This window comes from Pholcus phalangioides, unplaced genomic scaffold (genome assembly GCF_987345545.1).
Source record: "Pholcus phalangioides strain wild (caught in Gottingen) unplaced genomic scaffold, Ppha-v1.0 ptg000002l_1, whole genome shotgun sequence".
NCBI classification, from domain to species: Eukaryota; Metazoa; Arthropoda; class Arachnida; order Araneae; family Pholcidae; genus Pholcus; species Pholcus phalangioides.
Genome location: NW_028301595.1, coordinates 17,024,571 through 17,227,232, shown reverse-complemented (window position 1 = coordinate 17,227,232; position 202,662 = coordinate 17,024,571). Strand labels below are relative to the sequence as shown.

Here is a 202,662-nt window from a genome sequence, read left to right as displayed (position 1 = left end):
AAGATGGAGTTCCCTTTGGTTTCGCTGGCCTCTCTGTATACACGGGAAGTGGTGGCGAAGGTGTCATGAAGGATGGTGTGGGAGGTGCCATGGTTCTTGGACTAGGTGGTGGTGCCATAGTTCTCGGACTAGGTGGTGGTGCCATAGTTCTCGGACTAGGTTGTGGTGTGATGGTTCTCGGACTAGGTGGTGGTGCCATGGTTCTCGGACTAGGTTGCGGTGCCATGGTTCGCGGACTAGGTGGTGGTGCCATGGTTCTCGGACGAGGTGGTGATATCATGGTTACGGGGCGTGGGGATGGTGCCATAGTCACCGGACGGGGAGATGGCGTCGGTGGTGACGCTGGTGGTAGTGACATGGTTGTCGCCATCTGTTGAGTCGGAGGAACCGTTGTAGCAGCGGTGGCTGGTTGAGAGGTCTGAACTTTAGGTGTTGAGGTTAGGGTTTCTGACGGTGTTGGCTGGCTAGATGTGGTTGAAACTGTAGTTGTGGTTGTTGTCGTGCTGACTTGTTGCTGCAGCAGCATTTCCGAAACCGGTGGTCCGGTTGGCGTAAAAGTTACGAACGGACTCTCCGTGTTTTCTTTTGTTGCGGGTGGCATTGATATCATCATCATCTGCTCGGGAGGTAACATCGTCAAAGGCGCAATTGGCATGCCAACCGTTGTTGGCATCTTGACCATCGTTGTCATGCCGGACTGTTCAGCCATACTAGTTGTTCCGGACCTCATAGTTGCTGTCACCGAGCCAGTTGTAGGTTTCATTTCTGGTGTGCGACTTCCAGGATTCGTAGGCCTGGCAGCGACTTGAATCCTCACAGCTTGAATTTCTCCGGTCGCTTTAGTCTTGTTACGAATCGTTATACCGAATATAGCTGGTGGATCCCTTTTCATACTCGGCATGTCACTATCATTCCTGTCAATGGAGGCGTCGGCGCCGCTCCGTACGGTGTAGGCGTTGTCGTTGTTGTGGACCATCCATTTGGCCTGTCCGTTGATATTCGAATACATCCACCCAGAAGATTGATTCCCTTGCATGTAGCTCCAAAGGACATAACCTTTGTCTTTCGGCATCACCGGTATCGTCATGTTATTGCCGACCGGCGAGACGGTGGTCTTCACGCGCTGCGTGCTTTGAGATGTACCTGTCGTTTGCACTTGAGGCAGGTATTCCTGCGTGGTTCGAAGTCTAGTGAAAGGAGCGTCAGTCGCTGATGTCTCGTATGGGGTCTGGTGGTACTGAGGTGTTTCGTGTACCACTGAATAATCAGAATGATCCACATCTGTATACTCATCATAATCACTAGGATGAACATCGCCGATGCTGGTTCTCGGGACAGGGACCGGGGCAGTAAAAGACGTCGCTTCTTTTGCGGGTAAGATTTTCGTGCTGGCAGCTTGCCGATTGGTTGCCGGTTGGGTTTCAAGCTCGAATGTCTCTTCTTGATCGAACGTGTAATGGGCCGGATCCGTATATTGCGTTGCTCCTGATGCGGCATCCTGTCCGGTGAAACTCTGCTGTTCCGTGGTCCCCTCCGTCGCTGGTGCTGGAGGCTCGGTGTCTGGTGAAATCGTGGGATCATCCGGGGTTGCCTGCTCATCTAAAGTGTCTCCATCTTCATCCAAATCCATATAACTGACGCTACTGGTAGTCAGGGGCTTCTCCTGGACGGGTTTTTCAGCGGGTGCTCTGACAATCTTGGCCACGAGGTTATTTTTCACGCTGGGAGGGCGCTTGCGTGCTGAATCGAACCAATACCCTCTACGGATCTTGGTCATTTTCTTCGTCGACGGAGCAGCTTCTGTCGTAGTGGCAGCAGCAGCGGTCGTCGTCACCGTAGTTGTAGACGTAGTTGGTATGGTGTCCGTAACAGTTGTTTCAGTTTGCCGTTGGAAGGTGCCTATTCTTCTCCGTAGAGTCACCCTCGCAGGTCTCAGAGTCGTCGGTCCTCTACCGGTGTAACCTGTTGCCGTTGCTGTCGTCACGTTGGTTGCATCGGTGGACCCTGTGGTAGGTCTTGGAAATTTCTTCACCCTCCTCTGCCACGTTACGGCATCGGCTAAGAGGAAAACTGTCAGGAACAATACTAAAACGGCACTTCGAAGGAAATCCTAGAAAAAGAAAGCAGAAACAAAAACAGATGAGAATTCAGTCCAGATTATTCTAAACAGAAAAAAGAAACACTTAAAAAAACTCATGTTCTCAAGAAAAATGTTAATGGTTATAGGGTATATTGGGGCTGCTGATTTCAAAACTGGCGTTGGTTTTGTCGAATTGGTTCCAGTTTTTAGATAATGAATACTCTCAACAATGTGATTCGTATATACTGCTTATGTATTACCATTGAAATTTAATTTTCACTTTATCTCAAAAAGTAGAGCCAATCGGACAAAACCAATGTCAGATTCAGAATCACGAAAATCGCCCCAAAACCACTAAAATATTATTTGCCAATGATTTACTGTATTTATTTATAACGCACAGTTTCAATCTGATTTGTATTCTGCTTATGCGTTATCATTGAAATTTGATTTTCAGTTTATCTCAAAAACTATAGCCGATGTACGAAACCAATGTCATATTCGGAATCAGCACCCCAAAATCGTTCTAAAAGCACTGAAATATCTTTCAGAACTAAATCAGTGTTGAGCTGTGTAATCTTTCCTAGACATTCCCAAGGTTCCGGCATATTATTCTAATACTAAAAAAATTGCATATAAATTCCCCAAAAAAAGTAAATTTATTGGGCATGTAAATTTTTTTACGCATAAAAAGAAAGGGCCTTCTCTCTATAGTCTCTCTGAAACTATTTATTCATTTCAATACAATTTTCCTCGATCCAGAGGACATTAAAAAATCATTATTTTTGAATATAAGACAGTGTATAATTTTTCTCTTCCGCTACCAATACTAAACGCACGCCATTGTTTTCTCTTTTCTCCTTTATAACTTTTTTACAGACGAATAAAATTTATTTAATATTCTTCCATTGTTCTCTAGGATACCGTCTACATCTCTTTTATACCGACATCTGAATCCTCAATGACTGTCATAGCATAGCCTACTTTGATGGCTTCTAGAATATCGGGCACTAAACAGAGTGTAAATTGTACAGATGGATAGATATGGGTTTTAAAGACTTTTTTTTTGTTTGTCTTTATTATTGTTGAACAATCGACAGTGAATTTTGCAGCTAGAACAATAATGTTCATCAGTTACAAGCCATTATTCATTTTCAGTGACTCCTTATAACTCCTCGCATGCCGTTTGGAATTATGGAGCTGAAAAGTTACTTTATACACGCATTTATTTAGAAATAAAAATTCTGTTGCCTTAACATTGTTGAAGACTGAATTTGAAGAAAAAAGCGATTGTTAAACTACTCTAAATGTTGTTGCTTTGATGAAGTTTATATCCAAAGTAATGCCGAAAAAAAAAATTGCTTCGGAAAGCATTGTCGAAGATTGAATGTAGAGGGAAAACAATGTCGAAGTAGGAAGGACACTGTTTTTAGATCTTGCGCGTATTGTTGCTTTGCTAAAAACGCAACTGAAGGCAATGTTTAAAAAAATATATCAAATTGTTTCAGAATGCACTGTTGTTAGCGGTATCTAGTGGAAAAACATTGCTAAAGACTAAATCTAGTGACAAAGCACTGTTGAAGACCTAGTGGAAAAGCGTTGTTGAAAACTGAATTGAAAGGAAAAGCTTCGTCAAAGACTGAATGTATTGGAAAGTCACTGCATTTAGATTCTGCGTATAGATTCTTTGCTAAAAACGCAACTGAATGAAATAGCAATATTGGAAAACTCAAATTTTTTCTGAAGGCATTGAAGATTGAATTTAGAGAGAAAATCATTGTCAGCGACTGGATTTTGGAAGAAAAGCATTGCGGAAACTGAATACATAGGGGAAGCATTGTCGAAATAGAAAGGACACTACTGTTTTTAGATCCTGCGTAATATTGCTTTGCTAAAAACGCAACCGAATCCAATATTGGAAAAAATTAAACTGTGTCTGAAGGCATTGTTGGTCACTATATATAGTGGGAAAGCATTTTTGAAGACTGATTCTAGTGGAAAAGCATTTTTGAAGACTCTAGTAGAAAAGCATTGTTGAAAACTCTAGTGGAAAAGCTTTGTCAAAGACTGAATTCACTATAAGGCCACTGTCTTCAAATTCTACGTATTGTTGCTTTGCTAAGAGCAACTAAATGCAGTACTGAAAAAAAAATCAAATTGTTTTCGAAGTCACTGTTGAAGGCTGAATTTAGGGGAAAATCGTTGTCACAGACTGAATTTATAAGTAAATTATTGTCGAAAACTGAATTTGCTATTAAAGTATTGCTGAAACTGAATTTAGAGGGGAATCATTGCCGAAGTGGGAAGGACACTCTTGTTAGATTCTGCGTATTGTTGAAACTGAATGCAATATTGAAAAAAAATGAAATTGTTTCCGAAGGCGTTATTTGATCGAATTCTCAGGAAAAGCTTTATTGAAGACAGTATTTGGTGGAAAAACATTATTCAGACCTGAATTTACGGGAAGGAAACTGTTTTCATTCTTTCGTATTGTTGCTTTGTTAAAAGAGCTACTGAATGCAACGTTGGAAAACAAATTCAAATTGTTTTGTAGTTATCGTCTGAGATTGAATCCCGTAGAAAGCATTGTGGAACTCTGAATTATCGAGAAAAGCTTTTTTGGAGACAGAACTTGCAGGGAAATCTTTGCTGAAGCCTGAACTTACATGATAAACTATTGTTCAAGGCTGAATTGGCATGATAAATTATTGTGCAAGACTAAATTCATTGTTCAGACCCGAAGGACACTGGTTCTACATTCCACGTCTTATTCCTAGAAACATTACTGAATGGAATGTTGGAAAATACAAATTGTTTCTGAAGACATAGTTGAAAACTGAATTTGCTGGAAAAGTCATTGTTCAAAATTGAATTTACCGGTTGGGCAGTGTTTTTCCATTCTGTGAAATGCGGTTTTGCTAAAAGTGCATTGAATGCTGTGCTGTTGAAAAATAAAATTGTTTCCAAGGCATTTTTTTAGTGAATGCCTTAAATAAGGCACGAATTTAGTGGAAAAGCTTTGTCGAAGACGGATTTCATTGAAAAAAATCATTGTTTACTGGAAGGAATGTTGTTTTTACATTCTACATATAAGAAGCTGCACTGTTGGAAAAATTGTTTCCGAAGACACCGTTGAGTCTGAATTCAGTGGAAAATAAAAACTCGAAGACTAAATTTGCAGGAAAAGCTCTATTGAAGACTGAATTTTCGGGAAAAACCATTGTCCAAGAGCAAGACTCAATTCATTGTTTAGACTGGGACACAGGTTCTCTATTCCACATATTGTTGCTGAAAGCACTACGGAATGCAATGTTGGGAAAAAAAAAATCAAATTGTTTCCGAAGACTGAATCTGATGGAAGGGCTGAATTGGAGAAGTTCGCGCATAATTTTGGAAATGCGCATTGTTGATGAGTGAATTCCCCGAAATTGCTTTGTTACGCCATTCCACGTATTGTTGCTTTATTAAAAGTTCTACTGAATATACATCACTGGAACATTAATTCTTGATGATGAATCCACCGGGAGGACGTAGGGGGACATCATTCTTAATATCGGCTTGCTAAAAGCGTTACCAGGCTCATTATTGAAACGGAAATCCACTGTCCGGAAATTCTTAAAAATAACATTAGATAACTGACAAATACAAATTGATTTATAATTCAATATTGTATAGATATTTCAATAAGATGAAATATAATATAAACCGGAATGGAAAACGAAACTGGTTCAAATTAGCGTTTCTCAAACTGATGTGAAATTTCTAGATTTGCTACAACAATGAAAAATCAGACGCCAACAATGCAGCAGAAATGAAAAATTTCTCAAGCGATTATTTTATACCGACCTCAAACTAAATATCAAAGCCAATTTAAAGTAATTAGTAATTTCTCTGAAATGATAATATCGATAAAATTAGTACATCGAGAAAAATCTCAAAAATTTAGATCAATTAAATGTTAGTTTTAAAGACAAAATGAACTAAAAGGGTTTGTCTATTCACCGACGTATTGCCCGAGAATCAAAATAATCCGAAAAGTAGATTCCGCGAGATTGTGGTGGACAAGACTATTCAAACCACCTTAAACTAACACATATTCTTCATATCAATTTGGTACATTCATTAGATTATATTCATCTATAATATAGATAAATAGTAATAGAGATAAAATAGTTATCTCTTTTCGAGATACTAGACGTTTTATTTTTCGGAGACCAGAAAAAAGCATTGTCGAAGACTAAATTTAGAGGGAAAACATTGTCGAAGTAAGAAGGGCACTATTTTCAGATGCTGCGTATTGTTGCTTTGCTAAAAATTCAACTGAATCCAATATTCAGAAAAAATAAAATTGTTTCCGAAGGCATATTGTTGATTACTGTATCTAGTGAAAAAGCATTGTTGAAAACTAAATTTAGAATAAAAACTTTGTGTCAAAAACTGAATTTACTGGAAGGAAATTTTTTATACATTCACAGTCACTATATAGCAATTAATAATTTCTCTTAAATGATAATATCGATTTAGTGTAATTATTACATGAGGAAATCTTTAAATTTCAGATCAATTTAATATTAATTATCCAGAAAGAATAAAACTAAAGAGAGTTTTTCTCACCGACATGTTCCCAGAGAATAAAAATAATCCGAAAAGTGGATTCTGCGTGACGAGGGTGGACAAGACACCTCAAATCTCTTAAACAAACTCTCATTCTCTACATCAGTTTGGTATATTCATTTATATATTGGATTAAGTATCTCTTCCTCAAGATTCTAGGCGTTGTATTTTCCAGAGACCAGAAGAAAATCATTGTTGAAGGCGGAATTTATAAAGATAGCATTATCGAAGCAAGGACACTATTTTTAGATGCTGTTATAGCATCTAAAGTAGTGTTATATATAGTTTTGCTAAAAACTCAAATGAAACCAATATTGGAAATGATCAAATTGTTTCCGAAGGCATTGTTGTTAAATGTAACTAATGAAAAAAGCATTGTTGAAGACAGCCTTGTGGAAAAGCATTGTTTTTTACTGTATCTGGTGGAAAAACATTGTTTGTTAAAAGCATTGTTTGTTATTATATCTAGTGGAAAAACATTGTTTTTTAAAAGCATTGTTTGTTATTATATCTAGTGGAAAAACATTATTTGTTATTATATCTAGTGGAAAAACATTATTTGTTATTATATCTAGTGGAAAAACATTGTTTGTTAAAAGCATTGTTTGTTATTATATCTAGTGGAAAAACATTGTTTGTTAAAAGCATTGTTTGTTATTATATCTAGTGGAAAAACATTATTTGTTATTATATCTAGTGGAAAAACATTGTTTGTTAAAAGCATTGTTTGTTATTATATCTAGTGGAAAAACATTGTTTGTTAAAAGCATTGTTTGTTATTATATCTAGTGGAAAAAAATTATTTGTTATTATATCTAGTGGAAAAAAATTATTTGTTATTATATCTAGTGGAAAAACATTGTTTGTTAAAAGCATTGTTTGTTATTATATCTAGTGGAAAAACATTGTTTGTTAAAAGCATTGTTTGTTATTATATCTAGTGGAAAAGCATTGTTTAACATTGAGTTTAGAGGGGAAAGCTTTGTCAAGAACTGAATTTACTAGCAGGACATTTTTTATAGATTCACAGTCACTTTAGAGCAATTAATAATAATAAATGATACACTTTAGAGCAATAATAATAAAATGATAATAACTACAAAATTAGTCCATCGAGGAAAATCGTATAAATGAAATCGATTTAATGTTAATTATCCAGAAAGAAAGGACTTAAGAGGGGTTCTCTATTCACAGACATGTTCCCTGAGAATCAAAATAATCCCAAAAGTGGATTCCACGTGATGGTGGTCGGCAAGACACTTCAACCTCTTAAACTAACACATTCTTCACATCAATTTGGTATACTAATCTGTATATTGGATTATAATATCTTTTTCGAGATTCTAGACATTTTATTTTTCAGAGACCAGTAAAAAAGCATTGTGGAAGACTGAATTTAGAGGCTAAGCATTGTCGAAGTAAGAGGGACACTATTTTTTGATGCTGCGTATTGTTGCTTTGCTAAAAACACAACTTAAAACATTATTGGAAAAAAAATAAAATTGTTTCCAAAAAGGCATTGTTGGTAACTTCATCTAGCGGAAAGCACTGGTGGTTACTGTATTTAGTGGAAAAGCATTTTTGTGTGTGTGTGTGAAAACTGAATTTAGAATAAAAGCTTTGTCAGAGACTGAATTTACTGGAAGGATATTTTTTTATAGGTTCACAGTCACTTTATAGCAATTAATAATTTCTTTTAAATGCTAATGTCGATAAAATTAGTCCATTAATGGAAATCTTGAAATTTCCAATCGATTCGATATTAATTATTCAAAACGAATGGACTAAAGAGAGCTTCTCTATACTCACCGACATGTTCCCCGAAAATCAAAATAATCCGAAAAGGGGATTCCGCGTGATGGTGGTGGACAAGACACTTCAGACCTCTTCAAACAACATTTACTCTTCATATCAGTTTTGTATATTCATCTAATAATATATATATATTAAATTACATATATCTTTCTACGAGATCTTAGACGTTTTTGCGGAGACCAGAAGAAAAGCATTGTCGAAGACTGAATTTAGAGGAAAAGCATTGTCGGAGAAAGAACACTATTTTCTAGATGCTGGGTATCGTTGCTTTGCTGAAAACGCAACTGGATCCACTATTGGAAAAAATGAAATCGTTTCCGAAGGCATTGTTGGTTACTGAATCTATTGGAAAAGCATTGTTGGTAACTGAATCTATTGGAAAAGCATTGTTGGTAACTGAATCTATTGGAAAAACATTGTTGGTAACTGAATCTATTGGAAAAGCATTGTTGGTAACTGAATCTATTGGAAAAGCATTTTTGGTAACTGAATCTATTGGAAAAGCATTGTTGGTAACTGAATCTATTGGAAAAGCATTTTTGGTAACTGAATCTATTGGAAAAGCATTGTTGGTAACTGAATCTATTGGAAAAGCATTGTTGAAACTCAATTTGGAGGAAAAGCTTTGCCTCTAAAGACTGAATTGATCGGAGAAACATTGTTGAAAACTGAATCCAGTGGAAAAGCTTTGTCAAAAACTGAATCCAGTGGAAAAGCTTTGTCAAAAACTGAATCCAGTGGAAAAGCTTTGTCAAAAACTGAATCCAGTGGAAAAGCTTTGTCAAAAACTGAATCCAGTGGAAAAGCTTTGTCGAAAACTGAATCCAGTGGAAAAGATTTGTCAAAAACTGAATCCAGTGGAAAAGCTCTGTTGAAAACTGAATCCAGTGGGAAAGCTCTGTTGAAAACTGAATTCACTGGAAGGACATATTTTTATAGATTCACACAGTCACTTTATAGCAATTAATAATTTATCTTAAATGATAATATCGATAAAATTAGTCCACAAGGAAAATCTTAAAATTTCAGATCGGTTCAATGTTAATTATCCAGAAAGAATGGACTTCTCTACTCACCGACATGTTCCCCGAGAATCAAAATAATCCGAAAAGTTGATTCCGCGTGATGGTGGGCAAGACACTTCAAACCTCTCAAACTAACACTTATTCTTCATGTCAGTTTGGTACATTCATTTATATACTGGATTATATATCTCTTTCTCGAGATCTTAGACGTTTTATTTTGCGGAGACCAGACCGTGCACCATCCTTTATAAACCCCATTTGAATGTCCAAATTCCTGCCTCGAAAAAAAAAATGGCTGCTATTGGAGCCAAGGCCGCCATTTTTACAGCCAGCTCAGTTAGGGAGCTCCTCCTCTTCCTTTTCTTCTTCTTCTTCTTACCATTATTTTTGAGAAAATAAAGAGGTAAAGAAAATCGATTTCTCTTTATAATTTTATTTACTCTCATTTACTTCTTTCTTATTCTTTCTTTTTCTACTTTCGTCCACAGAGAGACGGGGAGACACACACACAATGCCTTTGTCTGGATGTCCAAAGAAAAAGATCGTAGGGACAATTCCGAGAATTTTCGTAAGTGTAAAAAGTGGAAGGGAAAAGGGTCTTAAGTAGGTCGAGACAAAATATGCGATATATTTTTCCTTTTCTCGTATACTCACACACACACATACGAGTAAAAATATTCACGAAATATGTGAAGAAAAAGGAGATGAATCCTATTTTATTTCTAGAATGTTCGAAAAGAAAAAATGGATCCACATGGAAAAGAACTGTTTTTTTTTTATGGGTTTTCTCCATTTTCATATATATAAGGTGTTAAAATCGTCAGGTTATCGTTATTATTCTATTTCTTTCCTCTATGTCGCGTGAATATTAAAAAAAAACCATGGATTCCGTTACCGTTCGTTGGATATGCAAATTAAGGATCCGCACGGGTTCAAAAGCCGGAGAAAACGTATTGACCAATCGGAGGAAAAGAAATGTATGAATATCTTAAGAATGAAAGAGGTTCATTGAGAAGAATGCTGTTTCCCCCCCCCCCCCCTTTAGATGTTTTCAACACATGTGTTTTTTTATTTATGCCTGTGTGAACATTGGTGATGGATATACACCATATTTCTACTATTTTTTACGATGGTTGTTGCTTCATTTTTCCTTCTTCTTTTTTTTTTTCAATGACAATTAATTATGCATGTGTGTGTGTGTATATATCTCTCTATTGTTGAGTGATCATTGTTGAAATTTCGCAACACGTTGTATACATCATTGTCACGTGCGTAGAGAAAACATTTGACCTTAAAATATTGTTTATTATCGCCATTGTTTATTCTCGGTAGAAAGTCGTTGGGAATTGTTTTTCACTTGGGAAATTATTGTTATTATTGCGTTATAATGCTGATGATAATGTGAACTGTGTATACTAGTTTATATATATCACTCCGGTTTTTAGATGAAGTTTTCATTCTATAATTAAATGCATGGACCTCTCACACACGAGGGGGTGGAGCTGATGGAGCTCCAGTTCTGGGGCCTGGGATGAATCTCGTAGTATTTTTTTTTTAACTATAAATTTACTAATTTAAAAGGGACCTCGAAAAATCCTGGCCTGAGCCAATACCTCCTATAGGTGTTGTTTGGTGCGCCCAAACAACACCAGCTCCATGATGTGGGAGCCGTGCTATCTTAATGCATGCGGCGGCAGTGCCGTCTTAATGCATGGGTCCACCCGGGCCGTAGAAGAGGGAACCTCACAAAAACGGGAACTGGTTAAAATTTTCGCAAATTTACCAGGTAGGGTCTCAGAAAAACCACTTGGCCTGCGGGCCCAGACGGCCCTGACATGCGGGCTTTGTGTGGTATGGGGACTTATAAGTGCATAGTAGGACCTCTTGATCATGCGATCTGGAGCTGTGATTTTCGTAAAATTGGCAGACTGTTAATTCCAGACAATAGGAGCTCCTACTAAACCACACACGCACCTCGTCCACATTCCTCTGCGGAACTTCCAACGAATTGGCTCATGTTGGAATGTGCGTGTACGTGTTGTGAATCTAACTTGAAGTTTGTTTATGTGTAATGCTTGTTATGTGTAGTGTTGCCATCTGCCATCATTTTTTCTGAGTGAAATGTATTGATTGAATAATTGTATCGCTGTAGGCTTGTTGCTCTCTGCGATAGGAGCACCTGAACGTCAGTTGCCTACTGTCTCATGGTTCTACTCTTGACGTGCCAGACGGAATTCGGGGAGGCTGGCATTGTTGCATGGTTAGGGTTACCAGACGTCTATAGTTTCCGGACAAAATGAACGTCTCAGGAGGATATTTCCTTAAGTACGTGTCCTAGGTCCCATAATATTTGTGCTTGTATAATTTGATGAAGGTAGTGTTCAACAAATCCACGAGACTATTAGAGAATTCACAGATGGCGTGTTAATGGATTTAGTCCAAGGACTCTCAGTGAGGGGTCCTTGGAAGGATTTCATGGGGTACACGAGGGATGTATAATGGGTTATTATATATGCCAGACAGGGCTGTCTTAAGAGCATCATGGGCCGCCGGGCCAAGTGATTTTTCTGAGGCCCTTCCCAGCAAATTTTTGAAAAATTCAACTACGTCTCATTTTTTCTGAGGCCACTCTGCTGTTGAGGCCCCCGGACCGGGCCCGGGTGGGCCCATGCGTTAAGACGGCACTGATGCCAGAGGCGTATGCAGTGGGGAGGACACAGGGGGGTTCGGGGCTCCCACCCACTAAGCCGAGATTAGAATTTTTAGAAATATATATTCTTTCGTAAAAAAAAATTTTGGTGACTCATAATTTGTGCCCCTCCAACAGTCGATCCTGCGTACGACCCTGATACAGTAGAACCTCTCCCAACGGACACTCAACGATAACGGACACCTCCCGTTAGCGGACACTCTCCTGATCCGCAGTCCCGTGGAATAAGGCATAATTAATGCATTTCACTCCCCGTTAACGGACAGTAAAAGCAGACAAACTCCTAATTTTTTTTTTCAAACTCCAATTTATTAATTCTTGTTCATTAATAAATGAACCGAATGAATCCGAGAATTTACCATATTCAATGGTGATTATGCATAATCCCCAGCTCGTATTGGTAAATATGATAATAATCAATTACTTGGCTAACTGAATATAGCAGGATGGTGATTCCGAATGGTAATGTTAGTTTTGCTTGCACATATTTGATACGTGTGAAGAAAGCCAACATTACAAGATTCATAATGTTGTTATGAATGTATTGAATCTTTACACTTAAATTAATTCAATTTCTATTACAAAATGCGTGCAGTGCACGTATCACGTACAGCTAAAGATGGCTGATTGGTTTAATGAAGAGAAGAAAGGGTATAAATTTTTGCATATTTATCAAACTTTTCAATCAAACTTTATCGAGGCAACAAGCGTAATAATCATTTACTCACACAGTAACATATACATTTTAACATCAACATTTATAGAAACTAATTGAGAAATCAAACGTCTTATAAATGAGGTTCCCATCTTACCTCCCCATTAGCGGACACTCCCCGTCAGCGGACAAAATGTTTGGTCCCATGGGTGTCCGTTATCGAGAGGTTCTACCGAATGTGCTCGATCTCTAATTTCGTGCTGTTGTGCATTAAGTTAGCGTCTCGGGGTGCTATACCGGATTGGCGTATGTGTTGAGCCGGTTTACGGAAATTTCGCCCCTGGTACGGTTTTGTTTCCGGTACATTTCGCCTGCTCCTGACCGTATGAGTGACGGAGTGGGTGAGTGACCAAATAAGTGACAAGTGAGTGGATGAGTGATCGTATGAGTGACGGTATGAGTAACAAATTGAAGGGTTGAGTGATTGCATCAGTGAAGATGTGAGTGACCATATGAGTGTGCACGTGGCTGTATGAATGACCAATTCGAGTGATGTGTGATTGTATGAGTGAGTGATGTGTGATTGTATGAGTGAGTGAGGTCACTCATATAGTCACCAATTTGATCAATAATACGGTATTGGTCACTCATACGGTCACCAACTTGATCACTAATACGGTCACTAACTTGATTACTAATATCAAGTTAGTGACTCATACTGTCACTCACTTGGTCGTTCATGCTGCACTCGCTCGGTCACTCATGCTGTCGTTCACTTGGTCACTCATATGGTCATCCACTCACCCATACAGTCACTCACATTCACTTACTCAAGTGGTCACTCATATGGTCATCCACTCACCCATACAGTCACTCACATTCACTTACTCAAGTGGTCACTCACTCAATAATAGAGTAAAACACCCGCATATCGTGACTGCGATACGATGGGTTGCCATAGCACTAACATGGACATAATTATCACGAAAAAATATGCCAACTTGGCGATGACCCCGAATCATGTCTTTTGTTATCGGATTTCCAGCCACTTCACGAATTGACTGATCAAAGCCCGACATCCGGACATTGGCCGGGCCAATTAATTCACGAACTGGCTGATTTTGGGCTTTATCATTCACTTTCTACACATCTCTGTCTAAAGGCTGAAACAACACTGACGTGATGTGTTTTCACGTCGTGTCAGAGGCGTTGTAAATTTTGATTCGTGGAAATTTCCCGTCGCAGAATTTCCACGAATCAGGATTCACAACGTCTCTGACGAGACATGATAATCGCGTCACGTCAGTGTAATGTGTTTCGGCCGTTAAACATGTCGTAATGTGTAACTTGGATAGTCGAATAGCATCCATCAGTGACTTCTAACGTCATGGACGTCGGAACATATATGCTCATGTTGCTAAAGCAACACCAATAATTTGAATGGTATTGCTCAGCAACACCAATCATCGTTCAAACATAGCTCATTCCCCCCCCCCCCCCATTTTGGGTGATGGAAGATTTACCAAAAACGGTACATTTTTGTTGAATGTGTGACGTATGGTCTTCATACATATCCAAGTGAGCATTATGTTCATTACTTGAGCAATACCAAACATTTTTACTTTCGGCGTCCCTGTCTAACGTTCAAGTTCCCGTATCCTTGATGGTTACGAGACCTGGATGAACATGAATACAGGGGTGTTCAAAAAAATCACCAGACTTTCTAAAAATTGATAAAAAAATCACATTGTCGCTAGAGAATGTGGTTAGGCTTCATAATTCGTGTCATAAATTCATACCCGCTCGACCAATGGCCCGCTGGCCAAATGTGCCGTTCGGAGCCAAGTGGCCCGCAGAGGCGCATTTATGGTTTAGCCACCTGCGGGCTACTCGAACTGTACCGCCCTTCTCCCATTCTAGACCAATTTTTTTTACTACTTTTTCCTCGAATCCGCTAACTTGTGCTATATATATATAACCTTGGTTGTGTATACTGTATATACAGGGTGTCCTGTAAGTGCTAATGCGGCCTTTATCTCATCAACCGTCCTTCGTAGAGGTATGATTCCAATTTAAAAAGTGCTCAAAAGGCGTGTTGAAAAATTACCCTGTACCAGTTTTTGAGAGGGAAAATAGTTTGTAACAAAAAAAATATCTAATTTGTTATACGCCCCCCACCCCCCACCCTCCGACCTCTAACTTTCAATTAGAAAGTTGTTGCTCTGTATCTCCTGAGGCCAACAGAAAAAAAAATCATGTTTGCAAGCGCAACATTCACAGAGCTATTTGAATTCGAAAAACGAAGGAAATGGGGGAAAAAAAACAGCTCTAATGACGGAAAAACGGTTTTGCCCGTTTTTTTAACGTTGTTCGTTCCGAAATTTCCTCCGTTTTTCGAATATCTCAGAGAATATTGCACACTTAGAAACATGAAATTGGCATCAAGGTAGACCCCATCCAGCTTATATTACTGGGGGGAGTATGACGTCAGCGGTCTCCCCGCAAAATCATTCGTCGTAAGATCACGTGACTCGATCAAAACACACAGTCCCCCGTTATTTTCTAATGGCATAAATAGGAGTTTAAACCAATAAACGAAAGGAAGTAATTTCAGCATCGATGAGATAATTCCAAAATCATTGAAAGAGATTAATTTCAGTATTAATGAAAGAGATAATTTCAGTATTAATGAAAGAGATAATTCCAGAATATATATAGATCATTCGAGAATGAATGAAAGATAATAACAGAATGAATGAAAGATAATAACAGAATGAATGAAAGATAATTACAGAATTAAGGAAAGAGATAATTCCAAAATTAATGAAAAAAATAATTCCAGAATTAATGAGATATAATTTCAGAATCAACGAATGAAATAATCCCAGCATTAATAAGGCCGGTATTACACTATAAAAGTTTGATAAAATACCTTTTATAAAAGTTTGATAAAACTCCTTTTATAAAAGTTTGATAAAATCTCTTTTATAAAAGTTTGATAAAAATCTCTTTTATAAAAGTTTGATAAAATCCCTTTTATAAAAGTTGAAAAATCTGACCAATAAGGTTATTGGTTACATTCTAAAAAATGCAACCGTTGACCTTTTGGACCGTTGACCATTGACCCTGGCTGCATTTTTCAAGTTTTATGATAGGACTTTTATCACACTTTTATAGTGTAATAATACCGGCCTAAGAGAAATAATTCCAGCATTAATGAAAGAAACAAATCCAGAATTGATGAAAGAAATTGTCCCAGAAGTAATGAAAGAAATAATAATTAGAAGGAAATAATTCCAGAATTAATGAAGGTAAATTCAAGAATTGGTCAAGAAGTTTTTCAGCATTAATGAAAGAGATGATTATCTTTAGTGTGTGTTCATCTTTAGATGAGTGTGTTCTCCATCCTTTTATTTAATCTTTAAAACCAAATATTTAGAGACCGAACTGTGCATTTCTATGGGCAAACGAACTTTGTTTTCACCGAGTCACGTGATTTCCTTGAATTCGATGTCACTGCCGTCGCGGCGCGGCGGCTGGATGCTCCCTCCAGTAATACAAGCTCGAGGGATAGACCCTCTTTCTAATTGGGCTTTGGAGCACATGGGGACTGTATATAAAAAGTTAATTATTTTATTTCAATAACTATACAACCCCTTGCAACATGAGTGACATAGCTGAGTACTACACGTTATTTGGATACTTTTCCTAATTGGAAGTATACCCTAGCATCATCGGTTCGCCAGCATAATGGCATACCTCCTGTTCGCAATGCACCCTGTATACATAATCTTCGCACAAACAAAGCCATTAAGTAACGAGAGAGAGAAGCTCTATTTCCACAAGTCCATATTTCAAATATTTTATTGCAGTAACTTGAGGACGAATTTCTTGTAAATGATGTCTGGAAATGAACTTAGGAGGGCGAAAGCAATTTTCTTCGACGTCGAAGCGCTGACGTAATGGCCGTAAGGCTCTTCGGCGAACAGCGCGTCCTCCACGTTTTCCAACAGGAGACTGTAGTATTCTTCCGTTTCTGGTGACGTCATCTTTTCGTCGACATCTTGGAAATGGCAAGTTTTCCCTTCCTTGTTGTCGGATGGCATCGCTTTGCGTATCCCCTCTCGATGGCGTTCAGTGTACTGTGCGGGAAAAAAAATACAGACCATGAAAATGTCACAATTAGTCGAGGGATTTTTCCGATCTCAGTGAGATAGTAAGTTTTGCAAATTACCCTCTTGATGTCGGTCGTCGACGGCAAATCACCGAGTTCGACGACAGAAACGTGGATCCCGGATTCAGCCAAATCCCAACTCAGACCAGAGAAGAAAGCGTCCAGTCCGCGTTTCGTTGCAGCATATACTGACGTCTTAGGAAGAGGGAATCTCGCCAAGACGCTCGTTAGAGTCACTATCCGACCTGCGTTGAAACGTTCAATTACTCTAATGACATATAACTAGATTCAAATACAATCACGACTTACAATTTCAAATTACACATCCACATTTTAGGCTAGAGTTTCTCAATCTATGGTCCGCGACGACGGCACAAGCAGAGGCGCATTTATTATTTTGTCACTCGTGAACCACCCTTCTCCCATTCTAGTCTAATTTTCTTTACTATACCGTTTTCTCGAATTCCCCATACCCGTGTCGTGTCTCTAAAGTCACTCTTTTAGCCGTTCACATGCTTGCACACTGTTTTGGTCACTCGCAGGGCCGTCTTTATCATGGGCCCAATGAAGTCAAAGTCGGGCTCCAGTTGTGCACCCCTGATCTATGCCCTTTCCCGGGATTGATTTTCCGCGGCGGAACCGACGATGCCTTCATGGTAGACGAGCATCTTACCAATGTGCCACTCGCGCCCAGTGATTAACAATCACCAGTACGCCAATAATGCTCTTTTCGAGCACGTGTCTTGGAAGTACGATCCTCCGCTTCGTACTTCACTCGAAGTCTTCCTTCATCAGAAACAATAGCCACCGGGCTATAATGGTTCCCCGCCATCAATCAAGAAGGTACTTGATCGTGTTTTATCCCTCACAAAACAAAACTGCTGCCATCAAAGCCCGTGAGAGACGACCACGACACCCTTGACATCTTTCCTCGACGTCAAAGTTCCACCAATTCGGTCTTTTAATTTTATTTATTTCCGATGATACCATTGTGTACCCCCGGCGTCGCGGGGTATTATTTATTCATTTATCAGTGGACAGAGGTCAGCGAGACACAGTTCATGCTCCTTCTCTTCTCTCCCTCCGGTCTCGTGTCTATTTGAAGAGAGAAAACAAAAAATGAATACCACCGGAACACTTACGAGCCATTTTCTTTCTGTTTTAAAAAAGACCTCATTTAGTTGACCGTCAAAATGGCCGCGCGTGAACAATAGTCTTTATTTTATTTCGGTCGTCACCATAATGGAAAGTAATATATAGTCTCTCTCGAAAAGAAAAGGGACTATGACGAAAAGGGTATCAATGAGAGGAAGACGAGAAATTCGTGACCGTAATAAAATATGTATAAGTGCCTATTCAAACGAGGATTATCAATGTATGGAGAGGTAAATACATAAATATTAAAGTCATGTGCGGAGTATAAGGGCTCTTATAGTATTAGGTCTATAACAATATTTTCTCGGTAAAAGACTTTCTGCTTTCAAGAACTTGCGGTTTCCGGACTGGTTTCCAATTTTTATCGGTATTTCACGGCCGCGCCACGGTTTGATCGGGATTGATTCCGATTTCCGTGTCGATTGGTTCCTGATACCACCGGGACTACATTGCTGTGGAAATGATTCTGCATACGGAATGCATTCGTTTGGATTTTGCATGATGGGCTGAGGTCTTTTCTTTATAAACGGGACTTTTGGCATGAAATCGTGTTTGCGTCACTTTTTAAATGTTTTTTTTTAGGAATTCGAAAAATTGAATTGGTTGTGCTCTTCGTGATACGGTAGGACTTGACGTTATCGTCGTGATTGCAGTTGGCCCAGTCTGCGAGACATTTGTGGGAATGCTATGAGGTTGTTATGCTTGGGGGTTAGGTCATAAAATCTGTGTTCGTCTGATTAAGTGTATGTGGTTTGAGTTCATTTATCGCATAGCAATCATTTATATAAGCTCGACATCGACGAATAGCGTAGTATCGGCATGAACTCTTCATCGTTCATCAGCAATAACTCTGCCTTTTTTTAATTTGCATAAACTGCCACTTTAATTTGCATGAATTTCTGCGTAAACTCAACATCAATTCATTAGCAAAAAATACTCATTGATGGTTTGCATAGACTTGAGATCGTTCATTTGCATTAACTCGAGATTTATCATTTGCATTAACTCGAGATAGATCATTTGCATAAAATCGAGATAGGTCATTTTCATAAAATCGAGATAGGTCATTTTCATAAAATCGAGATAGATCATTTGCATGAAATCTTCTTCATAGATCATTTGCATGAAATCTTCATCGATCATTTGCATGAAATCTTCATCGATCATTTGTATGAAATCTTCTTCATCGATCCATTTGCATGAAATCTCCTTCATCGATTATTTGTATGAAATCTTCATCGGTCATTTGCATAAAATCTCCACCGATCATTCGCATGAAATCTTCATTCATCCCCATGAGCATAATCTCGTTATCGATCATCATCATCCGCAATGTGCGCAACCAGCTTTTTTGTGGATGAAAATAAATCAATAACTTGAATAATAAATCGGCATAAACTGTTCATCGATCATTCGTGTAAACTCTACCTCTTTAATTTTCATGAACTTTAGTATCAATCATCATTTGCGTAAACTCGACAACTTTATTCTGCATAAAATCGACACCAGTCGTCATCATTCAATCACCTAATGAAGCGTTTTCCAAAGTGGGCAATATCACCCCATGTCAAGCGATATAATGGTCCGGGAGGGGCGATAGAAGCTATGAGTACAAAACAGGATCCAATGGGTTCGCTTGAGTTAGGGGGCGATGAGAGAAAAAATTTCAGAAGGGTGGCGCGATGGAACAAACGGTTTGGGAAACTACGATACGAAAAGCGCATACTTGCCTGGCATTCTTTGCAGCAGAGGCAAGAAATGTTTGATGACTCGTATTGTTCCCATCAGGTTGATGTCAATCGCTTCTTGGCTCATCTCTAGCGTAGTCAGGTTGAAATGCAAATAAGGCAGGATTTCTGCGTTATTGATCACCCCGTACAGACCTGATGAAGAAAAAACAGTAGAGTAGAACTCGGTCATATAACGACCTCGGTTAGAACGTCAACAATTAGTTCTTCAGACTAATTTCATTTGAGAGTAATGCTAATTACTTCAGAGGAAAATTGAGATTTCAGAGGAAAACTCAAGGACCTCGGATATAACAAATTTTTTGTCGATATTATGTATTATTTATCATAATTAGGGTGATATTATGACACGCGTACGGAACATTTCGTAATTTTGCCCAGATTCCCTCATTTTGGCCGGATAATACGTAAATAGCCCTAGCGCAATCTATGAGATGCCATAGGGTTACCGAAATCCCAATACATTTACAACACCCTGATTGTTGCCAGGTTAGCGTTACAACAAAATTGGGATAATGCCTATTTTGGTGAGAAAATTCTGTGCTTGGCTCATATCCCGTATAATACATAAGTACCTTTCTTTATATAATAAAGCTCCCTCCTTTCCAATGGAGTTTACTTTAATTCATAACTCTTACTAAAACAGGGGATGAAGATAATTAGCATAATTTATAGATTATATATGGCGATTATGAATTATTAATAAGACGTATTTTGTGTGTTCAGTGCCATTTTAACGCATGGGGCCTCAAATACAGAGCAGGCTTCACGAAAATGAGATCTGATAAAATTTTCGACAGTGAGTGTATAAATTGGGTAGTGGTTGTCTCCCGTCAGGTTTGCAAGGAGATCCGTGATTCTGCTAAGACGGCTCTGGCCTTGTTCAGTCCCCCTACCCCCCGTCAAATACATTTTAAATCGCTGGAGTATTGCTGTAGCACTGTCCCACCAAGAGAAATAAGTGACGATCTGGCCGACATTTGGCAACATTTTTCGCGAGTATTGGCGATGTCCCGTATTTATTATCTCAATTTCTAGTACTTTTCCTGACCAAATATGGTCATCCTAATCATAATAAAATAACTTTATGCACACTATTTAATGCATCTGATTATATTTTTTGTACTGAAAAGGTCTTGAAAACGTCAACCTTGGTAGCAACGACACCTCGGTTATAACGACAAAATTTCGCGGAATCTTCGATGTCGTCATAACCGAGTTTGATTGTAATTCACTCCTTACTCACACATTCCCGAGTGGCTTCACAAACGATTCTAGAAGACGGTGATTCCGTGACTTACCCTTTTCTCCGCACGGCAAGTTGTTCCGGACGTACTCGACGGCCTCGAGGATCGTCTTGTCGTCGGTGACGTCCAGCGGTACGATGTGGAGACGCGTCGAGCAGGATTCTTTCAGAAACTTCGCGCCTTTCCCTTGTGGTCTGAAGCAGCCCGCGAAGACGTGAACCTTCATCTCGTCCAACCTCCTGGCGATTCGCTTCCCGATCCCGGAGTCGCAGCCGGTTATGAACACCGCCCGGTTGCCGGCTCCCTTGCGAGGTCTCGGTTGCCGCCATATGAAGTAGACTGCGGACACCAGGCCGAAAGCAATCTGATAGCGCCTGTCCAGTACGATAAACAGGGCGAGGTCCAACAAGTAAATGTCCGTTTTGAGAATCATCTGCAAATAAAACATGGGCAAATTGTTGTAATTACATGATATGCAAACAAAATCCCTTGATTCATTGTTGTTGTTTCAACAGTAAGAGTACGATAAATACTTTTGAGAATGGCGAGTGGGTACATAGCAATAAGCTATGATGGTCTCATCACGACTCAATATAGAAGGAGGGTATGCGAACTTTCTACGCATTTCTTGGAATACGCGCACCTCTTATATACGCATAACTAATGATATAGACGCCTCCTGTGTATTTCGAGAAGGCACGCACTTCTATTCATTTCTGAAAGATTCCTGCGAACTTCAAGGGGTATTCATGACTTCTGCGCATTGCTAGAGTTATTCAAGGCTCATACGCATTTGTAGAGAGTAGGGTATGCAAGCGTCTAATTATACACGCACCTCTTGAGCAGTGGGGGTGCACTTTCTCTGTGGTTTTCTGGTAATGTGCACACCATCTACGAATGTCTCGATACGAACGCCTGCGTGGTTCAAAAGGGATTTTACGCACATTTTCTACACATTTCTAGGAGTACGCAACTGCCTTACGCATTTCCTAGAAGTACACAAGCATCCTGCGAATTCCTAGGGGTATGCAAGCTTTTATAGATGTACCGAACACTCCTGTGCATTTCTTAGGGTAGATATCTTCTAAGCACATTTATAGGAATACCAAGCCTCTTATATTCTTCTGTATAGCACATTCCAAGTGAATAGGCGTGTCTTCTAGACATTTCTGTGATCACGCCAACTGAATTTTTACGAGTAGGCAAGCCTGAGGAATATTCATGCCATCTCCGTATTTCTAGAAGTGAGCAAGCTTCCTACGAATTTTTAGGAGTACGCGCACCTCTACGAACACGCCTCCTTCGCATAAGTCATTCTCTGTGGCTCTGTTTGGCGCCATAATAATTTTGGCACCACTCGAATTTTTTTTCGACGCAAGAAAAAAATTAGTTGAAATTATCGGTGGCTCTATTTGGCGCCACAATAACCAAATGCACGGAAAAACATCTATATAGATTATAGCAACTTCGCCAAATGTGTCTTTTCTGCCCAGTGTCAAGATCGCAATCATTCACGGCCGTATTCACCAACACCGTTTGAACTACAATCGCAGCTGAAAGGATTGAAGATCGAAACGGATTGGTTAAATTGAGGATTTCAACCAATCCGTGTCGGTCGCTAATTCTTTTACCTGCGATTGTAGTTTAAACGCTGTCAGTGAATACGGCCATCAGAAGCATAAATAATGCAACAGATCCATAATTCGAGAGAGATATTCGCATTCACTATTATCTAGGAAGAATTTACAAAGGTTTTCAATAGCTAGCTGAAGATATATTTAGGAAAGAGCGAAAAAATTCAACTGCCCTAGCGAGGAATCGAACCCACGTCCTTTCATTTGCCGGGTGAGCGCCCCAGATCAATAGACTACAAAGGCAACGAATGTCTCGATCTTTCCTCGGAGCCATCCATGTGAGGTCCCGTTCAGTGCACACGAGCTCCAAGGAAAGATCGAGATACCCGTTGCCTTTGAAGCCTAGTGGTCTAAGGCACTCACCCGGCGAATGAAAATACGTGGGTTCGATTCCCCCCACAAGGGCACAGCTGAATTCTCTCTCTTTCCTAAATACAGCTTCAGCCAGCTGTAAACAACCTTCGTATTGATAGCGGAGAGTGGCATCATCATCCTTGTATACGAATAATTTGTTTATATGCTAGTTGTGTTGATTGCCTTTTAAAGGAATTTAATTTGCTTATTATCAGGAAACCGCTATGTGCAGCGCCGCTTATTGTAATTTTTTTTTTCCTGTGTGTGTCAGAAGAAATCCGACTCTCTTCGACAAGTGTAAGGGGTCATTCAAGTATTACGTCAGCGTCGAGGGGGAGGGGGTTCCGGATTTGCTGACTTTTGATTACAAAGGGAGAGGGAGGGGGGTTTGAAGGTTTTCTAAGCTGCTGACGGGGGGGGGGGGGTCAGTGTTTTGGTGACTTTTTCTGACAAGGGGGAGGGGGTCGAAAATGGCTGAAAATGTGCTTACGTAATACTTGAATGGCTCCTAAAAGGGCATAAACCACACGGTACTTCAACCTGTTAAGATTTTTCGCGATTTCTTAAAATCCGTCCAAGTTTATGGGACATCCGTGTACGCTATTCGTTTATCTTACAATTTGTCACAGTTTTCAATGCCACAGAGAACATTCGAGAATCCAACAAGATGAGAAAGTAAATGTATGTTGAATAATGTTCGGGCCCAGAGAATATTGGCAGGGACCGTCACTTGTTCCGTTTCACCTAGCGAGAAAAAAGGCACTCACTGGACACATCACACGAAAAAAAAAAAAACCCTAAACCACACACTCTCAAACAACAAAGAAAATACATTCCTATTAGACAAAAAAAAACAGCAGCTAATAATGGTCATTTCGGCCAAAATTAAAAGCCACCGAACCGTTGATACCCGGAACCGAAAGTCTTTTCTTTGTCCACTAGAAAAGAATGGAAATAGCGGTTATTGCCGTGTGAGGACATCCATCCGACACGTGGATGTACCGAGGAAACAAGTTCAAAAAGAAGACTTCACATAATTACCGTGTTCATGAAATAGTTCTGACAAACACAAAAAAAACGAAACCTTTCAGGTTTAACGACGAAGAAAAATGGTCACGAAAATGTTTTTGAAGCCGCATGTCACTTTCCAAACTGCTTATTAACAATATACGGAATGTGACAAGCACTAAAAGCGTTGAAATTTATACTGGAAAATGCCGGGATATGCTGTGAAATCAAAAATACGTGCGAAAAATGAAAACAAATCCATGTAATATCACATGCCGAAGAGAGATAATTTGTTTATCAGCCACCTCGTTGGGCATTTTGCCTGTTGTGGCGTCGTTTTTGTATTTGTATGGCACCAGGAATAAAACAAATACACAAAAATAAAAAATGAAAAAAATTCATTTCAGTGTCAAAAAATGTAAAAAAAAATTCATAAAAAATGTAAAAGAAAATTCATAAAAAATGTAAAAGAGAATTCATAAAAAATGTAAAAGAAAATTCATAAAAAATGTAAAAGAAAATTCATAAAAAATGTAAAAAAAAATCATAAAAAATGTAAAAAAAATCATAAAAAATGTTTAAGAAATTCATAAAAAATGTTTAAGAAATTCATAAAAAATGTAAAAAAAATTCATAAAAAATGTAAAAAAAATCATAAAAAATGTTTAAGAAATTCGTAAAAAATGTAAAAAAAATTCATAAAAAATGTAAAAAAAATATCATAAAAATGTAAAAAAAAATTCATAAAAAATGTAAAAAAAAATCATAAAAACGTAAAAAAAAAATTCATAAAAAAATGTAAAAAAAAAATTCATAAAAATTGTGAAAAATATGCATTTTTAAAAATACCTTAATATGCGTGAAATGAAGAATATGCCTTAAAAATTCTTCAATATGCCCAAAAGAGCATGTACAAGTCAAATAAATACAAAAATATTCTCAAAATGAAAAATATGCACAAAAAAAGGGAAAAAAAATCTATATTAAAAGCACTAAATTATGGCATAACCTAAGAGGAAAGGATAAATATGCAACAAAACTAAAAAAGTAAGAGCAAAAAAAATGAACACATGCATTTAGAAGTGCAAAAAAATGCATTTAAAAAAATGCTTAAAAATATGCCGTAAAATTAATAAATGCTCAATAGTGGAATAATTTATTGAAAAAAAAAATTAAAGCAATAGAAAGTACAACGCGATTAATAGGAAAAACATACTAAAAATATGCACTTATTCTAAAATTTTTGCTAATTTTATGCATTTACAGTTAAACCTCGTTAGTGCGTCACCCGGTTAACACGTCACTCCGCTTACCGGATCACTGTTTGAAAGCCCCAATTATCCTCAGGCAGGAATCGGCACAGCTATGGCTTACTCCGTTTAACGAGTCACTCCGCTTATCAATTCATATTTTTGCTCTCCCAAGAGTGACTCATTAACGAGGTTTGACTGTATATGCACTAAATATAAAAAGTGCTGAAATGTGCAATCGCATATGTATGTAGTTATGCATTTGCATATAGTCCGGACTCTAGTGATGACTTTGTATTTCGTAAGTACAGTCGACGCACGTTATAACGACCCCACGTTACAGCGACCATCCGATTACAACGACCGTTAGGACAGATCCCAAATGTTTTAATATAACGAATTATCTGTTTTTTCCTTTCGATACAAAAACCTTCCAATATAACGTCCATTTTTCGACGGGACGATGCGGGTCGCTATAACGAGCGTCGACTGGAAAAGACATTACCATGCATTTCTCTCGATAAACGATATTCTCTTGGAAATTATAATGAAATATCTGAAGAAATTCATATCGTGTGTCTTTTGTTTTTCCAACTTCGTCCGCGGAAACTTCGAAAACAAACAATTCGAGTCAATCGATTGTTGCCGCGTATATCATAAATTACGGACGTCGTTTCCACACACACGCGATTCGCGTGACGTTTATTCTTTGCACGTTGTTGTTGTCGTCGTCGTGGAAGAGAGTTTCTGGAACGTACGGGATGCCTTTCTTTTTGGTGAGAAAAAATAACTACGGAACGGATGCGAGGGTTCCGGTGTCTTGTCTTCATGGTTAAGTGAATTGCCAAAGAAAATGCTTTGCGTGATTGAGTTAATTGTTGTTGTAAGATGGATGCCGTTTCCATCTTGACATTACTCTAGTAATTTTTTGGGTTTTATTTTCCCAGTCTTGAATTTCCATCCGGAAGTTCGAATTCCGCAACTTTTTCGGTGGGCTCTTAAACTCTGCGTATTTTGGGAATGGGATTAAGGTTTTTAATATCTTTCTGAACCGGGGCGGGGTCCAAGGAACCCCACCTTGGGGAGATTCTTTATCCCATAGTCTCCCAAACTTTTTGTTCCATCGCCCCCTTCATCAGAAATTTTTTCCTCTCATCGCCCCCCCCCCAACTCAAGTAAACCCGTAGGATCCTATGTTAAATCATTAAGTTCTATCGCCTCCCTGGACCATTCCATCGCCCACCAGGGGGCGATATTGCCCACTTTGGGAAACACTGCTTTAGCCCTTTGATTGGAAAACATTGAAATATCCGGAGGTGGAGAAGAATTTTGAGGGGTTTATATATACAGTTAAAACTTCCCGACAAGCGGCAACCAACGTGAAAATGTGGCCGCTATTGGTAAGCAGCGCCGTCTTAACGCATGGGCCCACCCGGGCTCAAGAGAAGAGGGGCCTCGCAAAAATGAGATCCGGTTGAAATTTTCTATAATTTACCAGGTAGGGCCTCAGAAAAAACCACTTGGCCCGGGGGCCCATGATGCTCTTAAGACGGCCCTGTTGGGAAGTGGCCGTTATTGAGAATTGCCGTTTTATTTCCGGGAAAAAAGGGCAACTGTATAAAATTTGCAACGTATATAACGCGTAAAATAATAATCCGTTCTGTAATTGATTATGTTAATTATATAATGTATTATATTGGAATGTGTGATTATATTGATATTGTAACATTATTGTAATAATTGATGAATCGACACGCCGCTACTAGAGGGAATTACGCGGGTCTAGTGACCCGGGTGCCGGCGCAAAAAAAGGAGGGGGGGGGGCATCAAAATGCGAGCTTGCCTCGGCTGACCAAGCAGGGCCGTAACTAGGCTGGGGGCAATCGGGGCGCTGCCTCTGGATCCCCGAGCTGAATGGGGGGGGGGGGCCCACAATACTTTACATTTGTTTTACCTAATAATAAAGCCTTTCAAGACGCCAAGAGACCGGAGATTTTCGCTGTAACGTTTTAAGGGATTCGACTGTGTGTGTGTGTGTATTAGCATTCTCAAAATAATAATTATGACTTCAAACATTGTATACAGTCGATTCCCATTTTAAAGAATATCGTTATAGCGAAAAAATATCGTTTTAATGAATACCGTAATAGCTAAAATCTCGTTTCAACGAATATCGTTTTAGTGAAAATCTCGTTATAACGAAAACATTTCTGATTCTCCCCCCCCCCCAGATGAGTTTAGTTAGGAATAATCTGGATTTTCCATTATAACGAAATTATTTCGTTATTACGAAGTGATTTCTCCCGGTCTCTTTGAGTTTGTTATAACGGGATTCGGCTGTATTCAGAATTTTTTTTTTATTTGTGTCCCACACAAGGAATCAGAAGTTTTTTGGAACTTGTGGGTGCAGGTCTTGATCTTTAGAAATTTTAGATCTTAAAGATTTTAGAAATTTAGATTTCGGCTTCAATTTAGTTGGGTGCCCAGACCAATACCACAGTCGAATCCCTTTATAACGAACTCCAAGAGACCAAGTAAATCACTTCGTTATAACGAAATTTCGTTGTAAAGGAATTCTAGGTACTTGCATTGTTCCTATGTAAACTTATCTGGGGGAATAGAAAAGTGTTCGTTAAAACGAGATTTTCACAATAACAGTATTCGTTGAAACGGGGATTTGACTGTATGTAAATTTCCTTGGGTGTTCGAGCACCCCACAGCACGCCCGGCTCCCACGCCGTTGCAGTTGTATCGGTAATAACTAAGTCAACATTTCTTAAAACTACATCTAATTAGAAAAAGCAAAACGGTAATTACAAATTGTAAGAAAGTTCAAAAGATAATTGAAATTACAGTCGAATCTCGTTATAACGAACGCCAAGAGACCGGAGCAATCACTTCGTTATAAAGGAATACTAGGTTACCAAGCATTTTTCCTGTGTAAACTTATTTTGGGGATTGAAAATGTTCGTTAAAACGAGATTTTCGTTATAACGGAATTCGTTAAAACGGGATTCGACTGTATGTCTTGAGTTAGCTTTCAGTCAACATTATACAAGTTCATGTTCTTATTGGCCCTGCCTTCATAGTGCCTCTCCCCCCCCCCCCCCCGCAATGAGGTAAGCCCATGGATGCTCGCTATAGCGTTGTACGTATACCTCGTAAGTTCTGCTAAAAAGCTGAAGTTACAGGCGTCTTCTGTAATCGTAAAGAAGTTATAACAGTCGAATCCCGTTTTAATGAATACCGTTATGGCGAAAATCTCGTTTTAACGAACACTTTTCCAATCCCCCAGATAAGCTTACATGAGAACGATGTAAAAAATCTGGGATTAATTCCTTTATAACGAAATTTCGCTGTAACGGAGTGATTTCTAGGGTCCTTTGGAGTTCGTTATGACGGGATTTGACTGTTATAACAATGTTAGTCGAATTTCAAGTCAAGTTATAACAGTCGAATCCCGTTTTAATGAATACCGTTATGGCGAAAATCTCGTTTTAACGAACACTTTTCCTATCCCCCAGATAAGCTTACATGGGAACGATGTAAAAAATCTGGGATTAATTCCTTAATAACGAAATTTCGCTGTAACGGAGTGATTTCTCCGGTCCTTTGGAGTTCGTTATGACGGGATTTGACTGTTATAACAATGTTAGTCGAATTTGAAGTCAAGTTATAACAGTCGAATCCCGTTTTAATGAATACCGTTATGGCGAAAATCTCGTTTTAACGAACACTTTTCCAATCCCCCAGATAAGCTTACATGGGAACGATGTAAAAAATCTGGGATTAATTCCTTAATAACGAAATTTCGCTGTAACGGAGTGATTTCTCCGGTCCTTTGGAGTTCGTTATGACGGGATTTGACTGTTATAACAATGTTAGTCGAATTTCAAGTCAAGTTATAACAGTCGAATCCCGTTTTAATGAATGCCGTTATGGCGAAAATCTCGTTTTAACGAACACTTTTCCAATCCCCCAGATAAGCTTACATGGGAACGATGTAAAAAATCTGGGATTAATTCCTTAATAACGAAATTTCGCTGTAACGGAGTGATTTCTCCGGTCCTTTGGAGTTCGTTATGACGGGATTTGACTGTTATAACAATGTTAGTCGAACTTCAAGTCAAGTTATAACAGTCGAATCCCGTTTTAATGAATGCCGTTATGGCGAAAATCTCGTTTTAACGAACACTTTTCCAATCCCCCAGATAAGCTTACATGGGAACGATGTAAAAAATCTGGGATTAATTCCTTAATAACGAAATTTCGCTGTAACGGAGTGATTTTTCCGGTCCTTTGGAGTTCGTTATGACGGGATTTGACTGTTATAACAATGTTAGTCGAATTTCAAGTCAAGTTATAACAGTCGAATCCCGTTTTAATGAATACCGTTATGGCGAAAATCTCGTTTTAACGAACACTTTTCCAATCCCCCAGATAAGCTTACATGGGGACGATGTAAAAAATCTGGGATTAATTTATTTTCATCTTTTTGTAATTTTTTTCCCCCGAGTCACCCTTGTTGACCCTGTTGTGACTTTGAAATTTGAATTTAAATTTATCAATATAATTTTAACCTTGAAATTTTCCATTGTGATCCAAGTATACATCGCTGTTTTATAAATCTTTTATAAAAAATGCATCTTTTATAATTTATTTTTTTTTAATATTTTTGAGTTTAGGTTTTCAGTATAATAATATAATTTAGTTTTTTAAATCAAATTCAACAATTTTATTTGAATTTAATGCTTTCATTACTTGCATAAAGTTTTCTTTTTTAAATTTGATTCAATTAGCAAAATGAAATGCATTTTTTTTCAGTTAAATTGCATTTTTTTCAGTTAAATTGCATTTTTTTCAGTTAAATTGCATTTTTTTCAGTTAAATTGCATTTTTTTCAGTTAAATTGCATTTTTTCAGTTAAATTGCATTTTTTTTCAGTTAGATTGCATTTTTTTCAGTTAATTTGCATTTTTTCAGTTAAATTGCATTTTTTTCAGTTAATTTGCATTTTTTCAGTTAAATTGCATTTTTTTTCAGTTAAATTGTATTTTTTTTTCAGATAAATTGCATTTTTTTTCAGTTAAATTGCATTTTTTTAATTTTAATGCAATATTTTCTATTTGAAAATTTAATTTTTTAAATTTAATTTTTTAAATTTAATTTTTTAAATTTAATTTTTTAAATTTAATTTTGAACTTACATTTTTTTAAATTTAATTTTGAACTTACATTTTTTTAAATTCAATTTCTTTATTTGGTTTTCCTATTAAAACTTAATTGCTTTAATTCGATTCTGACTAATTATATTTAATTTCAATTAAATTTTGTCTATTTAAATTCAAGTTTTCAGTTCAATTTTTTTTTGGTTTGAATTTAATTGTTTTAATTTGATTTTTTCCATTTAAATTGAATTTTTATGATTTAAATTTGATGTCTGAACTAAAATTTTTCCATTAAAATTTAATCGTTTTCATTAATTTTTTTTTCTGTTTAACTTTATTTAATTACATTTTAAATCAAACCTTTTCATAAAATCCATTTTCAATATTGAATTTCAATTTTTCAAATAATAGAAATTAAATAAAAATTGCAAATTATAAATTTCAAAACTGAATTTCTTTTCAATTTTATTTCTGTAAGACACTATTTTTGTGATGTATAATTCAAATTATATAAATTAATATTCAATCTTACTTATAATGAATTTCGTTAATAGTAATTAATTCAATAATTAATTTGAATTTATAATTTAAATTTTACCATTAATCTAAGAAGCAGGTTGCGGTTATTTTGGCCGCTGTATAGAGATATTTAACTAATATGATTGCAAAACATTGCCGAAATGGACAGTCTTCTCATGCGAACATTAATACAGTCGAATCCCGTTATAACGAACTCAAAGAGACCGGCGAAATCACTTCGTTAAAACGAAATTTTTTCCTTATAAAAGAATTCCAGCTTTTTGCATTGTTCCTATGTAAATTTACCTGGGGAATTGGAAAAGTGTTCGTTAAAACGAGATTTTCGCTATAATGGTATTCGTTGAAACTCGATTCGACTGTATTAAGCAAACAGTTGTTCTATCATGATATGTTTGATCTCCCCCAGCACTCATTTTATGTCATGTATCCATTTTATTCAAAAGAGGAACCTTTCGAAGAAAGTGTTAATTTGAATTAAAAATTTTAAAATATTTGTTGATATGTTTGCAAAAAAATCAAAGTATCGAAAGGAAATACCAATTTTGATGTCCCGAAAAATTTGGGGGCACGTGTCCCGTTTGCCCATGCGAGAAACAGGCCCTGTCCCTTTGCATCCTGGGCCCCCGCAAACCAAGACAGCTGTGTTACTAGCTGGAGAATACGGTATCTACATTTCCTTAATATTCGATAAGATCTGATAAGATTGTGGGGCACGTGTCCCGTTTGCCCATGCGAGAAACAGGCCCTGTCCTGCATCCTGGGCCCCCGCAAACCAAGACAGTTGTGTTACTAGCTGGAGAATACGGTATCTACATTTCCTTAATATTCGATAAGATCTGATAAGATTGTGGGGCACGTGTCCCGTTTGCCCATGCGAGAAACAGGCCCTGTCCCTTTGCATCCTGGGCCCCCGCAAACCAAGACAGCTGTGTTACTAGCTGGAGAATACGGTATCTACATTTCCTTAATATTCGATAAGATCTGATAAGATTGTGGGGCACGTGTCCCGTTTGCCCATGCGAGAAACAGGCCCTGTCCTGCATCCTGGGCCCCCGCAAACCAAGACAGTTGTGTTACTAGCTGGAGAATACGGTATCTACATTTCCTTAATATTCGATAAGATCTGATAAGATTGTGGGGCACGTGTCCCGTTTGCCCATGCGAGAAACAGGCCCTGTCCTGCATCCTGGGCCCCCGCAAACCAAGACAGTTGTGTTACTAGCTGGAGAATACGGTATCTACATTTCCTTAATATTCGATAAGATCTGATAAGATTGTGGGGCACGTGTCCCGTTTGCCCATGCGAGAAACAGGCCCTGTCCCTTTGCATCCTGGGCCCCCGCAAACCAAGACAGCTGTGTTACTAGCTGGAGAATACGGTATCTACATTTCCTTAATATTCGATAAGATCTGATAAGATTGTGGGGCACGTGTCCCGTTTGCCCATGCGAGAAACAGGCCCTGTCCCTTTGCATCCTGGGCCCCCGCAAACCAAGACAGTTGTGTTACTAGCTGGAGAATACGGTATCTACATTTCCTTAATATTCGATAAGATCTGATAAGATTGTGGGGCACGTGTCCCGTTTGCCCATGCGAGAAACAGGCCCTGTCCCTTTGCATCCTGGGCCCCCGCAAACCAAGACAGCTGTGTTACTAGCTGGAGAATACGGTATCTACATTTCCTTAATATTCGATAAGATCTGATAAGATTGTGGGGCACGTGTCCCGTTTGCCCATGCGAGAAACAGGCCCTGTCCCTTTGCATCCTGGGCCCCCGCAAACCAAGACAGCTGTGTTACTAGCTGGAGAATACGGTATCTACATTTCCTTAATATTCGATGAGATCTGATAAGATTGTGGGGCACGTGTCCCGTTTGCCATGCGAGAAACAGGCCCTGTCCCTTTGCATCCTGGGCCCCCGCAAAGCAAGACAGCTGTGTTACTAGCTGGAGAATACGGTATCTACATTTCCTTAATATTCGATAAGATCTGATAAGATTGTGGGGCACGTGTCCCGTTTGCCCATGCGAGAAACAGGCCCTGTCCCTTTGCATCCTGGGCCCCCGCAAACCAAGACAGCTGTGTTACTAGCTGGAGAATACGGTATCTACATTTCCTTTAATATTCAATAAGATCTGATAAGATTGTGGGGCACGCGTCCTGTTTGCCCATGCGGGAAACAGGCCCTGTCTCTCTGCATTCTAGGCCCGCGAATCAAGACAGCTGTGTTACTAACTGGAGAATACGGTATCTACATTTCCTTAATATTCAATAAGATCTGATATGATTGTGGGGCACGCGTCCCGTTTGCCCATGCGAGAAACACGCCCTGTCCTGCATTCTGGGCCCCCGCGAACCAAGACAGCTGTGTTACTAGCTGGAGAATACGGTATCTACATTTCCTTTAATATTCAATAAGATCTGATAAGATTGTGGGGCACGCGTCCCGTTTGCCCATGCGAGAAACAGGCCCTGTTCCTTCTGTATTCCGGAAACCAAGACAGCTATGTGACTAGTTGGAGAATACGGTATCTACATTTCCTTAAATATTCAATAAGGTCTGATAAGATTAGGGTGAGCTTCAAGAGCCACATCGGATTTTACTTCAGGGGGCCACGAGGGTTCCCCTGACCCCCCGCAGCCAGCGGCACGACACCAGCTGGAGTAACTTTAAACGACATTGAGCAAAATTTCATTGGAACTTACCTCTTTGGTACTCGCGGTGGGTGAGTGAGTCTCTTGCTACCGGAGGAGCGAATGGATACCGCGGATAATCTAATGGCTCGTTTGTATCATGATGGCGTGCAAACTTTGTCGGGTTTTCACCGAAAAAAACAAAAATTTTCACCATGTTTGTATCGAAAAAAAGTAGCAAAACACCGAGATAACTTGTTTATAGGATGTGGTAAACAACTTGAAAGAGAAAAAAACACACCTCAAAAATGAAGGGCAAATGAACTTGGGAATGAAAGGTTTAACGGAGCGTGTTGAACACACACTCATGTTCGCATGACTTCATACAAAATTGAATGGAAAACAAACGGAAAAGAAAAATGATGTACGACATTGTTGTCATCGTAAATGCCATCATATTTTTTTAAATAAATATTTACTCTCTTAGGGGAAATGTTTATTTACATTTATGAGATGTGATTCATAAAATGTGCAAAAGCTTTGCGAGTAAACTATATTTTTCATTATGCCATATCAATACCAGTGGCGTATTTAAGGTGGGGGGGGGGGGGGGGGCTAAGCGGGCTATAGACCAGAGCAGAAATTTCGGAGGGGGACGGCAAATTTGAGGAAAGAGTGGTGAAAGAAATTGTGGTTTAGAATAAGGTTGTCAAAACCATAAATTCGCTTCTACCATGATCTAGATTAGTGAGTGCCCTTAAGAGTGACTTGCTGAGTATGCAAGCATGGGAATGACTAAAAGAGCGACATAAGGACAGAAATCGGGTCAGTGAGCAGCCAAAACAGTGTGCGAGCACGTGTGTGAACAAAACAGTGTGCGAGCACCAGGGGCGTAGCCAGAAATTTCGTTCGGGGGGGGGACCAAAGTGACAGAACAATGGATTTGGCCATTTTTTTCCCTTTTTTCGGTCATTTTCTCACATTTCGGGGGGGGGGTTCTGGTCCCCCCCCCAAGTCCCCCCCCCCTCGCTACGCCCTTGGCGAGCACGTGAGTGAACAAAACAGTGTGCGAACACGTGAGTGGCTAAAACAGTGTACGAGCATGAGAGTGATCTAAAGAGTGTGCAAGCATGGGAATGATTAAAAGAGTGACATAAGGACAGAAATCGGGTTATGAGCAACCAAAAGAGTGTGTGAGCACGTGAGCAACCAAAAGAGTGCGCGAGTACGTGCATGACCAAAACAGTGTACGAGCATGGGCGTGACGAAAAGAGTGATTTAGAGAGTATGCAAGCATGTGAACGATGAAAAGAGTAACATATAGAGGGATCAGGCCAGTGAGCAACCAAAAAAAATGTGAAAGCGATGGCCGTGACCGAAAGAGTGACTTAGAGAGCAAGGAATCGGGTAAATGAGGGACTAAAAGAGTGACCTAGAGAGTAATCAAGGGAGTGACCAAAATAATGACCTAGAGAGTATGAAAGCACGTGAGCAACCAAAAAACTTAGAAACAAAGGCATATTGGGAAAAAGGAGTTTGTGGGGACGGGAGAGGGGAGCTAAGTGTCAACCACAGCGGCAACTTTGAATGAATAGTCAAGAAATTTAGATTAGAATGGGTAAAGGGCGGCAAGAAAGTTTTACAGCCCGCAGGTGGCAAATCTATACATCCACCTCTCATCAATATACGGGATGTATTATCAAAAAAGTGTTCGAAAGCAATACAATCGAATCCCGTTATAACGAACTTCAAGAGACCGGGGAAATAACTTCGTTGTAAAGGAATTCCGGGTTTTTGCATTGTTCCTACGACAACTTATCTGTGGGATTATAGAAAAGTGAGCATTAAAACACGAGATTTTTTCGCTACAACGGTATTCGTTAGAACGGGATTCGACTGTACACATGTAAATTATGTCGTACCTATAACGTTTCACACTTTTTTTTTGTCTTACTTCCTTTTCTCCGTCACCGCTGACTATTTTTCGCGAATGCCGTACTCCAATCTTTCGCATACTGAATGGAATATCACCTATCGAGAAGGTACGCGCGTACCTACCACGAAAACTGAATCAAAGAAATTTCAGAATCGATGTAAGAACCAATTTCAGAATCGATGTCAGAATTAATAAAAGTTATGACTTCAGAAATCATGATGAAAGGTCTTTAACCACTTTACGATCACGGGCGTAATATTACGTCCAAACTCCTGTGGAATGAATTCATAGAAGGAGTTCTTCTCTGTATTTTCCTTCCTCTCTCTTTACTATCGCGAGACTTTATAGCAACCCTATTATCTACGGAAGAATTTTTTCCCCCACACATATAATGTATCTTATGTAAGAGCGAAAGACAACACATAGGGTGAGGGTGAAAAGAGGAATCTAAAAAAACCCTCTGATCTTTTTTATACTTTTCCCTTTTATAATTTTTTTTTCTTTCCACTCTCCTTCGTTTTTTAAACGTGCGGTTAGGTTAGGACGAGGTTACCACATTTATCGCCATTTTCATTTCATTTCATACTGTACACCACCCAGGCTTTATCGACCATTGTCAATGTTAGCCATTACCCCGGATGAGGCTCCCAACTAAGCCCCTGAGCATTCGGTTGAGCTTTTCAGCCGTGTCTCGACGTTGTCCACCGGCCCTGGTGCCGGCCGAAGGAACTTTATATTGCAGGCTCCTAGTGGAGCCCCCAGCTATCGGTAGAGCTTTTGCTGACATATTTTTCCATGTTTCTGAGTTGACTACGCCAGATGCTGGCCAATTGAACTTTGTGCTGAGCCCCCCCTTCCAGCTGAGCCCCCCCCCCCCCCCCAGCACTCGGGTGAGCTTTTGCGGACTTATTTCAGAGCTTTTGCCGTCTTATTTTGGAGTTGCCGGCTAAAGGGACTTTGTGTTGGGGGCCTTCAGTTGAGCCCTCAGCGCTCGGTGGAACTTTTGCCACATCATTTTTATCCCCAGTTCTTTAAATGAAGATAACCCAAAATTTCTTGAGAAGCGCTTGTACGTGGAGTGGTCAATAATTATTGGCTCTTATTTCAGACGGGCCTTGGGATCCAGTCTCCGTTGGTCCAACAGTTAAGACGCCATTGCCTAAATGGAGTTTTATGTCACTTTCGGGTGTCACGAGGTCGAACAGGTGATCGCGACGCATTTCGAATATAAAAATATATAGAAGTAACAATTTTTATAAAACAATGGTTGAGAGAGATGTTATTTTCTCGGCAACTGGCATTACAGGCAGAGCAAAGAAAGAGAGAGACTTTCCGGATATTAACCCCCTTGACGAATATAGGGACGAAATATCTCGCCCTAACGTGACTGGAAGAAATTCAATCCAGCGCTCCCTGTTTTCTTTACCTCTCTTCTCATCATCGCGACGCTTCATTTTAATCCTATGAACTGAAGTTGTTTTTCCTCCTTTTCATTCTCTTTCTTTGTGGAGTTGTGTGTATATATTTATTCTTAACGCGTGACGGATTGTATTTCTCTCAGAAAAAATTACGAAAGAGAAATTTATTGCGTTGCGCTAATCCCCCCCCCCCCACTCCACCTCTATTTCTAACACGCGAACAAGGAAATCAGTTTCTCGGATTTATCGCCGAAACTTCAAATACAGGGTTTTTCACCGACAACAGTTCGGCACGAGGCAGCGAGCCAGTAAGTGACCGAGAAATGACTAAGTGCGTGAATCAGTAACTGATACAGTAGTTAGTGTGTGAGTGGCTAGTGTTGGTGAATGAGCAAACTAGTGAGTGAGCGAGTGACAGAGGGAGCGACCTAGTGAGTGACTGTCATGATGAGCGACCCAGTGGTAGACTGATGGATATACTGAGTGAGCGAGTGACAGAATGAGTGACCTAGTGAGTAAGTGTGCGACCTGGTGATTGAGTGTGTGTGTGTGTGACAGATTGAGCGACATAGTCAGGGCGTAACAGAAAGAGCGGCATAGTTAGTAAGTAAGTGAGTGCGAGTGAGCAACCTAGTTAGTGATTGATCGAGTGAACGACAATGTGATTGAATGTATAACAAAGTGAGAAACTTAGTGATTTTTGATAATAGAGTGATAGACCTAGTGAGTGAATGCCAAAGTGAGCGAACGAGTGAGTTACCTAGAGATCAAGTGAGTAACCGGCCTATTGACAGAGTGATCGAGTGACATATTCAGCGACATTGAGTGAGTGGCCTAGAAAGTAAGTGAGTGGCATAGTGAGTTAGTGATATAATGAGTCGCAGAGGGAGCGATCCTGAGAGTGAGTGATAGAATGGGCTACCGAGTGATTGAGTGAGTGACCTTGTGAGTGAGTGAGCGAGAGAAAGAGCTAGCTCTAGAGACGAGCCGGTTTTACTCATTCATTCACTCACTCGCGTTCACTTGATCACTCGATCATTCATACACTTGTTCATTCACTCATGTCGAACTGAAGCCGGTGAATTTTCCTAGCGATGAATTTTCCATTTGGTGAATTGCTGGTCGGTGAATTTTCCGGACACGCAAATACAGATCGTACAACTTCGTTGCCGAAAGCCTCTGCGCGAAGGGGTTAATGCTGAAATGTGTACTTTGGAAAGAAAAGTTTGTTGTCTCCTACGGAAATCGAACCAGCACCTCCTAGAGATAGGCTCCACAGGGGTTGCCAAGTTAATCTGTAACGTCATTAAGACTGCCTAGCGAGTTTGCCACATTTTGAACCACAACATCCTATTTCATTTCTTCTTATTTTGGCGTAGAATCTTCCTGATTGGCTCACAAATACCGGATGGTGATTGGATGTGGAGCATAGAAATCGCCAATTCTGATCCCGATTCTTTCTTTTGCTCACAACGATGATCGGGGAATTTTTTTCCCCTGAATATTCTGAAGGAAAATGGACTACTCGCTGACGTCACGAGCAGCGTGCGGAGAGGACTTCTTTCTGTGGACTGTAGCGGGGGGGGGCGAGGACTTGGGATTCTGGTCAGCCCCCGAAATGTAAGAAAATGACTAACTACTTCACCAAACACCAACTCTGGCCATATCGCTATGTTGCAATTTACTGCCATTAGTGAGGTGGGTTGGAAATGAAGGCGCTGTCTATCGGTGGTCGCGTCAAGTTCGTTAGGGAAATATATTATTTATTTAGCCTCCCTCCGGTGTGATGAACCCGGGACCGTGACCGCAACTTTCACGGTGGTAGACGAGCATCTTACCACCACGCCACTCGGCAAAGAAAAAAGTCAAAATGACTGGAAAAGATGGCCAAATCTATTGTTCGACCACTTTGCCCCGCTACATCCCTCCCCCGAACGAAATTTCTGTCCATGGCCCTGCTAAATTTCATCTCAGCATTAATACCCGGGGGGGGGGAGTCTCTCTCTCTCTCTCTCTCTCTCTCTTTGATTTTAAAAAAATGCTGCATAACAAGGGTTCTCAACCTTTTGGGGAGTGCGGGCCACTACATTAGAGTGATCTGTAACTCTGCCGCGGGCTGCTCGAATGATACTTGAATGTACCTCGAGTCACTGAATTGATATAGAAATGTGCTGCGGCCCATTTAAGTGATCTAAAAATGTGCCGCGGGATACTTAAGTGATATTTAGGTGAGATCTGGAAATGAGCCGTGCGTCACCTGAGTGATATTTAAGTGTGCCACGGGTCACTTAAGTACTCTGGGAGAAATGTGTCGTGGGTCACTTAAGTGATCTGGTAATTTGCCGATTAGTCAATTTATAAAATTGGGTTTTAGGTCGTGGGCCATGGTTGAACATGCATGCTGTATAACAATGATTTTCCCGATTGATTTCAAAAACAGTGATTGCGCCAACCTCATGGCGAGTATGAAGGAAGGCTACCGTTCAGAGTCTTCAACGAATTGTTTGTCCCGGTCCAAATAGCCCTCGTGTGCAGAAAATGACCGTGGTGAGAGAAAAATGATCAGAAACAGTGATTTTCGATTTTGCCACTGTGGTGACCCAAATCTAAATCTCAACTTCACAAGTTCGTTACCAACGTAGTTTATTTTATCCGAACAGCTCGCGACACATTTTACAAAATCGCTTGAGTGACCAACGGCACATTCACAAATCACTCAAGTGACTCACAGCACAGTTCCAGATCACTTAAGAGGCTCGCGGCACAGTTCCAGGAAACATCAGTGAACTGTGACACAGTTCAAGATCACCCAAGCAGCCCCGCGACAAATTTTACAAATCCCTCGAGTAACTTGAGGCACAGTTTCAAACACTCAAGTGGCCTAGGGCTCATTTTCAACTCACTCAAGTGAAAATCGGCACAGTTCTGGATCACTCAAGTGAAAAGTCGCAGTTCCAGAGCCCTCAAGTGACCTGAGGCACATTTTACAGATCTCTTGAGTGACTTGCGTCTCGTTTTCAAAGCACTTGAGTGTCTCGTGGCACATTCCCAATGACCCCCGCGGTATATCTACAAATTGCTGCGACACAGTTCCAGAGCACTTAAGTGATCCGCGCGGCACATCCACAAATCACTCGAGTAACTCTCGGCATGATTCCGTCTCATTCAATGGCCCCGCACTCTCCAAAAAGGTTACACTTACGCATGTAGGGTTCAGTCTAATCATAGGCGATGTTGGCTATATATATATATACTAGAAATTTAGCGATAAAATCAACGCCGACTTGGCGCGAGAGATTCTCACACAACGTCCCCTTTTTAGGCTCGTTTTTGTTCGAAAAAGCTTGTATTTTCCACACTTGGCGCGATTGCGGTACAGTGAAACATTACGTGACTGATGATCGCAAAAATATTCATAGATTCGTTGAAACATTCGTAAAAATCCGATCCCAAGAGAGCAACATGTTTTATCAAGAGTCTTCCATTTCAGACCGGGAAGCGAAGCATAAAGTGTGCAGTGATTTTCCATTGTGACGTCGAGAGCACGCACGCCCAGTGAACGCGCGATTACGGTGAGGTCGAGTGATTTCCCAACGCGCGCGTTTTTGAGAATTCATTTTTGGAGACTTCAAAGATCACGTGTAAAAGATTTGCGTTGAGTGATTTTTTTTTTTTTTGGAGTTTCGATCCGTGTCATGGATACGGGACCGAGTGAAGCGACGCCCGGGTCGAATACCACCAACAGGAGAGGCGGTGTCAGGACAAGAGGTGGAAGGTACGTACGCATTGTAATATTTAGCTTGAAATTGAGTGTACCCTCGAATACCACCGTTACATGCAGAGACCAGAGGCGGTATGGCCCCCACATCCTGTAGCGGGGCCCCTAGGATGGGATCTTTTGCGGGTCCCTCGGTCAGACTTTAACGCCCGGGTCGAATACCACCAACAAGAGAGGCGGTGTCAGGACAAGAGGTGGAAGGTACGTACGCATTGTAATATTTAGCTTGAAATTGAGTGTACCCTCGAATACCACCGTTACATGCAGAGACCAGAAGCGGCCCCACATCCTGTAGCGGGGCCCCTAGGCTGGGATCTTTAACGGGCCCCTTCTGTAGTTAATTTATAGCGTGAGAAAGTAAAAAAATTATGATAACCGTCCCGGGCCCAGGGCTAGAGCTCTGTCAGCCCCCCCCCCCCCCATGTGGGGGCCATGAGAGGCGGATTTATGGTTTATCCCTCCATGAACTATTCAAATTTTGCATCCCTTTACCGATTTCCTCGACCACCTATTCCTAAAATTTGCCCTCCGTAAACAGCTATTAGCCTCTTTCCTTCCCCCCCCCCTTCAGTAAACAGGGTTTACGGAAAAATCACCGACAACGATTCACCGCCATGCAATTCCCTGCTAGGAAAATTCACCGACAGCAGTTCGACACGAGTCGGTGAGTCAGTAAGTGAGCGGGCAATGACCGAGTGAGTGAGTCAGTAAATGACGCAGTAGCTAGTGAATGAGCAAACTAATGAGTGAGCGCGACCTAGCGATAGAGTAAATGAGCTAGTGAGTGAATGTCATGGTTCTACCACCGACTCGCTCAGTGGATTGATTTAGCGAGTGAGTGACAAAATGAGTGGCCTAGTGAGTAAGTGCGTGACCTGGTGATTTAGTGTGACAGTGAGCGACCTAGTTAGTGAGTGAGCGTGTGACAGTGAGTGGCCAGGTTATTGAGTGTATAACAGAGCAACCTAGTGAATTGATTGTTGAACCTATGAGTTACTCGGTGCGTCAATGACAAAGTGAACCATTTAGGGAGTAAATGATCGACCTATAGATAAAGTGAGTGACTGGTCTACAGAGAGAGTGATCGAGTGACATAGAGAATAGAGAGCGACATTGTGAGTGACTGACCTAGTGAGTGACAGAAGGGAGCCACCCAGTGAATGAGTAATAGAATGAGCAACCTAGTAATTTACTGAGTGAGTGAGCTAGCTCTAGTGACAGACCGGCTTCGCTCACTTGCCCACTCGATCATTCATTCACTCATTTCGAACTGATGTCGGTGAATTTTCCGGACACGAGTAACTAGTTCTTCTTTCTCGCGTGGGCGAACGGACCCAGGGCCACCAAATTTGACTGCCTTTTCTATTTTAGGCACGGTCCTCATATAAACCCGTTCGTTCGCTTCCGCCTCAAAGACCATTATGTATTTGAAGGGGGGGGGGGATCAAAAAATTCACATTTCACCCAGAGCTCGAACCTATGAGGTGCATGTCCTGCCCGTAAATATGACTCACTTTTTTGGTTGTTTACGTGCTTTCACGCTCTCTGGTTCACTTGTTTTGTCCCTCACTCATTCTTTCGGTAACTAATGTCGTCTTAACACATGGGGCCACCCAGGAATGACCCTAACACCTCGGGGCCTGACGATAATCTGATCTGGTTACGATTTTTGAGATCGAGCATATAAATTGTTAAGCAAAGGCATTTTTAGTCAGCTAGAGGGCCTCAGAAAAATGAATTTCCATGGGGGGGGGGGGCTGTCAATAACTCCGTGGTCACTGTTTTGTTCACTCCTTCACGTGATTTGTTCGCTCTCTAGGCCACACTCATGCTTACCCACTCTCTAGGCGACTCCTTTAATCACACTGACCTGGTCTCTCACTGTCTCTGGGTCACACTAGGTCACTCTGATTGGTCACATGCTTGCACGCTCTCCAGATCCCCTCACATGCTTGCACGTCCTCTAGGTCCTCCACATGCTCACTGACCTACCCAGTACCTCGTTCTCTAGGACACACTTTTAGTCATTCACATGCTTGCGCAGTCTCTGGGATCATTTTTTAGGGATCCACTGCTTTATGCAAAGGCGAATTCATGGTTTTGTCGCAATTCTACACTAATTTTCTTGACCGCAAAATTTGCCACTCTGGGAAAATACGCCTCCGGCAGGGCCCCTGATATTGATCTTTCTAAATCCGATTGCTAATACCAGAGCGTTCCCTGGGTAGCTGTGGCCCTGAGGGTCCCCCTTCCTCCCCACCCGTTTAAAATTCATGATAGTAATTCTAATTGAATGTGTATCTATTGTTGTAGATTGCCTCCCATAATGATGAGGCCCGTCGAACCGGCCAAAAAATCGTTTGCCCCGAATATCCCTCAGAGGAGGGCCAGACCGAAGGATGAGAAGAACGAGCCGGAAAGCAAGAGGTTTGTTGTTTGAATCTTCAGTACTGTACATATTATTTTTTGTTTACCCCACTATGCTGTTCCAACCCCCGCACGGGTGATTTCAATGGTCAGGTTTGTGTAGCCATATCCCAAAACCAGTTTTAAGGTGTGCTTAGCAGCGTGAGATATTCTAACGGTCGATTTTACGTAACCACACCCACCCCAAAAACCGGTTTTGAGGTACGGCTAGCACAACTCGTGGGATTTGAATGGCCAATTTGCGTTGCCATACCTCACAGAACCAGTCTTGAGGTGTGTCTAGCACAGTGCGGGCGATTGCAATGGTCGATTTTGCGTAGCCACACCCCCATAAGTTTTGGTGCAGCTTGGAATTGCGTGGTGCGACACGAAATACGGACTCAGTTTTAAGTTTGAAATGAAATACGATTTAAAATTTTCAAGTAATTAGGAATATGCATTTGTTTTGAAGGGGTGATAAGGCAAGTAGAAGCTCCGCCGATGGCAGCAGAGGCCGTGGATCGCGCCGAGGCCGAAGGGAGTACATCCAAACTGTAGGAGCTATCTTTGGTAGAGGATTGGCTCCTGTCGCTAGAAAACGTAGGTACCGAGTTGTTGCTGTTAAATGTATCTTTCCCATTAACATAGGCTTAAACTTGTATTGGACCCATTTGTCTATCCCGCACCCATAATATTTGGCTACAACCTTTATTGAAACATAGGACATGCACCTCCCAGAGCTGGACAAAATCTTCAAAAATTTAACCGGGCATCTAACTTAAAACAATAGATGCCTGACTCAATATTTCACATGCCCAAAAAATGTATTTGCTTTAAAAAAATTTAATTGAATTCTTATTTTAATTTTTCTTAATTTTTGTTAAATTTTGGATTTTACTTGCACAAAAAAATTATCGAACGAGAAGTTACGTTAAGCTACTGCCACCTATTGAATAAAAATATAACTATCTGTTATAGTTCTTAAAATTGTTTCAAACCGGTGTGCACACGGAGCTCTACATATTTTTTACAGCATTTAATTTTTCCGCTTTTCCGGCATAAATTTTATGCATCAAAATACCGGTTACAATATTTTTGGGTGTTCAAAAAGTGATTTTGCGAAAAACTTAGAAAACATAGTAACCGGTATTTTGGCGCATAAATTTACACGGGTATGAAGCGTTTTTTAAAATAAGAAAATATATATGTATTTTTTTTTTTTCATAGGTGTTCAGTTTCGTGCTGCACATTGATTTAAAACTAGCAACCATTTTATTTTAGGGATTATATCAATTTTATTCTCACTCAATAGGTGGCAGCACGAAGAACCGACGCGAAGTTTCTGTTTCAAGGGTTGTTTATGCACAATATTCTCTTCTGTACAAAAATAATTTTTATCGGTACGGAAAAGCGATTGGAATTTCATATACTATATTCTTCCAAGGCTGGGATTACACTATAAAAGTTTTACAAAAGTTCTTTTATAAAACCAATGTAACCATAAGCGTATCGGTTATATTCGAGTGAATGTAACCAATAGGCTTATTGGCTGTTCTTTTCGATTTTTGTAAAAGATCTTTTAGCAAACGTTTATAGTGTAATCCCGGACTATACTGTAAAAGTTTTGTAAAAGTGATTTTATAAAACTTGGAAAATACAACCAATAAGCCTGCAAATTATTTCTCATATTTTTCCACTCCTGCATAATTTTTGCCGGTCTGCAAATTATTTCTCCTGTTGATTTCTCTTCTGATTTTTTTTTTTTTGCTGCTGATCCTCGGACATTTTCTCTCATTTATTCTCGGCCGGTCCCTATTTTTTTTTTTTTCCCGAACATTCGCATATTATTTCTCCGATTTCCGCGAAATTCTTCAGCTACATTGTGGTGGTCGAGCGGTTATAGTGACGGACTCGCGATGCGAGGATCCGGGTTCGAACCCCACAGTGGTGGTCGGCTGAAGTTGGTTTTCTGTGGTTCCCAACTTCAAGGCGCAAATTCGAGCCGATATCCCCGTTAAAAAAGTCACGCCACAGAGAGCAACAGTCCTACAACGATAAATCATTCAATCATGACACTTCACTCATAGTTTGAAAAACTGGTGGCAGATGGCAGCACTACACATAACAAGCATTACAGAGACACACAAAAAAAGTTCGTCCGGTTTCACTAAACGTACATTCCCGCATGTACCGATTCGTTGGGGGTTCCGCGGGGGTGTGGGCGGGGTGCATCTGGAGGTATAAAAAAATGAAAAACACTGACCTAGGACTCTTATGAGATTAAGTGATAAATGTCTTTTGATTCTTATGTTCCCAGCGACGGGCGATCGGCCGACAGCCGCCTACAAGCCGATTTTCAATCGATCGAAGAAAAAAACTCCCAAAGAAATCAATGAGATGAACAGGGACCTTGACGATGGCGAATTCAATGAACACGTAAGTATTGAGAGAAAGCTCTTCTCTCTCCGATTCTTTTTCTAAAGCCAGGTTTTCCTCGGAGCAGGTTTCTACGGCGCGTGGTTAAAACCGGAAATTCAGGTTTTTTTTGACCAATCAGCGTTTTCACGCTGCACGTGGCCGAAAAGTTCTACTCCTAGGAAAACCCGGATTAACCCTTTGCGGTCCAGAAGTTTTTTCGGCGCTTCGTTGGTACAATTAGTACTTTACAGCACCTCCGCCGCAATGAGGAAAGCCCCCCCCCCGGATGCTTGTCCCTTTTTGAGGTTTTTATATAACTTATGAGAGTTCCGATGAAAAGCAGAGGCTCATTTATGATTTTGCCGCCCTTCTCCCATGCGAGTCCAATTTTCTTGACTCCTTCCTCAGATTTGTCGCCGTGGGTCATAGCCCACTTAGCCTACGCCCCTGTAAATGCGCCCCGTCTGTGAATTTCACTTTTGGTCGCTCTCGTGCTTGCGTATTCGTTTGGCCACTCACATGCCTGTGTATTTTTTGGTTGATCATTCACATGCTTGCATAATCTTTTGGTCACTCCCATGCTCACTCTTTAGGTCGCTCGTTTGGTCATTCGCATTTGTACACTGTTTTGGGCACTCACATTGTTGTACACTCTTTAGGTTACGCCACGCTATATATAATTCTTACGAACTCTCTTGGTCACTCGTTTGGTTATTCACTAATCTGATCACTCAAATCGTCTCTCCCATATTCAGATTCTTTAGATCACGTTTTGGGTTACTCCAACGCTCACACATGCACTAGATCCCTCTTTTCATCACTCTCATGCTCGCACACTCTCTAGGTCACGTTTTGGTCATTCACTGATCTCGTCCCCGGATCTCTGGGTCCTTCTTTTGGTCATTCATGCTCACCTGCTTATCTCTTCGTGAGACAGAGTGCGGATCATGTTCGGGTTAGGTCGCTCATGCCTTCATACTCTCTAGGTCACTCACTGACCTGATCCCTTGCTTTCTAGGTCACTTTTGGGCGTTCACATGCTTGCACTCTCTTGTCCACTCACATGCTTACAAATTTTATAGGTCACTCGTTTGGCCATTCACTGACATAGTTCCTCGCTGTTTAAGCAGAGGCATAGCAAATCTATGGTTTTACCACCTGGTGGGAGGAGCTACGTGAGTGAATAAAAATGAACAAAAGAGCAAGGGACGTGAGAGACCAAAAGAGTGGCCTCTCACGGACCTGGTCCCTTGCTCTTTAGGTCACTTTTAAGAAACTTGGTCAGTGAGTGATCAAAAGAATGACCTAAAGAATTTGAAAGCACGCGAGTGACGTAAAGAGTATGCAAACATGTGAATGACAAAGAGTGGCTTAGAGAGCGAGAGACCTGGTCGGTGAAAACCCAAAAGAGTGGCCAAGAATGTGCATGCATGTGAGTGGCCAAAAGAGTGACTTGGACGGGAGGTATTTACAGGTGCCGGGGGGGGGGGGTCGGACAAGTGCACGTACCCCGGTCCGGGGCGGCGAATTTTGAAGAATGAGAGGTCAAGAGAATTAGACTAGCGCAGGGCGGCATATTTTGTATAGTCCTCAGGTGACTTGACCATAAATCCGCCTCTGGACGGTAAGCATGCTAACTGGTGGCCCAAAATGCCTATCAGACTTCGTTTGATGCGTCCACGGCTGCCATTAACAGACGTGGGGCCCAAGTTCATCTCAACAACATCGGGGTACCAAAAATGTTTGGGGACTTCCCCCCCCCCCCCCCACCTTTACCCCGATTTTGTATATTTTGTGGGGGAGGGGGATCGGCATCAATTAAAAACTGAATACAGCCACGGGTTATGTATTGCTAGGGCGGCACGAGAACGATTATCGGTCTCGTGAGCAGAGGTGCCGCGAGAGATTTAGAATTTTACTCTCATTCTCTCAAGGGTGCCACAAGCTCAAAAATTTGACAGTGCAATAGAACAAGGATTATAGTGGTTAACGAAAAGTGTGCCGTGAGATATCTCTCTTGGGACTAAAATTATATTGAAGGTAGAATGTAAGCTGTGATTCTAGAAAATTGTGTCGCGGCACTTTAGGGAGGGGTGACGTGAAAGTTTTACGGAGAATTCACCACCACACAATTCACCGACAACAACTTACCACCAAGCCCTGACGGAAAAATCACCCCTGGAAAAATTCACCGACACCAGTGAGTGAGTAACCCACTTACTCCTCATTCAGCACATCCTTTTCTCACCTGCTCACTTTCTCGTTCATTTGTTGTCACTCATTTTCTCCCTCACTCGATCACTTACCTGATCGTTCATCCGCTCATTTACTCAAATCGCTCACCTTCTGGCTCATTTGCTCACCTGCTCACAAACTCGCTAATTCATTCACTCATCTATTAACTCGTTCAGTCACTAATTCATTCACTCATCTATTAACTCGTTCAGTCACTAATTCATTCACTCATCTATTAACTCGCTCAGTCACTAATTCATTCACTCATCTATTAACTCGCTCAGTCACTAATTCATTCACTCATCTATTAACTCGCTCAGTCACTAATTCCTTCACTTAATCACTCGCTTATTCGTTCACTCTCCAGCTCACTCACATTCGCTTATTCATCGCCACACTTTCTCAGTCACTCCTTCATTTACGCACTCACTAACTCTCCTGACTTGATCAATCATTCACTTGCTCACTCACCACCTCGCTCACAGTACACAACTTTATATAACTTTAATGAATACTTTGTCGATGAATTTGACGTGACGGTGAATTGGCAGGGAATTTTTCCACGCGGCCGTGAGATATAATTACTTCCAAGGGTGCCGCGAATTTAAAAATGCCTCGGAGTCGGCTTGTCTTTGAAAAGGGGCCCCTTTCTGTAAAAGGTGTCCCGAATTTCTTATGAAATATCCCGTGTCTCGAATCTGATCATGCTTCAATGAAACAATGGAAATCGTTGGACTCCATCAAAACAGAAATTGATGGGAAATGCCACCCACGTTTTATAGCATACCTTATCACCAGACAAAGAATAGAAGTAGTCGTTGAGCAACCCATACGCGTGTATCGAAATCCTCGTTCCACTATACGTCCTAAATTGAAAAAAAAAAAAAAAACTGCTTATTTCAGAAATCCCATAACCGACATAAAATGCTAAATAGAGTTAATACTGGTTTGTTGTAGTTGATTGATTGAGGCTCCGTTTGCTGCAGAAACCTACTGAAAAGAAACGTTTCTTATGCACCCATTTTGCGTCCCTGAAATATTCGTTTAGTGCAGAAACCCACCCACAAGCGCCATCACTTAGGGGTGATTTCTGCACTAAAAGTTCGCAACACTGACGTCATTGGTGGATTTTACTAGACCTAAAAGGGGTTTTTTAACAGGTCGAGGGCAGCAACTTGATACTTTGTCACCCGAGGCAAGCCCGACTTTTGGTGTCCGGTCATTTTGCATGTAGAAGAAGCAGTTAAAGGGTGAATTCAGTGCCTGCCCCTCATTCTGGTCCAGCGCTCGGGGCACCAAACCCCGTCTGTTGCGGCCCCGAACAGGTCGTTTCTGATTATTCTGGGTTTTGAAAACTTGTCTTTTTTTGAAGGCTCTAGTGATTGTTTACCGTTCTTTGTTTTCAAAGTTTGAGAAAAAGTCTCTAGTGAATCGCAATCAGATGTGGAAGCTCCGAAGAAAAGGTGTCATTTATCCAGGCACGTACAAACGTAATATAATATACAAATCACGAGTTTAGGTCAAAGAATATGCCACTTAGAAAAGTAAGACAATCACTCAGAAAATTCTTCCTGACAAAATCAATTGCAAATTGTCCCGCCAAGTGTTTCAAACTTGGCACCATAGATGTTCTGATTGAAATTGGGAATAATTTCTACTCGATGTGTGAAAAAACAAAAACACAAGCATCTTTGGAAAGTGGTAGCCATGCTCATACAAGAAAACCGTCGACCCTGACAAAACGTCACGAAGGAGAAAAGAATCCCATTCAAAATATCTACGTACGAAAACCTTGGCTTCAGCTCTTGGTTAAAAAGTCTTGCCACAAAGAGCAACAACGGTACAGTTATTCAATCATTACACCTCACTACTGAAACATAGATGGCAGCACTGAAAAAACCGGACGTAACACTAGATACACACGCTCACACTTCCGGCGCAACTCACTCGCTAGTAAGTTGCCCATGACAATAGACCAGAGTTGTTCTTGGTTTGAAAGAAAGCCATGGTTCAGCTGGAAAAGGGAAAACCAAGACGTGTTCATTGATGGCTATTGACTAAGTCAATATGTTCTTTAAGAGAGACCACTCGCCCTCAACCGCCAACTACTACAACCCTGCCGGCCAACCCTCTCAATCGGCAAGAAAAATAATTATTTGCAAAAGCTTGCCGAATATATGCTACAACATGATTTTGAGTTTGGCCGACACCTGAAGTTTTTGAAATAAGAGATTCTGACTATACAGAATAGTGAACATTGTATATGATTTTATTCCTACACAAAACAGCTAATTGACCAAAATGAAATTCATTGTTATTAAAAGTTAACTTTGATTTCTATCCCTAACTGAACGTATTAATATCATGAAGCAGTGTTGTAAATTTGTTTTACTGCAAAAAATTGTCTTCGTGTCGCTGTTTTCAGGACGGTTCGTCGTCGGAAGGGGACGACAGTTTCTCTAATGAAATCGTCCGGCTTCCACTGAGAAAGACGACGCGTAACGCAATCAAAAAGGAAGTAGTCAAGACTGAACTGCAACCGAAACAAGAACAAGAAACCCTCTGTGAGACGGAACAAGAGGCTACTGACACAGAGAAGAAGTCTGGCGAAACTGTGGCCGTCAAAAAAGAACCAGAAGACATCAATCAGGTGACTGAAGAAGTCGCCAAAATAATGTCCGGTGGCGTCGTCGTGAAAACTGAACCAGTCGACGACTATCCAAGTAGCGGCAATCCCGTCGTCCAACCCAAAGTGGAAGTCAAGAAAGAAGACGCCGGCCGAAGTGACGTCGAGCCACCGGTGATTTCACCGAAATCGGAGTTCCTGTCGAGTTGTAAGATATATTTCTTAATGTAAATCATTTTTGGTGAAGTTTTATTAATGGATCTGTATGAATATAGTTCGTTAGACTATGGTGATGGATCCACGGATAGTTCATGCGGTCTTAGTGATGGATTCAAGGATAGTTCATTCGGTCTTTGTGATAGATTCAAGAATAGTTCAGTCGGTTTTGGTGATGTATCCAAGCATAGTTCGTTCGGTTTTGGTGATGGATCCATGGATAGTTCATGCGGTCTTAGTGATGGATTCAATGATAGTTCATGCGGTCTTTGTGATGGATTCAAGGATAGTTCAGTCGGTTTTGGTGATGGATCCGCAGATAGTTCATGGTCTTAGATATTACTGTATCATCCGTGGGTCCAAAAGTATCTTTTGCGGACACCTGCAGGACAAAAAAATTCACCCGTAAAAAAGGGGGTTTGATATGCATGCCTTTAATGCACAAGGGGAAAGTATTATTTTGCCGTAAAAGAGGGGTGACCGCATCTGAGGAGTGTCCGTTGAGAGAGAGGTTTCAAATGTAGTTCATTCGGTTTTGGCGATGGATCAATGGATAGTTCAACCGCTTTCTGTGTTTGACCCATGGATATTCCATTCGGTTTGGTGTGGGATCCGCGGATAGTTTATTCAGTTTTTGGTGATGGATTCACGGATGAGGGATTTTCATGGAATTCTATGACAAGAATGTCCTGATCTCGCAAGTAGCTATAAATTAGATGCCTACTAATATAATGAATCCTAAGGAGACGTGGTGCAATGGAACTGGAATTTCTAGTTCCTTTGCTTGGCGACATGGCCCGGAACTTTCTTATCAGCTTTGAAATTTGGCATGTGTTCATTTGTTTTACACAAGTTACTGCAAATGTCCGAAGGCCGAAAAAGCCGCCAACAAGCGCAGAGGCGGATTTATGGTTTTACCGCCCTTCTCCGCTATTTTCTTGATCATTCATTCCTCAAATTTGCGCCCTAGGCTATCGCCCACTAAGCTCTCGGCCCTGCATATACACCTGATGTCACAATTGGTCTCTCACATGCTTGCACACTTTTTTTGGTTAGTTACTCATTTGGTCACTCCCTCTCTAGGTTACTCTTTTGATCATTCATATACTTGCACACACCTTTATATCACTCTTTTGGTAGCTCATTCAAATGGTCCTTCGCTCTAAGCAACTACAAAGTTACCTACTTTTTTTTGGCCATGCTTACACACTGTTTTGGTCCTGACTTAGGAGGCTGACCATAAGCAGTCTCGTTCAGAGTTCATTCATATGCTCTAATAAAGAAAATATCTGCCCTCTGTAGCTTAATGGTAGAGCACTCTCCCGGACAGTGAGAGGTTGGTGGTTAGATTGCCCCCAGAGGAATGTGAAATTTTCATTTCTGAACTTCATCTCCGCTTGGTTATCGAGGCTTTCGTACTTCGTATAAATAGCGGGGAGTGACATCACTTCTCTTCTTTTTACAACCTCCCTACATTGGATGATTCTGAATGTAATCCGGTATAACATGATGTCCACAAAAACCGAAACTTTATATCTTGGACACTTCTCTAACTTGGACATGTTTTAATGAAACCGGGTGTCCAACTTAGACAGGTTGCACTGTACATATTATATAACTGCTGCTAAATTTTTCTTCTAGTTCATCTCGTAGATGACGATGACCAGTTGCTGTTTGTACAGTTCCCGACTCGTATGCCGTTCGAGAGATCCGTGGATGACGAACCTCAACCTGGTCCATCAACACCTCGTGCGAAACCAGCACCAGATAGAGTAGTTCCTTTCTTTTATCTGTTTCTATGTTCATATCTTTCCCCCCCCCCCCATATGTTAGTACTGTAGTTCATATGTAGTCCTATATTTGTTAACGGTATGCAAACCTCAAATATAATAAGCAAATCAATTGGACAATATCTACAGCAAGGGTGCTCAACCTTTAGGGGGAATGTGGGCCACTTCATTGAGTGGCCCGCGACTCGTGTTTAAACCAATCTGTAAATGTTCCGCTGATCATGATCTGGAACGGTGCTGCGGGAAACTTGAGTGATATGGACAGAGCCTGGAACTGTGCCACACGTCATTTAGGTGATCTCTAAGCGTGGACCTCACAAATTCGGGTTGACAGTGCTTTGGACAATCGCCGTTTTTTGTTTTTCCATGCTTTAAGTTACTCAAAGGAAAGCCCGTGAAAAGTTTATCTCCGGGGCCCGCCAAAGATCCCAGCCCAAGAGCTCTACTACAAGATGTGGAGGCCATGTCTGCAAATATGTCGCGGGTCACTAAAATGGTCTGGAAATGTGCCGGGAGCCACTCGAGTGATGTGAAACTGTCTAATGGGTCACTTAAGCGCTCTGGAACTGTTACAGGTCAATCAATGATCAATATGCCGCGGGTCACTTAAGTGACCTCCGGTGCAGTTCCATATCTTTAAAGTGATCTGAATGTGACGCGGGCCGTTTAAATGCTCTGGAACTGTGCCGCGAGTCGCTCAAGTGAATTGTTAATATGCGTCAGCTATATAATATATACAGTATGTATAATTATATATACACAGTAAACCCCCATCTTAACGGGCACCCTCTCTTTTACAGCCAAATAGCAATTACCCCTTATTTAATAAAAAGTATGCATTCCAAACCCCTGATTAATGGTCACCCCTCTTTCACGGAGTAATTTTTTTATCGGGACAAAAAAATTCGTCCGGTGTCCGCAAAAAAAAGGTTTTAAAGTATTTCTAGTTCATTTTTATGCAAAATCGGGTTTGATATCGTGGGCCACATCAGATGGCACCATGGGTTGAGCGTATAATGATCCACAGTTTCCAACGGTCTTTCTGGCCCAGATATTCAACTGACGTGTACATCAAACGCTTGATTAGCAAAAGTGGAATTGTGGTCTAATTCCTGGTTTTAATTTCTATTCAGGCTGGAACTGACCTCAACGGCATGCAGGAAGGTTTGATAGGCAAGTTGCAGTTCCTGAAGTCCGGAGACGTTCGACTACGTCTCGGGAACGCCATGATGGGCCTTCACTGCGAGAACCGGTTGTCGTGCTTCCTCCAGGCTGTAACAATCGAAAGTCACGACGGAGAGGACGAGAGGGACATAGCAGTCATCGGGAACATCGAGAAGTCACTCTTGTGTTATCCAGTTGCCGAAGACTGTCTCGATAAAGTTGAACCCATAAGCATGCGCCATAATTGGCAATGTTGATCTTTTCGAAGAGTGTCAAATTGTTAGATTTGACAATAAAACAAAGTGACAAAATCATCGCGTACATTACATTGAGTGACAAGGGAAGCCATTCAGACATTTTCCAATTTTTTTGTGTTAATTAATACAGTAAAATCCCCTCTTAACGGACACTCCTCTTTTACAACCAAAGGATAATTTTACTTGTATAATAAAAGTATGCATTTCAAACCACTAATTTACGGTCACTCCTTCCCCTCTTTTGCGGACGATTTTTTTTTTGTCCCGCCAGTGTCCGCAAAAGAGGTTTTGCGATTGTCTTTTCTTCGGATGTATGGAGTCCATCCATTATATCGGCTGTTTTGTTAAACTAGGGCCACACTTATGTCCAGCCTGGTCCAAGTCATTCTAGAATACAGTAAAGTCTCTCTTTTTTACAGTAACCGGCAGAACAAAAAAATTCGTTCGTAAAAGAGAAGTGACCAATGAAGTGGGTTTGAAATGCATACTTTTATTATACGAAGGGAAATTATTTGGCCGTAAAAGAGGGGTGACCGCATCTGAGGAGTGTCCGTTAAGAGAGGCTGCCAATGTGTGCCTCCCCCCCCACCAGCTGTAATGAAGCTACACATTGGTCAAGCCTGGGCCGAATGTGATGCCTGAGGAACAAGTGAGTGAACCAGGGAGTAAAAAAGTGAGCGACCTAGTGAGTGGCATATATCCACTCACTCATGTCGAACTGTTGTCGTTGAATTGTTCATCGATGAATTGTTTGTTGGTCGGTGGGTTTTCCTAGCGGTGAATTTTCCAGACAAGCGTTCGAATAATGTCAAAGCCCGGCGATTGAGAAACACTGCTCTAGACTGATGCCTAAAATTAAACAATTTTGAATGTCAAAAGATTTAATGAAAATACTCCAACAGTGTGAAAATATACAGTATTTACAATACATATACGAAGACCACAGAATGAAAAATGCGCCCAGCGAGGGTGGCTGAAATTTAAGAGATAATTCAGAGTGTGCGTGTATCAATGAAGCTCCTCTATTCACAGAGCCAACCGTAGCCATTTTTCGGGAAGCAGCGAAACTTTGCGATAACTACGTTGTCGATCAGAATGCGTCGAAGCCAAATATTAGAAAAATAGTACCTGAACAGCTGTCTCCAATGCTATTAAATGCCTCAGTGTGATCCTACACATCCCCTTTCCTTAACCAACACCTTCTAAAGCAGAAAGCCTCCGGGTCAGGCTTTAACGTCACTGAAGTCGTCAATTTCACCTGTAGCCATTGGATATAGCAGACCGGCGTATGAGGAAATCTTTACCTTCTTTTGCAGTATATTCAGTGACTCTAGGTGAAATGTACGACTTTAGTGACGTCACGAGCTTCGCGCGGAGGCTTTCTGCTATAGAAGGTGTTGCCTTAACTCTCTAGGCTGACTTATAAACCATCTTCAGGCGCATGTGTGACGTCAGTATTAGTGCCATGGTCAATCTTTGTTCTTACAGTAATTCTGAATCGTAAGGTGCCTATATAAAAAAAACGGACTCGTCGTTCTCCATCATTGAACAAAAAACTGGTTTTGCTGCTTGCTCGAAGTGACGTCCAATTCGTTAAGAAAAAGTACAGGATAGGTAACAACGATTGCCAACTGACGTCAAAATTGCACTCAAAGATGGTTTACGAGACAGCCTTTCCTGCTTTATTTTTTTAACAATTAGTTGTAACTTGGAGAGACAAAACCTTTTATTTCTGTTCAAAGATGGAGGACGATGAATTCACCCTCCTTTCACTTAATCCTACACGATCGCTCCACGGCACTGACATTTTGGTGCGTGTTTAGGTAAGTTTCGGAGTAATTTCTTGTAAATTGCAAAAATTAGAGCGTATTTACGCCGAGGAAAACGTCTCTACATCAGGGAAAAACTCGGGAGGATATTTCTCCTCTAGGAGGGGAAAAATCTCCTAAGGGGAAAAACGGTATTTCATTGAGCGGCACTTACGATTACAGGAAGGACCTTGTGTATTTTGGCTTCTTACAAGGACAGGGTCCCAAGGTGTTTTCCTCAAAATTATGAAAAAATTTGGGTACATTCATCGCACCCAGAAACGAATAAAAACAGAAAAATTGGCGGCGGAATGCAATTACCGAAACCGCAAAAAATTATTGGAAATGATAACAGTCGGTAACTTATCACCTCTCGCGCTTCTTGACGATATCTATTAAAAAAAAAACCCGTCTTTCTACTTTTCCTTTGCTTTAGATTTTCTCGTTTTGTTTCTCTTTCTTTGTCTGTGCTGTACTAGTTCAAGTGTTTGAATGACGTCACTCTAACACTCTAGGGTTGAGAGATGTTCATATTCGTTCTTGACCTCCATTGGCATTCAAAATGTTAATACAGTCTACGCCGCTTATTAGAATCACGGTTAAAGTTATTATTCTGGTATTGTTATCACTTTTGCAAGGAAAGGACTAATATAACATGGGAGAAAAACCGTTTTTAAGTATCTGTACTCTTCGGATAATATCAAATTTCCCGTAAAAATTTTTTTTGCTCATTCTGAAGCTAAGGTTTAACCTATATTAATTTTTTTCTCTAAGTTATCGTTATCGGGCTACAAGACTATGTAGGAGTCTAGGTATGTTCTCTACCTCCTCCCTTGTTGACAAACCATCTCCGTACTTAACGAAATTGGTCCATGTTATTCGCTGTGTTCCGTATACGCGTTGAGCTGCTTTTGCAATGCTTCCTATAGTGAAGGCAAATGTATGACGAAAAACAGCACTTTCCTTCAGCTCTTGATCAGTTTCTTTCAGTTGACCATATTCTAAATTCTTTTTTCGAGGGACTTGCTCAACGGATCTGTGAAATGTATTGTGCACATTAAAAAAAATGTATCTGTGTTTGTGATACCCTAACCCAATTTTCATTTCTTCCTACATCGCCCATCCTACCATCAATAAAGGGGACGTTCAACGATTCCAGCGGCGTAACGTGGGGTAGGGAAAGGAAATCTTTTACGTCATTTCCGTTCCTCCGTTTCACTTTTTCTGACGTTGGATTTGAAAATTCGCACCGTCCCTAGAGAAATTTCACTTCAAAAGGATTAAATATTTTGCAACCAATTTTGCGGGAAAGAGTAAAAGGTTGTGCCATTTCACCGATACCCGTTTACCATACATCCCGTTTGGTTCAACGGGATGTACGGTCACCGTACTTGTAAACGGGACTTTTTTTTTTTTTTTAGGAATAGGTATCCTTCGGTCATTGTTATTAGAAACTAGTCTCGATGTGATCACATTAAGCGGCGTGGACTGTATTCACATATTTTTGAGTGACCCAGAATTCCTTCTTATTTATTTTGAAAATATTTTGAGCATATTTAAATCAGTAAAAATTATAAAACTCTTCCAAAACCACATTCCACAAAATCCTCTGGACTGCAAGGGGGTTAACAGCATTCGCTTGAGAAAACTCCCTCCAGCGGTGAATTTCTTAACTATCTCTTGAAATCATTTCCCATTTCTTCAAGACTTCTTCAAAGTTTCGTCCCGGATGAACCCACGGCTGTAGGCAGCTCTGAATAGTGGAACTTTGACATCTTTTAATTGAGGAAACGTTCTAAAAAAACAATCACGCGGAATCCTGCTATTTTATGGAAAGAAAACGTTAAGACCAGGATGTAAAAAAATGCCACTATAGTAGTAGATGTCGCCATATTGCATTGAAGAATTTTAGACCCAAATAGAATAGAAAATGAAAGTAATAAGGAGAGATAGGGGGAGTGCAAAAACACACATTCTTCACAACCTCCTGGCTCGGTTGATGTGATTATCGATGATGTCGTGGCACCTCTCGGCGGCTTCTGCACCTTCCTTCATCGCCAGCTTTGCCGACTGGTACCTCGTCTGCATCGTGTGTTTCGATACCGGGTACCGCCTCTGCCTGATCTCTGCCTGCCTGGTCAACTTCTTGATGCGGTCGAGATCCTCCTGGATTTCGCGCCGGTAACGCTCGCGGCGTTGCTGCAGCGTTTCCACGAGCTTGGCGTTCTCCTCGCGCATGGACTCGGTCACGGCCTGGAAATTCTGCCGGATGTTCCTGACCTGCGATATGCAATGTTCGCGGTACGAAGAGGACCGGAAAATGACGTCGTCGTCCCTGTTGCGGGTTTGGCGGCTTCGCAGTGACATCCACCTCTGCGCGCGCGGTACAGTGGGCGGGGATGGATCGGTGATGTAGTCATCATCAGCATCTGAAATGAAACGTTTTCCACAGGTTAAGTCGATTCAAAAAAGTGCTGGAACAAAAAAAAAATACTTTCGCAATAATCATTGGCGTATTTCATGGGTTGGTGCTTAGCGGGATAAGCTAGCACCTCCTAGAGATAGAAGGCATCTGCAGTGTTTGCTATAAACGTCATTCAGACTACCTTGCCAGTTTGCTACATTTTGAAACACATCCTATTTCGTTTCTTCTTTTGGCATAGAATCTTTCTGATTGGCTCACAAATATCGCATAGTGATTGGATGTGGAATATAGAAATCGCCAATTCTGAGCCCGATGATTCATTTTCCCCACAACGAGGCTTAAGTGACCATTTGAAGGGACGAGTGGGTGGGTGACCGTATACGAGACCAAATGAGTGTGCTCCCTAACTTGGTCACTCCGACAGTCAAATCATACGATCAGGCACTTGGTCGCTTAGTCACTCATACCATCACTCACTTGATCATTTATATGGTCATTCACTCAATCATACATTCACTCACACTTCCATACGGTGGTCACTCATACGATCACTCTCGTGCAGTCAATCACGCGTTAACCTGGTCACTCATACAGTCGCCCACCCACTTATATGGTCACTCATACCGAGTGAGTGACCAAATAAGTGACTGTGAGTGATCATGTGATTGGGCGATTCTCCGTGTGCGATCAGGCCAAGGGCGAAGTTTCCGGGAGGGGAGGACTAAATTTCCGGATCCCCACTTAATTCCTAGCCGATGTTGGGGGAACCAATGCAATAGGATTCATTCAAAGTCCCGGCTTCCATTCATATTGAAATGACTTTTTCCTTAGTTTTGAAATTACTTCTTTCGTTAGTTCTGAGTTTTCATGGGCTCTGGGAGGAGAAGAGTTATTCCTTTCATCAATCCAGAATTTTTTCATCACAGATCCGAAATTACTTATTCAATAATTTGAATATAAATTCTCGAATTCTATTTACGCGCTGGTATTTTTCGACATCTCTGGTACATTCTGTAATAGCTAACGCCCTTCCGGATGCTGACTATTCCCTGCAAAAGTTAAGAGATCGGGGACCCCAAAACATTTTTGGGGCTGGGACTCCCCGAACTGATTGAGACGACCCTTAACACACTATAATTCGATACGCAATAAAAATTCCCACTGACGCTAATTTTTAGCCTGTGATGCCTACGAACCAAACCTGAATCATTCCCGAAACGTACAATGTCTTGTTACAGCACCGAAATAATCAATTCCTAATAGATACCCAAAACATTTTAGGGTCTCGACCCCCCCCCCTCCCCCCCGAACTCTTAACACAAAACAATCCGATACGCATTAAAAATTCTACTTCGTGCCATGGTAAACCGACACCAATTTCTAGCGTATATTGATCAACGCAATGGGAATCATTCAAAGTCCCGAAAATACAATGGCTTCCCACAACATCGAACCCCTCCCCCCCCAAACTCAATAAGACAACCCTTAACACACAACAATCTGATACGCTGTAATTTTCTACTTCGTGCCAGAGCCATGGTAAACTGACACTAATTTCTAGCGTATGTTCAGGGCCGCAACTAGATGCTTGGTCACCCGGGACAAACACGCATTTTGACGCCCCCTTGTAATGTTGAAGGAGCGGTTTCAGAATGAAATTTGAGCCCTCTCGGGTCCAGCGCCCGGGGCAGGAGACCCGTCTGCCCCCCCTCCCCTAGTTGCGGCTCTGCGTTTGTTAAATCAACGCAATGAAAATCAATCGTTCCGATAATACAATGCAATGGCTTCTTACAACACCAAGTCAATTAATCCTAACTCACCATTAGGTTTGAAACTCTTCAACTCCATATTGGAACTCGTGGAAGGAGTTTTATTTGTTGCAAAAGACATGAAACAACTGCGGTCCGGTCTGGAGAACTCCGTGCCAACATCTAGTCTGGCAGTGTTACCAGTAGCATTAAGATCACATTACGAAATGGTGTGAGTAATTGAGCGATGCGTCGATACATGGCGAGACATTACATGCATGTGTTTGTATATATTCTGTCTTCCTTTTTTTCTGATATTTATGCCCATGTTCTTTCATGTTTCATTAATTCTTAGCAGGGCCGCCCTTAATTTTCGACATCTTAACGCGGGGACCACTGCGAAAATGATTTTGGGGCTCCTTAACCCGGATTTTATATATTTTTTGGGGTTGCGAATCTACATCCAAAGATTCGTGTGTATACAAAGATGCTGAAAAATATCTATTCTTCAATGAAAATTCAGAATTAATGAGAGGGAAAACCCAGAATTGATGAAAATGCGGAATTACTGCGAAGAAAAAAATTCCAGAATTTATGAAAATTCAGAATCAAAGGGAAAATTCCAGAATGTTGATGAAAATTCAGAATTACTCAGAGAGAGAAAAAACACAATCTAGAGAGTTCAAAATTTTCAGAATGAGAGAGAAAAATCCCAATTTTATGCAATTTTTATGCAAATTCATAATAAGAGGGAAAAACCCCTAGAATTGATGATGAAAATTCAGAATTGATGAGAGGAAAAAATTCAGAATTGATGAAAATTCGGAATTAATGAAAGGAAGAAATCCCAGAATTGATGAAAATTCGGAATTAATGAAAGGAAGAAATCCCAGAATTGATGAAAATCCCAGAATTGATGAAAATCCCAGAATTGATGAAAATTCAGAATTAATGAAAGGAAAAAAATCCCGGAATTGAGAGAGTTCAGAATTAATGAGAGAAAAATTCCAGAATTAAAGAAAATCAAGAATAAGTGAAAAAATCCTATAAAATTGAAAATATACATAACACATGCATATTTTTTCACTTCTATTACCGTAAATGTGGGCTCCCCAGAACGCGGAGCCCCGTGAAACGGCATTTTTCGCACACACCCCTGAGAACGACTGATTCTGAATGTTCATCGATTCTGAAATTATTTGCTTTCACTATTTCTGAATTTTCATTAATTCTAAATTGACTTCTTCCACTAGTTTTGAATTTTCTTCGATATTGAAGTTTTCTTTTTTGTTAATTATAAAATCGATCCAGAAATTTCATTGACACTGAAAAATCATTTCTTTCTCTTAATTCTGAAATCACTTCTTTCTCTAATTCTTCTGAAATCACTTCTTTGTCTAAATTCTGAAATCACTTCTTTGTCTAAATTCTGAAATCACTTCTTTGTCTAAATTCTGAAATCACTTCTTTCTCTAAATTCTGAAATCACTTCTTTCTCTAAATTCTGAAATCACTTCTTTCTCTAATTCTTCTGAAATCACTTCTTTGTCTAAATTCTGAAATCACTTCTTTGTCTAAATTCTGAAATCACTTCTTTGTCTAAATTCTGAAATCACTTCTTTCTCTAAATTCTGAAATCACTTCTTTCTCTAAATTCTGAAATCACTTCTTTCTCTAAATTCTGAAATCACTTCTTTCTCTAAATTCTGAAATCACTTCTTTCTCTAAATTCTGAAATCACTTCTTTCTCTAAATTCTGAAATCACTTCTTTCTCTAAATTCTGAAATCACTTCTTTCTCTAAATTCTGAAATCACTTCTTTCTCTAATTCTTCTGAAATCACTTCTTTCTCTAATTCTGAAATCACTTCTTTCTCTAAATTCTGAAATCACTTCTTTGTCTAAATTCTGAAATCACTTCTTTGTCTAAATTCTGAAATCACTTCTTTCTCTAATTCTTCTGAAATCACTTCTTTCTCTAATTCTTCTGAAATCACTTCTTTCTCTAATTCTTCTGAAATCACTTCTTTCTCTAATTCTTCTGAAATCACTTCTTTCTCTAATTCTTCTGAAATCACTTCTTTCTCTAATTCTTCTGAAATCACTTCTTTCTCTAAATTCTGAAATCACTTTTTCTTACTAAATTCTGAAATCACTTCTTTGTCTAAATTCTGAAATCACTTCTTTGTCTAAATTCTGAAATCACTTCTTTGTCTAAATTCTGAAATCACTTCTTTGTCTAAATTCTGAAATCACTTCTTTGTCTAAATTCTGAAATCACTTCTTTGTCTAAATTCTGAAATCACTTCTTTGTCTAAATTCTGAAATCACTTCTTTGTCTAAATTCTGAAATCACTTCTTTGTCTAAATTCTGAAATCACTTCTTTGTCTAAATTCTGAAATCACTTCTATCTCTAAATTCTGAAATCACTTCTATCTCTAAATTCTGAAATCACTTCTTTCTCTAATTCTTCTGAAATCACTTCTTTCTCTAATTCTTCTGAAATCACTTCTTTCTCTAATTCTTCTGAAATCCCTTCTTTCTCTAAATTCTGAAATCACTTCTTTCTCTAAATTCTGAAATCACTTCTTTCTCTAAATTCTGAAATCACTTCTTTGTCTAAATTCTGAAATCACTTTTTTCTTTAATTCTGAAATTTACTACTTCAATCAATTCACAATTCCCATCAATACCGAAATCAATCACTTGAGTTAAGAAATAAAACTTAATGAATCCTCAAATTACTTATGCTGGTGTCTTTCGACACGTCTGGTACATTCTGTAACAGCTAATGCCCTTCTGGATGTCAACTGTCCCCTTCAAAAAACGGGAGATCGATCCCGAACATTTAGAGTGGAGGGGACCCAAAACATTTTGGAGCTGGGACTTCCCTGAACTGATTAAGACGACCCCCTTAACACAGTATAACTCGACACGCAATAAAAATTCTAACGTCGCCCCATGATGCCTACCAACCCAACGTGAATCATTCCCGAAACGTACAATGTCTTGTTACAACACTAAAACAATCAATTTCTAATAGATACCCAAAACATTTTAGGGTCTCGACCCCCCCCCCCTTCCCCCCGAACTCAATAAGACGACCCTTAACACAAAACAATCCGATACGCATTAAAAATTCTACTTCGTGCCATGGTAAACCGACACCAATCAATTTCTAGCGTATATTGATCAACGCAATGGGAATCATTCAAAGTCCCGAAAATACAATGGCTTCCCACAACACCGAGACAATTAAACCCAAACTCACCTTTGGAATCGAAACTCCTCAACTTCATATTGTAACTCTCAGAGGGATCCTTATTTGATGCAAAAGACATGAAAAACGTTAGTATCTTCCAGGGAACTCCGTACTAACGTCCACTCTCGGCAGTGTTACCAGTAACAGTAAGATCGTATGGCAAAACGATGTGCGAGTAATCGGGCGATGCGTCGATACATGGCGAGACATTACACGTATGTATTTATATTAACCGTCGTCTCGTCTTTTTTATTTTTTTTTTTGTGATGTTCATGGCCATGTTAGTTATCCCAGAATTTTCTCATAATTGTATTTTTCACACAGAAACTGACGAAAATTGGGAAATGCTCGTTCTTTTTCAAACAGGTGGGAAAACTTTTTTTGTTTCGGTTATACCGCCACAAACGGAATCCCAACGGCGTCATCGTCATCATAACCATCTTGAGTGATAAATGGCAGATTGAGGCTTTTTTTTGTTTTTGTTTATGCATTCAATTTGTTTATTGCTCTTTTTCTTTTTGCTCCTTTCCTTCAAATGCGTAAAATTGTGCAAGTTCTTCCGTTGTTTATTCGTTCATTTTTTTTTTTTTAATGGGTTGTGTTGGTATCAGGGTTCGCCTGGTATATTAGAATGACCGTGAAGAATTGCATGCGTTTGAGCATGTGTGTGTGTGTATAAAGGGTATGAATCACTGTAACTATCCTCTGTGGCAGTTATTTCCGACCGTTGATATGCGTACCCCTGGGGAATACGCGTTGGACCATCCTACATAATCAGCGATAACCGTACGCAAATATGTAATGAATGGCGGAAAAAATTAGTAAGGTACAAATACCTTACCTTTTGTACTTATATTTCATTCTGCAAACACAGGAGAGGCCACAACAGGCAAACTGTCCAACGAGGTGACTGAATATAACGAAAACATGTCCGTAAAAAAAATCATACATCAAATATATTAAAGATTCAGCGACCCAAATTAGAAAAAGTAATTTTCAGGAAAACACTGAATGCAATACATTGTGCCAACAAGAAGGCGCGGATCCAGTGGAGGGAAGGTGATCACCTCTGCTCAGACCCGAATAACGTGGGAAAATCTGTGTCCAATAAAATGCGGGGCGATCCAACGAACCTTTTATTCCGAGACGCAACTAGGCTCACCGATCTCGAGCGGCTGAGGTTTTCTGAACATTATTCCGCGTGGTCAAGAAAAATAAATTGAATTTCTCGGTTTCATTTTTGAAAGTGTCTTCACTCTCTCCTTGGGTAATCCTTCCGTTTTTCCGAGGTTTACCTTGTCCTGTATGCCGTACGGTTTTGAAGACCATACCTATAGAAAGACACAAACTTGGTCATGGGGGGGGGGGGGGAGGGGGTTACACAGAAGGGTTATTACGACAGCAAATTTTTAGTCATTTTTGACCCCGTCAGCAAAAGTAAGCAAAACTCTGACACCCCCCCTCCCTCCCAACGCATATTGGTGGGGTCAGAAACGTGCGCAGAAGGGGGGGGGGCATATATGCGCCTCGCTCCAGACGAGAAAAAATATTGTTTTAATGTAAAAAAAACATTTTTTTTTTTTAAATCTAAAATTTCGAAAGAAAATACCTTTATATGTTATAATCGATTTCTGTAAATTTCAATGCTATTTGAAGAACTCAAAATTTCTCTTTAAGGAATTCATTGCGACCCACCCTTTAAGCCATATATTGTAAACCCTTGACCCCCGCGGACCAAATGTGGCCCTGAAGGTTATCTGATGTGGCTTGCCCCCTCAAACCCAATTTTGTAAAAATGAACTAAGCGACACATTTGCAGGTCACTTAAATGGCAACTACTCATTTAGGCACCCCCGCCTAGTAATGCTGCTACTACTAAACCAGACGTGTACCTCATCCATATTCCTCTGCGGATCTTGAATGCAAAGTTTACTACAACAAAAATCACTGAATGAAAATGCATCAATAGAGTTTTGTTCGATTAATGTGAAACTTTTGATGCTTAGAGCACGGCCTTACAGTTGGCAACGAAACACCCATATCGTCCTCAAGGTCTTGCAGTGTATTTATTGCTTTGTATTGCCTCCATAATCAGAAAAGGCTTGCTCGCATAGAATGATATGATGTTTCAAACGGTGAAAGTGCGTTCATTTCTTCATTAGATTAAGATACTTCTCTCTCAATCCAAGCCAAAAAAACGCCCCCGACGTCTCACTCTTGGTGAACTTACCTTTGAGTGGAATCAGCGCAAAGATCAACCAATTCATCTAGTTCGGCAAGCAGTGAAATCTATTTTCTCTGCACTGTCTGCGAAATCAAATGGCCAGACAACCCCGTCGAGATTCTCAGTGGAAAGAGATGGAAAGTACATATCCATTGCATCATGCAATCTTGATAAGTATTGAAAAATGAAGTGTCTTTCAGCTTATCCGAAGATAATGCCACCCTCCGCTATTATTACGAATGTTTCGACGACTGGCTGATGCGAAGATAAATCCTAGAAAGAAAATCCAACTGTCTTTGAGGGAAATTGAACCTACGTCCTCTCATTTGCCGGGTGAGCGCACTAGACTACAAAGCCAACGAATCATCTTTCCTTAGAGCTCGTGTGCTCTGAACGGGGCCGTACATGGGCAGCCAGGCTCCGGCAAAAGCTCACATCGCTGGCACTGCAAACATAGATGGCGACTTATCCGATAAGTCTGTCATGCACGAGAGTAGTTTATTCGACTTGATTTATTTTAAGGCCTTAAATCAAAAATATTACAGTCCACTTATCTCCATGATGTCTCGCGCCATCCCTTAACTGATATCGCGGCACACCGGTTGGGAAACACTGATCTAGAGGCAGATGATTGAAAAAATTATATTATAATTAAGGAAATTGCATAATACAAAAGAAAAAAAAACACAACACATAAAGAAAGACAAATTAATGTATTAAAATCGATGTATTGTGTAATATATTAATTATTTATTTGAAATTATTAATTTATAACTATTAGAACAAAAAATACAAAATACATGCAACAAAAAAAAAAGTTAAAATTCTCAAAGTATGGTAAAAAAATGAAAAAATGAACAAAACATCTAAAAGAAATAATAGTAATAAATAATTTTAAAAACACACACAACAAAAACAAGAGCAAATTTTTCTAAATTAAAAATTTCGTGCAATTATAAAGTGTCGATTGAATTTACGGTGGGTAAGGAAGGGTTCTTGCTCTCTCCCCTCCTAAAATACCAATATCTACGATGTAAAACATGCATAGTAAGGATTCAATTATAACTGATGAAATGATTTTGAGATATCGACATGATTTATCCTATTAAAATAAAAATTTCATAACATTTGTTCATTCAAACGTTTTTAATTTCCATTAAAACAGAAAATTGTACATTCGACTTTTAGATTTTCTCCAAATTTTTATTTGAAGGCACACAATATGTTGCTATATCAGCATATTGTGCATCTGATATAGATATATACACTGAAGAGCCAAAAAAACTGGTTCACCTGCCTAATATCGTGTAGGGCCCCCCGCGAGCGCGCAGAAGTGCCGCAACACGACGTGGCATGGACTCGACTAATGTCTGAAGTAGTGCTGGAGGTAAATTACACCATGAATCCTGCGGGGCTGTCCATAAATCCGTAGGAGTAAGAGGGGGTGGAGATCTCTTCTGAACAGCACGTTGCAAGGCATCCCAGATATGTTCAATAATGTTCATGTCTGGGGATTTAGGTGACCAGCGGAAGTGTCTAAAGTCAGAAGAGTGTTCCTGGAGCCACTTTGTAGCAATTCTGGACGTGTGGGGTGTCGCATTGTCCTGTTGAAATTGTCCGTCGGAATGCACAATGGACATGAATGGGTGCAGGTGATCAGACAGGATGCTTACGTACCTGTCAGAGTCGTATGTAGACGTATCAGGGGTCCCATACCACGCCAACTACACACGCCCCATACCATCCCATCACAGAGCCTCCACCAGCTTGAACAGTCCCCTGTTGACATGTAGGGTCCATGGATTCATGAGGTTGTCTCCATACCCGTACGCGTCCATCAGCTCGAAGCAATGGGAACCGAGACTCGTCAGACCAGGCAACGTGTTTCCAGTCCTCAACAGTCCAATGTCGGTGTTGTCGGGCCCAGGCGAGGCGTAAAGCTTTGTGTCGTGCAGTCATCAAGGGTACACGAGTGGGCCTTCGGCTCCGAAAGCCCATATCGATGATGTTTCGTTGAATGGTTCGCACGCTGACACTTGTTGATGGCCCAGCATTGAAATCTGCAGCAATTTTCGGAAGGGTTGCACGTCTGTCACGTTTAATGATTCTCATCAGTCGTTGTTGGTCCCGTTCTTGCATGATCTTTTTCCGGCCGCAGCGATGTCGTAGATTCAATTTTTTACCGGATTCCCGATATTCACGGTACGCTCGTGATATGGTCGTACGTGAAAATCCAAATTTCATCGTTACCCCGGAGATGCTATGTCCCATCTCTCGTACGCCGACTATAACACCACGTTTAAACTCACTTAAATCTCGATAACCTGACATTGTAGCAGCAATAACCGATCTAACAACTATGCCAGACACTTATAGGCGGTGCCGACCGCAGCGCCGTACTCTGATTGGTTCCATATCTCTTTATTTGCATACGCATGCCTGAACCAGTTTTTTTGGCTCTTCAGTTTATCTATGTCAGGTTCTACACTGCTCAAAACAATTAGGGGAGCACATGGTTTTAACAAAATTACGCAAAGATGTATACCGATAAGTAACATGAAATGAATCATCCATAATTTAAAGCCTAGCAGGAAACGGAAGAAGAAAACTTCATATGCAAATCAAAGTTCATGACGTCAAAAACCAGAAAAAAGAGATAAGGGCAGAAACCGGGATGTTGCAGAAACGGCTGTTTTACTGCCGTAACTGTGAAATTCGATTGCGCAGTATTTTTTTTTGAGACAAGGTGACTTGAGGATGTCTCAACAACGTGATTTACCGGAATCCGATGGCATGGCGTGTTATAGGCAGACTAGAATCCGGGCAAACACAACGTAGTGTCGCGGACGCTGTTGGAGTCGCCAGAAGTGTTGTTGCAAGGCTGTGGAATCGATTCCAAGAAACAGGAAATGTTAGACGTCGACCAGGGCAAGGTCGGCCACGCGGCACTACGGCAACTGATGACCGGTATGTACGGTTAACAGCCCGTCGAAACAGAACAGAGAATGCTACGCAGCTGCAAAGACGGTTGCTCTTGGCAACAGGACGAAGGGTGTCAAGCCAAACAGTACGTAATCGGCTTCGTGAGGGAGGGCTCTATGCACGTAGGCCAATGGTCTGCATTCCGTTGACCCCACGCCACCGTGCGGCCCGAAGAAGATGGGCTGCTGAACATCGAGAATGGGAGCAACATGATTGGAGCCAAGTGCTGTTTACAGACGAGTCCCGATTCAGTCTGGAGTGTGACACCCGACGTGTTCTGGTATGGAGGGACAGAGGCACTCGAAATAACCCCGCATTCGTTCGTGAAAGGTCACAATACAGACGAGCTGGTTGGATGGTATGGGGTGGAATCAGCATAGGCGGACGTACGGACCTGCATATCATTCGGAATGGCACTTTGACGGCCCGAAAGTATGCAGACGAGATACTGCGACCTCATGTCATCCCTTACGCTGGAGCCATTGGAGATTCCTTTGTTTTCCAGGATGATAATGCCCGACCGCATAGAGCTCGTCTGGTGGAGAACATGCTTGAAGCTGAAACAATACAGCGTATGGAATGGCCAGCGTGCTCTCCTGACCTGAATCCAATCGAGCATGTTTGGGACATGCTCGGACGACGCATTGCTGCGCGACCAAGGCCGCCTGTTACTGTCCGAGACTTGCAGATTGCACTTCTTGAGGAGTGGAACAGTATTCCCCAAAGTCTGGTCGATAACCTCATCCCATCCATGGCAAACAGGTGTGCAGCAGTCTTAGCTGTTCGAGGAGACCACACGCCCTATTAAAACTCATGCATTATGTCTAAACAGTACTTTTTTTTATCGTTTACATGTAACCAAATTGTTGCCCTAAATCATCTTTTCATGTTTTTTCCATATTTTAAAAAAATTAAAGCTTAATTCCAAATTTTTTTACGTCTTTTTTCTGTATTGCGCATTGATACGCGTGTACTATCCATTGTATGCCAATACGTGGCTGTCTCGCACGGTTTTCTTCACTTTTTTGCTTGCTCCCCTAATTGTTTTGAGCAGTGTATATTAGGTCTACATCGTGAACACACCTGACAAAGACAGATCTATATCGTGAATCTGAAGATATATGCCATGTTCAGGCTATATGTAGATCTATGTCTTCTATGATAGATTTATAGATCTTTGTCAGGTTCACGAGGTATGTATTTTAAACTATATTAAAATTTATTGTGTCCCAAGTTCAAAAGTTGTACTTGAAAATAAAGATTATTCACATGAAATCAAATACATACCGTATATACTCGTGTATAAGCCCAGTTTTTTAGTGGAAAAATTCGTTCCTCAAGTGGGGGGGGCGCGGCTTATACTCGGGTCAGTTTTTGGTGAAAAAATATCGACCCCCGCAATAAGTAGTCATTTTTGTTGCAGTGTTCGAGAAACCGACATTATTGTTATGGGATATGTTCAAACCCCCGAAAATGTCAAAGACGAGGCAAAGAAATCGAAAACATCATTGACTTTGATACCAGGTGGGCTAACGTCGATTGTATAGCTTTTAGATGTGAGCATCAACAAGCCTCTCAAAGACTACCTGAGGAATTTGTGGATCGAATAGACGAGTTCCGATCAGGGCCGCAACTAGATGTTTGGTCAGCCGAGGCAAGCACGCATTTTGGCGCCCCCTCTAGTCCTGCGCCCGGGGCACCAGACCCGCCTGCACCCCCCTAGTTGCGGCCCTGGTTCCGATGTTAAAGAAACTACAAAAAGTTGTGCCTTGAAGAAACCTGACGTATGTCAATGGGTACGTGAGGCGTGAAATTCTGTTTCCACCGAAATTATCATTCGATCCTTCAAAAAGTGTTGCATCAGCAATGGTATGGACGGAACTGAAGATGATATCCTCTTTGAAAGTGACAACAGCGGTGACAGCCCAGATGAGGATAAAAACGAAGATGCCGTACCTCCTATGATGGATTACGATTGGAGACTCAGAAGAAATGGATTAAAAAGTTTGAATCATTTTCTATTGTAAATTTCCGCTAGCTATTCATTTTGCATGAAAATATAAGATTTTTTTTCTCTAAAATGCGCGGATTTTTTTTGGAGTCGGCTTATACACGGGTTTTCAATTTATTGCGGTTTTGGTGGTCCTGAAGTGGGGGGAATCGGCTTATACACGAGTATATACGGTATATTCAACTGGAAAATTAAAGACTTGATCAATTAATATCATATCAATAATTTGTACCATATAGGACAAGATCGTCCTGTATCTTGTGCTATCAGATGTCATAAGTATAATATCTGGACCATATTGTTATATATCGAAATGTCGTTGTGCTACTGGGAATATGTGTGTGTGAGATTTTTTTCAAAATGTTAATTGGCAATGGTAGGTTCGTGTCAGGGATAAGAAGAGCCCGAATGTTATTTTGCCCGGAATCCCATGATGCACTCAGACAGCACCAATTAACCCCCCCCCCTCCTCCCAGTGTGCAGCCTCCTCTGTTGCTGAGAAAAGTATGTATTCCCGAGGAAATACGGAAACTTTGCCCCCCCCCCCCGGACATTTCACTGTCCTAACCGTAATGTCCAAGTGACCAAGTGAGGGACTGAGTTACAGTGCGAATGACCATGTGGTTGACCTTATGAGTTGGATATTCAACCCTCTGACACATTTCTCCTATCCTAACCAACCATATGAGTGAATGATGATAACTCATAGTCATGATTTCTGAAAGCCCCCCCCCCCCCCATGATTTGTGGGAATGGGAATTAAATTTGTGGTGTTATATATATATATAGTAGTATTCAAATATTACGTCAGCATCGATGGGGGTTCGGTTTGTTGACTTTTGATGACCGGGGAGGTTTGGATAATGCTTACATCAAACCACCCTTTATAAAAATATGAGATATTCTTAAAGGCATCCCACTGGGTGTACCAAAAACTAGAATAACCTTTCGCTAGTTTATTGGTACCTGAACTAGCACTTCCTATTGATAAGTCCTCTATAGAACCACTTTAGCGATCTCTAAATGTCCCACTGATACTTCAAGTGAGCTGGAAATGTGTCCGGGCTGCTCAAGCGTTCCAGAAATGTGTAGCGGGCCGCTTAAAGTGCTCTGAAACTGTGTCGGGCGTCACTCATATGATCTGTAACTATGCCGTTGATCACTTAAAATAATCTGATAATGTCCCGCGGGTAACTTGAGTGATGTAGAACTGCACTGCGGGCCGCTCAAGTCCTCCAAAACTGTGCTACATTCCACACAGAGATCTCTAAATGTGCCACAGACAACTTAAGTGTTCTGGAACTGTGCCGTGGGTCACTCAAATAATCTGTAGATGTGCCACTGGTCACGGGTCCATGAACGTGCCACAGACTACTGAAAATGTGTCACGGGCCACTTAAATACTCTGGAATTGCGCCACGGGCCACTTAGTTGATTTCCACTAAAATTGGGTTTGAGGTGGCGGACGGCATCAGATATCCCCGAGGGCCACATTTGGCACGTGGACCATAAGTTTGGCATTTGTGGTTTAGAGGGCGGGTCGCAATTAATGAATTTCTTAAAGAAAAATTTCGTGTTCTTAGCCTTCAAATAGCTTTGAAGTTAACAGAAATTGATTATAATGACGTATAAAAGTATTTTCTTCCCAAATTAAATGTTATAAAAAATTTTTATCATCGTGGGGGGGCATAGTGGGGCTAATACCCCAACAACCCCTGCGTACGTGTCTGATTTCAATATGCGTTGGGAAGGGGGAAGTGCTGGCAAAAATTGCTAAAAAATCTACTGACGTAATACTTGAACGGCCCCTGAACAGGAATAAACAGATTTGAAATTTGCACGCCGATATTTTTTTCGCGTTTAAAACTTGTCCTACCATCTATCGATATGATTAAGAAACTTCAATTAATTTGGTACATGGTTCCCAACCTTTTTTCTCCCATCGTAATCTAACCCATAGGATCCTCACTGACCTATACTCATAGCTTCTACCGCCCCCTCGGGGCGTTAACACCCACGTAGACAGGCTGACTATATTTCTTCGCAAGAAATACGGGACATTGCCAATTATCGCCAAAAGTAAACAAAGTTGCCAAATATTGGAGAAATTATGAAAAAAATCAAAATGGCGAGAAATAAAGCATTACTGCAAATTGCAGTGGATTTATAGGAATTCGACGAAATAAAATGTTCACAAAGGCAAATGTGAGAGATTAATATTCTTATTTATAATTGTGATTATCATATAATTTCTGAGTGGGAAAATAATTTCATCCTTTGACTTCGATAAAGAATAAAAATTCAAGTAAGGTTTGTGTAAAAAAAAACGGGAAAAACCGGGACTGTCCCGAAAAATACGGGACGTATGGAATCACTGATTTTATATTGTGCTATATGCTGACCATATTAAATATGGTCAACGCAGTACTAAAACCATTTGAAGTCCAAATACTGTAGCTTTTACTGCCGCCTATCCAGAAATATGAGAACACATCAGAAAAAGGATTTATGCTGCCATCTAGTATTTAAAAGACAAAAAAAAAAACTATCAAGTAGTATCATTTTCAAACCCTAGATGGCATTAAATTCATAATTGGGATATTGAGTTTATGTCAATCACTGAGCTATCAGTAAAACAACAAGCACGGTGGCCCGCTTGTTAAATTAGCAAACCCCCACCCCGAAATGTACCTTATGATATTGCTGATCAGGCTAACATGCGGGTGTTACAAACTCTCCCTTAAAGTTGCCCAGATAAACCAGTGATTCCCAACGTGGGCGATGAAATGTTCCAGGCAGGCAGTAGAAGCTACGGGTATAACATGGGATCCTATGGGTTAGATTGCGATGGGGCAAAAAAAGTTGATGAAAATGAAACTCATGTTGGACGCTGATGTAAATATGGTCGGTCTTGACTTACCGTGGTTCTTCCAGAGAGCCGTACGGCTTTGACTTCAATTTCAGTGTTAAGAATATTTCCTCAGTGAAGGATTTCCTGCCATCTAGTTTTACAAAGATAATACTATAAATGTAATAAGTTTTATTTTATTTGTATAATTGTTAGATGGCAGTAGCTGTTCTATAATCGGTTTCATTTTTTCCAGTCCGTAGATACTTTTTTTTTTTTTTGAGGCCTGCAAACTTTTGTCAGGATGGGTATTATTTAAATGAAATAACAATTTAATCATAATAACCAATCTATAATCTTTCTTAACCAATATAAATTTCAATGTATATTTTCAGTTTTTCAATGAATTTTCATGTCTATAATTTATTACCAAAGGTGAATTAAAATATGCATGTTACGGTAAATGTGATGAATCTGGTTATTATGCATAATCACTGAGCATTTTGGTAAGTTTGATGTAAAAATAGAAAAAAATTCCCTAAAGCCTAAATTACTTTTATCAGCGATTATGCATAAAACGCAGGTGTCGCATCATTGGTAACCACGATAAATTATACTATACGATACACTAAACATGATAACTATCATGTACGAGTAATTCATATATGTAATTGAATCTCATTATATCCAGGGTAGGATCGTAAAATTTGTTATCGCTACATTCATGCATACTACACTCATTTGGAATTTATTTATATGTCGTATTTATCGAATTCATCAATTACACTAGGGTATTATGCATAATCACAGATAAAGGCGATAAATTTTGATTATTCATCAGATTTTGATTTGCTAATGAGACTTGGTTATTATACATAGCCTAACAGCAGGTAAAAGTTATGTTTTCAGTATTTATTAAATTCACCAATGGTTATTATGCATAATCACCAGTAAAAGTAATGATGTATTTATCAAATTTAGTAACAATACTTGGTTATTATGCGCAACTGCTGGTATAAAAGTGATAAATTTATCGAACTACTAAGAGGATTGGTAAGCATGTGTAATAATCAAAAGTTTTGTGTTTGTGTAACAAATCAGTAATTATTATACATAATAATTATCACATTTACCATTTTATATATAATGTATACAGCAGTGTACGCAAGATTTTCTTCGAGGAAGGGGGTCACATTTCTCACTGCAACACAATAACCTTGGCTCAAGGTGGGATTTCATTTCCCCCCACTTTTAGCACATTTGCATGTGCTAAAAGTGCTACAGTGGATCCTGACAGTGCCACAACTAGATGCTTGATCAGATGAGACAAGCATGTATTTTGGCGTTCCCTTGTATAATGTTTTGAAAAGATTCAATTTGTGCCCCCACTGGTCTGGCGCACCAGACCTACCTGCCCCCTATTGCAGCAGAGTATCCCAATTACAAAAAACAATGAAAAAACTTTGTCAGAGGGAAAATGCTTCATGAGAATTAGAATTGAGACCAAGAAAATGAATCGCGCAAAGCGTGAAAATATTCCAAGTGGAAACGTTATAAGTGGGATCAACTGTATATTGCCATCATCATTGTGCCCCACCCCCCTGACTTTCAAATCTATCTCTGCCTATGCTCTTCTTCGAGAGACAGACATAAAAAAATAAAAAAAACTAGAAATTGAGATTCTAGAAACATTGTTAATTATTTTTCAACAACCTTTTCGGCCATATTAATGAATTCAACATCGATTCGAATCTGCATTTATTTGAAGTTCCCATATTCTTTCACGGCAGGAGTTTGATAATTTTTATATACAGTGAAGCTCCTATATAATGATACACTCGAGGGACCATAGAAAAATACTTTATGTACACAGGATTTGTTGTCATAGATGCATAGCCAGGGATAGACTTGAAAGTCTGAGGGTGCACGATGTCAATTCATATATATATGTAAATACATTCGATCACTTTGGAAAACACTGCTATATGGAAATCATTCTCGCCAAAATTTGTTCCCTCTTCAGAGTTGCCATACAAACAAGGTTTTCCCCATATAGTTCATTGTTTTTTGTGTAACTTTTCCGGAACCGTAACCCCTTTCATAGGTCAGGACTTGAAAAATCAAAAACACAAAATCATAGAATTTAAATATCGCACAAGCATTGTTTTTTCTCAAGAAAAACAATCCTAAACCCTCACTTACCATGTTAGACGATGAATTGTTATGAAATTTAAAAATTTTCTGTTATCCAAAGACTCTGCTTCAGCAATTGCATGTAAACATGACTTGACAAATCTCAAAACAAAATTTTCTATGTTTGGCTACTAAATTATGCACGTTGGTGTCCAGATTTTTTTCTCAAGCTCTGTGTATATAGAAGAAAAAACTATGGCATCAATACAGATTTTGTAATCGTCATAGCAACCAGGGATTTGTCAAGCCCTGCTATAAGTGGGTAAAATTGAGGCGATCATTCCCTTTTCACTCTACATACATTATCCCTAAAGATAACACTCATACAATATAATTGGTTTTGGACATTTGCAAGCAGGAGCCATGAATTATGGTGATCATGATAAAGAGATTTGAGCAATAGTGAACTGAAAGAGAGGGTCTCGTGGAAAAGAGATGTTTATGATTATGACCACCAAATCACAGCAGTTGGCAACATGAATATCAAAATATCACCAAAGCCCAATGGGTACAGGTATGACTTTCACTTGCATTAAAAGAAAGGGGGAGAACAATTGCACTCTTTCGGTGCACAGACAAAAACAACATGGAAAGTAAGTACAATGAAATATACACAAGTCCTGAGTTTGCTCGAGTTATTATCATCCATAATCAACATCTTTAGACCACATGATGATATCAGTTCTCTATAACATTGAATTCACACAAATATGAACACACAAAGACACGAGACCCAACACAACAGATATATCTCAGTAAAGCTGGATTTTCCTAAAAGCAGGTTTTAACGCTGCACAGAAAACCTGCTCTTATAAAAAAAACCTGGCTTAAATAAACATTCCAACAAATCTGGAACACACGTGGCAGGTCACACCAAATGGATATCACACACCTTTCCCACCATTCAATCACTGCTCAAATTACTATCAATCTCCCCAAACAAATCCAAGATATTGGGATCACTGTTCATGATCATGTTCGGGGAAGACAGATTTCTTGTCTTCCGTGATGGTGGCGGGATCGTAGTCATAATTACATTAAATACACTCAAAGCGCTTTGCTTTTTTTTTTGGACAGTCAAATTCATCCACCTTGTGGATCAACTGTACCATGGAGGACTGATTTTGTAGCTCAATAAATAAACCTATAAACACGTCAACAAATCCAGTAAACACATGGCAGCACACACTAAATGGATATCACATACCTGTCCCAACATTCAATCGCTGTTCAAATCACTATCAATCTCATTGTTCTCCCCAGACAAATCTAAGATATTGGGATCACTGTTTATGATGCATCATGTTCGGGGAAGACAAAGATTCCTTGTCTTCCATGATTGGGGGGTGGGGGATTAGATATCGGGATCCCTGTGTATGATAACCATGTTCTCGGAAGACAATGATTTTGTGTCTTCCATGATAATGGTGGGGTCGTAGTCGTAATTACATTAGAACACTCAAAGCACTTTGCTTTCTGTACAGTCAAATTCGTCCACCTTGTGGCCAATTCTACCATGGAGGACTGACTTTGCACCTCAATAAATAAAAATCTACAAACACGCCAACAAATCCAGAAACCACAGGGCAAAGAGCACTAAATTGATATCACATACTTGTCCCGACATTCAATCACTGTTCAAATCACTATCAATCTCATCGTCGCCCCCGATCAAATCGAAAACATCGGGATCGCTGTCGACGATATAAATGTCGGGGGAAGACGAAACTGTTGTGTCTTCCGTGGTGGCGATGGAGGACGTAGTAGTCATTACATTAGATTCGCCCGGAGCACATTTCTTCAGGAGCATCAAGTTCTTCCGCCTCATGAACCGATAGTACCACGGAGGACCGCCTTTGAAATCTCGCAGACCGAGTTCTTGGGCGATACATTTCGCCTTGACCCTGATGTGTATCGTATTCACCTGGAGACCCTGGTCCATTTGCTCCCGGATCCATTTCTCCAGCCTGTCTTCCAGGACCGGCCAGGCGACGGTCCCTCCTCTCCGGGCTCTCTTAAGCATCGACATGTTCTTAAGGCTCTCTTTCTCGTCCTTCCACCTGCGGACGCAACGTTCGTCAACACCGTGTTCCCGAGCGGCTGTCCTGTTGCCCACTTTCAGGGCTCGTTCACAAACCATCAGCTTGAACCTGGAGGTGTAGCTCTTCCTCTTCTTCACCGTCTCTTCTTGCATAGTGATCGAATTCCTGTGTGTGCAGAAATTGCGAGCAGACGACAGTCACGTAAATTAAAAAAAACCACCCAGAGGGGGGAAAGAAAAAAAATTATTTGTTTGATCACGTGACCTAGCTACTGGGAGTGTTGACCAATAGCGAGTTCCGTATCAACTTTATTCTTATTTTACAGTTAGTGAGAGAAAGGAGAGACCAAGAGGGTTACAATACAATAATAATTATACAGGGCTTTTGGCTACTATGACTATCCCCTACCCAGAGGGTTAGAAATAAAAATTAAATACCGTGATTTCTAGGACCCCTACACATGGGTATATACACTGGTGTAAGAAATTACGAGAATTTGCAGACCTGGTCGATTATCTCTAGAACTACTGTACCGATTTTAATGAAATTTGATATATATGTACATACATGGATACAATACAAAACAAATAACCATTCAATAATTGTAATATACACACGCATGATCGTGCGTAACACTCGTTGGAGCCGGAAGGTAAGAAATAGCGGTTGCAGAATAAACAAAAAAAAATGGGTTAATAGGGGAGTATGGTCCCCTCTTACAGATATACAGGTCTCGCGGCGTGATTTCATACTTGAAATAAGGCAGTATATCATTTCTTGTGGCAATTGGTCCCTCAGCAACGCTGTTTTCATTCCCTGGATGGTTCCCGGAGGGGGTTGCGAGTTGCAATTGCCCTCCCCAGAGTGTCCCAGACATGCTCTATAGGGTTAAGGTCTGGAGATCTGGCTGGCCAATCCATCCGGCGAATATCTTCACTCTCTAGAAAATCGTCGAGCAGAAGAGCTCTATGTGGCCTCGCGTTATCGTCCATTAAAATGAACTCAGGGCCAACTGCACCCCTGAAAAGGCGAACATAGGGCTCCAAGACACCTCGCATCAGTCACAGTGCCTCTTTCAAAGACATGGAGAGGTGTGCGGCCATCCAACATGATGCCTGCCCAGACCATTAAACCTCCTCCGCCATAATGGTCGATTTCGCGGACATTGGAGGGTAGGTAGCGGGTCCCTGCTTCGCTCCATATGAACGTACGGCGGCTGAACCGGGACTCATCAGTGAAGAGAACGGTCGCCCATTGATCCATACTCCAATCTCTATGCTCTCTGCACCATGATAAACGGATTCTCCTGTCCGTAGAAGTGAGCGGGACGCAAACAGCAGGTCTTGCAAACAACCCTCTCTCATGAAGTCTTTTCGAAGCAGTCACCCTGGATACACGGGTTCCTGTGGCTGCATACAAGTCACGAGAGAGCTGAGAATCTGTAGCACTCCTGTTACGCCTCGCTATAATCGACAAATGGCGATCTTCTCTGGCCGTCGTGGCTCTTGCCCAGGCTTTCTCTCGATGGATCCGGTATCCTGGAACTGTTTCCATAAGTTACACACGACGCTGGGCGTTAAATTGAACCCTCTACAAATCTGGACTTGAGATTGGCCTGCGTCTAGCCTCAACACAATTTGCCACCTCATTCCATCATCTAAACGTTGTTGGTTACTAATTTTTACTGTTACAATTTGAAATTAACCGATTGCTGCAAAATAATACGAGGAAATTCGCCGAGGTGTGCTAGCGAACGAAATGCGTCTTAATTTACGCGCGCTTATGAAGCCTGTTTCTCTACTTTTCTCCGCCTACACACACGTGTACGCTTACATATTTGACGTACAAGATTTGCATTTTTGTCTAGAAGCAGTGGTTTTACAGTCAGTTCAGTTATTTTCATGAAATTCGATAAAATATGCAAATTCTCTTAATTTATTTCACCAGTGTACATATGAATGCGTTTTAGTGATTTCCAGCGAGAAGTTGAGGGAGGGGCAGGGTCGTCATTTCAACTTTTTTCGGGAGGGGGGAAGCATGTATTCACCGTACGTATATATATACCATTTTTAGTGTATTTTCAAATGCCAGGGGAGGGCAACGGCCCGACCCTCAAATGACGGGCCTGGGGGAATAAGCAAGGACACCATACACGGATTAAGAAAATGATTCTTCCTTGGATCATGTGTGAACTGACCCTATTTCCTCGAGAGAGAAATACGGGAAAATACGGAATATCGCTAATTATGATACCAAAAGTAAACAAACAGTCCTACAACGGTAAATCATTCAACCATAACACTTCACTCATAGTTAGTAAAACTGGGGGCAGATGACAGCACTACACATAACAAGCATTACACAGAAACAAACTTTACGTCAGGTTGCACTACACGTACACGCACATTCCTGCATGTACCGATTCGTTGGGGGGGTTCCGCGGGGGGGGGGGGGTGGTGCATGTGTGGTGTAGCAGTAGTAGGTAGGGGCTCGGAGATCCATGATGTTCTTAAGTCAGCCACCTCGTTGGGCAATTTGCCTGTTGTGGCGTTGTATTTGTATTTGTATTAAGTTACTACATACGTATTGCTGAAATTGCGGAAAAATCCCAATGATGGGAAATATAAAACATTACTGCAAATTACAGTGGATTTAAATGAATTCCACGGAGAAAAAAACGCTCACCAACACAAATGTGGGAGATTAATATCTTATTTACAGTTTTAATTATCATAATATAATTTATAAATTGAAAATTAATTTCAATCTTTCACTTCAATAAATAAAAAATCAAGTAGGCTTCGTGTATAAAAACGGGAAAAACCGGGACACTTTTGCCAAAAAGTCGGGGTGGCCAGAAAAATAAAAAATACCGGAACTGTCCAAGGAAATACGGGACGTATGGGCACCCGAATGTGATCTTTCTTCTTGGTTTGGTGCACTGAGCTATTAGGACTTATAGCTCAGTGGTTTGGTGTAACGTAACCCAAGTAGTCGCCTGACGTGAAAATTTGGTCATTTTCTCTGAATCACGTCATTTCAGTCATTTAGGACCGTATTCACCGACATGGTTTAAACTGTAGGCACAATTTTTGGATAAGAGATCAATATAGGTTAAAAACCTGAATTTAACCAATCCGTGTCGATCTCTTATCAAAAAATTGTGACTATAGTTTAAATCATGTCGGTGAATACCGCCCTTAATGACCACGAACAATAAAGGTCAGATAATAACGTGATACATGATGACCTTAATGAAATATCAGGTCATTTCATGGCTTTCATTAGCCATGAAGGTCATGAAATGACGTGATATTAAATGGCGTAAATGATTTTGCGTCATAAAAAGCACGAATCTTTTTCGAACTGAAAAATTCTGTTCCGGATGAAAATCGCAAATTATCCAATGGTTAAGGAACCTTCAGAGGGTGTTTCAAAATTACTCTAGGACTATTCATTACTAGTTGTCACAAGATAAATGAAGTACATTTAATTGTAATTTTGTTTGAATGGAAATGTAAAACTTTTCAATGAGTTTCATATAAATGATCACGTTCATATAAATTTATCAACACGTTATATAAATTATAATTGCATCCATATCATGTTTTTTACGGAAGATCAGAGGATCTGTGAAATCTGTCAACAATTGAAAAAGATTCAATGAATTCTTTGACGTGCACATTGAACTAAAAAAGTTCATTTTTTAAAAATCTTTTTCTTTTCGATAATTATAAATGAAGCAAAGTTATATATTATAATTATTATATTATTCAAGGATAAAAAAAATGAAAAAATTACTGCCATCGGCTAAACTCAGATTACTTAACGGAAATTGTAATATAACTAATCAATCTAGTGAAGTATTCATAAAATAATACCCGATGTGTACTGTTAACGCTGGAGGTATGGCGTTAGATACAGAGGGACAATTCTCAAACGGTCTGGTTCAGTGCCGTCTTAATGCATGGGCCCACCCAGGCGGCCTCAAAAAATGAGATGTAGTTGAATTTTTCGAGAATTTGCTAGGTAGGGCCTCTGAAAAATCACCTGGCCCAGGGGCCCACGATGCTCTTAAGACAGCCTTGGTCCGAAATATTTGCAAATGGTAAATTTTTTTACGTCAATGCTGACGTTCCCAAAATGGACAAAATGACCATTTTGTCACGTTGTGTTCGAGACATTTTATGAGTAATTCCAAAAAACGTTTTTATTGACAGGCGACAACGTCATTTTTCCGAATTATCGCAACAGATGGCGCCACCATACTGATAAAACCTTCCAACTAATACAGAACTGCTAAAAAAACAAAAAAATGTACAAAAATACTGATCTGTCCCCTTCCCGTCTGGCCAGTTTTATTGCTTTGCAGCCTTTGCTTGGGCAGGGCCGTCTTAAGAACATAAGAGGGCCAACCTTGTATATTCTAGAAAATTTCAACTGGATCTCATTTTTGTGAGACCCTCCTTCTCCTGAGGCCCCATGCATTAAAACAGCACTGTGTCTGGGCTCCAGTGGGGAGTGTGACCTCCTTTCCTATAATCCTTTACACTGCGAATCCCACAGGCTGCCCCACGTGACCTCTGACGACATCTGGAAAGCAGATGTTTAATGCCTGGGTTAAAGTCCCGGTCCATGTAAACAAGTTTTGGTTAAAAATCCTTAAAGCTCATTTTAAAAGCACCCATGTAAACGTGGCCACAGAATATAATAATTGGGTGGGATAATTACGTACAAAAAATTTGACAACAAACAAAATTAAATTGATTGTTTGGGGGAAAAGTGCATGTGTTCCCATTTATTGTATTTGTTACATAAATAAAATCTCTTTAGACTGTACAGGGTTATGTTACATATCTACATTTTTCACATATGTGTGTGTGTATATATATATATATGGCATTTATATAATCTCTGCTTAACATTAAATAAACAAACAGCAAGCTCTGATGCAATCAAAAAAGTTTCCCAGAGTGACGTTACAAATAAAAAATAATAAGACACAAAAAATGTTTAGTACTTGTATAATCGAGGATGAATGGACAAATCAAAAACACTGCCTACCGGTTGGCACTATAATAAAATCATTTTGATTATGAAGACATTATGTTTCACGTCCTGCTGCGTGTGTTTGTTAGTAGAGTCTCGCAGATCATACTTGACATCTCACTACCTTAAATAATAAAATTATCGATTCTGAGTATCCGTGCAAGATATAACAAGTATTTTGTGATTGGAACGAGTATTTGAGTTTTTTAAATAATAAAGATGAAATTATTTTTGCGATAAATTGCTCGAAGCGGAGTCACAAAAATGTCATAAAATACACTCCAAAAAACGATAAATGATATCGACGATACATACACACACATGCATTTCACGCCACACATAATTTTTAGTTTTTTTTTTCGATTCTAAAGCGGTATGATTTTGAGAAAAAAAAAATTAAGTTAAATTCTCTCTCAGAAATGGAATTCAAAGGCGAATGAGGTTTTGAATGTTCTTATACAAATGAATAGCCACAAAAATATATCTGTATGTCTGTGGTGACACTTGATGGTAGCCTCATCCAAAAGCACTTAAATGGATTGACACGAATATGATAGATTTCATCTGGTTCAAAGCTGCATTACGACTTACGAGAATGCTTTCGACACAATAATATATCTCAGTTGATTAGATTCTACTGCTCTCTTCTCACTGAGTATACACATACCATGGAATCAGTGCAACCAGCGGCCAATGCTGCCTGTATTTCAGAGAAGAATAAAAATTATTGAAAAAAAAAACCAAACTACAATTTTTCAACCAAATAGTTTACGCAATAAAATGTCAATATGAAAATTGGAAAGCAGTTAATGATGCAGAAAGTTTTTTTGCCTGTCCATTTTTACAGTTTTTAGCGCCTAAACTTCCAGTCTCTAACCATCACAATGGTGTCATACCCATTCTCAAAACCGTGATTTCAATGAAAAAAAGAAACCACTTCTGGAAAGTTATTTCCATTTTCTGGGCCAGAGGAGGCGTTTTTCAGATTGAGACTTCATACCTCCCAGCATCATAATAGATGCTTTGCCAAACATGCCATGCCTTCGACAGCCTATTCAAGACAAACAAGGGCAAGATGTTGAAAAGTGATGTCCTTATGCTTTTCCATATATAAAATTTAGATCCCCCTTTCTACCTTCGTTTTTTATGAATCTGCACATACCATTAAACCTTGATTGTAGGACATAGTCATAATAAGGCTTACATCAAAAAATCTAAATTTTAATTTTTAAATCTAGGTGAGCGGAACATGAATATAACGTTTCCCATATTCTGTAAAATTCCATGGGTACACTATTACTGTGTTCTACATACAGGATAAAAGTCCCCGGCAATTTTGTACAGAATTCAAAAACTGCCCGCAGCTGGAGGGTTAATGGAGTTGGACAAAAATAAATCAATCAATGAGCCCAAAAAAAAAAAAAAAAAAAAAAAAAAAAAAAGACTTCATTCCCCATTATTACAAATTACACACACACACAACTTTAATATGCAGCATCAATGTTATAGCGAAAAATAGAAAAGAATCTTTTACTTTGTATGGATGAAAATCTAAACAGCTCACTGGTCCAATACGGTGACCCATGAATCCATCGTGATATTTCAATGTGCTTACAATGACACCAGAGAAATTATACACGCTGATGAACTGTGTTGCGGCACCACTAGAAAAGAAGGGCAGGAGGGATTCAAAATATACTGATATATATAATTTGATTTCTTTTGCCACTCAGAAAAAAAAAACACAAATAACACAATAACAATATAGAGGGTGATTCATAACTTATCGGCAAAACTTAATAAGTGATGAAACACAATCGAACGAAAAATTTCAGCTGTACAATACATGGTCTCAATTAGGGCTGGATTAAAAAAATTGGTATTGGTGCCTAAAATTTTCTTTCCATGATTAATAAATTTAAGGCTGAGAGCAGCACAAAATGTTTGGAATTTATAGCAGCGTATCTACCACCATGAAAGACAGTCACTATGGCCTCAAAAAGTCAAAGAAGCATTATTTTGGATCTTTTTTTCCGGGTAAATTTTTTTCTGCTGCCTAAAAATTTTGAAGGGGTACCTAGACTTTTTTGTGATTAAGCCCTAGTTTTAATGCAAGCGGTAAACACAGTGGTTCTGAAATTCTTGTCACCCTTGTCCTATTCATGGTTTAACTGCGGCTTCCCAGACTAGCTTAGTAGATATTGTGCATTCATAAAAGAACCACTTCAAAACATAAATACGCACACACACATGCATCAATATTTCCAGCTCATCATGACACCACGGACAAAGGTTGGCAATGCTCCTAGGAGCCATGATGCACACTTTGAGAAACATTGGGTTAACAGCTAGATGGCACTACCATTGAATGCATAAAGAGCTGGTTCTGGTGCTAATCATCATTTCTATAGTGGATTGCAGAAGGGATGGGAAGGCAGACACATATTTCATATATGATGCTGAGAACAGGAATGCTTTGGGAACCCAAAGACCGCACTGGGAGTGTTTCCTGATAACACACTAAATAGATAAAAAAAACATTGAAGGATTGCAACTGTGTCTTTGCAAAACAGGCTTTTTTCATGGGTATGCAAGGACACCATAAGTAGCCTGTTTCATACAGACATTGATAAATTGCGTAAAAACCTTTCTCTATAACGTGTATGGTATTTTCTCCAAGTTGTGTCCCTATGGCGTATTGCACAGCAAGAGAACCTGAGTTTGATTCCCAATGAGGACAAATGACTTTTCTTTCTAAAGTTCATCTCAGCATTCAGAAAGTCTTTCCTTGTTTGGTACATTTTCTAATTTACGTGTTTTTTGTAAAAAAAATTCAAGATAAACTCGGGTAGTATTTTAAAAATATCTCATACTGTGAAATATATTGAATATTTGTAAAAGAACTTTTACCATGCAATCAACTCCAGATTATCGTGAACTGTCATGGCGGTCATGCCATGTGTTGGTGGTATAGAGTGAGAAGAGTTTGGCTGTCTCAAATCCCAGAATCGAACATCACCAGCAACACTGAAATTAACAAAAAATTTTGCACTTAAAAACTCTACAGACAGCTTGAAAAATAAAAACAGTAAATTTAATCTTCAATCTGGCCAAAGTTTGAAAGGCCTACACTTCAGATATTGGCCACATAACATATTACATACAGAAAAAAATCTTTACTCTTTTTCTAAACATTGTCTTGGAGCTCTGTGAGAAATAGCTGCAAATTCATGGCAAATAGTTGCACCGATGGGTTCTACACACATGAATATTATTTTAAGGTTTACTCAGAGGGATAAAGTAACAATCATATAATAACAAAATCAAAGCTTTTTTTGGTTTCTCATCGTAAAAGATGGTTCAGTCACTTATACTTTTCCTAGGATATGATTTATATGTAAAGTATCGTTCTGTAATTCAATACTAGTTTCACAAAGGATTAGTGTCGAATTATGAGACACTGCTATAATGATATTTCAATTCTAAAAATATAGTTTCACATTCAATGTTTGCTGCCATCAATATGATTTCTATAGACAATTATAAACTAGTTACTAGTTTGACTAGTTTTTCCACTATAAGTGGAATGCATTGAATATATTTTTATTAATTTAAATGAATTTATAATGGCGGCATCTGCAGTCCCATGAAAAGCCTTACTATTTCAAAGCTAAGAAATAAGGTGCATGTTAAATTCATTAAATACAGTATGTAAAAAATAATAGTTTCAAACTGTCCAATTCTTACCTTCCACTAATGACTTGGCATCCATTATCCAGCTCATCAGCCAAAAAAACATTCACAACCCAACCAGAATGTTCGCTGTAAACCCTGAGGCAACTGCTATAGTAACAGAAAATAAAATATAAGTAAAAAAATGATAATTACTTATTTCAACCAAGTCTATTATTATATTGGATGTTTGTAAACTGTTTAGAACAAAATTGGAGGGGTGATGGTATGCATCAAGGTGAAAAATAAGGAGAACAAATTTGGTTGTCCTCAAACTTGGGAAAAAGTTTAAGGACAACCAAACAATTACCTTACCTTGAAAACTTGTGTATTTAAATACATGAACATTTTAGAATGATAACTACAAGTAGAACTAAACATTTTCCAAAGGACTCAACAGCTGACTGATGCAAACATGAGTTTGGGGAAGAAAGAAAATTAAACTGCCTTTGAGGGGAATCAAATTCATGTCTTCTCACTTGCCGGATGAGCGTGCTAGACTACTATGTTACAAGGGCAACAAACCTCAATTCTTCCTTAGAGCTCACGTGCACTGAATGGGACTGTACATGGATGGCCACAGACCTGACGCAGGCCAAAGCTCACAACTGCTGATACGGCTACCAGATGGCATCTTATTCAAGGACGATGTCATTCTTTGCTATACATTCTCCTTGGATAAGTTGCCACCTGGTAGCAGTGTCAACAATTTTGAGCTTTGGCCTGAGTTAGGTCTGGGTGTCCATGTACGGTCCCGTTCAGTGCACACAAGATAAGGAAAGATTGAAGTTCATTGCTGGGTGTAGCATAATGGTCTAGCATGCTCATCCAGTAAGTGAGAGGATGTTTGTTGGATTCCCCGCAAGGACAGTTGAGTTTTCTTTCTTTCTTCAATTTATCCTCACATCAGCCAGCTATTGAAACCTTAGTGGAGAGTGACATCCTCCTTGGATAAACATTTTCAATGACAAAAAAAAAAAAAAAAAAAAAAAAAAAACTAGTGTGTCGTAGTGTCTCAGAGAAAAATTGAATTTTTAAGGAAGGTCAAAACCTGGAAAAACATAAGGACAAACATGTTTTGTGACATCAGGGAAAGAAATTTACATATTGGGCATGTTGGTTCAGCAGTTGAGACTGTCTTGATCAGTATTGCACTGTGAAATCAGGCTTGTCTCTAAAGTGTGAAGATGCCAAAGGCAACACATTTATCAGAAATTGAAAAGGGTAAACTCTTTCCTCTCAGAGAAAATGGGATATCTGATGATAGAAATTTTGAGAATTAAAAGATAGAAAACTTTTGTTTACAATTTCATAAAGGATACCCAGAATTAAGGACTAAAAGATCACACCAGTAAGCTGTCACGTTCTCTTACTATTCATCAAAAAAGGTTGAAAATCCAGTGTTTGTTGCATGAAAACAAATTCCATGCTGTAGTTCAGAAGGAATGCAACTTGCCTTGAACAAGTCGAACAGTGTGTAATGTGTTAAAAAAACAATCTGAATGTCCAGTGTGAAAAAATGAAATACAAACCTCCGCTCACACAAACAGCACAGACAAAAATGAGTTTGATTCACAAGTATCTTTTGATCCCGTGGAATCATGTTGTTTATCCTTGTTGAGAAGTTCAATTTAGATGGTTCTGATGGTTTCAAATATTACTGGCATGACCTGCCACATGACAGTCACATTTTTGAAAGGCCAATTTGGAGGTGGATCAGTGATGGTTTGGGGAAGTTTTGTAACTGAAGAAAAAAACTCCAATCACATTCATAAGCTGTCAAAATCAATTCAGAGGCCTACTAAGACATTTTGACAGAAAATCTTAGTTTGTGAGCTGATTCTGTGGAACTCGTTCACTGGCCAGCAATCTGGATCACGCAGAGAACTTGCGGGGTATTTTGACAGGAGAAGTGTATAGAAATACATTGGAAAGAAAAAACAAGCCGGAAACTTTCCCCCCCCCCCCACACACACACATATAAGTGTAGTTGTGTTTTGTCATGTGCGCAACATGCATGTTTGTGTTTTGTCATGTGTGTGTGCATAGAGTATTACACATGCAAACTCAAACACGTGCAATACTCTATGTGGCCTCAAGGGACATTAAGTCCTCCCAGACAGCCCTATCAGTTAAATGGTTATACTTGAGACACATTTTATAACAAGTTCTATGACATCGGATGCAAAACAAGAACTCTAAAGTTAAAAAAAGGATTCTTTTATACCTTCCCACAATCATTAATTTAATGGAATGCAGAAGTCATGGATATAAACTAACTTATCTGATGACTGCCTTCTGTCATAAACCCTGACTGTGCCATCACCGCAACCAGCTGCAATGTAATAAGGCGACCTGTGATTTGATGAAATAGATGTCACACAGCTTCCACATTCAGTCTGTATATCCTGTAATAAAATTTTATACTATAAGCGAATCACTTTACACATTGAAACTGCAAAAAAAAAAAAACTATTACAGATTAAAAGTTTGATATTTAAATAGCGTTAAAATTTTTTTTTAAATTTAAAAAAGCCTTATACATATACCAGTAACCAACAAGGACGGCGAGCTGCGACATCAGTGCTGTACAATGTGTGGCATGGGGAATGATAAAGCCAGTGTTGTTTACAGTCCATTTTTTATGGAGGAGAAATAGTAGTTCACTTTTGTTTCTGGATCATAACTCCAGACCCTCTTACGTCAAGGCTATTTAGTAGCCACTTCACCTTCTAGTTGCATCAGAATAATTTTACTTCGGGGATCTAACAGTGTACCTTACATGATGAGTGTTCAGTTGGTGGTGCCATTTATTACTCAAATTCACAGTAAAAAAATTTGGAATGGAAAGTGATGACTTTTATTTTGTTCACAGCTGTGGCAGGATTTTTTAAAGGGAAGCTGGCTGAAATTTGGATCTTGAAATTGGAAAAGTTGTGGATAACCAACCTTCACTGTGTGGTGCAACAGAATGTTAAAAAAAACAACACTGTAATCAAATTTCAGCCTCAAATCTCATATTTGAAAAATTAGCACTTCACACATTTCGAATGAATCCCTCATGCTAATAATCTTGAATTGGAAAATTTTTTACGGGTGGGCCAAGATCCCATAAGGTCATGCTACTGGTCAAAACAAACAATCTTTAGCCAAACATTGTGACAATAGAACTGAATCACACATTCCAAATTTATACAGTAAACTCTCTGTAATCCAGCGCATATCAGATCAGGGTATTCCTGATTACTTAAGATAACTTACTTTAAGTTAGTTGCAAAAGCCCATTTAAATAATATAAACTTTTATGCATAGACATGCATTGATATGTTTTCCTCCTCTATGCTCTGAGAAAAAATGCCAGATTAATGAACCGCTGGACTAGAGCACGGCCGGATTATCGAGAGTCGATTGTATTTTGCTTCATAAATTTTACAGAAATATTCTGCTCATATGAAAATGATTTTTAAAAAAATTCTACCTGAACTTTCATTTCCTTATTCGCATCCCATATTCTTATGACATTCGAACCACCAGATGCTAAAAGTTGACAAGACTGTTGTTCCCATTTCAGAACTAAACCTGGACCTCGAAAGAAATAAAGTGAAAATATAATTGGAGAAAAATATTTTTCAGATTACAAAAATTTAATATTCAAGCTTCATGAAAATAACGTCACTGACATTGAAAATTTCAAAACTTTTGAAGACAGACATCAAACAATATTATGAAAATATAGGGATCTTAACTTTGTTTTCCCCTTCTCACAAGATAAAGAAAAAAAATTTGTTAGGTCAGTTTTATTCTAGTCAGACTGCAGCAGATCAGGTGAGATCTAACTGATTTACTAACTGTGATATTTTATTAACGTTAAAACCTTTAAAATCACTATGTTGTGTTGAACAGAAATTCTAATTTATTCATGTAACTAAAATTTAATTTTAAAAAATGTTTTAAGTGGAAAAATGTGTTTGTCATTTTTTATTGCCATTCACCAGCGATTTAATTATTGGGGAAATAGGAAATTAACTGTGAATGCAACTGGCTAAAATGTACCATTCACCCGAGTGGTGGGGAAGGGTTGAACCCTGTAGATAAGTGTGTACATTGCAAGATTTTTGGAAGCACTAATTTTCACACTCTGATCATCACCGACTGTCGGACTGGAGTTGATTCAGGGCAATGTGTCGAGAGGGGCGATCTATTTTGGCTAGGTTGATTTGATTGTCTTGTATTTTACAGGCAAACCCAATTTTTCCCATATTATTCGATTCTTGGGAGGGGCGCTCGCATCGCATCCCCCCCCCCCCCCCGCCTCTGGATTTTTACCTGCTGTAGGTATCAGAAAACCTGCCTGCACTTTCAAAACAACCCATACCACAGACCGGAATTCATGCAAATCCATGGGGATTTGGCACACCTTGTAAGAAAACCATTTTGGAGCAGTTTGGCAATTGATGCAGTTCTTGCATCCCTGCAAATTTTCATAGAAATCAATGGGAAATTAGGTTTCGGACAACAAATGTAATTCCAGAAGGAATAACTTTGGTTAGCAAGAGGCATGACTGTATTTATTGAGAAAGCTTTCTGTTTTATATATGCAACCAATATAATAGTAATAAAAAATATTCATGAAATTTCCAGTTCATGTGATTATAAAATTTGAGAAAATTTTTAACATATAAATACTACGAAAATCAAGTAGAACAAATTTTTACAGCATTTCGTACCTTTGATTAAAGGGCGCAAATCTTGGAACACCTGAAATCCTGTGACTAGTTCTGGCTCTGTGTAGTAATTACACCAAACTTTCACAGCTCCATCATCTAAAAATTTCAAATATTGGTTATATTAGTATTGTTTCATCATTGAAATACCAAAATTGAACTTTATTACAAAACATTATTACATGATGAATTTTCTACTTTCAACACTTTGGTAAAACATGATTGACTTTCACTTCAAAAACTAAGCAGGGCCCCAAGTTCCTATCACCATTGGGAAATTTATGTCATTCCCTATTGGTGGCTGGAAAGTGGCAGAAACCACAATTGGCTGCACAATGTTTCTTCTGAGTTATTTTCACTATAGTTTGGGAATCAGAACTCTAAACCAGAAATTTTTACTGCAACCGTAGCAAAAATTATAAGTAAATGCATATACTGATCCTAAATTATTAGTAAATGCATATAATGGTCACAAATTAAATACTAATACAAACAATGAGGATATTTCTTCCACTTATTCAAAAGGAATGTTTCAAATTTCTTGAATGTGGGACACAGTGGTTCAAAAGTGGAATGTTTCAACTTCTCGAATGTGAGAAAAAGTGGTTCAAAAGTGGAATGTTTCAAGCCCCAACTTCTGAAAAGAGGCAAGAACCTGAAAAGAGTCATTGCATTATCATAGTGACACAACATTCCCAAAGCAGCACAGTAATGATGCTTAAAGTTGATTTTAAAATTTGGAGGTGCAAATGCCAGCCAGTTTCCCATTAAAAAAATATTTGAGCAGGTAGACCTGCAACACAAAACTGACAAACACAAAAATTCAGGCATCCATTACCTTCACTTCTAATATAGATAGTAGTATTTCTTGGACCAGAAATAGGCATAATTCTGACATCATTATTAAGTTAGGATCGTTTATGTATGTGTTACTGCCACGATCCGAAGTGTGACCAGTTCATGAATTGGCCAAAACTTTTGGACTAGTGTTTTTTCGGGCTATGGCTGGACAATGTGTAGTGGCTGGAGATCCCTGACCAAAGTTTAATGTACTGATGTAAGATGGTTGGTGCGGTGGGCACAACATCCATTTTTTTTATCGCCAATCTGTGGTACACCGTTATAGCCTATATGGTAGCCATATTGGATTAGCTCCACATAACGAAAGAAAAAATAAATAGAGAGGAAAAACTATTTGTATAATATTGACATAGTTTTCTGTCAAAATTAATTTCCCGATTCTTTTGATCCTTAGGGTTGCCATAGTTAACTATAATTCTTAATGGCCATAATTATCACAAAAAACACGCAAACCCGGCAACGACCTCAAATGATGATCAAAGACCTCAGCCATAAAGCGCAGCCTTCAAAGCTGGAAATTCGGACATTGGCAAAGTCAATTTATAATATGTATATATCATATGCACGCACACACACACAATACTTTCCAGCATGCTTAATTTATTAGAAATTTCTCAGAGAAACGTTTAAAAAATGTGTGATATAATACTTTGATTGACTTACCATGGCCAATCATCAGCAATGCATTATCATGTGGATTTACTAGTTCCACAGCAGTGATTCTGAGATTCTGTGCACCACTTGAGTTGCTATAAAACAACTGTGACTGATTTTCCCAGTCCCATACGCTAGTGAATAATAAAATAACAATAAAAATTACATGGAATACTGTTACTTTATGTGAATGAATATTTTTTTAAAAATTCTATGAATTTTTTTTTTCTTCTGTAGGAAATTTTTTTTATTTTATCAACACATTTCACTTTTTTGCAGCCTGGCATATATATGTTCACCATGCCAACTGCTGATTGAACACAGCTCAGTTAGGAATTGGCTTTGAATTGTCTGTCTCAACTGTTGAATGCAATGTGAGAAAAAATTACAATGTGTGCTTTTAGTTTTCACAGTATGAGAAATTGAAAATATGTGTATTAACTGTTATATTTGCATGCATCTCAGTATAAACACCAATGAAAATAAAATGATGCACTCAAAGCTGAATGGTGATATCTATTTGAAATTAGAAAATATTCAATTTTTAATACCTGTATGATTCCTTGTTAGCAACAACTAAATGTGTATCGTAAGGATGAAACTTGACAATAGATGGCTGACTTGGATTCTGTTTCATAAACACTTGGTCTTCCAGTTTATATGACATTTCTATATCAAATGAGAAACAATGCATCAGAAAAATGAACAGTGAAATCTTTGATGTTTTCAAGGGGATCGATATAATTGATCATGAAATATGGTTACGCCATCTTTCAAATGCTTTGACTCTGGGACACCAGTTTCGATTATAGTTAGGCACAATTCTAGGTTATTGTGACGCACTGATTTTCTAGACAACAGGGTTGTAAATGCATAGAATAGCTTACCTTCTGATGTCATGAATTCCCCCACAAAAAGCACTTTTGAGAGGAGATAAGATAAGATGGGTGAAAGTAACATAGCTGCCAACTTTGGAGTATGAGAATTCGGGGGCGGGGGGCTTTCGTACGAATCCAAAAACTCAGTACAAAAAATAAATGTAAAAGGGATCTTTTAAAACATTTTAGGGATTTTTTATTAGTAAAAAAGAAATTTTAGGGACATTTTCCCGTTGCAAAAACCGTGACACTGTGCAACCCATAGCCAATCATGGTCAACCAGTAGGTTAAAGTCCTTGGGTGAACCTCTCAAAAATTAAATCTTACAAACCAAAAAATCCCTGTCAGCCCGAAATGGGACATATGGATAAAGCAGATACATGTGATCGTACCAATTTTGGATTTCTAAAGGCCGAATTGATGCTTGTTGATTGCCGCGAATTTTGTGTTTTCTCCCCAAAAAATTTGAATATTTGTGATTTGACAAAATGGTGACAATTTACACTGCGCTTATGAAGCAGCAGTTTCTTTGGGTAAATTCTTGGGGAATAATTTTTTTGCTACATGTAGGGAGTTTTTACAATCACAGCAAAATTTGGGAGATAAAAGAATTTTTCAGGAGTCTGGGAGATACAACAGAAATTCGGGAGACTTGGCAGCTATGAAGTAATCAAGAAGCTATCCATATTTAAAGAATGGCAAGCACATCTCTATGGGCAGATATTTTAGTTACTTTTTCTGGCTTATTATTTTTGGGTAACTGTATTTAGACTAGGGCAACCATAATTTTATAGACCTTTTTCCTAATACTATTTATTTTTACTTTTTTCCCAGCCACCTTGTTGGGCAATTTGCCTGTTTTGGTTTCTGATTTTGTATATTTGCATTTGTATGAACTGAAAACTGACCAGGCATCAATTTTTTTATTTTTTAGTATTTCATCCATCGAAAACCTACATTTATTTTTTGTAATAGCATGCAGAAAAACTATTTTGTACGAATAAATGAGAATATTTGGAGAGAAGACCAGCCATATATTTTTATAACCAGCCACCATATGTTTTTTTAATTTGAAAATATGGTGTGGGTGCATATCTTGGAACTATGTGAAGTTAAGAGTCCCAGAAGAAAGAAAAAAAAGCAAAAGAAAATGTGAAACATTTCTGGTAAGAATGTTTTGGCGACCAAACCCTAATTTTTGATTTTATTTGTTTATTTATTTTTGAGATTGTCTTTTTTTGACAAGAGTTTTATCAGCAACCCCTTCTCTTTAAGAAGACACAGTTGCCTTGAAAAAATCTTCCATTGTCATGTGATGAAGTGGTGATATAGTTAGTGATTATTTTTTTATCAGTAGTTTATACCTACAGGGCAATGCAGTTCATAGCCATTGTTACAGAAACATGTATAGAAGGGCAATTTCAAAAACCAATGCAGTTCATAGCCATTGTTACAGAAGCATGTATAGAAGGGCAGTTTCAAAAACCAATGCAGTTCATAGCCATTGTTACAGAAACATGTATAGAAGGGCAGTTTCAAAAACAATGACAGCCAACACGTCTTTGGTGAGAGACCTTTGTCTTTCTTGCCCTAGTGGCCACGTATATGCAGCTCCTCAGAATAGTTATAGATGGAGATACAATTTAAAATCAGGGGAACTATTGGGGGGGGGGACACAAACATAAAGTGCAGGGAGGGTGAAATAATGATTGTTTTAATCATACATACGCAGAAATATTGGGTCACCCACACACATTTTTGATGTCAGGGAGGTGGCAATGCTTTCCCCCCACCCCCGTATCTCTGCCCATAAGAATAGTCTAACAAAGAACATTGTCATGGTATTGAATATAGGCCCATATTAATAAGAACAGCTCACAGCGGCACCCCACACAATGGTTGGTAGCGTCTCACGGCGCATGCATTGAGAACCACTAACCTAACCCATCACTTGATGATGAGTTTGCTGAAACTCCAGAGAAGATTTCTGCATCCGTGATAACCATGCATTATGTATCAGTGTTAGTGCTACTTTCATTCAATACATTTATCTAATTTCTGAGAAAGATAAGCATCAGATTTAATGACTTTTGGCCAATGTTAAACAGAATTATCCGCTCTATAGTTTTTATCCCCCCAGTAGGGATACTCACTAATATTTATTAGTCACAAAAAAGCCATAAAGTTGAGAGAAGTTTAAAAGATGAACCCTAGTAATCCAAATGATTCACTAATCTGAACAGATCCCAGCATCAATTAGTTCGGATCAGTGGGATTCTAATGTATTGTCACAATACCATTCATATTTCATTTAGCTCTCTTACATTCTTCATCATAAAAGTACGCTGTCCTAACATGAACTAAAAATTTACAGCATTTTTTAAAATGTTTTAGTAAACTGCATCAATAGAGCTAAACAATGTTATCTATAAATGTGTGATCACACTTATAAAAAATTATTAGAGGTAGATTTTTTTTATTTAATGTAGATTTATCACATTAACAGCTTCCAAACAAACAATACGTCAATACAATAGGGCATTTTAAGAAATATAACTAATGAATACGAATGAAAATTTTGATTACCAAGAAGTTTTCTGTCTTCAATGAGACCTTTGCACACATCATCATTTCGTAGAAAACGATATTCTTTCTCTAAATATGCATCACTTTCAACATCATTTTCGCAAACCTTTATACAAAAATTTGAAGGGGAAAAAAAATTATACATCATAAAACTGTGATTGGAAATATTGAAAAGTAATATGGTTTCAAATATGATGGGTATTATTATGGTGAATCATGAACTGTGAAGTCATGGGATATATTGCTGTGGAAGTATGTGTTCAACCACCGTACAAGCCTGAGTTCAAACCCTGCGACAGGCACAGATTTGTTCACACATCCATTTTGTAAGGTAAACTGGCAGCAGTACTTTTTCAGCACATGCATCCATGCATAACTGGTAAGTTCTATGATTCCAACATGGTCCACCTTTTTGAGGTGAACCTTGTCTTGATGGGGGTAGATCAGCGCTGTGGACCACAGGCATATTTAAGGATTGGGAGGCTAAGCAGACTATAGCCCAGGGCAAAAAATTTGGAGAACGTCTTTTCAAGAAAATCAGACTAGAACCAGCAAAATTTGTGTAGCCCACAGGTGACAAACTATAAATTCTTTTCTGTTGTGGATAGTCAGGAAAGTAAAGTATGGTGAATAAGCTTGTACTGATTTATAACTCAAAAATACTAACATTTTCACATTTTTTTTCTAAAAAAGTGTCAAAATTAGTATTCTTACAAAAATGACAAGGCAACCAAATTATTCAGGACGGGGGAGTAGGTGGTCCTGTGAAAGCGGGATGTATGGTTTCACCATAAAAATTTTGTGAGTAGCACAACTTGGAAAAGGTTGACCACTCCTGCTCTATACTCTGAATTCATATTGCTTACCTTGATGACCGGCTCACAGAAGTATTTCAGGCACCATGCAATTAAATTTGTCGTCACTATAGGAGATTTGGGCTGTTGCTGGCCATCGGTTTCTTCACCATTTTCTCTTATCTATTAGAAAAAGATGAATTAAATTTACTCCACAGCAATATTCAAAAGATTAATATAAAGGAGAGTTTCCTCAAACTGTGTGCTGCAAACTTTGTGAAGGGCACCGCGGGTGAAAAAAAGTTTGAGAACCCCTGATATAAATAATATATTCAACAATAAATAAACTAAATCAAATGAAAAGCCACTAGGGTAATGTATTTATTAGCATGACATTGGAAATAAAAAATATAATATTGCCTTTACCTCAGGTCCTTTGTCAAAAGTCTTCCTGATCCTATGAAATTGGGAGAAATACTGGTACTGTTGGTAAGGTGCTGGACTAGATTCCACCCATTTGTGTAGACCTTTCGAAGCCTTATTTCCATTTTCGGGTAAGGGCTCTTCTGTTTGCTTTGCTGGAGAAAAGTCTCCACTAATGTGTACAAATAGAGAGAAAAAAATTATGCGCTCACCATATCTCTTGACCTATCCACAGCAGAACTTAAAAATTTTAAACATTGATCTTAGAGGCTTGTGGCACATGTGTTAGCTTTTGTTAAGAAATCAACAATGAACATCATTACGTCACTTTCAGATATTAATTGCATTTTAAACTGTTAAGAAATAATTGAGCATTTATCAATCCTTTCCTAAAAAAAATAGAGTTTTGTAAAATATAGGAAAACAGTAATTAGGGTAGGGGAACCACCTATTGCCCACTTAAGTCATTATTTCACTTACAGGACTAATTCATGTGCAATTTGTGTAAAAATTATTCTATTCTATTGTCTAGACTGGGGTGGCTAACAGCTGGCTCGCGGGCCACATGCAGTCCATGAAGTAATTTTGTGCAGCCCGCGACAAGGTAAAAGTATCATGAAAAAATTTAATTTGTGATCATTATTTGAATTATCGGTTCCAACAGCAGATTTCTTGATTAACAAACTGTAGACAAATTTCTTATTTCTAGTGACAAAATTTATTTAATGACTAATTCAATTAATAATGGAGTGGCTTATACACTGAAATTGCACCACTGATGCGGCCCGGGATGCTATAGCTGACCATTATGTTGGCCTGCGAACAGAAAGTTGTCCACCCCTGGTCTAGACTTATCAAAAAAAAAAAAAAAAACTGAATTACAACTCTAACAGATAATTTTAACACACCCCAAAAAAAATTCTTTTGCAACCTCTGAATCTTTCCTATTAAAAAAAAGTGTTCCCAATATTGCCCACTATATGTTCTTAATAACGCCTACGTCTAAAATGGGTTGAAATAAATTATGTTATGATTATACTTTCTTTATTAAACATGAAAATAATTTTCAAATAATTTGTTGTGTCTTAATAATTTGTTGGACACAACAAAATCAAAAGTAATACGAGAAAGCTTTTTCGTATTTTTAGAAATATAATTATCATACCCTTTCAGCACTTTTCCTAAATACATTAAAAAAACAAAACAACAACAGCATAAGAGCATTCTACACAAACATAACATATCGTTTTCTTTACTTTCCTCTTATTGCATTTTTCGTGCGACCATTTGTTACATATCAAACATTTTAACCATGTTTCTCCATGACAATCGTTTGAGTAGTCCTCCACAAATTAAGCACTGGGCATTATTATCTTCTCCTTCCATAACTGCTGTCGTAGTCATCATCTCCATACACACATGGAGGCTCTTCATCTTCTGAAGAGATCCTTCTTCCTTCCGTTTTCCTGATTTGTGTTTTTTCAGAACTGGTTCCTTTACAGCTTTGCCTGATGTTTTTGCCTGTGTCTCGCCAAAAGTTGAAGAACTTTCAAGTGATAGTGCTTTAACTTTTTTTTTCTTTTCCAGACACAAGTGAGGGTATCTGTTGAAAAAAAAGAGGGGGCATTTCCTACCTGAAATTTTTCTTCTTCAGAAAATAGGTGGCGTAAATTATTTCTAATGGCAAGTTGAAATTCCATCCTTTTTACATCCTTTGTCCATAATAAGTTTTATCCACACACACATTTGTAAATAATACTCAACAAATTGATCTTCTACATAAGGAGATAAAAAAGGCCTTCATTCTAGTGGCACATTACATGGTATTTTAATGTAGATCCCCAGATACTTGAAAAGCTTCTGATGCTTTCAATAGTCTCATCTCTTTATTTTTTACCGCTATTACATCCTTTCATTTTAATCTTGTTGCACGTCTTTCTACATGACATCTGGAAAAAAAACCCCCTACTTCTAAAGTGTTTGTAATATCGTCTAAGGCGATAATGGGAACAACCTAACTCAAACATGGCGGCCTCCATCCTCGGAACCGAATTACAAACGAAGAAACAAACCACACCAAAATGTGGTCTGTTATGGTTGCTATCACTGCCTTAAATAATATAATGCTATCACTTGAACTTTATCGATTATACTAAAAGTAATGAAAAGTGTTAACTTATCATACAAGAAAATAAGAAAAAATTCCCAGAGAAAAAACAACACAGGTGCATCTAGTTTCCACAAACAACTGAAGGGGAAAGCTCCATAGTTCCAGTAGTGGCTACCAGCATTAATCAAAAAGAAACCGTGGTAGGCAATAATTGGGCCCCCCTTCCCCTACATGAGAAAAAGTAGAAATTTTATCCTCGAAAGGTGTGACAGATACTACAAGGGGCAGCTAATGTGAACATAATTAAATATATTTACTATGTTATTTCAATATGCAGTGATACCTTGGTTAACCAAGATAATTTGTTCTAGAATCACATTCATTAGCCAAAACGTGATTTCCCATAAGTTTCTATGGAAAATTATTTGTTTCAGTACTGCCCAAAATTTAAAGATTAGTTTTTTTAAAAAAACACGAAGTGCTATAAAACAGAGAAATCAATTAAAAATTGGACAAATTAGAATTTACAGGGAAAAAAGATGAGATGCTGAAGATATTTTTATTTTACACTATGTACACAGTCAACACAAACTAGTCGAGTTCGTAGGTGTCCCCATCCATTTATTTTTGGTCAGTGCATTTTTGTGTCTTGAACATGTAGATGGAAAAGATAAGCTTCTTAGATTGTCAAGACTGTTCAGTTTGATATTAAAAGACTTGCACTGAAAGAATGTGTGCTTTGGAAACACAGGCTCTTTTTTTTTCAATTAGCTGAATCTTTCCTTTTACATGAAATGGTTCAAGAAGTTTCAGAGGGAGAAGTGAAGATACATCTAGGAAATTATTTTAAGGCGAACATGAGTAACCAGGCTCAAGTGACAGTAGTTCTGGTGGTGATTGCCACTGAAATTCAGCTCCTGATGCAGCTGTTCTTTGTTAGCCCATGTACCTTCATCAACAAAAATCTTCATTAGCCAAGGCAGAAAAAAAAATCTTGTTAGCTGAAAAATTTGTAATTAGAGGCATTCGGTATTACTGTACAGTGCAATCTTGCTTATAATGATGAATCTCTCTACAATGATGAATTTTTTTAAAATCTTGTCTGGAATTGCCTATAGTCTAATGTTAAACTCCTTTCAAAATACAACGATATACTTTATTGCGATATATATGGAGTTTTTGTTTCCTATAACAATATACAGTGAAACCTGTATGAAACGGAAGAAATAATATTCTGTTTTAAACAGAATATTATTTCTGTTTGCTGGCTTTGTACTTCTGTTACTTCTGTTGTGCTTTATACAGGTGCAAATCAAAGCACCATTCATTGCACAGACTGTATTTTGATACTGTTTTAAACAGGTTTCCGTCTAATAGAGTGTCCATCTTAGACAGGTTTCACTTGATTTTGAAATTTTGAATCAGCTGCAACAACTATATGCAGTGAAACTAAGTTAATTCAAAGTCCAAAGTCACTGGAAAAAAAATGGAATTATCCAATCAATCTTGGATCTGTAAAATGACTGAAAATTTCAACTTAATATATAGCAACATTGTTTATGGGAATTTTCAGAAATGCCATAAACATGATGAAATTGCAAAATCTTACGTAACAATAACAAAGTACAAAACCCACACGTGCACATACATACATAAGAATGTTACTTGAAATTGCATATATTCAGTAGTTTTTAAGTAACATGTTTAGATCATAAAGTTTTGGTGGGTGAAGCTACTTCATGAATGAAAATTAAATCAACATGTATAACTCATTGCCTACACCCAAAACCAGAGAAATAATAACTCAGCATAATGTCAATCAAAATATTAAAAAACTTTGGCTTTAAAATATTATAATTTTACAAGATTAAAAACATTTTTCTGCATGGGAGAATAATATTACCTCAAGAAAGAAGGTTTTCCAGATGGAGAAGATGGTTCAGAAACAGATGATATCTTTTTGGGCTTTGCTGATTCCATGCCATGGATTTTATTCACCTGCAATAAAAGCGTATGCAAGCTGTTACTTCCCTCTTTCTCAACATTACTATTTCATCATGTTTCAAAATAGCCATTATTAACATTTTTATGCTGTATTATTATACACTGCAATTTCTCTTACTCTGCCTTCTCAAGCAGTATCTTTCCTTGAATTAGCCTCAAAGTTTTTTTAACAATTAATCCTCTAATTGGATTCCAATCCTTAATACTTCCATCTTCGAGGGTTGCTCTGACCATAAAATCCCAGTCATTACCTTTTCCCTCCTCCATTCTATCCTGTCCAACAAACTAACCTCTAAACGTAATTTTAACAAAGTAAATTACCCACTTATGCAAAATATTTTTTGTTCCTATTTCAACGATTTCCTATCCATATCCACTTTTAACAATATTCACACCCTTGGGACCTCTTTAAAATATATTATAAACAAATGCTTAGCTACAGTACCAATTAAAAAGTTTTTTCTATGTATTTTCTTAATCCATGGATCACCAGAGGTATTATCCATCTAAAGAGGAAAATCTGCCATACTGCTTTCAAATATACAACCAGCAAATCCAATTTACTTAAATTTGTAATTTCAGCCTCCCACAAGACCTCAGAAACCCTACTTCTGCCCAAAAGTCCAGATACCTCTCTCATTCTCTACCCCATTACTTAAAAACTAAACCAACAAAGTTTTTGAGTTACCTCAGACCAAAATCTGTTGGCCTCACTTCCCTTAGAATTTCAAATAATGATATATTTTCTCCTTCAGAGATCGCTGCCAAATTCAATTTAGCGTTCTGTTCGGTTTTCTCAATAGACCCATCCCCTCCTCAATACTCATTTTTTGACTCTATCCACAACTATCACCCAATATCTTTCTCCAAACAGGGTATCCTAAAATTATTGAAAAAATTGAAACCTTACTCTGTTGGCCCTGGTGACATCCCAAATTCTATTCTTAAATTTCGTGCTGATGAAGTCTCCGACTATCTTTTAATTTTGTTCAATGTTTCCCTAAATACTGCTATCCTCCCCAACAACTCTCTCTCTGGAAAATCAATAAAATTATTCCTACCCACCAATTAGGTCCACTTTCCAATCCCCTTAACTTTAGGCCAATAGCTGTCACCTCCTCCTGCTGTAAAATCTTCGAACATATTGTAGCAAAAGAAATCTGTATCCACTTAGACTCCAACTTTTTTTCCCCCCAACCAACATGGCTTTAGAAAACCTCTATCTACTACCTCCCAATTGGCCCTCTTCATCCGCGACCTCTCGGGAGTCATTGATAAAAACCTACAAACTGATATCATTTTCTTAGATTTCTCTAAAGCTTTAGATAAAGATCCCTATGACAAAACTTCTCCTTAAACTCTCAAATCTTGGCTTCAATGTACAATACTTAAATGGGTGGAGGCTTTCCTAAAATAGTGATCATAACTCTCTATCCACCCCCGTACAATCTGGGACCCCTTAATGATCGGTTCTTTCCCCCATTATATTCTTAATTTACATCAATGACCTCCCAGAATCCCCCAACTGCACCACTAGATTCTTTAGTGATGACTGTATCATTCACCAAGAGTCTGATCAAGAATTTTTCCAACATAACCCGGCTTCCATCACTGACTGGTGTTCCTTATGGCAAATGCCTATCAATACCTCAAAAACAGTTCATGAAAGTTACCCATAAATTATTTCCATCAATAATTTAACCTTATCCCAAGTTCCTCAAATCAAATACCTCAGTGTCATAATCTCAGCTGACCTACGCTGGAACAAACATGTTGACTACATTTACCAGACATGTCTAAGCAAACTTTTCTTCCTTCGCCACAACCTCAAACATTCCACTAGGGATATCAGACTACTTTGCTACCAAATGTAGTAATGTTCTCCTGTTCTTTCTTACGGCGCTGAAATCTGAACCCTACACCTTTAGTAATATAGACAAACTCGAATCTATCCAAAACAAATCCACCTGATTTGCTCACAACCCATGGACATCTTTGATTCCGTTTTGTCCGAACCCAAAAAACGAACTTAATCTCCTCCCTCTCTCCACGCATCACCTCATTTCCCAATTAACCTTGTTATATAAGATTTTCCATGGTCATTTCAACTTTGATACTTCTGGTATTCTAGCCAAACCATCCTACATTTTCAGAAGACTCGACCATTCCCTTAAAATAAAACCTATGTTTGCTTCTACTGACTGCTTTATACAGCTTTTTTCCTCCTACCATTGGTGAATAGAACAAACTCCCAAGCTCTATTGTCGAATCTCCCACTATCACTAGTTTTTTACTCAAAATCGAGCAATATCTTTGTCATTTTCAATCGTATCCTCTTGTATAAGCCAAAGGGTCAACAATATTATACAATATTGTATAAATAAACTTTACATAGCAAGTTGCCTCATTATACCATTAAATATTTGCACAGGAAATTTGTACAGTGAAACTTCCTTTTTGCAGACACGGGGGGGGACAAAAAAATTTGCCTGTAAACAAAGGGTGGCTGTTAATCAGGGGGTTTGAAATACATGCGTACATCAAACAAGGCAAAATTATCATTTGGCCGTGAAATAGAGGTGTGACCACATCTGAGGGGTGTTCATTAAGAAGGGTTTTACTGTATTCCAATTGGTAATATCAAACATCCCTATTTACTATAGTAAAAAACTTCTTTATTTCTTAAACAGTATTCATGTAAATGCAGTATTTCACTAACAAAGTACTTAACAGATTCAATATACAATACATACATTACAAATTTAACTCTGATTTAAATCTCCATTGTTTAATCATTGATTTTCACTAAATCAGCTGACCCATCCTCCATCCCAGTTAGTCACCTGGTCAGACCCACTTTCGGATAATCGAGAGTGTACTGTATTTTTTATTTTCACTTTTACACTTCTTACCTTTTCTTTGATATAGCCTATGAGATGTTCAGTAAATGCTCGAACATTCGGGTACGGATCTGAAGACAGAGCAACTAATGTGCGCCAAATGCATGCAAAGGCAGAGGAATATCCGAGAGATCCTGACACTGGAAAAGGTGAGTGTATCAAGGCACCAGAAAGGCTACAAAGTGAAGCGCTTGAGCTGACCTTGCGCATCCTCTCGAGAGGAATAAGCCCAGAGCCATCTCCACTGCTATCAAGATTGCCTAGAAAAGATAAAAAATGTATTTCAATTCAGTTGGAGAGAAAAATATAAATTTCACAAAAAAGAACTCAAAATAAAAAATACAAATACAGTCAAGTACACTTATACTATAACTGGATATAACATATGATTTTGCAATCCTTAATTTTTTGCCCACTCACTTCCATGTCTTTTTACCTCCTATTACACACCCCACTTAAAACATACACCATGAATATAACAAGCACAAAACACTTGAGCCTAGAGAATAACTTGGATAAAACATAATACAAACAAAAATCCAAAAAATGAAGTCAAAAATTGATTTATTTGTGCAACATGTATGCAGATGATATCTTGATGTGTTTTTTCACAGAAAGCTGTAGGAACTTCTATCTCTCTTTTTTTTTTAATTTATTGTATAAATGCTGAGAACTTTTCAAGACCTTGTTTATATAACATACACTTCTTGAATCACCAAGGGGGAGGGGGTATGCTATAAATGAACTCAATGGTTACAGTATAAACGTTTAATACAAATCCTACAATAATCATACTAACAAAACTTCAATTTAACTGAATTATTAAAAAAATTTTTACAACATATAAAAAATTACTTGAAACTGGTGAACTTGACAGAGGTGGTTTTAACCTCTCACGACCAGAGGTTTTCCTTACTGCCACTGGAGTATCTGAAAATACAAAAGCAATAAATTCAGACAGGGAGAGAGAGGAAAAACACTAGATTTTAACCCTTTCACATCAGCAACGCTAGAATACCTTGTCTCTCAAGGAGCTTTCAGATCAACTACTAATGACAGTGTTTGAAACTCTCCCTTCCCCCTTTGTCAAGGTAGTGAAAGAATGTTCATACAGTATATATGATAGAAAAGAATATTTCTATATATTCTGAGTTTATGTTGTTATGAGGAACATTGACCTATGCACATAAAAAAATATTCTTGAAAAAGATGTACTGTTTCTAATGTGGATCAATGAAAATAGCTATACTCGTCAAGAGGTTAGTATAAATATAGCAGTTTCACAAAGAAAAAACCATACAATATAGGTTAGAACTATTTGCCGAATGCAACTCTCATTTTATATTAACTATATAACAAATTTATCATAATTGTATTAAAAAAATTAATATATCAGTGATCATACTCTTATACAACTACTTAAGTGTTTTTTCTTAGTCTAAAACCAGCCACAAATCAATTTGTTTTGAGAAATCTCCAAATCATTCTTTCATACATTTGTTCCATTTTTTTCAACTATGCTTATTAAAAAAGGGGGAATTGATTTACTAAAATAGTGAATGAAGGGAAATTTCAAAACTTATAAATTATATTATGGCTATAAATATCACATTAATTTCATATGAAGAGATGGTATTTTTCGGCCTGAAATATACTGAAAATTCAACTTCTCAGTATTAATTTCATATATTTGTCATGTTCAACATCCCCTTCCCCATGCATTACATTTTTACGATTTTGGCGACTTGTGGCAACTATTTTTGTGACAATTGGCAATGTCCTGTATTATTCCATATTTATGATTCCATTTTTCTGTATTTCCCCAATGAAATTTGGTCAGCTGGTCATTTGAGTGTATTTTCAGGGTTTTTTTTTTGTTTTGTTTATTGAGATTTGTAGTGGCTCTTTATTTGAGATATGGCGAGCCTAAGGTGAATTTTCATCTGAAACCAGATGGATATCACTAACATCAATTACGATTGAATAATCATTTTTTATCCAATTAGAATTAAATTATCAAGCCTGCCAGTAGACTACGTATATATTATTGCGAACCGTAGGCTGAGAAATGATGTTTTATAGCATCTTTGAAAACTTGGAAGGTTTGAGAAAACTACTAATTTAGTTTATCTAGCGAGAAATTCAAAATTACAAAATACGAGAATAATTTTTGAGTATGCAAAGTTAATCAAAGGAAATTAAAAATAATAACAGTACCTGGAGCGAGAAGATATTGATTGAGTTGAGCTTCTTTTAATTTCTCTTCTTCCACGTACTGATATGCCACTGCCACGAATTGGTTTTCGAAAATCATTAAAAACCATTGCAATGCAACTACCAACTCCTGGAATCAAGATAATACACAGGTAATCTAATAGCACCTAGAAAAAGTCAACATATTTCAGAAAATATGCATACATGTGCATTCAAGATATTTGAAAGTAATTATAATACAATGAATTTTTTTCAGAAATTGATTTTTTTTTCACTTGTTGCTTACCTGTTTCTCAAAAAAAACCAAAAATTTTTTCAACTGCATCTAATTTTTCACTCATCAGGTATTTATCAACTTCCCAATTCAAAACTTCATTCAAGTTGCACTCAAAGATTAGCATTACGCTGATTTCAGTTTGATCATATGCGTCACTTCTTCCGACGATGACGTTGGGCAGAGACTATATTCATGACTCGGAAAAGAATGAAGAAACTTGCAATATGGAAACTTGAGTCTTAAATCCAACCTTAAGTATGTGTTTTATGAATTTTTTAACATGGCAAAATAAAAATCTAGAAAGTTTACTTTGCAGAATAAAAATGATTACTATTCCAATTTTTACTAGCAATGGGACAATCATGACATGGAAATAATCAAATTCCCATAACATATTTTCTGCCAAATAAGAAAATGCAAAAACTTGGGGTAGAGACATTTTTTAATGTATAGCAACTGAAATCTGAAAGAAAAACTTTCTACTTACTATTATTTACTTTTAATTATCTTCTGAAAATAGTAGAATACACATACCATTCTCACTAGAGGACTACCATCATTAGCAACTTTCTGAATCAAAGTCATTCCAATATTATGATCAATGCTGTTGGCATGATCCGTTCTTTCAGTTGTACTGTTGAGAAATGTGCCTAGCGCATAGACAGCACAAGCTCTCACCTGAAATTAGAGATATTTTCAGAAATCATATTAAAAGCAATCTGATTGACACTTTCTTCTTTTCAAAGCGTTCAAAACCCTGGTCTGTTAAGAATTGAACATAAAAAAATTAGCAGATTGATGTATGAGAATTCTTTGAATTAGAGAAGCGACAAAAACATCAGACTTCTTTATATTTGCTTTCAAAGCCAATTTACAGTAAAACCTTGATATAATGATACACTGCAGACTAAGAGGAAACATTGTTGTAGAGGGACTACATGTAAATTGAGAGGCAGCGCCAAATTTATGTTGTTATTGGCATCTCCTCTGAATTGGAGTTTCTAGTACTACAAAAAATGCATTTGTTAATTTCATTTGCAGCAAAAAATTTTATTTGATTACTTGATAAATAAACTTCAGTTAACTCTATTTCACCCTCCAAAGTAGTTTTCTCACACAACACTTTGTATACTACACAAAAAGTAACTTCACAAAAACTTTATTAATACTTACAGAGGGTAGATAGTGCAAAATATGATAATAAAAAGCCCTCAAAAGAACACACTAGTGAGGAATTTGAAAATATATTGAAGGAGTTTTAAGTGAAATATAAAAAAATATCATTTTAGTGGTTTCAAAATATCCTAAAAAAGTATTGTTATAGAGAGATTTATCATAGTAAAGGATATTGTTGTATCGAGAGTTCAACATTAGACTGAAGGCAATTCCAAACAAGAACTGAAAAAATATTGCTGTACAGAGATCTATCGTTACATTGAGTATTGTAGTGAGGTTTGACTGTATAAAACTTTACTTCAAAATAACTACAATGGTCCTTTTAGATTAATGCTGTACTAGTAAAGTAAAGAATCTGTTTCCATGGTTGAAACATATTTTAAACTATTATAATTATCTAGATTAAACTCTCATGAGAGACTGTCCTTCAGTCATATCCAAGAACTGATCAAGCAAGAAAAATTATAGCACAGAGCTCCTACTCTTGATATGATTAAAAAATAAAAAGTAAATAATAGAAATACCTCAGGCTCAGGATCTGATAGCAGTGTGTATAGCTTTTCATGGGCACTATCCCGAACCCCACACCATCTGGCTTCTTCAAAATTTGCCCACATGCAACCAAGGCAGATAGCAACCCATTGCCGAAGCTTTGGATGGGGATCAGACAACTGCTCCAAGCATATGGATATCACATTATTTTGCAGTGCTGCAAGCTAAGAGAGACAAAAAATTATGAACAGGTGTGGTTATCATTCCAATAAGAATTAATCCTCACAGAATTCTGCGAACATTTTCATCCACACATACTATGTAGTGAAACCTGGTCAAGTAACCACCGGTACAAGCTGACTGACAGATTAAAGTATTCATAATGTTTTAACAAATGTATAGAACATTCTATCTCAAAAAACTCCAAAGGTAAAAATAGTTACAGTAATCAGGAGCTACTTTTTGCACCAATACTGAAATAAGGATTCAAAAGCACCTTGAATTTTTCAGAACAGTTTTGATTCTGCCCAACAGGAGACATTATCGGTCAATTCATGCATTGGAGTTACTGATGTATTCGTCATTTTTTATGACTGAAAATTTAATTTTTTTTCTTGACAAAAATTCCAGCTGAAATTGAGTGGCACAAAAATATTTAGCAAACAATATCAAAAAGGACATACACATCAGTATCTCAAATACATGAATTAATAGATAGCATTTCTTGTCCAGCAGAATCATAACTGTTAGGAAATATTCATTGCAATACCCACTAGGCAACAATGAATCCTTTTCTTTTCAGTATTGGTGCAAAGTCTTCCTAGTCTGTGGAAACTAGTCCCAAATTATGTTACCTGTATTTGCAACACCAAATCAATGCATTTAATCAATACTCTCTCAAAGCATTTTCGTTGAAAACCCCCTCTCAACCCCAAAAGTCAAATCACAGTGATAGTAAAAATATACACAAATTCTTTTTTACAGAAAGTCAGTTTTCTTCCACAGGATAAAAGAAATCGAGAAGAGAGAAATATTATTTTTGTTTGGATAACCCATCACAATGATAATGTCACTCATAGGTATATACCTATGAGTGACATTATCATTGTGATGGGAAGGCACTGTGATGAAGGGGAATTGTATAATGTTGGCAATTCTAAGTCGATTATAAACTGGTCTGTCCTGGTCTGATTAGTTCTTATGCACAGGAAATGACCATGGTTTGACATAAGTGATCAAAGAAGAAAAGGTGATTGATAGTGCATCATAAAATGATGGGGGGGGGGGGGGAAGAACACAGATAGGAGTTGCGAATTGTCTTGCCACTAGGGGGTGATAAAAGAAATCAAAGTCGTGTTGATTGTAGACATTGGTAAATGATGTTTGTTAGTTTCAAGTTGAAAATGCAGAAAAAATAGCAATGGAACAAACTAAAACATGCTTCCAATAGGGAAAAAAAGTGAATACCAAAGTTTTTAGAGGCATTCTGTCATAAATAAAAGTGATGTTGAAGTCTAAATTTCCAGCATCATTCCCCCCAAAGAAAAAACTCTGGAACTACCTCGAAATTTTGTTTACTCTTATGAGTAGTGAGATGGGGGTTCTACTGTAATCTCAAATTTAAATAATGCATATTGTATATGTTCCTGTAAAGTGACAGCAGGGTTTCTAGGTGGCTAATTTAGACAGGTTCCATTGTGTAAATAAACACATTTAATGAATAAAATTACTTAAAATCTTACCTGTCCACCACGATAATTTTTCACAATGCAGGATATAGCAAAAGCAGCCATCGTACGGTGCTCAGCCTGAGAAATATAAAAAAAAATTAATAATTTTTGATTTTTCTAAAAATCAAAAAGTTCATACATTTTTTAAATATTCACAGAATGCAAGTACGGTGATATCATTTACATCAATCAATCAATAAAAGCAGCTGATTACCTACTTTTTAAATTTGTAAAACATATATTAAATACTGAAAACAAAATCAAATCATTACTGGGTGAAAAATCTTCCTTTTACATTCAACAATCACATTTTTGTTTTTTCACCTTTGTAGAAGATTTCTCATTATCTGAAGTGATCAAGTGAGCAAAGGTCAAGGTGGGGGGGGGGGGGGGGGAGCTTCCAAGAAAGTTGGCTGAAGACAAAGCTATCTTTTATTTTTATTTAAGCCCTCAAGGAGACGTACAGAAATACATATACAACGCCACAACAGGCAAAATGCCTAACGAGGTGGCTGAGAAAAAGATGCCCACAAAAATATGGATGTCATACATTTCAAAAATACAGCAACCCAATCAAAAATGCAATTAACAAAAATTATAAACAATATATACACATGATAAAATATTATACAATGCCCATAAAGAATACTTATGGTTATATTATTCTAAGTATGGATAGCATCTCAATTTACCCCAACGTGTTTATCGTATTTCTTTTTAAACTTGTCAATTGTGTTACAATTTACTACCTCCGGGGGTAAGCTATTCCATTAATTAACAACCCTATTAGAGAAAAATTCCCTGCGACACCATAGCCTTGCATTGTCCCTCACCAATTGATACTGGTGTCCCCTTGTAAAAGTAGTCAATTGGCAGTGTACTAAAAGTTCATGGTCCATCCTATCCATCCCATTGAAAATTTTGAACACTTCGATCATATCTCCTCGACACCTGTGTTCATCCAATGTAAACATATTCAAAAAATGAAGTCTCTCTTCGTAACTCAAGCCCTGTGTGCCAATAAGGACGCACGCAGCTCTTCTCTGCACCCCTTCAACCAAGTCTATGTCCCTCTGTAGGTATGATCTCCAAAACCTTAAAGCATACTCCAGTCCAGGACAAACTAAGCCTCGAAAAAGCGGAAGAATGAGACTTTGGGAGAAAGAGAAGAGACCTTTTTGAAAATAAGAACAAGCACACCGCTGAACAATGTTCAGAAATCCTAAGTCACTCGTCAATGAGAATTCCCAAATCGGTGACCCTAGTTGCATCCGGGATAGTGACACCATTCAACTCGTAAGAGAACCGTGGGTTGCAGTTGTTCATGTATCACAGAAAGCGATACATGGTCACAAAATGAAAAATTCATATAATCTCCAAGGCAAATCAAGTAATGAAGCTGGTGTAATATGGCATGGGTAAATGGATGTCACATAGCTTTGGGTGAAATGCATTAATAGAATGATTTGAAGCTGCTGTGAAAATTACTACCAAGTCTTTTCCCTGAAACTCAATAAGAAACAATAGAATGAAATTATCAATCTGCTTAATTAGTTTTGATAGAAAGAGATTGATTGATTTTATAATTCAAAATCGCATTTTCCCAATTTTTTAAATAAAATATTTCATTAGATAAAGCTTGTATATTACTATTAATGAGAGAATAGTAATAAAACAAACTTACCAACATATATGAATCGCCTAAGATACAAAGGAAATATTTATATCCACCGTCACGGACAAGATCATTCTGACATGTCTGCATCGAAAAAACAAAATAAAGTAATGATTTTTATTAGCAAAAATCCAACAGAAAATTTAATTTCCTGAAAAAATACAAATTTATCTCTCAAGAAGTACAACCAATACATTAAAAACTCACACTTTGAGAGAACGTAAAAAACAACTCCCCAAAAAATGCTCACCGAGATATAAGGCTGACTCATCTGGCATCTTTGAGCAAAAAGTGTGACATCAGTATTATTGCTTTAGCCTATCCTTGTGTGTTCCCCTCTCCTGCTTTTTTTTTAAATGTGTGTGTGATTTCAGAGACATCACTTGCGAGTGGCAAACCTGTTCTCTGCTTAAACAGGGATGACGAGTCTGCTTTCCTTCATAGTGCCTTACCTATAGCAGTGGGTCTCAAAGTATATGCTGCCAACCTATGTCAAAACATCATGGCGAGCTACTCATATTAAAGTATGCTTGCTCAGTGCTTTGAAATTGATTTTTATTAGACTCTTTTGAAGAGCAGTAGATAAACGTTGACCAAGGCAAGGAAGCTGCAGGTAGCATCAGTTTGAGAACCATTGCCCAATTCATTTCAGGCCTGAGCATTTTTTTTTTGGAATTTTCAAAATGCTTTTGCATTTTTGATAATCAAAAAATGCATTAAAAACATAGTCAGCAAATCTTTATTTAAAAAAAAAAAAATTTTGTGTGAAGAAATAATTAACTTCATTCAAATTTTTTCAGCCGAGATGATGCAGGGTATATTAATATTTTCATACAATTTTTTCCCCATAATTTTATTGCTAAATTTTATGTAATAAATCACACTTTTCCTGGAGGAGCCATCTTACACCCCCTCTAAAAGTTCAATTTCAAGTGCTGCTCTCTGAAACGAAGCTGGGCTGGAAGAGATCTCGGCAACGGGATAAGTCCGGTGACAGAGACCCTGGTGTTCATTCATTCATTGCCCTCTGATGAAAGCCCCCAAAGTTCATATTCACCATATTTCTAACTCAAAACTTACACAATCCGTTAAGTTATAGCTTAACGCTGTGAGGTCAAAAGAAAAAATTCTACAGTGAGAAAAAGCAGCAAACACATTTGTGGCACCGGGTTGGAAAGATATAACATTCCTGATAATACAAGGAAATTACAATACAAGTGTTCCAAAAACTAAAACTTTGAGGATGAAGGAAAAAATTGGACAATAGCAGGGGTGGGAAGTGACAAAGTCCATTTCGGAGCAGCCTTGGAGCAGCAAAATTCGGGATTCGGAGCAGTTTTGGAGCAGCAAAATATGGGATTCGGAGCAGATATTTATAAATTGGAGCAGCGAAATTAACAAGAATATTTTTGTCAACCCTCAACCCTTTTCAAAATAAAACTGCACTGTCTTTGTTATCAAACATCTTTTCATCAGCTTGATTTTTGTTTTTGGTGTTTTAGGCTTTTGACACCTTGTTTGAAAGAGCGGCTGTCATAAAATGTTTTGCACCCATCTATTTAAGATGATTTTTGCTTACTGATGGGCACTATTTGCTGCCTTGAGCAGCAGCACTTCAAATGAGCTAGAAAAATTTTATAAGTTTTTAATTTTTTTATACTTGGAAAGAAATTGTTGCAAAATGGGAGAGAATTTCGGAAGAATCAACTCGATATTTGGCGATTCAGCACTCATTATCTGGCGAGATTGGCGATCTGACACTCGTTATTTGGCTGAGATTGGCGATTTAACGCTCGTTATTTGGCTGAGATTGGCGATTTAACGCTCGTTATTTGGCAATATTGACGATTTAACACTTGTTATTTGGCAACATTGGTGATATTCGGCAAAGTTTCTAAACTAACATTCGTAATTCGGTGGACATGCGCTTTTTACTTCCGGAATGAAATTTTTTTTCACGAAACATCGGGATTTAACACAATGACAATCGACTAAGGTAATTTCTGCTGCTTCCAGTGACGACTTTTTTTTTAAACGGAAACACTCAAATTTGCACTTTAAAGCTGAAAGGCATTGCAAACCATCTTCAGTTCCACAATCACGGACAATATCGGGGTTTTGCGATGGAAAGCCTGATCAGGGGCCGATAGTTTAAGTATAGTGGAATAAAACACGCTCTTCTCGTAAAGAAACGTTTTGTGGCTAGCAGGAACAAAAATTTTTTGCCGTCCTTTCCGATATTCCGGGCATACTGAAGTGAAATTCACTATTTGGCGCAGAAAAATGTGAAAATATGCTATTGGAGCAGGATGGCGCAAGATATTAGTTTTGGCGCAATTGGCGTACAGTTCCCACCTCTGCAATAGGGAAAGCCTGACATAAGTTTGGGAAGACTGTCATGCACATTGGCAATTTAGGATAATGATTTCGATTGAATGAATGAATAGTATATAAGTATTGTTTCATTATCAGCTAAAATACATTGTGAATAAAACGAAGTAAACACTCACAGAGTCAACTGCCAGAACTTTAGCCCATATGAACACGAGGAGAGGTCTTAGCTCTCTAGCTGAGCTCTGTAACAGTTTCAGAACGTAAGGGAAGATGCCCACAGACAATGCCTAAAGTAGTAAAATCAGATTATGGCAACATATCATTAAATTATTTTGGAATGAAAATATTTCACAAGTAATCAAAAAAAGTTCTGAAAAAAACCAAAATAAATGGATTTTCTAGTCCAAACAAAATGAGAAATTTTCTTTTATAACTATAATTCATAAGAATTTAAAAAACCAAAACCAAGGAAAAATTCAGTTTTGAAACACTTGGTGATAGACTAAACATAATGAAGCCGATTTCACTGGTAAACAAAGTTTGTTTCTTAGACGGTGAGTGCTGTTTCATACATATTTTTCGATGCTGATTCTGAATCCGTCGTCAGAAATTGTCCATCAGGAACCAGTTTTCCGCAATCACATTTTCCATTGTTGCGGGTTAGCCTAAACAGCCTTAATACTCTATACTTAGAAGATCAACATTTTTAGCCTAATAATGGGTATGATGACCATTAAAACTTGCCTCATCTGACTAGATATTATGATGAACCAGATAGTTTTACTGCGTTCTCCATCCTTTTTTAAAGGGATTGGTTCACATTTTACTATTCAATGCCAGTGTAATAATTTTTGAGAAATGAAGCACTTCCATTTCTAGCTCTATGCCGAGCACACATTATAAATATTGTTTATGCCTCTTTTCATGCCTTAAAAATACAGAAGACAACTGAATGCTATTGGGTAGCATCAGAATCACCAAACCTAGAATAGGCCTATATATACAACTACTTTGTAATGCAAACTGTTGCTTCACCTATTTGCACCATAATTTTGAATGATGAATGTTAGTTACTGTCCAAGACCATGAAGTAATAAATACAAAATTATTTTTTCCATCCAGACAGAAGTTTTTAATGACTACTGTACTTGTTGAACCCTCAAACTAAGCAAATGAAAAATTAATCAACCAAATGGTACACATACCCCCCCCCCCCCCAAAGAACCTTAAAAACGATATAATTTCTGCTTTGGCAGAATCATTAATTGCATTCTCCAACATTTGTAACATTTGGCAATATATAATGATTCCCAGCTCAATTAAAATCAATTACACAAATTTTGTCGATAGGATTTAGTATAAAAGTAGGAAAAGTAGGACAAAAACTAGAAAGTAGGACAAAAGTAGGACATTTTACCAAGAAGTAGGAAAAGTAGGACGAGTGGGAGCCCTGTTGATATGACTGTGGCCCTGACTTTAAACAAGTTCATTAACTGAAGCATGTACCTAGACTAGATAAGTATTGAGCTACTGAAAGTGGCAAAGAACATCTACAGAGGAAAACAAAGAAAATAAGTTGAAATTTTATGATGCATTACTAGTTAAGAGTAAATAACAGTTGACATTTTCTTAATTAGATGCAAAATTATAACAAGTTTTGAAAAAAAAATTGATCCTGTAATATTAAAATACAATATATCATTGTTAAATTTGATTGTCAGTATCATGGCAATGAAAAAAATTTACCAGTTTTTTAAATTTAAATAATAAATTGCATAATTAAAATTCAATACCAATTTTTTGAAAAATTATCAATAATTTTATTTTCAATTAAAAAAGCACCAATTTTATTTATAATTGTGATGAATTTTAAGAAAACTGATATTTGGCCACAGAATATGCCACATTCGGGCCAAAACATTAGCTGAATATTTAGTATTCGGTTATTCGCCAAACTACTATTCATCTCCTTTCTATAAGGAAGCATTTAGATGTTATAATAAATGCAATACTCGAAAAAGGAAAAAATAATAATTTTTAACAAAAAAAAAAATTACTACTAACCAAATTGACTGCCCAGGGTCCTAGGTCTAGGAATCTACCAAGAAGTTCCAAAGCTCGAAGCCTATGCACTTGACTAAGCAAAACCTGAAAATTTGACGCATAAATAATTTTCAAAATGAAGCTTTTGAAAATCTGAAATCCTCTCTATCCTCAAAACTGCTAATAAAAAGGCATACTTGTAGAACGATTGGCAGCTGTTCCGGAATGCTATGTCCATTATAACCAAATGACAGCCAAACCTGGAAAGCAGTCAACTGCTCTGAGAAGAAAGGACTTTGCATGTAAGGAGTATGCACAGGGTCTTTAGCCAACGTCGGCAATTGGGCCAAACATATGTCCACTGCCAGGTCCCACGCTTGCCTGGTTTGGAAGACAATCAAAATGCATAAGTATCAAGAGAATCCTGCACATAAATAGATTATAATAATGAAAAGCTATAGCTGATAAAGATCAATTACTCACCACATTGGATGGTGATGAGTCAAAGGCAAAGCTGGGTCTGAAACGGGTGTGCAGTTGTATGACCTCATTACCCTTTCCGCAAGCAAGAAATTTCTGAAAAGACTAGCTACGAGCAAATCCTGACGAAAGAGCCTCTGGAACGTATCTTTGGGCAGAACATTCCATGCAATAGTATCCGTTATGGCAGTGAATATCCAGTTCAGCTCACCAAGCATGGTTCGCCTGTCATTGAGCTGGCCAGGAATTCTAACAAATAAAGAAAAATAATAACTTGAAATTTTTTTCTAATATTCAACCAAACAATGCAGTGAAGATGAATAAATTCTGTAAAATATCAAACAAAATGGAGAAGGGATGGGGGATACAATTTTTCATAATTATTAAACTCAACTTGGGCAGCACATGATTTCATTTTGTCAAATTTGAGGTATTTTTACTAGAATCACAACAGCTTACCTATCAATATCCTCAACCCTAATATCCGGCACCAACTTTCGCTTATTCTGAAGGACAAACCTGAAAAGAATAAAACCAAAATTTCACAAAGTTGAATAATATTTTCAATACACAATAATTCTAAGGGGGAAAACTTATGAAAGGAAATAAAAATGAACTCTTCTAATGCAAGCACAGTTAATACACATACATGATAATGCACTGAAATGTACAAGAATACTTCAAATTGCCATCCCATATCATTAACAGTCAACACAATTGATACAACAAACATCATAGCCGATATCAGTATTTTTAGAACCATTATCATTCAATCGCATTCTAAATGTCAATGAAAGCTTTTATGAGAGCTCAACTAAAAGGTTAACAAACAAATAGGCTGAAGGTTATAATATGAGGATTAACAGGTTCTTGGACTTAGTTGTAAGAAAATTTTCATTGCATTCTGTTCCTAGTAGATGGACAAATGAGGAAGCTCAACCACTTTTGAACTTTCCACAATTTGAGTTTAGTCAAGGGTTCTAATTAAAGAATCATTATTTGCCGAATGAGCCATGTGTGAAAGGAGCCTGCATAAGTGCCAATTCCCAGACTTGAAAAATTGATAGTTTATTATGCGATGAAATATTTTTCGCACTGAAGAAAACATTTTATAAAAATAAAAGAGAAAACTTATGGATTTTTTTCTAGATTGCATCGGGTGACCACACAACCTGTTTTTCCTGGGATGATTTGTTCTACCACAATTTAAAAATTAAAAAATAATAATTTGTTTTTTGTGGTTTTTTTTGCCTTCTTTCCAACGAAGCCTACTTGATTTTTTTATCCTCACAAAAATTGTGACTATAAATACGAATATTGTATATTTCACATATTTGTCATATTCTTACTTTTTTTTTATTGCATTGAATTAATTTTAACCCAATGTGATTTGCAATATCACTTCATTTCCACCATTGATGATTATTAGGCAATTTTAGTAATAATTGGCAACTTTGCTTATTTTTGGGATCATATTTGGCAACAATTGCTAATTTCCTACACTTGAAATCCTAATTTCTCATATTTTTCCTGAGAAAACCTGATCAGCCTGGAATTGCAAAGACTGAAAGAGAATTTTCTTTAGGTAATTTTTCAATCAATCTTTATAAAGGTAAATGAAAAATCAAAAGGATCTGGTTTCTGACCAGAAGATTTTAATGAGGCTGAAAAAGCAGAAGGCTTCCGGATAAATCAGAAGTATTAGCACCTATGCCTTTGCCATTTAGAGAAGGGGTGACCCCTCAGAAATACCTCTCGAAAGAAGAATAATCTGGATTTGTACAATCATATAAATATTATATTATTTTCATTTACCATATTATATTTTTGAGTGATGCATGTTTGCTGCTTAACATGTGGGGATCCGAGATATTATTGTAAAGAGCGTGTTTTAGCTCCATTGAGCTAAAATGCCCTGTATAATTCAGTTAGTAGCCTTTGTTACAGCCACAAGGCTGAGTTATAAATCTGATTTTTGGAAGCAGTAGAAGAAAAAAAAAATTCCCCAAAATGGCTAAAAATTTGCTTACGTAATACTTGAACGGCCCCAAAGCTTTCCTCAGTGTACTGTACATCAGCCAGAGCAACAGCATCATATCAATGCAGGTATCTTTGTAGTTTAACAACATTGGTGGCATTTAGAAATAGATATTTGAAAAAAAAACTGCACATGTTCAACATTTTTCAATTTATATTATACAAATACAACGCCACAACAGGCAAATTGCCCAATGGCAATTTTTTTGACTTATATATTGAGGTGGCTGACTTAAGAACATCGTGGATCCCCGAGCCATTTTTTTTTTTGGAGGCCCTACCTACTACTGCGGAACCCCCAACGAATCGGTACATGCGGGAATGTGCGTGTACGTGTAGTGAAACCTGACATGAAGTTTTTTGTTTCTCTGTAATGCTTGTTATGTGTAGTGCTGCCATCTGCCACCAGTTTTTCTAACTATGAGTGAAGTGTTACGATTGAATGATTTATCGTTGTAGGACTGTTGCTCTCAGTGGCGAGACTTTTTAACGGGGAGATTGGCTCGCATTTGCGCCTTGAAGTTGGGAACCACAGAAAACCAACTTCAGCCGACCACCACTGTGGGGTTCGAACCCGGATCCTCGCATCGCGAGTCCGTCACTATAACCACTCGACCACCACCACAGCGGCCGCATATAGGCATGTTAAATTTTTTTCCTGTAAACTGTGAATTTATTTCGATTAACAACTAAAACTTTTTGATAAAATGTGTCTGTGTGTGTGTGGGGGGGGAGGGGGGGGGAGATTTAAATGAGAACCAATCATTACCACGTGAGAGCAGTTTTGACTGGCGTCGTGAGGCAGGAGGTGAAGAGGTCTGCAGGCAGTTCTGGATTCATGGGCAAAATCTGTTGAGCTCCACATGCAGCAAGCTGTATGCAGGATTTGTAAGAGGGCATAGGCGGTGTATCTGATGCAGATTTGCTATTCGCAATGAACATCTGGAAAAACAATAAACTGCTATATAAGTGCAAAGACAGAAAAATATAATTTTACTAATGTTGCAAGAGCCTCGCAATAATATAACCACAATAGCAGCCAATTTCATAATTTTAAGGATGACCAGATTTCAATAAGACAAAACTGTGACATCCAGGAAACCTCTGCTAAATATATATATTATCACCAATTTACATCAAATAGTTGCAACCAGTAGTATGGCCAAATTAGATTATGTACCACCGACACAACACAAAAACCTGTCCTAGGACATCAGGATACTTGTTTCAAATCTTAATGAGCAGCCACCCTAATCATTTTCAATTTAAGAAAATGCGCACAGATTTTCACTTACATAACAATATAGCCTAGCTGTTAGCTCTTGTAGTAGTGAGCACTGATATTGTGTGTGTGAATATCCTCTTTCAAGCTAAATACACAGAATCCACACTACACCGATAAATCCCTTTACAACAATATTTTTGTTGCCTATAGTCTAATGTTAAACTCCTCTCAATACAGCAATATCCTTTATAAACCCCTCTATAACGATATTTTTTAATGATGCTTCAAAACCACTGCAACACAATATTATTTTCTTCAAAAAATCACCATATATTTTTAAATTCCTCATTAGTGTTTGTTCTTTTGAGAATGTTTAATATAACATAGGTACGAAGGTTTTAACAACTGGCTGTTGCGAAGATATATTTTGGAAAGAGAGAAAATTCAACTGCCCCTGCGGGAAATCGAACCCACATCCTTTCACTTTCCGGGTGAACGCCCTAGACCACTAGACTACAGAGGCACCGAATCTCTCAATCTTTCCTTGGAGCTTGTGTACACTGAAAGGGACCGTACATGGACGGCCGGACCAGACTCAGGCCAAGCTCACAACTACTGACGCTGCCACCAGATGGCGACTTAAGCAAGGATGATGTCACTCTCTGCTACCATACGAAGGTTTTAACAACTGGCTGTTGCGAAGATATGTTTTGGAAAGAGAGAAAATTCAACTGCCCCTGCGGGGAATCGAACCCACGTCCTTTCACTTTCCGGGTGCCTCTGTGGTCTAGTGCGTTCACACGGAAAGTGAAAGGACGTGGGTTTGATTCCCCCCAGGGGCAGTTGAATTTTCTCTCTTTCCAAAATATATCTTTGCAACAGCCAGTTGTTATAACCTTCGTATGGTAGCGGAGAGTGACGTCATCCTTGCATAACATAGGTATTCTGCACTATTTATTATCCGAAAGTCCAAATCAAGTTGTAGTAAAGTTACTTTGTGTGTAGTACATAAAAATGCTTGCTGTAAACCACTTTACAGTGTAGAGCAACAGTCTGAATTTTATTAATGAGTATAACTTTTTGTAGCAAATAAAATGTTTATTAATGAATTTTATGGTGGTAACTTAGAAGAGATAAGCAAAAGAACAGCATACATATGATCTGGTAACTAATAATAATTCTATTTCTATTAATATATCTATTCTATTAATAATAATGCTATTTCTCGATATAACAATAAGCCTTGGTCCACAGAGTATTGTTAAAGAGGTTTCACTGTATGTGATATTTCACCCTCCAAGAACTTATTGTTGTAATAAGATTAGCCTATGTTAATCAGAAATACAAATTTGTTACTATTCTATTTTGCTTTTCCCAAATATTTCCAGCAATATACATAAAATAAAACTGAAAATTTCATGGAGTATAAAAAACTGTTTGAGTTTGTGTTATGAAATACCTACTTCATACTCTCTCTCATGTTGGGCAGCGAACTGTTTGAAAGACTCTACGATGAGACCAGCACAAGAACAGTCATACACATATATAGATGGCGCTCCCATCCACTGTTGGAGGTCATAAATAGATAATGGTATGTACTGTGTGTACGTCTGAAAAAATAGAAGGAAAAAAAAATTGCATAACTTTTATAATGAGTTCACTTTCCAAAAATGGAGCAACAAAATTTCATCTAAACAGCATACATTCAAACTTTGAAAAAATCGTGGGAAAATAAAACTTTCTCTTCACATTTTACCTCAAAGCTAATCTCAAGATTGTGTCCCAAAAATTTATGTTCCTTTCATTTTAAAACTAACTTTGTAAAGGAGCCTAATCTTGATTATTTGTCTTTTTTTTGCACATTGATTAAACTTCTTTGAACACTTTTATACCCATCACCCCTAAACTTCATTTTTATGCAATATGTATAAGTGCTTGCTTTTCTTCCTGACAATTCTGAAAGCATTTTCTCATCCAAAGGATCTTGTATAGGTAGATAATCTTCTTTAGGAAGCTCAAGATATGTATGATATTTATTAATGTATTATTTATTTGTGCAATATTGTAGGCCAAAGCCTCTACAAGAGAATGCATTTGATTGTGACAGAGATATTGTTTTATATTGTACAAAAATTCAGCGGAAGTAGGAGAATCAATGATATCAAGGAGTTTTTCCCAGTCAACTACGATATGAGGAAAGAAACTATATTTATAATAACCAGTAAAAGCAAAAAAATAGGATTCAATTTTTGAGTATGGTTAAGTCTGTTAGAGAAATAGGATGGCTCAGTTGGAATACTAGAAGTATCAAAGTTTAGATGACTGGAGAATCTCATATAGCCCCTTAACGCACACACTTTAGGCCACAATTGGATTGTCTCGATTTGATATAATCGGCAATAAATCTGGTAACTTTATCCTAACCTAACTGCATGTTAGAAAAAGGAGGGGAAAAGAAAAAACTAGAAGGAAAATAAATAAATAAATAAGGAAAAACAGTATAATAGGTAAGAAAGTATATACAGCAGATTTCTTCTTTTACCCTAATGTGTTATCTTTCGCTCTTACATGTAAAAAGTAGAAAGATACATTATATATGAGAAAAAATCACTAACAGGAGTATAGAACGGAGGAAGGAAAAAAAGCTGCAGTTCATAGGGTTACAATAAAGCTTCGCAATTGTGAGGAGAGAAGAAATAAAACATAGAGAAATGGATTGAATCTATACCACTGGCTTTTGGGTGAAATATTTCATCTGTGATCATAAAGAGGATAACATAGTTATTCAGGAAATAATGAGAGGGTGAAGATTAAATTCATGTTTAAGTTTGAAAATAAAGTGGGTGGATTTATTTCATATTGATTCTAATATGTCAACATTTACTTAAGGTGTAAGGCACCCAGATTTCAGATGCATAGGACAGTACAAGAGAAATGTGTGTTTAGTGACAGAGAAGTTGGACATTGTGAATTGAATGTTTGAAGTTGGGGTTAACGAAGAAAAGTGTTGAGACATGAAAACATAACGATTTCAGAACATATGCTTAAAAAAGTCACCAAAAATATATCACCTTATTAAAAACCCATATTTCGCCATTTGCAGTGGGTTTAGGAACACCATGACCATTATAATGAAACAGGACTCTTTCATCCTGAAAGACACACACTCAACATTATTCATTGATTGCATATCTATATAAATTCTTAAATTACATATTTTGTCATGAGATATAAGTTTCCAGAAATTATGAATCTACTGTAATATGTCGAAATGGAAAATATCAAGGGATTTATATACCGAGATTATCTATTTTTGAATAACACATAATCATCTGCTGCATGATAAAAAAACCCTCCAAATAATGCGATATCACACTTCATTATTCAAAATTTGGCAGAAAAAAGAAAATTTATATCAGGGCTTGACAAATCGAAAAAATATTTAGACGCCAGCTCAATTTTTTAGGAGCCAAGCATGGTATTTTGCTCAAGAAAAATGGTCCTAAATAATGTTTTCTTTTATTTGTACCGTGGTGAAAGGCGTGGCCTACTGAAATCAGAAAACTTTGATGCAGAGATTAAACCACAAGATATGTGAGTGTACGGTCCAAACGCCATGGGCAATGATCATTAGTAAATGGACAAGACTAGTTAACAAAGGCTCTTGAAGTGACCACAGATAAATAGCGCCTTGATTTCCAACCCATTTCACTAATGGCAGTAAATTGTAATATAGCGACATGGCCAGAATTGGTGTTTGGTGAAGTAGTCAACAAAGGCCACAGGAAACCATTTGAATCATGGCAAAGTGACCGGCCCCATTACGAATTGGCCGCACTTCGGGCTTTGGCAGTAACATATACATAGGATGATGGTCGATATAACAAATATGTAAATTTTAAGAAGCTGTTTATAAATGACAGCTTCTTTAACATTCCAAAGGTCACACCTACGGAGGAACACCAACGGTGGCATATATCTCTGACATTAAAGGAAAAAAATGGATTACATACATATCATATTATTGGGAAAAGGCGATATAACAAAATCAGGTGAATGAAGAGAAAACTTTTATTTGACGAAATATAAACTTAAAAAAATCTTCCCTAAATTTGTGGAGTGGTTACAACAAAATGTGAGCATGGATTTCTCGGATCCAGCACAACCATTGGAGTGTTAAAAATAGGTCTAGTAGAGATACTGTTGAATCCAGTTTTAACGAATACCGTCATAGCGAAAATCTCATTTGAACAAACACTTTTCTAAGGCCGAGATTACACTATGAAAGTGATGTAAAAGTGCGTTTATAAAACTTGAAAAGTCCACGCAATAAAGCTCATGGGTTACATTTGTGCAAATGCAACCAATAATCTTATTGGTTGAATTTTTCAAATTTTATAAAAGATTTTTTAGGAAACTTTTATAGTGTAATCACGGCTTAATCCCCAGATAAGTTTACATAGGAACGATGCAAAAACCTGGAATTCCTTTATAACACAATTTCGTTATAACGAAGAAATTTCTCCGGTCTCTTGGAGTTTGTTATAACAGGATTCGACTGTATATGAATCTTTGTAATGGGTGATTTATACACAAAACAACAGCACACTTCTGTTAACATTGGGTTTTTTTCAAAGCCCTATGCTGTTACGAAATAAAAAAATATGTGTGTGATATCAGTACAGATTAAAATAAATATCATTCTTTTTTTCTTTTTTTTTGAAAATGATGGAATTATAAGAAGGAAACTGTAAAAAACTATTAATAAAAAATAAATGTTCTAAAATACTTGCTTTTGCATTTCGTCTCAAGGAAGTACACAGTCTCTTCGCTTCATCAACAGTAGGATCAAGACTATGTTTGTACCGTGCCCTTGGCTGCCACTTCTCGTACTGTTTCTGGAGATTCGTTGCAATTTGCTCCAGAGCTTTCTGTGGAGCTATTGAGAGTGGATCTAGGAGAGTAAAATTAACGTAAATATGTATTTCAGGAAAAAAATTAAAATAAAAACATGTAAACATTCAAAATGCATCAGTTCAATAACTCGCAGTAGACTTCAAATATAACAAACACTCCTCGGAGATTTTTTTTTTAAAAAGTGAAAAAAGTAAAATATACACTTTTTTTAAAAAAAGTGTATCAAAAAAAAAGACTTAAAATAGGCTTATGCAACACTTGTGTGCATACATAAAATTCACTGCCTATATTTTGGGGACAAAATCTGCTTATTTATCAAAGTTGATACAGTATGCGCACTTGGTTTTCCCTGATATTCTCATATTCTCTAAATAATTTTTAATTTTATCGGAATGCATAATATATGGTAGATGCATATTTCTTTTAAAATTTTGTTAATTTTATTGATATTATTGTTTGAGTTTATATTTATGCTGTGCAAAACGAACATGTTTTTCTTTATTCTCAACGAGCCCTTGGCTAACTAAAAATTTTCTATGGTGAAAATTCCCACAATACTGTTTTTCTACATAGAAAAAGACTCTTTTTCCTTCTTTTCTAAAACTTTTTTCCAAGATTCTGCAGCAATACAGAAAAATATGTACACAATTCTTCCAGATTGTTCTGCAATGAATGTCACAGATTCTGGTGATATACGTAGGCTCTGTTTTGTAATAAAAACCCTCTTGAGACATGGGGGCCGGAAAAAGTTGAAATGACATTTCTGTCACATGTTCTCTTCCACCATTGTAATGCTTACAGATATTACACATCAAAATACCTTGACAAAAACTTGACACATTAATCAATTCCTGAATGGTGATTATGAAACTAACATTCCTAAAATATATTGTTGGGATTGGCATTGAATATTCATGAATTATTAAGGAATTCTGCCACCTCGGAACATTGTTTCGAGAGCTGGGGGGGAACTGATGTAGCTCAAGCCCTCTAGGTTCCAGTGCCACTGAGGCTGTATTTAATGAATTTTGAATTAAAATTGAAAAAAATCAAAATTTTGAGTGATTATTTTTAAATGTACTATGATTATGTTTTCCTAGGCGGTACCCCTTCCCCCCATGACAAAGCTAAACATTCTTCACTACTGATGAGCTTTAAAGCCAATTTTGGTATGTCTGAATATGTAATTTTTATACTTTTGTATTTGGCGCTTCCAACTCCTCAATTAATGTTTCGTCATCGTGTTGCCACTTTCGCCTTTTGCCAATTGTTTGTAACCAACGCAAATCTATATATATATATATATATATATATATATATAATTAATTTTCTGTTTTTCTGTCTGTGTGTATGTTCTCTATATAAATCTGCAATTTTGGATCTATCGTTGCCAAATTTTGCATATATATACCAAATGGGACCCGACTTGAATGATAGGCTAAATTAAAAGTTTGTCAGAGCTGGGCAAATGCCCAAAAAACTGTCGGGCAACAGTGGTTTTGGGACCCTCAACAATCACTATCGGAATGTTTACCTTGGTTACCAGGGTTCCCTAGCAATGCATTTCAGACGTGTATGTGTCTTTACAATGGTTTGTCACTTCTTTAATGCTGCCAGTATATGCATTATACTGGCAGTTCAACTGGCGACCCTACCTGGGTCGTGTCTGGTCTGAGTATATGTATTAAAGTTTATGCCTTTACAATGGTTTGCAACTTTTTCAATCCCCCAATAACAAGGCTTTTTGAATAGATGCCAGAATCATCATCAGCATCACTTTGAAGGTCAGGCAAAGGATGATTCCGATAGCAATCAATGTTAAAATTGCCGATTCCACTGCAGAAATGTGGAAATTTAGTAAGATTTTCTGCCAAATCAATAACTTAAAAAATTGTATTGAACTCTCGATGTTTGAAATATTGAGTTCAACTGCATAAATTCATATAGTTCAGGTTGTTTTACAATTAATTATGGGCTCGTAAAGTGCAGAAGAAATTCCACAGCTATAATTAAGCATTTTTTTTAAGCAGAAATAGGCAGATGGATAACTTGAAGTTCGGGGGGGGGGGGGATCAAAATAGTTAGCGCCCCTTGAAAAAGAGGAAAAAATATACATTCATTTCTATGTTTCTTTATAAATAATCAAGATTTATTTCATGAGTTGTGCAGGAACAGGAATTCACCATATTGGTTAACTTAGAAACAGTTTGTATGGATCACAAAGAAAGAGGGAGATATCACAAGATCAATAAAGCTTCACTGAGGAAAACACGGGCAGTGCCGGGTATTATAGTTATTAAATTATTATTATAATATTGTATCTTTGATATGAAAAATAATAGTAATAAAGAAAAAACATCCATGAAAAAATATTTACCGATCCAGCATTCCAATCTCGCACAGGGCTGTGTTTTGACTATATCTGGAGGATCTACTCCTACGTTTAGACATAAGACTAATGCAACACTCACAGTTTTCATCTGAAAGAGATGTAAATAAAGCAATATATTAATGCTGGGAGAGAATTATTCATTCATTTAAAAGGCACTTGCATATATATATATAACAACTTTTAAAAATTCTGTTGAACCAAATGTCTGGGCTTGACAAAATTTTTTTTTGCGATTTGTCCAGCCTTGTTCTATGGGGTAATAGTTTTAAAAAAGAACTTCTCAGTCAAACACCAAGGTACCAAGAAACCAACTGCGCCACATGCCAGTCAATTCCAATGATTTGTGCTTTATTATGAAACACATCCTTCCGAGCACATAGGAACCTCTTTCAGTGATGCGCACACTATCTTCTGGAGCCACCTTTCAGCAATTTCAGATTATCCTAAAGGCTTGTTTAAACGAGTTAAACAATTTAGTAGTTATAACTACATTCTAAATCGTCAAGTACTGAAGAATGTATGACAAAGTAAAGGCCTGTTTTCAGAGGTTGGATAAGTAATAAAATAGAGTCGTCTATTTTTTGATTAAATAGGCATTATAAGCATGTACCAAATGGGGCGTGCCCTCGTATTCAATGATCATGCATAACTTGATTAGCCTGGCTTATGCTAGAACAGACTTTAGGGCGTTTTGGTGATTTAAAGCATATGAGTGACCAAAAGAGTGACTTAGAGACAGAGGAACATTCACAGGCAGCAGGCTATAACCTAATGTGGCAAAGTTAATCGTTTTTGTCACACCACATTCACTTTCTGCCCAAGAGGGCAATTTAAGCCGAGACCTACAATTTATTGCAGATTCCAAACGCCAGCCTTATTTATACTCGCAGAGAAGTTGGTGTGCTAACCCTCTCGGTGTGGGACTTCTAGAGGTAGCAATCTTTTCCTGTGGGCATATCGCCATTTCTGTTATACCCTTGCGTTAGGAAATTTTTTGACAAGGACGAACCAAGTATCAAACTTACGACACCTTTAAACATCCTTTGGTACTTTAGGTGAGAATCTTATCAACCTGGGCCCGTATGAGATTTGAAGAATGAGTGGTCGAGAAAATTAGATTAGAACGGAAGATAGGCGGCAAAACCATAAATACACCTTTGACCTCAATGTATTTTACTATCTACTACTACACCGCACACCAACTCCGGTCATATATCGCCATACGGTAATTTCCAACCAGTGGAGTTGAGTGGGAGATGAAGGCTCCATTGATCAGTGGTCGCCCTAGGCTCGGTAGGTAAAGAACTTGCTTCGAATGTTCTATGCCCGGATTCGAACTCATGGACCTTGATGGTAACCTTCATAGAGTGGAAGATGAGCATCTTTACCACTGCGCCACAATTTTACTATCTGTCAATGGACACATCTTGTTGGCAGACAAATCTTCGGTTCCCATGGTTGTCTGTTATCGAGAGCTTTCAGTGTAACGGCTCAGCTGTCAAAGTTTTTTATCCATTAGATGCCGTCGATTGGTTATAATCATGTCCATGGTCACTGAGTCCTCATGGAGACTCGCCCCTGTTATAGATCAATAGCATACAAGCTGTTTTTATTGGTACAAAACACATTCTCATAAAATGAAGGCACAATTTGGAAGCTTTTGATTGGACGAAGGGCCAAAACAAGCTTATCCCATAAGCATTTCCCATGATTCAGATTGTATGTAAACATAAGCTTAGAGATTAAAAATAGATGGCTCTTTATAATGTAGAAAATAAACATGTCCCTTGAGGTATCGACTAGATCTGATTATGTGTTGGATCGATCGATCTCATCTATAAAAAAAAAAGATTTTTTTCAAAAATCTTACGCGATCTTTCATTCTCCATGTTTGTGTATCGGGTTCGCAACCTTCGATATATTCCGTATGCCTCTTGCAGTTAAATGCGACTGGAAGACGCCAATATTCGAGGTCCGAAGCGTCCTCGTCGCTGTCGAAAATATACACCGTCATCTTCGACAACGATTTGAATTTAAAAAGATTTAATCTATGACAAAAAGATTTAATCTAAACAACGGAAAAAGATCCATCGTTTAAGTTTTATTATAAACACGCCTATGTGAGAAACCATGCTTTTTTAAAAAGCCAGAGGCAGCGAAGTGTTGCCAAATCTGTCCAGCGCAGTTAGATAACGGATCGTTGCCAACTTGTGGATACTTATTCACATTATTTATTTTCCTGCAAACCTCTTCCCATACCGTTTTCTGTTCTTTGATAAAGACAACAATTAGCTGACCATATAACCCGTATATTTCTTGTATAAATTTTTTTTTATATACACTTTCTGTTTCTTCCCCAAAGACGACCCAGGGCCGCAACTACATGCTTGGTCAGCCGGGGCCATGGGCGGAGATACAGCGTCAAAGGTGAAGTTGACTGATCTAATGTATATATGCATATATGAATTGACATCATCATCATCATCGTGCGCAAGGGCGTTGCCGGGGGGGGGGACTTGGGGGTCTGGTCCCCCCCCCCCGAAATGTGAGAAAATGACCGAAAAAAGGGAAAAAGATGGCCAAATCTATTGTTCTGTCACTTTGGTCCCCCCCCGAAATGAAAGTGGTTCCCCCCCCCCCGAACGAAATTTCTGGCTACGCCCCTGATCGTGCCCCCCACCCAGACTTCCAAGTCTATCTCCGCCTATGGCCGGGGTAAGCACTCATTTTGGCAACCCCCCCCCATAATGTTGGAGAGGTTAAAGAGTGGAATTTGCGCCGCCCTCTAGTCCGGCGCCCGGGGCACCAGAGCCGACCTAAAGCCGGGTTTTCCTAGGAGCAGGTTTTCTGTGCCGCGTGCAACGTGAATCACCCAGCGCGACACGCCGTCCACTCACCAATAAGAAAAGAAATACGACTCTTTTCCTACAGAGCGTAATATGCCTCACGACAGCGCTTAAAGCCGGATTTTCCTAGGAATAGGTGTTTTGCGCCGCGTGAACCGAACAGTATAATTTCGCGTCGGCAGCAACGTGTTGCATAATCACGCTACGCGTTTGTGTTTTTCTAGCGTGGCGCATCAGATCAGGACGGCTATATTATAGTATATGGCCTTGACACCAAGAAGGAAACCGTGGATCACCACCTCCCGTTCCCCAGAGCATGGGTTAAAAACAAGTTTAAGCAAACCATGCTTCGAAAATGGCAACAACAGTGGGAAACCAACACCAAAACAGGAAGAAAGATCTATCAGATCCTTCCGAAGGTCAAGATTGGTGACAATGGCTGGTCAAGGGGAATGACCCTGTACCTTACAGAGCACGGGCCCTTTCCCGCCTACCTCAAAAGATTTCATGTTCGATCAACCGACAGCTGCAAGTGCGGGGAAAAGGGCACCCCCATGCACTACTCCACAAAATGCCCCCTCACAAAGGAGTTACATTTTGGTGCGCCTTCAGAAGAAAACATATCTTTATGGAGAGCGGAACTTCTGAAAAGGGCAGACCGCACGGAGAAAATAGGAAAACTTATACGCCTTCTTGAACATAACCAAAACGACTACATGCCTATAGAAGCTCGTCCACAAAGTAACAGAACACCCTCGATGGCTGCTTCGTCAGAGGAAGACTCAGACGAGGTGGAGGAATAAAGTGATAAAAGGACGCTCAACATCGCCAGTGAACCGCCCTCCAACACATCCGAAGATACGTTTTCAACTCTCAGCTTAGATACGAAAGCAAACGACAAGCACCGACAACATCATCTGCCCCCGAAGTGGCACGATGTCGCGAGGCAGAAGATGAACTGCACACAGGAAACGCTGCGCCCCGAGGAGCCGAATGCTCGCGAAGCAGTTCCTGACATTTTTGTAATTAATTGTTAAATATGATATTTGATGATGAAGAAATTCTGGAGAGGTAGGGCTTCGCTGGGTGGTGCGCATGTGCAACATCGGGAGCCACAGCTTGGTAAGGAGCCAGATGGCAGGATTGCATCAAATCAGGTCGGAACGAGCGGCCCACAGGGACACCACTAATGCTAGGCTGCTTGATGGGAGGGGACTGGATAGTGCCCTCATCATGGATAAAAAGAGGAAAGGGGGCTGGATGTGCCGGACCGGATGGCCTTCGAATTTATCTCGAGGGCTTCCCGGTCGGACACCTTCAGCACTCTCCAGCACGGACCAACTCTGCCGAGTAAATGGCTAATATCCCTAGCGGGACAGAGCCAGGTCCCTGCCTGGTAAGAAGAAGAAGCTACTCTGTCGTCTGCATGCTCCGGTTTGAAGGGAAGGGAAAGAAAACACGCAAGAGTGAAGAGAACATCGGGAAAACGCGCGTCGCAAGACGCATTTGACTCCTCCAGAAGCAGTCAGCCAATAACGTCCTTCGTAAGGAGGCTCTGTCGTGAGCCGTATTGCGCTCTGTAGGAAAACAGTCATGCTGCAATTCTTATTGGTGAGTAGATGGCGTGTCGCGCTGGGCGAATCACGCTGCGCGCGGCGCGGAAAACCTGCTCCTAGGGAAACCCGGCTTTGGGCAAAGCGCAAATTGAGCCGCGTGCAGCGTTCGCGACACGAAGCAGAGCAGCACTCTGTTTTGCGGCAAACGGAAATCAGAAGAACAGCCAAAATTAAGACACGAGGTGACACTACGCCAAGCGCGTGCACGCGTGCACTCGTTGACGCTGCTGTTGAGCCGCAGATTTTCGTGTCGCGCGCTCACGATTCGTCGTATTCGGTAGGGGTTTTTAAAAAAATTAAACCGTCATTTTGATAGAGATCGCGCATTCTCTTATGAAAAATGCTGTTTAATATCAACGTTAGTTACATATACAGTCAAACCTCGTTAGTGCGTCACCGGGTTAACACGCACTCCGCTTACCGGGTCAGTTTTTGGAAGTCCCAATTGTCCTCAGACAGGAATTAGCAGAGCTATGGCTTACTCCGTTTAACGAGTCACTCCGCTTACTAAGTCATATTTTTGCTCTCCCAAGAGTGACTCATTAACGAGGTTTGACTGTATATATAACCACGGTATTATAAATTATTTTTTCAATTCCTGAATTATTTTATTTCTGTCAGAAAATTTTTATTAAATATAATTCTTCTTTCCAAGGTTTTGACTTTTCGTTAACTGTAAATTTTCATTCATTATAGAGTTATTTTTAATTCCGGAATTCATTATGGGATTCATTAATTTCGGGATTTTCATTGAAACACCGAATTCTCATTAATTTTGTCATTGTTTCCAAATTTTGTAAATTGCCATTAATTCTGAATTTTCATTAATTTTTATTAATATTTGGAGAAACAAAATCCACTTTTATTTTTTAAATAGTCTATGAAATATTTCCCATTAAATTTCTGAATTCGGCTTTAATTCCAAATGTTCATTAATTATATTTTATCGATCGATAAAAGAATTTAAGGAGGAGGGATTTGATATTTCATTAAATCTGAAATTTAATTATTAATTCCACTAGTTCTGGTGTTTCATTAATTCTAGTTGTTTTTCATTAAATATGAATTACCAGCAGTTTTGGAATTATTTATTAATTTTAAATTGTGATCATATCCTTTCATTTGTTCCAAATTCTCATTCATTATGGGATTAATATCGGAAATTAATTTCGGAAAAACTGCATTAATTTCGGAATATTTATTCATTCGAATTTCTGTTACTTATATGATCTTTAATTTTATTAATTGTGTGATTCATTCTAAATTCGGAAATTTTTTAAATTCTATATTTTCATTAATTTTCATAAACCCTGAATTTTCATTAAAATTTTTATCCCTCCTACATCTACGTTAATTTTTATCCATTTTCAATTCCGATTAATTAATTTATGTACCTTTTTTAAGGAATAATTCAGCAGAAACATCTGAATTTTCAATAGTTTTTAATTATTCTCTAATTCCGAATTGTCATCAATCCTGATTTTTTATTATTTCTTTGTGTTCACGTTTTTATATACGGTATTTTAATATACAGGGTGATTATAAAAAAACTATCCCGACATATGGGCCCCTAACTATCATACCATTCACAGAAACTGAATGAAATTTTGGCATAAGGTATTTTGAGGTATGCGCTCAAGAATGATATGGAAAACAACAGTGTCACTCTAACAGTTACGGTTACAGTGAGAACGAAAATATCAAATGGCAACACCAAGTTTTTTGTATTGGAATGTGATCTCCATTGTGAAAAACCCTAAATAGCGTTCGAACGGCAACTGTAGCATGAAAATCACCGGCGGTAGATAGGCTAAAAGTGAGGACAACCAATAAGGACAGAGAAGCAGCATAAAATAAAGCATTTTATTGTGTTTCACAAATTTTCTACATGACCTTGTGGAGGACTAATCAGGCTGGCATCTCAGCCGAAGAAACATGGTGACGAACATTAATGCTCTGGTGCACGGCAAAGTCCTTTTTACTTTTTCCTTGCCTAGCTCCGGGGATTTTCGTGCTACAGGTGCCATTCCAACGCTATTTAGTGTTTTTCAGTATGGAGATCGCATTCCAATACAAAAAACTTGGTGTTGCTATTTGATATTTTCGAAATTTTCTCACTGTAACCGTAACTGTTAGAGTGACACTGTTGTTTTTCATATCATTCTTGAGCGCATACCTCAAAATACCTTATGCCAAAATTTCATTCAGTTTCTGTTTCTGTGAATGGTATGATAGTTAGGGGCCCATATGTCGGGATAGTTTTTTTATAATCACCCCGTGTATCTTTCAGCGCATTCCCGTACTTTATATTTTAATTAATGTTACGTCTTCATTAATGTCAACTTTAATGACCAATTTATAGTATCCAGACTCCGGGAGCCTCCCAAATGCCAAGCTTCCAGGCCGCAGAAATCGTTTCCTTTCGAAAACGCTCGTGCACTGGGAACGCGTTCCAATATGCGCATCCCCTCACTACGCGTGGGGCGTATCGACGTCATCGCACTAGGGTCACGCCCACCCGCGAACGCTGTACGCGACTCAATTTGCGCTTACCCTTTTACGTCGGGCGTGATTCGCCGTGACTGCTTCTGGAAGAGTCAAATGCGTCGCGAGCCGCGCGTTTTGCCGATGTTCTCTCAACTCTTGTGTGTTTTCTTTCCCCTTCCCTTCAAACCGGAGCATGCAGACGACAGAGTAGATGATGCCATGCCAGCCATATTATACATAATATAGCTGCCCTGATCTGATGCGCCACGTTCGGAAAACACAAACGCGTAGCGTGATTATGTAACACGTTTCTGTCGGCGCGAAATGGTCTAATTCGGTTCACGCGGTGCAAAAAAACCTATTCCTAGGAGCAGGTTTTCTGTGCTGCGTTGGAAGGGGGGGGGGGGGTTCGGACTTGCTGACTTCTGATGACGGGGAGGGGGTTGACTGATGCTTACGTCATCAACGACTCTTTATTTAAATATGGGAGATATTCTTAATGGCATCTTACTAGCAGTGCGGAAAATGAGAAAAACCTTTCCTTAGTTTGTTGGCATCTGAACTAACATCCCTCCATTGAAAAGTCCTCAAAAAACATCCTATCTAGACCTCTCGAATTACATCCCCCCACTGTTTTGTCTTAGTTATAGGGCAGGGGGTCCGTTAAACGGTTTTGTGTCTACCCAGTGCGTCACATGCGTTGTATTGAAGTGATTCGCTGGACTCCCGTACATAAGCGGATACATTCTCTTCGAATGGGGGAGGGAGTTGTGGTTCGCCGAGGGTGTGTATGGTGACCGGGGGGGATTGTCTAATTTTGCCCGGCCGCCAGGGCCGTCATTTCAACTTTTTACAGGGGGGGAGGGGGGGGGGACAAAGCACATGTACTCAATGTATGTATATATATATATACCATTTTTAGTGTATTTTCAAAAGCCAGGGAGCCCCCCTAAATGACGGGCCTGCCGCCCTGTGTATATTCTCGAAGGAAAATCGCCATCAGGGGAATCGGGGTTGGGACATAATAGGATTAGAGGGGGTGGATCGCAGTGGCCTTGTGCTTGAAAGAATCTATTGCCAAAGTTCTTAGCTTTAAAACAGCATTAAAATTAACGAAAATTGATCATAATAACAAATGAAAGTGATGAACAAGAAGCCCGTGCTGGTACGTCTCTGATCCAATATGCGTTAGGAGGGGGGGGGGCAGAGCTGACAAAATTTTGCTGATAAGGGGAGGTTCGAAAAAAGACTGAAAATCTGCTGACGTGATACTTGAATTACCCCTAAGCGCTAGCACCAGGAAAATACAGAAATAAGCTGTTAATCGTCCACCCTGAATTCTATAGGACCTTTAATTGCATATTTACAGTGACTTGTTTTTGTGCAGCGCCCTCTATCAACGAAAATTTGAAGAATTTTTTTTAATGTACCTAATAAAAATCGCCCTCCGGGAGAATAACTTTTTTCGCAAATCAAATTTGAAAAATCACTTCAATTTTTATGAATTTTCGTGACTATTCGTGAATGTGACCACGGAATACGGGAATACAGGAAATACGGAATGTCCACGTAAAATACGGGCCATTTTGTCTTCTCACGTACCAGGGATCTGTCCAGTCAATATTTGGGTCCGTTCTCCGGACCCTTAACAAAATAAAAAAGCCATGAAACCATAAATTTGACATTCCTTTTGCGATAGATCAACTAGATTGTTTTCGCTTTCCACAAAATAACTAGTTTTCCCCAAAATTAATTCCCCTTTTCACAAAAATAAGAAAAATTTTCTCATAAACAGGACCCTACAAAAAAGTCTGGACAGACCCCTGCATATTACTGGGGTTGGAAGGTTTTTTCGCCAGCAACCGTGTGCATGTACGAGCATCTCGTAAACATTCCTCTGGGGGAATTTCTAACTAATTGGTAAACGTAACGAACGAGCTGCGTGTGCGTAACCCTAACACAGTGTTTTCTCAAAGTGTGAGCCGCGGCTCCTAGGGGCGTTGTGGTGAGCTGGAGATATATACATTATATATATTCATTTGTTGGTGATTATTATTATTTTTATGCTTTAAAGTGTTTCTTTTATAAGTGAAAATACCTACTACAAACTATGCGGATGAACCAACAGTGCGATGATTACAAGGAAGAAAATTCATCACTGCCCCCACGGGGACTCGAACCCTGGTCTCTCGCTTGCCGGACGACTGTTCTACAAACTAAGCTATGGAAACAGAATACTTCAACCTTGGAGCGTATATATATATATATATATATATATGTTGAAAGGCTCCGTACATTGGACGGCGCAAGCAATCAACTAATAGCTCGTGAGTTACGTAGGCCACAGATGGCCACATGTATACAGAAATATCCTCTCCACGTGTTAATAGTCGCATCCCGTTATAACGAACTCCAAGAGACCGGAGAAATCACTTCGTTATAACGACATTTCGTTATAAAGGAATTCCAGGTTTTCGCATTGCTCCTATATGAACTTAAAAGGGGGAAAAAAAAGTGTTCGTTAAAATGAGATTTTAGCTATAACGGTATTCGTTAAAACGGGATTCGACTGTACAAGATTTACTGAAAGACTGGTTATTTGTGGAGATGATTACAAGGAAGAAAATTCATCTCCGCCTGTATGATTCATATCTTGAATCTGTATTATATGCAGGCGCCATCTCTCTTCCATATTTCGAACTGGAAATGGCAAATGCCTGAATTTTTGTATTGAAGGTATGCCTGGTTTCTACGGATATAATACATATTTTTAAAATGGGAGGACTGACTGTTTTGTCCACTGCAATCGTCCCCACTGTGTACTCTGAATAACAATCCGTCATACTTTTATAAAGATTTCTTTATTAAAGAAAAAAAAAAAGAGACACGGTTTTCTGTCGAATACAATACATATTTTTTTTCCTTCAACGAAAAGTACTCGAAGATGAACACGTGATGAAGAAAAGTAAGAAGAAGAAGAAGGCACTGTACATGTTCATCATCCAACATCATCAATCAGTACATCAGTACCGACGGTGGTCGGACAGCTTTGATCTGGGCGGGCTTTTCGACAGGCTGTGGGCCCCAGGCTCTTGCGGTGCTGTTGAAATTGGCGAAGCTGTAAGTTCTCGTCGGCGGAAATGGCTTCAGTGCGAAATTGGGAACGGGCGAGGGCTGGAAAGTATCCTGAGCCGGTTCCTGCTGCTGCTGCTGCTGCTGCGACGCCGATGCATCTGGCGGCGTTGGCGAAAAAAGTGCTGCCGAAAGGAATAGAAGTGACAAAATATTACTATATTGTAGAGGAAAGATGTTCTCCCCACTTGTTATAACAAGTGGAGAGAACATCTACGCAAGATATGCAGGAAAATGGTTGTAATTTTGAGATGATGATGATGATGGGGAAAAAAACTAAAATTTGACTTTATTGGGACTCGAACCCCGGCCCTCTCGATGTCTACCACTACGCTGTTGTAGCATTGAGAAACTTCTTCCTTGGAGAGTATATATATACTAAACCGGGGGTTTGCAACCTCCAAGCCCGTGGGCCAGACGCGGCCCGCCAAGGAGTTCCATCCAGCGAAAGGTGTTGCGGTAAAACAAATTTCCAGAGTGCGCTACTGCTACTCAATAGAAGCAATGAGGGATTTCTTCCATTGAGCGCATACATTGAGCGGTACACTGCGATGGAAGGTGACAGAAATTAGCTACTACTTTTCGCTAAACACCAACTCTAGCCATATCGCTATATTGCAATTTACTGCCATTAATGAGATGGAGATGCTGTCTATTGGTGGTCGCCTCAAGTTCGTTAGGGGAAATATCTTATGGAAGGATATAGATAAGAGGGATATAGATGAGATATAAACCCAGGACCGTGACAGCAACCTTCACGGTGGTAGACGAGCATCTTACCACCACGCCACTCGGGCGCAGGAAATTAGCTACTGTCGCCATATGGTGGCCTTAATGTCATCTACAAGCCTGTATCATTTATTACTATTTTATCACTCATTATATATAGCTATTATCATTTTTTTTACAGAAATTAAGGACTGAGATTATGAATTGCAATTGTGCCTCTAATTATATTCATAATTATAATAATTCTACATATTTGTGAAATGCGTTTTTTTTCGATGAATCACAATTCTAATCAATTATAAGTTGCAGTAGCCTTCTATTTTCCGCGCGTTTGCAGCAATTTTAGCGATACTTGGCATCTTTACCTCTCTTTAACAATTTTTTTTACCATAATTAATAACTGCACTTCCTATTGACAGTTTTTTTTGGCTGTAATTGGAAAATTTATTTACCGCGTTGGCAATTTTTTTTTTGAGATAATTGGTGATGGCCGTATGGATTTCGATTTCCAGTATTTTTATGAATAATGGTCAGCCTTTCACACTAATGAAATTGTTTTACCGCAACACCTTTCGCTGAACCCCTTGGTGGGCCGGAGGTTGCACACCCCCTGTTCAGTATACCTGTATATATACTCTCCAAGGAAGAAGTTTCTCAATGCTACAACGGCGTAGTGGTAGCGCACTCGCCCGGATTGTGGTTCGAGTCTCAGTAAGGGCGAATGTGAGTTTATCCTCCCATCATCACCTCTACGGAGCGACCAGTTCCCTGCATAACTTGTATTACCATCTTGATTTAAACTTGTGTATGTGTGTGAGTTACTGTCAAAGCCCGAACTGCGGCGCCAATTCATGAAGTGGCTGAGAGGTTTCGCCAAAGCCCGAATCATTTCTGCAAATCGGACTTTGGCCGCTTTATTCGCGAAGTATCCAGAGATCCTTGGCCAAAGTTCTATGTGGTGATTTAAGACGGCCCGAGAAAGACCAAATCAATTTTTTTCACAGCCAACGTATTATACACGGCAATACACTCAGTGGCCAAAAACTTAGGAACACCCCTCACTCAAACTTCGACTCGCGCGTGCGAAGACGTAATAAACTGGGTTTGCTGATAAAAAGCTTTCTCCTGGTGAGAAGCACCAGTTAACGTTGCAATTTGCCAGTTCATGGGGAAAACAAAAGTTTTGAGTGACTTTGAACACGGCATGATTATGGGCGTCACAAATGGCGGTTCCAGTATCTCCGAAGTTACTAACCTTTTTGGTTTTTGTCGTACAACAGTATCTCGAGTCTTCAAAGAATGGCAGCTAAGCCAAAAAACTTCGAGCGGAAAGCGGAATAGTGGGAGGAAATCACTTGTGAACGAAAAAGGCGCCAAGCGACTGACACGCATTGTGTGCAGCAACAGAAGAGCTACAACGCATCAAGCTGCAGCGCAATACAACAGGATCACCGCAGAGCATATCCGTCCACTCTACAAGGACGGATCTTAAAACGAATTGCTTTCAATAGCCGGCGACCATCAAGAGTCGTTTTGATTTCGCTGCAAAAGCGAAGAAAACGGCTTTTGCGGGCTAGGGAACGCCGAAATTGGACACTTTATGAATGGAAGAAGGTTGTCTGGTCTGAAAACCCAAGATTTCTTCACCATGACGTTGATGGCCGGATCCGTGTGTGGCGTAAGCAACATGAATCCATGGATCTGGAATGCCACATGATAACTGTTCAAGCGGGTGGCGGCGGAATCATGGTCTGGGAAACATTCCCCCTGGTATATTCTTGGTCCTTTATTTCGATTTGGAAACATCTGTCAATGCCAGCACCTGCCTCCACATCGTTGCTGAACACGTACACCCGTTTATGGCCTTAATGTTTCTGATGATGATAGGGGTATATATGTATATACATACTCAGCGGAACAATGCACTCTCCCACGGGGGTAGAATGCTGGCATCTCATATTGGTTTGAGGAGCATGATTCAGAGCTTCAATTGCTTCAATGCCCCCCCCCCCAGTCACCTGATCTCAACCCAATTGAGCATTTGTGGGACGAGGTTGAAAGGTCTGTTAAAAGCGACGAAACACCAACTTCTAATCTGAGGGAATTATGAACTGCCATTTCGTTAGCATGGGCTAATATTCCTCTTCAACGATTTCAGCAACTTGTGGAGTCCATGCCTGGAGGAATATATGCTGTCATCAAAGCCAGAGGAGGTCCCGCACGATATTAGTGGGCGAGTAGCAGGGTGTTCCTAATTTTTAGGCCACTAGGTGTATATAGTAGCTGTATTGGATTAGCTACACGTGACAAGAGGAAAAAAAAAAGGAAAATTCGAGAGGAAAAACTATTGGACACATAGATTTTTGTGAAATTTTGGGGGGGGGGGAATTATCAGCGCGTTGTGACTGCGGTTTGATGGGATGACCCCCGAATCATGTCGTTCATTGTCCCGGGATCTCCGGTCACTTCATGAACTAGCTGGCCAAAACTGGCCGGCTCAATGTCCAACGAAATTGGCCAATTTCGGGGTTTGGTAGTGTATATAAGAAATGGATAAGTTGTACTTACAGGACGCGCCCATCCATCCCCGAGGGGCACGCACTTTATAAGCATCAGGCCTGACTACGGGTAGCGTAGATGCCATGGCAGGCATGCTGGCCAATCGTTGCAATGGATGTGGGACCGTCGTCTGTTCTTGAGAGAAAGACTCGAAGGTGGAGGAGATGTACTGACTCGACAGCGGTTCGATCGCAGAATACCTCGGCGAGGGATACGTCATGACCTTGGCTTCGGCGGCCCTGATGACTGTCTCGGCAATCTCGCCAGTGCTGATATCCCTGAAGGCGTTCTCGCAGCTGCCGACGGGAGATAGCATCGCCGCGTCCCACGGCGTCTTCAGCATCTGGACGCGTGGGTGCGCAATCGGCTTGATAGGCAGGGTCGGCTCCGGCGACGAAGTCGTTCCGACTTGTTGCTTGTTGTCTCTGATCATGGCCCTGACCCTCTCTTCATCGACTACCCATTCCTCGGATTTCTTCTTCCTCTTGGCGAAAAGTTGGGCTCCTTTGCCCTTGGGAGAGTTAAGGTCCTTTAACAGGTCGTGGAAAATCTCGGGGCTGACGGCGTTGTGCTCGACGATGTTGACCCCTTCTTGCTTGAGCTGCTTCATGTCCACGATGTGCCGGGGGTCGAGGATCAGCTTCAGTTTCGGTGGCTCTTTTCCCACTTTGACGTAGGGCATCTTCGATGGGTCTGTTGATTCTATAATCGTCTCGCTCTCGTAGATGGCGTTCGCTGCAAGAAAAAAGAAGAAATGATCCATTTAATTTCATGTTGCAATTTCATGCCAATGGGCAGCTCATGCTTAAACCGAGGCCACACTCACTCGGTTGAGTAGTGAGGCTCCTCAACCATTAGCAATAATAGTCTAGTGTTGGAGCCTATAAATATTGGAAGGCTCGTCAAAGAGGATTATCAGAATTTTCGGTTCCCCACGAGTATGTCCGCAGTACGGGGGTCGGAAAACTGTAGGTAACGATCAGCACCTATCCAAGTCTGTATCGTCTTGGCAAGCATTCCATGCTCCATGTTATTGTTTTTAGGAATTGGTCAACAAAAACGTGACAACATGTTGGGCGTCTATAGGCGGTGACGGGGGAAAAAAGTGAATAATTGGTCAGGCGGGAAGGCACAGGCACACATCCCCCTACCCCCCGGTGACTATACACGCCTTCTGTGATTCGGTCCTCCCTCCGTTCGAGGAACCTGTGCTCATGCGGGAGTCATTCTAATAAATGCTCTTCACTAAATTTTTGCCGTTCCTGCTCTTTCGCAAAATTTTGCCCCATTTCGGAATTTCTGCCTTGTCTTTGTCTGCCTTTCTCAATGTCTGGCCCCTTTTTCCAGATTTCTATGAATCTTTGCCTTTATTAAGCTTCTCCCCACTTCAAACCACGGTGCAAACCACACTTACTTTACGTCAAACAAAAATCGGTTGATTATTTTTATTAATTTCATTCAAAATGTGTCGTGGACATTTCACGTTTCGCCCAACTCAACCGTGTACATGCAGCCCGTTTGCATTCCTTAGGGAAGTTTTAAATAGATTGATGATGCATGCTGGAGCGTGTATGCATGCGTGCGGCACCTAATCGAACGCACCTACGACGTCAGAGTTATGCGCGTTTTCTGTTCCAGTGGTGCTGCCATCTGTACATGATAGAAAGTGGCAGGTGCCTTAATTTTCGTGTTACAGTATGTAAGTATCGTGCTGAAGGGTTTGCGTGATTTGAATTTTTCTGCAGGAACTTTTTAAAACTCATGTTACAAGGAGGGTGACGTTAAAACATTATACTGAGGTCTCTTCTATATCAGCGTTTCTTAACGTTTTTTCGTCCATGGCTCCCTTCAGACAATAGTCTTTTCATGTGCCTCCCCCCCCCCCCTTCCCCAACCTCATCACAGAGCGAGACCCTCTCTACTTGTTGAATCGATTTATTCAGTAAATTCATAGAAAACATAACCTTTGCAAACAAGGCCGATCTCTAAACCCATGGGCTACATTTCGTCTTGTTCTGGCTCTATATGCAGGATCCCTTCATCACCATTATGGGCTTTCTAGGGGAAAAAGATGTTCTGGGGGCGTACTTAGCTGAAACTTACGTACTTCTTGAAAAAAATAATATCAGATTTCATAATGTAGGTTCCCTATGAACATGAGGGTTCCCCTCCTTCCGCCATGACCATAGAAGCCCATGCGATAAGGTGGCCCTGCTTCTAGGACTGTCATAAGAGCCGTCGTGAGCCCCCGGGCAAAGTGATTTTTCTGAGGGACCCCAACTGGCAAGAAATACCTGCCCGACAGTTTGCGCACGTAATCTCGCAAATTGTAACCAGATCTCACTATCATGAGAGGGGCCGGAACTGGGGGGAGGAGGGAAGGCAGTTCTTGGGCCCCGGACCAGAAGGGGGAGGGTGCAAATTCCATCCTTTAACCTCTCCTTGCACATTACACGGAGGCGCTGAAATGTGTGCCTGCCCCGGCTGACAAAGCATCTGGTCGTGTCCCCGACCGTAAGGCCGCTCTGGACAACGCCCAGGTGGGCCCACTCATTAATATGGCACCGCCTGGCTCTATCGGTGATTCAATTCTCTAACGGTGCATTCTGAAAGAGCAATCACTCTTTCAATTATTATATTAATTTCAATTGAAAGCTTCATTTCTTCACGGTAATAATACCGTGGCCCTCCTAAAACACTCGTCCCGGCATCCTTTCATCTCGATTTTCATCCGCGGCAATTCCCAACCCCGGAGCATCCCAGGACCACGTGGGTGGTGGGGCCGCAGGTTGAGAACCGAACCACTGTTCCATATCATGTCGAAAGCGACGGGTTTTTCTTATCAAAAGAAAACAGTTGGTTGGTTGGCGTTGCAATTTTCCTTCTCACTGAAAAGACGAGAATCTTTTTTTTGCCAGCACAGACAATGGCTGGAGTTTTGTCTCGCTCGTCTTCCTTCCGCTCTTGCGCTCTATCTCTCCGTTGTGGTGTCTTTTTAAGTTGTTTTTTTGTTTAATAAAGAACAAACCAACTCTGCTGTTTTCTTCGTGTCGGAGAGAAAAGACAGAGAACATTTAAACTTCACCACAAGCAGCAGGTACACACACACACATACACACGACGCGCACGTGTTTGTGTGTGTGGAAAAAGCAACATGTCTCTTTTTTTTCCCATGCCTTCAGGTTCATTTTCTTACTCTCTTGCCCACAAACTTGGTCGTTCTATAAAAGGCATTCGTAATGCGAGCAGGAAAGATCCTCTCTCTCTTTCTCTGTGTTTCAGCAAAGATTAAAAAGAAAGAGGCTCGAAGCCAAGACGAAAAACCCCGAAAAAGTTTTTTTCCTGCTCGTTCCAGAGCGAGACAGAGGTGTCTTCTTCTTCTTCTCCTCAAAGAGAACGCGCGTGTAGTTGATACCGAACAATGTGTATGAAGTTATATGCGCGTACAATGAAAATTAATGATGGACCCTGCTACGATAAGAATCTCCATACATCATATCAGTGACCGAAAGTGTGACGAGATACCGTGTTATTCACTGTCTCTCCCTCTCTCTCTCTTCTCTGCCTTTGATTGCGATCAAGGTTCTTGGAACCTTGCCCTTCGGAGTTTTATTTTTAATGGGGAGTGGGTGTTAAATGGTGTCTCTGTCTACAACTGATTAGAATGGGTTATGTGCTGTTTTATGGATGTATGAAGCCATTTACACACCCACAGCAGTATGCAGCTTCGACCTGTGAAGGAACAGGTTTTTGAAATGTGGCTATAGCACAGCGCGGGCTATTTGAATGGTCGATTTTGCGTAGCCACCCCCCCTCTCCCTCCGAAACCGGTTTTGCGCAGCTCAGAATCAAGTAGCGCGGTCGGTGTGGACCCCGCTTGAAGCCGGATTTTCGTAGGAGCAGGTTTTCTGTGCCTCGTGCGCAACGTGAATCACCCATCGTGACAAGCTGTACACTCACCAATAAGAAAAGCGGTCTGACTGTTTCCCCTACAGAGCGCACTAAGCTTCTCGACAGCGTTTTACGTCGGGCGTGATTGGCCGGCTGCTTCTGGAGGAATCAAATGCGTCGCGCACCGCGCGGTTTGCCGATCTTCTCTCCATTTTTGTTGTTTTCTTTCACTTTTCTTCAAACCGGAGCATTCAGACGGCAGAGTAGCTGATGCCAGGGCGATATGCTATATAGCCGCCCTGTGTGATCTGGTGCGCCGCTCTAGGAAAACACAAACGCGTAGTGTGATTATGTAACGCGTTTCTGCAGACGCGAAATGATCCAGTTCGGTTCACGCTTTGCAGAAAATCTACTCCTAGGAAAACCCGACCTATGGTGATGGACTTTGACGTTTTCTGACGGTTCTACGCAGGTTGGTTTTAATAAGGGTGACCATATGATCCGTATTTTAGATTAATTTCGGCCGTTCTGGCGTCTACAACGAAATGCCATTTATTTTCACGTAGTTTTCTGAAATTGGGGATGACAATAATTATCATGACTTATACAGCATTGTGATAATTACGAGGAAAATTACACACACACACACACACAAATTATCATCTCGCGTTCAACTTTTTCCGTGGCATGTATTTTAACTCCCTGCACTTTTTGCAATAGCTCATTATTTCTAGCCATTGGCAATATTTCAACAGTCTTAGCTATGATTGACAATCGTTTTGGCCGATAATTGTTATATTATTTTTCAATAATTCTGAAATTTTTCTTCTCTGATTAAATTTGAATTTAAATTATTTTCTAATTTCCTTGCGTCATGAATTTTTTTTAATATTTCTGAAACTATTTCAAAACGCCGAAATTCAAGCATTTACTATCTTCACTTCAAAATCTGGAATATAGATGGCACCAGCAAGAACACGAAAGAAGCATAATTTTGACAACATGTAAAGGGCCGCACACACATTTCGGCACGTACTGATTCATTAGATATTCCGCATGAGGGTGCAAACCAATTGTTTCCACACTCAATTCCTTAGCAAAGAAGGATGGATCCGGAGGGGTGGGGGGGTTACCTGATCCTCCACTGAAATGTTAGAAAATTACTGGCATTCATTTATCTGGAATCCCAAGTCTGTTGTACCTTCAGTTTGGTCCCCCAGAAATACTAATTGTCCCCCTTAGAAAGAAATTTCTGGCAACGGTCCTGCTCTAAAAACAAGGACCAGTAAAACGTCTGAAATAATTTGACGGACCACTTTTGTCCCGTAAGAAGGGACATTCTTGTAACTTTTATTGTTCCGATGGTTTTTTTTAATGTATTAGTCCCGTTTTTTCAACGACACTTAACTTGAATTTGTAATATTTACTTTGAAGTCGTGAACACACACACACGGCGTTTTTCATTGATTACATATGAATAAATTTTATACTTCGGCCGTTCATAAATTATATTATGGTAATTATGGCAAAAATTATAAATATTAAAAATTGAGACAAATATCTCACATATTTGTCAGGGTCTTAACGTTTTGTCTTCAATTGTTTTTTTTGGAATTTTAATTACGATTGGTGATTATGTCTACTTCTGACAATGGTTTTTTGATGATAATTGGCAATATCCCATATTTTACACAGATTGTGTTATTTAAGATCTCAGTTAACCGAACTTTATTTTTCTCAATGAGAAATATGGTCATCGAATCATTTAAATATATTTTTTTGTTTTTCGTGAAATGCATTTTTGTTCACTGCGATTTGTAGCAGCCCTTCATTTCCCACCCCTTTCAGAACTTTTAGCAGTAATTAGCCAATTTTGCATTTGAATTTATAGCAACAAATTGCAATTTTTGGCGAATTAATTGATATCTCTTATTTAGGATTGCAATTTCCGTCATTCTTCTCGATGATGTATGGTGAACCTAAGTTAAAGGTATAATTTTATTTGAACCCATATTCAGTGGCGTCGGTTCAGGGGGGTGCCCGAGCACCCACGGTAATTTGTGACATGGGTCTCGGCACCCCCAGAAAAGATTCAGAAATAAAAATTTTGTATGTAAAGACAACATACGGATATATTCCGATACCCTTGCATGTGAATGACCAAAAGAAGTATCCAGGGTACAGTGGCTTCGAGGTCGGGGGTGCTGGAGCACCCACGGTAATTTATATCATGGGTCTGATCACCCTGCATTGATTCAGACATCAAAATTTCCTATATGAAGATCAAGACGAGCACCCACAAGTTACAAACACTTCCGACGCCCCTGCCCATATGGATATTACAGAAATCAGTTACAACGGTGAATAATTTCATCAAGTGCCTGCAGAAAACCTATTCCATCGTCGCGGACCAGAGGTTGACAAACGCTGTACTAAACAAATTTGATGTGGCGTTTGAAAGGGGCGCCCCTCATTACACAGTTGATGTTTGAATAATCACGCGAGAGGCACCCACCGAGCACCATGTAGTGTATAAAATAATATGTGAAACGGGGGGGGGGTGTATCCTCAGGGCCGTCTCAAGACCATCATGAGCCCCCCGCCCACCCAAGTGATTTTTCTGAAGCCTTCCCGAAAATTTCAACGAGATCTCATTTTTGTGAGGCCCCTCTTCTCTTGAGGACCCCCGGGCCGTGCCAGGGTGGGCCCACGCGTTAAGACGGCGGATTTGGATACTTTTTCTAATTGGATGTATGCATCTAACATCAACGGTTCGCCATTAAAATGAAATGTGAGCTGTTAGCTATGCACCCTCTTGTGTATTTAATGATATTTTAACATTATACACCCCTTGGTATTTTAACATGTTCCGGTGAGCTCTCCGTTGAGCACCCTGCACGTGTATTCGGAAAATTACGTCAACTTACATTCGACGACCCATTTCTCGGCTTTTTTGACCCTCTTGAAGAACATGTTGGCTCCTCTGGATTTCTTGTTGCAGACATCCGAAAGGGAACCTGCTATCTTCCGGCACATCTCGACCTGCTCTTCGACTGTCGGATAGATGGCGTTCGGTTCTTCGTAGAAGCTTGAAGATGAGAACATCTTCTCTGGAAAAAATTAGAAACGAAAAGAAACATTTTACCTTAAAACTCATCTACATAGTATGAGCTGATGTCAAATAGGTCCAGCTGATCCTTGATGCATAACATCAGTACTTATCAATTACTACTCTATAACAAATGAACGCCAGGGTCTCTGCCACCGGACTTATCCAGTTGCCGAGATCTCTTCCAGCCCAGCTTCGTGGCAGAGTCTGGAACAAAGTGAGTGCACCTAACAGTCTGAGTGTGTAGCTAGTGTTGTGCATGATATTTCAGTGCTGCCATCTATACTTCAAATTGTGAGTGAAGTGTAATGATTGAATATTTGCAACGTTGTAGGCCTGTTGCTCTCTGTGGCGAGACTTTTTAACGGGGAGATCGGCTCGCACTCGCGCCTTGAAGTTGGGAACCGCAGAAAACCAACTTCAGCCGACCACTACTGTGGGGTTCGAACCCGGATCCTCGCATCGCGAGTCCGTCACTATAACCACTCGACCACCACAGCGGCACTACTCTATAACAGTGTTTCTTAACCTTTTTTTCACCCATGGCCCCATTTCCACCATTTTTTTTCTTGCGGGCTCCCCCCCCCCCCCCATGCAGGGTCGCAACTGGCAAGGCCGTCTAAAGAGCATCATGGGCTCCCGGGCCAAGTCATTTTTCTGAGACCCTACTTGGCAAATTCTCGAAAATTTCAATCAGATCTCATATCTGTGAGGCCCCCTCTTCTCTTGAGGCCCGGGTGAGCCCCATGCCTTAAGACGACACTGGTAACTAGATAAAATACAGGGTGATTATAATTAAAGTTCCCGTACTCTGATTAGATTTTCCCAAAAACTGTTTATCGGAATGCAGCCAAATTTTTAGTATATCTTAATGAGACCATGGGACAGAGATTTAGGAAACTAAAAAAAAAAGTTCAATTTTCGACCACCGGGTGAAAAGTGGCGCTTTTTTTTTTATTGAATTTCCTTTTTTTTCTATGGACCATATGGCTTATATACCAAGTTTCAATGGAATACGTCTACCAGAACGGTACAGTAGCATACTGACACTGCTGAGACCAACGTAGCGTATATATATTCTGGAGGACGTATTCCATTGAAACTTGGTATATAAGTCATATGGTCCATAGAAATAAGGGAAATTCATTAAAAATGCGCCGCTTTTTCACCTGGTGGTCGAAAAGTAATTTTTCTTTAAATTTTAATTTCGTAAATTTCTCTCCCATGGTCTCATTAAGATAACCTGAAAATTTGGCTGCATTTTCGGATGAGCAGTTTTTGAGGAAAACTAATCAGAGTACGGCAACTTTAATTATAATCACCCTGTACTTTGTCACACGAGACAAGCACAAATTTTGGCATCCCCGTGTAATGTAGAAAGAGCAGTTAAAGGATGAATTTGACGCCCTCCAGTCCAGCATCCGGTACAACAGACTCCCCCAGTTGAGACCCAGTGCCGTCTTAACGCATGGGCCAACCCGGGCACGGGCCCGGGGGGCCTCAGAAAAATGAGAAGTTGTTGAATTTTTCAAGAATTTGCTGGTTAGGGTCTCAGAAAAATCACTTGGCCCGGGCGTCCACGATGTTCTTAAGACGGCCCTGTTGAGGCCCTGTCCCTGCCATGACCAGGGTTCTTAATATCGTGGGGCAAGGCCATTTCTAAGTGTTTGCTTGATGTCTCGCCGCAGAAAGCAACAGGCCTACAACGGTATACTATTCAATCATTATACTTCATACATAGTTAGAAAAATTTATGGCAGATGGCAGCACTACACACAACAAACGTTACACAGAAACAAACCTCAACGAAAGGTTCAATACACGTACTCTCCAACATGTACCAATTCGTTAGAAGTTCCACAGAGGAATGCGGACGAGGTGCATGTCTGGTTTAGTGGTATTTACTTGATTTGAGAAAAAATTTTCAGACGGACAGATATTTTTCATGAATAGGATGGATTATCGTACTCTCGTGCTGGATGCCTGCTACTACTACTACCACTACTATAAACCACACATGCACCTCGCCACTTCTATTCCTCTATGGAACTTCTAATGAATGAGTGGATGTTGGAATGTGTGTGTATGTGTTGTGAACCTAACGGGGTTTGTTTATGTGCAACGCTTTTTTTTTATTATTATTACAGTGCTGCCATCCGCCATATCTTTTTCGAACTATTAGCGAAGTAAATATTTGTACCGTTGTATATATATATATATATATATATAGGTTCTGTAGCTAAACTTTTTAACCAGGACATCGGCTCGCATTCGCGTCTCGAAGTCGAGAACCACAGAAAAAGTGCTAGATACCTGTAATACCTGTAAGCATCCCTCTCGTGGAAGGGGGGGGGGGGCTCTATTGGAAATTTCACTAGGTTATAATAGTAGACGCTTTTTTTTTTTCAATTTCAATTTTTTATTCCAATTCAGTATATACTGTATATGTCATGAATTACATACTGTTACAATGTACAACATATTATTAGCCGACAAGAGGCTTAAGTAGTAGAAATGTCTCCGGAAAATTTTCTTTTCGACTGTGCGGTATAATAGAAATTTCAGTTGGTCGTCGTAATGGCACATTATTATTTGCTACACATAAATGAGTTATCCCGAATACACATAAATAGTACCGAATCATCTGCATATGTTATCATGGTCCCGAAAATGTTTAATTTGCCGAAATCATTTATAAAAATAATGAAAAGTAATGTGTGTAGAAATTTGATCCGTGAGGAGCTCCTCTGTTTGTTGTAGTATAATTACTTAATTGATTCTGTACTTTAACTCTATTAATATGAAATGATTCACATTATCGAATGCTTTGGAAATATCTAAAACAAATAGCAAAACAGCGTATCTATTCTTATCAATACTACTGTATATAAATTTTCAGAAGTTTAACAAAGCATTTACGGCTCCTCGGTTTCTTATGAAGCCATATTGGTTGTCCGCAAAAAAACATTTGTATATTGTAGCAATTTATAGAATCGGGATAAAATTTTTCCAATGATTCTGGAGAAAATAGGTAATATTGATATTGGACGGTAATTTGAGAGAGTGTTTTTCATGTCGCATTTATAAATAGGCGTGATAGGTGATAGATAGTTGTTTGTTTTAAAGATTCGGAAAAATTTGTTGTTTGATATGATGAATTTATAAATTTAATCAGGAAATCTATATTATTTTTGGCGAATTCTTTGAGTGCAAGAATAGAATTTCCATCGTAATCAGATTTAAATTTCTTATAGGAAATGACATCAAGGTATTTATGACTTCATTACTATCTACATCATACAATTCTTGAATAAATTGTTATATTCGCTATCGCTAGTGCGATCGGAATTATTATAGGTAATGTTTTCGAAATGTAGACTGAATTGATTCGCCATGATTTTTTTGATTTGTAATTTTATTCACAAACGACCATTTTTGCCGGTTTGTATTACATTCCAAAAATCGATTTTTGTAGTATTCATTTTTGGTATATTTATGATTTTTCATTTCAAAAAGAAAGAATTTCTCCAGAATTTGATAAACATTTTCATTTTCCTATTCAGTGATATTTGAAATTTCGATGTTCATGCGTCGTGAATATTGTTTCAGCTCTATTATATCCTGGCGTAAATATTAGCTAAATAGTGGTGTTTTATATACTCGGTCATGTGTGGATATATCTTTTGAGTCTTTATATAGTTTTTCTTTTCTCTTCATCAATATAAAAATTGCATTCGTCTCGTCCAGTTATTTTTGCATTTTTTTATTCTGGTGTGGAACATACTTGAAGCTATTTTGAATTGAGTTTAGAGCTATTGTAAGATATTTATATTGTACATCTAAATCAGTGCTATCTAACCATTTATACTTGTAATTTCATGAATAGGATGTCAGTTTATTTCTATCTAGTGGTGTTATAGCAGCATTTCCTAGAGATAGAAGGCCTCCGCAGTCTGCTTGTGACGTCAGCAAGTAGTCAATTATCCCCTCAGAATATTCAGGAAAAAAAAAATTCCCTGCACGTGCCAGCATCATCGTTGTGAGGAAAAGAAATGATCGGGCTCAGAATTGGCGATTTCTATGCCCCACATCCAATCACTATGCGGTATTTGTGAGCCAATCAGGAAGATTCTACGCCAAAAACAAGAAGAAACAAAATAGGATGCTGTGTTTCAAAATGTGACAAACTTGCTAGGCTGCCTGAATGACGTTTATGGCAAACACTGCAGAGGCCTTCTATCTCTAGGAGGTACTGATTATAGGCGGGACTTCGAGGGGTTTAGAGACAGAATCGCGTGATGGAAAGTTAATTATATATAATTATGCGAAAGGTAAATTGATAGTAAAGCAATTTCCAAATATTTTGAGTCCAAAAAAAGCCATTTGCCGCAGTTAAAAACGGTGGGTTAATTTCTATTTGCGTAAAATATAACGTTTTACATGTATAAACAGCTATGCCACCACCTCGGCAACAGAAAAACGAATCAAAGTCCTCAATTTGATATTGATAAATTTCGTTATTATATATCCAGATCTTTGATAACACTAATGCTGATGTTTGATTTATGCAGTGAGAAAACAAAGCTATTAAATTGTTAAAATTCGCGCGAATTACTCTGGATATTAACATGAAAAATATTATAACTGCACTTACAGTTTGTTTGCTGGGACGTTAAAAATTGTTCAAATCATTCAGGGTATTTATGGCACTACAAGTGGATTGAGAAGAGTCAATTATATGTCAGTCAGTTTGTCAAAGAATTTAGATCCTCTTCGGATGTTATTCGAAAAATCCTGGATGGTGTCATCAGCTCCCAAAAAGATCAAGGATTTAGTTCAGAGGCGTTGATATTTTTTGTGATCTTTATCTTTCAATTTCTTTAGTATGTTGTCATCACGGGTGATTTTGGATGTAAGCTGAACAATTATAGGCTTAGGTCTGTCTTTGTTGAAAGTGGTTACTCGATGAGCGGCTATTTTATTATCGACGATGATTTGTGCTTGCCAAGTCATCAATTTTCGCCAGGATTTGATGTATATTTTCATTTTCCGATTCGGGTATATAGTCGAATCCCGTTATAACGAACTCCAAGAGACCAAAGAAATCACTTCGTCAAAACGAAATTTCGTTATAAAGGAATTCTAGGTCTTTGCAATGTTCCTATGCAAACTTATCCAGAGGATTAGAAAAGGGTTCGTTAAAACGAGATTTTGGCTATAACGGTATTCGTTAAAAAAAGGGATTCGACAGTATTTCGACAGCTCTATCATATCCTGGCGTAAATATTTCAGTTCCTTTTTTTATTTTGGCATTTTCGTCTGTGAGAATATCGTTTTTTAGCAATTTGTTGATGTTTTGGGGAGAGATTCGATTTTCAGCTCACATATAGTATCATTGAAAGCAATAGCTTTTCGGAATTCCTCCATCTGACTCGAAATATACTCCTTGAGTTCTTTGTTCTGTTACGTAATCATCTTGAGAATTTCTTTGCGATGATAATCCACTTCGTCGTCTTAGGTTTTGTCTCGTTACACTTGTCTCTTGCACCATTTCCTATGCGGTGGTATCAGTCACAAGCACTTCACTTGATCGGCAGGTACCACAATGACTTCTGAACATGCCTTGCAATGCATAGCTTATAGACGATGATTATAATTTAATCGAATGACATGAATAATTTGCCTTAAACTTAGACCTCGAGAGAAGCAATAAATGAAATACAGTCAAATCCCGTTTTAACAAATACCGTTATAGCAAAAATCTCGTTTTAACGAATACCGTTATAGCAAAAATCTCGTTTTAACGAACACTTTTATAATCCCCCAGAAAAGTTTACATAGGAACAATGTGAAAAACCTGGAATTCCTTTACAAAGAAATTTCATTGTAACGAAGTGATTTCTAGTCTCGTGGAGTTCGTTATAACGAGATTCGACTGTACTAGACAACAATCCGTGAGAAAAAAAATGTGAACGTTTACGCGGAGCGGAAGATGAACACGTCCTCACTAGCACATGCTTGTTGCCAAAAAAAAATTCTCGCCATATTTTACTTAGATGCTTCATATCTGTTTCCCCCCCCCCCTCTGTGATCCCTTAATAACTTCCAATGGCGCCAGCATAAGATTTTGAGTGCCAAGGTCATCAAGGTCCACGGGTTCGAGTCCAGGCATAGAACATTAGAAGCAAGTTCTTTACCTACCGAGCCTAGGGCGACCACCGATGGATGGATGGATGGAGCCTGCATTTCCCACCCAACTCCACTGGTTGGAAATCGCCGTATGGTGATATATGATCAGAGTTGGTGTAGTAGTAGCATAAAATTTTGAAATGCAGTCGAATCCCGTTATAACGAACTCCAGGAGACTGGAGAAATCACTTCGTTATAGCGAAATTTCGTTATAAAGGAATTCCAGGTATTTTCATTGTTCCTATGTAAACTTACCTGGGGGGATTAAAAAAATTTTCGTCAAAACGAGATTTTCGCTATAATGGTATTCGTTAAAACGGAATTCGACAGTAATACTGCATTAAGAATTTTTTTTTTTAAATTCTGAATTTCCACTATCACTGAGATAATTTTTCTTCAATTCTGAGATAATTTTCCCTTAATTCTGAGATAATGTTTTCTTAATTTGATATAATTTTTTCTTAATTTCGATATAATTTTTTCTTAATTTCGATATAATTTTTATTTGATTCTGAGATAATTATTCCTTAATTCTGAGATAATTATTCCTCAATTCTGAGATAATTATTCCTTAATTCTGAGAGATAATTATTCCTTAATTCTGAGAGATAATTATTCCTTAATTCTGAGAGATAATCTTTCCTTAATTCTGAGAGATAATCTTTTCTTAATTCTGAGATAATTATTCCTTAATTCTGAGATAATTATTCCTTAATTCTGAGATAATTTTTTACTAATTCTGAGGTAATTTTTTACTAATTCTGAGGTAATTTTTTACTAATTCTGAGGTAATTTTTTACTAATTCTGAGATAATTATTCCTTAATTCTGAGATAATTATTCCTTAATTCTGAGATAATTATTCCTTAATTCTGAGATAATCATTCCTTAATTCTGAGATAATTATTCCTTAATTCTGAGATAATTATTCCTTAATTCTGAGATAATATTTTCTTAATTCTGAGAGATAATCTTTTCTTAATTCTGAGATAATTTTTTGTTAATTTCAATACAATTTTTCCTTTATTTCGATACAATTTTTCCTTAATGCTGATATAATTTTCCTTAATGCTGATATAATTTTCCTTAATTCTGAGATAATTTTTTACTAATTCTGCGATAATTTTTAATTTAATATGAATTTTCACTAATTCTGGAATTACAATACTCCATTATCCTTTCGATTTTGGGTTTTGTTCAGCTCTGTGAGAAAGCCCCGGAAAATTACAGGGCACATCGCTTTAGGGGGGTTAATTCTGAAATCACGCTCTCCCACCATTCATTCTGAAAGTACTATTTCCTTATTCTGTTGCGAATTTTCACAAATTATTCAATTTTATTATTCTGAAATAATTTCTATCATTCATGTTGAATTTTAATATTTCTTCAAATGTGCGCATATTTTTTTTTGTAGGTTATATACAAGGTGAATCCATAATTCCCTTTGCCACAAATTACTGGCGAGTCGTTGATCCTAGAGGCATACTTCCAATTAGGAAGTTGTTGCCCTGTGTCTCCTGAGGCCAAAATAAAAGAAAGTCTCGTTTTCTAGTGCAATATTCGCTGAGATATTTAAATTCAAATACCGGAGAAAAGGTGAAGGGGAAATAAAAAACCGGCATAAATAAAGGCAAACGTTGTCCGTTAGTTCATGCTGTTCTTTCCCAAAGTTTCTCCGATTTTTGAATTCAAAAATATCTCAGTGGATATTACATCTATAAACGCTGAATTAATTTGTTTTGTTGAACTTTCCAGTTGCGTTTTGAGGACAGGGTGCCCGCATGAAAAGTTATTTTCTTTTATGTTAATAACTATACAGCCCCTTGCAATATGAATGACGTATCTGACCGTTATTTAGATACTTTTTTTATCGGAAGTATGCGTCTAGGATCGACGGTCCACCAGTAATTTGCCGCAAGGGGAATTATGGAATCACCCTATATATACGTATATACTTTTTGTGCATTTCGTAATTATGCATATAAACCTTTTTGGATGCAGACTTTTGTCTCCAGTGGTGTTTATGGTTTATGAAATCGGGACCTCCAAAATCGTTAAGATGGCCCCAGACGTGATTCAAAACGGCATCTATTTGGCATAGCTCCCGCATCCTGGAGCAGGTTCCCCTACTTTACCGCATACCGAGGGCGATATCCAACCAGTGGAGCTGGGTGGGAAATGAAGGCTCTATCCGTGGTCTCCCCAGGTTCGGTAGGCAAAGAATACTTGCTTCTGACGTGCTATGCCCGGATTCGAACCTTGATGGTAACCTTCGTAGTGCAAGACGAGCATCTTACCGCTGCGCCACTCGGGCAGCAGTGAGGGCCCTAGGCTGGAATCTTTAGCGGGCCCCCGGTCAATCTTTTCACGGGCGCTGTAGTTAATTTACAGCGTGAAAAAGCAAAAAAAAAAAAAAAATGACGAGAATTGCCCCGTGCCCCGGGCTAGAGCCCTGTCAGCCCCCCCCCCTTGCCCTCGTAGGGACCATGTTATTTAGTGTGCAAGCCATTCATACACCAGAAATAAAGAGTAATCAGATTCGTAGATTGTAAACTCCTTTTGTAAGAAAGAAAAGGTAATACTAGAAAAGTATAGTTAATTTTTAAGGGGAAAGAGTGCAGGAAAAGAACGTGCGAGAATGGAGTTGAGCTTTTTTTCCTTCTTCTTTCTCTTGAACGATGATGGCTTAAAGAGAGCTTGAAGTGGATTCTTGAGAGTGTTTATGGCTTTTCAGCAATTTCCTCGAAAGGGATAGAGCAAGGTCATTGCAAAGAATAGAGAACTGATAAGTTCTGTCGAACAACAGAAAAATTCGTTTTCTAAAAGAACAGTAATATCCATTCTGCATAGATATGATGTCTCGGTCGTTCAATCCGGGGGGGGGGGGGGTTTCTTAATCCTCTATCCGGTTCATCTTTGAATGTGCAGGTTGTCCCATAAATTCGTAAACTGCTCAAAAATTCATAGAAATCGAAGGAATTGGAAAATTCCAATGCGATTTGCGAAAAGCTATTTTCACGAGGGGGGGAAATACAGTGGAATCCCGTTTTAACGAATACCGTTATAGCGAAAATCTCGTTTTAACGAACACTTTTCTAATCTCCCAATTAAGTTTACATGGGAACAATGCTAGGTAACCTGGAATTCCTTTATAACGAAATTTCGTTTTAACGAAGTGATTCCTCCGGTCTCTTGGCATTCGTTATAACGGGATTCGACTGTACTTTTCTTGCTACGGAAAAAAAAAATTAGTTTAATTAATTAAAGAGGATGCTGCACGGAAGCAAATCACTGTAAATATGGAAATCAGAGTTCTATAAAATGCAGGGTTCAGGAATTCTGAATTTCACTACTACTAAACGACACATACACGTTACCCGCATTCCTCTGCGGAACTTTCAACGGATTGGTATGTGCGCGTACGTGTTGTGCAGTTTGTTTCTGTCTAATGTTTTTTTATGTGTAATGTGCCGCCATCTGCCTGTTACTACGTTACCGCACATCCACTCCAGTCACGTTTCGCCATACGCCAATTTCCAACTAGTGGAGATGGGTGGGGAAACGAAGGCGCCATCTATCGGTGGTCGCCGCAGGTTGGGTAAGTAAAGAACTCGCTTCTGATGTTCTTAGGCTGAATTCGAACCCATTAAACCCTGGCAGTAACTTTCACAGTGGAAGATGAGCATCTTACCACTGCGCCACTCGGACGCTAACTGCACTCTTACTGGCGCTGGCACGAGGTTTTTATTGCGATGCTGAAAATTGGTGAAAAAGTACTATTGGTGAAGTTGTTTTACCTGTCACGAATAGTGGGCTGATGCTTCACGAACGTTTCAGATTGACTGTTAGAGATTACAGAAAGATTCATATCCAATCAGGCCATGATAAGGTGCATGTACAGCCTCTACCAACAAAAACTTGAACTAATTTTGTTTTTCTGTACCAAAAAATAAATCCCCTCTTCTTGAGAATCACTTTTTCGCAAATCGCATTCAAATGTACCAATTCCTTCAATTCTCATGCATTTTTAAACTATTCGCGAATTTATGGGACACCCTGTATGTAGTAAAAAAGAAAATCCATTATGTGTCAACACATTTCCTCAATTTTTGTTGTAAATTCTGAGAGTTGTTGGAATTTTACGTGTTCAGGGATTTATAAAATTGCACTAAATTGAGGGAATCGGAAATAACACATTGAAGATTAACAAGATTTTATCGGTTTATGGATAACAGTAAAATAAAAGCATATTTGTTTTAAACATTATTTTGAAAAAAGTCTTTGTTACACATTTGCTCCTCAAAATACTAAATCTATTTCACGAAGTTAACCATACGAATAGTAACATGTGAACTCCGATTGCAACATTTTTTTCATTTGCAAGAGACACACACTCAGAGCCGCCATTAGGGGCGGCCGAACCGCGTTTTGAGTGGCCTTGCAATTACGTTAATAACAATAACTTAAGGTTACTGTTTGTGGTGTGATGAAAATTCATAACAAATTAAAAAAAAAAAAATCCTGAATTGATGAAAATTCAGAATTTACATCGATTCTGGAATTACTTCATAAATTGTGAATTTTAATCAGTTATGGAATTACGTCATTAATTGTGGAATTTTTTTTAATTAATTGGGGAATTTTTTTATTAATTGCGGAATTATTTCTAAATTAATTGTAAAATTATTTCTAAATTAATTGTAAAATTATTTCTAAATTAATTGTAAAATTATTTCTAAATTAATTGTGAAATTATTTCTAAATTAATTGTAAAATTATTTCTTTCATTAATTGTGAAATTATTTCTAAATTAATTGTAAAATTATTTCTAAATTAATTGCAAAATTATTTCCAAATTAATTGTGAAATTATTTCTAAATTAATTGTAAAATTATTTCTAAATTAATTGTAAAATTATTTCTTTCATTAATTGTGCAATTATTTCTAAATTAATTGTAAAATTATTTCTAAATTAATTGTAAAATTATTTCTTTCATTAATTGTAAAATTATTTCTTTCATTAATTGTGAAATTATTTCTAAATTAATTGTAAAATTATTTCTAAATTGATTGTAAAATTATTTCTAAATTAATTGTAAAATTATTTCTTTCATTAATTGTGAAATTATTTCTAAATTAATTGTAAAATTATTTCTAAATTAATTGTAAAATTATTTCTTTCATTAATTGTAAAATTATTTCTTTCATTAATTGTAAAATTATTTCTTTCATTAATTGTAAAATTATTTCTTTCATTAATTGTAAAATTATTTCATTCATTAATTGTAAAATTATTTCTTTCATTAATTGTAAAATTATTTCATTCATTAATTGTAAAATTATTTCTAAATTAATTGTAAAATTATTTCTTTCATTAATTGTAAAATTATTTCATTCATTAATTGTAAAATTATTTCTAAATTAATTGTAAAATTATTTCTTTCATTAATTGTGTAATTATTTCTAAATTAATTGTAAAATTATTTCTAAATTAATTGTAAAATTATTTCTTTCATTAATTGTGAAATTATTTCTAAATTAATTGTAAAATTATTTCTTTCATTAATTGTGAAATTATTTCTAAATTAATTGTAAAATTATTTCTAAATTAATTGTAAAATTATTTCTAAATTAATTGTGAAATTATTTCTAAATTAATTGTAAAATTATTTCTTTCATTAATTGTAAAATTATTTCTAAATTAATTGTAAAATTATTTCTTTCATTAATTGTGAAATTATTTCTAAATTAATTGTAAAATTATTTCTAAATTAATTGTAAAATTATTTCTAAATTAATTGTGAAATTATTTCTAAATTAATTGTAAAATTATTTCTAAATTAATTGTGAAATTATTTCTAAATTAATTGTAAAATTATTTCTTTCATTAATTGTGAAATTATTTCTAAATTAATTGTAAAATTATTTCTAAATTAATTGTAAAATTATTTCTAAATTAATTGTCAAATTATTTCTTTCATTAATTGTGAAATTATTTCTAAATTAATTGTAAAATTATTTCTAAATTAATTGTAAAATTATTTCTTTCATTAATTGTGAAATTATTTCTAAATTAATTGTAAAATTATTTCTAAATTAATTGTGAAATTATTTCTAAATTAATTGTAAAATTATTTCTAAATTAATTGTGAAATTATTTCTAAATTAATTGTAAAATTATTTCTTTCATTAATTGTGAAATTATTTCTAAATTAATTGTAAAATTATTTCTAAATTAATTGTAAAATTATTTCTTTCATTAATTGTGAAATTATTTCTAAATTAATTGTAAAATTATTTCTTTCATTAATTGTAAAATTATTTCTTTCATTAATTGTAAAATTATTTCTTTCATTAATTGTAAAATTATTTCTTTCATTAATTGTAAAATTATTTCATTCATTAATTGTAAAATTATTTCTAAATTAATTGTAAAATTATTTCTTTCATTAATTGTAAAATTATTTCTAAATTAATTGTAAAATTATTTCTAAATTAATTGTAAAATTATTTCTTTCATTAATTGTAAAATTATTTCTTTCATTAATTGTAAAATTATTTCTTTCGTTAATTGTAAAATTATTTCTTTCATTAATTGTAAAATTATTTCTTTCATTAATTGTAAAATTATTTCTAAATTAATTGTAAAATTATTTCTAAATTAATTGTAAAATTATTTCTAAATTAATTGTAAAATTATTTCTTTCATTAATTGTAAAATTATTTCTTTCATTAATTGTAAAATTATTTATTTCATTAATTGCAAAATTATTTCTAAATTAATTGTAAAATTATTTCTAAATTAATTGTGGAATTACAAATTCTGAATTTTCATTCATTCTGCAAATCTAAATTTTCATCAATTCAGGAATTATTTCTTTCATTTATTGCGAATTTTCATCAATTCTGGAATTATTCTTACATTTAATCAGAACTTTCACGGGTGCTAGAATTATCTGTGTCAAATATTTTTCTTTATTTTCGATCAATCGATTCCGAATCTTCATTAGTTCTCAGGCAATTTCTTTCATAAGGTCATAATTTTGTTGGTTTTTTCGAATTACTTCTTTCTTCAATTTAAAATATTCTTCAATTCGAAATTTTTATTATTTCTTTTTGGTTTTTAATTTACATTTAATTGTGTCTATATCTTGTGTATGAATTTTTTCAGCGTTCCTGTATAATTTGTAATGTATGAATTTTTGAATGATGCCGATGGCCCACTCCCACGGATTATACATATTACATGTCTTAAGAAATTGACTTTTTGGAATTTGAACAGTTTTGATGCATACATAATCTTTACAATCCTTGCACAGTGTTAATAAGGATATATAGAATCCCGTTATAAAGAAACTCCAGAAGACCGAAGTTAATCACTTCGTTATAGCGAAATTTCGTTATACAGGAATTCCAGGTACTTGCATTGTTCCTATGTAAACTTATCTGGGGGCATTAGAAAAATGTTCCTTAAAACAAGATTTTTTCGCTATAACGGTATTCGTCAAAACGGGATTCGACTGTATTAGATAATTTTTGCAGACCTACTGGAAGGACACCCTGGTCCTTTGGGGGGTCACAAAGTTCGTAATTCATGTATTACTTGTGTGTCTGTCCTTTTGCACAAGTTTGTACCTATTGTCATGTTTTGGTTGTTAATTGTTGAATACAGAAAAAGAAATTGTATATATATATATATATATATATATACTCTTAACCCTTTATATCCGACAATGTGAAATTAGAATAGAAAGAAAATTAGAATAAATTAAAAGAATAAACGTAATGATAATAATAAATAGTTATCATGTAAATTATTTGGTAGGTCAATTTTGATTCTAATTAAAGACAAAATACAACAATGTTTCTGAAACAATCAGTTGGCTCAAAACACAAATTATCTAACCTGGTACTTCAAAGTACCGTCAGGATAATAAAGGATTAATCAACCATTTCAGCTAATTAAAATATCAACTCTAATTAAATGAACGTTTTTGTGCGGGTGAACTGTATACAGTCGAATACCGTTATAGCGGAAATCTTGTTTTAACGAACACTTTTCTAATCTCCCAGATAAGTTTACATAGGAACAATGCAAATACCTGGAATTCCTTTATAACGAAATTTCGCTGTAATGAAGTGATTTCCTCCAGTCTCCTGGAGTTCGTTATAACGGGATTCGACTGTATATATTGATAGGGTTAACCTTTTGACCGTTGACCCATTGTGTCAATTAGATAAGGATCCTCGACCGTTTTAAAGAATTAATATTCAGTGAACAAGTTAACGTTATCCTCACGGACCCTCTGATATCACTCCAAGAATTCCCGTGAAACCCTGGGTTAGGAATCCCGGCATTGATCGCGTACTAAATGCTCATTACACGTATAAAAGGCTTACTTACTTCTCCTTGGGAATTCATTTGTACAAAGGTCGTCGATCATGCTGCTTGGAGTTTCTGGACTGCTCTGGCGAGGTTCGGTTAGTAGCACACTCGGATCATCTGACGTCGGGACAACCATTTTTTCTGGATCGGCCGTACACTGTAACACAATCAATATAAACAGGCATTAATGGATAGAAAAGTGGCATTGGGATTTCATTTTTGAATACGCACAAAAAGTTTTTCCTGACGATATGTATGTACGAGGATATTATACACACAAATACAAATGCCACAACAGGCGAAATGGCTGAGCAAAGATGGCCATAAATAATGTGGATGCCAAATATATCTGCAATACGGCAACCCAAAACAAGAGCAATTATCACGAAAATACTTGCTCAGTCAAACTTGGTTAATTCGAAGTCACTCCAAACCAGATCATGGCCGCCACTCTGTCTTAATAAAGAGATTTTAGCAGGTGGTCGAAGAAAACAGTGCATTGCTGGAAAATGTGAGTGCATGTGTTGTGTAGCTTTTTTTCTGTGTAATGCCTTTGTGCTGCCATCTCCTATCAATTTTTATAACTATGAGTGAAGTGTAATGATTGAATAGTTGTAGAGGCCTGTTGCTCTCTGTGGTGAGACATTTTGACCTGGAGATTGGCTCGCAATTGGGAACGGCAGAAAACTAACTTCAGCCGACCACCACTGTGGCGACGGTGGGGTTCGAACGCAGGTCCTCGCGATGCGAATCCGTCATTACGACCACTCGACCACCACAGCGGCAGTCTAAGGTCACTGGGAAAAAAAGCTTGCAAGTGTAATCTCTCCTGGATCCGTGAAATGAAAATATGAAATTACTATCCAGCTGAATAAGAGACAGTGTTGGCCTGGAACAGAAAATTAAACTGCCTTTGCGTGGAATCCAACCCACTTCCTCTCACTTACCGGATGAGCGCGCTAGATTACTACGCTACAAAGACGACTAATCTTCTCTGCTTAGAGTTCGTGTGTTCTGAACGAAACTGTACATAGACAGCCAGACCTAACTCGGACCAAAGCTCACATTACTGACATTGCCACCAGATGGCGAAGAGATTTCCACTAGATGTCTTCCCATCAGCCAGCTGTCGAAACCTTCGTATTAATAGCGGAGAGTGACATAACCTTCGGATAAGTTTCCATCTGGTGGCAATGTCAGCAATGTTAACTTTAAGTTAGGTCTGACTGTCCATGCACACAATTCCGTTCAGCACACACACACGAACTCTAAGGAGAGACGATTTGTTGCCTTTGTAGAGTAGTGGTCTAGTGCGCTCATCGGGTTCGAGATTCCCAGTAAAAACAGTTGAATTTTCTTTCCTGGATTTATCTTCGCAATAACCCAGTTGTCAAACCTTCGTATTTATAGCGGAGAGTGACGTAATCTTCGGACACGGTGAATGGACATCGATTACTGGAAAGTTGAAAGCAGGTATCAAGGAATAACGAGTCCCGTTTCAAGCAACATCAAGCCCATAGGAAGCAGAAATTTTGGCAGTAGACATGGTCCATGGATCCATGTATGATATCATAGAACTATACAAGGTAATGGTGGCTAAAATATTGATAATGTATTTTCCTCTCTGCAGTGACTGGGACTTTCGGTATTTGTCCAAAAAAAATTTGCTTTCTTAATACATCTCGGCATGCATAGCTTTTGGTCGGTCACCGTCTGTCGTCCATCCCGATTGACCTTGAGCATAAATAAGCCCCACCAAAAAAGGGACAACTGCCCTTTCACGCATAACAGTTGGCTGCAGCAGTGGTTCTCAACTTGGAGTCATATGGTCCTCTTATGAGACTGGGCTATTGTAAGGAGAGGCGATGGCAAGGGTGAAATTGAAGTAAAATGAGAAGCCACGACAGGTGGTTAAGGGTGGATCACAGAGTGCTGTGAAGAAAGAAATAAAGCTCTCGAGTGAAGTATGGTGGGAAAAAATGGGATTACGCTAATACTCAAAAGTTAAACAACAGAATCAAAAATGCAAATGTGTTAATTCTTTTTGTTGTCGGAGTTTGCATAGATCATACCTTGCAAAGGACACTCTGTGGTGAAATTACAAAGAAAATTCAAAATCGAATAACTGGAGTAGAAAAGGACAATCATGTATTGAACCACAAAAGTTCAACGGAGAAGATTGGCCAATATGGAAAATGACTACTCATGCTTCTGGATGCAAAGAAAAGCTCGATAACGTCGATCCATACTAATGACAAGATTGTCAATGGCGTTTTGCGGTATCAGGGTCCATTTAAGCGAAAGACTTGTTCTCAGCTCACCGAGGATTTGGGAAAGGGTCATGGAGAGCAGAGCAAAGTTGAATGCTTTCCGTGAATGTCTAATATATTATCTATTGGGTTCAAGTCACAAGGAATGGGTGGTTATTCCATACGAGTCAGGCGTTTCCAGACTGAACGTAATGCTCGACAACACAAACTGCGTTAACTTTTGCGTTATCGTCCATAAACATGGTCATCAGGTTCTCGTGACAGAAAGAAATGGGGGCGAGCATTTGGTGCAAGGATGTTACCTCGATAGTGCACTTCCGTCTCTGAACCTTTAGTGAAGACATAAAGCGCGACAATATCATTTTCTGTCCAGAGCAAAATACCGTTAAAATGGGAAATTATGGGCCATTTTGAGTCCCCCCTCCGCCAGGAAAGAAACTCGCTAGCCCATGGTAGGCGAATATCCAGAGTGGTACGTCGGAAGGGGCGATTTATCGTGAATATTCGTTGGATTGTCCCGTATTTTGCAGGACGGACCATAACTTCAAACATGGCCCCCGCTCTGTCCCTCGCGGGATATAAGCGGATTACCTTGCGACTGGGCCGGCCATGCTGAAAGAACTCTCCTTGCAGGACGGACCAATTTTTGTCGTATAATTTGCCACCTGAAAGTGTTCGGGAAGCATTCCACACAGTTCTCCACATTAGCCGCTGTGGTGGTCGAGTGGTCATAGTGACGGACTCGCATCGCGGGGACCCGGGTTCGAGCCCCACCGTCACCACAGTGGTGGTCGGCTGAAGTTGGTTTTCGAGGCGCGAATGCGAGCCGATCTCCCCGTTAAAAAGTCCCGCCACAGAGAGCAACAGTCCTACAAACAGTACAAATATTCAGTCACTACACATCACTCACTTCACTTCTGAGATATAGATGGCAGCACTGAAAAATCATACACAACACTAGATACGCACTCAGACTGTTAGGTACACGCACTTACACTTCCGGCACAACTCACTAGGTAGTAAATTGCCTATGGCAATAGACCTGAGTTGTGCTCGGTTTGAAAAAAAAAAAAAAAGTTCTCCACATTGAATCGGCAGCCTTGTCCACCCGACAGTTTTTTTCCCCTGGTTACGGCCATGAATTAAGACGGCCCTGGAGAAACACATGATAATTTTCTCTTAATATTTTAGGGCATTGACATTAGGGCTATAGATATCCTCAAGATCAAGTTCTGATCTAAAAAAACCAACTCGACAGCCGAAAACAACTGCTATTAACAACCCGTCTTCAAAAAACAAAAATAATAATAATAATTCGTGGCGGTAATTATTCGGTGTCACATAATTTGCTGAATAGGCGTTGAGGAAGGAAGACATTAACCCTCGGGGGGCTCATTTAAGCAAAAAAAAAGTTGTACGGGAATAAATCCCAGTCTTGAAAATAAAATAAAAATTTAATGAATTTTTTTACTTATCTTTTTGCTTTTTAGTAAAAAGACGAGCTTTCACATTCCCCATTCGGGACTAGAAATAGCAATTGCTCAGTCGGCGAAGGGTGCCGGGAAAAAAAAAAGGATTCCGCTCGTAGTTGTGCCCGAAATGTGTTGCTTACGTTTGTAATAATGAAAGAAAAAAAAAAAACCCGCACGTTGTACGTTCGTATCGCTCTCCAGCTACTGGTTACGCAAAAATGGCGGTTCCCGATTAAACTCGGTTATAACGGCACCGTGACTTTAATGGCAATAATTGGCTGTTCAGGATATGGTGGGCACAGATATCCCGATTTTTTTTTTTTTTTTTTATTAAATTCACTGTCCCGGAAAAAGGCTTTCGGAACGTCTATTTGCCTTGGTTTTTCTTTTGAGTACTTCTTCAAAGATCAAATAGAATCATTTTCAAATACAGTCCGTCCCGTTTAAATAGGTAACGAATAAAATACCCTGTAACCAAATTTTCCCCATATGGACAATGTTAACGTTTTTCCCCGCTCAATAGAATATCAATTTTTCCCCGCTTGTGATCACGACCGTTGAACGTTATACAGAGCGCCGAGCTCAAAAGAAACCCCATTATCCTTCATCTTGGAGTAACGCTATATTACATTGGCGTAAAATGATAATATTTGAAGGGGGGGGGGGTGAAAAATAGCAGTTTTGCTGTAAAATCCATCAGTTCGTCACATATTTGATGTCTCTTGAGACGGTCTTGAACATTTTCTTGAACGATAAACTAATGAATGTTCGAATGTTTACAAATATATGTACGTATATGTATGTGTATGTATAGAGAAGCGCATACACATTTTTCGAAATTCGGACACATATTTTGTATGGAGTACGTTTCCAGGTCTTTTAAATGTTTCAAATATTCGCGAGCATCATAACGAGAGATCTCATATGTTGGTGTGACACGATCTTTCTTGTTTTTCGAGCTGGTTCCTTGATGTGAGAATACGTGGACGACACCTTCAAATCTTTGTGGCAGAAAAGTCTTTGGTGCATCCGTGAAGCGCCTGAGGACGCGATTCCGGAATCGTTGTCATTTGTACATGTTGCTCTTAGATCCGAAATCCCAATCTGTGGTTCACCATGGTCGAAAAATACGTTGTTCGTGCATTAAAGCTTTGTTTCTTAAGCTGGGTTTGGACTTCGGATAGCAGAATCTCTTTCAATTAGATTCTTGAAGAGGATCTGAGCCTTTTTGGTTTTGGTATAGCTCCTGAAGTTGTCTTTCATCCAGAGGATATACCAAATACCCTGGTACTTAGTTTGAGTCGAGATGCCACGATATCTTGTCGCTCTATGAATATCTTCGTGTTTGATGGGATATCCCGGTTTGTGAGCCATATCATCACAAATATGTTCACATTCAGCTTGGCATTAAACAACCTTGGAAAAATTCTATTGTTCCTAATCCTTAATATGACATAGTGAAAACTGTAAATGTATGTTAACATGTACACTATATGTACGTAGTATTTTTATTAGATAAAACATTTGACATTATGGCATATATATTGCCAGTAAAGGCATAAAAAAAACCTAGGCCTAGGAACTTGAAGTATCTAAGCCGTTTCAAGCACGTACATTTAATTACTTTATTTCATTTTTGTTCTCTGTAGAGCCAATATAGAGGGCGCAAACATTTTCAATGAAAGTAAAAAAATCGCAAAAAAATCCGCATAAATGGCGTAACTTCGCGAAATATCTTGAAATTAGAAAAATGATCGCGAAAAGAAAAGGTTTCTATTCGTGCAAGTAAGGTTTTGGATGCAATAAACCCCCCCCCCTCCACGATATACGCCTTTCAATCCCGTATATACGGGACGTTTGACATTCAAATCTCCCATCCTGAAGTTTTACTTATTTTGGCACCTTTATATGGAAGCAGGGTGATATTTCCGTAATACATTTCAAGTTTGCAATTTTATACTGTACAATGACTCCTCCCCTAAAAAGGGATTTTATAACGTCCCGGTTCTAATTAATGAGCTCCGTGTTTCGTCCCGGTTTTTATGTAGGAATTAAGAGATTTTTCTCAGTTTCTCAGGTAGATCATCTGGTTACCGTAGTCAGGGTTGATTCCCATACAGTGGTTCTCAAACGTTTGTCATCCGCGGCTCCCTTACCCAATTCATAATTCATCTGCGACTCCTCAGAATAGTTTAGAATAGGTATTTTCCCATACATAGAAGAATCACTACAAAGCATAAACAGGCACACAAATCTATATCTCCAGCTTACCACGACGTCTTGGCGATACTTTTAGGAGCAGCAACGCACACTTTGAGAAACACTGCCATGCTAATAAACCTTGCTTATAACGTCGATGAAAACGCAAAAACCTGGGATATAACAACACATTTTTTTTTGTCCGTTTTCATGGTGTTTTACCAAGAAATTCAAAGAATTAGATCGCTATATACAGGGGTTTTCCATAAATTCGTGAATAGATTAAAAATTGGTAAAAATTGAAGGAATATGTATATTTGAGTGCGGTTTTTGCGGAAAGGTTATTCTCACGAATTCCTGCAATTTTTATAAATTAAATTAATAACACACTGTGCGTAACTTCTTCCGTTTCGTACACAGAAGAGATCGAAGAAAGGTTCAGGGTCCATTCATCCCTGTTTTCATGTTTTGATACAGCGCTCTCTATTGCCAAAAAGGTTTCCTAAATTTTTCTCTTCTTTACCAAAAAAAATCGCATTTAAAAAAAATGAAAACAATTCTTACAGTTTTTAAAAAATTTTAAACTATTTACGAATTGGTAGGAGATTAGATTACCCTCACATGGGTAATACGTAGATATTTAATAGGTTTAACACACACTATTAATAGATTATCATTAAAAGTTCTCAAAAAACTATTCAAAATAGTTAAAAATATTTACTCAGAACTATTGAAAAATTGATATTCAATATTATTAAAAAAATTATTATTGAAACTTTCTAAAAAAAATATTCTACTCGAAATTTTTGAAAATTCATTAAATCTTTCTAAAAGGTTATTCAATATTTTATGACAAAACTATTCAAAAGAAATCCACAAAAATCATTATAAAAAAATTTTCGAAAAATTGTTACTCAAAATCATTATCAAAAATTATTATCCAAAATCAGTATCAAAATTTTTTATCTAAATTCCTTATGAAAAATTATTATCCAAATTCATTATCAAAAATTATCATTATCAAAAATTATTATCTAAATTCATTATCAAAAATTATCATTATCAAAAATTATTATCTAAATTCATTATCAAAAATTATCATTATCAAAAATTATCATTATCAAAAATTATTATCAAAATTCATTATCAAAAATTATTATTCAAAATCATTATCAAAAATTATTATCTAAATTCATTATCAAAAATTATTATCAAAAATCATTATCAAAATTTTTTATCTAAATTAATTATCAGAAATTATTATCTAAATTCATTTATCAAAAATCATTATCAAAAATTTTTATCTAAATTCATTATCAGAAATTATTATCTAAATTCATTTATCAAAAATTATTATCAAAAATCATTATCAAAAATTTTTATCTAAATTCATTATCAGAAATCATTATCTAAATTCATTATCTAAATTCATTATCAAAAATTATTATCAAAAATTATTGTCAAAAATTATTATCCAAAATGAATATCAAAAATTTGTATCTAAATTCATTATGAAAAGTTATTATTCAAAATCATTATCAAAAATTATTATCTAAATTCATTAAAAAATTATTATCTAAATTCATTAAAAAATTATTATCTAAATTCATTATCAAAAATTATTATCCAAAATCATTATCAAAAGTTATTATCTAAATTCATTATCAAAAATTATTATCTAAATTCATTATCAAAAACTATTATTCAAAACCATTATCAAAATCATTCAAAAAAAAATTATCATTCAAAATCATTGAAAACAATTTATCCTATTTCGTTAAAAACATTATTCGAAATTTCTGCAAACATCACTCAAAATTGTGACGAAATATTCGAGCATTAAAAAATTCGGTACATTAAATTAAAAAAAAAAAAAAAAATTCTTAAATAAATCAAACTTATATTAAAATATTTTCTGATTTGAGAGATAATAAAATTCGTTTTCATCCTCATCATTCATTTCAATCTTAAGGAATAGCTATGCTACAGCATTGAAGCAAACTCCAACGCGTCTAAACAGAAATCCAAAATTAGCTCCGTTAACAACCCGAACGACGTGAATAATTAATTAGAACATACTAAAAATCACTAATAAAAACGTAAATATAGCATCCAAGGCTCTTGAGACACGTTGCTTTTCACATCTTTTTTCTCCTCCCAGACGGAAAAAAAATTCAAAAATTCATTTTTCGGTACAAAATCTAAATTTACTTCTCCCAAGACCCGTTGTGTGTCTCTTTAACGGGATTATACATGCGCCCATAAATATAGATTTTTGTCATTTTCATCTTTTTTATCCCATTCGGGTCCTTTTATAACATTCGCCGCCTTCTTCGCTTCGGGGTTTTTCTAAAAGACGGGCTTTATCATTACTTCGTGCCGAGGCGGCCCTGAATCGAATTCGAGAAGAAAAGAATTCCTGTCACAAGTTTTCTTGAAAGAAGGCGGAAAGACCAAAGGGTTGATTCGTGACACAAACGAAAGAAAGCTTCTTTTACGTGCGCACGTGAAAGAAACGAGCTTAGATCAGTCCGATTCGTATCTTGTGAGTCTCTCCACTCTTGAACAATCCTATCTGATGACGAGAGCATTATCGTCACTAGACTGTGTTCCAAGAGAAATGTTCACGTCTTGCTCTCTGTTGTACATGCCCCCCCCCCTACAAGGGCGGGCGGGGCTGGCGGGGCTCTAGCCCTCGGAACCGGGACAGTTCTCATCATTTTTTGCTTTTTCAAGCTGACCGAGAGGGCCGCCCGGGAAAGATCGCAGCCTAGGGACCCTGCTCCATGATGGGAGGCCATAGGCGTACGCAGAATTTTCTCGAGGGGGTTCAGATATTTTTTCCTTTATGGGGGCCGAAGGTTTACGTTTTTTCCTGAAAATAACACTATAATCTTGGCTCGGGAACCCTTTGTATACGCCAATGTAGGGGGCTATGCTCCTGTGTTTTCGCTTAATTCTGAATTTTTTTGTTTTTTGCTTTATCCTGAATTTTCGCTGTGGATGAAGTAATTTTTCCTTACTTCTGAAATTATTTTTGCTTTATTCTGATTTTTTACTTATTCTGAAAATATTTTTCCTTATTCTGAAAATAGTTTTCCTTTATTTTGATAATTATTTTTGTTAATTTTTTCGAAATTCTGACGCGATGCACGTACGATTAAGTAGTAGTAGTAGTAGTACATTTGATATACTAACAAAAAAAATTGGCGGGATGTTTATATCCTTATATAAGGACCTTATCAAATGCTGTAGTCATGTACAGAAATGTTGGTTATTATTAAATAATTAAATCTATTCTAAATAACGGGATTGGTTTTTTTTGTCCTTTTTTGGAAGAAAAAAATGCAATTTAAAAATTTTAAAAATTTGTATAATTTAAATTATTATCTTCAAATCTGACGTGAACATTTTTTACCTTACAGGGTGAACGAAAAATCCTAGAAACAATTTTAAAAAATTAATAAAAAATCAACCAATCCATATAAAAGGTGTGTGGTTTGCACTGAAATACTTACCATGGCCTAAAAAGTTTTTTTTTTTTTAATAAATTTCAAAGAAAAAGTTCAAAATGTCACTCACTAGATGGTGCTGTATCACAAAAAACTCGAAGTAACAGATGAAAAAACGCAATGCAAACCGTGCATAATTAATGTTTATGATGATTTACAGTGCATAAAACTAGAGCATTTCAATACAAATATAAAGGCCACAACATGCAAATTGCCTAACGAGGGGACTGAAAAAAGATGCCCGTAAAAATATGGACGTATACCCAATATAAAAGCATACACATCACGAAAGAAGAAACTAATAATACGGTATGGTCTCCAAAACTTTACGGCATAATCCAGTCCAGGACGAACTAACCCCTGGCAAAGTGAAAGAATCATTTGGGCGTACGCGAAGACACTTTCTTAAAAAGGAAACCGAGTATTCTATTCGCTATTTCGACCACTGCTGAACAGTGTTCCCAAAACCTAAGCCGCTCGTCAATAAGAATAATCTAGATCGGAGATCCCTGTTGCACACGGAATAATGACTCTATTCAACTCATAAGTGAAACTCGGGTTATCCGAACCAAAATAAGTGACCACGCACTTGTCAACACTTAAAGTCATGTTACATTCATTAACCCATGTTGCAATCATGCAATCATATTCAAGTTCGTCTGGAGCATAGTATCCGAACATTTTTGTCCCATCGCCCCCTTCTTTAGAAATTTTTTCTCCCATCACCCCCCCCCCCAACGCAATCTAACCCATAGGATCCTACGTTCAACCCGTAGATTCTACCGCCCCCCCCCCGGAACATTCTATCTCCCAACCAGGGGACGTTAACTCCCACGTTGGGAGTCAATAGGTCTGGAGCATCTCCCTATCGGTTGGATTCCCAACTACTCTTATTAGCTTCACGTCATCTTCGAACTTGCTGACAGTCCCATCAGTACCCTGATCGAGCTTATCGATGAAATGTGGAAAAAGAATGAGACAAGGACACTTCCTTGAGGGACTCCACTTTTACCACCTGCCCAATCAGAGAATTCCCCCATTCATCATAACCCGCCATGACCTATCTTGCAATTACGATTCTGTCTGTGAGGTATGAGGGAGAGAAACCTCCCCCAGACCTTGGAGAGAAACGAGAGAGACGCCACTGGAAGTGGCGAATGAAAATGAAAAGCGATGTTTTAATGAAGTGATTGTAAACTGCGTTGGTAGTTGTTTTTGTTTTTTTGTACATACGAATTTTCATTAACGTGTTGGCAGAATTATTAAAATCCAAGAAAACAAAAAGGCTCAGTGATCTGGTGTGGTAATTGAGCAATTTTTTTTCTGCAGAAAGGGTTTCGCCGATAAGCGACGGTGAAACGTAACACTGTCCAATTCAACAAGTTCCCACCCCCCTCCTCCCAATCTCATGTAGGTGCTTCAAGAGTTTACCATGTTGGACCTGATCGAATGCCTTCTGGAAACCAAGATAAACAGCATCGACGTTTTTGCAGTTTCCCAAACCCTTAGTTACATGACCGTAGAAGCAGAGGAGGTTGATTACAATATGAGCGCCCTTGTAATAATAAACTGTTTGTGGTGCATTTTATCTGTAAAAATCGAATGTTTTTATGAGACACAGTACCATCTGTGAGTGAAATTTAGAACTATCGCATTTATTTTAAATTTATCAAAAAAAAAAACAACAACTTTGAGCCATAATAAGTATTTTGGTGCAAACCGCACCTTTTTATGTGAATTGATTCATATTTTAACTTTTAACATTAAATTATTCATAATGTCAATAATTTTTAAAATGAGTCCAAGAATTTTCACCCACCTTGTATTTTCCTGGCGTGAGCTCTAAAAGAAAATGGAACCCCCTCTATGTTTGCTTATGAAGTCCTTCGATAGAGTGCCACGTGATAAACTTCTCAAAATTCTGAATATAACAAATATTGATCAATACAGCAAAAGAATCGAGAAACATTTACTACCAACAAGAAGCAGCCTTCGGAATATAGACCAAGAAATCACCAACTGGTTCAACACTGGAAAAGGCATACGCGACAAGGTGAATTATATCACCAATTTGCAAGGTCAGAAATTGATAGAAAAATAGAATCCATTAACAGAATAGGAAACGATTTTGGCATCAAAATAAATGCAAAGAAAACAAAAATAACGATTTTTGGTGAAAAACGAAAGAAATAACAATTTTACTTTAGAAAATGAAAACATTGAAATAGTACAGACAAATTCAATTACCTAGAAAGTTACATAACAAATGAAGGAAGAAGCACCATGCACCACTTTGCTAAAGATTACTTTTGAAAATGTGTGAATTAAGAATTTCATAAGGAGGAATCTAAACATGAAACTAAAAACGAGGCTCCTTAGATGTTACGCATGGGGGCGGTCCTACTTCGCATTTGCGAAACCTGGACACGGAACAAGGAAATCAAAAGAAAGACCAACTCATTTGATGTTTAGTGCTACAGAAGAATCTGAACAAAAATTACCACAGGCGGTGGAAGCATCGAAAAGTCCCGTTTTGAAAAAGCTTAACGAGACACGGCGGTAGACCAATTTGGGAAATACCCGTAATATTGTTTTTGTAGCATATTATGAAGCTTTAAGGTGAAAACAACATTAAGGCATATCAAAAATAAAGAAAGCAAACTGTCATACAAATCATACAAATCATACAAATACAACGCCACAACAGGCAAATTGCCCAACGAGGTGGCTGACTTAAGAACATCATGGATCCCCGAGCCATTTTTTGGAGGCCCTACCTACAACTGCTACACCACAAATGCACCCTCCCCCCGCGGAACCCCCCAACGAATCGGTACATGCGGGAATGTGCGTGTACGTGTAGTGCAATCTGACGTAAAGTTTGTTTCTGTGTAATGTTTGTTATGTGTAGTGCTGCCATCTGCCACCAGTTTTTCTACCTATGAGTGAAGTATTATGATTGAATGATTTATCGTTGTAGGACTGTTGCTCTCTGTGGCGAGACTTTTTAACGGGGAGATCGGCTCGCATCTGCGCCTTGAAGTTGGGAACCACAGAAAACCAACTTCAGCCGACCACCACTGTGGGGTGGTCGGCTGAAGTTGGTAACTGTACGCGCAAATAATAAATCACTCGGAAGCTGAGTGAGTTATAATCCTGGTTTGACAATAATATATATTATAATCACCAGCCTTATAGGCGGCCAAAATCTTTGGTGGACTTCCAGGAAAGGATTTTTCAATAGTCACTTATTAGCAAAAACCAAGAATATACTAAATTCAACCCCAATTCCCGAGCTAAAGCCCTGGCAGCCTCTATATAATGAGGGTCCATCAACCTCCGATCAAGTATTTTAGGATTCAGATACGATTTGCGTGAGTCCAAAAATGTAGATAGACAGACTGCGTATAGGGGGGGAGCTGTTATTCCTCGACTATATAGTATAAACATTGAAACAATTTATTGAAATAGTTTTGACAGTATTGCTTTCCAGCTGGATGTTTTTGGAGTGCAATAAAGCAACCCAATTAAAAATGTAATTATAAACAATATACATGATAAAATATTATACAATGCCCATAAAGAATACTTATGGTTGTCTTATTCTAAGTATGGATAACTTCTCGATTTACCCCAACGTGTTTATCGTATTTCTTTTTAAACGTGTCAATTGTGTTGCAATTTACTACCTCCGGGGGTAAGCTATTCCACTTATTAACAACCCTATTAGAGAAAAATTCCCTGCGACACCATAACCTTGCATTGTCCCTCACCAATCGATACTGGTGTCCCCTTGTAAAAGCAGTCGATTGGCGGTGTGCATGGTCCATCCTATCCATCCCATTGAAAATTTTGAACACTTCGATCATATCTCCTCGACATCTACGTTCTTCCAATGTAAACATATTCAAAAAATTACGTCTGTCTTCATAACTCAAGCCCCGTGTGCCAATAAAGACACGCGTAGCTCTTCTCTGCATTCCTTCAACCAAGTCTATGTCCCTCTGTAGGTATGGTCTCCAAAGCCTTACAGCATACTCCAGTCCAGGACGAACTAATCCTCGAAAAAGCGGAAGAATGACTGAAAATGAGACCAAGCATTCTATTCGCTTTTTTGACCACCGCTGAACAATGTTCAGAAAACCTAAGTCACTCGTCAATGAGAATTCCCAAATCGGTGACCCTGGTTGCATCCGGGATAGCGACACCATACTTTTCCGTTATTTTCTCTTAACATTGTAGGTTTAGTGAACTATATTTAGTAATTATAATCTATGCATTCTCTTGATAAATCGTACCAAGTGCTCAATCATACCAAGCATCACGAAAAAAAGATATCAAGATCATTTGTGGTGATCAAGCCGCTGTGGTGGTCGAGTGGCTATAGTGACGGACTCGTGATGCGAGGATCCGTGTTCGAACCCCACAGTGGTGGTTGGCTGAAGATGGTTTTCTGTGGTTCCCAACTTCAAGGCGCAAATGCGAGCCGATCTCCCCGTTAAAAAGTCTCGCCACAGAGAGCAACAGTCCTACAACGATAAATCATTCAATCATGACACTTCACTCATAGTTAGGGAAAACTGGCGGCAGATGGCAGCACTACACATAACAAGCATTACAGAGAAACAAAAAAAACTTCACGTCAGGTTTCACTACACGTACACGCACATTCCCGCATGTACCGATTCGTTGGGGGTTCAGGGGGGGTGCATGTGTGGTGTAGCAGTAGTAGGTAGGGCCTCCAAAAAATGGCTCGGGAATCCATGATGTTCTTAAGTCAGCCACCTCGTTGGGCAATTTGCCTGTTGTGGCGTTGTATTTGTATTTATATCAGGGCCAGATACAGCAAATGTTGACATCACGGCTATTGTATCTCTAATGCAATCACCTACCATCAAAGGAACTGACAGATAGATCTAAAGATTTAGAAACATAATTTTACTTTCTAAAAGTGCAATAAAGTCTGGCGGATATGCAGATGAAGATAATCTTGACGTCACAGCTTGTGCGGGGATTTGCGTCGTGTGATGCGCATGCGTCAAGTGTTCTTTAAAATAGTTGATTTTTTTACGTTTCACACATTGCTCTGTTATTTTGTTCTGTCAAAATAACAGAACAATGGACTTTTGAACCAGACAATGCTTCTTTTTTTTTTGACACGAAATAAAGTGTCCCAGACTTTGCCACGAAACTGGGCTGGAAGAGATCTCGGCAACGGGATAAGTCCAGTGGCGAAGTTCTGGCGTTCATTCATTCACTGCTGTACCTTGGAACATATTTAAAATCCGTATTTCATGATTACAGTAAGAAGATAAGATAATTCATGATTTATATATCATGTTTCATACCAGCGATTCCATAACTTTTTGAAGCGCGACCCCTCTTTTAGACAAAGATTTTATGGGTGACTCGGTGACCTTATATAGGGTGGCGTATGTCCCGTTTTCCGGGGTGATTTGCATTCTTGATTTTTTTTTAAATTAATGAATGTTCTTTAGTTTCCGTGTTCAGTAATAAATGAAATCAAATTACTTTTCAATATTTAGTTGGCTGAACTGTTTTATTATGAGAATAATAACTACCTACATGCTTTTTAGCTTCCGATCCTCCGGAGGGTTTCATCAACAGATCTACCTACCTATCTGCGTCGTGTCGTAATGATGCAGAGTGGGTAACTAAACTTTCAGGGTCACCATTACCAAACGCAGGGCCTAGGGTAAGAATATTTTCGGGTTCGTTTTGTAGGAAGAATAATTTGAGTTGATTTGTAACATTATTTGAATATTGATAATATTTTCGCAGCTACTCTTGCTTTATTATATAAAATTATTTCGGAGAATTTTCTATTGTACTCCTCGCAATGATTTTAACCCCCGCACTCCCTCTTCCCGATATTTTTTGAGTCCTTCCAACACTTTCAATGACTTCACTGCATCACAAAGCCTCATAAACGACACGCTAGCATTGTTCACTGTCCATAATCTAAACTTTCGATGTTTCCTCCATATATATTAGCATGCTACTCTCATCACTTTCTGTGTTTTTAATTTTTTTTAATATTTTAAAATCGGTTGATTCTTCCTGAAACCCCCTGTATAAATATTAACTTGATCTTTGATTATTGTGCATGTATTATTTGATAAAATTACAGTAAATGAAATTACGTTTAAAAAATCACATTAATTACATGATATGTAGCTGTTCAGTTGAGTTGGGGCATTTTTTTAGTTTTGACATCATCATCTTCAACCATTTTCAATCCACTGCTGGATGAAGGTCTCCTCTAAATTTTTCCATATTATTCTGACTGATGCTTTAGCCATCCAGTTGACTGCTGCCACTTTCCTGATCTCGTCGATCCATCTTACGTGGGGACGCCCTCTCGGACGTCTAACGCCACGAGGGGTACCAACCCAGAATACTTGTGGTCCATCTGTTGTCCTGTCTTATTGCAATATGTCCAGCCCATTTTGAAGGTTTAATTCTTTCCATGATATCATATACCTTTGTGCGGTTCCTTATCCAAGTGATTCGTTTTCTGTCTCTCCTTCTGATGCCTAGCATACATCTTTCCATGCCCCTTTGTATCGTCTTGCTTGTGAGTGTGTCCATGTTTCAGCTTCATGAGTCAGGGCTGGTAGCACACACTGGTTAAAAACTTTTCTTTTCAGACATAATGGCATGTGGCTCTTCAGAATTACATAGTTTTTTGCCGAAAGTGCTCCATCCAATCCTTCTGTTTATTTCATTAATGATTCCGTTGTTCATGGTAATTTCTTGTCCCAGGTGTACATAGCTTTCTACTTTTTCTATCTCTGTGTTGTTGAGCAAGATCTTCTTCTTCAAAGCAAAGGAGTTGAACATAAATTTAATCTTTTGCAGATTTATTTTCAAACCCACCTGAATACTTGCATTCTCCAGTTTTTGTATCATTTCTTTTAGTTTGGCAGGATTACTGCTGATAACAACAATGTCGTCGGCAAAACGTAAATGGTTGAGAAATTCTCCATTTGTTTTAATTCCTTTCTCGTCCCAACCCAGTTTTCTGAATATTTCTTCTAAAACAGCGGTAAACAGGTTTGGTGAGATAGTGTCAACCTGTCGGACTCCTTTTCAAAGTTTAATCTTTGCGTTTCCTTCATCCAAACGAAACTTTGCAGTTGCTTCGTCATATATTTTCTTGATGATATTGATGTAAGTCTTCTCTATCCCAATTACATCTAGAGCTTTAACAACAGCAGATGTGAAAACAGAGTCAAACGCTTTCTCAAAATCAATGAAGGCCATAAATAATTGTAATTCGTATTCCTTGTGTTTCTCTATGAGTTCTCTGATTGTTTTGATGTGATTCATTGTACTAAATCCACCTCGAAAACCTTCTTGTTCATTTGGTTGGGCGGCGTCGAATGTGGATTCAAGTCTATATGTCAGCACTTCGGTGAAGATTTTATAAATTACTGCTGATAGAAGACTAAGTTTGGTCGATAATTCTTGATATCCTCTTTTTCACCCTTTTTGTTAAGAAGAACCCATCATTGCGTTATTCCAGTCTTCAGCCAGTTTTAACATATTTCTACTTATATTATGAAAAATAAATTTCTTATTCGGACGTTTCATTTTTGAGAATCACTCGCGACCCATTCTTAGTTCATTAGCGTGACGTGTCGTGTTCCGTGATTTTCCACAGTACATGTAGCAAGTAATGCTGCAGGTTACGAACCCAAATTTAAAGGATTGCATGATATGCTCATAAGTTACATTCAAATACGTTAATATACGGGTAAATTTTTTGAAATTTCATTCTACATTTCGTCTATAAAACACAGTAATTCAAAAATTATATGTGATAGACCTTAGATTTTGGTTCATAACTTCAACAATAAATAGTAAAATATCACGCTAAAATTTCGTAATGATACAATGAGCAAATGTTTAGAGATCATGTCACAAACTCAAGTAAAACCCGTCCAATTTAAAGAAGTTCTGTGATTCGACGTGAAGAAATTTCTAATTGCGTCCCGTGCTTCACGTTACAAGTCAGCAGTTCTCAACCTGGGGCCATGTGACCTTCTTATAGTCCTGGGGTATTTTGAGGGACCACAATGAATGAATAGACGCTAGAAATCTGCCATCCGACTGATCCCGTTGTCGAGATGTCTTCGTGGCGATTCTAAGATGGCCGCGAGCGGGATTCAAATGGAAGGGGGAGGGGGACAGAAACTGCGAAAAAAAAAACAGAATGCGTTTAAATATGGTGAGAAAAATTGAGACTACTTTCAGAACCCTGCAGAACTGCCCTGAGAACCACCTCAACGCTTGGGCCCCATTAAGACATGATCTGGGGAGGATTTATGTCCACAGGAGGTATACATGCAAGGCCCGATTTATGCATGCCCAGGACCATATAAAATTTAAACAACATATATTTCATTGGCAAAACAAAGATCTTTAGTCACAGAAGGGAAAATTACTGCTTCACACGTCGTGTCAAAGTCCAGCCCGAAGTGAGATCTAATTCTATACTTTTCTGAGAGGAATCATGTGAATACGTAAGTGGCTAATTCCAAACTAAGTATGGGGCACCAAAGCGTGCCTGAGGGCCGATGAAGTTGAACCGACCCTGCGCAGAACCTGCACAAGATTGCCCACCAGGTGGCGTGAAGGTCGACTTCAATTATAGAAAAAAATTCAGTACAGATTTACACTCAAACAAAAAAATCAATCAATATAACGAGTAAAAAGGGTCTCATTGCTAATTTGGGCCCTGAAAAAAACGGGTATTTGGGGAGGACATTGAAAATGTGGTCTGAAGGGAGCTGTGGACGAAATAGGTTTAAAAAAAAAACATAAGTCACGTGACTTTCGAAAATATCACCCGATATTCGGGCCCTTGAGCCGAGATTTCGGTAGACTCCAGACCAAATATATTTTAGCAGGCCACCTATGTTCCCTTTCTAGTGATTTTATGATTAAAAAAAATTGGGGGGGGCTTCTTCGAGCCTAGAGTTCTATCAGTAGGCTGTTCCCGACATACCAACGATAACAATTTCGATTGCGTTTTTTTTTTTCTTGTGCCAGAACGTTTTCCTTTACGCAAAAATCCCTTTGAAGAAGAAGAGAAGTAAATGAAATATACATGCTAGGCGTTTTAGTTCCGGGGCTAGGGCCCCGTTCCACCCCGTTCCCCCCTCCACTGTTTCGAAATCTTCCGAAGTCGACAAGTTTTGGGTTGCAAAAGAGTAACGCCAGGAAGCTGAAACTGCACCATTCTTGAAATGTTTTCATTTCCATTATACTCTTTTTATTTTGCTTCTGGAAGTTGGCAAACGTTGTCTCGGGCAGAACGCCATTTAGGAGTTGAGCGCCTACCCTCTAATTTTTCTTTTTGTGCAAGAGTCTTTCTTGGCACTAATGGGTCATGAATCGAGTCAAATAAAGAAAAGACCCTTGAAACTTTATGGAGGGTTTTCATGTTCAAAGGAGGGTGTTGGAGGCAATGATGAAGGGTAAATTAATTTTTCCTCCGGCACAGCCTCGGGTTCCTGCCATTTTATTTTAAAACGTTAAAATGCAAAAATACAATGAGAAAACGTACTGTCATCGTTTCTTTTTTGAGGGGGAATCCAATTAAAACGCACGGGGTTCTCTTGATGTGATTTAAAGGTGCGTAAATTTTATCGGCGATCTTCAGACGCAAACTTCTTCGACGACAAATAACTTGCGAGGATCTTTCTTGACGAATGACTATTGAAGAATGGCCGACCTCTTTCGGGTGGGAGACTGATAGGGCTCAAAATCAGGAGCCCGGGGCATAGATCTCATTACTTATTTATTTTCACGCTATAAACTAGGCATCTTCAACCCGTTGCTCGCGAGCACCACGGTGCTGCTCCCCCGAAGCATCTGGAGTGCTCGATGCTCGTGTGCGATTTCGTGCTCGCGAGCACTTGGTCAACGTTTCGATTTAACACCCACCTTGTACAAATCGCATTCAAGGATTGAAATTATGTCAATTTCTTGCATTTGTACATGTTAAACTTTCTATAAGGGGTGCTCTTCTTTTGATGATGGGTACAGGCAAGTGCTCGCGACTAGAAAAAGGTTGAAGATATCATCTATAAACTTATTGTAGAGGGGAGCCCGTTAAAAATACTGACCTGGGGGACCCAATGTAGTGGGCCATGGTCATGATACATTTTTCACAGCATTATCTAAGGTAGTGGTGATGAGCAAAGTGCAGCCCGCTTAAAGGTTCTATCCGGCCCGGAGCACATTTCAGAATTCAAAGTAAATTCATTCAATGGAGAAGGATTGTTTGGTTCCCCTGATGGGTCTATGATGTTTTGTTTAAGGCAATCATGTTTGGGTCCATGATTGATTCTTTGGGTCCCCTTTGAACATGAAAACTTTTTCATGTGCAAGAAAAATGAAACATGTCCCAATAGATATGCATAGTTTTTAAAAAATACACTCTTTTTTTACTTTCATTGTAAAAACCACTGCCTGTCAATTGTCTCCAAACTGTCAAACCATTGTCTTGCTTTGCAATGAAACCGTGGCAGTCTTGAGAGTATACCTTACATTCCGCCACTTCATTCACTAAGCATAAAAATTCCAGTTATGTACCAATGTCAGAATATGTCCCGGCCCGCAAGCCCATCACTGATCCAAAGAATACGAATGCTAGGCCACTTTCAATAGAAGGGAAATGCCTATATTTTTAGGTATAGAAATTATTCAAATTACTGATTTTTTTCAGATTATTAGAATAGGTTAGAAATTCAGCCAAATGCAACCCAGAATGGGAAGAACTGGATTTATAACGGCTTTTTAGGCACTCCTAGGTGTCAGAGCAGTCTTAATGCACGGGCCGTTGCACGAGGCCTCGTGTTAATGAGACAAGAATGTGAAACAAAAAAAAAGAAGATTCCAAGTTGCTCGTACTTTAGGGCTTGAGTACTTTAGTTTCAGCACTTAAGCTGGAAGTAGCAGGGCCGCAACTAGGGGGGTGCAGGCGGAGCTGGTGCCCCGGGCGCCGGACTAGAGAGGGCGCAAATTTCACTCCTTAACCTCTCCTTCGACATTATGAGGGGGCGCCAAAATGCGTGCTTGCCCCGGCTGACCAAGCATCTAGTTGCGGCCCTGGGAAGTAGCATCTCACATATTTACATGCTCTTGAAAATCATAGTTTCCAATCTCATCGGTTTCCTTCAACTCCCCCCCCCCCCTTCCGCCACGTACAACAATGGGCTTTGTCTCTCCCGTGCCTCCTTTGTGGCCTCCTTTATCACCTGTCCGAATAACTTTAAACAAAATTTTTTCCCCGTGTTATGCTATTGGTCCGTTCATTACCTCCAGTATTTCTAGGAGGTATTCGTCCGTTCCGTCCTCTAAAAAAAAGTGATAACAATACCCATACGATAACATTATCAGTGATTCTAATAACCGGCTTCTACTCTAGTACTAATCTAATACGCGAGGATTATTAAATCCTAAAGCTCTCATACCAAATAATCCATGCAATTCCAGAACCCGAGACGTCTTCAAAAAAAAAAAACCAGCCAGCGTGCGTCTTATTTTCGAATTCGTTAATCAATCTTCACTCCGAGATACACTCACGTACGAATATCGCTGACTGAGTGTGGGCCGCCGCAACATCGCTTGGCAAAAACTGTAACTTTCTTCGCAATGACCATCAACCACCACTCCAAGGCCCTTTGCCACTCAACATTTTCAAACGGCGAGGCATTTCAATGCTGAAAGACGAAGAAGAGGTGCGAGGCCTAATGCAGCAGCGGCAAACAAAGACTGGGCTTCAAGACCCAAAATCACGTGACTCGCAATACAAAAAAAAAGAAATGGTTCTTATTGTTATTATTAATCGCGGTTCGGGAGAGTAACGAGGGACTTCTTGAAAGTGCTCCAAGTTTATCAGTTTGTTGTTATTCTTTCATTTATTTCTGACCAGACGCCATTTCCAGAAACAAAAGATTTGTTTGTTTGCTCTAGAAGATTCTTTTTTTTTTTGGGGGGGGGGAGGGGGGGTTAGGGCAGGTGCCCTTCGAAGTTTCTCTTCAAGTGGCCCTTTTCTCTTCGCGCGATATAATACATATGCGTACAGTAGTGTGTGTGTATTTGTGTTTCTTCTTTTTACACATACTTCCAAAAGCCAATAAGCTGGAAAAGTGAAAAGAGCCCAATGGGTCTTTTATTTTTTCTTCCCGTTGTTGTTGTTGAGAGGCTCGTTTCTATTTTTGAGTAGAAGGAATGGGCTCCTGCGCGCGTGTTTTCTTCCTCATTTCTTTCTGCAAAGCGTTTCCCGACCTGTGATACGCGTACCCGAATCCTATACAGAGGTGACACCTGGTTTCAATTAAGGACGCCTTCGAAAAACGCCGGGCCAGAAGCGTCTTTATAATATTGGGGAAAAGATTTTATACATTCTTAATGGACGGTGGAATTGAAAATTCAGAAAATGAAAATTATGAAAATTCAAAAAAAGGAAAATTATTAAAATTCAGGAAATGAAAATTATGAAAATTCGGTAAATGAAAATTATTAAAATTCGGTAAATGAAAATTACTAAAATTCGGTAAATGAAAATTATGAAAATTATGAAAATTATGAAAATTCGGTAAATGAAAATTATTAAAATTCGGTAAATGAAAATTACTAAAATTCGGTAAATGAAAATTATGAAAATTATGAAAATTATGAAAATGAAAATTATGAAAATTCAGAAAATGAAAATTATGAAAATTCAGAAAATGAAAATTATGAAAATTCAGAAAATGAAAATTATGAAAATTCAGAAAATGAAAATTATGAAAATTCAGAAAATGAAAATTATGAAAATTCAGAAAATAAAAGAAAATTTCAGAATAAATGAAAGAAAATTTCAGAATAAATGAAAGAAAATTTCAGAATAAATGAAAGAAAATTTCAGAATAAATGAAAGAAAATTTCAGAATAAATGAAAGAAAATTTCAGAATAAATGAAAGAAAATTTCAGAATAAATGAAAGAAAATTTCAGAATAAATGAAAGAAAATTTCAGAATAAATGAAAAAAAAATTCAGAATTTATAAAAGAACAATTGAATTGCAGAATTATTTCTTTCTAGACGAAAATGCATATTTTCATAATTGATGAAAATTCAGGATTCCAGAATGGATGAAAATGCAAAATTTATGAAAAAAAAATATCATCGCCGTAAGTCAGGCATCTTCACCCCGTTACTCGAGAGCACCACGGTGCTCCCTGAAGTACCCAGAGTGCTCGATGCTCGTGTCTGATTTCGTGCTCGCGAGTGCTTGATCAATTTTCCAATCGAACACCTTAGATGAATTGTATTCAAGGATTGAAATAACCGTCATTTCATGCGTTCGTATGCTAAACTTGCTGTAAAGGTGCTCTTCTTTTTGATGATGGATACAGGCGGTGCTCGCGACTGGAAAAAGGTTGAAGACCGCTGCCGTAAGTGCAGGACTCAGTGAGACCTCACCCGTCGCACACCCCTAACAGCGACTCTTTCAATACCTTTCAATGGACACACGATTCCTGTCAGCGGACAAAATTTCCGTTCCCATCGTGTCCGTTATAAAATTTACATTTTATGAAGCGGAAAAATATTAGCATACATTTGTAAATTACAGAAAATTTATGATATGAATGTTTCAAAAAAAAATTTTCTTTAATATTTTCTATATAATAAATCCAATGGTAATAAATAAACTGTATAACGCATGTATATTCGTATTCGCTTCGATTAATTTCATTTTTGAATTCTACGGTTTATTTAAATTTTGAATTTTTGCAATTTCATATACTGCTTTCAAATTCAATTTCTTCTCATCATCAATATGTTTATCAATTTTTCATTCATAAACAAGGAATTTTTTACAATATATGTATTTGCATATATATACACAGTATATATACCGTAATTTGTGAAACGTTTTGAAATTTTCAATTTCCAATTCACATGATTAATTTGTTTTCCGTTTTTAATACATAAACAATGAAACTTTAACAGTATATACACTGAAGAGTCAAAAAAACTGGTAAACCTGCCTAATATCGTGTAGGGCCCCCGCGAGCCCGCAGAAGTGGCACAACACGACGTGGCATGGACTCGACTAATGTCTGAAGTAGTGCTGGAGGTAATTGACACCATGAATCCTGCAGGGCTGTCCATAAATCCGTAGGAGTAAGAGGGGGGGTGGAGATCTCTTCTGAACAGCACGTTGCAAGGCATCCCAGATATGTTCAATAATGTTCAAGTCTGGGGATTTAGGTGGCCGGCGGAAGTGTCTAAAGTCAGAAGAGTGTTCCTGGAGCCACTTTGTAGCAATTCTGGACGTGTGGGGTGTCGCATTGTCCTGCTGAAATTGTCCAAGTCCGTCGGAATGCACAATGGACATGAATGGGTGCAGGTGATCATACAGGATGCTTTGCTTACGTACCTGTCACCTGCCGGAGTCGTATCTAGACGTATCAGGGGTCCCATATCACGCCAACTGCACACGCCCCATACCATCACAAAGCCTCCACCAGCTTGAACAGTCCCCTGTTGACATGTAGGGTCCATGGATTCATGAGGTTGTCTCCATACCCGTACACGTCCATCAGCCCGAAGCAATTGGAACCGAGACTCGTCAGACCAGGCAACGTGTTTCCAGTCCAATGTCGGTGTTGTCGGGCCCAGACGAGGTGTAAAGCTTTGTCTCGTGCAGTCATCAAGGGTGGGCCTTCGGCTCCGAAAGCCCATATCGATGATGTTTCGTTGAATGGTTCGCACGCTGACACTTGTTGATGGCCCAGCATTGAAATCTGCAGCAATTTGCGGAAGGGTTGCACGTCTGTCACGTTTAATGATTCTCGTCAGTCGTCCCGTTCTTGCATGATCTTCTTCATGAGTGGTGCATGAGTGGTGTAGTAGTAGTAGGTAGGGCCTCCAAAAAAAATAGCTCGGGGATCCACGATGTTCTTAAGTCAGCCACCTCGTTGGGCAATTTGCCTGTTGTGGCGTTGTATATGTATTTGTATAAATTACAACCGAAAGAATTTATTGAAAATTTGAAAAAAATTCTGAGAAATTCGTTCATTAATAAATAAGAAATTTCTTAAATATGGAATCATATATGAAAATAATTACATTTATTCATATAATTATTGTCAAATGTTATAATTGATATAAATGGCAATAACATTTATTTCTCCTTGTGGTTTTAGGATTGTACGGATCATTATTATTTATCCACTATTTATTGTGATATTACATTCTATTGTTATTCATTGATAAATGTCATGCCATAACATTTAATAATTACTAATAAAATGTTATTTATTTGTCGATGTTACGTGAACATTTTTTGTAATCGGTGAAAAAATAAAATTTGATTGAAACAACCAATTGTGTGTTGGGGAAGATAATTTTTATAATTTACATTGTTTAGTGTTCAATGCTATCGGTAGTGTTATTGATACTGATTTTTGGAACCCCCCCCCCCCGTCCTCTTGCCTAAATACATATACAGTCAAACCTCGTTAATAAGTCACTCTTGGGAGAGCAAAAATATGACTTGATAAGCGGAGTGACTCGTTAAACGGAGTAAGCCATAGAGCTGTACCAATTCCTGCTTGAGGAAAATTGGAACTTCCAAAAAAGTGATCCGGTAAGCGGAGTGACGAGTTAACCGGGTGACGCACTAACGAGGTTTGACTGTATTATGGAAATGGTGATTTAAATAGACATATATTTTAGAGCATACATGTTCGGCCCATAGCCCGTAAGCCAAATGTTATCCTCGGAGTCATCTGATGGGGCCGACGATCTGCAATATAATTTTGTAAAAATATGAACTGGTACAGTTCCAAATCCCTCATGTGACTCGCAGCATATTTACAGATCACTTAAATGACCCATGGTACCCATTTACAGATCACCGTGGCAAAGGTCCAGATCACTTGGGTGACCCGACGGTTCCAAATCCCTTAAGTGACCCGCGGCATATTTACAGATCACCGCGGCGCAGTTCCAGAACACTTGAGTGACTCGCGAATCAGTGCCACGTACTCAAGTGACTCGCGAATCAGTGCCACGTACTCAAGTGACTCGCGAATCAGTGCCACGTTCTTAAGTGACTCGCGGTACATTTACACATCATCACGGCACAGTTCCAGATCATTCAAGAGGTCCGCGGAACATTCCCAACTCACTTGAGTGACCCGCGGTATATCTTCAGATCACTTAAGTTACCTGCGGTGCTATTCTATATAACTTAATTCAGTGGCCCGCGAAACATTTTCCAATCAATGAAGTAGCCCGCACTCTCCTAAAAATTGAACACCCTTGTTCTAGAGCAGTGTTTCCCAAAGCGGGCAATATCCCCCTCTGGGGTAGGGGGCGATGGAGGCAGCTTTGGATTTAGCATAGGATTTTATGGATGGGCGAGTTCTAGACGATGGAAGAAACAAAAAATGAAGGGGACGAAAGAACAACTGTTCGAGAAACTATGTTCTAGACCAGTGTTTCCCAAAGTGGGCAATACCGCCCCCTGGAGGCGAAAAAATGGTCCAGAGGGCGGTAGAAACTATGGGTTTAGTGTGGGATCCTATAAGTTGGCTCTTGTGTTGGGTGCCAATGGGAACGAAAAATTTTTGAAGGAGGGGCGATGGGATAAAAAGTTTGGGAAATTACATTCTTGACCAAGGATGTTCAACGTTTTCGCGCGCCACTTCATTGGTGTGAAAACGTGTCGCGGGCCACTAAATTCAGCGTTCGAGCAGCACCGCAGGTCACTTATGTTATAAAAATTGGTAAAAAATTCTGATTCAGATTGTGCTTTTGCGCAACAATAGTTTCGAACAATGCATTCGCTAAAAGTTTTTTCCACAACACATACGGTACCAAATGCTTTTTCAACAATGCCTTTTTCAACAATGCTTTTTCAACAATGCTTTTCAACAATGCTTTCTATAACGCGTACTGAAAGAGAAGACTCTGTTTAGATATGTTTTTGAACACAGAGATCTTTTATATTAACGAGTTTTCAACGATGCTTTAAGTATTAATGAAGCCTAAAACACAAGACACAAGATTCTGAAAAATCAATGATTCAGTAACTTCTGGTAATTGCGTCTTTCGAACAATGCGTTTAGTAACAATGATTTTTGTACATCATGGTCCTCGTCATCAGTATCTTTTGACAATAAATATGTTTCGAAAGAGGCTACTGGTAATAATGGTTTTTGAACAATGTGCGCAACAACAATGAATTCTGAAAGATACGGTCCTAACAATAATTATGTCTCTCAAAGGTTGGCTTAAAGTAAAACAGGTTTTTGAACAATGCATTCTGTAACAACGATTTCTAAAAAGAGATTGTTCTGACAATGAAATACGCTTCAAAGAGAGATTTCTGGCAATAATGATTTTTCAACAATGCGTTCAACAACATTGATTTACAAAACAGGCAGTTCTGACAACAAATATGTGACTTCTGACAAAAATTGTTTTTGAACAATCTGCGTTCAACCAAAAAAAGATTTTTCAATATTAGGTTCAGGCAATAGTAGTTTTTGAACAATGCGTTCAGCAACACAATGATTTCCAAAACAGACGGTTCCAGCAATAAATATGATTTGAAGAGAGAAAGAGAGAGGTGACTACTGGCAATAATATTTTTTGAACAATGCTTTGGTAACAATTATTTCCGGAAGAAAATGTATCTTTAGGCAATTATAATATGCTTTAAACTTTAAAGTTTAACTTTAAATAAAAACTACGAGAGCGATAATTTTTTTCTTCAAAATAATGCGTTCAGCAACAATGGTTTGTAAAGAGAATTTTTGAAAGGATCCTTTTTCCAAACCAATTATATTGATATTCTATTGATTTATATTGATACCTATTAATCAAACCAATTTATATATTCATATTCCTTTTTTTTAATCGATTTTAGTAAACCGAATTTTATTGATCGAAGATTAAAAGACAAAAAGCTAGGCCGAACCTCACTGATCCAGGGCCTAATGTGGAAACAATCATTTGTGGAAAAAATAGCATTTCTACGGAGGATCCCTACGAAACAGTCCGCATCAGTATCAGGCCGGGATTACTCTATAAAAGTTTTACAAAAGTTTATTTGTAAAACTTGGAAAATGGAACTAAAAATTCGAGCGAATGCAAAATTCTGTAATGCGCGAAAGCAAAAAATTCTGGAAATCAGATGAAAATTCAAATCTAACGGAAGGGGAAAAAAACATTCAGAAATCAATGAGAATTCCGAATTAACGGAAGAAAATGTTGTTTTGAAATAAAACTATTTTTGGTGAAAATTCAAAATTAAAGGAACAAAAAATTCCAGAATTGACGAAAATTCAGAATTGATGGGAGAAATAACTCCAGAGTTAATGGAAGAAATAACTACACAGTTAATGGAAGAAAATTCAGAATTAAGGAAAGAAATAACTACAGAACTGATGGAGATTGAGAAATTAATGAAATTATTGGTTTCATTGATTGATGAAAATTTAGAATTATCCGTGTAAAACAAAATTCAGAATTATAGCAAGAAATAATCTAAGAAAATTGAGGAAAGCCTCCCATAGTTTACTGTGAGTGCGGGGCCGCAGAAAAAGCGGGGCCCGGTGCGGCTGCACTTGTCGCATACCTCCTAAGGTCGGATAAATGCGAGGGGACAACAAAGGCCCGCTAGTTCACGAGACACCCCATTCATTGGGCGAGCTTGCAGGATGGCGTGGGGGAGCATCGGCCCATGATACCTTCCAGAGACTGGGTTTCACCCTTTCTATTTTATACTTTTCCTGGGATGTTCGGATTAGTACGGTTTAAAATATAAAGATATATCACACATGAATTAACTCTTTAACTGATGTCACATCACTTACCTCACATATTTAAGGCCAACAAGCATGAAACATTCCAAAAAAAGGGGGGGATAACAAAATTATCGCGCGCGCGTGCGTGTGTATCTTATCCGCTTTTGCGTGCTTCTTTCGCGTTACGGCACCACAAGACAAACTGAAAAGTTTATACGCGGAACTTGTGAGAGTAAACACTAAAATGAAACAAAAATAAAACATATGTATATATATATATAATTGGCCTTGTTTCCTTTTTCTTGTTGCAGACCGTGTTGAAAGAACTTCGCCAAGTTGGTAGCCACGTGGCGTCGATTTGTTTACCGAGAGTAAAAAGTTTGGTTCCTGGGGTCGGAAAGGCATAAATTATCACAACGACGGGACACTTATCACTCTAATTAAGTAGGCGCTTCGCGGTAACATGTCAGGAGAATTTTGTACCGCCGACACATTGCTTAACACATCTGCCAACGCTGAATTGTATATTATTTATTATTGTTAATCTTCTTCCGGGAGCCTACGTGATAACAGGCTATCAGTGACGAGATAATCATAAGATAACATAGGAGAGATATCACATAATAACTATTATAAATGTCAAATTAACTCAATTATTGATTCAATTATTGAAAGTATTTAATTAATACTTAAATTCTAAAGTTATCAAATGCTAACCAAGTAATTTTTTAGATAAAATATAATATTTCTATTACGAAGTATTTTTTAATATTAGTCTATTTTATATAATGATTATGATATTTTAGGAGTAACTGGCTCTGTAAATTGGAAAATGGGTACTGTGAGCCGGGGTAACTTTAGGACAAGTATTGCACGATTTGGGAATATGGTATCCGTACTGAAATCACTACAGCCCGGATTATATGCGCTACAAAAGTATGCACTAAAAATGCTGAAATATGCACCAAAAGTACCTAAAATAGAAATGTGAAAATAAGAATGGAAATCCTTGTGGAAAATCATCCAGAGAGCAGAAATCAGTGCCTCTCGTCATTTCGAAAATATCAGCGTTAAAGATTGGTAATAAGATTGGTAAAATTGGTATAAGATTGGGTGGGAAAAAAGTCCGTAGAAACTTTAGAAATTCATAAATACCGTTAAAATAACCGAAATAAAAAACGGTTTGCAGGGTTAGCATCGCTAGGTCACGGGAATTTTTTTGGACAGGAAAAAAAAAAAGTCGAAGAACATCCGATGGGTGGCACTGACGTACACAAGTCAAAGAAAAGATATGCAAATAACGAATAGAATGACTCCAAATCGTTTATTACAGCAGCATGTGTTCCACATGACCACCACCACAGGGGGAATAATACATTGCAGGCGAGTCAGCAACGACAGAGTGCAGCAGGTCCGAATGTACAGGGTGATCAGCGAATAAGCCCTTATTTCAAAATTAAATATCTCTACAACAAAGATCAATAGAATTATGCGGTAAACGGTACGTTTATTAGCAAAACTGTAAGAATCTTGTACAGAAATTCCGAAAATTTAGTTTTTTTTTAATTTTTTAAAATTAAAAAAAAAACTGGAGATTTTGGGGTTCCGAAAATCCTCATTTGCGTGAAGAGAAACCACTGCATTCGCCTAAAGTTACTGCATGGGCTGTGGTATGCGCCATGAGTGCTGACAAATTGTTCCAAAATTGTAACGTAACGTTCAGTAGTGATCGTTTCTCGCACGAAGAAGGGGCCGATAATGCCTCTGGCGCATACCACCCATGCAGTAACTTTAGGCGAATGCAGTGGTTTCTCTTCACACAAATGAGGATTTTCGGAACCCCAAAATCTCCAGTTTTGTTTGTTTTTTTAAATTTTAAAAAAAATTTTTAAAAAACTAAATTTTCGAAATTTCTGTACAACATTCTTACAGTTTTGCTAATAAACGTACCGTTTACCGCATAATTCTATTGATCTTTGTTGTAGAGATATTTAATTTTGAAATAAGGGCTTATTCGCTGATCACCCTGTATATGTTACCGGCAAAGTATGGATTTCATACTTTGCCGGTAACATATACATGACACCTCTCGGCGGATCACATCGATCTAGCGATGCTAACCCCCCCCCCCTTGAGTTACCCTATTAACCCTATTGTTTGAAGAATAAAACGATAAAAAGTAATCTTGCAAACATTAGTACAATGCGATTAATATTTAAAAAAATGCTAAAAATATGCACTTATTCTAAAATTTCTGTGTTTTTTTACGTTTATATGCACTAATTATTAAAAAGTGCTAAAATATGTGATTGCCACTAATGCATTTGCATATAATTCGGGCTCTAGTTATCAGTCACGAGATTATCAGAAGATATCAATAAGGGAGAAAATAACGTATGATTATGAATTCAACTTATAATAAAATTATTATATTTTAATAATAGGCTCGATACACAAACCATTTATACATAGCCTACTTTTTCAAATTATAATAAAACTATCCAATTCAATAGGCTAATAAAATTTTAGATTTTGGTTAATTTTTTTCGATAAAATACGAAATTCCCTGAAAAATTATTCAATGCTATTATAATTATAATGATAAAAATATTTTAGAAAAAATAGACTATGTAAGTTATTTAAATAACTAATATAGCCTATTTAATTTATAGTAAAATTTAAATATAATATTCACATGTAATCTAATAAATAGCCATATAATAGCAGTAAAATTAAATAAATAGTCAAAAATAGGCAATATAAAGTTGTTAAATGACAAATAAATAACGAATAACAAAGTAATTTTTCTTAGATAAAATACGAATAAATAATGAAATATTGTCCGATATCATTCTAATTAAAAATGATAATATTTTAGTAATAATAGTAGTCTATATATGAATAATTTAAATAAGTTATATACCTTTTTTTAAATTATAAAAAAAATTATTAATTGTAATAGGCTGATAAAATTATTGAATGATAAATAAATTACGAATAACCAAGTAATTTTTTAGATGAAATACCCATAAATTCAAAAACATTGTTTGATATCATTCTAATTATAATGATGATAATATTTTGGGAATAATAGGCTGTATTAATTATTTAAATATTATTATTTAAATAAATAATGTAGCCTATATATTTAAATTATATTACAATGAACATTTTCAGTTTAATAGGCTGATAAAATTATTAAATGATAAGCAAGTTATTTTTATTAGACAAAATACAAAATTCCCATAAATTCTGAAATACTGTTCGATATTATTCTAATCAAAATGACAGTATTTTAGGAATATATGAACTATTTAAATAATTTACATAGCCTATTTAAATTATAATAAAATTATCAAATGATAAATAAATTTTGAATAACCAAGTAATTTTTTACATAAAATACCCATATATTTTGAAATATTGTTCGTTATTATTCTAATAGGCTATATGAATTATTTAAGTATTACTATTTAAATAACTAATATAGCCTATAAATTGAAATTATTATGAAAATTTTCAATATAAAATTCCCATAAATTCCGAAATATTGTGTTCAATACTATTCTGATTAAAATTATAATATTTTAGGTAAAATAGGCTATATGAATGATTTGAATAACTAATATAGTCTATTTAAATTACAATAAAATTTGAGTACAGTAGCCATAAAATTAAACAAATAGCCATATAATCGGCTATAAAATTATTAAATGATAAATAAATTACTAATATGGCCGAGTAGTTTTTTAGATAAAATACCCAATTCTGAAATATTGTACATTTTTCTTTTTTTTATGATGATAGTATTTTAGGAATAATAGGCTATGTAAATTACTCAAATAATTGACATAACCTATTTAAATTTTTTTTAAATTATCAAATTTAATTGTCCGATAAAATTGTTAAATGATAAATAAATAACGAATAACCAAGTAAATTTTTATAGATAAAATATGAAATTCCAATAAAGTCCGAAATGTTGTTCAGTATTATTCTTATTATAATGAAGATAATAATTCAAGATTAATAGGGTATATGGGTTAGAAAATATTAAAATTATTAAATGATAATCAATTAATTTTAAAAAAAATGTATGAAATTTGTATAAAGTCTGAAACATTGTTCAACATTACTGAAATTATTGTAATGATAATATTTTGATAAATAATATATAAATTGGAAAATAATTATTTGAGAAAATCAAATGCTTACCGAGTATTTAGGATAATGTACGAAATTCTCAATTATTGTTCAATATTATTCAAACCATTATGATAATAACATTTGGCAATCAAGTAGTTCTGGAGGAGTGCAAAATTCACATAAATATATATACAGGGTGATTATAAAGAAACTATCCCGACATATGGGCCCCTAACTATCATACCATTCACAGAAACTGAATGAAATTTTGGCATAAGGTATTTTGAAGTATGCGCTCAAGAATGATATGGAAAACAACAGTGTCACTCTAACAGTTACGGTTACAGTGAGAAAAATTTCGAAAATATCAAATGGCAACACCAAGTTTTTTGTATTGGAATGTGATCTCCATTGTGAATAACCCTAAATAGCGTTCGAACGGCAACTGTAGCATGATAATCTCCGGCGGTAGATAGGCTAAAAGTGAGGACAACCAATAAGGGCAGAGAAGCAGCATAAAATAAAGCATTTTATTGTGTTTCACAAATTTTCCACATGACCTTGTGGAGGACTAATCAGGCTGGGATCTCAGCCGAAGTGTGACGAACATTAATGCTCTGGTGCATGGCAAAGTCCTTTTTACTTTTTCCTTGCCTAGCTCCGGGGATTTTCATGCTACAGGTGCCATTCCAACGCTATTTAGTGTTTTTCAGTATGGAGATCGGTGTTGCCATTTGATATTTTCGCAATTTTCTCACTGTAACCGTAACTGTTAGAGTGACACTGTTGTTTTCCATATCATTCTTGAGCGCATACCTCAAAATACCTTATGCCAAAATTTCATTCAGTTTCTGTGAATGGTATCATAGTTAGGGGCCCATATGTCGGGATAGTTTTTTTATAATCACCCGGTATAATATTAAATATTAAAAATATATTAAAATTATTAAATACAGTCGAATCCCGTTTTAACGAATATCATTATAGCGAAAATCTCGTTTCAGCGAGCACTTTTCTAATCCCCCAGATAACTTTAAATAGGAACAATGCTAAAACCTGTAATTCCTTTATAACGAAATTTTGTTATAAAGAAGTGATTTCTCCGGTCTCTTGGAGTTCGTTATAACGGGATTCGACTGTAATAATTTTTTTTTTAAAGTTAAAATCGAAAATTCCTATAAAAGCTTAGTCTTAATGTTCAGCCGCTGTGGTGGTCGAGTGGTCATAGTGACGGACTCCCATCGCGAGGATCCGGGTTCGAACCCCACCGGCGCCACAGTGGTGGTCGGTTGAAGTTGGTTTTCTGTGGTTTCCCACTTCAAGGCGCGAATGCGAGCCGATCTCCCCGTTGAAAAGTCTCGCCACAGAGAGCAACAGGCCTACAACGTAACAAATATTCAATCATTACACTTCACTCACGATTTCAAGTATAGATGGCAGCAGCACTGAAATATCAAGCACAACACTAGCTACACACTCAGGCTGTTAGGTGCACTCACTTTGTTCCAGACTGCCACGAAGCTGGGCTGGAAGAGATCTCGGCAACGGGATAAGTCCGGTGGCAGAGCCCCTGGCGTTCATTCATTCAGTCTTATTGTTCAATAATATTGAAATTATTGTGATACAGGGGTGTCCCATGAATTCGTAAATAATTTAAAAATTCATAAAAATGAAAGGAATTGGTATATGTGAATTGCGGTTTGCAAAAACGTTATTCTCACGAAAGAAACATTTCTTTTTGGTACATTTAAAAAAAGTTCAAATGTTTGTCGATAGATGACGCTGCACGAAAACAAATCACTGGAAATACGCAGAGTCTGAGTCCTTCCCATGGTGTACAATTCACAGCTCATCCACGAATCACCGGCTGAAGCTTTGCGAACATTTCGGACAGCGAAGAGATTGAAGAAAGCTTCAGGTCCAATCACTCTACTTTCAGCATAGTCTAGGTCTTCATCGACCCCACGTGCTGAAATCTCTTGATTAAGACAAAGCGGCTTGCCATGATCTGGTTAGGAGAGGAGGAGGTCTAATCACTCTGGTCGTGAAGCGCTCTCTATCGACACAATTTGAACTAATTTTTTTCTTTCCGTTCCAAACAAAAGTCTTCCTGAGAATAATTTTTTTACTAGAAACCGCATTCAAATATACCTATTCCTTCAATTTTTAAACTATTTTCAAATTCATCGCGGGCATCCTACGGTATCTAAATTGAAAAAAAAATTCAATTTCAATGAAATTTTATTGTTTTTTGCGATTTTTCTTCAATTTCTCTCTGTCTCATTAAATTATTATTTTATTAATATACATTATGTGGAATTATTATTATTTTTTTTTTTAATCTTTTCTGGAAAATTGAATTGGAGTGAATTATTTTTGGATTATTTCTTTTTTGTTAGAAATCAAAAATTATTTCAAATATTTCAGGCATTTTAGATTTTGGACTAAAAACTATGTGTAGTTATTACTACAGTCGAATACCGTTATAACGAACTCCAAGAGACCGGAGAAATCATTTCGTTATAACGAAATTTTCGTTACAAAGGAATTTCAGGTTGTTTGCATTGTTCCTAAACATACTTATTTGAGGATTAGAAAAGTGTTCGTTAAAACGAGATTTTCGTTATAACGGTATTCGTTAAAACGGGATTCGACTGTATTTGAAAACTCTCTTCAAAATTAAATACTATAGAAAAAAAAAATGGTTAATATTCTAAACTCAACTTAGAAAGCCCTAAACCATAGTTTCCCAAACTTTTCGTTTCCGATCGCCCCCTTCTTCAGAAATTTTTTTCCCTCATCGCCCCCTAACTCAAGAAAACCCATAGGATCCTATGTTAAATTCGTAGCTTCTACCGCCCCTCCCCGGACCATTCCATATCCCACCAAGGGGCGATATTGCCCATTTTCGGAACCACTTGCCCTGAACCACCCTCTATTTTTCCTCTCTTGAAGGGGGGCTCCTGGCGAACATTTTTGTTACGAGCCCACCCTGAACTTTTTACAAGCCCCTCTGCAATAAATTTTTGTGTAAAAGAAACAAAAAAATGTGAAAATCTGCAAATTTCTCGAAAGGGGAAGAAACTAATTTTGAATAATTGAGAAATCTCTTCATTCCTACCTCCAGAGTCGTCTTAAATAATATTGGTGACCTAGAGAGTAGGAGGAGGCAGCAAAAGGAACATCTGCCCTGGACCGTTTATATTATACGGTAGAATAGAGGCAGCCGTGATCTGTCCCGGACGGCAAAATTTAGGGGGGGGGGGGGCTAATGTTAAGTGGGATGAAAAACGTTGTTATAAAATCCATTTAATTTTATAGTGGGGTTGGCGGCAAAATCATGTTTGCCCCACTCCTCACCAGGGCCGTCTTAAGAACATCATGGACTCCCAGACCAAGTGATTTTTCTGAGACCCTACCTGGAAAACTCTCGAAAAATTTTACTAAATTCTGAGGCCCCAGAGCCGTGCCCGGGTGGACCAATGCGTTAAGACGGCACTGTTCGCCTCACAAAAATCACAATAGCGGGCCCCGTCCTGAGGTCCAATATTGATCAGTGTTAGATCAGTTTCCCAAACTTTTCATTCCATCGCCCCCTGTTTCAGAAAATTTTTTCTCTCATCGCCCCCCCTGACTCAAGTGAACCCATAGGATCTTATATTAAATCCATAGCTTCGATCGCCCTCCTGCACCATTCCACCGCCCACCAGGGGGGCGATACTGCCCGCTATGGGGGGAACACCGAGTTAGATATTCCTGGCCTGACCTGGCTTTTCAAATTCGAAACATTCGGAAATCCTGCTGCTACGAAATTTTCAATCAGAAATATCAACGCGCCATCTGTCGGAAACTAAAACAAATACATTTCAAAACAAGAATTCAGTAAAATTTGTACATACTGTAACTATAAAAATTCGGAACTGCTAGTTTTTCAGAGGTGCTTAATGTAATTCTGCAGTTGCTTAGTTGGTTTAGGCCCTGACGTTGGGAGAAGTGATTGTAACTAATTCTCCAGGCATGCTCCGTATAGGCCGGAATCTTTTTTTGCTGGGCCTTTCTTCGCTATATTTATTATTCTGGGTCAGGTTCCCTAGGCTGGGATCTTTGGCGAACCCCAAAGCTAGATTTTTCACGAGTCTTCTATAGTGAATTTATAGCATGAAAAAAAAATTATGGTATTTGTCTCGGGGGCCATAGGGCTAGAGCCCAGTCAGCCCTACCCTTGTTTTTTATTATATATAAATTGTGATCCTCACGTATTCCTAAGGGATCCTTGTGGGGGGCTATGCTTATAATAAGGTATAAAAAATCATTCCGGCCTCACGGCTGGGGCCTTGTCAGTCTTCCCCTCGGGCCAGCGATGAGTAAATATGGAAAAACCCGGTATTTTATAAAATAATTTAATTGGCAGGCTGGTAATTCCAACCAGATATAACGGCCTTTGAACATAATTATTTTCCCTGGGACCCACGAAGCTCGCGAGGCGGCCCCTTGCATTGAGAGATGCACGATAACCCATCCTGGAGCCGCGTTTTCTAGACCGGGATAGTTCTAGGCTCCTCTCCAGTAAATTTAAAGTACAGTATAAAAAAACTATTCCGAGACCCTCCAAGCTGAAGTCTCTTTATTTTATATGATAAACTATTGTTTTCTTATATGATTTCATGGTAAATATGTAAATCAATAGGCTGGCAATTTCAGCCATATTTGAGCCTCTGAATATTAATTTCCCGGTGGGGAAGGGGCCACGATGCTCTCGAGGCGGCCCTGGCGATGGGAGAAGTGATACTATCCCATTCTGGAGCCGTGCTCCCTAGGCCGGGATCGTTGGTGGTGTATTTTCTTCGGTAAATTTGAAAAACAGTATTAAAAAAATCATTCCGCACTTGGGGAATGGATAACTGTGCAGAAAACCGAGTAACCGCCTCTGAACATCATTTACCCGGGGACCCCGTGACGCATTTGAGACGTCCCTGGCGTTGGGAGTTATATCTGGAGCCGTGCTCATTGAGAGCCGGGATCTTTGGTGGGTTCTTTTCTAGGAAATTTTTAGTACATTAAGAAAAAACAAGATGAAAAATTATTCGGCTCCCTCCGTCTAGATCAGTGATTCCCAACGTGGGCGTTAACGCCTCCTGGGGGGCGATGGAATGTTCCGGGGGGGGGCGGTAGAAGCTACGGGTATAACATAGGATCTTATGGGTTGGATTGCGTTGGGAGAAAAAAAATTCTGAAGAAGGGGGGCGGTGGGACAAAAAAGGTTGAAAAACTATGGTCTAGATCAGTGGTTCTCAACCGGAGGCCATATGGCCCCCTAGTGGTACCGGGATACTTCAAGGGGGCCACGGAAGAAAATGGAGAAAGGGGTCATGACAGGTGGTTTGGGGGGCTGAGAAGAAAAATTAAGGTGTGAAGAAATGAAGCTTTTATATAAGTGACTATACATTACAGAATCAAACAAAACCAGGGCCGTCTTAGGGCATGGACCCACCCGGGCCTCACCGCCTACATTTTGCAGCAGATTCGCTAGGATGGGGTTTTTCACAGACCCCCGGCTAGATTTTTCATAGACAATTAAATTTATACGTGAAAACAAAAATATGATGAAAACCATATCAGTCCCCTTCTTGTGAGGTGTCATGGCCGAGGGTCTCATGTCATAGTACAATATATTTTAAAAACAAGCAGGAAATATGAAGGCTGTTCATTTCCAGCTAAGTATGGGACTACCATAGCATCACTTTGCCTAGGGGACTCATGATGTTGAGACGGTCCTGAATAGAACTCGGCCTAGCGGAGAGCTCAATAAATTCTAGGCCAGTGGTCTGGAGGCCAATCTTATTTGCAAAATTTTCATTCGGTATAAATTCACTGAAAAAATCAATTCAATAAGTACAAAGGATCTTGCTTCTTTCTAGATGAGGGTCGAAGACTGGGTAAGACAGGGGAGCCACGAGAAAAAATATGGTTCAAAGGGGGCCACGGGCAAAAAAAGGTTAATAAACACTGGTCTAGATTCTAGAGCCTTGTTAGTCATCTTCTTGGGGAATGGGTAGGTAGGAACAGATCGAAGAACCAGGTAATTTCAGATAAGGGCCTCCGAACACCATTTTTCCGGGGGGGGGGGGGGCGATGCTCTTCAATGGTACCTGGCGTTGTGAGCTACATCCGATTCTAGAGCCGTGTTCTCTACGCCATGACCGTTTATGGGTTCCTCTCTAGTAAATTTATGGCAAAGTATTAAAAAAAACGGATTTAAAAAATCATTCCGGGTCCCCTTCCCCAGGCCTTGTCAGTCATCCATTTGTGGGATGGAAAAGAAAGAGGGGGGTGGGTGGCCTCCAGGACCGTCTTAAGAGAGTCATGGGCCCCCCTTCCCCCCCCCCCCCACCCGGGCCACGTGATTTTTTCCGAGAGCACGAGTTTCCAACTGGCGTTCCGTGACAGCTTTTCTGGGCTGTCACATTACCATATGCTGTGCTTTCCCCCCCCCCCTCTAATTTTCCCTCGATTTTTGAATTCAAATATCTCTGCGAATAATGGAATTGGACACGTGGATTCTTTTTTTTTTTTTTAAGTTTCCAATTGTGTTTCAGAGAACAGGGCGCTCGTATAAGAAGTCGATTTTCTTTTGTTTCGATAACTTTAACCCCTTGCTACTTGAATATGCCTCTAGAATAAACGGTTTGCCAGTAAAACGCTGTAAGATGGAATTGAGTAATCATTCCTGAATATATTATTATAGTCAAATATCCCGTTTTAACGAATTCCATTATAGCGAAAAAATCTCGTTTTAACGAGCACTTTCCTAATCCACCAGATAAGTTTACATACTAACAGTGCAAATACCTGGAATTCCTTTATAACGAAATTTTTCGATGTCACGAAGTTATTTCTCCGGTCTCCTGGAGTTCGTTATAACGGGATTCGACTGCATATGTAAGAAACATCACTGAGCTAGAACAACTGCTGTCATCTATCAAATAAACAGTACAACTGTTGTGAAATTTTACCCTTGCTCATCTTACTAATGTTTATTTACCTTTCACAAATAGCAACTGCTAAAATTTCGAAGCAAATTTTACAATTCAATTAATATTATTGTTAAAAAAAAAGATATTTATCAATATTTTGCAACATTGACATTTTCTATGCTGCGTATTAATCAAAAACTGGTCATTTCAATCGAAGAATCACAACAATTGCATTTTTTATTTGATAGGTGACACCAGTAGTTCCAGTTCAATGATTTTTTTTTTTTTACATGCAATATAATAAAGTACAGTCGGATCCCGTTATAACGAACTCCAGGAGACCGGAGAAATCACTTCGTTATAGTGAAATTTCGTTATAAAGGAATTCCAGGTATTTGCATTGTTCCCATGCAAACTTATCTGGGGGATTAGAAAAGTGTTCGTTAAAACGAGATTTTTTTCGCTGTAACGGTATTCGTTAAAACGGGATTGGATTGTGTTATATACTTTAGGCCGCACACTTATTTCAATATGTTCCAGAACGCACATCTTTACTAATAAAATTTTATTTTTACCCATTTATAGGTTATGGACAAAAGTAACAAGGAAAAGCACCATTTTTTCATGGTGAATAAGTTTGCAAAAAAAATATGGACGTTTAGAGTCTGAAGGTGACTGAGAATGCTTCCCTGTACACAGGTTTTTTTGCTGAGCAGAGAAAAATTCCCTATATTACATAAGGTAGCAAAATATTGTGCGAGATATCAAAATTCTGTGCACAGAGGAACAACAGATCCGTATTGTAAAGTTTTTGATTTACCCACGAGAATCTCGGTGTGCTAACCCCCCCCCCCCTACACAACCTAGAACCAGGCTCCCTGGACATTTGGTGGGCCTTCTCTATAATGAATTTATAGTGCGTATTATTACGGACTCCTCGTGCTGTTACGGACCCTATCATGTCCGTAAGGGTTATGGCCGATATCTCAGTAAGGCG

At 38.3% G+C, this 202,662-nt stretch overlaps 5 protein-coding genes across 7 annotated transcripts; 1 reads left to right on the top strand and 4 right to left on the bottom strand.

Moving 5' to 3' along the window:
* Positions 1-16,746: 16,746 nt before the first annotated feature.
* On the bottom strand, positions 16,747-33,994 carry LOC149089588 (D-beta-hydroxybutyrate dehydrogenase, mitochondrial-like). Its single transcript, XM_089239804.1, has 5 exons — positions 33,883-33,994; positions 21,278-21,656; positions 19,959-20,111; positions 17,134-17,318; positions 16,747-17,041 (listed from the first exon to the last, which is right to left on the bottom strand). Exons 2-5 carry the CDS (start codon positions 21,654-21,656, stop codon positions 16,763-16,765), a joined length of 996 nt encoding a protein of 331 aa, XP_089095930.1. The 5' UTR covers positions 33,883-33,994; the 3' UTR covers positions 16,747-16,762.
* A 6,593-nt stretch (positions 33,995-40,587) lies between these two features.
* Polr3D (RNA polymerase III subunit C53) lies at positions 40,588-54,104 on the top strand. Of its 2 annotated transcripts, none has more exons than XM_089239229.1 (7): positions 40,588-40,939; positions 43,256-43,369; positions 43,821-43,948; positions 45,666-45,784; positions 50,427-50,835; positions 52,485-52,615; positions 53,767-54,104. In XM_089239229.1, the coding sequence occupies exons 1-7, from the start codon at positions 40,860-40,862 to the stop codon at positions 54,052-54,054; spliced, it is 1,269 nt and encodes a 422-aa protein (XP_089095355.1). In that variant the 5' UTR covers positions 40,588-40,859; the 3' UTR covers positions 54,055-54,104. The 2 variants fall into 2 exon arrangements, with proteins under 2 accessions (XP_089095355.1, XP_089095362.1); XM_089239236.1 differs by lacking the exon at positions 40,588-40,939 and adding an exon at positions 41,035-41,143 and having other exon boundaries at positions 53,767-54,098.
* A 3,177-nt stretch (positions 54,105-57,281) lies between these two features.
* LOC149089586 (uncharacterized) lies at positions 57,282-63,445 on the bottom strand. Its single transcript, XM_089239249.1, has 2 exons — positions 63,307-63,445; positions 57,282-58,291 (listed from the first exon to the last, which is right to left on the bottom strand). Exons 1-2 carry the CDS (start codon positions 63,374-63,376, stop codon positions 57,840-57,842), a joined length of 522 nt encoding a protein of 173 aa, XP_089095375.1. The 5' UTR covers positions 63,377-63,445; the 3' UTR covers positions 57,282-57,839.
* Positions 63,446-82,355: 18,910 nt separating this feature from the next.
* Positions 82,356-129,487, bottom strand: raptor (regulatory associated protein of MTOR complex 1). 2 transcript variants are annotated; one of them, XM_089239216.1, is made up of 31 exons: positions 129,175-129,487; positions 127,290-127,392; positions 124,789-124,949; positions 123,067-123,147; positions 121,459-121,605; positions 119,540-119,712; positions 117,193-117,252; positions 116,737-116,982; positions 116,451-116,634; positions 116,275-116,358; positions 114,387-114,497; positions 111,886-111,960; positions 110,214-110,279; positions 108,504-108,695; positions 107,338-107,481; positions 106,530-106,656; positions 105,168-105,242; positions 104,325-104,572; positions 101,312-101,406; positions 97,302-97,470; positions 96,948-97,058; positions 96,082-96,187; positions 93,169-93,286; positions 92,627-92,751; positions 91,106-91,201; positions 89,857-89,957; positions 88,659-88,786; positions 86,394-86,489; positions 85,557-85,673; positions 84,181-84,310; positions 82,356-83,346 (listed from the first exon to the last, which is right to left on the bottom strand). In XM_089239216.1, the coding sequence occupies exons 1-31, from the start codon at positions 129,316-129,318 to the stop codon at positions 83,281-83,283; spliced, it is 3,879 nt and encodes a 1,292-aa protein (XP_089095342.1). In that variant the 5' UTR covers positions 129,319-129,487; the 3' UTR covers positions 82,356-83,280. The 2 variants fall into 2 exon arrangements, with proteins under 2 accessions (XP_089095342.1, XP_089095334.1); XM_089239208.1 differs by having other exon boundaries at positions 89,857-89,963; positions 129,175-129,478.
* Positions 129,488-137,095: 7,608 nt separating this feature from the next.
* On the bottom strand, positions 137,096-190,758 carry LOC149089584 (uncharacterized). Its single transcript, XM_089239197.1, has 5 exons — positions 190,615-190,758; positions 162,266-162,404; positions 147,492-147,674; positions 140,683-141,408; positions 137,096-137,510 (listed from the first exon to the last, which is right to left on the bottom strand). The coding sequence occupies exons 2-5, from the start codon at positions 162,381-162,383 to the stop codon at positions 137,269-137,271; spliced, it is 1,269 nt and encodes a 422-aa protein (XP_089095323.1). The 5' UTR covers positions 162,384-162,404; positions 190,615-190,758; the 3' UTR covers positions 137,096-137,268.
* Between the last annotated feature and the right edge of the window lie 11,904 nt (positions 190,759-202,662).

Coding starts and splice junctions, on each gene's coding strand:
- LOC149089584 (XM_089239197.1), bottom strand. CDS start 162,383: ATGGTTGTCCCGACGTCAGATGATCCGAGTGTGCTACTAACCGAACCT. Junction 147,675..162,265: donor AAATGAATTCCCAAGGAGAA/GTAAGTAAGCCT, acceptor AATTTTTTCCAG/AGAAGATGTTCTCATCTTCA. Junction 141,409..147,491: donor CGAGAAATGGGTCGTCGAAT/GTAAGTTGACGT, acceptor TTTTTCTTGCAG/CGAACGCCATCTACGAGAGC.
- LOC149089586 (XM_089239249.1), bottom strand. CDS start 63,376: ATGTCTTTTGCATCAAATAAGGATCCCTCTGAGAGTTACAATATGAAG. Junction 58,292..63,306: donor GAGGAGTTTCGATTCCAAAG/GTGAGTTTGGGT, acceptor GTTTCATTTCAG/ATGCTGATGATGACTACATC.
- raptor (XM_089239208.1), bottom strand. CDS start 129,318: ATGACGGTGTATATTTTCGACAGCGACGAGGACGCTTCGGACCTCGAA. Junction 106,657..107,337: donor GTAGTCCTCTAGTGAGAATG/GTATGTGTATTC, acceptor TCTTGATTCCAG/GAGTTGGTAGTTGCATTGCA. Junction 97,471..101,311: donor GGAAAACCTTCTTTCTTGAG/GTAATATTATTC, acceptor TGTACACATTAG/TGGAGACTTTTCTCCAGCAA.
- LOC149089588 (XM_089239804.1), bottom strand. CDS start 21,656: ATGATTCTCAAAACGGACATTTACTTGTTGGACCTCGCCCTGTTTATC. Junction 17,319..19,958: donor TCTGCTGCAAAGAATGCCAG/GCAAGTATGCGC, acceptor GTTTCAACGCAG/GTCGGATAGTGACTCTAACG. Junction 17,042..17,133: donor CGACGACCGACATCAAGAGG/GTAATTTGCAAA, acceptor TTTCCCGCACAG/TACACTGAACGCCATCGAGA.
- Polr3D (XM_089239229.1), top strand. CDS start 40,860: ATGGATACGGGACCGAGTGAAGCGACGCCCGGGTCGAATACCACCAAC. Junction 43,949..45,665: donor GGCTCCTGTCGCTAGAAAAC/GTAGGTACCGAG, acceptor TTATGTTCCCAG/CGACGGGCGATCGGCCGACA. Junction 45,785..50,426: donor ATGGCGAATTCAATGAACAC/GTAAGTATTGAG, acceptor CGCTGTTTTCAG/GACGGTTCGTCGTCGGAAGG.